Below are 288,358 nucleotides of genomic sequence, written 5' to 3' on the forward strand. Positions count from 1 at the left end.
CACAGTATGAAGACAGGGAAGTAAGTATGTTTTATTGTTGATTTAACGTGCGTAGCATAAATAGAGAGAGGTACAATATATGTCCCAAGCTCCTCAGCTGAAAAGTAGAAACATGGACCCACTAAGGTCATTAACCTAACCAGTTATCTATCGTCTTGTATTTAATGCTTAATACCTTCGGTATTATAAACTCTGATGGCAGAGTTAGATACAGAGATGTGACCTTTTTTTTTTTTTTTTTTTTTTTTTAATTTACCTGATTATACTGCTAAGCCGTTCCTCTGTGTTCTTAGCCTTTATTTTTTCTTGTTTTTATTTACTCCTAGTTATATTTCAGTTGCCTACCAAATTTGTTATTTTCAGCAATATTTATCTTCCCTTGCTGTTTAAATCTTCTAAATATTTATAGATGGCTGTATTCTCACTCAGTAGACACTTGACTAATCTATACAAATTTATCTCCTTTATAAATTATTCCTTCTAGACCCTTGCCAGATTACACGTAACTGCATGCAAATTAAACATGCTTCAGACCTTATCAATCAGCAAACCAAGAGCAACAACTTGTCTTATTAAAATGCAGCAGCTGAAGCCAAAAGAATGGAAATTTGAGTTTTTCAAGAAATCATGACGGGATTTGACAAAGCGAAACACGTGCCAAATCATGCACTGATCAGCCACCCGATGAAGTGCAGGAGGTCACTGCTGCTTGTTTGGCCGCGTTGCAGATCTGCTTGAGACCTGACCCCTGATTTGAACCTGGTTCACACAGATGGGCTGCCCTGTGGTGACCGGCAGCATTTTAAGCAGAAGATGCCCACCTGCCTACAGAACAGTAGGTTAAGGGCCCCCAAAACCTTATATAGTAACAAAGGTATAATACAGAGGTGCATCCAATGTCCGTTGGTTCTTTGCATTATATTAGAGAGTGAGTTGGTGGTACTCTTCTGCCTGAGGGCAACGTGGAAGCTTTCCAGTTATTGTGACCTTTTGGATTTAAACAAAACAAACCCCATTGCTATGTGAACACTATTACAGAATTTAAAAAGATTTTCAGAGTATTTTATTTATACTCTTAGTAATTTTGATCCTTTAGCAGCAGCAGCAAAATGTAACTGTGATAGGTGCTTGAGCTTGATGAAGGGTTTTGGGTTTGTTTTTTTTCCCTTTTAGTGGAAAACTTTTAACATACACAGAGTTTTAAAAGTTCTGAGGTTTTTCTCATTAAACAGATTTCCTGGAGGGGAAAAAGAAAGGAAACTTCTGATTTCTGCTTGCAAACATTCACTGCAGGAGAAGGTATGTAAGAGTATGATTCATGGTTAATTACGTAGTGACTTATCAAGCTTACTTCTTGATCTTATTCCTTCTTGGAGTATTTGGGTTTAATTTGACTCGGTATCAGTTTGACTGTGATGTAAGTAAAAGAAAAGTTAAGCTGATTCTTAATATTTAGGAGCAATGGAGTAATGTCAGTGGCTTGGAAATAAAATCTGTGGGCAAAATCTCTGAAATGAACAGGAATATTCCAAAAAGCTTGTGCAGCTTTGGATCAAACCTGTGAAGTCTGGGAGGAAATTTGCATACACATCCATTTGCCCGTGCAGATGTCTGTTTGGTATTCAGAATAAACAATTGCACATAACAGGAACTGTTTTCACTTGCAAATATGGGTTACTGTGCATATGGATTTTATAGGAGCTGTACGGAAACAGTCCCAGTAATAACATAGCCAGTAGCACCTCCTGTGTCAGTGGTGTTATTCTGGAACGATCACTGCTGCCACAGCTGCCTAACAGCTGTAAAATTATATTTCTGAAATTACATGTTTGTAGGTTACCCAAAGTCAGCTTTGAAACAGAGCAAGGCAAAAACAGTTCAGTGATGAACATGATGTATGAGTTGAAAAGCTTAATGTTTGGTTGGGTGTAATAACTCTTAAGTTTAGCCAAATATAAAGGGTGAGGTGAAACCTCTAACCTAACTTAGTCACCTCGACGCTCCAGTCGGCAAGATAGATGAGGTATGACCAGGAGGATGTAATGGATGCTTCTGTAAGATACGTCTGTAAGACATCTAGTGGGTCAAATTTCCTTTAGAAGCTGCTTATCTTCCTCCAGGTACCGAGAGGACTCAATGGACGTGAATTCTACCTTTTATCTGACTCTAATAATGTTAATTTCCTCTGATACATTTATTTGTCTAAAAGGATTTTCTAACCTCAGTGTATGTTTCTGTAGAAGCCTGGAATTCTTCTCTGCTAGAATGTGGGAAGTAGAAGGGACCAGACCAGGTAAGCAGGAGCACAAGAGAGACCTTACTTTGGCGTGGCCTTTTGTTTTCCTTGCTCAGGAAGCTGAGCCTTGCAAAAATGATAATGGTACAGTTTTTTGGCATTGTCACTTGGAAGACAAATTTTGCTTTTTGGACACAGTGATAGAGAAATCCTACACCACTGGAAGGTCGTTAGAAAGAAAGAGCAATCCTGCTGAACCAGCTTCCTCTCAGTTTCCACCCGTTACTCCGAGGAGTTTGCAGTTTGCTGCTGGCCTATGAAAGCAAACAATTTGGGTGCCTTTGTTCACCCTCAGTCTCTGGTTCAGCTGTGGTGAGGAGGATCACTGCTCCTGTGAGGCTGAAGAGCTTATGGCACCAGCACGCCCAGACCGAGCGGTCATATGGCTTGCGTTAGTGGAGGGAGGCCAAGCGATGACTGAGCCCTGGTCGTTTACAAATACATTTAGCTTGGATTCAAATCCATAAATATAAAACGGTGTGGTTTTCCAAATCAGCTCACAGCTGCAGTGGTTGAATATCCCCGATCAACATGCAGACATTGCATTTTTCTTTGTCTGTGTCATGCCTTCTATCCATGAATCAGAACAAAGGGAGGCTTTGTAAATCATTGACTCTCTCTGTTTGCTGGAAGCACGAAGACTGCGCTGCGTTTGTCATAGCGGCTGACAGAAAGCATATGGATATAGGTATTTCTTGTTGCTGGCAGACATGTGCTGCTGACAGAACCCGAGAAAAATCTCCAGGCTGCTGCAGTTTTTCATACGAGCTGTGTTTGGTATTTAATGACACAATTTGGCTGTATTATGCAGACTAAAGGAGGATGTTTTAATTTCATAATGTTTGGAATGGCTGCCTATTTATACCGAACATCTTGGGGACAGACTGGCAACTCTTTTACTCATCAGGTCTAGCCTAAAATTTGTACAAAACTACTAGGAGCTCTACAATGCAAAAGCAGTTTGAGCAGTTGCTTGGTTCTGTTTATGCACAGGGCTCTAAAATGACATGGCCCAGTCCAAAAAGACCCTGATGTTTGCTGCTGTGAGGTAGCTGAAGATCTACAGGCTTTTGCCCCGCACATAAAGTAGCTTAATCCTTCTGTGAAAAGGAGGCGGATGAGGCACGTAGGGAGATAACATCCAATAATCTCTGCTGTCCCTCCGTTGTCGGTTACCGGAATGAGTCTTGCCATTATTTTTAGTTTTGAAAAATTGCCAACTGTAGGTAGAAAGGTGTTGGGTTTTTTTATTTTATTTTTATTCCATTATCTGACTGCACCTGTAACTTCATGAAAAGTTGTAAGCTGATTAAAAAAAACCTAGAGAGACTGGATGTCAAAACGGCCCCAAAGAGCAATGCTGACCGAGGGTTTGGTGCAAGGCTGGCTGAGAACAAACAGGCATCCCTAGGCTGGTGTTCTACTCGGTTCAGTAAAGGCTATGTTAATCTTCCAGGTTTTGGGTAATTTTTATTGGGCGGTTTTTTTTGGTGTTTTTTTTGTGTGGTGTGTTGTTTTTTTTGTTTTGTTTTTTTTTTTCCCCCCTGATGATAGTAATCATAAGAAAACCGTAAGTGTTTAGGTCAGGTAACTTCCTTTAATTTCAAACACCCTTAGATAAAATTTCCACAGTAAAATTGCAAACTCAGTTCAAATAAATGGATTGTCTCCTTATCGGTGCCTTCACTCTCAAATGCATCAATAATTAAGTGTGAAATACGTGTCCCTATTGTCTTACTCTGAAAATGCTTTAGAAGACCAGTTGTCATTTCTCCTCTTGAGAGTGTTAATGATTTTTATTTTTAAATATGATTTGATCAGAGTAGTTCAAGTGGTGCACAGCTTTGTCATAAGTATTCAGTTTGTTTTCAGTATAAATTGCTATGTATTCTAAGGTGAAGTTTTTGGATTGATTTTGTCATCTCAAGTGGTCCATGATGGCAGTATTACAGGAGTGCTTATATATAACAACACTAACTTGGCAGGTGTTTCTCTCTGGCCTTTTCTGACTTTCGGAAATACTGCAGTATCTGTTTCTATTGCTGTTGTGATACATCCTTTAAACTGGGCAAAAGAAATCTTCTCAAGCCATTGAGTCTCTCAAATATGTGCTAGGTTTTTAAAACTGTAATTAAAAAAAAAGTCTGATTTGCTGAAAATGTAGTAGAAAAAACTTGGAAATATCTGTGCTTTTGGAGATGACGTTTTAATATAACTATAGCGTGAATTCTGCCACTCTTGTTTTGTGTCCAAGACCCAGAGAGAAGGAGGAATTAGATACTGTTAATATGAGAAATAGTTTTACCTATGTCTGTTGTCAGTGTTGACAGCTCAAATTGATAATTTAATTTTAGACCCTATATTTCAGTCTTTGAAAACATCAAAACCACAGAGCCAGCCAACACTTGAAATTTTATTTCTTTAGCTTTTAGGGATGGTTCCCCTTCATTTTCCAAGCTGTTTCCCACTTAGTAAAACGTACGGGAGTGGTAGTGTCTAACATCCTACAGTAATGTAGGAACATAAAGGTACGAAGTTTTTGGAGTCTTTGTCTTGCAGTCTGCATACTGTCGGTGTCAGATGGCTGCTCAGAACAGTGTTCTTTCCTTCTGAGGTACTAATGTTTCCTTAAAAATATTAAGAAACCTAGATTTTGAGGATATAGTAGATATATATTAGGGAAGAAGCTTAAATACCCATAAGTAAGGTCAAGTGTTATGTGAGAACTGTCAAATAATTGCCTAATTTTAGAGACCCAATTGAGTATAGGTTAACTGTGTTTAACACTGTCGCAGAGGTAGATATACAGAGTAGAGGATGATCACTAACGAAAATTCTGATACACGAAGTAATTGTTAGTTGCTTGTGGGTAAGAGACATATGTACTTTTTTAATTTGTTCAAACATGATGATGATCTTTAAACATGTAAATAGTCAGGGCATTTATTTAATGCCAAAGAAAGACTCCCTAAATCCTTAATGGATAATTGTATAATGTGTGGTGTTTGTATCCAGTCAAAGATTGTTTTCTTGGGGGTGTAAACTGTGAAAGCATGCAGCAGAAGGATAACGCTTGACCCAAAGAGCTTACCGTTTAAATGTCTGAACAGAAATGGAGTACGTTTGCTATGGTATGAACACGAGATGACGTGAAGGGAATGCAGTGGCTTATAGTACCATATATTTTAATTGCTCTTTTCAATGTGTACATAAAGAAATTATAAAGCTTTTCTTTCAAGGTAAATCTCTGCAAAGTAAACCTTAAAGTCCATCTGTTCTGTGACATTGTCCCCTTCCAAGTTTTGTATAAAACTCAAAGGCAGAAGTACAGTAAGGGATATTAAAAGGAGATTTGGAGTTTAATACTGATTCATTTATGTTTGAGGTAAATCCTCTGTGTGTTGGAAATTTTGTACTGGTGCTATAAAACAGATGTCAGGGCTATGTCTATAAAGAGGGAACTAAATGCCTTTCAATTGGTATAACAAAAAAAAAGGTTAATTTAATTACACAAGGAAATGTATTTTGGATCCTAACATCACAAGAGGTACTGTTTAAACTCCTGTTCTGCTAACAAGAACTTCTGTAGTTCATCACTTGGAAATTACAGAAGAGCAAAAAAAGCCTGGGTGTATTTGTAGTTCACTATGGCTGTGGCCTGTGTATGTGCCGCTGCCAAGAGAAAACCGGTGCTGTTGTCATGGGCCAGGCATGGTGTTTCCTGCGTCATTAAAGACATGCTGTACAAGCCATGGCTGTGCTTTCATTTACAGTACTGTAAGCAGTCACCCTAAGAATATATCACTTTATTGGGCTGGGTGAACAAAAGAACTGCTAGTCTCTTTGCAGAAAGGACACTGTATCTGTTGAAAAGATCTTGAACTAACTTTTCTAGGCTTGCTTGGATTAACAAAATGAGAGTTGAGAACTACAGCAGTATCTTTCTTACCATTACATCGGTGTAGAAAATACCAAGATTAGGCAATAATTATTTGGTTTAAAATACAGGTACAGAATTAAATGGTTATAGATTGACCATGAATAAATTTAAACGTGCTATTAGTAGAAAGTTTCTGACAACGCAAAGAGAAATATTTTTTATTAAAAAAAATATATACACAGACTGTGACATCAGTAAGGCTTTCAGATCTGTACTGTGTTGGTTTTTTGGTTTTGGTGGTTTTTTTTTTTTTTGGTGGTTTTTTTTTTTTTTTTTGATTGTATGCTCTGGCTTCATTTGCAGTGCTTTGCTGTATTGCATCTCAAGCCTGATCTAGACAGTGGTTTTGAGGGAGACACATGGAAAAACCACACATTGTTGTGTGTACCCTGTGTGTTGCTGTGTAGTATCTTTGGGCCTGGAGCATAACCTGTACATCTGTATGTGGCAGCCTAGGGACTCTGGGACAAGGGCATCTGGAGGAAGGTCATTGGCAGCAACTGTAGGAGATGGTCAAGATTCCTCTACTGAGAAGGGTAAAGGGAAGAAAGGCAGGCTCGTACAGATTTTGGGGAAAGAAGGAATTAGCCAGCTCCATGTAAACCTTACAGTCAGTAAAAGAACCATGAAAAACCTGATTCTGTTAGAAGAGCACTGAGCAGGTTGTATGAACCTTGGCAAGGGAGTGGACTGAGATGGAGATGAGACAGGAAAGGCACAGGTCGTGTTACAGGTCAGGACAGTGGAGATGGATAGATGGGCCTTGCTGAAAGGAGGCGTGCTGATCCACCACTGATGTTTTATGGCTAAGTGGCGATTGCCCTTTTTGAATGTTGTTCTACCGAGGCTGCTCGTCAGTACCGCATGTGGGTGTTTCTGGGGCCTTCCACTGATGGCGTGGCTCCCAGGCTGACTACTGCTGCTTGGTGTGGGGGAGTGATGATGCTGAACAGTACCGGGCTTACTGGTCCTGTACCTGTATTTCTGTAAGATGGTTTCACTCGACCTAAATAGAGAGCTATGATATTTGCGTACCTAGTACCAAAACTCCTGTAGCTGCTGAAAGTGATGATAAATCTTTTTGCTGGCCTGAATTTGCATTTTTCTTACACCCTTTTTCTTTGCCTTCAGAAGAACTGATAGCCTAGAAGCACACAGTCTCACAGTAGACTTCAGTTGCATTTGAAAATTGTGTGCCAAGTTCCATACAGGTGAAATGAGAGAATTAACGATTACTTTCAGTTGCCTGTAATTGTGTGTTGTTGGTCTCTGGAGACTCTGTACGAAGTAATGCACAAACATCCCGTTTGTATAGATCCAACTGCTTCTCCCAAATTTACTGATGTATTTATTTGGTAGCATCGAGATGCTTTTCCCTTAGCATCTTTTGGCATTGCCATTAGCTTTCATAGGCATTTCCAGCAATTTGACTGTAATTCCTTCTGTCATACATGTATTTATCAGGTGGCTTGTGTTTTAGCAAAATAAGAAGATTTAAAAGAGCACCAGGAATCACCTGCTTATTGAAATTGCTTTGGGTGTACTGTTTTCGTAAGAGTCCAACCCATCTGTTCATCGTGGATCTAAGTCCCTTTGAAAGCCACAGCACTGCTTGCCAGACAAAACGCAGCAGCCGTGCAGCTTGAGCTTCTGACTGGCCTTCAAAGAAAGAAGCTTGCTATGAAGGGAAACCAGAAGCACCTCAATGGCCTGTGAAAACACCTTGGGGATCTTGTGCTTCTGCGAAGGAAGGTGATATTTATGTACTTCGTAGAATGAAAAGTCTACTGAAGATGGTACGTGTGGTCCTATTTGAAATGTTGTTGACCTGATTTAGGGCCACAGTTACGTGGAAGAACAGGGTTCTGTACGCTGCCAGGCGATTTTCTTTTCACAGAACTGTTACAAATTATACTCTTGGATTCATCACAGGGAATGAAAATGCCACAATTACACAATTATCTGGTGATTTAAAAATTAAGCTGCTTAGATTTGAAGGCATTATACCAATAAGATGCATTTAATCAGGCATGGAAATAGGCACCCCCATAGGCTTTTGCCCACGGTAGGACTGCTCGCTGTAGCGCGTGCTTTGTTTTATGGTAGGGTCACATTTCTCCTGCCCTTCCAGTCAGAACAAGACTACGATTGCCTCAGAATTATTTTAATCACTATCATTCTGAAGTAAAATGATGCGCTTAAGTGGTGCATAAAGACTGATCATCCACCAAAGTTGAAATTTATGTTTATTTTCTGCAAACACGTTTGAATAACCAGTCAGTGACCATACAGAACACAGTTTGATGACCTGTGCACAGACTTACCTCTTTCTCGTTCTGCAATGATATCTGTCTAATTATTCATTCCCAGACATTAGTTTAATTTAAATGTTGAACCTGAAAAAAAATGCACTGGGTGGAAATACTAACTGGGATTTGTATTCCACTTCTTAGAAATGTCACAGGTCTTGGTTACTTGAAGTAGACTACCATTTTTTTCTGCCACCTCCCCCCCCGTGTGTGTTTGTATTACAGGTTGTACGAAGTGCCCCCAAACCAGTTTCCTCTGATAAATCAAATGGTATATTAGAAAAGTAACCTCTGTCTTTTTCAGACATTAAAGCCATTAGTCCTCTGTTGCTCTGCTATTACCGACATGATTGTTTTACAGTTCAGGTTGAAGAAAGGGAACTTGCTCCCATTACCCAGCTGCTGTAGCACCTTCTGGACCTGAAAGTAGGTATTCAAAAGCGTGTTTGCCTTCAGGCACGCTCCAGATGACACACCAGGTATGTACACAGCAATATGAGGATATATGATAAGCCAAAACCAGACTTTCTCCATGCTTGTCACTCACTTCCTCTTTAGTTTAAGCAATCAATAGGTGAATTAAGTGTGGAACCTAAATACAAGTTATGTGGAACTTTTAATCCAAGGTGCAACCTTAGTCCAGTAACCAGAAGTGTCAGTCACAATTCGAGCACAGAGATAGCACGTAACTGGGATAGATATCTGTGATCACAGCATTAGAGTGAGGACAAGAGCACAAGGGCTGGAATCTGAAAAGTGATGAAATTGGGCTGCTTGTAAGGTACCTCTCTGAACCTGTCTGACTTTGTTTTTAGCTTTTTAAAAATACCGAGGAAAGTCATACTTCTATCACTTCAAGTATTTAGATAAGTTCAGAATATAGAATCATAGAATTATTAAGGTTGGGAAAGACCTTAAATATCACCAGGTTGCACCATAAACCTGACACTGCCAAGTCCACCCCTAAACCACATCCCTAAGCACCACATCTACATGTCCTTTGAAAACATCCAGGGATGGTGACTGAATACCTTGCTGTAGCTCTGTCACATGTTACGTACTCGATGCATAGCTTAGTCTAATTCTACATTTTATGTCATGTTAGAAAGTCAGATGAATCACAAAGTCTCTGAGTTGAAAATGTGTATGTTTATGTTACCAACTGGGAAAATTAGTGTGCTGAGAGGTTGATGCTTCGATGGGCTTGGATTCAAAGTCATAATCGGGTTTTCAAAGTCTCATACATTTTATATGATATGGGTATGTTTATTAGCAGGTGAGACAGAGGAATGTCTTTCTGGGGCATAACATACTGTATTTTGTTAGCTTGCATAAAAATGAGTTGCTGGTAGGCACGATGTACTGCTTCATTCTAGGCACATACATTTTTGAACTGTAGGAGTAGCTCCAAGAGACAAAGATCAAGGAGCCTTTTCCTTTGGGAAAGCTACTACGCTTCTATTAGATGCTTTTAAGGTATCCAAGTTCTACTATTAAATTGGGATATTTTTCTAAACTGGTCAATAGGTGGTACTGAAGCAAAGTGTATGTTGCTGCAACACTTATAGCAAGTTGTGTTGCAAGAAAGATTCTGCACGCAGGAAGAAGTGTTTTGACTCTTCCAAAAGATCTGTTAAAGGACAGTGGTGCAGGAAGGCTACAGTTTTCCTAGGGTGGATTGAGAAGGTAATGAAACTGAACAAGGACCCTGGAAGCTGCTCAGAACAGACCGTTTCCTGCTGTTTTTCCTGTTTGGTCTCTGAGGACTACTTTATACTATATACTACTACTGTACAGTAGTGTTTTTCTCCTCATAGGCAGATGAGACATTGCCTAAGGATATTTAGGGTGGTACATTATCTTGGACCAAACTTTCTCTTCTAGTGCATATTCAGAAAAAGAGAGTTGAAATACATGCAGTATGTCCTTTTGTGTTATAGTCAATAGCTGCTTTCTTAGTGATTTGAGAAGCATGTGATTACGTAGGAAACCATTTTTGCTTGGCTTTGTCCTTAGTGTGCTGGCTGAAGTTATTTCATGCAGTAGCCCATAGAAGGGAGAGTGTTTGATTGCACTGGCTTCCTGTTTGCCTACTTAAATCCGAACTGCCCATCGTGAGTTTGGACACAAACCAAATTAAACAGTCTGTAATTTCCTTGGAATTAGATGAATCTGCATTTTGGCAGGCTGTACTTTTAAAATGTGAGACCTTGTACATCAACTGTTTAATTGATAGATTGCCAAGCAAGAATCCCATCTGTATGCTCATTTCAACTTGAATTTTCACTTTTGACTATTTTCTAAAAAAAAAATAAATACGGAAGGTGTTTTTTGTAGCCTGAAAATGCTTTTTCTGTTAAGTTAATTCTAAAACTCGGTGTAGGCTACCCAAAGGAAATCACCGGTGAAAAGTGTAACTCTGATTAGACAAGTGCTATGTTTGAAAGTCAAGTTGTTATCAATGGTCAGTGTTTACTTACTGTTGCATAAAGGAAAATAGATGTCTTCATAGTTAAGCTCTTGACTGTTCTGATGGTTTTTTTTTTTTTTTTTGCAACACTGATGTCCAGTTTTGTGTAAGAGGGTGTCATGTCTCTTCATGGCTTGTAAAATCAGTTGGATTTTATGATGCCTCTGTAGTAGAGAGATCCTGGTTTTCCACCTGTAATAACACATTTGGATTGCAGCTCACATATCTATCTGATATTTAGAAATTATTATAAATACTTGGCTTTGATTATTTTCTTGATTTGTTGGACAGTGGTAAATGTATTGCCCTAAAGAGAGCAAGTATGTATGTGATTTTAAATTTCTATAGTATTAGAGTCACCAAAAAAAAAAAAGGAAATTAGGCTGAATTTATTTTGTCAGAAATAAATTACTGGTTAACCCAATATGAAGATACTTGAAGAGGAAGTTATTGAACAGATATGACTTCAAGAATTTGCTGTTTGCACAGAATGATTATCTCCATACAGGAGATCATACAGTTTCCTACAGAAGCTACCACCTTAGGCCCCCCCTCACTAACAAAACCATGACAACATGTAATTGAGATTCTGAACTTCAACAGTGTTGGATTGTGCACAGACAGGACTGCATGTCAGTGGGAGTGGTCAGCAGTGAGACAAACTGGAGTCCAGCTATAGTAGTAGAGTTTGTGTTGTTTAAGGCTTAAGCAGCTGTAGTTGGTAGTGTCATGATCAATCACTGCAAAGGAGTGGCAGGGGCAAATATCTCTATCTACTTCCCAGAAATGGATGATGATGGAATGAGGTGGTAACCTTTGTCTCATAATAAAGGGTAGCAGGTTTTGTTAGAGGTGTAGCAATTGCAGGCAATGTCTGTTTTGGGTAAGTTACTATGCAGGTTGTTTTGAAATGAGAAGTGGTATGTAGCTGCATGGAAAAGAGGCAAGGGCGAGGGTGAGGGGAGGCGATGCGAGGCCGAGGCCAGGGCGAGGGTGAGGCGAGAGTCTGCTCCAGAGTAACCTGCACAGGCTTCACAGTGAGCAGCTCTGAGGAGAAAGACTTGGGAGTGGTGGTGGATGAGAAGCTCAACATGACCCTGTTGTTTGCTTCTGCTAAATAGCATGTAAGCAATAACAATATACAAGTTGTGCTATGCTATAGCCAGCCTTTGAAATGTTACTTGGACAATCCAGGTCTCCTAGGGCACAGTTTTGTGTTTTGTTTCGGTTTTTTTTTCATGCTTTGTTTCAAAAGAACTGTCATGTATGAGCCTTAGCTTTGAGTATCTGACATTTTAGTTAATGTTTCTTTAGAAATACAAGTTAATCACAAAAATAATAACAGAAGTAAGTTCAAACTGAACACAGCCATAGAGCAAGTCCTGGGTAGAGAAATGCTTTCCTTAACACAATGACGTAATTTGTGTTATGCTTCTGCAGGATTTAGTTACTACAGCTTTTTTAAAGCTAGCTGTACTTAAAGTACCACTTCTTTATCTGAAGGCCACTATGTAGCGGTGACATTTCTGGCATTTTACAATTGGTTACGGCCACTGAATAGCTCCAGCCTGGAATATGCTGAGGGATAGACCAGCCAGTCAGATACAGAATTCCCATTTCCTAAATGACCAGAGCTGATGAGCACGTACTGTTCTTCTGTCATAATGCAACTATGCTGCACATCCAGGAATTTCTTTCTTGGGTTAGTAAAAATTGACACTGCACCTATCTCTGAAATGCAAGCTATATTCTCTGCTCTTTGAGAGTCACCAACACAATTGTGACAATTTACACAGGCCCAGTGAGTTTTAACTACAGGTTTTTTTTTTCCTTACTATGTGGACAGACGTAAATACTCCAACCACAGCCAATGTGCTACATTTCATTTTAGCTCTGTTTCCAAAGCAATGAACAATGTTGCATAAATAAGTCATTAAAATGTTGAAAGATAGAATGCCATGAATAAAATAAATAACCCAAACCCAAATCAGAGACATTTCAAGACAGCACTCAGTTCCCTTGTAGTGAATCAGCACAGGTAAAGCACAGTCCAACAAACCAAAAGCAAAGTGCTCTTCCAACTCCCTTCCAAGACAATATTGCCTGGCTGAATCGCTCTCATCATGCTAGATTTCCACGACACATCAGTACTTTGTCATTTTGTCACCGTTTGAAACATTGTCATTTTAAATTATATAACAGTCACAAAGACGATACCTGATGTGTCCAAATGATGAACCACCAACTTCTGCCAAAACCAATAAAGTGGCAACACTTCTTTTCTGCTGGGCAAACCGCTTCATTTTTGTATTACAGATGATTTCTTTCATAGCTGAAAAATAATAGCATGTTAGCAGCCCAGGAACATTTGCAATCTCCAAATCCTCCCTCCCTTTGCCCCCTCCCATTTCTGTGCTCTCCCGCACCCAACCAGGTTTAAAAAATCAGATGCAAGCAGAAGCAGCTGGAAGTTTTAATCTCTGTATTTTTTGCACCATTCCTTCAGAATCATTCGTGACTCTTTAGCATTTATCTCAAAGAGCTGTGTAGTGCACCATCTGCAAAAATGGTAGCCATTATACAGACTGTGGAAACAAACAGGTGTTTGTCTCATCATTCCACTGAATGTTTCAGAGGTGTCTGGAAAAACAGCAGCTCATCATCTCATCGCAAACAGACTCAGCACCGGTGACACTTAATGGGGAACATGTGCTTTAAGCATAGGCAATGAGCACAATTTTGTCCCAGAGTGCAAGATCTTAAAAGCGTAATACTGATCCAGAAGGAAAAAAATTAAAATAAAAAACAAACAACCAAACAGAAATATTCAAATATTCATTAGCATAACTGCAAATTGGAGTGAAACACTTGAAAAAAATGGTAGCGCCAAGGGATTTTACAGGCACTGCTACAGGATTTTGTTTCATCCAGGGTGGGGGTTTATTGTCTGAACACACAACATCTCCCCTAATTATTTCAATTGCTTTTTCAAAAAGTCAGTACACTGCTCTTGTTTGCTTATCATGCACTTAAAAGTCACCATACATCAGACAACTAGAGATCTGTTACGTGTATTGCAGGAGTTGATTTATGCCAAGTTCCTCTGCAGCTATACACAGGAATCCAGTGGATCCAGTTACTGACAAGGCAGGATGCCCTGATCTTGATCTTGTGCTGGGATCCCTCCTAAAGCACAGAATGCCTGGGGGGGGGGGGGGGGGGGGGGGAAGAGAGAAAAAACAAACAAACAAACAAACAAAAAAGCAAAGCAGCTTCCTTGGTGACTAGTTATTCCTACGTCATGTTGTTGCTCCTGGCACTAAATGTATAGATCAGAGATCTGCCTGCCTTGGGGACCACTGCCACAAGCTCCCTTCTGTCCTGAAGGATGCAAGTTCAGATTTTTGGGTGCATAATTTTGTAAATGGTCCCTTCCAGCTAAAACTGTTGAGCATAAGGAATGGTTATCTTTCCTTTATAAACTTGAGTGTAAGTAATTAAGTAAATTATTTCAGCTCCAAAAAAAAAAAAAAAAAAAAAAACCAAAAACCAACTTCAGATACATACGTAAATTTTTAAATTAAAAAAAAAAAAACAACAAAAAAACCAAAAACCACAACTTTGCCCTCTGAGGTTTGTGATAAGATTTTGGGCATTGGTCTGACAAATATATGCAGTTTGGTTCTAAGAAAGATCCAAGGAGATCTAATTTGAAAGCATCTGCCCAACTTAAAAATTCCCTCAAGATGCTGCTACTTGGCTTCTAAAAAATATCTTCTGGTTTTTTTTTTTTATTTTTCCCTCATTCTTTTCTCCTTTGTGAATAGGAACATCCTGCTCGTTTTTGAAAGGTGAACGTGGCATTTCACCACTTACCACTTTAACAAGGTCACAGACTACACTTGCAGTCCCAAGCCTTTTCACGTAGCTTCCCCTTAAGACCATGGTGTGCCGCTTGAGTTCACCAACCGGGAGGCTATCCACTTGCAAGAAGGTTTTCAGCATCTAATCTGCAGCATAATGCAAAACCACACAACACCAGTGTAAAACCTTACGGCAGCATAAAGCAGCTCAATAACTTGGGCCATGCTGAGTTCTGAGCCACTGTAGCTAGACTGGTTACAAACAACACTGAGACTACAGTGGTCTCATCTGTCAGGTCACGGTATGTCCTTAGAGAGAATAAAACTATGCAGGAGGTTCCTGACTGAATCCAGGTTTCAGGCCGTCAGTTGTGGATTCCAGTAAAGTCAAGTCCTCAGCAAAAAGGAAAAGTAGCGCTAATGTCCGATCCAGAGCTGTAATACTCTGCAAGTGCGTTGTTTTGCGGCCAGATAATTCTCTGTGTTAATTTTTTTGAGAAGTATTGCCACAATGGACATTTGAATACTAGCAAGCCTTCTTTTGTTTTGCTTTTACGTCCCCACCAATCATAGAGATATGACTGATTTCCATGGAAAACTATTAAGGGGTTTTGCACCTATCAATCAAGACTGTTTTATTTGATTTAGCAAACCCAGAACAAAATCTGTTTGATAAAGACCTCGGTTTTATCATGCATTTGGGAATATGTTGCATCCAGTCGGCATAGATACTGTTAGGTTGTGAGAGAACATGAAAGCGAGTCATCCAGCAAAGGTATGCTTTGATTTTAAGGTGACATGAAGCCACCAAAGAGACTGTCAAGAAAAAACATTTTGTATTTCTGAAACTCATGATTCCAAGTATTTTGCTTTTTTTTGACAAACACTGCCAGGTAGCAACAGCAGAATTTCTAATTTCCCATGTTGCAAAGCAAACAGGCTTCTTTTTTTTTTTTTTGATAACTGCTATTTACTCATTTCAACTTTCAGAAGTTATTCCTTTAAGAGATATTCAGAGAGGATGCTTACTTTTTTTTTCCCCCCCTCAGCTTTACTATCATTATGGCTTTCACTAAAATTAATGAGGTCTTCTGTAGTTTTGTGAAGTCTTTCAGCATTGGCAATTAAGTGACAAACATACATAAAAAAAAAGATGGCTTAATAATATGTACAGCAGTGTTGAAACAGACAATATTTTTCCTGCTTCCAATTCACTTAGCTGAAGACTCAGAAAGGAAAAAAAAAAAAAAAAAAAAAAAAAAACAACACCAAAACCACAAACCAAAAAAAGCCAAAACACCCCCAAAGTATCTTAGTGGACTTCAGTAAAGAAACTGAAAATGATTGTCCCTTCAGTCCCCGCTCAGAAACAGTTTACCTGCTTTCCATATTAATTGGAAATTTTAAGTCACTTGGAGGCAGGGGGAGAGAAGAGTTTTGGATATACCAGTAAGTATAATATTCTTCAGCATACTTACTCTCTCTCTTCTTTAAAATATGTCAGATTTTTCATCTCATTTCAGGAAAGCAGAAAGATGATGACTTTCAGGACTTCATTAGAGCATCTTCAAGAAGTGAATTTCCACTTGACAATTTTATTTGGATTAAGAATTGGTTTATGAAATCAAATACAAAAAGTGTATTTTCCTGATATGCACACTACTCCCTTACTAATGCAACGTGCAGTAAAATAATCCAAATGAAGCCCTTGCAGAACACCAGAGATAAATATTTCTAGATGAAACACAAAGCAGAATACAAAACAAAACACAAACCATAAAGCCTAAAGACTTTAAAAACTGACACTGGACTATTCCAGTCTCTGGGCATTTCTGAATGAGGTCACAAGATTCCAAATAATTATAGAATCAACAAGCCTAGGTGCGGCCTCCAAAACACTTTCTGCAGTTCAATAACAACACAATAGAGCGATTTAGGAATCTTTAAAGCTTATTTTTAGAGACCAGAGACTAGCATTACTTTTTCACCCACTCATTTTAGAAAAACCTCCATGTGCTAAGCGCTCCTCCTCAGAACAGTTGGGTGGTTACTGATCCAGTTCCATCACCTGGGTTTGCTTGTATAACCAGGGGACAAGATACCTGAGAAGAAGTGGCTTGCAGAAGTCTGCTCCTGTGGAGTATTGCAGTAAAACCTTAGCCTCTCCACAAGGAAGATTGTTGAAATCGATGCAATTATTTATTTGTCCATAGTCCAAGCGTAGTGAAAGGGCACGCACACAAAACTGTGCCATAATGCTGTGCTAGTGGGGAGAGGTGATGTGCCGAGTCATTTTGACAATTTTAAGTGAACTACAATGGGCTGCTATCTCTTTAGAAGGAGGTTGAGCACAAAATGTAAACTGAAGAAACAGGGAACTTCTTTTGATAGGGTATTTATGACACTATAGTACTGTTAGTTTCTTCTTATGTGAAGCTCCTGCAAGATTTAAAGAAATCTGGCTACTATAGTGGCAAAAAATTACCATGTCTCCCATCCTACCTAATAGAACAGTAATGGAGATCAACCACCCATGCATCCCTCTTATTTATGATTTTGAATGATGTTCTGATCAGATTCCAGGATCTTATCAGCATATAAATCTTATAAATAAAAATCTTTCAAACTCATGTAAAAACTTTGAAAAATATAAATACGAATACAATACCAATAACCATCCTAGTCTAGTATGCTACATCTACATGACTTTCTGAAGTCTGAATGTATTACTAACCTTTATCTTTACATTTTTTCATTTTCCAAAATAAAAATATTTTGTAGTTTTTAATACTATCTGTATGCATATGAAGACGTCTGTACAGAAGAAATCTCTATGCCCAATCTAAATTTGAGAAGCCTCTGATGAATTTTAAATCATTCTCTGACAACCGAGATGCTTTTGCATTCAAATAAAAATACTGCATCACTTCAAGTGCCACCAGAATTTATTGCAACTGAGCAGAGAGAAACATGAAATTCAGTTGCAATACCTTAGGTTTGGTTGGGTTTTTTTTGTTGTTTTGTTTTTTTTTTTGTTAAACATCACACCAAGCTTAGTATACATTTACAGGTAATAAAAACACTTCTAGCCCAGCACCTTAAGTTTACATGTTCATTTCCACTCTTTGAAGGTAAAGACCTTCCAGTCAAATACATCAAAGAGTAACACAAATAAAGAAGTTAACCCTGTACTACACCTAGTTGCACTTTCAATACCCTAAAGTATAATTTCCAGCAGTTAGGTATGATAAGATGGCACCAACAAACACTAAACTAGCCCTTTGCCTCTGGGGCTGCTGCTCTGGTGGTTTCATGATTTTTGAAGAATTAAACATTTGGGTCTAGTATCTCATTAGAAATTGCCCATAAATCTAAACGTGTCATGCTCTTCCCTGAAAAATTAGAGGCCCCTTCACCAGCTCTCCTTTTTGTCAGTGATAAACTATTCACATAAGAGCAATCAAATTCCATCTCACGTGTCATCTTGATAAATTAAACAAATTGACTTACTTCAGTTTATCAGTATAAAGAACTTTATTTAGCTTTGAAAACATCAATGCGAGACAACTTCTGTTCTTGGGTTTTTTAAATTTATTTCCAAAATGTGGACATCAAGGCAAGACCGAGCATTTCGGTATCGCAGTATTGAAACATGCATTGATTTTGGATTTTGCTATCCCTCTTACATAGCGGAGAATGAATACTGCAACGGGTCTGGAAGAAAAATTCCCAGGCTGACAAATATTAAGCAAAACAGAAGCATGTCTAGTATTACAAACATAAGGCCCATTTGAATTCACCATATTTTCAGTGTTCTTTACCTACCTTTCCAACTTACTGCCTTAGCTCACGTATCATAGATCTGCATTCGGAAACACTTGGTCTGGCTTAACAGACAATTTATGCAAGTTACTTGCAAGAGGATGGTGAGGAAGGAAAAAAAAAAAAAGAGGATATGAGCACAGTGAAATTGAAGTTTCAAATTCTAATCCAAGTCATGCTTGCCAGCTAGTCCATTAACATTTCCAAACCTGACAAGGTACTCCTGCTTTTAGGGAACACTAGGATTGATTTAAAACTCTGCTGACTGAGCTAGTATTCACCGCTCACTCAAATCCACTGTAGAGATACGACTGGCATGTTAGATTTAGTATCTTCAGATAAAATCGGAAAGCAAAGATTTTATTGTTGTATAACCATCACACCACTGACATTTTTTATTACAGCCTTACATACTTAGCTGAGGAGAAGAATTGACAGAGGAGAAGAATTGAATTGTTGCTCACGACTGAGTAGAGTTGCCTTTAAAGCGTTCGTTATTATATCTCTACCAAAACTAAAATCTACAATGAAAATGTCCTCAGTTTTTGTATTTGGAATGCCTTTGGAAGCACAGATATTAAAAACCTATAAATACGAAGAGATTTTAAAAGCCTCCGAAGTGATTGGGGCCATCAGTTTGGAGTCATTTGGGTTGGACAGGCACTGCCGGAGGGTCAGCACAGAGGTATAAAGTGTCCTTCCCACTCTCTTTTTAAACTGCAGGGCAAGTCCTTTCTTGCTATAAATTATCACTAGGTGTTTACCAGCCATTAACTTAAAAGTGGCTATAATTTCTCAGCGTGTAATTAGTGATGGTGACTAAACCTGATCAGGCATCATCCTGTCAGCTGTCTCAGATTACGGATGCAAGGCAGCTCTCCCTCTCTCCCAGACATGACAATTCATTAGTTCTGCTGTTTGAGAGCAGCTGTACCATTTGAGATGTAATTTATTCAGATTCCCTCAAAATTATTGCTGAAACGTGGGAAGATAAGTGGTTTGATGAGGCTATGTATTTACTGTCAGATAACATTATATGTTGGACATGTGGTCAGAAGCGATAGGAGATTATATTTCATGAGAAATATTGCCCTTTTTAAGGCAAAAGATTAAGTTAGATCAGGGAAAGGACAACCTCCAAATGCTTTAATGTGTCAGTCCCGTCTCGTACTGCTATCCATGTAACACCCCTAAAAAAAGATCCTGTGAAGATCATTAAAATTTTACCTCTCTGAGTTTATTGATGCATGATTTTTGAAACTATCTGGTTTAGTCAAACGAAGCTGTTCAAAGGATAAGAAAATACAGAGTGTTCTGCTTGGTTAGGCGGCAGGGTGGGACAAGTAAAATTCCAACTGACTTAAATGCCAAGCCAAAACTGATGAATCGAGAATTTAGGGATTTAACTCATGCTCCGAGAAACAATCTCAATGTGTATCTTTTGAACAGACCTGAAACAAATCTGCAATACTCAGAAAAATCAACACTGACCTGTATTTGTCTCTTAACCCCAGTGACAACAATCACCTCTGTACCTGGCGATGTAAAGCCAACTCAGAATGAAAGAGCAGATTGCAGATTTCTAAGCAGCTCAGTCCCCTGAATTTTCATTTTCTTATTTCACATTAATAATATAGCAGGAGACTAGCCATACTGAGCTGGGCCCAGAGGCCAGTTTTTAACTTGAATAAACTACGTGCCTCTGCTCTACTTCATCAGAATAATGTTTCTTCTATTTCATTCACAGTATATACATTCAGACTTGCTTCTGGTCCCCACGACTGACTGCAACTGAGGATGCTCAATTGCTTATGACAAGTTCCCCTATGGATTTGATGTCAGCTTTTGCCCAGCTTTAGCATTCAAACCTGCACACACATTGAGTACACGGATGTTTTTCCAGTAATGAAATGTCATAAACACTGACAACCTCTTCATGGTCTTAAATCCAATATCCTGTGGCCTCACTGACTTCTGGGTTTTAATTTGCTATCCCAGTGCGCAGTAATTTCTGGTTATCTATGTCACAGTCTTAAGCACATCTCAAGATGACATTTTGGCAGGTTGTCATGTTTGTTAAGAACAGGTACTCCAACTTCTTTTGTGGATTTTTTTTTTTTTTCTATCTGCTCTTTGAAATTGGGCACTCCGTGTGTGAATGCATAATCTCTGACCATCTGAATATGTAGATCTTTTTATCCCCATTTTTATACATACATGCACAGACATTAATTTCAATCAGGGAAAGTTAAGATGAAATACCAATAAAAGAGGAGTTGTTAAGCGTGACATTTCATTTACGGATATAGCCGAGAAGATTAATGTCTGAGCCAGCAGCCTGTCTGTTACTACCTTCAGCTACGGGGGAACGAAACGTCACCTGTGACAACTCATTCCTCGCTGCTCACGAGAAATTCTTGCTGCCATTTCATTCTATCACCCTCCACTTATCTATACAATAGTATTAATTAAACCACGAAATCCAGATAATTTTAAAGAACAAACGCCGCATGATCCCTTTTCAGAGCATGTGTATGTGTGCATGTGCATATTTTCTTTTGATTAATATTTTAAATGTCTTTAATGTGCGACTGACATGAAGGTTAGCTCCTCAGGACTCTGCTTATTGAAAAACTTCAAAGCAAATGGATGTACCTATAACCTGGATTCAACTAAAGACTGAGCTAATTAATTCCCTTTGAGTACTTTACGTGGCAAGGGGTGTTTTTATGGTTTGTTCACAAGCAACGGGTCACATTTACTGATAGAACTTTCCCTCCATAAGCTACCTTGGGCTGGATACACCACATTTACTGACAGAAGGGCAAGCTGATACTTATCATTAGCTCACCTGGCCCGGTAACAAGAACAGAAGTGAGAAGCAAATGCTAACAGAGTCAGAACAAAGCGAAGATTAATTAATTGAAAATACTGAGCGGATAGCTTTGGTAATATATGCTTTTACCAACAGGGCACGGAATTTATACATCATCTAGAAAGAGTATAGAATAACACAGTAATGGCTTTGACTGGAATCGATCACAGCTGAAATACCATCCTTTCACGGCAGCTCTCCTCATCTGAAACCCATTCTGTAAATTGCATAAGGATGTGTGTAACTGGAGAGCCCGCTGGCTCGGATTAAAAACAAGCACAGCAATGATGTAATTCCTTCTCCCTCGAGGTAGCCACCACAAACCCTCAGCACAACACCGTCTCCATAATTCCGTGGTACTGTCCCATTCTACCCCGCCACCAAGCAACTGAACTGCTCTATAATCAAAGTGGGTCTTAAAAGGGTTTTTTGAAAGTTTGGTGTTCAAAAACATATAAATGCAATGTCATGCTATCTGCTTTGAAACGCAGAGCGCGTTTATTCAATAACCCGAGTATCGCTGCCCTGTACGCTGCCATGAGGAAATGAGTGAACAGGAGACTCATTTGTTCCAATTATCAGGATATTGGCATTATACAGGGATTGACCAGGGTACGCTTGAGAAATCCCACACCAGGCCCATGTTCTGAACATACAGCATTCAGTGAACACTGAGCTGTGGTGGTTTGCCTGCAGTTTCGGACAGGAAGATTATCCATGAGCCAGAGAAAGCTTTCATGATTCCACTAGAGAAAAAAGGACAGAAAAAAAAAAAAAAAAAAAGGCAACCAAAACCTAGTAGATTGCATAGAGAACAACTCTATTGCTCCCCCCACCTCCAGACACCTAAAAATAAGTCTATTTGGGCAGTGGCAGGAGAGGAGAAGAATTAGGGGAAATGGAAGAGAACATGGGTGAAAGTAGAAGCAGATCTGTTTGCAGATATCAATGCCAGAAGGATTATTCTACAATTGAGTTAGGAACTAGTCCTAGGTGTCTCAGGTCCCTTTTATTCTCAAACCTCTCTATTCACACTGTTATATTAATTTCTTGCTATTAAGGTGACATGAGAAAATATACCTTTAGAGAATAAAACAATTCTATATGAAGGACAGCACCTAGAAATGAAGAAAAAACCCATTTTATTTTAATGCCTGTTTAAACAGGATGATATCTTTCCATTTTACCTCAGGTGAGTATTTAACTGATTAAAAAAAAAAAAAAATGCACTGTCTAACCTAACTAGCACATGGGGATATCCTTAAGAAGAATATTCATTTGCACAACAGATTAGAAGGAAAACAAAGTCTAAGCAGGTTTTTGTGGGACAAAAGTAAAATACAGACAAAGAAAAATCACGACATGACACCTGTGTGTGTGGAAAAAAAAGGGAAAAATAAAGACTATCTTTTTCACCATGAATGCAAATCGATTAATCCTAACAGATTTTGTTATAACACAGCATCATAACTTTCTGTAGGTGCAGAGATCAAGGGTATTTCTGCCCACTGTAGCAAAGGAATATCTTGCATGTCCTAGATGATTCACAGGAACAGTAACTCTGTACTAACACAGAGTGTTATCCCAGTAATCCCAGCTTCTCCCTGATTTCACATGTGCATCACATACACAAAAAGACTGGCAGAGGAGTGAAAAAAAAAAAAACAAACAAAAAAAACCCCACACAACAAAAAACCACCACAACCAAAAACCAAGATATCACCTTTCTTAACTCAAATACATGATTTGCATCATTTACAAAATCTCTGTATTTCAGAGGTGCTGGGTATTTCAAATCGTTGTCCAGGACTGCATCCCTTATTTGTGGATATTGTCCAAAAGACAGTGACAAAATCCAGCTTGTTCAAAATACACACACTCATTTACACTACACAGCAAGTAGTGAAATGACCATCCCCACCTTTATCAAACGTTATTTCCAGTAATGTTTTGTACGCTTTTCCTAAGTACTTCACCAAACACCTCTCTGCTCTCAAGCATGCATTAATATCCTAAGACTATTGACATAATTTCTGTTTTTCAGAAGGAGTAGCTTCACATAAAACAAGCAAGACTTTGGAACATGTTGTTATAGAAAATCACTGGAGAATGAACTATTTACAATGCCAATGGGTTTCCTGAGCTTTCATCTTTTAGGAGATGTATTGGCTACTAGGACCAGGTATTTTAACGTCCTGCTTTTCTCCACTCAAGCACACTCTTTCTGCAATGCCAAGATGTCAGGCACTTGGCAGACACTTTACATTTGCCTCATTTCTTGCTACTGGAGTTGTCTTTGGTAACAAAAGAGAAACTCAAAGCCAATTTTTCCACTAGGACTATTTGTCATCTCTTTAGACTTCACGTTCAATACATTTGGAAAATTGAGGGTAAAGTGTCTGACTGATATACAGGTTGCTTCACCATAAAAATCTCATCATCTCTTCGCAAGGCCTATCATGCTGAACAGACAGTGAGGAGGTTGTGCTAAAATTGGGGTGTGTGTGTGTGTGTGTGTGTGTGTGTGTGCGCGCGTGTGTGTGTGTAGGAGTCAACATGTTAAACATCTTCCTGGAGAATTAAAGAGAGAAGAAAAATTCTAATTCTAGGGAATCGCTATTAACAGAGCAAAAATCACAAAACAATACTTGGAGGAAACTTACTTTTTAGTACGTTTATAAATTGATGCACCACTTAATTTAAAGAGATCAAGGAATCTCTGCTTCCCACCACACATCTGCACATAGGAATGAGCATTTTCTGATGCAGGGTGACCAGGCTAGGACTGTTCTCGCAGCCTTTGATCACAAACATCCACAAGTCTGTCCAGCATTGAGTTTTCTACTATCTACTATTCAATTACCACAGCAAAAGCACATGATGCAGTCAGTCTCTGTAATATCCAGTTTTAGAATATAGGGAATATTCGTTAATTTGAACTGGACATTGTATAGACAGATCAATACATTTACAAATAAGTCAGACTACCAACATCTGATATTAGCTAGCAGAATTTTTTTTTCCCCCCTTTTCAAGCAATACCTGGAAATTAAAATGCAAAAACCTAGCAAAGTAGGGTAAATCAAAATGTTGATTTTTTTGAAATGATTCTTTGTGTTAGAGCTACCATTAAAGGTTCCTTCCCGTCCTTGTGTCACTGCACCAGTATGTCCAGCTTTTTGCTGCTCCTACCTAAATGCCAAGCCTAAAAGAGAACGCATGCAAGTCTCTAGAAACACAAGCTAGTGAAGAAGCTCTGCTCCTCCTGAACAGCAGTGAAAGAAGGATCTCTACACAAAACAGCTCTTTGCAGGACTGCACAGTGAATGCAATTCCTCTCCCTCTCCTTTCCCCCTAATACCTTTTTCTAACAGCACAGTTATCTCTCATTTCTTAATGTATTTGTTCGTAGTAGGATCACTGTAAAAATCATCACCACACTGCCAAATACTACACAAATATATGGCTGGCTTTAGGGATGTGGAGGAAAGAAAAACGGGCAAGAGAAAGAACAACAGACACACGGAGCAAGATTCACTCTGGTTGCTCCATTATCAGTATTTTTGGGCCAGGAGGGCTGCTGATGTAGCAGTTCCCCTGTGAAGTGCCAATGCAAGGGCTGTCTCGATGCCCAGGCCTCCTACCAAGAAGACATCCAGGGTGTCAGAAAAGGGACTTGTATTTGAAGATACTGCATCAAGACAGTCTGATAAAAAAACACTCACAGCTTTTTAGAATTGACTTGGGTACCCACTTCCCAGCTGCAGAGGACAACAGGCTGGCAGCTGAGAGAGTGTTTGCATCGCCCTGCAGACAACTCCTGCCTCTCCCCAAAATCTCTAATTAGTCACCAATTAGTTCTTAGATTCCTTCAGGGGAAAGCTCACCTTCAAGTTTTATCACTGAGCCAAGCTAAGATGCTTTTTAAGTTACCTAATTACAAACATTATTATTTCTACAGCTTCTTTCATGTAAGAATTACAAAGAGCCTCAATAAAGAATTCTATTAAAAACCCTGAAAGGGGCATTTCCCCCCTCACCTCGCTAAATCAAGCCATCAGGTCTCAGAGATGCAGGTGTCATTCTCATTCCCGACACAGCCTTCCTATGAGTACTCGTAGGGAAATTATTTGTGTTCTCTGTGCTTCAGTTCTCTATTCATTAAACTGAGAGAATCGCACTTCCTTTCTCTGACCTTTTGTACATCTCCTTTGAAGTCTGTTGGAAATTTTACTGGGCACGTAGCATCTCTTATTATGTGTAAATGCCGTACCTGTTCAAATCAACTCTTTATTTCACTTGGGACCTCAAAGAACAACTACAGAAGAAATAATAACATACAGACAGTTCAGGTGGAAAAAATGTTTAAGTTATTACTGTCTTTTAAAATGCAACATGCTTCAGCTGTGAAGTTTTAAAGATGACTGACAGTATAAAACAGGTATTTTAATTCTGTGCTTTGTAATGCCACATCATCTTGCAGGCATGCAACATTAAATGTGGAAATCTTTCCCAGAATACAAGATATTATTTCTAGCAACCAAAGGAGCAGTGATTAACTCCTGCATCCTTTTTAAGCCCTTAAGATTTTTATAGGCTATGCAAGGTATCTTTAGACATAATCTTGAAGAAAGAGACTTCTGATATATGAATAGCACCAAGCCTCTAAAACAAAGCCTGTAGACAACTAATATTTAGTATATGACCTACCTACTATTATATCAGGATTGATCCGTTAAAAAAAAAAAAAAATTTAAATGAAGAACCTACAGGCAGAAGCATCCTCTACTTAATAGAGAGATTAAAAAAAAAAAAAAGACAAAATCAAAGGACAAAATATTAGAAATTAAAGCAAAGACTCCTGACTGTGCTTAGAGATGCACAGCACCATTTCAGAGAAAAGACGACTTTCAAAGACAGGCTGTTAGAGCTCATTTCCTGATGCCTTCCCTCCCTGATGATTTGAATGCCAATGTTAAATACTAGCGTTTCCTGCGATCGATTAGGGTGTTCTCTTAACTGACAGATTTTGACCATGGAATAACGTTTGATGTACATCAAGGAATGAGCAAGGGTGATGGCAAACCCTAGATTAACCCGTTGTCTTTAAGCGCTTAATTTTACTGTATTGCAGATGTAGTGTTATCCAGAAGACCACTGGAAAGCTACACGCCCACGATTACGGACTCTGATTGATTAGGTGTTCTTTAGCATTGCTTTGTACTACTGAAAAATTAAAGAGTCTCAATAAAAGTGATGTGGTCCTAACTTCGCCAATACGCAGGACTGGAGAAGCCCTTTCCTGCACTGCTAAGCTAAATAAAGGCAAATAATTTTTTTTTCCTGTCCTCTCATCAAATAGACTTATGATCATTTCCTTTTTTTTGTATTGCTTTTGTTTTCACCTTTGCCTGGATTCAATCTCTTTAGATATGAAAGGCTTTTCAGATGTATCTGCAGTAGTCAGCAGTGTTCCACTAGTACACCACAAAACCAGCTGTGATAAATTGATTTTAATATCAATTTTTTTTGTTGTTTAATAAAAATAAATATTTTCTGTGTTTTTTTTTTTTTCTTTTTTTAAGGATAAAAAAAAAGAGCAAGGGGATGGATAGGTTGGAGCACTCGCTATGACAATGCTGGCTTGTACTACAGAATCTGTAAGTGCAAGGGTCAGATTCATGATTATTTAAAACTGAACTTTAAAGTTATTTATCCTAAAAGGTGAAGTCTTGCTGAATAAAGTTACCATCTCTGTTGCCAGCAAGCAGACAGAGTTTTGAGAAGAGATAAAAGGGATTTGAATTCCATAAGAATTTCTACTTCTTTGTAAGCTAATAGGAAAATGTAATGTAGGCTCCCTCTGGAAGGAAATCTGAGTCCTGGTTACCCAGGACATAGAGAAGGCTGAGGTACTCAATGACTTTTTTGCCTCAGTCTTCACAGATAAGGGCTCTTGTCCCACCACCCAAGCTGTAGAAGGCGCAGGCAGGGACTGTGAGGATGAAGAACTGCCCATTGTACTCGAAGAGCAGGTTCGGTAACATCTGAGGAACTTGAAGGTGCACAAGTCCATGGGGCCTGATGAGATCCATCTGCGGGTCCTGAGGGAACTGGTGGATGAAGTTGCCAAGCCACTGGCTATTGTATTTGTGAAATCGTGGCGGTCTGCTGAGGTCCCCGATGACTGGAAGAGAGGGAATACAACCCCCATTTTTGAAAAGGGGAACAAGGAGGACCCGGGCAACTACAGGCCGGTCAGCCTCACCTCTGTGCCTGGCAAGGTCATGGAGCAGATTCTCCTGGAAACCATGCTAAGGCACATGGAGAGCAAGGAGGTGGTTGGTGACAGCCAACATGGCTTCACCAAGGGCAGATTGTGCCTGACCAATTTGGTGGCCTTCTATGACGGGGTGATGGCATCGGTGGACAAGGGACGGGCAACAGATATCATCTACCTGGACTTGTGCAAAGCTTTTGACAGTGTCCTGCACGACATCCTTCTCTCTTAACTAGAGAGACATGGGTTTGATGGACGGACCACTCGGTGGATAAGGAGTTGGCTGGATGGCCGCACCCAGAGAGTGGTGGTTAACGGCTCAATGTCCATGTGGAGACCGGTCACGAGTGGCGTCCCTCAGGGGTCCATGTTGGGCCCAGCCCTGTTCAACATCTTTGTCAGCAACATGGACAGTGGGATAGAGTGCACCCCACCCTCAGCAAGTTCACCAATGACACCAAGCTGTGTCGTGCCGTCGACACGCTGGAGGGGAGGGATACCATCCAGAGGGACCTGGACAGGCCACCACAAGGTGGCCCGTGCCAACCTCATGAAATTCAACCAGGCCAAGTGCAAGGTCCTGCACATGGGTCAGGGCAATCCCAAGCACAAATCCAGGCTGGGTGGAGAATGGATCGAGAGCAGCCTTGAGGAGAAGGAAAAATTTTTTACAATGAGGGTTGCAGAACACTGGAACAGGTTGCCCAGAGAGGTGGTGGAAGCCCCATCCCTGGAAAGGTTCAAGGCCAGGCTGGATGAGGCTCTGAGCAACCTGATCTAGTCAGGGATGTCCCTGCTCCTTGCAGGGAGATTGGACTAGATGACCTTTAAAGGTCCCTTCCAACTCTAACCATTCTATGATTCTATGATAATACTTTTGCCTGTCTATTATTTTGCTTGGAAAATTAACCCGTTTTTGTTAGAGGTTTACTTCAAATCAAAATTTGTCTGCAATCACCAGGTAGTTTAGAAATAAATTGAAGAGACTTACTAAAAAGTCTTTTTAATATTTTAGTATTAAAAAGTTCATTAATGTAACAGCAGTGAGTCTAACCTAGCTTTATATGACTGGTTAATGTCTTCAATACAGATTTCCAAGAGTCTGCAAACTGCACATGACTGGATTCATAAATTGCAAAGAGTTGCAAATCAAAACAAAAATAATTCATACAGGTTCTATGGACTTGAAAATACAGGAAATAATAAAAGGTTGTTTTCTGGAAAAAAAAAAGCAAATGACATGCAGTTGAGGGAGTATTATTCAAAGACAAGGCACTTGGGAAATAACATATCTATCTACTTCTACACATTCCTTTTGTTACTTAGCTATAAAAATAATTGCAATCTATGTTATTTCTAGGTCTCTTACACAGTCAGACAAAATATAAAGATCATACAAAATTAAAGACGACTACTACTAATAAAATCCCTCTCTGTCACCAAAGGAAACGAGAACACCTCTAGCTCCACATATCCTTCCCCTCCTCTACTTGAGGAAGCACTTTGTGTCTAATGGGTTTCTAGGAGGTAAAAGCAAAAAAAGTCCACTAGGTAAGCTGCAAAGTACTCATTTATATTCTAACCAAGGAAAATGTCCATCTACCAAAACCAAGAAGTAGCTAGAAAATATCTGGAGTAAATGGCTCATTTTGTTTTTATGTGGCAACCATCCTAAAGATTGGAGTGGCACGAGTAGTCGTGGAAGAGGTGTCACTCAAAAAATGTGGAAGAACTTAGCTTTTAGGTACAAATCCATAGAAGTATTACTAAAAAGAAAAAAAAAAATAGAAGAGGTAAATTAGTAAATAAAAAAACAAATTAGGGGTAAAAAACTCAAGCTAGTACACTGGGAATGCTATGGTTGGAGAGAGAAGATGGTCTACTGAAAACACAATTTTGGCAGAGAGATGATGTTTTGAAAGTGTGCAAGAAAGTACCTAAGGCTGAGAACTGACAGCTAATTAGATATAAACTTGTAAATTGACATGACAGCAAAGAATGTTATTATGATTTTACACCCTACTAATAAAGACTTCATTCTGTGGACAACACAGCTAATTAAATGTCTTCCATTGACAACTGTTGACAACTGCACAAATTTGATGCAACCCAGACAGTGACAGACAAAATGGAAGGAGTTCTGGGCAGAGAAAAAAAAAAAAAAAACCCACACAAAAAAAACCCCAACCCCCCCCCCCCCCCCAAAAAAAAATCCCAAGCAAAACAAACAAACAAAAACAACAAAAAATATTGCCAACTGTATGTGAAGAAACATTCCAGTAACATTAATTAGGGGGTTGGAAAAGATGACCTCCAGATGCCACCATTCTGTTATTCTGCGATTCTGCAATTGTTTGGATGGTTCAAGAGACACAAAACCCAGAGAATTTACAGCACAAGTGAGACAGTACATTCCACACACTACAGAAACTGTATTTCAAGATAGTGAAACAGACTGGAAAGAGAGGGATAGTATTTGTATGATCAAATGCAACTCAGAGAAAGGATGCTGTATCAGTTAGGGTAGTCCTGTACCAATCTGAGGCTTAAGTGAGGTTTGATTGACTGAAAAGTGTCAAACTTCAATTCAAAGATCTGTTCTTCTTGTTAGAAGATTTTGGGGAAAATTCATGAAGTTTTCTTTTATTCAGCCTTAATTAGCAAATGGTTGATATTGTTTTGCCAGGACCAAGGGACAGAAACCACACATTTTCTTCACATACAACCTCAGTTTATAACTGACTGCTATAACCACAGTGGTCTGATTTCAACACAAATCACTAAGTTAGAAACATCTATTTCAAGAATTGACATGAGCACACAGTTGGGAATTGCACAGAATTTTCATAGCTACTTAATAATTACTTTGCCTTCTTTCCATATCCTGCCCTTGTCTCTCTATGTCAGGTGAGGAAAGGAATTAATCTTTTCAGGCACCATGGCGTGCACTCAAGGAAAAGCAAAGCATTCCCACACAGAACCCCACTCTGTTCCTGGTTCGCTTAGGGAGAGAGCATCGTCATTTCTTGCATTATGAGGAAGAGACAGACAAAGCCAAAGATAACTTCATTTTCTATTTGGGTATTTACTGACATATTTGATAAATATTTATCCTTTGGAGGATATTGCTGAATGGGTTGTCTTGGCAAGAGTCTGGAACATGAGGAGACTAGCTGCTCTTCAGTTTTCAGAGATTTCTTTTCAAATTTTGCATTTAATTTCAGCCATAATTTCTTTCCTGTAAAACCACTATAACTAATAATGTATATTAAAAAAAAATCACTTTAAGTAATAACACAGTACATATACTTAAATAGTCGTATATGTACATGTGTGTATATATACACACACAAAAAAATTTGACTTGACAGTGAAATAATCATTCTCAATATCTTTCTGTTGGCTTATAGAGTTGAGCCACAGCCCTGAAAAATTATAAAAGCCAATGATAATTCCAACTTCAAATGTATTGTTTGTTGTCAGAATATCCTTAGGAAAGTATAAGAAGGTTTCATGAATTCCCATGGAAGGCACACAGTTAATTTAGCGGGTTGACAAGTGAGTCATCTGTAGAAAGAAGGCCTTTAGGCAGCATAGGTAGCAGCGGTGCACACATCTATCATGAAGAAGCCCTTATTTAATGAATATTAAACTCTTTCAAAACGATTGTTTAGATTTTGCTGGACTGCGAGGAAATTTTGTTGACCCACTGTGAGACAGAAGAAATCCATATGTAAAGCTAAAATGGTATCAGACAACAATCTTACTTATAATGATGGTTGCAGTATCATGTCAATATTAAGAACCTAATTTCTCACTCTGTTTCCCTCCTGCAATTTTTTGAGATTTAACTGATCATTCCTCAGCTGTAATTTTGAGCTCCGCTGAACTGTTGTGGATGCTCCATTTAAAAAAAGAGAAAATAATGAAAGAAGAACATGTGTGAACTGAGGTCATTCTTCTGCAGCCGAATGGTGCAACTGATTGCCTGCTAACCTTACAAGCAAAGATAGCAAAAGTAACTCTTACTTTTTCCCTGATTAAAAAGCCACCATCCTAACCAGAAAGACAGAATATGCGCATATGAGTATACATTTATTTTTTTATGTATACATCTGTGTGTATGCAAGATTTGTATTTTAGCTATTCACTCTTCAAACCACATTATTGGGTGAATGTGATGAAGAACTTAGAATCTGGGAGGGGAAATAATGTCTAGCCTTATCTGCTGTAACTGCTTTGCAATCTTACAGAGATGATTATTTTTCTGTCCACTTCTCTTAAAAGGTGGACTAGCACAAGCTTAAGTTTTCTGAGATCCTTCAGAGTAAGAGGCTACAAAAACACATGCCACATGATAAATCACTGACGATTACTGGTTTTCATATCCCATCCTGTAAAATTAGTTTAGTTATTTGTGAGCAGGATACTGCTAGAATCGACTCACACCAAATTACTATTAAAAAAAAACCCAATAAACAACATTGCAAATGGATAAGGCTATAATTAGCAGAAACAAACTACTTCCGCAGTGGCAATTAACCTGTTTTTGTACTAAATTGCAAATTTTAATATACCTATATTAATGTTATTTGTCTTTAGTAGAAGACTATTTGAATCTTGCCTTAGAAAGATACTTATGAAGTATTTCTATGATTACCAGAATAATTTTAAAAGCTATAATTTTTAATATACTTGTAACAGAGCCTTACTAATTCCATTAACTGTATCCCATATTTCTGCAACATCAGCTATTTGTGTTTCAGTGTTAATGCAATGAATGAAGTACTCAGTTCCGAGGCCCTTTTCATTACCTAAGAGCAAGAGTAGTTTAATAAAAGAATGAAACAGCTACAGGAAGAAAGGGAATTCTGCATTTCCCTGCTTATGACGTACTGTACAGATTTAGATATTGTGAAGCTATCCAAAGCTACAGCCAATCTTTTTTTTCTAGGCAGGAAGACCTCAAAGTACTAATATACTGAATCCATCTACCATTGATTAAAAAAATTGCTGTTGTTTTTTAGCCCAACAAAGACTAAAGATGAAATAAATGCAGTGTAACAGTGTAGGATATAATGGAGTAATAGTAACAGAATTAGAAGTTTGCAGAAGCGTGAGGGATATTTAACTAAGAAAAAGAAAAGATTATGTTGAAGCAGAACATACAATATTTCCTCTGTGGAATTGTAAAGATTTCCCATGTGTAGTTTTGCTTTTTTTTCCCCAGAAAGTTATCTATTGTTTTTCAAGGCAGGTATATTTATTCCTTAAAATACACTTTAAAAAAGCCTTTGTTGTTTATAGATAATTGGATGGGAAGGTTAGCAACAATTCAAACATACCTGACACTTTCCACTTGCTCTCAGCAGAAGGCCTATTACCTTTTACATTCCTTCAACATTATAATTTAATTACTGTGGAAATTCTACATATACAAGCTGCATTTATTACCAAAGATACATCAAAATGTCTACTATAAGTTATTAATATCCTATATTATTTTCTGTAGAGGTCCTAATAAAAATAATTTTAGTTTTGACAGTCTGACTTCCAGGTTTTTATATTATAGCTCTCAGTACAACACAGTCACGCATATATATATTAACCTTTAAACAAATTTTCTTTAAGCAAATATAACCTCTTTAACACCAATTCATGCATGTCTGTATTTTGAAGGTTGTATTTTAAATTGCAATGGCTTTGTTCATTTTCTTACACTGAAAAGGCTAGCGATTTTATAGAAAGAAGATAACGATGCTCACTATTAAAATATCTTAATTTACAAAATAAGTTATTCTTTAAGTAAAGCTGTTAATGTACCCCTCAGAATTAACCTACTTTGTTGCACACCCTCCACCACCAGCCGCACATTTACTTGAAAACCACATACGTTTACATCTCACTAACCTCTAGGTATGTTACACAGCAGCTGACACGCGTACCACAGCACAGCAATGTACCTACATCCATACATACACACCACGATCCTGACACATGCATACGAGCTTAGAGGTGCTACACACATTCCTGCCACTTGACTGTACAAACAGTTTCCTTCTCCTAAAGACACCAGATCCGTCGTCCTAAAACTTTAAGTCTTAGATGCCCAACAGAAACATTTCAGTGATGATTTTTTTTTTTTCCAACAGCATTTTCAAGTAATTACAACATCTATCTAAACAGTCCACATCCAGGACGAAGCTAGCTAACCATATCTGTCAAAGATATTTATGTAGTACCCAGTCATTATAGCACCTAGTCATTTTGAAGAAATGATTACTGGAAAGAATCTAAATCACTGTTAGAGCAATCTAAGAGTACAATGTTGTAATTACTATTTGAATTTCAAATACAGAATGCAGGGAGCAGTGTTCTCTTCAGGACAACTGTTGCTAGTCTTATTGCCTTCAACTTCTGTGTTTTTCATTAGAAAATAGTACTTTCCATTATTTTTATAACACTGACACACTGCAAATGCATTTCTACAGGCATAATATACAATGCTATGAATATATTTACATTTACTCTAAATATTTAAAGAGGAAAGCCCTGAATATAATCACATCAGAGTTATTTCTAAGCCGGTATATTTTTGCATTTTATCTGTGCATTCCACTGGAGCTGAAAAATCAGTGGAGAAATAAATAACCAATGCTTTTTGACTACTTCTCCAGGTTCTGTCAATTTGCTAGAAATATATCAGATGATCCTTACCGCTAAGAAATAACACACCTGGGCTAACGAAAGACCTCTTAGCTTTCCTGCCAGGGGCTGAAGCTCCACAGCGGTCCCAGGAGGAAGGGACCGCTCTCCACGGATAGCGGCAACTACCTCTGGGGGTAGGAAGGGGCAGCCCCTGCCAGCAGCATCCCCCTTCTCCCCACCAAGACCCACGCCCTCCCCCCAGTCAAGTCCCCCTCTCTTGGCCTTCCCCACATGTTACCCTTCCCTCCATGCAGTAAGCTACGCTTAATTTTGTCTGTGCTTCTCCAAGAAGCCCCACATACAAACTTAATTCTTTAGACGCTGAAGACTGCTCAGAGCTGTGGATCATTACTTGGATACATCAAAAGAAATGTTAAGTACACCAACTGTTGTCGTCTCCTGTAAATGCTTTGTGTTGTAGAATTTAAATGCCATTGACTCAAAATGAGAGGTTAACAACTGGCGTTAATTGGAGCACAAATAACAAGGGTTTCATGAAACACAGAGAAACATCTTTATGCCCTTACTGTCCAGACTGCAGTTTTCAATTTGCTGCAGGTAAAACTGATCTTTTCTGTCTGTATACGAAATCAGTCCTGTGCAGGCTGAGGGGGTGAACGGGCAATTTATCCTCCAGCAACTGAACAACTAGAGCAGGTATTTCTAGCTTCTGAAGAAGAAAAGAAGAAAAGGGTTTGGGGCTTCCCTGTTCTACCATCAATCCTCCGTTTGGTGGGTTAGTTAAATTAAACAAAGTTTTCTATCTAGGCTCTTAGCTAAGATGATTTTTAACTCTAGCTCTTAAGACAGACTGGTGGTGTTTCCTCTCAAATTAAAATTTGTTTGAAATAAAAAGTACTTTGTGGCCAGGAATAGCTAATGCCCAGATGTAACAAAGAACGTTTCTGTAAAATAGAAAGTGTTTTTCAACACACTATTGATTATCTGATATTTCCTGACTGTTACACAGAAGAACCAAATGCAATGGCTACTGTGATGATCTAATAATTCCTCCGGAATCTCACCTTAGAACAGGAATATTTATTTGGAAAAAATTACTTGTAATTCTCCTGACAGGTTTATTATTCACATTTCAATTTCGTAGCAACATACCAGCCTTCCTAATTAACAAACAAGCAAGCAATTTAGTTTCTCCAGTTTAAAACACAGATGTTACCAAGATCTGTAGGGAGACTTCCAGGCATGCTTTGTTCTGCCAGTTTTCCCAAGTTCTTTCCCTAGTCTTTTTGTTTCCCTAGCTTTTTGTTCTTCCCATGGTTTGTTGTTGTTTTTGTTTGTTGGTTTGCGGTTTTGGTGTGGTTTTTTTTTTGTTTTTACACACTAACTATTGACTGTCCTCTAACTGGTTATATTTGCATTTCTTCCTCTCACCTTTTCTGAGAAAATAAAGACAATTTGTATTTTTTTTTCTACCTGTGAATGAACAGGTATTCTTTATTTCTGATACGTCTGATTTCTCATTAATCAAACTCAGGGAGCGGTTCATGGTGCTATCCTGCCATCCTTTCACCTCACCATACCAGTACAGTAAATACTGAAGGACATGGTAGCAGTCTCCAGAATTCATTAGAATCATCTTTAGTATCTTTTAATTATAATTACATAGTAAATGACAATACTGCTAATGCTTCTTATTCCAACTATCCTTTTGGGACCAAGTTCCACATACAGACTGGTGAAGGGAACACGATAATTTAGTTTTCATTAGAATCCAGCGCAGCACACGCATTTCTGCACGCTCTTAGTAACCCAGTCAGAGCTTCGGGGAGTCGCTAACCGCCTAATATACAGATGTTAAATCCTACTTCTGTTTGATCTTTTACAAGCGTTCTCTAGTCAAATCATACCTGTAGCATGTGAAAGAGATTTGCTACAGACCGCTCATGCTTTGCATACTCAAGACGTGCGCACGTTAAGTCCAGAACATCCAACACATAGCACAGCATGTTTGTGCTCGACTTCAGATTTATTTCACATTCATTATAAATTACACATTAAGGTTGCTTTTTGGCATTTCCCTAGTGTTTGTGCAATATACACTACTGCAGATACACACAGTATCTGATTATAGTTTATTTCGAAGTATTTTGGATCAGAAGACATACATGGACACAAGAAGCAAGAGTGGTCCAACTTGGAGACTTTGGAGTTACATAAGGAAGCAAATGCTGCACAGTTGAGCTGCTAATGGGGTAACTCACTCAAGGCTCAGGCAATCTTAAATCCACACTTGTAGCTGATAATGTATTATCAATGCAAATCAAAACTTTAATCAGGAAGTATTCTTGATCATTAGCTGATCAATACTTGCAGCAGTTAGTCACTTTTAGTCAGCATCCTCCAAAACGGTATTATTGCTATTACAAAGTACTTTACGGAGCAAAAGTGGAAAATACTACACCATCCAGTGTTTATGGGTTTATTTCCAAAAATCTTGCAAGACAATAAGATTAACTCTTTTTGAAAAATCTTGCTACTGGAGATAGCTTTTTAGTCTGACTTACAAGGAAGTTGCACTTTTATGAAAATGTTATTCTAATACTTCAGTTGTTAAAGATGCAAGCAGGGAAGTCACAAGAGGAATTTTGCAGCAGAAGCTAAACATATGAGTAATGAACATTCTGACAGCCCCACAACATTGGTGGGGGGGGGGGAGGGAGGGAAGTCCACACATCTTCTGAAGTTCCCTTATCCCCTTTCCTTTCATTAACAAGGGTGAAAAATATGCTACCTAATTGGTAAATTGTGCGATACATGACATTCTTACTGCATGTATTGGAATTAATGTAAGCAAGATAATCAGGGTTCATCAGATTGAGAATTGACAAGGCTGCACATATAACTAATTAATACACACTGACAAGAAGTAAAGTATGGTATAAAAACTACATTATTTTCATTTTAGCTATACTAACACTGGTCACTTCATGTGGATTTGGAAAGACAATTGGGAAGCGCTTGTCAGACAGAAATACCACTTTTGAAATTAAAGCAGTGACAAACTTTCATATCTGTCTTTGTCTTATCCACAAGAACAAAAGATGGATCAATGTTCTAAATCTACCAAGCTACAAGTCAGACACAATTAGCTTTCTAATTTTATTATAAACCTATTAAATTTGTAACATACCCTATTACCACTGTACAATTCAAGAACAACCTAGCCCAGAAAAATCTTAGACAGTGCATTAAAACACAGGAGACTTTGAAATATGTTTTCTCACATGGAATAGTATTTCTCAATTCCAAATTTTATTCTGTTCTCAACGATCCAGTAGGACATTACCTCACCAAAGGCACCCAAGTGTCTAGCCAATTTTTGCACAATAACTCTGGAAATACCAAATTTTCCAGCAATATAGTGAAGATATAACATATGCAAAGCCTTGTGAGAACTTAATGTAGCTTAAGAAACTATCTCAAGAAAAAAAAAGAAATGTATCCTGGAATTATCGTCTTTTACATTTGCTTATAAAAAACACTTAACAGTTATTTAGCACATCTATTATATTTATGGCGCTTGAAGTTTATGTTCCGAAAAATAAATTTGTACTTTCCCCTGAAAGTGATTAGTATTGTTCCTGACATTTGCTGTTAGAAGAATTACCTTACAAACATCAGAAAGCTATTAAAATTCTTATTTAAACATCCAGTCTAAGATATTTGGGATTTGATAAAACGCGTACGGATCTGCCTCCAGTTCCCAGAAGCTGTACTACAGGTGGAATAAGGAAGTTTCAGTCACTTAAACACAGATTCATTAAATCTCTGAAGGAAGTGTTTCTTAATCCTCAAGAAGATACACGACTGCCCACATGAGCGCAATTGATCCTGGGATCTAGCCGTTACGACCTTGACTCATGCATTTCTGGTTTATTGTTCACATATGTAAACAGTTGTTCTTCTGGAGTGAACAGCCCCTCTGGTTCTCACATTTCCTGTTATTTTCTCTTTCCTTCAATATCCTATTAACATAGAATAATTCTCCTTAAAGACCATTTAATTTAAAAAATTTGTTCCCTTCACTTGAAGGGTAATATCTTATTTTTTTATTATTTATTAGTCATTTCCCTTCAAGTAATTTTTGCTAATATTCCAGTTTAATGTCTTACAACCTTCGGTATATTTTCCATTTGTTTACCTCAAAACGTGCATCATTTCCCTAGTACTATAATCATTCAGCCAAGCAGGTGGGAACCAAGTCAAATATAACCTTAAACAAAACCCTCTGAAAGCCCTTCTGAAGCAGTCTGAATTCTTCTGTTGCATGCAATAAGCTTTACCAGTGATTAAGGAATGCCAATAAAGTAGGACAAAGTAAAAACAAAATGGGAAATAGTACCTTAAGAATAGTCAATTTTAATGCTTCAAGCATCAAATAAGTTGTTTGCACTCCCTGACCTCTACAATCCTGGGTCGTTCGCATACCACAATGCCTTATTTAAGCTGTTTGGCTTAACATTCCTGCATCCAAATCTCTGGCTTCATTCCCAGCAGTCAGACACAAACCAGCAATCCCTTCTAAAATCATTAGAGTTTAATTATTGCCTGAATAGTTTATTGAGTGTCAAAGACTTTGTTATTGGAGAGCACAACCACTGAGCAGACAACAAGCGATCAGTCACACTACCAAACCCAGTCCCCCAACTATTTGTTGTAAAAAGTTGAACAATAAGCATTGACAACCTCAGCTTGATACTAAATCTGTGCAACAGCCAAGTCATTCATTAACATCTTTCCAAGAGCAGCTAAGTGATTGTGATCATCTTGGCCATGCAGGAAGGCTAAAAAAACAGGGCTGTTTGCCCTTGTTTCTACTACTATGAGTTTGGGAGGTGCATGTGGAACACACTTTACCACTACGGAGGCAACCCCTCCCAGAAGCCAATGCTTCAGTCCTTTCCATGCTGTGCCAGAAGCTTGATTTAGCAAGTCTAGCCATATCCTGCACCATTTCATAAACCAGAATACCTGCCAGCCCTTTACCCTTGCAACAGCAAAAAGTCAATCTGCTCATAGGTGAAGAGCCCTGAGCTGAATCAGTAGAGTCTATTCAGATCAGTATAATTTATTCATTACTCAGGAATATGTGATTTTTATAAGCTAGCAACCAAAGGGAATCCAGGGATGCAACGCATAAGCAATTGCTGGCCTTCCTTGTCTTGTGTTACACAGAAGCAATCCTACGCAGACTACTCTGTGTTTGTGAGTAGATCAATAGGAGAGCACGAGCGCATAGACTCACCTTGCTTCGAAAGTGAAATCAAGAACATGTCCATAATAATTCTGTTGTATTAATCATAGCCTTTCCCAAACCCTAACATCTTGCAACTTTTCCCTTAAGTTTTTTCCCCACTTTGTGACTAGTGACAGAGCAGATGCTGGTGAGCATGCATCTATCTACGCACGCTTTATAATGACAACAAATACGGACCATAGCTCTTAAACTATATTCAAGGTCTCCAAGACCTAGTTTGATGTAAGCTATATCCCTTAACCTTATTAGTCAAGGTTTTAGAAACAAAGTGCCAAGTCCAGACAGACAGATTATTATCCAGATACACCAAATACTTTGCAGCCCTCATTATCCTCGGGAGATGATTGCACACACTTGCATAGGTGACGCATTTTTTCCTTCTAGCATATCTATATTTAATTGCTTTTAGCTAAGAATCTATACAAGGAGATCACTTCAGGAACTACAGCCTTTAGCTACCCAAGCCTACATTGCAAGGAAAGTAAAAATCAACACTAGTCTTCTATAGAAATTCTGGTGATGTTCTTAAACACCTCTGCAGATTTTACTAGTCTCATTGCATTTCTTGACAGAACTGTTTTGTCATAGTAGCAACAGTTTGGGGAAATAAGCCTGTGTTCAAGTTTAAGTTTCACGTGATTCTGTAAACACTAGCAGTAAATATAGCTGTCATTATGTTTTACATCATGGCATAACAAGCAGCTGAAACATCAAAAAAGCTACATCTCAAAAACACAACAGAGAACCAAAGGACCAGTACAGCTCCTTGCAAGTGTTTTTTTTCCACACGGGATCTTTATACGAACTTTGGTTTTACAGTAAATCATTCGAGGACACTGACGCAAGCCTAGCGACTGGGTAGGACAGTGGTTCTTTTCCCTGAGGGAAAGCCAGTCTGGTTAGAAAGCAACTTTCTTCAAATCACAAGGAACTACTGTCCCCTGTGAAGTGTAAACAGCCTTCAGCAAAAAGAAGTAAGCATCTACATGCTCTTCTCTCAATCAGCTAGTATCAAATCTTAGGCCTGATGAAAGAACCTAGAAGCTGATGCGGAAGAAATACCTCTAGAAGACCAACGTGCTTTCTAAATCTGTATTTTAGTGTTTATTTGCACATGTGTGTCTTCCCAGAATCCTATTGCTAGCCTTCTGAGTGCCCCTTTGCTCCTGAACAACAGCCAAGCAATCAGGTGTAGCTGTGAGAACTGAAATATTAATTCTCTTGTACAGATGTCAAAACCTCACTGTAAGAAGCATTACTGCTACCCTGCCACCTCCTAGAGCATCCAGAGCTAACAAGCATCCAACACCACCCTGACACGCAGAGTTTCACCACAAATGCATGCTAGCAGCTGGAAATATTAACAGCAGTTTATTTTCCAAGCAAAAGCCACGCAGTACGCGATAGCACAGCCTGTGCATTTAAAGTCTCTCTCTGAAGACTCTTGCCCCTCTCAGAAAAACAGCACATGCCCCACTCATTCAGAAGTGGGGGAACTGCAGCCTCCTGACGTTTTATACTCAAATAGCTCTCTGAAGAGAAAGCTCATATACTTTCCTACTGAATCAGACTTATTTAAAGGGTGGTGAATTGAACCCACATACAGTAGGCTTACAAATGCTTCAGGAGGGAAAACATTGTGTAAGATATCAGATCTTCTGAAATTTCCCATACACACACAAATTATTTTGAACTACTAAACCATTAAATCCCTTCCAGGGTAATACATTACTTAACCACACTTCATTTGAATTCACTACAAAATTCCAGATAATTCATATTTCACCCAAGAAAGAGAACTCTGTTACAGCAGTTGCTGAATTGCCATTAACTAACTGTTACCAAGTCGGTGTGTGGAATTCCAAGCAGAGATTTAAAGTCTAAGCGCTTTGCTAGAGGCAAGACATGTTTGTCTTGGTTAGTGTTTAGGAAAACCACAGTATATTAGATCACCCCACTGCCCTGTTCTTAAAAATAGAGACACTGACCTCACAGATAGGACTTCTGATCCGGGTGAGCAGAGCGGGGATGATGATCAGCAACAAGACCCATCAACAGTCCAGTCATCCTCAGCAAAGGCAGGGTTACAAGTCAGGCCCAAAGTCAGTGCCGGAAATCCAAACAATGAGTCAGAAACAGGACCATGAAAAGACAAAACTAACCCAGCTCAATCCAAGTCTGCACCTTCAGGCTGGAACTTAAATGAGCTCCTGGGCTGGTGGGCTGTAGGTGTGGGTGGAGGGCCAGGTGAAGCTGCTCAGGGCAATCACAGCCCAGTGCTGCCCCAAGGGCCGACGACCGATTGCCTCTGAATTTGTCTAACTGCCCTTTTGAACCTGCTGACTCTTTCCCTCTTAAGCACCTGGTTTTGGCCAGCATCAGAGGTCTGTACAAGCCCAGACAGACTACTGGTCTTGCCATGTAACTTAACCAAAAATACTAGAGCAAATGTCTTTCTGTTCAGAATCCAGAGTGAGATCTGAGTTTCACAGCCACTCTCTAGAAAGTAATGTGCGTATCAAACTCATGTCCCAAACCAGCTTGAAAGTTCACTTTTTGAAGCTCAATCAGAACTCTGCTGTAGCATTTATGAAAAGGAAGTGCAGTAAGATATTCAGCCGAAGAAACCAGAGGGATAAAATGCAATTACATTGCATGTAATGAGACAAATAACTTTGATATTTTGACTGACACAAAAGATCATATTTCTGCCACACATGTGGGAATTATTATTAAAGAAAGGTTTTCATATACAAATGTACATTCCCCTACAGTAAAACAAAAACTGCTCCATATCAAGTTATTCTAAATAGGAAAACAATGAATTTGTTCCTTTTCCTTAAAAAAAAAAAGTAAAAACATAAAGCAACCTTACATCTCTCAGCAAAAGAAAATAAGCTTTTCACAAGGGTTCCTTTCCAATGTTCATTTTAAAAGTCTCATTTTAGGCAGCCAAGAGAGAAGAAGATGTAGCATTTCCTTTTGTTATTATACATGAATATATTCTCCAGCCTGTCAAACACCTAAAGTGTAAGCTGAGATTCCTAAAACTCTACAAGGCTTATTTATTTTTAAAATTCTTTTTTTTTTCTGAAGATATGAAGATTTTGAGAGCAGACATCAGAGAAAAGGGATCAGCCAATTTTCCGAATTAAATAGTCACAAACCATGTGAGCAAAGCGATGACATAGTATCAAACTTCACGATGGCAATGTCGAAATTCCTGTGTTCTTTAAACATGGCAACATCGCAGACATCTTACAGACCACACACTTGGCCTACCACTTTTGAAGAATGGTAAATTCTTCTAGGAAAAACAGCCAAATAACAATAGTGGCGTTATTGATATTTCAAATTTGTGATGTTGAGTTTTCAGCATACATTTAGTTCCAGGATTACTTAATTTTTTCAGCTTTAATAACATGTCTGCGCCTGCTGTGGTGATATGCAGATCCCATTCTCTACTTACCAGGGAAGTCCAACACAAATGGAATGGAAATATACTCTGTTCTTCTAAGGAAGGGTTTCCTTTGGGACACTGCAAGGAAGACACTAAAATAAATCATCGATTAAAACAGATATCATTCTTCCCAAGCACTGACAGAGGTTAACTACAAAACTTACTTTAATTCCCTTAAAATTATATAAAGGATGCAATCCAACCATTTTAGCAAATTATTTTTATCTCCCATGAAAAAAAAGTTACATTATCAAGCATGTTATGCATTTTTGATGACTTGATGCTTTTTAGAATGGATTCTCTTCACCAGTAACATCTACCTTCCAAGGGGTTTTATGCTATTGCACAGACTGTAAGTGCTGCAAACATTTCCAAAAGCTGCATGTGTGCTGTAGATCAAGCTACAGCCATGACTACTTCTGATTCTTTTTTTATTAAGCACACCACATGTATGAATTAAAATTAAAAATAAAAAAAAATTCTGAAAAAAAGAGCTGCCAAATCAAATGTCAATATATGTATGTGTTTGACTGCATGTTCACCCTTTGCACAACTGTAACACAATACTCAAATCTTGCCGTGCTGTACATTGTCCTTAAGACTTCGGACCAAAGCTCTTAACTTGTGTTGGTTCTGAAGCAGCTATAAAGTTTGGGCTGATATTTCTCTCATCTGTTCATCAGCCAAGACAAACTAGCTGATTTTATGAGTGCTCCTACTCTATTTCTGCAGAAACTGAAAACAATACATTTGATTCATTGCTGAAATTTTCGAGGGAGTACGTGGGTAAATCATGACTTTGGAAGTGCGAATAACAGTTTTAGGCAGCCACTCCAACAGTGTTTTGGGCTATGCTTGGTGTGATATGTTATCACTACAGCTGTGTAAGGAAGGCTTTTTGTGTGCTTCAACTATTGAACTGAATTAAAAATGTAACTGCTTTAGAGGAGAGAGGGTTGAACTGCTGCAGCATTCTTTGATGAAATAATAAAAATTTTGATCAGTTAAATTAGTGGGATCTATAGCAAAGCTCTTGCCTTTCAGGCTCATGGAAGAAAAGCAGCGAAGGGCAGCAAGTGGATTTTCACCATGCCTTGAGCTCTCCTTCCCTGCTACGCTGTACAGAATATCCCTGCGAGCAGATATCCCGCTTTGCACGCGTTGGATAAGAAGCCACAGAGGACAACGGAGCGAGACCAACTCTCCAGTACGATATCGAGTACTGGGCCTCTTTGATGCCTTGCTCCATCACTTGCAGAGGGACTGAGGTGAGGCTGACTGGCTGGTAGTTTTCCAGATCCTCCTTCCTTCCCTTTCTAAAGACAGGTATAACGTTTGGATTTTCTAGTCACTAGGAAACACCTGCAATTGCTGTGACCTTTCCAATGCTAGAGAGCAGCTTCACAACGATGCCCAAGTCCCACATCACCTTCAGACGCATTTCATCTTGTCTCCTGGGCTTATACAGGCACAGCTCACTAGAGGAGTAACGATAGTAAATAATGTTGCCAATTCTGGATATTTTATAATGGGAAAGAACCACATACAGTGATTCTCATTGTCTGAAAACAGGTTGGCATCTCAACCAGAACCAGCTTCTGGAACTTTTCCAACAGGCACAGAAATGGAATATAATCTTTATTAGTATCATTTTTTAAATTTCAGCACTTTAAAAGTCTCATGATTTTGAAGAAGTTTTAAAGGTGAAACAAAAAAAAAAAACTGAATAAACATGTATTTTGATATCTCTATCCAATGTTACATTACAGATGACAAAACTGGGAAATGGGAATGCTTCCACAGAGCCTGATGTAACATGTTGGGTATTACAGATTTCCAAGCTTTACCATATCCCACACAGATATTAACACCCACTGTGGTCATTTCTGATTATGGAATCTCATTTCTGAGGTTCTGAATCATCAGACAAATATGAGTCAGAAAAACATTGCTGCTTTAATAGACACAACCAACAAGAGGGTGGGGGGCAGAGGAGGAAACCTCTTATTGTTATAAGTAACAATATCTTTCTTCATAACTACCGAGATTTACTTGGGAAAAAAAAAAAGTTGTTTTCTTTACCGAGAGAAATTATCAGCAATTTATGCGTAGCTATGACAACTTTCACAAAGTATGAAAAGGCAAAATGGATAAAGCAGAAAAATAAATTTGCAGGGAGATTTGTAACAAATAAAATTGAACTCTTCCAAAATCAAGTGCGCTTCCATTTAAAAAATGATGCTCTCAAAAGGAAATTAAAACTCTCCCAACAATCTGATTTTTTTAGCCTACAATCAGTTTTTATAACTGGAAACCTGTCAAAGAAAAATGAGTCCATTTTCTACAGCAAGAGAGAAAGAAGAGCTTCAACAAGAGATTTTTAACTGCTTACAAAACCAGGCTTTTGCTTCAGATTTAATCCTATAATCACACACAGTGTGCAGACAGAAAATGTTACAGTATTTACTTGTAGTTGAATTGACTGAGAAAAGTGTTACTGTTAGGCACTTGCCTTATCTTAAGAAGCATTAAATCTGCTGGATGTGATGAAATCTGTTCCAAAGCGTTTATCAAACACTGTGAAAATCGGCAAGATTAGTAACACGGCAATGTCATCATTTGTCTAGTCAAGGGTAAAAGGTTCTTAGAAATGCGAGAAGTAGAGAATATTTACTTCAACAAGTAACCTCAGAAAACTTTGACATGTTATGCTGGAAAAGCCTGGAACGTAGATGCCATTTCTACACAGTAATTCTTTTGAACACACTATCAATATCTTTGCATGGCCTTCAGGGCACTTTGGCCAAAGTCCCAGACAGTGCAGCCATTCCCAGGGCCTTACGCTTTGAAACTACTGCCCTAAACACGAACTTGGTCTCACACCATGGTGAATGCCAGCTACGGGAGGAGAAAACGCCTGCTCACCTGAATCCCTTGCTGACACAGAGAGCGGTGATGGAGCGTGCTCCTCCAGCACAGGTAGCTGACGGGCGTGGGAAGAGGTGAAACTCAACTTGTCTCAGCAGAGACACACTAATGGCACTTAGTCACTGTGGAAGACTTGGATGGGTTCTCCATGTGCATCGCTATACATTGTAGCTGAGTCAGAGATACCTGACGGTCCAACCTCCCCACTACCACCACTTGCTGTTCTCAGGCAAAAGTTCTTGTCTTCTGACCTCGCTTGGTATGTTGCACGGAGACTACTATTTTCGGCTGCTTATTATCCCCCATTTCCATGCTATCGCTGTATGCTGCTTCTAGGTATAGGTAGATTGTTTGGGAGTTTGTGCTAGAAACCTACTCTGTATTTTATAACTCTGAAGCAATTTAGTCAAAACATAAATGAAAAAAAGAAAAAATATCAGCTTTTTTTTTTCTACTTGTTTGGGAGTCGGTGGTGGCATTATTCAGTCACTGACATGTTCATGTTAAAAATCAGGGATCTAGCAAAAAAAAAAATTATGAAAGTGTATAAGAAATGTCGGTGTGTTTAAAAAAACAGGAATAAAAATAGTTACATGTAAGAAGTAACCAGGCTTGTCAGGGGAAAAGGCCAGTTAACAACAGACCTTTGACAGAAAGACTGAACGTAATACTTATTTTAAAATAAGGAAGGACTGAGCAGGAACAGCATATAAAATACAGATATCTCATTTGTCTATAGTTAAAAAAAAAAGCCTACGTTTTTTAGCAGATACTTCATATTTTCATTTTTTCCTAACATCACGTGCTTGTGGAAAATGAGTCGGAAGAATTAAATAAAATTTTCCTTCTTAATAGCTCGAGAGGTAATTATTTCATTATACAGAGACCTCGGGGGCTGCTCAAAGCACAGTGCCAGTTTCACTTTGAAAAGACACCACTGCTTCTCATCCTGCCAGCTCCGCTGAGAGGGGGAACCGTAGCCCTCTGCCCGTTAACGCTCCTTACGGATCGCTCCCGAGAGTAACGCGTCGCGTGGTGCTGCATGGGATTGATGGCAAGCAGGCAGCACAGCTCTCCGCGAAGCGAGAGCTGAGCACCGTCACCATGGCTCATTGCCATGCGGTCTGATAACGGATAGCCCGGCTCTGCGATTCCCAGTATGGCACAGCGCATTAGCATTTGTCAGATCTGCAGTTGACTGGGCTTTGGAGAAATACCGTTGTGAAGCAGATCGGTAAACTGGTTTTAATCTAATCACACAGCCTGGCTGTAATCTAATTTAACAGCACTCATGAATAACCTCACTGGATAATGCTCTATGATATGGAATGCAAATGGAGTTGGTAACAAACAGGAAGGCCAGATCTGGAGATTCAGCAATATCTTTTAAGACCCAGAGATATTGGCTATATTCACAACGGGTAAATGGGAGCATACAATCTTCATACAAGATGTAGGAAACACATGTTGTTTTAAATCTGTGGGGATTTAACGCTATACAAAATCATTCCCCAACTGACACGAATGGTAACAGCAGTGATGCGATAACCACACTTCTGGCTAAAAGTGACACCTGCACTGCTGCTTCACTTAGGTATAATGTTACTTGATTTTCTTTTTGTTTTCTGAAAAGCTTTTAAGAAAAACTAAAGAAGTTAATCAAGATAGAAATTACTATATTGAAAAGCTAATTAAATAATAATCACTGGTTACTTTTTTCTAAAGTGAAATAATTTTGTTGTTAAATGTAGAATAAAAACATAAGTAAAATCCACAGTGTAGGAATATAATTCCATAGCATGCAGATCCCTCTGCTTCTGTGGCACAGTTAATATTTTTTTTTTTAGAGTGCTGTGTCCATATTCATTATTCATGTAATTAGGTCTTTTGACTGACTTCTCTCATCCTGGAATTTAATGAGTAATTTTTTATCATAAATTCCAGCTGATTCAGTGGGTGGTGAAAAGGCAGTGATTTTTTCTATTCATCTAGAAAGCTCAGGAGATGGCTCTCCTAAAGACATTTGGATTGTCCCACATTGTGTTTTAAGCTTGAGGTGCCCAATGCACTGCATCTTGGCAGGTACAAGGTCTGCCCAAAGCTGTTTTATTTGTCTCTGTTCCTTTACTTTGACATGGGAGTATCAATAAATGTCAGCAAATAAAGGATGTTTGTGATGCTATTGCAGTCATGCAAAATGAAGGCTCCTAATAAAAAAACACAGCGCTTGTTGAGACGTACAGTCTGCTCTTTTCAAGCTATTGCTGCTTGGCACCCATGAAGTCCTAGTGAACTACTCCAACCAACCCATGAGCAGGAATGCGCCATCCAAACAGATGGCTGCAACTGCAGGCAGCCAAGAGACCACGTCTCTTTTAATGACGTGTGGGTGTTGACAGCATTTCCAGACATAAATCCAAATGGCTGTCAGTTCTGAGCTTCTTGTCTAAAGGGGATATGTCAGCGTTAATCTACCTCTGAGACAGATTACCCTTCACAATAGAAAAATCTTCCCCTTATTTATAATTGGTTTACTCTTAACACTTGCAGATTTTTCCTTTCCTGAGCTGTTACCTGGTGGGTTTTGGATGCCTCTAGCTACAGTTCATCTCTGAGGGAGATGGATCTCAAGAATTAAAGACTAATTTGCACATGATTTGGGGGTTTGATGTTTAGTCCAACACACAGGGCTAATTACAAGCTATCAGAGAGGCAGGGGTATTGTATAAGTTTTTTGGCTTTATGCATATTTATACACAAAACAAAATACAAGCACATACTTGTGTTTACAAACAAATTATTTCACATTTGGTCTACCGCTGTTACATACTGCCCATGTTGTGTAAGGTGCTTAGGATCAGGATTCCTCATTCCCAATCAGGTCACGACAGAACTGCTACACTGGTTTTTAAAGGACGATGCTGATATATGGAATAAGAGCACATGACCTGTCAGGATTTAGTGACAAACTGTTAAAATCAGCTAGGTAAGGATAGCTAGGCTACATAGAATAGATGGAAGCTTTCCAACAACCCTTAATTAAATAGAGTGGTGAAACAGGTTTAAAAAAGCTGATTTCAGTTGAATTTGTGTACTGATAGCTGCTCTGGCATTGCCCAATACAAATAAAAGTATTAAGAAAATTAAAGAACGCATGGAGGGAGCAGTAGAGGACTATCCCTAGTCTGGCTCAATACACAAATACAGTTAGATGGTGTTTGCAGTAAATCAGTGACAGAATGTTTCCATCAGCTTTAATTTGCACTTAGCTTCTCCATTAGCTCACATCAGCCTCAAAACAGCCTTTGTTTATGCATTATGTCCTGCGGTACAGCAAATTGCCACTGCCTTTTCTGCAGCCCAGACCTCAGATGAACCCCTGACAAGGCACGGTCGTTCCAGAGAAAGAATATCAGTTCAGTATTAATTAGAGAAATGTGCATGAAAACTCTCAGTACAGTTAGTTCTATCAAGTGAAGTGAACTTTCTTTGGATAGCAAACCAAGAGCAGCCCACAACAAAGCATATTATAAAGATGTCTTAAGATCAATTAAATAAAGATTAAGATAAAAATCTACACATTGCATTCTAATTTTCTTTTCAGCAAAAGACAGATTGATTTCAGAAGGCCTAAAATCCTTTTATCCCTGTTGCCCACGTGATTTCCTTCAACCACATGCCATAGTAATACTTGACACTCAGTCAGGAGACAGGAAGAGGCAGAGCTTTCTAAAAATTGATGTTGCTTTTCTTCCTCGGCTCCATTCCCTGTCAGCGAAGCCTTTTATACCTCTTGGGGTTGACTAAAGGCTAAGATACTTTAGCTTGAGGCGTTGTTGAAGCATGAAGATGGCGCTTCGGTGTCTTCCTTCATTCCCAGGTGAGCTCATGGACACACAAATAATTCCTATACCTTCCTCTACTCAAGACTGGGGTTATTCTTATTCTTCTGTTTATTTGCCATGTTACCACAGAACTTAAAAAGCTTTATGAGTGTATTTACAGAGAAGGCATTCATTAACAAGAGGCCTCCTGGGCACTCCCTTGGAAAACAAGTCACTCAAGAACGCAGCAGACATTTCTACCTGTCAGAGGGACAAATTTCCTCATGTCCAGAAGCCCACCCAAGAGCCAGGCTTCTGGCAGACAAAGCCCTAACCTGCCCAGAGGCCCCACAATTTGAGGTGCCATATTGGTCTCATAAGCTTGCTGTTGGGCAATTGTATTTTCTCCTGTGGATGCTGGAAGCGATGTGTACAGGCTGCAAATTTAACTTGGAAAAAGGAGTATCTCACATAGATTATCTGCAGCTGCGCAGGAGGCACTCATTTGAAATTCTCCCATAATTGTAAAGGGCCCCTTGAGAAGAACAAATAAGCCCTGCCATGTTTCCTAATCTTGCTACACTAGTTATACAGAGAAATGTTCGCTCCTAATGATGACACAAAAGCTGCTGTAAGCTTTTCTTCTGCAACGCCGCTGCTTATATCAGCTATTATTCAGTTATTCCATCCTAACAGCGGAGAATCATTTTTGTGCTTTTCATTCTTTCTCCCAGAGGGCAACAGATGTAATAACTTATTCCCTGTCTGGCACATTAAGGCTTGAAAAATTAATGCAGTGCTGCTGAGACTTCCACTTTCCTCTTTACTTAGAGTGCCAAAGCTTTGAATTTCAGTGAAAAAATATTAAGTAATAAAAAGCTTATTTTAAGTTTGTTAATGTACTTGTCTGTTTTAATGCCTTTCTGAGGTTTCCACAAAATAAGAATTCCAGTGACTCATCTTCCTGAATTTCCTTTGCTTCTAAGCTATTACTCTGCTGTCTAATTGAGACCTCTCCCATTTCACAATTACGATATACCAACTAAAATTTAAACAGTATTATCAACTGTATTATGTTAAAACAACCAATCAATTAAGAATATCAAATGATATCAGGCTGCTCACGAGAAGTCCCCAGTCACATCACCCCGCAGCTTAAATCAGTTACATACTGCTCCGTACATGTAGCTTATGCTTTATACCATCCCTTCAAAAATACAGTCCAGGTACATGAATTTTGTAAAAGAAAGCAGTAGTTCAAATTTCACCTGTGTTTTATTGCTTTTGCTCAAACTGTCCCTTTGGAAGCAGCATGAAAAGTAAACATTGCAGTTACTGTGTGAAGCTTGCCTGGGGTTTTGCTGAGACACACGGCTTGCAGCAGAGAACCAGAGCCCAGATAGTTGAAGATTTCACCACAGAGGGTCCAGAGGATGTTGCAGAGATAAATGCATCGTGTAATCCTTTGGAGAAGTACAGTGGACAGGTTAAAGTATATAAATGTGTTTCCTTCTAAATTAGCACTATCCAATCGTTCATGTCATACACCATCAACAGGCACACCTACAAAGTGGCTACCTTTGCAAATAATGAACAGACTTACATCAGGTGATCACAGTGAAAGAAAAAAGGAAAGAGTAGTATAGCATGAGTTGAAGAAGGCTGAGAATGAAACCAGAGCTGGGAACTACTCCAAAAATAACACAGAATTTTTTTTCTGCCCTCTCGCAGATCTTCACAGTAAAAGAGCTGAAACAAACCCCTGATTTAGACTTTATCTCTGCAGCAGCCAGTTCTTCGTGTTAGAATTCTTACTCAAAAGGACAAGGTGGAAAGCCTCAAATGAAACACACAGGTTCAAAATGTATTAGCGGTTACAGGAAAGTCCAAGGGAATTTTCCCTAGCACTGTAGAGCATTTGCTAATGCTACTGCTTCGTGTATTCCAACTCTGCAAGCATGGAAACTGGCATTAACTACACACATATCAGGCTGTCCTTTCACTCCTACATACAGCCACTTAGCTCTCTTTTCCTCCTTGGACAGAAACTGTCAAGTAATTTCTCCTTTGTCCTCCAGGCTGCTGGCTGGGCCTCAGAGAGCGCTGAGTGCTGAAGAGCACAGACTTCATATTTCCAGCCTCTGCCAACACTTGTTCCTTTACTCCACAGAGAGGGATCTCTGTTTCCTTAAAAGCTGGCTTTGCTGATTCAGGCTGCCTCGTCTCAGCAGATTTCAGTTCAGAGTCTGATCTATCAGCATCAAAGACATCCTTCTGTTCAGAGCATGCCTCAGCCATCAGAGAGTAAGCAGCAGAAAAGTTTCAAACAAGGCTAGTGGTTCCCCAGGAGACCAAAAGCAATTAATAACACGTTTTTCTGCAAGGAGCAAAGCTAATGATGCCTGATTTCCTACACATCTGAGGCATTCATCTTCTACCTCGTCTGTAAACTGTTAACCCAGTGTGGTGGGCTGACACTGGCTGGAAGCAAGGCGCCCCCCAAAGCCACTCTGTCACTCCTCTCCTCACTTGGGCTGGAGAAAGAAAATATAATGACAGGCTCAAAGGTCAATATGAGGACAGGGAGAGATCATTCACCAACTATTGTCATGGGCAAAACATACTCAACTTGGGGAAAATTAATTTAACTTATTGCCAATCAAATCAGAGTAGGATAATGAGAAATAACCCCAAATCTTAAAAAAACCCCACCTTCTGCCCACCTCTCCCTTTTTCCTCACGCTTAACTTGATTCCCGATTTTCTCTACCTCAGCAGCTCAGGGGGACGGGCAACGGGGGTTGTAGTCCATTCACCAAACGCTGTCTCTGCTGCTCCTTCCTCTTCAGAGGGAGGACTACTCGCACTCTTCTCTTGCTCCAGCGTGGAGTCCCTCCCACACAAGACAGTCCTCCACGAACTTCTCCAATGTGAGTCCTTCCCACGGGCTGCAGTTCTTCACAAACTGCTCCAGTGTGGATCCTTTCCATGGGGGTGCAGTCCTTCCGGAACAGAGTGCTCCAGCAGGCTGCAGGGGAATCTCTGCTCCAGCACACGGAGCACCTCCTCCTTCTTCACTGACCTTGGTGTCTGCAGAGTTGTTTCTCTCACACATACTCACTCCTCTCTCCTGCCTGCAATTGCTGTTGCCCAGGGTTTTCTTTTTTGCCCTTCTTAAACATGTTATCACAGTGACGCTGCTGCCATTGCTGATGGGCTCAGCCTTGGCCAGTGGCGGGTCCATCTTGGAGCCGGCTGTCATTTGCTCTATCGGTCATGGAGGAAACTTCTAGCAGCTTCTCACATAAGTCACCCATGTAGCCCCCTCCACTACATAAACCTTCCTACACAAACCCAATAAACCCAGTTATCACTGTAAACCGAGCTTCACTGCCTCATGCCTCTGATCTCTCCTTATCTCCTCCTGTATCTTACTGTGACAACCAGTGTTCTTGTTTAAACAGCCATCTTTGGCAAACATCCCCTTTCCTCTTGTTCCTACCAGGACCTCCATAGGGTCCTCAGCTTCTGCTTTGCACATTTATTTGGTCTATCGTTTACAAAATGACACACATTGTGGCTAGCCCAGAGCTGCATGGGCACTCAGAGGCCAGCAAACTGCTGCCAGGCAGAATGAGTAATGTTTGCACCTTCAGCAAAAGGCATATTAAAGTACACGCCAAACTAGCAATTTTAATGAAAACCATAGGCACTTCACAGCTACGAGACCTCAGTCCAGCCAGAGTTGCCAAGTTTGGCTGAAACAGGCCAATAAATACAGAAGTGATCAAGAAGCACTGGACAAGTGAGACAGAAGGAGCAAGAAGAAACAGCGCGAGAGCAAAAATCCTTCTTTGAAAACCAGGGAGCCAAAAGAATAAAGAAGTCTTTCAACAGCTGGACTGTGATCCTGACTCAAGTCGCATATATTGATCACGATCTGATACGAACTACTGCAGTTGTGATACTGACCATCTTTATTTTTGCAAATAAAGAGGTGGAAACTGTAATTTTATTAGTACCTGGATCATGATTATTGACTGCCATTTAAAAAACATTAACAATGTTAAGCTAGAAGATGAGCAGAAGTTGATCAGACTGACACTAAAGATAATCTAATTTAAGTCATTTGGCTCCTCTCAAGTGTGTGATTAAACTGGATTATTCTCTATCAAATAATGTGGGAGCACACTTACTTCGAGGATATCTCTAAGCATAGCTATCCAGCTGCTCTAGGGACTCATCCTGTGGAGTCTTTGGATGTAACTTTTGAACACAGCATTTAGTCCTATTAGCAGGAATTTGAATGGGTAATTACTTTCATTTAGAATTACTTACCAAAATTTTTAAGCCAACGTCTGACCCAACGTACAAACCAACACATCTGCTGTCAACTGGGATTTAGAACAAGCCATACAGATTGAAGTGTCCAATATCTATGGAACTACTTAATGATACCTATTACCTAATCTCTAGATTAACTGGACTGTACCTTATCTTCAACTGTGTGCTGTTGTCAACAGTTTCAAGTGGGAACTGAGCAGACTTTGCAAAATACTCTTTGAAGAAAAGAGTTTTCATTTAGCAGGCGGCAACTCAGAGAAATGGAATAGTCTTTATGAGATGCTGCCTACCTTCCAGTCAACAGCTTTCTTATAGGTCATGGCATATTGTGAGTGCTACTGCTTGTAATAACATCTGCATGACTTATTTGCAGATTTCTCTTCTTATGAAATCCAAAAAAAAGCTAAAAAAAAAAAAAAAATCAAAAGGAGCATAACATCACTAAGAGCATCGTGGTGGGCAATTTAGATCACAGATTCCAAGAAGTTCGACACTGTTAAGTTTTGGGTTTTTTTCCACATACAAAATGTCATACAGATATGAATCAGCTACACTGTTTGCAGATGTTGAAACTGAGGCATATAATTTCTGCAAAGGGCCTGGAACAAATGTCCATATTTCCTGTAAACCTCCCAGACATAACACATTTATTAAAAAGCACTATGGTTGTCCTGTTAATTTCTGCTTAATGTGATCAATTAAAATTGAGTAAATAGATATTGCCATTCTGATCAGATCATTTACACCTTTGTATTTAGTGCTCTAAGTACAGGAATTACAGAATTGCATCTTTTTCTGGGGGGAGGAAACTTCTGAAATGACTCATTCACCATGTAAGACCTTTTGTTCACACTATTGAAGAGATCTACTTGGAACCTAATTATTTAACTTATGTTCTTTTAACCTAGTACTAAGAAGTAAGATGATCACGCCTTAGATTTAAACTACCTGATCACAGGAGCTGAAAATCAATATGTTTCTTGAAGATGAATGGAAATACCATCAAAGCAAGAACAGTTTGTTTGTTTGTTTGTTTGAATTCAAACTGCAAACTAGTTCGAAACTGAGGGGTAATGAAAGATGCATCAAATGGCTTCACTGAGAAGGAACTTAATAGCAACCTGGACAGAGAATTAAAAGAAAAACAAAGTGACAGGAGAAAAGAGAGACCAAAATTTAAATTATTTAGTTTATCTCAGTCATGTCCTAGGTTGACCTTTATCTAGTGCAAAATTGTGATACATTACAGTCATTGACTAGTAGCTCTTGTATTTATAGAAAATAAATGTTTATGAGAAGAAAGAAATTATTTAATTTTCAAGACCAAGAATTCCTGCAAATGAATTTGTTAAACATCTGCAAAGCCAAGGAGAAATATTTCACAGCAGCAGTGACTGAGAAGCTCTAACTGAGTATTTACAAACCATGTGTGAAACTATTTCAGACAGTTCTTAATCAGTGGCTTAAAAATCAGCAGGCTCTCTGAATGTCACTGGTATCAAGGTGAATGTCACACATACTGCAAAGAATTTTTTTTTTTAATTGGCAACGTTTGAAACGGATATGAGAGATTTTTGTAGGCTATCAGAAAGGTGCAGAAAATATAGAAGTGACAGAGCACCAATGCTGCGCTCATTGTAGACGTACTCTTTCACAAAAAGCCTACTGAAACATTGGAAAATTAGCAGAACGTTTTGCTTTAAATGGAGGGAGAGTCAGAGTTCAGAGTCAACCCTCTCCAAATTTGAAGAAAATAGAGAGGGAAAAGGAGAGGGACAAAAGGTGACAAGGAAAAAGGAGACTAAAGCATTTTACAGCCTTCTAAAAACATACTGTGGAGCTGTTTGTAACAGAGTCCAAACAACCTTTTAGACTCCCTGATGCTCCTTAACCTTTCCACTTCCTCTCCAAGCTCTGCCACCAAGCTGAGCAGCTCATCCACCCGCTCACACCTCACAGAGCTGTCCCCGCTGCCGCCATTCCTTACCGGTGAAAGGCTCCGCCATACCCTGCAGCCTGAGGCCTGGGGGGCTGCGCGTTTTCGTGGGAGCTCTGTCTGAGTTGTCACACTTGTTCTGGTGAGCGCCGAGGACGCGGCTCTCTGCCAGGTGGATGCCACAGCTACGCTCCTTCCGGGAGAGCGAGGATCATCAACTGAACCGACTTTTTGAGCGAGCAGAGTGAGGACGCCCTTCCCGCCCAAGCTGCCACCCCATGCTGCTTTCCCGCCCTGTCGCCAGCCCTCCCCAGGCTGCTTTTGCCTAGGCCCGGGGGTGGTGGCGATTGCTCCGGGAGCTCCGAAGCCTCACCAGTGCCTCCTGCAGGAGCTGCTGCGTCCCGACGGATCTCTCTGCTGTCCTGGTGCCCGTGGCAGCTCCCCTCAGCGACGGGCTGCTCGTTTCTGTTACATGGCGTTTAAACCTCTCACCCTCGCTGGGGCAGCACCCAGGCCCTGTCAGGCGGCGGCCTCTGTGTGGGCCTGGCGCTTTCCCGGCTCAGCAACAGAGAGACGACGTTCCCTTTCCCGACGCTGGTGCGGCCTTCAGCAGTGCTATCCTGCACCAGCTAACAACCACACCACCTAAGCGTTTCAATAAACCTAAATCAAGCATGCCTACCTCAGTTCCAAACCAGAATATTTCTTAAAATACTCGGCTGGCACACCCTTCTCGAGTCTGGCTGCTCACTCCGGCGATACCCCACAAGCGGAGCGTGGCGGGCTGCACGGACACCCAGCTCGTACTCTACATCCAACAGCCACAACAAGCCTAGGGTGGCCTCCGGGAGACCTGTTCGAAACAGACCGGGCTTTAAAATGCAATAATCGCTGATTGGTTTTGAAATTACACCAGCTCTCCTTCAAGGGCTTCTTACAACAAAAATAAATCAATAACATACTCATTGCCATTTCAGTTGTCAGAGTAGGGCAACTGCAGTTTTCTCTGTCCTTCCTTTCCCTTTTTCTTCCTTAAAAAAATAACTAGAATACATAAACCACAAAACCTTTAATAACATCCTGGGTTTTACACTGCAAAACATGAAAACGTTACCTGAAATACCAAAAGGGGCATGATTCCTACTTAACACGTTTCAGAGGAGACAAAAACAGTTTTTGGAAAGAGTAACTAGTTGTACATTTCCAACGTGCGGAGCATTAGGATATAATTTATGTTTATTAGACTTTGTGGGGGTGCAATAAATCATTGTTTTCATTTGTAGAGCATTATTACGGGAGCGATTTAACGGAAGAAATTCTTCCTCATGGCCTATAGGAGTGAAAGGTTAATGGCATAATGAATTCCTATAAAACAAATAGTAGACTCGCGCCATCCTTCAGCCGGCAGGTGGTAAATTAGCAGGTAATAAAGTGTGTATGCAATCTGCATTCGTGGGCCAATAAATAATATTCAGGGGCTAGTTTTACCTGCTCTAGTTGACAGTGCATTACTGGGACTATATAGCTCCATAGTGTCTAGGAAAGGTAAAGAGAGCAAAAGGGAGCTGATTTTGCAGTAACCTGACTTTTAGCACTGATATATGTCAGATATTACCAGAGAGGCATATCTAGAATATTACAGCAATGCTCATAAATTCCACATTGCGCCGTAATAAAGTAGTGGTTCTACATGTGGCAAATACACGTTCCTGCGGTCCCTTCAGCTTATGACATTTACTCTGCCATCCTATTAATACCGCTGGCATTTCATTCTGGTAATGGAATAGCTGAGGGGAAAAAAAAAAAAAACACCTTAATATGCAGCACTGCTTGGCCAAAAAATCTCCTCCTAAAATAATATGCTAGCTCTCCCTGTGCAAGTTAAATATATTACCAATGTATTTCTATGAATGGGCATTAATTATCAATTCAGTCTACAAGACTTGTGTAATGTGTTGATCCTCTCCATCTACAAGAAATACTGCTACATTGCAATGCAACTAAATCAAAGTATTACTAAAAAGGAAGTACATTTTTTTTATTAGTTTTTTTTTTTTTTTAGCTGTGATTGTATTCTTTACCCTAACCAGTCTCAGTTTTCCCTTTTCTTTCCAGTACTGGAGGACAACAGGCCCCAGTTAATTCCTTGTTCTTGTTATTGATGGTTCCATACTGCACAGGTCAAGATGCAAGACTTGTGTAAGGGGTATTGCAGTGAATCCCAAAGCCAAAAGTAAATTCAGCAGCTTTCTTAAAGTTTGGGTTTTTCTCTACATTTCCTGGGGAAAGAAGTATTTTCTGACAGGTAGCTGGAGGTTTGGGATAATATTTGAAATGTATGTATATATGAAACTGAAGAGAAGAAGAATATAATGAAACTGAAAAGAAGAAGATGGGTCAGGTGCCTGAGGGTGTTAGGAAGTTCCTCTTATCATCCTGAACAGATTAGATGGTGACTTCTGAAAACCTCATTCTAAGTCTCGTGTACCTTGTAATATTATCAGCCTCAGAGGCTTGTCTGCATTGTGAAATGAAACTGCTAAATTAAGCTAAGTGGCACTAGCCACTGGGTCTCCTCAGGGCCCCAGTGGTCCTAAATATTATCACTGTTTTCATACCTTTTCCTGAAAACTACCTGCAGCATAAGGCCTGCACAGCAGGCTGAGTGGTGCTTTTCTATCATGTGGAGTTGGCAGAGGGAGCCAAGGCTGCTGGGACAGCACTGGGGACTGGTGGGAAGACCTCACGCCACTGCCAGGCTTCCTGGGGACACTCCTGCCATGGGGCACCCCAAATTGCTCCTCAGAGTTATCGCAGAGACTGATACCGGGCACAAGCCAAAACTACATTATAACTAATTGCAAAGCCTCCTCTTAAGCCTATATATTTATACTTAATTTTACTAAGATCCAGAATATGCAATACCTGTAAATTGATCATTTTGTAAAGCAATATTTTCCCAAGGAAGCTAGAAGGAATTGTTATCTTTCACTCTCTTGTCTTATTGTTGAATGGGTGCCTCATTGCTTCCATACCCAAATCTGTGCAGATGCTGGAATTAACAGTGGCTTTTTAAAGGGTATTTATCACTTGTAAACGGACAACATATGACTCAGCATGGGAGTTCAGGGTTTTCATCAGGTGATAAAAAGGGACATTCAGGAGCTCTGCTGGGGCAGAGACATGGCAACCAGCTTAAAAAAAAAATGCTTCTGTTCTGCTTTAAAAACACAAAATTGTTGTTATTGGTGTAAAAAAATAGACAAGTAATTGTTGGATTGTAATGTTGCTTTAATATTTAACGAGGGCCACGCAACAAGTTTGGGTGGATGTATTTGCACATATTTTGAAATGGTTAGAACAACCTACCCTCTTTCATTTAGCTTATGATTTTTAACATCTCTTTGAGACAGTGAGAGAAGGAGTTAAAGAAATTTCAGTAGATATGGCATTGATTAATTATTTCTGTGCAAACTAAGGAATCAAGTTGATAAATAGTGCTTAATGTTTTGCTAACTACTTGCTTAACGATTTGCTAACCATTGTGCAAACTATCTGAAGCAGAAAGTCTTGCGATTCTTCACGAAAGACAGTTCCTGGTAAGGACTAGGGGGTCGCTTCAAGAACCAGCTAAAACCAACCCTGCAGCTTGAATAAAAGCCAAGGGATAACTGAGTTTGCGCAAGAACAAAAGGTTACTAGTGGTGATGAAGAGGAGTCACTTACCTTCATCCCCACGACCCTCGAGGACCACCACCAGAAGGCACTGCACAAGCCCATACAGGAGGAGTTTATGAAAATGACCCCTTGGGACTAATTTTAATACGAAGCGGGGATAGGTCATGCATATGCATAGGTGTATTGTGAAACTTCATGTATATGTAACACCTGGTTGTATAAATTCAAAGTGAGTTGCCACATCAGGCGGGCACGGTTTTGGTGAGACTACCCCCCTGTGCTGCCCAGCGCTGAATAAACATACCTACTTTACAGTCTTACAGATTGTGGAGTCCGTTTTCCGCACGTCAACAGTTTCTAACTATTTTTTTGCTACTGAGTAGTTTCCACCTGTGTACAATGGTGGAAAAACAACTGGCAGGAAAAAAACCCCCACAAAACAACCAACCAACCAATGACATACACTTCTTCACGAATTTTAGCTAATACCTACTTATTGTAGAGAATATGCTCCAAAACATTAAACAAAGCACATTGGTTATGGTATCTTGCAGATATTAAGACCATACTTCCATTAATCTGTTGGCTGCAATTCTAACACCCTTCTGCATAACTGTATTATCCAGGCTGAAATAGTTTTGTCAAGAGCAATATAACTATATTGCTTTTTGAAACTAGGACTGACGTCTTAAAATCTATCACAGAGCCTTTTAAACTAGAGCCAGGAGCTGAGGACAGGGAGCCATTTCGATGCTGCTGGCTGGAAACCCTGCCCTCAGACATGTGCACTCGGTGGTTGGACAAGGTTTCCCGAATGCCTGCCTTCACTCAGCCCCATCTGCTGTGGTGGCACGCTGCCCGCTTGCCCGGGACAGTGCCAGTTTTGCTCGGTGCCAAGCAAAATGAGTTTAGATGGGCAGTTTGCGAGCAGCATCTCTTCTATAGAAAATCCCTCCTCTGTGAGGGCACCGACGCACAGGTGCCAAATGCCGCTTTATTCTTGATGCATCTGCTGGTACTTACATGCCAAGTGCAGAGCACCTAAATGGAGACAGTAACAAAGATAGGAATCTACATTCGTGCTTGCCAAAAGGCTGCCTATGCTCAAACATAAAGCCATTAGAGCAACACAGGGTATCAAACTCTATGTTAAACCGGACCACAACCTCAGAAGAGTCTGTTAAGGCTAATTCAGAACTGATGATGACATAGGAAGCAAAAAACCCACAAAGGAGAAAAGGTCCATACCACAGTTTTGCACCTACCTGAAGCACCTGCAACTGTATTGCCCTTATATATTCTTCGATATGTTTATGGTGGAAGAATTAAAGGTGTTCTGTTAAGTTAACACCAACTCAATGGAAAGATGCACAGAAAAAAAAAAAAATCAACCGAAGCCTCACGAGAAATTTCTTAGCCTGTATTCCATTTGTCTGCATAGATGTTCACGCTCTACTCATCCTCTTAATAGGCCAACATGTTAAATAGTGGGCTATTCCAGATCTCATAAACAGAAAAATATAACTTTCCTTTCCTTTTAAGGCAGAAGATTACAAACATTTAGCAACTCTTGTCAGAAGACAATAGGCGCTCACTGCTAATTTTTTTTCCTGCAGCTTCCTCCTTGTTTGACAAGCTTCTGCCATTTTTTTTTCCCCAGAGGCTCTAATTCATAATGGATTATAATTAAGTGTTATTTCATTGCACTGTTTGCACATCAAGAAGTTTCTGTCGCATTAGGAACTGTACACACACACACACAAACACGCTCTCCCATAAAAACCAAAATTCCTTTCTAGACAAGGCTCAGAAAGGTGTCTCAGGTGCTGCTCCTCAGCTCATCATTTCCCTCCTCATGAGATGAGGAAAAAGATGAAAACAGAAAAAGATGTTGCCTTTAGCTTGCCATTTACTTAAGAAGTTGAGAATCCAGGAAATTCCTCTCATGTTTGTGTAAAGAACAGTACACAATAATTTAATTAATAGACTCTAGACCAGCTAATCCTTTTCAGATGCTTTCACTGCAATAATCAATAAACTCTTCCCAGTTCTTTTGCCCTCTCTCTCCCCTTCTTGTCCATCTGTCTCTGTTCCACGACCCGAACCACGAAGAAGGCCACACTGAGTTATGGCAAAGCCTTACCCAGCCCACGTCTATCTGTTCTGGCAGGTGCCCAAGGGGGCTGTTTGAGCAAACAACAGATCAAGATGCTTCCTACAGTGCCCTATTGGTAAACAAGTAATTATATATCTAAATCTTTCAGAGAGCTTTGACTCTTATGCTGCTTTTTTTTTTTTAAGCTTTTCAGTCAAATTTGTCTTTAGTCACTTTTTTTCACAAGTGATTTTTCACAACTTTTTTTTAACAGAGGAAGTGTATTATTTTGTTAACACTATTATTATTAAAAAAACTTAATAAAATATTTTATTCTAGATATCTGTAATATATTTAAACTGTTTGCATCTTGTCTGAAAGAAGCATTATCCTATTCATAGATTAGGTGGCAAGAACACACAGAGGCAGCCAGAGCACATTACTCACCGTTTTCTCACCTAAGCTGTGTGTGAAACTTGCATCTCAAGGAAGAGGAATCCATCGCGTGATGTTACTGCAAGGACACCGCAGCAGTTCCCCAGGCTGAACTTAAACAGACTCCCTGACAGGGGTGGATGAGGGTCCCAGGTGAGGCTTGCTAGGGGCATTCAGGTGCTTTAGTGCCTCTCCCAGTCTTCTTTTGGCTAGGGTTTCTGCTCTGCTGATAATGACGTTAGTCATTCATTCAGGGGAACACACACTGAGAATTCTGTAGCTTCCTTGTCCTTTTCAAGAGTTGTCCCAGCCATTTTCCTCTGCTGATCCTGCAAATCCTTAAATACCTAAACAACCTTCACATATCCAAGTCATTCCTCTAACTCGTCATAACTTTACCTTTCTTCTTCACTCCATAATTAGGTAATTTTTACCCTCTCAACATCAGATACAGCCATCCTGTCTCCAAAACAGCTTTGGTCAGGCCCAGTTTTAAAACCCGTTTCCACAACCACATTTCATCTTAGTCAACTGCTATTCAACTCAATGGGAATATTTAAAAAGATCTTACTGGTTTTACCAGGAATTGAAATCAAGCATATGATTCTGTAACTGCTGAAGCTCCTATTGCAAACGCGTCAGTTCCTGGCAGCCCAGCCATATTTAAGGAACATTTAAATATCAATATTGTTTACTTTTAAGCAAGTGTAGCAGTCCAATTGCTCTCAAAAAGACTTTAGCACATACTTAAGGACAAGGTGAAATATTTTCCTGAGTCAGTAATATATATTAGAACTGCTTTTAATTACAATAATTTGTAAACGTGCCTTTTACACTGTACTATATATCACATATGTTGGATAGCCAATAGCTACTAGCATTTTTCCACTTTCCGTATGCTGCTTATTTCATCAGCACAGACTGTACTGCTGTTTTTATTATTTTCCAAAGCAGCCTGACTTCATGATTCTGTTCATTTCACACCTGGCAACACAGAAAATGCAGAGGTAATAGAGGAGAAATCCTTTAGCAATCAGTAAAACAACTAGAACTGCAGTGGTGATGTGCGTTATTTTCTCAAGCAGCAATAAAGCGCACACGAATTTTCAAGGGAGCTACAAGTCATTGTTTGCTACAGTGACATGCCAGCATATGCTCACGTTATAATTTAATAATATGGGAGATAGCACTCATCATAGCCATCACAGAGCAAAATAGCAGGGAGGCAGGTGTTGCAATACAAAGCAACTCCGTGTGAAATACGTGTAACACACGCTGTTGATGTTAGGAACAGATTTTATATAGACATATCTAAACACAAAAGCTTGTGAAAATACACATGCATACAAATGCATGCTCTTCTATTACTTCGAACAGTGAAAAAGCACAGAGTATACGTTTACCTGGAACACAGTGGAAAGTCTAGGCTCTGAAAAATAATTCCAGTAATGATTTTGTAGAATTTCATCTTTGTGATTTCATGATGTTTACTTGGATACAATGTCTTCTGCCTTAGTATTCTCCAGTGACGACACATTTCTTCCTGAGACTGGAAAGATAAACTGTATGCTTTCCAATAGGTATTAATAGGAAAGAGACTACCAAAAATCCTACATCTGAACTAGCACAAAATTTTCAATGTCTTCATCTAAACAGTGATTTACATAGTCATTTTTTATTCACCAACAGTAAACAATCTACAATAAGAACCACCTGTTGTTATCATGAATCCAGATAGAACCCATCTTCCTCATCTGTAGATGGCAAAGGAGATGAAGAACCAGAGCATGGGCTATGCTCGAGTTCCGAGGACTGAATTTCCGCAAGACATCCAGAAGGAAATACCAGAAAAAGACATCTGAAACATGCAGTGGGAGAGAAGTCAGGTGTAGATAAATTCATGAGTCCTTGTTTTAAACAGCTAGCTGAAGACACGTAAGAATGAAAAAATTCCCCAAGACAGAGAATATGGAGGAAGAAGAGCATCACCACAATAGGGATTAGATCGAACTCCCACGAAGGACAAAGTAAAAGCAACTAAGAAAATTGGGAAACTGTCCTTCACAACTCTTTTACACACTCCTGACCTTATTTAAAATCAATTTTTTGAACTTTTTCAAATAAATTCCTCTGCAAGTTTCACCACAAAAATATACTTCAAAAAAATATCTCTGGTGATTCTTATATAGTTTGGAAATGTGGTCATCTTACTTAGGCAAGCTAATTTTCTTTCCCAGTGTTTTATTTACCACTTCAATAAATACTGAGACTGCGTAAAATAAATGCTGAGGTATTGGTTCACAGTCAGTACAGAAAGTGTCCCTGTAAAACAATAAATAAAGAGGCATTCAAATGCAGATTATTTAATAAAGCATAAATTATAAATAAACATTGCATATAATTAAACGTTCAATTAATTATGTTTACATAAATATTTAATACATTTTTATCAAGTTTTAATAAACATTTATTATATACATTTGACAACATTACCTGAAATCATTCCTAAAAGCTCCAAAATGATCACACAATAGGCATATGCAAGAATATAAAACTTTTGGGAGAAAAACTTGTTATTCTAGTGGTATTTTGTAAATAATTATTATCCCATTGTTTCTAGTAAAGGTTCTTGCTTTAAAAATACCCTTCCAAAAATGTCATGTGTAGAGAAAAAAAAAAAAAAAAAAGCATATACTCTAATGACTTTATGCCTTATTTTTTTCCAGGGAAGGGCAAGCCTGTAGGGGCCTTAGGGAAGGCAGGAAACAAATGTCATCTTTCTTTTCATATAATTGTATACCCATGTGTTTTACGTAATCAAAATGAATACTTCAATTTGCTACATATTTAGCTGGAGGAATAGAAGGCATATGGAAAAAAAAGCCCCAGGGGCAAATGATCTCACTCACCTGGAAAACAATGTGTGTGTTAATAGTGTAATTTGTTAATTAAAGTTTCTAAGATGTCCACCAAAGCCATTTATTTCTGAATTACCACTTCCTAGAGTTAAACAAGATCCTGGGTAAAATGTAATTAGAAACTCTATTTTTCCTCTGTCTCAGTTGTTTCTGAACACAATCAATTTGACAAGTGTCCCAAGAGTTACCTCAGCAGCAGATGGTCTACACACGAGCCCAATCAGCACAGCGCACCAAGAACAAAAAAGATAAAACAATTTCACGCCTGCCGCTAGAGTTCTAAGATACAGTGTTGTATTGAATTATCTTCAAATTAAGCTCCTTACTCGTGGTGGAACACAAAACAGGGATGACTGCAGAAGACAAATAAATACTTATTTCTAAGACTCCAAGCATAGTGAATTTATTTTTTTTTTCCGGGAATGCTTAAAACACAGGTGGTGGTGTTTCAGCTCATGGTAGCAGGTACAAAAACTTGGCCATAAAAAAATTATCCAGCAGCAGATTCTCCTGATACCTGGGAATACTTTCCATTTCAACTATGTGGCAGCCTATTACAAAATTGATAACTGATTAAAAAAAAAAAAGAGAGAGAAAAACCCCAAAGAATTACTGTGTTCCACACTGAGAACCCTAATAACTGTTTTGTTTGGTTTTGTTTCTTAAAAACTAACAAACACAAATGACTACCTTACACTTAGAGCAGTAACATAAAACAATTACACAAGTAACCCACAGGTGGGTATTTTTCAGGGAAGTCCTAGTTTCCAGGGCTTTCCAGGGGGCTTTTTAGGTTGCTATGGCAGGAAAAAAAGAAGAATTGTTCTGATAGGAAGCACTCTGTCAGGTGCTGACTCCTGTTGCTGCTGTTGGCTGTGCTCCCAAGTTATCTCCCTGCATGGTACTTGGTTCTCCGTCCCCCGTGAGGCAGAAACCCAAGAGGATGAAAGAAACTTGTACTGCAAAGAGGTACTGGAACTGGTTTGTTTTTCTTTTTTTTTTTTAAAGTTCACTTCCAGGTGCAAAATTTAGTAGGAAGGTGGAACTAATAGGTTGCTAAGACAGTGGGGAACTGCATACTGCATGGTATGTTGACTCATATCCGTAACGGAGGAATTCGGCCAGAACTGTTGGCAGATGATGTTTGAATTATAACTAATCACAGCAGAGCTTCCTTTTGGCAAGTTGCTGAGAGACACACTTAAGATTTCAAAAGCTCCATTGTCTGGTCCCCAGGAAAAACTGTATGGAAGAAAACCTCACTGTGTATACTGTAATTAGCCGGGGATTTCTCAAACAAGAACATAAATGAAGAGCTATTCTCATTTATGGGCTTATTTTAGGTGTAAGCATTGCTTACCACACGTGTACTCTCTTACAGCAGGTGGTTCTTCACCAGTTTGTTTATAAGGGATTGTTCCTTTAATTAATTAAAGGTTGTTCCTTTAACTAAACTTATAACTTTAATGTTATCAAATTTTAATGTTGATATTAAGAACAAGGTGTTCTCTTTGCATTAATATGCACTTTGTCTCTATATCAAAATTGCCAAAATCATTTTCCCTCTTTTCCTGCATCCTGCCTAAAGAGGCCTCTCTGATGCCCATTTTGCTTCAGACTGTGGCTAAACAGAAACTCTTCACCTGTCCATCTCACAACCTCTTTCAGCTTGGACCATTTTTCTTAAGTCTGTGCTGGCCAGAGAGAATCTATTTAGTGCCTAACTGAAACATCACAATAACACGTTGAAGGTTTCTGAGTTTTCTTCCATAAGACAGACTAATATGTGAGGAGGAAATATTTTATTTTAATACCTTTCTCTTAATCTTTGCAAAGCATTGTCGGCTCATTAAATGCTAGAAAATAAATAGGAAATGTGTATCTGCCAGGGTCTGTGAGTCTGTTTGCATATACCTCCCTGTCCAAGCAAAGACTTGTCTAACATGATGTTTATAAACTGATTAAATACATTTTGTCCATATCGGGGGTTCTCAGAGAAGACTAGAGATATTGAGGGAGTACTGATGAGGTAAGAATGCAAATTTACTACTTTTGTTGCTCAGCAAGGACCTTGTGGAAGTCCTTGCATTTCAGTCTGGGTTTTGGGAATAAACCCACCATCTGCTGCATTATTTCCTCCCTGCAATCAACAGCTCATGCAAAGGTAAACTGATCTGTTATTAGTCTGTATCACCATCAGCGTCTCCCCCGACGCAGATCGGGATTGTCTTTTTTCACAAAGTAGCGACGAGTTTGCAGGAACGTGGAGCTGATGAAAAGCTGTGCTGTTATGGGAAGGATTACTGGGAAGAATGAAAGACTGGAGAGGTGCTCTCATGTTTATAGAGATATTCTGTCACTTCACTAGGAGAGAACAAAGGGGAAACTGCTCTAGGAAACAGAGGGGAGTCAGAGTTAATGGATTTTCTACTAACCTGCACACGTCCTCGATAAGGGGGCCCATTGCTGCAGAGGTCCACAGAGAATCCCATTGCGTCCTGCCAGCTCAGCAGTCTCTTAGGTATTTGTGTTGCAGAGTAATATTTGCCAGTTCAGGCAAAAGTCCAAACGTATTAGTTGTGCACTAAAATGAAAAGGCTGAATACAATTACCTGTTCTAGAAAACTGATGTATGTGCAAACTAAAATATAAAAGGAGAACACATTACTGGGCTGAGATGAATTGGTTAATTCCAATTTCTTTGCCTAAGCTGTTCATCACTGGGAAATGTGACCAACATTAAATAAATTTTCTTTTATTTCTACAAAGAAATATTTTTCAAGGGAAATCTGACTGAAAACCACAGCACCTACTCCGCAGACCAAGTCTGTGAGCAGTACTTTGGAATATATTTTAAGGCCACAAACAAACTCTGTGTTCTTATGGCTGCTGGCAGAGCAGCCAGTAAATCAATGGCTGGCAAATCAATAAGATAATCTAATGGGACCATGGGAACAACTTGAAACTTGAGATGTTGAACCGAAGTCCAGAATGGATCTGCCACTGTAACTGAACTGTATCTTAAATTACTTGGAGGAATGGAAGAGTTTTGAAAACCTTTGACCCACTCTTTTTGATAGAGTACAACTTCACTGTAAAACAATCAATAAAACCAGAAATTCCCTTACCATCTAAAAGTGAAAAGGTTTCGCCCGATGTAGTGAATAAATATGTAGCATAATTGTGGTTTGTTAAAAACAAATCAGCTCTTGATGAAATCTATAGAGATTAGAAAATGTCAGTTGTCAAAAAGGAATATAAACTACTGTAAGAGAAGAGTAAATAAAAATGTGGTCTACCCCAACATTGCACCCAAGGAAGCTTGTATTAAGTTACCGGTAACTACACAGAGAGTGCAAATTCTCACATTTTATGTCAGACAATGTATCTTTAGTTATAGCCACCTGCCATTCTTTTGCTTCACAATTTCACAAATGATTTTTGTACCGGTGATTAAAGGTGAAGGAAAATACAAGTAGAGATGGACAAAGCCTTTCTTAATTTTGAAAATACTCTGAGATTTGAATACCACTCACCAAACCTGAATCTGAACAGTTTGAGGTGGTTGTTACAAGGCCTAATGGAGACGCTGACTTTTCTCTGCTCCAAGCATGAGAATTTGCTGTCCTCTGTAATCCCACTTCTGTTTGGGCTCACTTTTAGCAGTGAGCCCCTAATGAAATCACTAGGATCTAACAGTCTTTCATGCACGTTGGCAGGTCTGCCATGGCTCCATCTACCCGACTCTTCTTGAAAACCTCTAACCATGAATGCTCCACCACCTCTTTGAATAACCTCTCCACTACCATCTGAGTTACAAAAAAAAGCAAGCAGAACTTCAAATCTTTTTTTTTCCCCCTAGAAATTTTCAGAGAAACTCTATCAAAATGTTCAGACTTTACTCCAAAAATTAAAAAAAAAAAAATTAAAGGCAACATCCAGGAAGTCTGGCTTTTCTCACAGGTTTGGGGATGTTTCAGTTGAAAAACACTCATTGATTAATTTTCATAATCTCATACTTAATTATAATAAATATATATGAAATATTTACCAATGTTTCTAAAATATTCCAAAATCCCCCAGAATTATTTTATCAATGACAAACAGTTTAAACTAAAGCAGTATTAGCTACCGTACATTACAGTTCACGTAATAATATATTTTATGGCCTGGCTTTTCAACAAACAAAGAGGTTTTTCTCTAAAGTCTTAATAGCAAGTTACTCCGTTCAGATAATGTAGAAGGCGGGACATAAGCGTAGCTGCATGAAATCAGTCATCCTGGGTAGTTCTGTTAGTCTTCATAATCGAAAAATGAAATATTACTCTAGTATGAATGCTATTATATATATTGCATATATATGCAATTTGCTTTATAGGTATTTAATATATATACTCTTTTGAGGCAGTTGTGCTGCTTTTAACTGAAAGTGGTTTGTTTTTTTTTAAATTATGACCTGTTGATTGAAACTGATGTAAAAATGTGTACCTAAATACAAACTCATACACATATTTCATTTCATATAGCATTTTGTTATCATCACAGAAGTCAAATAGTAGATAAAGCCCTGTCATAAAGGTCCGTAAGTACACTTGTTGTATTTATAGTGAATGGCGCCAAAATCCCAAAGTCGCCTTGTTAAGTTTATTTCTGGAGCTCACAATTTCAACTCTTAACATCTGATAAAAGCCAACGTGGTTAACTAATAGAGGTAGGATCTACCCTGTGGGTTTCCAGCTAGTGGGTTTTCTATTTGTAATTGAAATACATTGATTAAACTGCTCAAAATGAAAATGTTTGCTTATAGTGCAGTCTCTTTGCAAGTCGGAATTAACTTCACAACAGCTGTGACTATGATGACTCTTCTAACCCTCAAAAAACAATTAAGGCTGCTGCAAGGGAAAGCATTAATCACAACAGAGCAGAACTGATGGAGAGTAGAAGGCAATGTGCGTGAGAAGCCTGTTCAGATCTCATCAACTATATAGCACGCACAAGCTGACAAGAGGCTGTATATATCCTGTAAGAGCAGGTTGTAGCAGAAAGATAATGACGCATATCACCTCTGAGCTACATATTTACATATGGCTAGAAAATCCTTGTATTTTCTCAAGGTACATATTAAGGAGTTTCAGAACTTTTCTGGATAAAGCTTATTTCCAAATACCTGCCTTCTAAATATTGAACATTAAAGTAATTAGGAAGTGACATAAAAAGATACTTGGTTAAATTCAAACGTACTGCTTCCTATTTAGAAGCGTCCTTGTACGTACAATTCCTAGGATAACCAAGCGTACTCCATCCCATCACAGAGAACCCACCTGAGACAGCAAGATAAAGTGAAATTGTGTATCACAGAATTGAATATACTTACACATTCTTACAATATGACCCGATACAAATGCATTTACAGTTTTGGTCATCATTTTTCCATCTGAAATAAATTTCTACACAGCAATGACCTATTTCTTATACATATAAAATCACTGGTCATCATGCTTACTCTAAAAAGATTTATTAAAAAGTGTGCAATTACTTCCTTATTTTGTACTAGATCAAAGAACACTTGGGGGGGGGGGGGGGGGTTGTGTGACATACCAGAAATGAGTGATTTTTTTATAAGATCAGATGTGCCTGACATATATATTGCCTGTTAAGCAGCAGAATCCAACACAGTATCTCTGAGGGTCTGTTGTCAGCCTGTCCTTTCCTACACCACACCTACAAAAAAAAGAGACTGAAAATGAGCTATGGGTCACTGACTTTGGTCCTGTACTGATTCAAGCACCCATAACCTTACTCATAAATAAATCGAGATTAATTTTTAAAAAATTATCTGATGATTCTGTTTTTAGAATTACTGGCTTATCACATGACGCTGGTTTTACTGCAGCTTTTAGTGTTTGGGTTTGTTTGTTTTTTTTTTCCCATGGGTTTTTTGGTTGTGGTGTGGGTTTTTTTTGGTGAGATTTTTTTGTGGCTTGAGAGTTTTTTTCTGTTTTGGGTTTGTTTTTTTTTTTTTGTAAAAAGTAAATCATATAATTGAATACCTGTTTCTGCACTTCATAAGCTTTTGGCATTTTGGCTGCCTCTCACTGATATATGTAGGTGTGCCTTGGACCGTTACAGAGCAGTGGATCATGGCTAATTATGGGTGTCACTACACCACCTTGCACAGACGCTGTTTACACCAATCAGCACTTTCCCAAGCAATTATCAGGCACCGTTTTGCGTTCTGAACAACCGGAGGACCATTCCTTCCCTGTTTGCACACACTCACCTTTCCTGGGGCAGTACAAGAGCCTTGCCAGCAGGCCAGCTGGTTTCAGCATCCAGAGACATTTGCAAGCCCATTTCATTATATCCCAGCAAAAGAAAACGTTCTGCTTATGAATTCTGCCAGTCTATTAATTGTAAGGCAGTCTCTCTTAGTAGTTTTTTTTTTTCTTATTGTCTTGCTAAACCGAATTTGGGATAAATTGACAACTTGTCATATTTTGTAATTTCTACTAAGCAAGACTAGATATAATCTAAGAACTGGATTTTGCATGTTTGTTTTCTCATTAAAATATACCTATCTATCGTATGTGCATAGGGATCTGTTGTTGTTTGATTTTACTATTTTTTCCAGGTTGTTTTCCCACATCAATTTTTCTTGCTCCATTTAGAACAAAACTGACCTGACTGTAAAAGATGGTGAGATATCCATACACAGAAAAGATAGTTATTTACGGTTAGTGAGAGTGGAACAGGCTTTTACTGTAAAAAAACCCCTGTAAATAATGTTCTTAAGTGTCATCACAATACATACTAGATCAAAACAAAGCACTTTCTATAATAAGTGCATAGCCAAAATTATGGCTGCATCATTTAAACGCTAACAGAAACACTAGAAAAATATATGGTCCTGGATCATTCTTCAAGTCCCATGAAATAAGGAGCACTTTCTCATCTGCATCATTTCCCTTCTATGCACTTTATTGATCAGACTGAGCAAAGACCAGGACCCAGGTTCTGAAAAACTGATTTAAAGTTGGATTAGTGGCACTTGTGAATATCATTGCTCCAAACCTCTGCAATGTCTGTGGACCCTGGCCCTTGTTTATGGACTCACTAGAATCTGAGACCAAACACAGCTGCTGCAGAATGCCTCCCCATTGCTTCATTACAAGGCTTATTCTCTGCATTTCCTTCAGAAATTATTTCAATTTGTATAAAAAATGTACTGAAGATTACATCATAATTTTTTTTCTGAAATAATACAAAGTGAATTTGTTAGTATTAAAAACATTGAATCTTTCCCTTGTCCTAGGTGAAAACATCATGAAACTTATAAGTTAATAAAACATATTTCATCTACTGATCAACTGTACTAGAAGGTAAGTGTATCCACTATATAAAAAGGCAACTGGAATTGTTCCAGATTCCTAAAGGAAACAGAGAGAAATTATTTCTGTCTTAAGTCACACACCATGTTTGTGACTGAGATAAAAATCAAATCTAGGACCCCTCATTTCTGTCTTCAGGTTCATTCTGCCCCTCACAATACAGTAACCATTTCAGGATCCTGCATGTGTTCCAGTGTGAATATCCAGGGCTGTCCGACAGTAACAGAAATTCCTTCCTAACCCCAAAATGTAACCAGAACGCCACATAGAGCAAGCCTGAGATGTACACCAGCAGTAAGCAGGAAAGGCCATCTTTCTCTTCCTCTGCATTTCGCAATGCAAAATGAATCTCCAGAATGAAAGGGGTGTTTTTAATCTTCCTCTTTGACAGCTCAGGCACCAACTAGCAGCTCTAAAACACACTACTAGGAGCATCACAAGACACAAAGTTCAGAGGAAACAAGCATTGTGTTTAAACCCTCACAGCAGCAAAGGTTCTTTTTTTTTTTCCTGGAAAAATCTCTCTTGGGATAAATAGTCTTTCTCCTATTGCATAACAGAGCAAATATATTAAAATTTCTAGATGACTTGAAAGTTCTTTGTGACCAACAGCAGGAGAAAGCCAACTCTCAAAATATTCCCTACTTGCAAAAAGAAAATATATGTTCAAATTATTGCATAGACATTAAAATAAAACCAATATAGGCAACATTTTTGAAATGACCAAATTCAGTTACTCTAAGCAAAATTTGGTATGGTGAGATTTTCCAGGAAAATAATTGCATGGGATCCCATTTACAGTTTTTAGTACACAAATATTGTATGCTTGGTATGCTAAAACTCCAAGGAAGTGGCTGAGTCTGTGAGGCTGATGAGGCTGATGATAGGTTTGTGGAAAGAGGAAATTCAGAACTGTTCTTATACAGACTCAAAAAGAGCATCCCAAACCATTTAATGGCTTCAGAAACTCCCACTGGGCCCACAAAACTGTCAAACGCAGGCCCAGTTCGGAAGTTTGCTGTGAATATCCCAAATTCAAAATCCAGACCTTGGCTTGAGGTTTCTGAGCTAAATCTTCATAGAAGCAAGAATTCATTGACACAGACTAGTTCAGGTTACAAACATATATTCAGTGCAGCTCAACCAGATACAGATGTTGTAGGTGAGGAGATGCAGATTTCAGATTAAACCAGGACCTACTTATTACTCTGCTAGAACACTGAAAAGCAAAAGGTCCCTTATCCCATTATCATGTAGGTGTTATCACACAGTAAGAGAATCGCACATCACTTACAGGAATCATTAATTCAGTTTTAGGGTAAGATGCATGTAATAATTCTGTGAAACGAAAAGGAGTAACCATTTAATAGGACAAGCAAAAATTATTTCAAGCTGAATTATCACAGAGCAAACACATATTTGTAATTAAATCACAATGAAAAATAATTAGTCTGACACAACACTAAACTGAAATGGTCTGCATATATTGCAGATACATGAAACTATAGGGAAAATGGAACATAAGTAAAACACGAGCATCTTGGGTCACCTGGTACCTTGGTATGTTCATTTCTGTTGATCAGAAGCTGTGGAGGAGCGCTCACTGGGAGAACACCAGTAGCAGTAGGACACGGCACCACCCAGCTGGGTGAGCTCTCACAATCGTGAGGAAGATTTCAGTTGCTGGGGTTTGAAAAACAAAATTTCAGTCACTACTGAGTCTTCTATTATTACCCATTTCTAAGCAGAAAAGAAATTCCATCTTTTATTTAAAAACATATGAAAACAAGCTGCTAGAATAAGCTAATGCTCAGAAGGTGCAAACAATTTGCAACATTTCTCTGCAAGACTATTGAAGGTTGAGTCTATAAGGTCCCTTGTCCATTCCTCACCATTTTGCCCACCTCTGCAACGCACCACTGACATCTCCATACCCTGGTTTTCCTCAGTGGCGGTGACACTCTGCAGATCCTTTCCTCTGCTCTCAAATATCAGAAGCTGCTCTCCATCTTGTCCTGTCACCTAAACCTACTGAGTGACCCAGCACCTAACAGAGCCATCTCAAACTCTTCTCCATCTACCACCACAAAACTGAATTTTGCCTCCCTATAAATTTAGGCCAGGATGATAAAAGTAAAGTTCAACCTTACTGCTTACCTGCGCTAGGGCCAGCCCTGAAGGCTACGAAGAACCGATAATGTGAGTACTTGGTATTATGGCTTTAGGATTTATTTTGCACATTATTTAAATTATCTTACTTTTTTATTTCCACTGTTATTAAATTGTAATGAATTTATTTGTTTATGGAAGCGTGCACTGCATCTCTAGTACTGTTCTATAATAGCTGGATTTAGAGCCAGACTGATTTCTATCCTAGACATCATTAAACAATTTATTTTCTGTGATAGGGAAATGTGCTCTTGGGCAAGAGCTCTCCATTAATATGAATTATTAACAATATGTATACAGATGCATTAGGGATTTAAAAGATGAAAAGAAAGCTTGCCAGTTATTCTATGGAGCTTTCTCCATCTACGAGGCCACTGAATTTCAGACAGCTGTCTGCTGAGCAGTCACACACAAGGAATCCCTGATGACCACTAGGATTTTGCTTTCCAGCTGCTAAAATTACATAAAATGCTTCAGAAAAAAAATTTCTCTGGTTAGCAATAACTGCTTAGCCCTCCACTATTTCTTGTCGCAAGGTAATGCTGATAGCTCCCCAAATATCCATGCTCCCTGGGAACAGGTCTCAGCACTGTCATCAAAATGCATATAGTTTTATTCAAAAATATCTTACAAGGAGGATATTTTGGTAACTGCAGCATTTGAGAAAATGGTGTCATTTTTAGATGTTCCTGCTGACGCATTCTGCTTGTGATGTGTCAAATCGCATCTATCAGCTATGTTAAGCTTCATAACCCTGCGTGATAATGAAAAACGATGGGAAGAAGCAGCTTTGATACCGTACATCACACTGTGACACAGCAGCCGAAAGAGTCTAAAACATTTAAATCTCAAATAAAACCTCTTCGACATGCATCTGCAGTGGTCTCCATTCATGTTTCTGTACAACTTTGCTCTCTGTGAAAAACACTCTAATAGGTGTTTGCTCCTTCAGCCTTTCCAGGTAATTAGTTCCTGTGCTACCGCAGGATTCACACGCCCTGCTGCTCGTGCTAATGCCACACGATGCTGTGTCAGGAAATGCCATCACTTGGTATCCAGGGGTTAAAAAGTAAAGGTTCTCCGGAGAAGAACTGAATACGAGGAGGTAGGGGGGTTTCTAGAGATTAATTATCACCACTGTCTGCAGGCTCAGATGGAGTTTATTAAAGATCTCTTTAAAAACCCTTGCAGCAGTGCCTTCTTTCACCTGGCCTCCCTTGTATCTCTTTGCATTGCCATCCAGCTTGATGAATATTGCCAGGTTCAATCCCCCTCCTTTTTTTTTTTTTTTTCTTCCCCCTGCATGCTTTCCCCTAAAACCACTTTCTATTGTCCTCCAAGACATTCTTCAGAGTAGCAATTACTGCTACCCCTCTGCATACCGCTCTGTGTCCTACAGAGCTCTGCCTCCCTCAATAACCTGCTGCCCAGAACACAACCACACTCCCAGTACAGGACTGGTGACAGAGAGGACTGGTTTACATAGATATTGTATAGCTAATGATATTTTAAATTGCATGTAAAGTATTATTATTATTATTGCTCTTACTCTTCATTATCAATTTCTCACCTTTGAGAATTCCTTTGTGACAGCTTTGTATTTGACATTCTTTGTTTCATCTCAGCGCTTAGCTTCTATTTACTCTGCTTTTCACAACCTGAATAGTGTTTTGCCTTTTTTATTAACCAATAACACATTTATTGCCAACATCATTTTGTGGAAAATAAACCACAAAATACCCGACATCCTAGATTAGGCTTCCTCTTATGGCTCCAAGCCAGACGTAGTCCCATCATGTGAACAGAGTCCTGACCAACCTCTGCCATGGACAGGCAACTGTGCCTTCGTCCAACGGACCTGAGGAAACCCAGTCGGAGATCTGAGTCCTTCTGCCTTCCAGTCAGACAGCTGGTGAGCATGTGCAGAAGCAATGAATCTGCACCCTACGGCTCGTACGTGCTCCCCAACCCTCTACCACTGCTGGCCCAATGACCTTGTACCTCCCCATTCAGAAACTGGACTACCAGCAACCGAACAACAGGAAGATCCTCCACCCTGTGCTACCAAATTACCTAGTCAAACAGACATAAAACTATAATCTTCCCTAGGAGTGAAGTGTAATTCACCTCCTTGCCTACCCAATCACTGGCCAACGTCTTACGAGAGTTCTCACTGCCAGAAGCCTGCAATGCAGAGAACTCTGCATGCCTGGAGCTGATAGGCATCTAATGACACAGTAATGTAACCTTGTTTTTTTAAAGGCCTTCTTCATTAAACCCTCTTTGCCCGAGTGTTTCCACTCATTTGCTTCTTTTAAACTGGCTATAATTCATTCTGAAGTAGGTAAGGACTGAAAAATGCCCAGTGATGTCACACTCCTTCCACTTACAATAACAGTAATTCTCCAACACGTTCCTCTGCACCTAGCTCTAAGTAAACCGGTGGTGCTAGAAGAAAAGACTTTCTTTTTTATTTGTCCTCCTTCTGGAGAATGCAAGTTAACATAAGGCAAGAACATAGTGCAGCTGCAGGCAGTGGCAGAGAGAGAAACATGCTTATTTTGCACACTGAAGGTTCATTCCAGTGAATAATTTCTCCAGGGAGAAAAGGTACTTCATTAAAAGCAAGTTGTATGCAAATCTTCTCTCACTATCCTGTTTTTGACAACGATGGATTGACAGACCAGCTAGCAAAAGCCATAGTAAGGAAAACAGCACTGTTAATTTATACAGCCAGGCAATATTAAGCAGGTGAAGTTGAAGCAACTTCCCTCCACTCTAGAGAGAAAAAAAAAGAGTTTATTATTATACCATAATCACTTGGTGTCAATATTCCTCCCTTCAATGGTTTCTTCTCTTTGACTACGTACATTCCAAACAAGCTGTTCTTACCGCTACTTAATTACAGGTGCAAAAGTACATCTAGAAAAAAAGAACCCTGAACTGGTAACCTGGTACGTGCATGCCAAGACACATCTACACACTTGCGTATGTATGTTTATGTATAAACACTAAAGTGCAAATAAACTTCTATTTCCAATTACAATTCCACACGCGAAAAAAAATATTATTTAGGCATTGGCAGATTCAGGTTTCCTCCTTTCAGCATGTCTTGTAATCTTTATTTCAACAGGCATTATTAACACAAGAGGAGAGACTGGAATTTACTGTAATTTTTGCCAGCACTGCAATGACATAAAAGCCGTATATAACAGAGTCTGTTACACACATGAAGGTTTTGGGTCAATCTGAGTATACTGCAAGAAAAAAAAAAATGGACCTGAACTGGGCTTCACTTTCTCGATATTCCCAGTAGTGCAAATGTGCTAATTTAAATGGATCTTTCTTTGACTTTTACAATATAAAAAGAAGATTCTGCCCTTTCTATGTTTTATTCTATTTCTCCCTCCAGATTTCACCAGCCTAATCAAGTATACGACAGCACTAGAAATGCAGGATGTTTCTTCGTAATATGTAGGATTTTGAATGCGCAATACTTACTTCGTGGCTCTCATCCATGAAAAAGGTACACAGGTACTATTCTACAGTTCATGAAAAAAATCCATTTTCAAAAGTTCATGTTCGCTGGGTTTTTTTGAGGGAAAAATAAAAGAAAATAATTTATCTTTAAAAATCTCATGCATAGCCAACAAACACCACCGCTGATTTAACAGTAACCTTTAATTCACATAAATAAAACTATATCCATCGTGGATTCACATTTGAAGTTTACTTAATTATGTTTTCCTCTCCATGTATTTGCACATTTTCTTCTTATCCCAGCAAAAATGAAGACCACCGATACATTATTTTACCTAAACATTGTATGGATGTAGTCCTACTTACTAAAACTTCTAAATGAGCCTGTACAGGTAGAAAATCCAATGTTTTCATTAACTGCTTTTTTTTTTTTTCTTTGGTATCAGAATAGAAGGTGCATCTAGGTGCTTCAAAACACTTGATGATACATAACAGAAATTTTCAAGAAACACCTTTACAGTCATTAATTACACAATTATCCTTACAACAAAGGACGTAAGAGACTGATTTAAAATGGATGAACTTTTGTCTACTAGACTGTGCTCCTCATCACACCTTATGAAATTATTATTCAACTGAAAGCAGCAAGTATTAAGGAGTTTTAATAAATAAAGAGCCCTACTGCCCCAGGTCAAAATAAATCCTCAGTAATACTAATGGCAAAGCTTCCTTAGCCTTCATTGGTTTCAAAATTTCACCAACAGGTCAAAATTCAGACTGAGAGCAGAAATTTTCCCAACCTTTTATAAAATCCATAAAATAAAACAGAAGCTTGAAGCAAAAATAAGATGTCTCATAATTCTTAATGTTGGTACACCAATTTTTGCAGGTAGAAGTAACAAAAAAGCCTGGTTTGTATTCATAAATACATAAATTCCAATAAACTGATAATCTCACTCGCAGACAGAAAAAGAAAAAACTTTATGGTGTTCCTGAAGTAAAGGGGAGAAGGACACAAAATAATATACAAACTCATGCCTGCCACAAACATTAACTCAAAGTGATCTATAAAATAACATACACATTTAGATAGTAAGCCGTGTTAATTTAAAAATATCAAATGATCTTTATACAGTAAAAATGTCTTTACTTTCAATAAAGAGAGTTAATATAGCTTTGTAAAATTTTACAACAGGTAGACACATTGCATAAGTATGTGCACTGCTACACATATACAAGTCTTTAGGCAATGTACAGTAATGGATATTAGAAAAATAACGTATGGAGTTTAGAACGTGTAGACTAGGAGCACCACAGTAGAATACCGAGTAGATTAAAATTTACCACCTTGGTTACAAATAACTGTCTTCAAAATACATTCACATGGTCATAGCGTATTGCCTTCATCTGGAAAAGTTAGCAAAATCCTTAACATTGCAACTCGAGCGATTTTCAGTTGGTCCAAACCAATGTAATTCCACTGAAGTCAGAAGTTGTATGCTGATTTACACCAATTAAGATTGGCCAAATATACTTAAAGTTGTGTTTTAAGTGCAGCATATCAAGTAAATATAATGATAATGCAAAACACGTATTTTGAGAAAAATGCACAATTACAGAAAAATTACTCAATAGAAAAATTCTAGCCACATTATGTATTATATAAGAAACATATTACCAGGTATAGTAAAATATTAAAGAGAAATAGATGTCCCAATGGTCTTCTAAAACTTAGTGTGAATACCATAACCAAATGAGGTTTTTTAACACTGTAAAAGCTTACTAATGAATAAAATGTTAACGTTGCAAGACTACTTTGCTTCATGATCATTTCATTGTTGTTTCATTACACCAAAAAAAAATAGTCTCACTCAATAATCCTCCATAAAAGATGTTTTGTTTACCAGTTTAAGATCAGCAGTTTCTATGTCCATGACTACCAATCGCTCACTCCTGTAGAACTGGAAATCTGGTGATTTCTTCCCAGCAATTAAAAGATTGCATAGCTTCTAGTTTGTGAAGGAAATCAAATAAACAATTTGAATTTTTGCATGTATTGCTAGCATTAAAAAAAAATTATGTGCTCACAGACAAGACAAGAGAGTTTGATTACTCCAAACTGCCCATAACAGTGCAAGATGATTACGTTCCTTAATGCCCGAAAGCTCCTATAGACCATTACTCTATGGCTCACGTTACCTGAGAAATGGTATGTCCCCAAGGAGGTCATAGTCTGGACAGATTGCAACTTCCAAGGACCAAAAAAGAGATACTCTTCTCATCTGAGTGGAACAGATTAACTTTTCAAGCATTCCTCTGCAGAGCTGTTCTGGGAAATGACTTAAAATCTATAACCTCGTTTAGGTTTAGGTCTGAAGATCTGATCCTTGCAATTGAGGCGTATAAATTTTACTGTTTACGCTAGGAAGACAGCCCAATAATTCTAAAAACTTGCAAACTGGCCAGGAGCATAGACACACTAGATGTGTGTAAATTTGAAAATTCAAAAGTAAATTAACTAGGTTTAACAAAATTTGTGGAATTTCTTTAGAAAGATAAAAATTAAATTATTAGCATTTGCAGTAATTTTTACTTATAAATTAAGCTACCAAGTTATGGAATAAAAATACACATTTAATCTAAAAATAGCAGATAAAACATGAAAAAGAACTATCCTTATATAACTTACTCAAAGTTACATATTTAATAATAAAACAGAAACTCAAGAGAGTATTTTATTAGGTCATTTAATTTAGCGTGTTCAATTTTAAACTAACTTGTAATTTATTTTTATATTGGTTTTGCTTTTACATCTGAAGTCGCATATACAAACAATTCTAGCACTAAAAGCAATACTGTACTAGAAGATTATTACATTTGATGGTTATTAGTCTTTTATTGTAAGTAGTTTATACACTATTGAAAAGCAATTACAGTATATAATAAATAATTGTGCAATGTCTTAAAACTATTTAACAACTTTAAGTAAATTAAACCGTAAGAAAAAAAGTAATGTTCAAAGCTGTCTGGACATTTTGTTGAAAAACGTGGACTTCTAGGTTAATAGATGGGATTTTTCAATGAACATTGCAACTGAAAATCTGAGATAGGTAATTTTTAATCTCCTGCCAGATAAAAACGTACGAATATGATCACGTGCCATCATAATTGTCCTAAGTGGTTTATTTTTTTCAAGTGTACTGATAGATAATTCGATGGATTTTGTCTTTGATAAGACATCAGAGCCCAGGAGACATCTGCACTGACTACCACAGAGGAGGGCAGAAACACAAAAGCCAGTGCAAGTCAGCTAAGACGGGAGACAAAGCAGCTGGCACGCACCTTCCACCTCCAAACAGAGATTCCTGTGCTTACAGCCTGCTCGGCACCTGCATTTTACAGGAGGTAGTGGGGACGTACAGATTATGTAGGCATACTCTCAAAATAAAGGAAGAGTATAAAGTCACTTATATGCTATATTTTTCAGGTACCAGATAAATAGAAACGGGCATTCACCTAAAATTACAACTACAGCAAATATACCTTCTTTATGGCATCGCAGGGACAGATGCTCAGCAACATGCCGCTCCATGCCACAGCCTCAGGCAAGGATCCGAGCCGCACATCTGCTCCTTCGTACCAACTTTTTGCTTATTAACGTAGTCTAGCCCTTTGTAACTGCATGACACAGAAAATCCACATCCCTTGAGTAGCTGACACTGTAATCACAGTGGCAAGAGGCCGTCTGCTATAGTTTTAATGTAATATTATAATAAAGCTTGCAATATTGATATAGGTTAAGTTCTAACTCTGTAGAAGCAGAAAATAATACCCAGATATATATGTTTTAGAATATAGTGTTACTTTTCAAATGGATAATGCCTTTAGCTATTAATATGCAATGTATATTAATGATATTCCAAAATTAGTATTCTTTCAGTTCAACTGTATATACTTTTATTATAGTATATAAAAAGTGAAAATAAGTAATTAATTGGAGAGCTAGCACCTACCTTTAATTACAGAGGGCCTATTTCTAGCATTATCGGTCATGCTGCAAATCTTTAGCTTCACTCACATGATACCACTTCATTTTAACTCAGAGAGATGGCTCTATCTCAGAACCACTTCTGGTTTTACTCTGGACCATCACAGGTATGGGCCTGATATATCTCACACTACAGCAAACGGGAAGATTTCCCGGGCTGAAGCCGTGTGAGGTTCCACAGCAATAAAAAGGTTGCAGAGGTAGGGAGAATTCTCTGAAATACAGTTAGAAATAATGGCAGTATATCAGTATTAGTATTAATTTAATATTCTGTCTTAATGCTGTGGCAAAGAGGGGGCTGAAGTGAGGCAAGAATTTGAATCAAACCCTGGTGGGTTCCCCATGCAAAGCTGTCCTGACTTCCCCCTTCACGCTCAAGTGCTTCTTGCTATCTTCACGTACCGCACAGGCAGCGAGGACCTTCACCGCGACAGATCTGTCCCCTGCTGAGGGATGTGTGCAGTCAGAGAAAGTATGCTTGGTGGAACCAAGACCTTCTCTGTGCTCTACCTTTTCGCAATATTCCCTTAAAGTCAAACTGCTGTTGATGTTTTCCTTCCCCCCACACCTCTACTGTTGATGTTATTTTTGTTACATCATCTTTTTGTGGCTTGGTATAAAAGGGATTAGCTCCAACAGTCAGCAGTTTGTGCACATACTACAAGTAGGCAAAATTTGTCAGGGTGACATCAAACTGCTAACACAAACAGATCCGTTACCCTCGCTCTCCTGCTTGGTAAGACAGCTGCCCTCAAGGTATAAGCCTCTCAGTCTCCCTGACAAATCACCGATGTACAGGAAACCTGATTATCCCAACGTAGCAGGGGTAGAGGATGCTACTCAGCTGCAGAAGAACATGGAAGAACAACATCCATGGAGCTTATAATGAAAGATTTTTGATATACTTAAGTAGTTAACAAAAATTTATTGCAAGAGATAGTTTGTCACTAGATTTACAGTCTCAGAGAACATAGTACAAAACATAGTGCATCAGCTTGTCTAAACATTAAATAGGTGCAAATACACAAAGATAAAAACCAAAAAGTTAATACTTTACAACATAAGTTATAGAACTATAAATATATTTTATGTACATTATACATATTCTAAGACATGATTTTCACTTATATTTATATAGAGTTCATATTGGTATCAGACTATTCAGTGCTTTTATTATAGTACAGGTCTGAACTTTACATGACTGTTTGCATCATTATACTTACAGTAAATGCTTCCCAAGGAACACGGAATTTTAACTAGTCCATTCATAGAACTGTTTTGCAAAGCCAAAGGGACTGTTTAGCTGAAGGCTCCTTCCCCCATCCCCGAGAAGCTGTCCTAAAAGAGGGGCTGCAGGGGAATGACAGCCGGGTGTGGACTCAGCAAGGATGGGAAGACGGCGTGCGGCAGCGGGGGAAACGCCAGCTGGGTTGGGTGCAAGACCGAGGGCGGCAGCAGTGGCAAATGCGGCGGGGCGACGAAAGCCGCGTGGCCGCCCGGGCAAAGCCTTGGTCCTACTGGTAGATGAGGTAAAGGTGCTCTGGAAAGAGCCGGGACCTGCGAGAGGAACTGCTGGTGGGGCTGGAGAACCTTCAACGTACTGGCGGCGGCGTGCTGCTGTAGGATGGTGTGATGGATGGTGGTAACGGAGGTAGAACACAGTGGTGGCTGCAAGGGTAAGGGCTGCAGTGGGGAACTGGGGGGCTGGATCGCTGGGGAAGGGAAGGTGAACTTCACTTTGCTGGCCAGCATGTTTTGTGGCATGATCTGCTGATACGCCTCTGATGGGAGGTCTTTGAATTTTTCGTGGTTATCTGGAGGGAATATCAATGTCTGATCTGGCAGGGTGAAGGGGGCTATTAACTGCTCGGTAGTTAAAAAGGTGTGACTGTTCATATGTGCTTCTTTGAACGGCAAGGGTGGTGGGCTACTAAATATGTCAGGACTACAGTGTACCCATTCACTGCTCACCTCATTTACCTTCTCATGCGGTAGAGACTCAGCCAATTCATAATGGCAAAGATAGGACTTAGGAGGAGCTTGTTCCAAATGTCTGTGGGGCCGGGGAATTTTGTAACGAGCTTGATTTTCATGACTGTTGACATTTTCTTTTTTCTTTTCATCTTGCAGAACATCTTGCGTGCTGACAGCTGCCGGAGCACTGTGCTCAGGAACAGAAGCAGCAGAACTTGCGACGACGTCAGAAAATGTACTCGGAGTGCTCTCCACTGCTGCCGATGCCATTGATTTGTCATTTTCCAGCACGTGTGAGCTATCTGCTTCTAGAGATGACTTGCTTTCCTCCAGCTGCATTGTTTCATTCGTATCTTTTGCATGATCAGCTTTGGGATCCACATTAGTTTCCTCTAGAGTATCTTCAGTCAAGAAGTCCTCCAAAATATTTAACGTAGAATTTGCAGAGTTTTCTTTGGAAGGTCTGGAGGTCTCACTTCTTGTGTCCCTGTCGAGGAATACATGATGAATTCTAGTTTTCCTCCTCCTGCGTTTCCCTTTTGCCTTGTGATGTGTACTTGAAGTACACGCTTGCCCTAGATACTCCTCTGCTGATAATGTCTGTCCGTATGAGCTTTCATCTGATGAAGAGGAATAGGTATGCTGTCTTCGTTTGCGGTGGGATTTTTCAGGTTCCTCTGTCAAAACGTTGTAACCTCTCTTTATGGACTGGTTTTGACTGGGACTCTTCTCCTCACTGCACTGTCCCAAACATCTATGCTCTGGGCTACAGCTTGTCCTCCTGACTTTCCAGCCACAACATGTTTTAGAGTACCTTAAGCTGTGCCTCCTGGAACTCAGAGCCAGCTGCTGTGCCTGTCTCCGAGAGCTTGCTTTGCTCCTTCTGTGCAGTCGTTTACAACCACGGTGTTGGTCGCTACTTTTTGCACTCCAGAGGTCACACCAGCCTCTGTCCCCATGTACATGATCTAACGCAGACACGACTCTCTTATGACCATTTTCAATGCCAAGGTTTTGATGTGACTGCTGTATCTTACCTGTAGCTAGCCAGATATTCCCTGCATCATGTCTGCACTTCTCTGGATTATTCTGGAGGTGCTGAAATTTACTTTCATCTCTGTAACTAATTCCTTTTTCAGTCATTGGGGACACCTCCACTTCTGCCACTGCTGTGTCCCCACAGTGATGACAATGACAATGACATAATTTTCTTCTCCTTTTCCGTTTTCTACTTTTGTGAAGCCATTTTTCATGGCTTTCTTTGATCCAGATTTTGTCATATTTCTCATCTATCACAGTGTTTTGTCGTAAGTCATTTTTAGAAATGTGATAATTTTCTATTTTTCTAATCCTGAATGACTCATCCAAGGACACTTTATTTTGATTTTTTGCAAGATCACACTTTCTAATGAGGGAAACATCACTTGTAAGGGGTATTGTATAGTTGCACACATTTTTATTAATTTCTGTTTCATAATCACCATGCTCTGAAGTAGGTTTATTTGTAAAATTTGAGACTAAGCTATGGTTGGATTCCATTTTGTGGTGCAAATGAGGTATGCTTGGCTGATGCTTGGGCTTTTCTTGGCTGTCACTTGCTCTTGATGACTTGAAATCAAAATATAAAGGATTACAGCTATAAGAAATCGATGGGTCTGTACTTGTGTAAATTAACATTTCTGATGGCCACTGAAGAATATTTGACCCATGTTTGCTAAGAACAGGAACAAAGGGTTCACAAGGTCTCTTGTGTATGTCTGGTTTGCTTTGTGGAGCTCCACTACTACCTTCTTCAGATGGTGATGGAACTAATCCATCTGCCCCCAGGTTTTTTATTTCAGTTTCAGTTGTGGATGAATCACCGTTCCTGTCTTTATCATTTTCCTCCGCAACATCCTGCAGAGATAAACAATCCTCCACAACCGCCTGTGCGAGAGCCCTGTTTGCCTGCAGCTTGTAATCGCTGCAGTCCAGGGGCAAGACCTGAGCACTGTCCGCAACTGTGGGCAGCGTTTGGTCCGGTAAGTCTGCCGCACTTACATCAATACCATGGCCATCCATGTCCGAGGACACCAGTTGCTTTGAAGGGGACACAGTAGGAGTTAATATAGGACTCTCTAGCACACTGCTTTCTTCACTGGCCAGCTGTTTCGACTCCTGAGCTTCAGGAGCTTCTGTGGGGTCAGTGCATTTTTCTACCAGTGGGTGCAAGCAGTTATGTTTCTCCTCAGGGCACAGGACTATTTCTGTTGCTGACGGAGACTGAAGGTTACAAGCTCCTGGAACAAACCTACTTCTTCTGCTAAATCCATGCTCCAGAGATGATTCATCATTATATTCATAGAAAACAGCAGCTGAAGACTCCAGTTTGACCGCTGCTTTCTTAGGAAAAGCAAAAGAGAACCCAACTCTATGTCCTTGAGCTCCTTGCACATGATCTCCACATTTGTTAGTATCAGATTTATTACTACATGCATTTCCAGGCGTGGAAGAAGTAACAGAAGTGACATCTTTACAATTCTGCGCATCGTGCATTAACGTACAGCTGAAATCCTGTTTGCTGGCAGGATCTATGGCAGCACTTTGTGGGATATCACTGCAATGGTCTCGCACAGTCACTGTAGTGGATTTGAACATAGGGCCGCTTCCAGGAGCACTAGGAAGGAAAACAAAACTCGGAGTCAGTACCTTTCAGAGAACTGCAGACAGAAATATGGTGCTACATTGGTACGTAAGAGATTTTTTTTCAGGAAAGAGGAATAATCTATGGATACATAGATTTAGAACATGAAAAAAATGTCATATTTTATAATAAGATCAATTAATCAGTATTAAAAAAACCCCTAATGACTAAATATTATGCCCCTGGTTCCTCCATGTGACATTATCAGCTGAAGGGCTAATATTCCTACAGGGCAGTTCACTTTTCCTAGACACATCAGCTAGCCTTATAAGAAACTGTGTATCTCCCTAGAAATCTTGCTTCTCCTCCCAGTACAGCATCATGGTTACAGCACTATTACTACAAATAGCAGAGGTTTTACATTCCTTCTTGCTACAAGATATATTAAAACAGCGGGAGCCTCATAGCCTCACAGACCACTTCCCTCTTAAGTCATCATCCTAGTGACTGCTGCTCTGCCCACGAGCAATCACCCAGCAGCTCCCATCCTTTTTGTGTTCACAGACCAAACCATCGCAATCTCAGCAATTTCTTTCATGGAAAAATAATACTGGGGAGAGTATTTCAGCTGACAGTAGTGCAGTAAGTGATTCATCTCTCCTGAGAAAAAATTTATCACTGTCTACTTCTGTTCTTCATTTCATGTCCTCTTCCCATCTGTTCTATTTGACTTAACAGGAAGCAAAGAGGAGAGCAAAAACTGTTCAAGCTGCCAATTTTCCAGGAGCCACAGGAACTGCTCAGCACTAGGACTAACTGACCTATGTTAAAACAATTTTTTTTTGTTGTTTTAACCAAATTATTCTATGTTACAGTGCAGAGCAATACTAGATGATGAGTCCCTGGGACTGCTAGTATTGTTTAGGACCCCAGGAAGTGCTGACATAAAGAACGACAAACTTAATCTATCAGGTCTAGAAATCAAGGCAGAGGTTTTATGAGAAATAAATTCTTCATGAGAATTCCTGCCTTGTCCAGTTCTCAGTAAGTTTAAAATATATATATATACTAAAACCCCCACACAAATCCTTTCTTTGGCAGAATAAAATGATGACTTCTACAAAGTCAACCTAGAAAACAGCAGTTTAAAAAATTCGTGTGCGTCTGTCTATATCAACACCTCTAAGGACGCAGAATGGTAGTAAAGAGCAATTCTTAAATAGAGAAATAAAGCTCAGAGATAAAGTCTCCTTAAGGAACTAGAAGGCAGCTATTAAAAACAAAACAAAACAAAACCAAAAACCCAAAACCCGGAAACAACAAAACCCCGCAAAATCTGTCCTTCACTAGCATGGAAAAAGGAAACAGGAAGTTCTGCTTTTCTCTTTCTCCTGAAATAGGCTAAATTCATATTTTGGAGTGTGTTTAGGGGAAATAACATCTAATATCGTCAAGTATTAAATCTGGGTGGTTAAAACACTGATGGAGAAGAAAGAGTCTCTACATGAGTTATCATAAAAAGATAAAATAATTAAAAGTAGGTGTCATGTTGCTCGTGTCAAACAGACCTCACAACATTCATGACAAGCTTTGTTTCAGTGTGCTGCCCACCAGCCACACTATGGCTGGACTATGACTGAACAGAGCTACAGCTTGGCTGGACTTCTCTGTTAGATAATCTGGTGACATGAAGGCCAGGTAAAAAAAAAAAAAACAAAAAAACAAAAAACAAACAAAATTGTGTTTGAGCACCTCCTTTTTTTCTTCCCCCCCACCCCCCCCGAGATTCCACTGCGAAAAGCTGGTATGTGTGTTTTCAGTGGCTTGTCGGTGTCACAAGTGGGTCATATTTAAGTGAGAATACAGTCACAACCAGCGAGCTCAATATTAACTGCAACACCGTGCCTAGATGCAACACTAAAATATGTGGCTAGCAGGGAGTCACTTTTGCAGAGGGAGGTAAACACACTGCTGAGCTGGGGAAAAGCAGTACTTACATTTTAAGATAAAAAAAATCCAGTTATTGAAATTTAAACCTAGATTTCTGGATGCTTTCCCAGTCAAGCAGTTTGAACGCTAAATTGCAGAGATCTGTTACACCCTAGAAAGACAGACTGTATTCCTCACCTCATCAATGAAGTAGTGTCAGCCTGCAAACGCGTGACCTAGTTCACTCAGCTTTCAACCAATGTGTCTGGTTTTATGAAATATATATGAAACATCCTTTTTTTTTTTAAACTAAAAATACATGTCATTTTAGCTCCACTGAAAAAGCAGTGTTAAACATTCATTTCTGCACACAGTGAATCAAATTACTGTACACATACTGCTTAAAAAATGCCATAAATAGGGGTGTGCTGGGCTCCAGCCTAGGGACTCAAACAGCCCCACATCCCACAGCACCAGCTAACAGTGGAAGAATGATTTTAAAGAATTTTTCATATTTCAGCAGCTAAGCACTTACCACGTTGTCTCTTTCCTTAGCTCAGCTAGCTTGTGCAAACGTTGAAGGGCTTTTTCCTGTTTCCTTTCATCTTTTCGTGACTTCGATGCTACGTTTCGAGCAAACTCCCTCTGTTTCAGTTCCTTCAGTCTCTGCAAGAAACAATCACAGAACACACACAAAAAACCAGGGATGATCAGCATTGATAACGACAGTTACCTTCTGGTAAGCACTCATGGCACAAATTATTTGCGAACCTAACCCATGCAATAAATTCATACCTTTCTAGTGAATAACCAAAACACACAGAGATGCCAGAGGCAGGTTAGCTAGGTTAGAGATAACCTAGAAAATTTTATTGTAGCTTTTGTGATTAATGTAGACCGGCCTCAGCAGGATGAGGCAATGTCCCTCCAGAAGTTTGCTCATGACTCCCTTCCCAAAAACCTTCCCCACAGCCTGATTGCTCTTTGAGAGAGTAACAAAAAATAATGAGATCAGCCCAGGTATTTTTCCGCAAAGCCGCTCTGTAGCCCGTTGATCCCCCAGCTGGCATTAAATCTCGGGTTTTTCTGCCTGAGATGCTGAACATAGCATTTGACACCGCAGAACCGCGGGAGGTCCCTGTCAGCCCTTTTCTCCAGCCTACCAAGGTCCCTCTGGACCTGCCCTCCCACGTCATGAGCATGGTATCATCGGCAAAGCTCCTGAGAGCGTGCTGTCCTGCCATCCAGGTCATTACTAAAGACGTCAAAGGGTCCTGACCCAGCAGCCATCCCCAAGGGATGTCATGGCCAGAGAAGTCTTGGATTTTGAAATGGGACGATCTTTCCTTTGAAGGAGCTTGTTTCCTGCCCTTGCTGATGCCTGACACAGCAGCTAAGCAGACAATGAGGTTTGATCCAATATCTCATTCAATTTCATCTCCAGCCTGTTTCTTTGGGGGGAAATTAAAACGCACAGCTCTGATTCTCCACACATAAAGGGGATTTTGTTTTCTCTGCATCACAGAAGGAAAATATGCAGAGACTTTCCTAATCCTTCATGTCATCAAAAAGTATTTCTGTTAGTCCCAAACCCCATCAGTGTCTTGTTCAGCTGCTCATTGTGTCCCCAGTATGGCTCACAGTCTAGATGACATCATCTTATGAGATCATAACCTCATGATTCTGGGAAGAACCCAGTAACTTGCCACCATTTTAGTGTCTGAAGGCTAATGGTCAGCCGTGAACAGGGGCCATGTACGTTAGAATTATTAGCAATAATTCTAACTTCAAATTGTTCAAGGGACATTGAGAGCTTTTCTTATCATTGGTAGTCACATGTTGGATACACATGTAATGGAGTTTGTAAAACTCTATAAGTACTGTCCTCTTGTTCCTCCTCCATTTTTCATTTTGCCCCTTTTCTGGTTTTTTTTTAATTTCCTATTTACAGAAAAATATCCCTGATATGACACCATTCATTTACACACTGAATTTGTCTTTGCCATTTTACGTGATGCTAATGCTACCTTGGCAGTCCATTTCATGCCAAGAAACATCTATGCAGAAACGTGCTGAGATAGCAAACAAATGCTTGCAGAAAGATGAGCACTACTCTCTATTTTCAATTTTTGCATTATTTTTCCAATAACTGGATATTCCTTTGAAGACATCCTTGATAGATACAGAGATATAATTTGAAAGGTATTAAATGCTTCTATAATTTATATTTTGTAGATAGAGTTATCAAAATTTGGTGTATTGTGCTAATACAGTATAAGGCTGTAAATTCACTCAAAATTGGATGTACAGTAACTTTTTTCCCAATAAAAAGGCTTGAAACATGAAGCATCTTTGTAGAACATCGCTTAGCCCCGTGCATTCATGTCTTCCTAACGATAATAAGATACTGACCCTGCTTCCCACCAGACACTTGTGAAACCCCAAGAATCTCATTTCATAGGTGACTTCTGAATACTGAGAATACCAAAGAAAGGATGACGTTTACTCTTCCCCTCCTCATCCTCTAGCCCTTGGCATTTTAAGGCAGGATTTCATTCCCTTTTGTAGAGCTCAATAATTCTTCAGGTTTTCTTCCCCTCCAATGTGTAAGGAAAGAAGCATGCGACAAAGCAAGAGAAGAAAAGAGAGATAAAAAGGTGCTTTGTCACAAGGTTAAAAAGGAGAAGCTGAGGTGTATACAAATCCATAACCACTCTCCAGCAGCAGCACTTTACTGTAATTACTGGGATAATTATAATTAGCCATTTGATTCAGACCAGATTTTGACCCCTTTTCTCTTACCGCTGAAAGTCAGCAGGACCTCACGCCATCGGGAGGGCCAGAGTTAACATGACTCCACGTTTCAGAGTGCGGGCAGAGTCTCACTCACACTGAACAGAAACAATGATGTTAAAGGAAGTTTTACACGATCTTGGAGGCATTTCATGCCTATCGTGCCAAGCAAAGATCATTCTTCTGATCTGAGCCTCTCATCAGCCCAATCAGTCATTACCTTCTCAGCACATACCAGTTCTCGTACAGAAGAACCATTCACAAATTTTAAGTAATTAAATTGTTCTCCCTGATTGCTACAAGTAGGTGTCAACATGTAAGACAGAGGAGGTGATGGTTGGACTGGATGATCTTTTAGGTCTTTTCCAATCTTGATAATAATTCTGTGATTCTGTCTGGCAGAAGTTTTGTGTGCGCAGCCTTCATGTCAGACTGGCTGCTCTTCTCTTCTGGTGAACTACTCGTTCCAGAGCTGCCCTCCTGTCAGACCTCCTGTCAAACACACCATCCCCTTCCTGTATGGAAAATTGTTCTTAACATAATAGGAACTAGTTATACAATAGGATTTTTTCTTTTTCCTTATGACTAGTATCTCATGCTTTTTCATGGAGAGCCTTAACAATCTATAAGGATTACACCAACGTAATTCCTGAGGACATTATTCTGCAAATACCCATGTATGAGTGGAACCTTTCTCAGCTGTAAACCACAAAGCATGCACCTGGTGCAAGTTGGTTTGAGACCTGATGAGACAGTTTCCAAAAATACTACTTCCTATACATAAAAAGTCACCTAAGTGGAAAAATATGTGTTCCCATTTTTGGATATCATAGTTATTTTCCATTTGTCTTTATTTAGCCATCTGAGAAACTATCATCACCTGCATTCCCTTACTGCACTTAGTCATGCTACTGATTGCTAGCACTGCATTTATGAAGTCCTATATTTGTATTTTGCTGGTTTTGCTTGTATTATGCAAGTGAAAGTGAGATATTACCAAATTATACATAAAATGCCATTAGTCCATGCACTCAGAGTATCACAAGGCCCCCACAAAACCTGTTCAAAATAAATGGCAGCAGTAAAAACACAAATGTGCCTTATTCCTAAAAAGCATCTTTTTCCTAACATTTTTAGGTTTTTCCATGTGGCACAGCTATTCACCAATGCTAACTTCAATAGTTCGTTAATGTCTGGTACGTTTGTTTGCTTCTGTGCATCAGTAAGCAAATAATTAGCACGCAGTCATGCAGCATTCAAACCTGATTCCCTCCTACACTTTGCTCTGCTTACGAACCAGCTCAAAACATGTGAGTCCTAGCAGACAGAGTTCAACAAACAGTTTAATTAATAATTAAATGACGCTTCTCTAAGACAACTAAATGCTTTCATCATTCTCCTGATACACCATACTGCCACTTCGAATGGGCGGAGCGTGAACCACAATCTTTTTTGCAAACAACTTCCCCCAGCCCACAGCAACAGAACCCAGATTCTCCAGCCTTGCAATGGGATCCGCAACTGGGCTGCTTTCACCTGGGGAGAAGCTGGACTAGTTTTAACAAAGCGAACCGTAACACTGGGCCTGAAGCAGAAGTATTCCACCTATTTCTTACAAACACTCCCTCTGACTGCATACCCGTCACGTCATGCTGAGCTGAGGTATGTAAGTCCAGATGAAAAGGAAGACTTTACCAGCTCCCGGGAACCTGTGCATGGATGAAACTATACATGAGAAGACTGCATGAGGTCCAAACTCAGGTGTGGCTACATTTCACTAAGAGGCATACAGCTCAGGTGTCCCCAGGCTTGCCATGGAAGACATTAATCAATCAATCAAAAAAAAAAAAAATCAAAGAAATCCTAAGTGGATTGCCAATGGGACCCCATTTCTGGTTACTTCACCCTTGTCTTCATGTCCCCATTTACACATCAGACAGTTAATTTCAGCCTGCTGCTTTTCAAAAAGCTCATGCTGACTTTCCTAATTGTCTCCTGCACTTTATAACACAGGAACCACAAGCCCAGATCCTGCTGCAGTAGTCAGGTGCCTGAAGACCTCCATGGATCAAAGCCTCTCGAAAGCAAAGACACATGATGGCACCACGTGCACTTCTTACACCACTACCAAAAGCCTTCTGCCACCTTGCAAAGTGGTTTTTTTTTTTTAAACTCAAGATTTAAGCACTTGTAACAACAGCACTTCAAACTAATAGGTCTAAAAAACATAGAGGAGACATCAATTAGTAAATATGCCCAGGACAACTAAAGCATGTAAAAGCTGAGCAGTGAAACACAACGTACCTGAATGCTATGATACCAGGTGATAAAATGAGGGGAAAACCCCCCAAAAACCCCTAGCTTCAAATAATTTTTTACCATGAAACATATAATTTAATGTTACCAGAACTGACTCTGATAAAAAGCAGTGAAACTTTCAACAAAGTTTATGAAACTGAAGGGAAAATCCTAACAAGCACCAGGATTGATACAGGCTCTCTCTGTAGCGTTAATAACCCCTGTAAAGCCAGCCATGGTCCCCAGCACAAAGGCATCAGCTAAGGACTGCTTGTTCAGAGAGGCTCTGATAAACTACCCAGGCAAAGCTTATCTCCCTACTCTAGAAACAACTTTTATAGGGTCAAGAACCATCGGGAACAGTTTTTATAACAGCAGGAGTTAGAAAGATGCCTATCAGGGGATTTCAGGGCAGTGCAGTTCAGATATTATTCTGCTAATTTGCTTTTGACCTTAGATTAACAATTAAATTACGCGGACTTTTACAATGCTGCAAATAGGCAGACCATAAATTCATTTTCTGATCAATGGAAGTATAAAATTACAGAACTTAACAGGCATGACATCAGATTTTGCTGCTTTATTGTCTTTGTATTTCATTTTATCAGGAAAAATGATCATGTTCCCAGCAGTCGCTGAATCATGAATTTATGCTATCGTTAGCTTTTAAAAATAACTTATCAAAATAAAACTTTCTTTTCTTGCTCCCTAACTACGAAATACTCTAAGCTGCAGCCCAAATAGCATACACAGGTTGCTAGAGCCCTTTCTACATCAAGCACTAAAACACCAAGTGTTCGTGTCACACCTTGAAATTTCTGTCCTAGCCCTTTTTCAGGTTAGTTGCTTCTGAAAGATGAGATTCAGCAGAGTCACAGCTACTGGGGGAACCTTTGAGAAAGCAGAGAAGTGACCAGGGAAAGATTCCAGCATGTAATTGATTCCTAGAGCTTTACACTTCGTTAAGAGAACTCACGTTAAGAGACTCTCACGTATATACTGCACGCACACAGAAAATGCAGCTGCTGCATAACTAGCAGTAGGACTTTGAACGGCAGGCGAAGGTAAGCGCAGTAACTGATGAAGAGTTCAACAGTTAAACTGCCCACGTCCGAAGAGAGTGGACAGGAGACCGCAGTGCCACAGCCACAGGCATCGGTGCCGGCGGCGGTGAACAACCAGGGCACGGGTCTGCTCCTGCTGCATCTTCCCGGCCAGGGACAGCCCGTCAGGCTGAGACTGTGGAGAAGCGGGATGCTTCATCCCGTACCTGTGTCCCGAATCCAGCATCAGCCTCCCCTGCGCCCATGCCGCCTGCACTCCATTTTCACCCTGACAGGAGATGGATGTCCGCTGCAGCTCCCTCCTGCCCTTCAAAGATCTGCTGATTACCTAAATATGGGGAACATGGGCTGGTAGTTCAGTGCTGGCATGGAGGTGGCACAAAAGTGGCAGTTGGATTTATTTAAAATAAATTCAATATTTCTTCCTTTTCAATCTGTATATGATATAAACCATATTTTAAATTTTTAATAAAAGGGGTTTTGGCTTATATTAAGTTTGGTTTTTTTTAAACAATCCGATTAGTGCTTAATACAGGGATTAAATACGTGTATTTCTTAACTCTCTGTGATTATTCTAGAAGCTATTCCCCTTTCTCTGAATGCTGCATGATTGCTGTCAATACACGCCCTGTTAACTGAGATGGTTTATTGCTTCTTTATGTCAATTATGTTATGACAAACAGGGTGACAACGTACTCTTTAGATAAACACTTGTCACACCAAACCAGATTAGTATCCTTTCACAAACAGGACTGAGCTTAATCAATTATAAATAATAACTGAATAGATTAGAGCTCCTGTAACACCTGTAAACACTCAAATGGGGAACAAAATATGCCATTTAAAGCAGAAAACATTGCTTAGTAAGATGTAAAATATGTATTTTCTTTCTGTCTTTGGTAGTTTCTGTGGGCATGCATATTTTGCTATTCTGCAACTGGAGACCCCTTCACTTTACACAGGGCAGCACCTCTTCACTTGCACTGTGATACTTTTCATGACCATATCTTTCATATTATTAAAAAAAAAATTCTCCCTTTGTAAAGATTATAGAAAAAATTAAAGTTCCAAGAAAAAAAATACTATAATACAAGAACCACCTACTCTGTTAGTGCTACAGGCCTTCCCTAATGAAAGTTAAACAAAGCAAGTTATTTCCACAGAAAGTAGAAATGTCAGGATTTCTCAATGAAATTAGTAATTCAACCACTCAAGTAAGTAGGCTAGGGAAGAAATTAATAGATTTTTTTTTTTTTTTTTTTTTTTTGCATGCTGCCAGTATGGAATTAATTGCTGCAGTATGTTCCTGCAACAGAAGAGGAACTGGGGGGAAGACGTCACCAAGAGGGGCTGTGGAATCTCCAACTCTGCCAAAATTCAAGACGTGGCTGAAAAAAATGCCCCATTTACTCCATGATCTCGTGTTGGTGAGCAGGAAGTCAGCGACTCCTCCCAACCACCAGTTTTATGATTTCTGTCTTATACAGTGAGTTATCTCATCATTGACCTATTGCTGGCTTATCAATAACTTTCAGCTCGTTACAAGTTATAAGCTGCTTATAACTGCCTCTGCCTGTAGCTGTATGCACCTCTCTAAGTTGCAGAATCTAAACCTTTCTTAAAAACTGAGTGCTCCAGAAATTTGCAACCGAACCCTCCAGATCACAAGGAACATAGAGGTTGCGAATAATCCTTTTCCTCTCATTTTTCTACCACAAATTGCAGCCATACTCTCCTGCTGATCTTTTAATATTAGGAGAAATCTAACACAGACTTATATAGATATATGCAGGATTTAAAAATAGCAAGTCCTTGGAGCCCACAATATTGCTGAATAGGTAAATTCAGCTGAAGTGAAACTGTGCTCTTTCTCCAGCGCTGTCAGGAGCATTATCCCAGACTGGGAGAAAGCCGGAATTAATTAAGAGGAAGGGAAGGTTGGGATCATTCTACCTGCCTGTCATGGGCCCGGAGGGAGGCGGGTGATGAGAAGATGAGATTCTTCACATGATTCAGGAGATTTTTATTATCTTTAAATGAATCGATGTAATGCAAATGTTTACAAACAACTATAACTTGCTCGTGAGAATACTTGAACAACATGCAGTAGTTCAGTTTGTTGTGTGGTCTGCAAAAAAGAACTGTTGAACCAGCTTTTACATTCAGACTCTCCTAATACATATTAAATACATGTATTATGTTATACAACTGAAAATTCACATTGGTCTTTTCTACTTTTGTAATATAAAAACTGAAATTACTTTATCATGAAGCATAATTAGTTTTTAAAACTACTTCATACTCTTATATGAAGCATCTTTCTTTAAAGTGTCTCGAGCTCAGTTAGATTTTCCTATGTAAGTTCACAGGGACTTAAAATTGAAACCAAAACCAAGTGAGAACTTAATTGTTTTCAAAATCATGAAGAAAATCAGAACATTCTATCTTTGCACACTTGCATCTATAATATACATGAAAGATAGTTATTTTTTAATGAAGATCTTACTAATTACTCCTGATTAGGTGACTGCAAAAGATATACACTGGAGCAATAGAAGGAAAAATAAATCTTTCTTTGCTTTCTAGTCTTTTTAACACTTTTCCTTCAGAAATCATCTGCCATAAACAAACACATACTTCATTATGTGAGGATTAATGCCCTTCCCAGCATAGTAAACCTCATGTTTCATTTGACATTATTCCAGTGCCTGCGCATCTTCTGCTCCTTTCCAGTATCCCCTGCTGCAGGATCCAGATAGCATTACGGCTCACAGTTGAACAAGGCTCCAGAACTTTGAGAAATAACATGTTACAGAGCATAAATAAAGACTTTTGTGGCTTTTGTTTTAAGATAACTACGTTTTCTAAAGTTGACTAAATGGCCGCAGTGTTGCCATTGTGCAAAAACATTATTTTAAGCCTGCAGAATTGCTGAGCGTTGAATACTGAATATTTCACTGTGATAGCTGCTAACCACATGTGTAACAACTGCCTGATCTTATTGCAAGCTGTAGGATATTTTTTTGTTGGCTTCAGCAAGAATAAGCTGAATATTCCATAAATATTAAGGCCCAGACCAAAGAAAAGAGCACAGAAATACAGAATTAGCATCTCGCCTATCAAATTAATTTCAGCAGATAATGAAAAGAACATAAAGCTGACACACTTGTACATCTGGAAAGCGGTTACATATGTTAGTCTCTAATTTAAAGGTATTTATTTTAATGACTCTAGGCCTAATTCTACTTCTCTTGAGGTCAATGGAGAAACTCCTGCTGAGCTCAGGGAGAACAGGGGTTTTAAATTCACCATGGAAATGTTCAGCAACACTTAAGGAAGCTCCTTCAATCACAGAGATTTAAGACAAGATCGGTACACGTCACTTCTTTAAGGATCACTTTACCTTTACACCCACTCCTGCACCACTTAGGATTCCAACTCAAAAGCCATATGGAACATTTTAAATCCTATCAAGAAATGGTTATTCCTAGCGCCGCTAGAGAAAAGGGCAATGCTGTAGAGAAAAGGGCTCAACTCCGCACTTGTGGGAGACGCAGGCGGCCATAAGTGCGGGGCTGTCCTCAGAGACCACAGCTCCTCTTTGCTGGTGCAGAGGGACAGCCCAGCATAGGTTGTTTCTGACAGCGGGTGCCGTTCCCTGGTCACACGGCATTATCCGACACCTCCCTTTCACTCCAGCAGTGAAGTTTAAGCATCCAGAATGCTCTTTCTGAGGATAGCATGTACAATATTTTCAAATTTGACAGTTCTGCTGCAACCAAAATATTCTCTGAGGCACTACCTCCTCATATTTTCAGTCACTGAATGCTTAATGTTGACGATTGCTTAATTCTCTGGCCACTTAAAATTTCTCACACTTAAATAACGAGAACTCCACAACATCTCACCTAAACTCCATCCGGAAAGCTTTAAGCTATTGGAAAAATCCCCATTGAGCAGCATTCATCTTCTATAAGTGTCGTAGTTCAGCTCTGATCGGGCCCAGACTATGCAGTCTCTCTCTCACTCCCTCCACCCTCCAAGAGAACAGCAGGAGATGATATAAGGAAAAATGGCTCGAGGTTTGAGATGGACAGGGAGAAATCCTTAAAGTTACCGGGCAAAACAGACTCGACTTGAGGAAAACTATTCATTTATTTCTAAAACTAGCAGGAGAATGAGACAGGGAACAAAATAATCTCCCCCCACACCCCTCCCTCTTCCCAGGCTTAACATTATCTCTACTACCTTCCCCCCCCCGAGCAGCATGCGGGGGGGGGAAAGGGAATGTGGGTTACGGTCAGTTCATCATGCGTTGTTTCATGCCGCTGCTTCATCGTCGGGGACAGAACTCCTCGCATTCCTCCCTTGCTCCATCGTGGGGTCCCTCCCATACGCCACAGTCCTTCGTGAAACTGCTCCGGCGTGGGTCATCTCTTCCACGGGTGCAGTCCCTCTAGAACAGCTGTCCCAGCGGGCCCTCCACAGGCCACAGCCTCCTTCAGGCCTCCACCTGCTCTGGCGTGGGGTCCTCCATGGGCTGCAGGTGGATCTCTGCCCCTCCATGGACCTCCATGGGCTGCAGGGGGACAACCTGCTCCACCATGGGCTGCACCACGGGCTGCAGGGGAATCTTGGCCGGGAGCCGCATTACTCCTCCCCCTCCCTTCTTCACTGACCTTGGTGTCTGCAGCCATTCCTCACAAGAAAAGTTCTTCACAACAGGCAGGCAGACGCCTCTCAGGATCTTTTTACATCTCATTCACATCTCATCTCCCTCCACTTCTTGCAGCCAGGCCGGGCCGAGTCGGGCCCAGTCAGCCGCCTGGTGAGAGGCCAGAGGGTGAGGCCTGCAAGGCCCACAGGGCTCGTGCCTCTTCCTCTCTGCCCCAGCTCAGCTGCTTCACATCTTCTCTCTTTTTTTTTTTTCCGTTTTCCCCTTCTTAAATACGTTATCGCAGAGGTGTTATCATGGAACATTCTGCTACCAACTGGCTTGGCCTTGGCCAGCAGCAGGTCCGCCCTAGGCCTGGCCAAGTCCACTGAACAAAGGGGAGCGACTTCTAGCAGCTTCCTACAGAAGCTGCCACCTTAGGCCCCCCCCTCACTAAACAAAACCATAACAATAAGTCATTTCAGAGGAGCAATGACTTCCTCACTAAGAACTCCTTTCAGAGAAAGGCCACCTCTACACCTCCTTGGAGAGGAAATAATGGATTTTCTCTTTAGAATGACTTTCTAGTGGCAGATAAGGCCACAAAATGCATGGCTCCATCAACACAAGCGTTGGATGGCTCAGCTGTTAAAGCTGTCTTTTGCTCATTTTGGAGACTGTCTTGCTGTTTTCTGCATGAATAGTGCACTTGGCAGCTCTGAGATCTTTGGGGCTTCATCCAACAACTCTTCACTCCGGTGCCCTCCAACACCTACTGCTATCTATTGAGACCCACCAGCTCTTTCACCTTGGTCAAAATGGTTCACTGGGTCTCCAGCACTGAAGTTCTCTGAAGGATCACGGTGCTATTCTGACCATTCCTCCTCCTTTACTGAAGAAGGAAACATATCCTTTCTACAAGCAATTAAAAATTGCAGGTAGACATTTTTAGTCTGTTTTCAGCCTCTTTGGTAACTGACACTTTAGGAAAGACTGCCACAGAGACCGAAATGAACCTACCATATCTTAAATCTTTCTAGTCTCTACAATGTGCACAATGACTGAAAATGAGGAATTGATATTTAAAGTCAGGTTCTCTAAAGGGTATTTTCATAATCCTTGAAGAATACGCTAATAACTCAGATGGGCTGAAGGAGATACAAGAATTCCCTCAAAGTGAGTTCTTTATTTTAATTTTTTATGTCAGAGCTAAATCACAATCACTTTCTCTTATCATTTCTATATTGGATCACTGAGCCATTCAAAGCCCCTGTTCACAAACTGCTTCTCATCAGCAGGATCTGGTCCTTGCCAGAGATTATCCCAGGACCATGATGACAAGCTTCTTCAAAGAATATATAAAATTTGACCAATGAAAATTGAAACAAGATGGGCCTTTGCAAATTTTGACACGTATCTCACAGACACAACTAATTGGCACAGACAAAATCTGTTATCCTTAACCCAACCTTTAATACTATTCACAGAGACTCCTCTGAGAAAGACACAAGATTAAAGGAAAACTTATTAAATATGAACACTGCATCTTGCAAGGCAAAATGAATTAATGCTGTAAGGTGACTTACACTTTCATTTTCAGCTCTGCAAATGAAATGCATTGTAAAGTAACTTTGATAACATACCACTGACATTATCATGAGTAGTAGATGTTGGCAGCAAGCAGTTATGAGAGCACACGTCTCTACTTATGGGTGTCTTCTGCATCATTGCTTTGCAGACTGAAATATTAGGAACTGTAGAGCAAGGATGTGCAAGTGTCACCACACTGTGTTAATAAAGTATTAAGTTATCAGGAAACTGCAGTGTGGAGACTGCTGAGGGAAACCAGGACTGTAACAGATGCCCAAAAGGACAAGCACAAGGTCATAGCGGAGGTCTTGGAAGTGGAAGGAACAGGATTGACATCAGGATCGCAGGGCTATAAACAACTCATTAGCATTCAGTTACTGCTTGCTAAAGGAATGCAACTTTTAAATATGCCTAAAAGTGTGTTTAAGGATAACAAGAAAATTAAGAAGCATCCAACATACGTAAAACACACTATATATAGCACATTTCACTACAATATGCAATTGGGAATCACTGGAGTACACATTTGTGTTAGTAAACACATTAAAATGACCCCAAATGGACCTCACAGTAAGGAGAAAGAAACCATCAAATTTCACCCACTTCCTGGCAAAAAGGAGGAAGAAACCGCCAGTATCAACATCGCACTCTCCCACACAAAGAACTCATTGTGCTGACAACTTGTAATGACACCTCCCTTTCCTTCCTGGGAGGACCGTAACACCAAAAAAGGATCAAACTCTACAAAGTTTACATATATCTGTATCTTTATTGGGAACAATTGGATAATTTGGACTCTAAGTGCCAGTACCATTGTAACTGGCCTAATAATAATTCTTTCAATAGGCTGTTAGGACTTTAGCTAAATGAACAACAAAGTCTTGACTGTGCATGTCAGGTGTTTCTTTCACCCACGCAACTGCAAAGGTTGTTAGTGGGGTACACCAGCCTCAAGAATGGGCTGAACACGCGACAGAGCTGATGATTGGTACAGCAGATCCAGCTTTCCATTTTAATGTAAGCCAGAAGCAATTCAGAGCAATATCCCCCTGCCTCAATCAGATATGAACCTTCCAGGAGATAATTTGTCCTTGATTAAGAATCACTAGGAAAGTAATAAAAACAATAATTAACTAATAACGTAAAGCTCATTACCAAAGAGAAATGTACTCAAATCTCAGTCCACACTCTTAAAAGCAGAAAGCAGTTCCTGTAATTGACACTATCTTTTTTTACCTTTTCTTTCTGATAACAAAAGCCAGGTAGAAATTAAATCCCCTCCCATGATACAGGTTCTGATTAACAGGTAAGCATCACATGAGGAAGACAGCACAGAGCACTACCGACAGCACTGGACTCTGAAATCTGAACCGCCACGTGCTCAAGCTTTGATGAAAAGAAGCAGCCCATAAAAAGCTATTTACCTGACACATAAATATCAGGGGCAATTAACTAGGCAGACCTTCTGTGTATCTCAGCAGAAGATAAATTTAAAATGTCTGTACTCAACGTGAAGGTATTGCCGGATAAAACACTGCCACAGAAAATGGAAAATAAGAGCAGAAGCTTTATCATCTCAAGGTCAACACAACTGTATGTTTTGCAAAGTTAAAAAAAAAAATGTGCCTTACTCTCTTTCCCTACAGCAAACTCCAAGAAACAAACAAAAGTGCTCTGCAACTAAGAATTACCAGTGAGAGCTATGAAACCTTTGCCCACTCTTCTTACAAAGACCAGAAGAAATAATCTTCTGAGAACTCCCAGCCCTGCAAACAAACCTCTTACCATCCTCAAGCACTACACAAGCACTGCTGCAGCACTCCACAATTAATAAGCATTTACAGACCAGATTCTCAATTTTTACACAAGATTTACACTATTCAGTTGAAATAGGTTTTTTTTGTTGGTCTTCAGTTTGGCAGGAGAGCCCTCGGGGTGATCACCGTATTTTTCTGGTTCTGATTCGCCAAAGTTGTTGGTTTTTTAATTTTGTCAACTACACAGATCTCTTTCTTTGTAGAAAATCTTACGGGCATTTTTAATGAAGAACAGGGGAAAACCTTTCCACAAATCTGGTTTCAAATTTCTTTATATACTACTTTTCCTATGGATAGCTATAAAAAAAAACCAAAGAAGCAAATAATGACATTTCCTGCTATCCTACCTAAAATTTTGGCTGTTGTCTCCACAAGTTATCTCCCATGGAAAGCCAGGTATTTCAGACACCTGCTCTCAGTCTTCACAACATTCCTTAAAGTAGGTTGGTCTTAAAATTTCACTTCTGCCTTAAGGTTTCCACATTATTGCTCCAGGATTTCTTAGCAGCATGCTGTAGTGCCCTCTTAGCTGGGATAGGAAAAAAACCCGTAAGATGCTTGTCTTGCCCTGCCACATTCTCTCCTTTTTTTTTCTGCAAAACTGCCACAGGAGATGCTTAAGGATGCTTAGAAGAACATGACTTTATACAAGCAACACTTTTTTCCCCTCTGCAGATCTTGGATATATTGTTGGAATTCTCTCTCTTAATGGCATCAAAGTGACTCATCCTTTATGAAAGCCTTGAATCCGTTCATCAAACTGCCATCCCCCAAAACTGTTTCTTGCCTGCTTGTGTAGGATGTACCTACATAGGCATAGAAACACTCAGAAAGGCTTAGAAAATTTCTGAAATTTCAAAGCTTAGAAAGTTTCTGAAAAAAAAAAAAAAGGTATCCTTTTACCTCTAACACAAATATACACACATTAAAATGTCTCCTAGTTCCAGAAAAAAACATGCCATTCAGCAGAGAACAGCACTACTACTATTACGCAGTACGTATGCTGGAAGAACCAGTGTCCTCACCAGCATGCCGCAAAACGAGGCTCTATCAGCACACGAACGCACAGCACTTGGGTGGTAAGCACGTTCATAATTAAAGGGAAGCATGGACAAACAGGCTTCAAATAAAGACAATCAGGAGACCCATACGCCATTTCTGGCTCGGACACAGATTTATTGCATGGCCCCAGTTATGAAACAAAATAGCCTGTCCTTCCAACTCTGCCTGTAAAATCCAGTTAGTGTGAGGCAGCTGCCATGAAAACATTGCACAGTACTGACGCTTGATCTGATTTCTGCTTTGAGACTATTTAGGAGGAGCTGCGATCCACATAACCCATTTCACGTCATTTTTTAGAGGCACAGAGACATGCTTACGAGTGAGGATTAGCTCCAGATCAGCAAAGTCAGACCACTGCTGACACAAAGCAGGAGAATGGTTCACCGTTTCATCATTCAAAACACTTCTTCAGATGGAGCAGCAGACAAACATCTGACTTATTTCAGAGCCATTTGCCATTTCACTGTCCTGCAAAGGCAGCACCAGAGCTCAGTTTGTGCACCAAACCCTGCACATGGGCTCAGCAGGACCTCCCCAAATTTTGAGGAATCAGGTCCTTGGGTAAGCTGCTGGCAGACAACTAAAGCTCTTTCTTGATCCCACTGCCCAAATTAGAGCAATTTACATTAAAATAAATAATTTGCTAAAAGATGACCGAAGATGGAATTAAAGTAATAGTTACTTAGTTTTAAGAAGTTGGTTGTAAGTTATATAGAGTTTTCTGTTCTTATCAAATCTTATTAACGTATAGCACTTCACTGCATAGAGACAGACTGAACTTACATTGAACTAACATCTTATGCCAGGGCTTTAGCACTTTTTTTTTTCTTTAGAATTTAGGAAGGGTAGTCAGAGCCTGGGTGAAAAATTGCAAAAGGCTGCCTTTGTGAAAGAAAACCATCTTTTATATCAAAACGTATACTAATTATTCCATTGAAAAACAGACACTAAAAATAAAATATAAGGAAGACTTAAGTAATTTTGCATAATTTTAAGTACCTCTTGTATTAAAATATCAATATTTTGCAATGTTAAAACTTCAAGCTTTTGTTCAATGGGTAAAAGATGGTGAAGGGTAAAAACAAAATCACTGAAAACCAAGTATCACTGGATACTTGGCTTCCCACCAGAACTTCCAAGCCTTCCCTGAGATGCTGCGTACACACAGCTGCACCTAACACAAGCACAAGGTGGGTCTGCTCATCAAATTCACGTACATTTAGGCAATAGAAGCACTTCTCACTACTGAAAGCAGATCTAGTGATTTCCAGAAGGCGACAGAGAGCTCTGACACCATTACAGGCAGCAGCCTCACACCCTGACAAGCAGACACATTAGCACGGCTTCGACTTGCTTTCCTCTTTTAACAGATGTTGTGGAACAAATCTCATGTGCCGACAAAGAGTACATGTCACTTTGATGCTGCGAACTCTCACTTCTGCCTGGGGCAGTATCACCAACAATAAATCATTCTGTTTGAAATCTCCACTGACCCTCAAGACACCAGCTGGCGTCCTGTACGTAGCACATCTGCAGTCTGTGTCCAGATTTCTGCTTAGTGCCAGGGAAAGCACTGCCTCTCCCACCTCCACTCTGGAGGAATTTTCCAGCCGTTGACATGTTACAGAAGAGCTTAACTCTATCCAGCAGCAGCAAACAAATGGCCAGTGGGATGTCAAAATCAGGAAAGACTAAGTCACGCTACTTTTAATGTCCATTCACATTTTAAGTAGTTGATCCTTCCTCTTGTACAGCTCCTCAAATATTTCTGGTCTTCCATAATAGCCCTCTGAATTCAGTTTATGATGGAAATGTCTTCCATTTTCTCATTCTTAACCCTAAAAGTAATGGGAGAACCTGGGATGACAATCATATTTTCTAAGAACTGGTCTTTCTAGTTCCTGCTCTTTGATGAGACAGAGTTGGCAGCTTGGTTTTCCAAGTTCAGCCCAACTGGAACATGAAAATTAAACTCTAATTACTATCCATTTTTGTAATTTTGCCTTTCACTCTCGAAGATCCTGAACACAGTGAAACTTAATTACACCATCTTAACAGAGGTTATTACATTTCAGAGTCAACGACCTGAAGAGGAACAGTTTTTTGGCCTCTCCAGTTAGTGGGTCTTCCCCACATTATCATAACTTCACCATCTTGCAGGTCAGAGGGAGAAAATCTTACATTCTAGGGCACATCACACTAGTCATCAGAAAAAAAAAAACCTGCACCAAAACATATCAAACTCTCTAAATAATAGTCTGCTGCCGCACTTTCAGCAAGTGGAAGCAAAAGCATTGCCTTTAACTTGTGTTCTCTTAAATGTGATCTGACTAGTGCTGCAGTAATTGCACTGTTCATCTGCTGACATGTAACCCAAACAAGAAACCACCGATTCCTGGTGACTCAACTACTTAAATACAGAGAGTAGTACTTCTCCTCACCCAAAAACTATCTTTCCGACAGCAATCAGTTCTGCAGTGTAACAATTGCTTTTTATTCTTTTCCAGGTCCTCGACCTGAGGAGTACACCTGTACCACATCGTTCATCGCTCTTGACGATGAAACGCAACGGCTCTTGACTTAGATGGCGGCAGCTGTCTGACAGCGCGCACCAATTACACCAAACGGTGACGAGAAACTGCCACTATCATCAGCTGAAGCTGCAGGGGGGATTAATGTAACAGAATCTAATTACCTGCCTGGATTTTGCACCACTGGAGTTACCACCCCCGCTCCTAAGAAAGCAGTCCGAGAACTCCAATTACTGTGGTGGTCAAGGTCTCGGTTTTACATCTCCAAGGCAGCAACTCCGGCAACACAATTATATTGCTCCAATACCAGCTCAAAGGAAAAAAGTGCCACTCGTTGAAGTACCATCACGTCCTGTAGCACATAAATGTTAATTAGCGGTCTTTTTTTAGAAATTATGAGATGGTTTAGTCCTGCACAGTGTGAGATTTGATGAGATGAGAGCACTGGGTGGTATAGCTAATAAATCAGTTTACTGTACAACCTCATTTCTTTAATGAGGAGCAAATACCTGAGCCTTGGAAAAACAAGAGCCCCAGGCGTACACTTGCAAACTGAAATGCTGGATTTAAATTTTTTGTGTTCTCTCCAAAACAGGGAGCGCTGACCTGCCGCTAGTCATTAGAGAACGCTCTCCTGTCAGGGGGCAACGCTAAGTGTAAACTTTGATGTCAGAATTAAAAAACACAGAAGAGATGAGTGGCAAGGCCATTATGGGAGAATAACCAGTAGAGGTAGAGTTTTCATAAGGGAGTAAACTTTTAAAAGCTGACAAGAGCTGTCAAGGTGTCAGGCCTGGAGAAGAGCCAGCACAATTAACATATACAAGGCTTCAATCAGCATACAGGAAGGGGAAAAAAGCAGGATTTATTTTGGACAATTACAAGTTAATAAATGGAAGTGTCATCTCCTCTGTAGAGCACCCATTAAAGCGTACTAAAGGCCAAAACCTTTTACAGTTTCTGTCACAGCAGGCAACACACTGCCATTATTTTATATTTCAAGCAATTTTATTGTCAATGACAGCAGTTACGAATGTACAAGAAAATATTTTCTTTAGCAGCATATTAGTCAGTTTACTTTGCAGAAATCATCTGTGCTCCCAGAAATGACTAGTATTTCAGATTTTTATGAACACTGTATATTTTATTTCATTTATTTTCTGTTTTCCAAAGTGCACACATATGACTAGTGCACTATGAAGTGCTCAGGAGGGCATACCACACCCCTTTACATCCTCCCTTCACCATCCCGCCTATTCCATGTGCCTGTTGTGCCCGCTCACAGCCGCATCCCGCGGGAAGATGAGCTCTCCCCTCCATAAGTGCAGGGGCAGGCAGGGTATCGGCTCCCTCCCTCACCTCACCGGCTGCCCTCATTTCCCTCGCTCCAACTGCCCGTTTAATTCAGACCTTGCAGAGTGCGCAGAGCCAATTACTTGTTTGTGCAAGGCTCACCCCAAGGCTTAACTGAGCTCTGTTTTTTTTCTTTCCTTTCACTGAAAAAAAAATCAGAACAATGAAGAACTGGGTTGGCTTCACCTGCAGAATCGCTCGCCCTCTGCAGTGGACCAAGAAAAGATACGCACGCTGCTTGAGCCCTGTTATTCTCAGTTGCCTACTTCACAATAAATTACAGATCAAATACCTCCAATTCAGATGGTAACTCGAGGGACATGCAAAGCAGTCAAAACCTCCCCATACACACCCACAGAGGAAGGCATGAAACCCCTTTGCAGTGGTGATTCTCCATTGTATCATGAGCAGGTAGAGAAACTGTACTCAAACATGGACATAAACCTTGAATTTTATCTTAAATCCCCTTTAAGGGAATAAAAAGCTTCCAAACGCAGGACTTCGTAAGACACAATCTTTCCTCCTCACTATTGCTTAGGGAAAATGGTATGACATTATTTTTGCCTTGTTGATCTTCCTGTTAATCCAGGCAGAGAGATGAGTCGTTAGCTATTCCAGCTTCCCTTTGTTCACAGCCAGGCAGGTCTGCAGAGCCAAAGCAAGATACCCCAACAGTGCTCGAAAGAAAATCTGCTACCTGCAGAGTCATTTGGAAAAGAGTAGCTAGCATTTAAGATATTATTTACCATTATTAAAGTAAAGGAAGGCCCCACCTTATTATCATAACTGAGGTTATTCAACACCTACCATTTTAATGCTGCCCTTAAAATGCATTTGCTTGGATAGCCACTCCTCCTCACTCTGATTTTTTTTTTTTTTTTTTTTTTAGTTAAGAAAAAAACAAAAAGGATCCTAAAATAGGCTCGGGTATAGCATATGCCTTGCACAAATTTTGGCATGGGGTGGATGGACATCTGCTTCAGGCCTGACCTACTTCTAAGCATCTGAACACAAAAATCTCCTTGCAAATATTCCCTGTAGAGTTATTGGGGTTTTTTTAAGCTGTTAATCCCCCAGTGATTTTACCTGTCCCTCAGAAACCTTCTTTGCTCTTTGAGATCCGAGTTGAACTCAGTTATATTGGGTCTGGCCATTTGAAGATGCTGCCATTGTCAGTCGCTAAGGAGTAAATCAAGAGGAGAACTTCCGCTGTGCAAAGCAAACACCAAGTGCTCAATGAAGAGCTGACAGCCTTTGTAGGCAAAGCAGATGTGAGACAGGTCAGGAGTCAAACGTGTTCTTATTCAGTGAGCACATAACACTCACAAGTAGACTATAATAATTTCTGTTAGATGTTATTTTTAATGTATTTCTCATTATACAATACACAACTTTTAACCAACCTTACATAGTAGGCTGACAGCAAGAAAATATACTAATTGGGGTATTCCTTAGAAATGCAAATCATGCAACTATGGGCAGAAATGAGGGAAGAAAATTAAGTAACCCACATCAGTAGCATGTGTTGTACTCAAAGGAAAAAAAACAAAGATTAATCAAGCAAGAAACGAGTCTTGAGATGGCATAGAAGAAAAGTCTCCTGCTGGGGCAGAGAAGTGGGATTGCAGAAAGAGATGAGACAGAGGAAGAGGTGGCAGCACCCTCTGTCTCACAACAGAAGAAAGAGAACCATTTATGTTAGCTTAATGCTTGCTTAGCAAAAGAGAGTGAAAACAACTATGGATGAGTTTGATAAGCATCATTTTAATGCTTCATTCACTTACTTTACTTTTTCCTAATTTGTCCCATTTGTGAGTTCATTTCCAAATCAATGCAGCCTTTCGGTTTTTATCATACCTAGTGACAGCAAGGTCTCATACCACGTCTTTTGTCTGCGAGACAAAGACTATTGATAACCTTAAGCATCCTCAAACAAGAGCCCTGCTCTTGCAATGCTCAGGGTAAGCCACAGGCACTGCTGCTGTACTTGCAGCCAGGAGAAGGGGGGCACTAATAGCAGGGGGAGAAAGATGCACAAAGTGAGGAGGAGAAGACCTGATCCTTGCAGGACTCTGCAATAATGGTCCCTATCCTCTGGTACTGCTGTAATCCCTCTCTTCTGTGCTATCGCTGTGAGTCTCTTGCTTTGTTTCTAGCTCTTATTATAAGCAATCTGCACGCAGATATATATCTCCGAAGTTATAAATCATGTAACACAACGAGATCCTGTACCAGATGTGAACATACAGATGCCAGTGTAAGCAAGCAGTTAATAGCTATACAAAAATATACAAAAAAAAGGTGTTTAAAAATAAAGAAATAAAAATCAGCATTCAAGAAGGTGAAGGTTTTCATTCAATAATTTAAAAAAAAATGTCTTCAATTTCAGCGCTAAGAAAGGGAAGGTGGGTTGCAAGTGCAAAGCTAACTCTTTGTGTTCTCTCTTGGTATTACTTGGTATATCAAGACTGCATATTGAGACAAGGGCCATAAGTTGTATCAACGAAGCCAGGCATTTAAAAGTAGTAGCATTAATTATGAATGAACTTAAATTAATATTATTTATTATTTATACTACGGTATACCATGGGTTTCTTGTCGGTTATAATTTAAGAAAAGATGCATCGTGATGTTAGAACAGACAATTCAAGGAAACAGAAGGAAGTCTGCAAGAGGGAGGCACAGTCATGTAGATTGCATTTATAGGCTTCTGCAGATTGAATGTCTTAAAAAAATAAAATAAATCACTCAAAAGACATCACCACTTTCAATCATTTGATGCTGAAACACAACTCTTCTGCCACACATGGAGACTTCAGAAGAAATTCTTTACAGAATAATTCAGGTTTGTCACAAGGATGTTCATCCCGAACAAGCACACCTGAAAGCAAAGCATGATACCCTTGAGGTGAAGGAAAAGGCTCAGCTGAATCCAAATTACAAACAGGACTGAAGGCAGGGGCACACTTCTAGCTCTCCTTTCCACTGACTCTTGAAATCTTCTTAAACGAGGGCTACTGCCTGTCTGCCAACACAGGTCAAAACAGACCGCACTCCTGCTCGCCAAACCTGTCCCTGCAAATGCTAAATTAGGGAGTCACTCAGATCTTTACTGGACAGCTGTAGTTGTAGCACTAATTAAAAACCAAACTGAAACAAAAGCCAACCAGCAACTACTGCAGCTCAAACCCAAACAGCCAACCACAAACACAGAAGAGGTTCTGCAGCTAAACTGTTCCAAGATTGCATCGACCGCACATGGAAAAAAGAAGAAAAAACATGACTTTGCAGAATGCTCTTTGAGCAGTTTAGGAATTTGATGACATTTCAATATAAACTGCTACTGAACTGCAATTAAAATATGCAGAACAACAATAATTATAATGTCTAGAGTAGCACTAGTCTGCATAAAGAAAGTACAGTGCTAGTCGTCCGCTCAAGGCATACACCTTTTCCTCAGATGTACCGTAAGTTAATGCCTGGCTCTGAGGAGATCCTGATGCCCCAATGCACGGAGCATGCCGACTGAGCAGGAATCGTCACTTGAGGGAAACCAGCCACTGCTTCCATAGAGTTTGTTCGGCTCATCACATCTCTTCACAAACGGCAACGCTGATTGCAACGCTATGTTTCATCAGCAGGACAGAGCCACCACCGAAAAAAGAACAAGCTCTTTCTGAGATGAATGAAGGATTGATTTTGCATGGATCAGCAACGACTGTGATAATTACCCTCAGATTTACTGTGGCTCGTACTGAAAAGGTTGTACAGTTCTTCCCAATGAAGAATGAACTCTCACATGTAAACCAGCATGCACAAGTTGTAGTACATAAAATGTAGTTCTAGCAGAGCTCCTAAGGAAAAAAACAAATTTCCAAAAGATTTTTGGGTTTTTTGGGTAGCAAATAGGAAATTATAAGGTGGCTTTTGCAGCGTCAGGCATGGAGTACTAACCATTTGCATGCACTACTTAATTGTTTTAGCAAATTAGATCATGTTAATGTCACAGAAAATTATTAACCTTGAGAAGTCAGAATTTAATATATTACTAGCAACATATTAGTTTCTCCTTAAGAAAATTTAAAACTTTCATTGTAAATACTGCTTTTCTCTTTGATCACTGACAGCTCAAAACCATGGAGTAACAAAATGCTTTTCATATTATTCATTACTTACACTTTATATTCTACCCGATTCCTTTCAGGACAGCAATAGAACTGCATTTGGAATTTCTGATAATTATAGAAAAGGTATTCTGTTCATTGGCTTGAACTTTGCAGCCATAATAACGCTTAAATTAACTGTGGGAGATTGATTCTGTTAAGGAATGAAGGAAAATAAAAAAAAAAGAATATTTCTCTCCCAGATAATTGCTTAGCTGATCTAGAGCCTAATACAACAAAGCAAGAGACAGGTAAACTATCATCTGATCTCCAAGTTTGTATAACACAAGTTTGTAATCATTTCTCCCCATCAAAACACTGCGTGCCAAAAGATGCATGACAATATGTATAATACTTCCTGAATCATGTATTGAAATGCTCTATTATTTCCTGTCTTCAAATCCTAATTATCGTGTCCATTCTTATCTTAGTGCTGAATAGAAAGAAAGTCTTTTCTTTTGCAATAGCATTGGCCAAACAGCAGAAATCTGATAAACGCTGATATGGTAAAGCAAAATTTAAAACGAGCCTCAAGTTCACCTAAGTTACATCTTGAAAGTATCACAAACTGATTTAAAAAGACAAAGCTGAATTGAAATTTATGAGTATGGTTTAAAACAAAAGAGTGAACCGCACAACAGAGGAAATGCATGCCAGCGAGATAAACGTGCAGGATATATGGAGTAAGCCATGTTTCCTCTTGTCCATCATTCCTCTCTCCCTCTTTGTGCTGGAGCTGTATTTTTTTATGTCTCCCTCAAAGTAACTTACGTGATCTAGAGTTGAAAAATAATAACAAATGAGCAATGGACGGCTGAATTAAATTTGTAAATTTTTTTTCATGGAAATATAACATTAGTGATTTATCAGGTTATCAGACTGATCTGGATATTGAAAAGGACAAAAAGGAGCAGGCTGCAATAATTCAAAATAGAAAAAATTTAAAGAACTGAGGATAAATACCGAGTTCCTAAGCTCAGGAAGGGTTGCAGCTGGGTAAGGCCACTCTTGTGTTAAAGAACAGGCTCCTTGTGGCATCAGAAGTGTCAAGTGCACGGGGTTAATATTCTGTTTGCAGGCTGTAGTGGGACAGATAGGGTATATACATCTCTACTGTAATTATGTTTGTTCTAAAAACACTTTTACAAAAAAAAAAAAAGTCAATTAGTTAACCAAACACTATTAGAGAACAGAAATTCCCAAACATGAAAAGTAGAAAACCTTATGGAGTATCTTTCTGTTATAATTACTAAGGCAGGAATGCAGTGATATGTCTTTTCTGGTAATGAGGGAACAGAATGTTAGTTGGCAACAAAATTGGATTTTGCAGCATTAATATTTTACTCAAGAACATCTTCATCTAACCTGTCAGTATAAGTTTTGAGCTAAAAAGCATCTAAATACTCTGTTATAGTGATACCAATCAAGAAGTCAATTTCTGGAACTAAATTTTATAGGTAAAGTAAAAACTGGAAGGAAAACAGATTTTTTTTTTTTTTCCTCTTTCATTCAGGAAACAGTGTGGGAAGTTTCCTTCTAAATATACTGAAATACTAATAAGTAACAGAACTTAATGGCTTAATTTTAAAATACATTCTGTACAGCAGAATGAAGACTACCGCTGGGGCCTTCCAACGCAGGCCGCATGAGTAACCGCCCAGCAAAACACCCTTCTGCCCTAGTGCAATGGGACTGCATTTCCCCTTTTCCTGAAGCCTTCCAGCTCCTGCTAATGACCTCCCTGTACTTCATTCTGTGGGCAACCAGGAGGCATTTGCTGGCCCAGGGGTCTCCATCAGATGGGACCACCCACCCAGGGGCGAGCCCAGAAGCAGCGCTCTCGGCAGCCAACCGTCCAGAGACAGGCTCCCCCAGCGTTTGCTCTGGGCACATCCTTACATTGCAAAGAGCAGAGATTCTCGTTTTTGGTTTCCCTCCTCCTCCGTGGCCCAGTGTGGTCCTATCAAGCTGGCAAACCTGCCTTTCTCTTCAGAGTAACAGCAACAGATTTGTTGGGTTTTTTTTTGAAGGAGCTGAGAAAGGAAGCACAATGTCTCCTGCAATACTCTGCTCCAACGTGATCAGCAGCGCTGAGCTATAATTAACAGGCCTGGTGATGAGCATTATTAGCATTACTATCAGCATAAGTGCTTAAAACTTAACAGGAAGCTTTTTACTAAAAACCAAACAAATCCTAATCCAACCTCAAAAGACCATTTAAAAATGCAATATTAATGTTAAAAAAAAATTGAAATAAAGCAGTGTGTGTCTGTTTGGAAGAGGAGGGGGTCATGTCATGGTTGTACGTCCACTACAAATACACATATGAACACACAGTTGAACATTTGTTTGTGTTCCATTAATACTTTAACAGGCTACAAAGATGACTATCTTTTCTTGAGAAAAAAAGAAGAAATATAGGAAGAGATGCAAAGTTGCATTCTGTGAAAGCCATATTAACAGCAAAAAAGAGCTACAGAAGATCAATTCAAATAAAAATGTTTAAATCCTCAGCTATGGTTGCTTAACATTCAGGAAAGTTCAGACTGCCTGCCCATAAGGACAAACAGAGACGTTGCTTTCTTCTAATGGGAGACACAAGCTGGAGTAAGAGAAGGAATATAAAATCTCTCCATTCCAGAAAATTCAACTGCAAGAATCCTACCTGATATTAAAAGTGGTAAGTCACTTAGCTACAAAGAAGAGAAAAACACAAAGAAACAGATAAATACTGACATTTATTGCAAAGAATTACTTTTACTTGCAAGGAATGGACAAAATGATGCTGAAAGTGCTTCCCATCCTGGTTTCCCACAGGCTCTAGCCAACGGCACGTACTGGGGTCACGCTTTCCCCAGGGAGGTGTGAAGCTGGCACCACACCTGCCTTCCTGCCACTGCTCTCTGCGGAACCACAGCCGCCCCTCCATCACTAACGACATCGTGGGTTTGGCACCAAGACGTCCCTACAGGCACTCTTCTGATCCAAGACCAGCCTAAGTGGTGTTTAAAGAAATAATTTTATCTTCTCAGGGATTTTCACAGCCATAAACTCTCACCATGGCCTTCTTGTCTATTTTGTCATCTTAAACATCCCTCTTGGTTGGGCTCAGAGCGCAGCAAGGTCCAGCAAAATGCAATGCCATTTCAGCAGCATGGAGCTCAAAGAGGACTTACAAGAAAGTTAGGGACAAACTTTTTAGTAGGACCTGTAGCAACAGGACAAGGGGTAGTGGTTTTTAACTGAAAGAGGGTAGATTCAGACTAGATACAAGCAAGAAATTTTTATGATAAACGTGGTGGAACAGTGGCCCAGGTTGCCCAGAGAGCTGGTGGAAGCATTCAAGGCCAGGTTGGCCAGGGCTCTGAGCAACCTGATCTGGTTGGAGATGTCCCTGCTCCTTGCAGGGGGGCTGGTCTGAATGGCCTTTGAAGGTCCCTTCCAACCCAAACCATGCCATGATTCTATGAGCTATAGCAGGGCTGCCAACTGATGAAAGAGGACAGGACACAGCTTGAGCAGTTGACCTCCGGCTCTGCCTCTATGTCTCATCAAACAGAGTCTGTAAAGCTGGACACACATCGCTAAATGACTGCTGTTTTGCTCTGCATCACTCCTTGTGATCAAGTAACCTACTTCAAGCTTATCCACAGGAAGGGCTACAGTTAAAATCTGAGAAACAGAAGTTTTAATACTCTTATTTTATGAAATATCATAAACTTTCTCACTGGCAAACATCCTCAAAACTATGACCCACTATATATTTGTTTCGCTTATGAAGCAAACCTTCAGAACATATTTGAAGCTCTTAAGGTTTGATTCTGCACTAGAATTAAGCCCTTTGTTGACACATTGCTCTAGAAGATGACACTTTTTTTAAGAATCATTATTTCTACGTTTCCAAGATGGTATGTTGCCTCAGTCTTAGTCTGATTCCAGTAGCTTCAGGGGAACTCAACCTACAAAAAGCAGGCTGAAAAATACAACATAAAATACTATTGGCTCCCAGTAAATAGTTAATTTATTCCTCTTTGCAATTCTCCCAGTACGCAGTGCATCTCCCTTCAAACAGATGTAAACCCTTCGGCTACGCCAGAAGGTGCAGATGCCCTGTGAGCGGCTCCACTGCAGCGCACCCTCTGCAGACCCACAGTACTCCCAAAAGAACGTCACAAAGCTGGTTTTCTTTTTTTCCCTCGCTCTTCTCAATTCATTGTGCATTGAAGGGAACTGGAAAGACACTGACAGGTTGGGGAAAATTCCCTTTTCTGTAATGTATTTCCATTGTTTTGAAGTTATAGAGAATGGACAGCAGTGAGGTTCACCAAGATCAAGTTTGGCTTCCGCTGGCAACCACGCATCTTCCCAGATTTCCTCAGGTACCATAAACATAGTCCAAGAACTAAGTCAGTCCTTCAAATAAGCTTTCTCAGGCCTTTCCTACCTGATCAGCCAGCACTGAAGAGAGCTCCTTGAATTGCACAGCCATTCTTGACAGATAGAAAATGCACCCTGAGGATCACAAACTTTGTCCTAAAAAGCTGTTTAAAGGAGTGCTGCGCCTTCAAACGTTTTCAGGTCTTTACCAATGAAACAAGGATGTTTTGTCAACAGTGACTGGCAGAAGAGAGAATGTACAGCAGCAAGTAGAAGGGATGGGATTTTTTTTTTTAAGAGGCGATAACTCTACAATGAGATTTTTTTAAAAGCTGTAATGATGACTACAAGGATTTGCTGCTTTGTTTTTAAATTGTAGAGTCAAACAACCAACAGCATCCAACTATCTTTGCTGAGAATACTGGCATCCCCAAATCTGCTATACTGCTGTGCTCTTACTTTATACCTTCTATGCTTCATACCTCATAGGAGGTACACCTTTAGTACAATTGTGGTTTTATAATTATTGTTACGCCTAACCACAGCCTTCCGCTTCCAAATGTCTTCTTCTTTGCCCATATTCCATGAAATATTTATTCAAACACATAAAGATTATAGAAGCTTGGACTCCTGATTGGCTGCAGATTGATATTCTCTAACCTATTTGGCACTGATCTCTTAATAAATGTGCAAAGAAAAGCACATAGGGAGAGGAGAAAAATGTAGACACACGAAATCTGTGTCTGGAAGAGGGAAAGAAGACAACTACTAATTTAGTATTCATGCATAATTTGTGTCTTTGTACACCCATACAATTTAAAATATGTTTTCAGAGCAGGGAGATCACTTTCATCCAGAGAGATGCAGTTTGAGAAATGACCTCTGATTCTGTGGGGACAAATTCCTACGTATAATTTACTTGATTGTATTTGCATATGTAGATGCAAATCCATTAGGGCTATTAATTTTATTTGGCATCACAGCTTTCCCTTGTTGTTTTTGCTGTTTGATATTTGGAAGATCATGCCTGAGAGAGGGAACAGCACCAAGCTCGGGTGCACTGCTGTGATATTAGGCGATTAATCAGAAGTTCTGGGAGGGAGAGGACGCCTTTCAAATAGAGGAATAAAACCACTTTGTTCTTGTAGCAACAGAAGTCTCTTGAGGAATGACTGATGCTAGGGACCTAGCTGTGTGATCCAGTCATCTTCACCAACAAGACAGAACAACTCACTGACTCCGAACAGCTACAAGACGAAGGTCACGCAGAGCCCTGGACTTAATGCTCAGCCATATTTATCAAAACCTCAGTGTTGTGGAACACAGGCAGGATTTTTTTTTCACAGCATTTCAGAGAGCTCTCCTTGTGCACTTCCAAATACTTGAGAAATGCTGCATAAAATCGTACAGATGTTTTGAAATTCCTGGCACGGGTCTCAAAAGCTGCATTCCATGATTTTAGACCATCAGCACCAAACAGCAATTCTCTCATTACTATATTAAATAATAGCTGTTCTGCCTTAGTTACATTTCTCTCTGTACTGAGAGAACAGTTTTGTTTTTAAAGACACCTGCATTGTATTTTGTTTTTTTTTTTTTTTTTCTTCTTTTTGTCTAGGCTTTCAAAGAAAACAAGAGAGTTCATTTTTCTCCATTACCACTGACTGCCTGCAAGTTGCTTTTCCAGGAGTATTTCATAAAGGCTGCAGATATTGCTCTCCAAACCATATTGTGAAAGCTACATACAAGCAAACGCTAATAGAGGCAATAGATCTTGAGACATCGGTCTGAACTCCTTCAGGTCCTAGGAAATAAGATTAGTTTTGCCCTATCCCTATCCTTTCTTTCTGGACTGGTCAAAAGGGCCTAATGCTATCTCAAAGTGGGTATTCAGAAGCTGTAAGACACATTAAACCAAAACACAACCAATTGCTAACAGTATAGGGGCCCCCATCCAATGGAGGATAAAAACCAACATAATTATAAAATCTTATTTTTTAATCCTGTAAATTTTCTGTGTTAGCAATCTCTAAATCAATGGAAAGTAAAAGAAAAAATCTTCAGCAATGAAATTGAGGTACAGAGGCTGTTACGAACATTTTCTGATAAACCAGCCCCTGGCTGAGATGGTGTGATAACAGAAGTGCTCGATTAGGATTAAATATGGCTTTTCAGAACAGCTGGGATGAACTCGGGTTTAGGCAGAGCTTTCATCCATTCCATCATACAGAAACCACTGTTAGGTGCTGGGATCACAGAAACCCAACTGACTGCACATGCTTACAACTATTCCTGGATCATGGGAGACTTTTTCTGTTAAGTGCTTCGCCTTGCCTGTCCGTTACAAGCAGGAAGGTGTGATCGAAGGGAGAAAGTTAAGAGGAAAACAGGAAGCTAAATCCAAAGACAGGTACATCTGTTTCTCTCACTGAACTGCTGGAGAACTTCTGCCGTTGAGAAAGGAAGTTTCAAGACAAAATCACAGCATTCAACAGCAGCGCCTGCCAACGGCTCTAGCACGCTCAGTAAAATTAGGTTGCTCAAAATATGCACGTGGTATGAAATTCCTTGAAAATTCAGCAAATCTGAGTGAGCCTGCACTGCAGCATATGCTGTCTGTGCCCTTTTTCACTTGAAATACAGGAAGAGGAATGGTTCATCTTTATAACACCAACAGAAACCATCACAAAAAAAGCTCCAGAAGAGTTAAATTTGACTTAATGTTTTTATCTCAGGAATCAATAATCTTATTTGACAGTAATACTACTGAAAATTATCACTTCATCCAAACAAAAATCCTTACAGTTTTTTCTACTGGAAAACTACAAACTTTTGTTTTCTTTCCTACCAGGGAGATAAGAGTTGTGAACGTCTCACAGAGGAAAAGGATGGCTTTTTGCTTTTCAGTGAACATCCACAAAGCCACATATAAACACTGACACACAAGCCTCCTACACAAAAGATGGAGAGGCAGGATCTGCTGCGCTCCATCAGACACAGGTGCACTGCCCAGCATCTGTCCAAAGCCATCAGAAAACAAGAATAGCTGTGAACCACTGGAAACAAGTCCCTGGTTCAGTCTCACACCAGATCTCAGTTTCAAAATCAATTTTTCATCAATACTGAACAGAAGAATGAACACTGCAGCCTTCAGGTTCTCATTATTTAAAGGTGCTTCAGAGCACTTAAAAAAAAAAATTATAAGAGAGTTCAAGTGGGGAAGACTCTGCCCATCGCTTCTTTATTCTGCCTTCCATCAACAAGGAGCTGCTGTGAGACATAATGCCTGAAGAACCAGCTGCAGCTGTATTTTAACTAAAAGTATTCACAACTTATAATAAATGTCTACAGGATGCAATAAAGCTACTTGCTAATTTCTTATATAATATATCTTTCCCTCCAGTTTCTCATAGGTTGCTATTGCTGCGGAGGTCAACATCTCCACAGTTCTCAAAATTAAATCTAACACTCACAAAATGTAAAGCTGACAGCGTAAATTATATGCTAAATAAAAATACCAGTAAGAGAGAGGGAAGCGGTTCAGGCAGAAGTGCTGAAGGAAAGAAAAGTAAACCGTTGGCTTACATAATACAGGTCTAAAACACGTATAGCAATTCATCTACGATCACCCTGAGCAGAACTACAGGACAAGAGGAGATTCAATTAGAATGAAAAGCAATCAATCCAGTTCCACAACCATATGATTTCACCAGATAAAAAAAAAAAAAAGAAAAGATACAGAATAATTACCAGCTAAGTGGACTAAGTAGAAACTTCCTGTGTGGTTATTACATCTCTTTACATTATCATTACATATCTCTTCAGTGGAGTCAAGCTGCACTGCATTTCCCTCTGAATTACACAGTCCGGGCCCCTCCAGGGACCAGGACGTTGCACTGGGATGTGTTGCCTTGCCTGTCATGTGGAAGCACTGCTTTTATGTTACCAAAGCAGGACATGCAGTTTGGAGGCGTGGTGATAAAATGTGATGGTAAAAATGTAGATACCAATGTTTTAAAGCTTACACATAGCTTATTGTTAGCTGAGCCAGTACATTTTCATTACCACAGTTCTTTTTCTTTTCAGTGCACTTAGGTAAAATTATAGTCCGCTTCAGTATCTGTCCAAAAAGAAAGTTTACCAAAGAGTATGTCAAGTTTCCTATCTACATCTGTTGCAACAAATGCTTCCCAGTAATCTTGCAGGTATGCCACAGTATTTATTTATGTGGAGAATTAAACTGAAAACAAAGAAATTGTACATTTACATTTTTCATCATATTTTTCATCATTCCCTGTTCTTTGCAACTCAACTGTTCACATTTCCATTTCTTTCCATCTCTGAATTCCTGACCTCATGTAAAGATTCATTTCTAAGAAAACAGCGTATTGTTCTTCCCAAAATCCAAAATTTGGGCACAGTTGACAACTGTGATTGCCAAACCCACCTGAAGGACACCTTATTTCATTATTCTACCTGAAACTAGGTTGAAGTAGTGAGCAGATTCCTCTTACCTGTTTGTGAGCATGATCATAAGAGTTAATGTGATTGTCAAACTCCTGGTGTTTATAGTACTGCTTGTCACAGAGTTCACAGTAGAAGTTGGCTTTAAGATCTTCCAGAGCTTTTGCTATCGTGTTTTTCTTTTCAGCATAGTCCTGGAGGGGGGCGGGAAAAAGTAATTTTAGTTTTGCCTTTGATGCTGCGAATGGATTTTGTGCTCTGCAGTTAATCATATTTGTAAACATTTACACACCTCCATAACGAAAAGCCTTCACATATTTGCTATGTTACACCGCACACATTTACTGTGTCTGCTGGGAGGCTGAAGATTTGCACACTTCCATTTGCTATACGGCTGCCAGCTCCCCTTCAGACCTCTGTCAGAGGCTAGAAGGATTCTCCCAGGTTCTGTCCAAATACAAATATTTATCACGCTGAAGGCTATTTTCAAGTTAATTTTGATCCAAGACTCGCTATTCTAAAGATCTGCTAGGTAACACGCCCAAGCAGAATAACCATGATGATACAAACTGCAGTTATTGGGCTTCTACAAGAACGTACGCTTACTAAAAAAACCCAAAATTAAAGAAACCCTACTGGGTCCTTCTTGAACAAGGGTACATATGAAAAAACAAGGAACACTAGGAAACATAGGACCATAGCTGAGATGTAATGAGTATCTTCCATAGCTTTGTAATTTGCCATCCCATATTAGCAGGACAGCCACACATCTCCCTTAACCATACATTAGCAAAAGCATTACGAACAATTTTGCTTATCATTTACGAGCAAATTATATACAAGTAACATTATTAATTTCCTGAATTGATGATAACATGGCCTGTTCTAAAAGACCATGGAAATGGTCTGTCATCTTAAATTAGTCTAATACCAATTAAACATTGACATATTTAATTTCAGTATGACGACTCCTCCTTTTGACAAGTCTGTCTGGGATAGAATCACACCCTGAAATCCCCAATATGGCACGTATTGTTTAAGAAAATATATCCCTTTGATTTGTTTCACAAAATTTCATCACTGTGAGCTCTATGGAACTGACCCTAAAATCCTCTTGTTTGATTAGATTAAGATAAAAGATGATCTCATAATCAGAACACCCAAAAATGAGCTAATCTGAATTATTATTATTATTATTATCCTTCAAAATACTTTGAGAGTTCAAAATGGAAAATTTATTTTTATCAGAGTGGAATATTTTCATAACAATGATGTTTATTAAAAAAAAAAAGAGAGGAATAACAGTCATACAACTGAACTTACATCCACAAAGTAGTTATTTAAAATACTACTTTAAACAGAATGATGGGACTCCTTGCACACACTGTTGATTCATACCCAAACCAAGGTACTCCCTCATCGAAATTTTGTCCATTAAAAGAATTGCAAAAGTCACTTCAGAGTGGTGTTCTGAATACTGACACGTGAGGAATTCACACATTTCTAAAATTATGTTTCATAAAATCTGTTTTGTTTAAAACCAAAGTGAGTTAGCATTTCATTTCAAGGAACAGCGGTATTTTACACTTTGAAATACATCTATGCTTTATGAAAACCCAGCCGGGAAACTCTGCGCTTAGTTCTTGGTATCAACTAGTAAGAAGCTACAAGTTCTGAACCAACTCCAATTATTAGCAAGATGCTTACGTTTAGCAAAGCAGTGGAGACAGCATGTTGGGATGCTAAGGAGATACACTCCCCTGAAACATTAAAAAGTAATTCGCATAGTCTACAAAGGGATGCCACCTAATTTTGCTTTTTTAAAAAACAAAAAAGAAAATTCTGGTCTTGGAGGAATTATCAGAATTATTAAACATTATATATGACATCTGTGAAGGACAAGAGTGAATGCGATGGTTTCTAAGACAAGAACAGTGAATTGAATAATAATTTTGCTTTATATAAAAATCTCGCACCATGTTGTTGATTAAACCCCAAGCAAAATTTTGCAAGACGTAGTAATGTGAGATAGTATCTTGAATAAAGTTACATAACTTTACTGGTGTTCCTCTTGACATAAAGTACCATTTTTGAAACAATATACTCACTATGCAGTACGTGTACAACCCAACCTTTGCCATGCCCAAAGCGTCCTAACGCAGAGACACTGGAACTCCATGAACAACTTAACTGCAAAGTAACAAAATCTCATCGTGATTCATGCTACTGAATTCCTTCAGTTAGGGTTCATTCAGGGGTAGGGTCAATTTTATATCATTATATTACATCATAGTTTCAGAGACAAGCGAAGAATGTCATCACACCAACTAAATGAGATGCAAATAAGTAGATGGAATATAATAATGGAGTTTGATCATGCATAAGAGAGGGGAAAAAACAATACTTTTAAATGACAAGAACCAAAAGTGTTTGGCCTTAAGAACATATGAAAGGCTGTATTGCATCAGGTCAACCTTCTGAGCCTGTGTAAGATTTTATTCTGGACAACTAAGGAAAGTGACTCTCAACTAAGGACCGCTCCCTTTGTGCGGCAGCTGCGTTCTGCTAGTCTCAGTTGTTGCACATTGGAAAAGGTCAAACACACCCATTTTTCGTTCCCTTTGACTGGATCATTCACAACTATATATACCCCTACCACACTGTCTTTCAGGTGTTGCTCTCTGAATGGTATACTTGAAATTTATTCGGTCATTCCTTATATCAAAGCCACTCATCACCTCTGCTTGTTCTTTTCACAGCCTCCAAAAGGCATGGTAACGTGATACACCATGGTGCCACACAGGTATTAGTACTCTCTATTTTCTACCCCATTCCTCTTTGTAGTAAGTCTTAACATACAAATTTTTAAAAATCACAATAGAGCACTAAATCAACATTTTTATAGAACTCCTTTATCACCTACATCCTTAGCTGCTGTATAATATTTTGCTGGAAGATGTTTCTGTCCAACTACTAAACCTCACTTGACTTCAGAAACCTCATGTTTCTTCAGTGGCAGCAATGGCCATTAACAAATCTCATGGATGATCTACCAGCTTTGAGATCGAAACACGGGCAACAGCCTTAACTATTAATTGTGGGCAGTGAAGTGTCTATATCGCCAGGAAAAATTTCTAAAGCAATAGTAGCAGAAGTGTTTATTTTTACCAAATTTTGCATTGTATTGCACTTCAAACAATCATGAAAAATTAAAAAGCATAGTTTCTTCATGTAAGCTCCAAGACTATCACATGAGACTTATGAATTTTATTTTAACCTGGTGGGAAAGGATATTAAATCACCTCTCCAAACATCTTTCTCTGTTAGTCCTTTCCAAGAATTCAGCTTGCTATATTGCACACATGCACAAAAAACCCTTAATAAAACCCTTAATGGAGAGTGTTCACAAGATTACCTGTGGCCATGGGATCCCCTGGGCTGTGTCAGGACTGGGGATAAGTTGCCATTACTGGTTGGCATCAGGAGTCAAGGAAAGTCCAATCTCAAGGACAAAAGGGAAGTGGAAACAGGAGAATCCAGACTGCTGGTTCTCTGCCTGCTAGGGTATTTCTATCAATTTTGCAAGGAGTACTTGCTCAGAAGAGGAGGCTTTTGTGAGCTCTATTGATTTTGATGGGGATAACTGCCCAAAAATTGACAGTGAAATATTTAAACTCCCTGGACCTTGACAGTACTGGGCAATGGATTGCAGGCAGAAATGACCTGGAATCTTAGTGGAGAATAATATTCCTGGAGTCAAGCAGCAGCCAAAAAACTCACTTAAAATGGTTAAATATGATCAAGCTTAGTCTCAATTTCATCAGGATTTGCAAACCACCCTGGAAGTATCAAAAGGACTTTGAATTATGATTCAGCGCCGTAATGAAACTCAGAACTGAGTGTCACTTAGTTTCATTATTTTTTTCCTGAAAGGCTTATTATCTGAAAGCCTACAGCTATAATTCACTGTAGCTATTTTTCATAATTTATATGAAAGATCTCTAATAAGTGATCATATCTACCAGCTGGCTTTATTTCTCTAAATCCATCTTCTCCATCCTCCAAAGCCTTAAGTCTGGGCAAATGCTATTGGAAATGTCCAATAAATTGGATTAAGAGTGGTGGGCTCCATCCACAAAAGGGCTACCTCTAACTACCTAGACTGGACTTTCTGCTCCTATTCTATGAGAACAAAAGAAGGAAAGCTACAGAAACACTAAACGCTTTACACAGGCAACTTTGGAGAGGAGAATGGATGCCTCAATCTAGTAGATATTTTTATGGAGTGCACTTCAGGCTCATATTTCTACTGTTGGTAGAAAGGTTAGCTAGGAAAAAAAGTAAAAGTGCGAAATTATAATACATCATCTACTCCATGGTGATTGCCAGTGCGAATATTCTTACTTTACAATAAATGTGAGCTCCTTTTATTGCAGTAGGCTATTCTGCATTTACTGTAGACTTAAAAGGGTCAGGTCTGCAGTCAGTGCAAAGTAAAATGTATTACAGAAATAAACCCCCTTCTTCAGGATAATTTACTGGTATAGTCATCCCAGAGAGTATTAGACTCCTCTGGTCTGATCCTCTGGATTAGACCACATTAGACCTGACAGATGTGCCGGTGTAACCTTGTTTCACAAAAAAAAAAAAAAAAAAGCTAAACTGTATTTTGAACATTGTCAAAAAACCCGAGCTAATACTCTTGATTTGGCAAAGCTACTCTCTATATTAGTTATATTTATATGAACGAACTTGCCTAAAAATATGCTCTTACCAAAAAAAAAAAAAAAAAAAAAAAAAAAAAAAAAAGAAAAAGAAAAAGAAATAAAGAAACCAAGGAAAAATCAGCCATAGCTTAAGATTCTATATTTGATTAACTGCAATACCCATGGTCACAATTAACAATGGAGTCCCTAATTTCTGGTATATTTACTAGGTATTATGAAGACAATACAAAGAACTAGATGTCACTGAATAAAATGTACAATTTATTAACATCCCCCTGCTATCAATCTTGGTATTACTTGGCACATATCATTGTTTTTAATATCTTTGCGTATCACTTCTCTTCTTATGTAAGCAGCCTATACATCATCCACTGATGCACTTGAAGGAATAAAAAAAAAAAAAAAAATAGAACACATGAATAACATTAATGCTGTCTAGTACCAAATCTAATTCTTTATAAGGTTCTTGTCCTTATCTAGGCAGTGAGACCACAGCAAAAGGCAATTAGATGCACTGATCAAATTACTCATTGATCTTAACAAACTCATTTCCAAGCAGCGTATAGCGAGTTTCAGTTTCATACCAAGTTTACAATGAGATTGGCTGGGAAATAAATACCAATTATATCATCAGATCTTTTTTATTACCTTGCCTGAAACTTCTGCATTAGCTGTGAGATGTGCTAGCAACCTAAAATTCACAAGGCCACGCACAACAGATGCTACTTGATTTCTTGCTCCCTCCTGCCATTCTCCTTTCAGGCGAAGGAGTTCCCACCAGCAACGACCCCACTGCTCCACTGTACTGTGCGAGGATGGGTCCAAGGAAAAAGTGACATCCTGAAGACCCCCATGTTAATGGAACATCAGAGGCCGGAAAAACCCCACCCTACCTTTGTTTGCTTTTCAAGATTACCTACAGACAACAAATTCCAACCAAAACACTTACTATGTACAAGAGACCTAATCAGTATTCTATGTGTGCACTTGAAAACCTATTGAAGACAGGCAAATAATTATAAAACTGGTTCCTCAGCTTCCTAATAAACACACAGACAGTATTTCACATTCAGATAAACACCCTGGCACTAAGATAAATAACAGTGAAATCAGAAGGAAACAGCAAAATTTATTCCAGTGTGTGCTGTTTGCTTCCTAATACCACCCTCATTTTTTTTTCCAACACCAGCTTTGTTAACTGTACGCCTACTGACGCCAACAGCTGAGTGCTGCACCCCCTGCGCTAAACGGAACGAGACGAATGCGAACAGGGTCAGAGCCGGACTCAGTGCAGAGCAAAGCAATGCAGAACAGTGTCCTGCAATGCTGAGATTGAATTAACTTGAAAGAAAGCTTATGATGAGACAGCAATTCGTTATCAGATTTGTCTGTCTCATTAACTTACTTAAAGCACTTACACTGTATAATTACTTTTAACTGGGACTCATGAAAATCACTTGATTGGGTTTTTTTGCCATTAAAACTGCTGTGCATAGACCTGTAGAATTATTTATTTATTCTAGTGCTTTAAAACCTCCTTCCAGGCAGAGCATGCACTTACAAGGTGAGAGCGCTGGCCACAAATCTTAGCTTGGATACTTGGATTAAGAGGGAACCCTTCAGCAGTGCTTATGAGAAAGCACGGGTCCAGTTATAATGGAGAAAAATTTATCTACCCCATCTCTACCAGTAATCTTTTGAAGTCCATCCAAGGCAGAATGAAAGAAGGCTTTGCTGCAGAAAAGACAGACGTTTTAACTCTAGATAGTATCTTCTTCACTGAATGTTCATCACTGTTTAATGATAAGCAAGGGAAGAAAGAGCCTGGTACTCATCTCCTTTACTCCTCTACATTAAATAGTCCAGTCACACACTTTAATTAGAGCAGAATTTTGATTTAAAAACATCCTGGGGTTGATTTTTGGCATTTAATTTCTTTATAGCAGGCATGTAGACATCTAAAGATTTTCGTAGCTACTTAATGTAATTTCATTGACAGGTAAGTGTCTAATGTAATTAGACTCTCTGGGAAAATCAAGTTTTTCTATTTGATCCTTCCAGCAACACACTAAACTAAATGAAGTGCCTTTTAACCCGGCAGAACTTGCAGCCCTGGAGATGGACTGAAAAACCCCTCCTGAGCACGAAAACCCAGCACTGGAACAAATGTCAGTGTTCGTGCCCAGCGGTCCTCAGTCTGAAGAGGTTACGACCACATCTTGTATAAGGTGTTTCAGGACATGAGGAAGGGCAAAGGACAGGGCAATGCGAGTTGTTTATTTATTTAACCTCAAGTTAAATAAATAACTGACTGTCAATTCACTGGTTGCTATTAATTTGTATTTTTAAAGTTGCTCTACAGCTCCTCAAGCTTTAATTTGTTGGTGAAGTTAGTTTTTGGTCTAGTAAAAACTGCTAGTAAAGTTGCCAGGGGCATCAGGGAAACAGAAAATTGGAGCCCATCTTATTAAATACATTTAATTTTGAGCATGTGCCTGATCTATGAGATAACTTACACATTAAAATCTGCATACCTGTATTTTCAGGATGAGAGTTCTTGGTGAGGATAGAGTTCAGTTTTCCTAGCCTTGGCTTGTATGCTTCACTCCAATAATTTTTTTTTCTGCAAGATTTTTATCGTGATCTTCTATAACGATTTTTTTTTGCCTGTTTTCAAACATTATTTTTATTTTATTTTGTCTTTTCAGCCTCTGCTTATATTTTAAAAATACTTTTTTTTTTTAAAAAAAAAAGCAAAATATAATAATCCTGAACGGAAATAAAGATGATTCTGTCCCATTTTGTTCCCCTCAAGAACACAACTTCTCCAACTGCAATCTGTTCTACTTTCAAACGAATCTGAAACTTTGTTATTTAAATATAATTCAGTGTCTCAAGAACATGAGCAAATTTCAAACCCCACCCTGCTCCTTGCAGGGGGGTTGGACTGGATGGCCTTTAAAGGTCCCTTCCAACCCAAACTATTCTATGATTCTATAATATTTTAAATTCAACAGGTTCCACTGCATTTTCACAGGCAATATGTTTGCTAGGAGCAGAGCGCTGCCGAATGGCGCGTGGTGCCTCCTGAAGTAAGTGCTCCTGGAAATCCCGCCAGCGGGCTCAGCTATTTTTCCTCACAGACCCTTTTACTGATTCCATTTTACTGTGGCCTTCCAGACCATTAAACCTCTTCATGTAAATTTGCCATCTTCTCATAGCTTCAGGGACCCATCATGACCAGCCTTACATTATGTGCTTTGAAGTTACGTGCCATGAGCACTTAAATACGCAGTCATTGAGAAAGAGACCTTAGAAGAGGGCCAGGTCTGAAATGCTCCTAGGCAGGGTTGTGCGCCTGCCCAACAAGTCCTGCCCGCAGACACGAAACCGTTCCAGCTGTAAACCAGAAGGACGGTCTATTCTGATACAGGGCTGATGGTCTGTATCAGCTTATCCCACTGGAAAGAAGTATCTCCTACACAGACATTTAGTTATTAAATGGCACATAGCCTGTAGGGCTGGACTAATGTACTTTTAATTTTAGTTAAGAAAACCACCACCAAGCCCCAAACCCACTAGGAATTACTCCCCTCTTTCAGTTGTCTAATTATGAATATGTATGAGCTTAAGATTTGCATTACGATGCAGTATATATTTATTTTCCTAAAATTAATCCTCAGTGTTAGCACAGTCAGAAAAAGACTTCATTCAAACACCAAAAAAAAAAGTGCAGAGAAAAAAAAAGCATCAGTTATTTTGGCATTATTAAATAGCTCAAATAAATCTTTTTACTCGGAAGCCCAGAGAAAAAGCTTGTCCTTATGGGAAATGGAATTAAGTTTAAATTTGCCATAGAGAGAACTCCTTGAAAAAGTCCTTCTAAAAATGTCTTCTAATTTGGGGTCCATTCAAAATACTCTTCAGAAGCAAGTAACGGAGCGTGATGAAGATGCTCAGTCTAAGTGAAAGACAGTAATGCTACCTAGACCAAGAGAAATAAAACTAAGAACAGCGCTTTGCAAACACACAAACAGGTTTTGAAGATCCTGTTTTTTCATTTGAGATTGTTTTGTAAGCTGCCAAGGTATGAGAAGAGCTCTGATTGACCTTGGCAGATCTATGCTAACTGAATTGTGAGTGACCTTATTGCAGAGGCTTATACTCAGATATAGCATCTTTAAGATGAGATGGGCCTGGTCTTTGTTCTCTCTGAAAAGAAAATTTTAAAAGTTGCAAACTTCTGAATGACCTTAGGTTAAAAAAAGGAGGGGAAGGGGAAGAAAATAAAGAAAGGAGACTGGAATAAGCGTAGCTGCCGCTGAAGCAGCAGTCTATATACTAAATACAGTAACCAATGACTCATGGTAAATTATCTTTTTTTTTTTCCAATGACTTTTAGTGAGTTTTTCTTACTTTGTGTGAGAAACAAATGGTAGATGGAGCATTTATCATTGCTATGATACTCACATACACAAAAAGTTATTTGAATAGATGCAACTCATGAGAAAAGCTACTTGATGTGAATGATAATACTTAAGTTTTGAAAACTTTAGGCCATAAAGCTGGATAGTTCATAGCCAATAACTCAATAAAAGGGAAAGACAGCAGAAGCTTAATAAAAATACCACTTAAGGCTCATAAGTGCATAAAAGCCTGATTTTAACTCCATCTCCTGGCCAAAGGGGAGAAAGAAAGATTTTCGTTGTTTTGATACTTTTCACCCTTATATTGGAAACAGGGGAAAAAATGAAGGACTGTAGTACAGCCATGTGTCAAGACAGACTGTTGGGCAAACGCTTCTGAAGTTGAAAGTGTCAGATACAAAAAAGGCATGAGGAAGCATTTTTATTCATCTCCTCGCTGTCTACCTGCCCAGGCAAGCGTTCAATAACAGCCAGTCCTGCAACGAGGATAGCCAAACTCAAATGTCTTACATCCAGTATCTGGACATGAGTTGATGGAAAATACCTAGAAGCGACTGGCCGTTACCACCAATGACATTTCCAAGGAGAGTCTTAAAACAGCATCAGGACTGCAGCCGTGCTCTGAATCGCTTTGCTGCCTGCAGTGTTGAATGAGTGGCACCTTTCGCTGCGAGATGAACACACAAAGATGAAGCATTTACCTGGCATTATCCATAATCATGAACTATGTTTAAATTGATGCAGAGAAAGTGAGCTGCAGACAGAAAATAGTCAAAGCTTCCCCAAAAATATCATACTGAAACCCACACATTCACATAAACGGTACATTTAGATTGATCCCTAGTCACACTATTCCATTGTTCTCCATTTTCTGTCCTGTTTTCTGCATAATGAATCGTCAAAAATCCCTGAGGTTGAGCTGCCAATGACATGTCATGAGGTGAAGAAATGGGTTTTTAAATACATTTTCAATATACACTCACAAAAGCTCAGGATCAGACTAGAACTAGAGACCGAGATCTGACTGAAGTTTGAGGGACTATTTCTGCCAGTCTGTCACACACTGCAGCACTCAGACCAGCTGTCGGAGAGGGAGATGCTAAACCACAACCTGTACGTGAGCAGTGCCAATACACTTGTCTCGACTTTTTCCAACAACAGGGACATTGCAAAAACCACCAGGTCCAGTTTGAAACTCTGGCATGAACAGTATTCCACGTATTTTACCGACCATTCCTATTAAAGCAGTGGCTATAGGGTCCCATTGCTTTGGGGACTCTGAACAAAATATAAAAGACAGTTTTAGAGTCCCCAGAAGTTGAAGTACTTATGGGTACGTCCTCCACAACAGCAAGGCTTCTCTTCTATGTGTAGCTACTCCTCCTCACTGCCAGCATACTCTTTTGCAGGAGCACGCATTTCTTTAGACCAGCAAGCTGATTTAGGTTAAAAATACTTCTTCAGGGGGCAATACTCCCCCCCATTTAATTAAAACTTGAATCAGTTCACATATCCAGTTAAACAGTGTCCAGTTCCATCACCACCATGCTAGAACCACCACGAGGGTGTGGTTGCATGAGATGGGGAACAAGTGAGAGAGCCGGCCAAGACCGACCCGTTCTATTCCAGGGAGATTCAAAGCTAGTAGCAGAAGCATAAGGTCCAAGAGAAACCCGTGCAACAACCAAAACTAAAAACAAAGCCTCCTGATGTAGCCTGATCTATCTCATAAACGTGCACTTTTAGGGTTCCATGAAACTATAGATCTAAAGATCTTTAGTCTTCACAAAGAAGTGCTACATGGTTGTGAACTGCTCACGAGTTACAGAAGCAGCATGACCTTGAGGCTCAAGGATCCTCTGATACAACTAGGAAAAAAAGATTGGAAGGGAGAAGTGACGGCACAGCGCACTAGATAGAAGAGTATATTGAAGAGATGCCAGCATTAGTGGCGAGCTCAAGGCAGAAAAGAAACATATTTCTTGCATACAAGTGCTGATTTTTTGTTTTCAAAAGCTTCATATTCCTGGATTCAATTCTTTCACAGCCCTGAGCCATCCCTCCCCAGCCAAAAGTTTTCCCTTTTTAGTTGGAAGGAGCTCTAGCTGCCATGAAGAAACAAAGAGCAGACAAATGCCGCGTGCCATGGAAGCTGCTGGATGCACAACAGGCTTTTCCAGTAGGAATCATCAGTGGAACGTATGCAAAATTAGCATTTCTGAACCTGCTAATCATTTTCGATAAAAAGCAACAGTATCTGCAATACTGCTGATACAGGAGGCAGATGAACAGAGATCCAGCTTATCTACAATTAACAGTAAACCAACAAGACTTAATATTTAATATTAGCCAGTAATATGGCTACTTATAAAAGAAATTAAAACTGACATTCTGGATACATAGCTTAGCAAAACCTACTTAAAAACTGGTCCTTAAGTAGCAGTGCGCAGACAGAAGGATATATATATTCCCAAACCTTAAAGGTCTTTGGATCTCAGACTTTGTTCTTAAACAAACCAGAGCTCAGCCAGCAACCGCAGCAGCGGTCTGATTTCCTCTGGACCTGACTTTCAAGCATGGATCCTCCAACATTTATGAAGAAATATCCTCATGGTGTTGTCTTTTCTTCCTCCACTAAATCCTCCATCATTGTAAAATGCATAAAACTTTGAGATCTTTACTCCTCCATTAAGTTAGACTGAAATGGGTTTTCCACGTCATGTATACGCACGTGTACATTAACATGTACACATACAGCATGTGGCATCATAAGCCTAATTTTGGACACCGGACTTAAGATAAGCTACCTAATAGCTTAAGTGGATCTACTGCCTTGCTGAATTTCCTGTAGTAACCAAAACGGACTTGGGAACTATCACGTCAGGTTCAGTTCTACAAAGAAAAATCCCCAAGGGATATGACCCATAAAACCCAGTGAAATTAGGTAAAAGCAGTGTTACAAAAAAAAAAAAAAAAAAAAAATAAAAATATCAGCACAATGGAGAGCCTCAGGCTGAAGTTTAAACTTGAGGCAGCTTTAATCCTACACTTTACCAGAAAGAAGTGTCAGGACTGTCTTTTCAGCTTTTGGCTTTGCTGCCAAACGTTGGGGAAAAATACAGCACAAGAGAGCTTGGACTGGTAAGCAGCATACCTAGTGCTCTGCTCTCCCACCAATACTCAGCCCTCCAGCCTCTCTCAAAGTGAAGGCACAGGCCTTTTGGATCAATATTCCTGTGGGATTTTGAAGTATGTTAAGATAGAACAGGTTTATCACATAGAAAAATTACATAACAACATCTTGTTTATTAAAATTGTGCTAAGGATTACAAGGAATTTTCCTATTTATTATTATTATTACATATTTATTTTAGGTATTCTGGGCATCTAGTGAAAAGAAAAAAACTTTCTCCCAACTGAATTCCATCATAATGTAAAATACTTGAAGATGACCAAGTTAGATTTTAATGGCTTCATTTTAAGTGTTGTTTTATCAAAGTTTTTGGTGTATATGTTGATCTCGTTGCATGTCACAAATTTCACATGCCAAAGTTATAAACTATATGTTTAAACATACATGGTAACTTTATTTATCATAATTAACTTTGTTTTTATAAACAGCTTTTCAATCAGTTTTACCTACAGGAACACATCAAACCAAGTAAGGCCGACGTGCCTAAGTACAATAAGACCGTGCTGGTAGCAAAGGACCTCAGCCAGCTCTCATAATATGAGTCAGCAATTGTTCTGTGATATCTTTAATTTGTTACAAGCCAAATCCTCTTAAGAGCACACGCTGGAATCCAAAAGGTCAGACAGGAAAGCAGCAGAAAATCAATACTGACAGCTTCTGTCACCCTCCACAATCTGTAGAGCTCTTTCTAAGCTAAATTGCTTCTTTCTAATCTTTCTAATATTCGACCGCTTAAGTCTTGCTTATGTAACATTAAAAAGAAAAAAATCAGGAAAAGAAAAAAAAGAAATAATTACTTTCCTGAAGAGAAAGTTGTTGCTTTTAGCACTAAAAATCAGGAAAAAAAAGTCCGTTCTTGCTTGGAGTTTGTGTAGATACCATTGTGATCAAAGTTGCATTTTCCTATGGAGACTGCCCAACGGCACAACAAAATGGCTGCCGGCACGGCCCCGCCAGCTAGAACACCTCTGAGGTGAGCTAGCCCAAAATGGGACAGACCGGGGAACACCAGTTTGGCCTATTTGAACTTCTTCCAGCTCTTTAAAAAGTACAGCTCTTCTATCTACACACTTACAAGGGTTAATACCAAAATGCAGTGAAATAAAAATGCCAGAAGGCTTTAGATCAAGCTTTAAAAATGGTTTTCTTGCCTACTGTATTTTTAATTATGAATAAATACCAGCACTAATAATCAATACATGCAACAGGGAGGAAAACATTAATTTTTCAAGAAAGGGATTTTATATGAAGCAAAGAAAAGGTCATTCAAATCTAAACCAGATTAAAAGTAAAATAAATTAAACATTCCTTTAACCTTGATATGAGAATTTAACAGGTGCTGCAGCTCTTAGCAATCGTCTCTTACATAAAAAAAAAACCCACCTAAACAACAATAATAGGAGATCAATACAGATTTTAGCAGACAGGGAATCATAATTTGTGTCCTTGAAAAGAAAGTTAAAAATACATAGAAAAGAAACAGTGCTGAGCAGCACCCTGGTTTTATTTGGAGTCTTTCCTTGAAAATGTGAGACATGTCTGTTCATTATATTATATTTTCTGCATCCTGCATTTGTGAGGTGTTTTAAACATTTTTTTCAGGATTGTGCTCCTGTCACATTAAAATTGGGCTTTATAGCTCAGCAATCACAAGCGAGAAAGTGATGAAAGCAGAACAGTTGTGATGGCGGCCATTGCCTTGAATTTTATTTGATTTTTTTTTTTAAATGTTTTCAAACAAGCTACTGAAATATTGGTTTTTGTCTTCCTTAAAAGAAAACATGTCTTTGGTCAACTCAATTGATACAGAATCAATCTGCATGGAAATGTAGCCTTCAGCAACTGCGATTAGCAGAAATGAACACCAAACCCCACAACACCTCCTCACATACAGAAGTCCCACTCCCCCCACGGCCAGGACCAGCGATGCTCCCCAGTACTGGCTCCAGCCAGCCACCTACAGCTCCTGGCCTTCAGGTCTCCTCCAAACCATCTGCTGACCAAGCGCCTTGCTAACAGGAAGGGAAGGTGAGCAGATTCACCGCTGAGGGGAAAAGGAGGTGCTGATTCCTAACGGCTATAAAGCACACAAAGCCCTGTAACACAGCACAACACAGGTTATGTGTTTTCCCAGACTGACTTCTTTAGGAGTTACCAAGGATTCAAAACCCCCACAAGACTCATTAGGAGCATAACCTATACAAGACTGACCGAATCTGACACTTTAAGAGGTTAGCATTGATGGTATATATACACATATATTCTCTACATACAGACTATTTCCACTTTGGAAATACATTACCAAAGGATCTAAAATTATTGCTTCAAATAAAAGCTCCTGGAAAAGCAGCAGGAAGAAGTAAAAGTTTTCACTCCTTTCTCTTTCTTGAGCCCAAGTGTTCAGCTTCAGCTTTAAATGTCAATTCAGCCGCTGAACATAAGGCTTTTAATGTTGACCTTGCATGCTTAATTTTAAAGGTAATGAGAATAGAACAATTTAATAGAAATTCATTGACCTTTTAAAAAGCTTTTCTACACCATTTTCTCTCATAAATTGGTAAAATATTTACTAGAGTGAGGCTTTTACTTTTTCCATTAACAAAGACTTTTCCCTCTGCTTACTTGATCCTAGTCATAATCTTCTTTACGATGTAACTATATGCCACACAAATAATTATGAAATAAAGTATTTTTAAATTGCATTTAAAAGTAATAGAGTATCAAAGAGAAGTTGTAGGCAGAATAGTTCAGCAGTATGTAAGTGGAAATGCAAATTCTTTTTATGTATATTTAAACAGCTGTTTGCATAGTCTCAGTCTCCGAGCTCCCTGGCTCTGGCATTGCTTGCTTCAGTCTTTACTCTGGGCAGCGGAGCTCTTCAGAAGGAAAGGCCAAGACGAGGGTAGAGAGGAGCAGGCTCCCACCAGATACCATCCCACACCCAAGTGACCAACCCCAAACAGCCCATCCGCTATACCTGGGGGCCTAACCGCTGATGAAGCAATATCTAACCACTTGCAAACAACTAGGTTTACAAGAAGAAGTCATAACTAGTCACGTTAATGGCATTAACAGAAGTTTCTACAGATAAGCCATTGTGGGAGAGGTTCCCAACAGAAAGACACAGCCTGGCTCATGCCCACAGGTCCACAGCTGGTACCTATGGCAAGCAAATATTGACCTTAATAAAATAAATTTTTTTCTGCCCTTTATTTTTCCTCCACTTCTTCTGAAATCATGAAACACAAGTTCAAGCATACACCCTCAACACATTCTCCAGTTTTAGGCAGCACGACCTTGTTCTTGAAGAAAGACTTCTGCAATATTTGCTGTCCAACAAAACATAGAATTGCGTTCCTCAGTTCAAAAACTTTCTTAAATTTCAAAGTTTATGTTCTGAGTTTTTTATGCTGTTGTTTTGTTTCTGCTTCCTATCTCTGCAATATTAAAATGTTTCCAAAAACTCTGATTATATAACCCAATATGGTTACAATGATGAAATATTAGACTTTTGAGTCCTGTTTCTTCTCCAAACATGATACACATACGCATGATTTTTTTATATACAGCTATATTTGTACCTCTGTTTTTTCATTCATTGGTTCTCAGTTTTCCCACACTCAAACAGGTTGAGTTTTGGCAAAGAATTTTTGAACAGAGGATCACAGCTATATGTGGCATTTATTAATGCCAGAAGAGACCTTTCCAGCAGTCCTGGCGTATATTAACGTATAGCAGATGAGCTCTACCATTGCAAAGGAGGACCAGAAGGCAAAGCCGTCCCCATTGTACCTATTTTTTTTTCCAGTGAGAAGGGAACAGCTCTTAGTGTACTGCTGAAAATATTGACTTTACGTGAACAGAAAGGTGACATCAGTATCATCAGTGGGCAAGATCAATGGAAAGGCGAAGAAGTCAAAACAATCTCACCTAAATACAAGAGGACCACATTAAAGCCACTGTAAAATCAGGTAACATCGATTTGATTGAACAGCACAGAGGAGAAAACGTGATGTGTTGGGCTAACGCTTAACCTCATTAGCCAATTTAAAGCTGTGCTTTTCAGATCTCATTATCAACATAACCGTTTGGAAACACACACCATCACAAAAAAGAGGTGAGTAGGATCTCTTCAGCACTATGTAACTAAAACCAAACATTGATTACTTGACTGTTGAAGCCAGAACCTCTGTCAAATACAACTTCACCGAACAATAAATTCAATTTCAAATTTGCTTATTATTTTAAGATTAAAGCATGCTGTACTACACACCCAGAGCTACATACTCTGAACGCAAGCAGAAAGTATTCATTACTAAAGCAGTCATGCTTCAGTGACAGCAATTATCATCTCGCACTTGCTAAATGCCATACAAAATGAGACTTGCTTCACACGGTTTTATTTCAGTCAACCCGACCTGAATCAAACTAATGGTTTACTGCAAAAGCTACACTTACACAGCCAACACCAGCAATTGATTACTGTGTGGTCTTTTGATGGGCTTTAGTACAAAAACATCAGAGTGAATACAAATAACATCTTTGATTTTATCCTTATTTAAAAAAGAAATCATCCATACTTGCATTCATTACAGAAAAGCAATTTTACAGCTTTCCTGTCAACTGATGTAGCTTAGCATCATTTTAAAGACTCAGTTTCAGACTGGGCTTACTCTAGGTCTATAATATAATATAATACATATTATAAGTGGCATCTTCGAGATGAGATGATTTCCTTATTTAAAGTGTGTAAATACCAACACTAATAGTACCTAGAAAAATGATTTTAACCTCAGCATATATAAAGGCATTTCCAGTAACATTTAGATAGGATGAGGGGCAATGGTTTTAAAGGAAGAAGCAGATTCAGACTGGATGTTTGGAAAAAATCATTTACGCTGAGGGTGGTGGAACAGTGGCACAGGTTGCCCAGAGAGGTGGTGGATGCCCCATCCCCGGAAACATTCCAGGCCAGGTTGGACGAGGCTCTGAGCAACCTGACCTGGTTGGAGATGTCCCTGCTTCTTGCAGGGGAGTTGGACTGGATGGGCTTTAAAGGTCCCTTCCAACCCAAACCATTCTCTTCTGTTCTATTCTATGATAGTAGATCCTTTCCATCTGTTTTAGCTATTTATGTTGCAGGCTGCAAAAAGCCTTTTCCAAAGACAGGGGAGAAGAGTCTGAGGACTGTCCTCCTCAAGACATTTGTTACTTCTGTCAAGGTTTTAAAAGCGCTCCAAGCATACTCCAGCTCCCTTAAAAAATGACAACAGAAAAAGATTTATGAATGAAACGCTGACTACCTGCCGAAACCCACTTGCAAAACAGTGTTTACCATCCAGCTCATTAAAGCACAGGAGTAGCTGTCTGCCCAGGGCTTGTACGGGTGGGCTCGCAGATAGCTTTTCTGAAATGCAAACGGACTGAGTGAAGGAGGTCTCCTGACAATCTTTCTTCCCTCATTTCTCAGACATTTCTAAAGCCCACTGAAGTTGCTTCTTCCTTGCCTTTTCTAGCCAGGTAGTAGAGGGGAACACAGGGCGATTCTCTCAGCTGCTACCTATTTTAATTGTTTGGCGGAGCACAGGGTTTGGTCCTTTCTGAATATCAAAGAAAAGCTTCTCAGTAGAAGAGAAGAAATTGAGTTAGGGGAATAAAAGTGCTGATGAACTACAGGTACTGTCAATACTTTCTTTCGCATATTATAACAGGCTTGCTCAAGATTGAGAAAATCCTTAATACTTTAAGAAAACCCACAACCAAAACCCCAAATCCCATCTAACCTTTACAGAAGCAGGATTTGCTGGATTACCAAACTTTTACAATGTTTACATTTTTTTTCTCAGCTCTATATGTATCAAATTCTATTTCAAACTTTGTATAACATTTATATTGAGAAGAAAATTACTTCTAAATGGCATCATCTAACCTGAAGAATCAGAGCTCTCAGGTAAAGTTCGTTCTTTGAAGGTACATATAGACATTATTCCCATTTCCAGATATAATTTGCGGCCCATTTCTTAGTCTACATATGAAGGAAATATCTGGAGCAAAACATTCAGTTTCTAAAAGACTGTCCAGCCCTAATATATAGACAGCTTTTTGGGCAATACTACTCCCCTGCAGCTCGATGCTCACAGAGATGGTAAGCAGCTGAAGACTCTTACGTGAGTTTACCTTTCTGAAGGCAACGTTAAGACCCAATATGCAGCCCCTTTTGTTGCTAATCTTGTTGTGCTATTATGTATTTGGGAAAATAGCTGCAGTTTTGGGAGGTTTAAGATTACATACAAACATAGCATCAGGCCATATTCAGTCAAAAGTAAGAACTGATTTTGTTTCAGCAGATTTCTGTTTAAGCTCTGCAGGATGGCAGGGCCCTCTCGACAGTCTGTTTGAACAGATGTGATGGTGTAGAAATACTGATCTTTTTCTGAAAGGGTATTTTGTGTTTCTGTAAAAGTACTGAATGCTTGTATTATTATATGACCAGTATTTCTTCCATAAGTTTGTTAAATTAACTCTATTCTAAACCAGTAAATTCAGTCAATAAACGGCAGAGCTTTGCAAGCCATGCCTCCACAGCCCTCCCTGGCTAAAACTTAACTCTTCTCTGTTTTTTTTCCCTCTTTCTCCCTACAACATGTGTCTTTTCTACTACAGCTGCAAAGAAACCAGCAGATTTGATATTAGACCACAATACAGCTAGAAATTGGTGCGGCAAGCAATTTAGATCTCATCATGCTGATGTCCCACTCCATTTCATGCGTTCGACCTCGGTAAGAAACAAGCTGACAAGCCACTGTCTTTAACAATGGCAATGATAAAATAAGGAGGACCTGCCTGCTCCGAAACGTGTCGGGGTCAAGTGGTTTGGAGGAGGTTGATACACATAATCAGCTTTGAGCTATTTGACTCAGACAGCGACACTCATGCTGGTCACCTCTGGTCATTTTTTCAATGTTCATATTTCTAACCAGAGCTTTAGAGAGATGGAGCAAGCATCTTGAAAGCTAAGCCTAAATGAATAATTTACTATAAGAACGCTTTTTGCTCCAAAGCAAACGTGCTTTGAGATTGCTGCATGACTATCACTTTACAGCTAATACTTGGTCAAACTGGCACAAGGAAATGGAAAATTTGTTAACCCTTCTCCTTTCCCCACCATTTATAGGAAGCATCATCACAAAGAGTAAAGGCAAAGAGAAATGCCACAGATCCCTCATCCAAATACATCATCCTTGCTGAGAATCAGAATGGCGCTGGCAATCAACAGGCCTTTCAAAACGTAATTAGATTCCTACAAACGAGACTCAGAAAGGCACTGAGGAACTCAGACACAGATATCCCTCGTGCGCCCATCTGCCGACACACCTATCTCATTCTTTTCTGATCTATGGACTAGAAAGTGAATTTGAACATTTTCTGAATAACCTCTAAATTCATATAACCAAACATGCCATGCTCACAGAGCTACATCTTTTATTAGCATCACTGCACTATCGTTTCCTGAACAACTTCCAACTCCGAGGTTTAGCCATGCCCTTCTAGTCTGCCTTTATTTCACAGAAGCAAAAGGGTAACTCCGCTGGCTTTAACAGTTCATGTGATTTCTTAGGTACCAGCTCATAAACGGCTACTGAGTGCATCTGTTGACATGAATTTAACATCAGAAATCGCACACTGGATGTATGACATACAGAACAAAGGTGGAATCTGCACTGTGGTCATAAATCAACACCATGCTCCTAGTTACAGTATGAAAATATATTCAATTTATTCCACATCAACATCAGTCAGTCAGCACATTTTCATGACATTTCTGAACAACTCACATAAATACAGTTTGAGTCTAATGAAAAAAACATAGCACATCGTCAAAACCTTGAATTTCTCTTTACTCCCAGAGAAAGAGGATGGGTACAATTTCACAGTTATTTCCTTCTGTACAATTATCATTTTCACATGATTTTTGTATTAGAATGAAGTTCTGTATCAGCTGAGAGATAAATGGAAAATTTTATCTCTGATGGCTTCTCACAGAAGCTGCGAATCTGCTTTCTTAAATGGATGTCATATGGCAAATGCTAAAATTTATTGCGGGCTGACTGCGTGCGATTTTTAGGAAAAGTCTGCTACTCCAGTTACTTTAATAATGACAACAATTTACATCTATATTGACGTAACAACACAAGGCCAGTAAGGTCCATCCACTGGGATCACAGCTGTGATCACAAACACACAGAAAAGGACAGTGTGCCTTGAAGAGAGAGATCTAAACAAACCACGGGATTTCCAGTGGAAAAAAAATGACATGAATCTTCAGGTGCATGGTGATGTCATAGTGAAGCAACCCATCAGAATAGTTTCTCAAGAAACAAGAGATACAATCAACTAATACACAATTTCTAAGCAGATTTTAAAAACCTAGATAAAGACCTAAAACTAGAAGAGGTTTGCTGTGCCATATTATTAGGGGTTTTTCAGTGACATCTCTCTCTTTTTTTCAAGAGATCTGAGAACTTCTGAAGCATCTGGAGGTGGCCACCAAACAAGGGATTGTTACAGCTGTTCTTACATCATTGCTCAGAAGATCATACAGCTATTCTTACATCACCACTCTTACATCAGAGAATAAATGGGGAATATTTTATATCAGAAATGTTGGTACAACAGGGAGCTTCTAGCAGCCATCATTGCCTCCTGCATTTAATCAAATGCTTTTTAAATAGGTTGTGGGTTTATTGTTTGGGTTTTTGGTTTTTTGTTTTGTTTTGTTTTCTAAATACAAATATTTAAAAACCAACAGCAGTCTGCAACTAACAAAAGTCAACATCAGTTCTGGGCTGATTAGCATCTTATACTCTGTTTTCTATTGTGGTCCATAAACACTTCCTAGAGCCAAAATACACACGCAAACTAGACTTTGTCCTGTGTGGTGTTCTCCAAGGTCACAAAATGGGAATTTGAGCCAAAAGGGTTTCATCCTCAGAAAATAAAATAATTTTAAAAATCACAGGTTCTATCTTTGCCTCTGTAGAAAATCCTCCTTTATAAAAAATGAAAGAGCTTGGAAGCCCTCTCTCTGTCTGATTTAAATTATCTATGCACAGGCATAAAAAGTAATTATTATATTAGAATTTTGTCACTGCAATACAGGATTTTGGTCAACACAGACTGAGTTTGACAGCACCTTAATATAAAGTGAAAATTGTGCACACATTCATCACACACATCAGGCAAAGCAAAGAAAACCAACCCATCCCAGAGTCCTTCAGTCCTTCAGGCTTGAACGTTGTGGCTGTTTTAGGAAGAATTAGGGAAGCACAAAAACCAATTTCATTTAGTGAGCTAATGTACCAACCCGGTGTTGGGGCTTGGGGATTTGGGCGGACGGGGATGGGTTGCCTCCTCCCCCCAAAATATCTTATTTACTTTGAATAAGAACATGATTTCTCTGAATATAAACATTTGCTTGAATTAATTATGGTAGCATATCACAGTAGGGAGAGTATCCAGAATAATTTGTTTGGATGAGTGGGTATATTAATAATTCCTATCCATATGTGTCAACTGGTTTTAAATAGAGACACTCAAAATTAAATCACAGATTCATAGAAAGTTGAAATTCTTCAGCGCAAAAAGGGATGCGTGTTGGTACAACAACTTTCCTTGTGGAAGAAGTACAATTAATAATTACAACAGCTCTACTATAAAGGCTTAAGGGGAAAATTATATGCTTTTTGTCAAAAGAACAGTAGCTCAATTAAAAAAAAAAAAAAAAAAGAAGACACGAGGTACAGAGAAAAGGAAGTAGATATTTCTCCAATATCAGGCCATTACAGCAGTATTAATGCACTCAATTACAGCTTCCATTCTTCCAAACACTTTACAAATCTAAGGATATGCCTCCAGCATGCATTGCCAGCGACTTCCATGGCCAGCTGATACCTACTACACAGGTACTTTCAACAGATGAAAACTATACTCTCTTAATTGAAGATACACTCAGAAGAGGATATGATGCATGTATTCTTTGACTCAGATCTTTTACCAAAGAGTACCCATGTATCTGGCTGAGTCATTGTCATATGGCAAGACTAGTCAGTCCAAAGGAAAAAAATGAGTGAATGCTAACCTCCAGTCACATTTCTCCAATGCTCTAATCTCCATAAAATTAGACTTGATAAATAAGAGATCAGGTTTCTATATTTTCCTAATTTTTTTTTTTTTTTACACGTAGCAGAATTTGCAATGACCTCTACAGAGAGCAGAAATATACTCAACAAATCATTTCTGTATTTAGAGCTTATTTTTCTGCATTTTTCTCGTCTGGAAACATAACAGGTAAGCAAGAAAGGCTGTTTATCCTCCAGTTCTCAACCAAAACTGAATGTGAATGGTGAGTATTTAAAAAAAAAAAAACAAACATAAAACAGATTATTTTGTATAACACACTTGGAGAATTTAGTGATTGTGTGAGTTCACTTATCAGCCTTCAGTGCTCTGGAGAAACACAAATGCAGTGTCATTAGTCACTATTTGGTGACGTCACTACATCCCAAACAATGAAGAGTGCTGTTGGTAAGTTCTGCGCCAATAGCCTTATGCTACGCCCTGTGCAGGACAAGAAAAAAAATATATCCTGGTTTTGAAGAAATAGAGATAAATAATGCAAAGAAATAAAGTAATTACAACTTTATGGTACTGGGAGAAAATGTATCTCTCGTTCTTCACTTTTTAATGGGGATAACAAACTATTTGGGGTAAATTTACTTTTCAAAACTAAATGGCTGAAGGTCTGGGGTTTTTTCCTTTTGTTTTTCCAAATTTCTAGTTTGGAAATTGTCCCTTCATTGGCTACTTTATGTCTGCAATTACTGCATAGCAATGCTGTAAGTTACTGTTTTATTTTAGAATCACATTTCCGTCTTTTCACTGGCAAATCTGCAATACAATACTCAAGAGTCAAGTTGTTCCTTACATAAACACAAATCTGAAGTAACTTGAGCTGAGTTTCTCCAGCTTTACTCCAATGGGAAATTACGTTTTGACACCTACCTCAAAGTACTTTAAACTCTGGTTTTGGCTACGTCAGTTCATTTTAATCTGATTCCACAGGAGAAAAGCAGTGTCAATAACACGATTAGAACTACAAAGTCATGGCAATATGCATTGTGCTGCATTACGGGAAGATCTTAACAAAACCATTTCTAAACTACGTAGACCAGTAGGCAGCTGCAATTCTAATAAAATATTCTACATTCAAAGACGACGGTCTCATTGAACAACATATGCTTAATTTACTCCTCAGGAAAAAACGCCTTTATAGGTACCTTGAAAACATCCCATTCTCTCCACACCCACCTCCCCTTCTGCCTTTCTTTCACTCACTGTAAAATAGGGAGCAATTAACCAGGTTGCTATATTTGGTGTATCTCAACTTCACAAGGTGATAGCATAATGATTTTAATAACTACTTTAAATGTAACCGAGTGACAGGTTGACACCCGAGGTCTGCATCTTGCAATTTTATTTTTCCAGAATTCTTTTGTTATGCCTCAGAAATAGTAATATGACTAGGAATAATTTCTTGATAATGCCTCTTGCTTTTAACTTTTTTTTTTCCCCTTCTTTTTTTTTCCCCATTATAAACATTGCAAATCTACTAAGTACAGGTTCTCTGGCAGGTATCAACAGACTCTCCTCAAAGACTCTTGGTACTTGTTTTATCAAAAGGAATGAACTAACATTACTAGAAGCGTACAAATCACCAGTTAGTCACATCCTCTGTGAAAATATGACGAGTAATACAGGTTCAGAATAATGGTATTATAATATTTCAGCACTATGATATCAAGGATCTCAAAAAGCACTTGCCGAATCACGAGCATCAGAGCCTGTCTCCATTCACAACAGCCCAGACCTTGGAAGGAAAGGGATTACCATGTCCCTTTGCCCTCAGCAGAACATGAAGCAAAATATTCTTGAGTACTTTAGCCAACATGAAAGCTGGAGCGCTCAGTAAACCCACGTACAGAACCTGGACTCTCGCTCACACATAAGGTGGCCTCACTTCTTGGTCAGAAAAAAAGGTAACAGAACAGGAAAGATGTAAAATGATGCTTAGTTGTATGGAATACTTCAGAGAAATATCAGTGTCATATCAGATGCTGTGCATTGCTACAGCCCTCAAAGATGTATTTTAAATATTATTTTTCATTTTGATAATTTATATGGTAAATTTTCCAGTTTTTCTGCATTTTGATACAGCTTTGTATTTTGAAACCAGCTCATAAAATTCTGTACATGTACTGAAAAGAACTAATTGGAAGTGTTGTCTTCAGAGAATTGGCATTTAGCACATTTCTCATTTCAGAGAAATCAGAAATTCTCTCTTCTCTGCAGAGAAGTTTACAAAGTGTTGCACTGCTGCGTTTTAGAGAAGACTGAATGGACATGATGAACTCCACATTTTAAAAGTGCACAAAAAAACCCCAAGGAATCACTAAATATTCCCAATGAAACCTTACACATCCATCTTTAACATGTTCCTGTCTCTGAATAGTATTTTACAAGTTCTTCAAGCCCACACTCTCCACATTAGCTAAGTCAGACGTGTAATGTTGTTTGCTCTACTCAAGTCAAAGGAAGTTGAGTACTCTGGACTCACTGAGCAGCATTAATGAAATGTCTGGGTTGCTATGACTGTTTATAATACATTTATGACTAAGCATACTCACCTATTCATCTATTTTTCAAGACAGATAAATCTTCATTGATTTTACAATGTCAAACTTCCTCACATACAAGATGAGTATAATTTCAAGATGGTATCATTAAAAATGTAGCAAATTCTGAAGGAATACAAATAGTATTCACTGAAAGATCTTTCCATCACCCTTAATGAACTTAAAAATGTAGCTGAGCAATCCTCGGTGGTGTATATAAAGTAGCTTACAGAAAATATTTTAAGATCTTTAACTACAGAACATACATCAGTGTTTTTCTGTATCCAATCTTGAAAAAATTAAGTCTCTGCTAATGCCAGAAGTTTTCTGGAAGACATAGAAAAGTGGTAAAAAGTACTTAGAAAGCATTTTTATGCCACTTTCATGTTCTAATTCTGATTAACCAGGACTCTCTTATATGCAGTATATAATCTGTGAAATTAGTAACACTCATATTCATTCAAATGACATGGGGCAAAGCGCAGTTTCCAAAAAGTAGCATCTACTAGTTGCAAATTATCTGCCAGTTCAAATTATCTGCTTTCTCATAGATTTTTTTTTACATTTTCAAATATTCTTAATGGTATTTCATTGCTGTATTGAAAATAATCAAGCAGGCATTAATTATTGCCTTTAAATTGTGTTGCAATGAACAGCTATGGAAAACACCTAAATGGTTCTCTGCTTTGAGAAAAAAATTTACTATTTTTTAACACATGGTGAAATTCACTTGCCTAAGCCTAGAACCCAGCTGGTGCTTTTGATTCTCTGGAGTGTCTATGATATGGCAGGACCTACAGTGCCCCCGCACATTTCTGGAGCCGTAGCTGCTGGCCAGGCAAAATACTTCAGAGCACTGAATACATCAGATTTTCTATTTATAGGCAGCTAAATGCACCCATGTTTTGAATTTTCACTTGCGACTACAGTTATTCTCTTTTAACAGACTGCTGAGCCCAGACAAATTTTTCCTGAGACTTTAGTAAAGCCTTGACTAGATGCCCGGCCTTGACAGGGGAAAGGGCTTCATACCTTATTTTAAAATTTTGCTTCAACACACTCTCCAATTAGCTTTTGCAATAAATATATTAATGCCCATTATACAGCAAATATTTGCAAGTGAACCTTCTAGAGATTTTCTGTCTTTTATTTTCTATAATATCTATCTTGCCTTATAAATGCATTAATAACCTCCTCCAATAAGATATTTTTAACAGGTGAAGTGTCAAGTATAAACTCACACCCCATGTTTTTATCTCAGAACTGCAGATCTTGGCAGTGGGATGAATTATAGTTGGTTTGCAGTAGTGTTTGCTTAAAAATGCATACTATTTCAGGTTTAAAACAAGAGTTAAGCAACACTTAGACTGCTCAGTGATTTTACTCTGCAAAGACTTGACTGACTGGCACAAATATCCCTGTTCCTCAGATAAAAGTGCTCGTCCCAACTGGGTGGAAGAATACTCTTTCCATCTGTCCTGCACTCAAAAACAGGAGGGTCAGGTAACACTCACATTTCAAATCCTCATTTTTTTTTGTCTCAATGACAATTTTCAAGTACTTTCTATTCAGCCAGTTCCAGGCAAAAATTATCAGACCAGATAAAATTTTCTGTTAGCATAAATAATTCAGCTAAACACTTAACGTTGAGGTCTCACCTACTGTAGCAGTGCCATAGGGAAGAACTGCAGTGCATTTAAACGCTGAGTTCAATCTAAAGCCACGTGCTTCAATGATAACCGCTCTATTATCACATATCTAGTAAAATCTAACTGATCTCCCTATTTTTTAAAATGCCGTCACCTCTCTTCCCCAAATGAATACAGCAGGTCTACTATAAATGTACAGGTTTATATTAAAAATGCCTATGTGCATCAGAAAGAACTGGAACGTGGAGGACAAGTGTGAATGGTCATTCCATCAAGAACGTAGCATTTCTGCCCTTCGTTAAATAGTGCAGACTAAATAGGGAAGAATTATGCCTCTCTTGTCATCTCAGAAATCACTGAGATAATAGTTTGTCTTGAAAAAAAAAGTATAATATACAAAACCTTTCCATTTGAAACATATAAAAAGTATACATTAAGGGATTTAACGGTATGTTTCTCCAACTGAAAACCAAGGACCTTTATTTCAGTCCTCAACCAGCAACATTCTTGTGCATCTGCCGATGCTCAAAGAGCACCTCCAAGTGCATTACAGCCTAATCCCAAGTCTGCTATAGATGAAAGATGAAGTAGCCACGCACTCCTCTAATGCTCAAAAACATTAAGATGGAATAAAAGCAGAAGAGATATATCGTGGAACACCCAAAACACCCAGTTAAAAGCAGTACCTGGCAGTGCAGAGATGATGCAAAGCCTTGCAATCGATGTAAAACGTTACAGGCATCCAGAGTATAAATTAGAGCTCAGAAATTATACAAGGGCTGAATTTCATCGAGGTAATCTAGCTGCAGCACTCAGAATTAATTGCAACCTATTCAGACTCACATCTTTCTGTTTAATAGCAAGGGGCTGTGGCAGAGGTATAGATCAGCATCAAACCACCAACGACTGCAAGATTCCTGGGACCCATTCCTGCAAACCGCTGGGCACCAGGCTTAACAGGGGTAGCGCGGTTTACCTGTTTGCAAGATCAGATCCATAGAGCCTGTAAGAATAGTGTCTATTTAAAAAGAAACGTAACACCACCACAACTTAAAATACCTTAGGCTGCAGATCTGATTATTAGCTCAAATGGTTACAAACAGAAATCCATTCTGCATTGCACAGGAGGTGCGGTCCATCTCCTCACAGCTGTGGACAAACACACTCAGCCTATCTGTTTGCCACTTTCACATCAGCAGAAAAAACGTCTCAGCATAGGTAAAAGAAATTACCATACAGAGGAAAGAAATCATTACAAGTAAAAGGTCCACCAAGTAATTTGCTTCCATCAATAAAACCTTGCTTATCTGTGTGCAGCACACAAAAATGGCTGAGAGTCACGGAAGCTTGAGCTTCAGCTGCTTGGAGGCTACAAAGCAAAAAAATTATATATACATAAATAATCAACGAGAAGCAAAGGTTGCACAATTTCATATGCATTTATTTTCACGCATGCGTTGGTAAATCTCCAAACTACTGCAGTGCAAACCCGCAGAGCAGCAGGACAGAAAGCCTTTTGTCTGTCCTACCTTCACACAGACCTGTAACGAGGTAAGAAAACACCGGGCGTTGCAACGTCTCCTGTTCTGCTGTTACATCTTTGATTTCAAGAATCAAGAATCATGCAGGAATAAAAAAAAAAAAAAAAAAAAAAAAGGCAAACTCATCACTGAAGGCTGTGAGCCCTTCCCCCCAAGCCTGGATTACTTAAATTATGCAAGGGAGGAAATTGTGTTTGCTTTGCTGTGGAAAGCTGATTAATTTGTTAAGAATTCAAGGCCTCAAAACTCAACCTCACAAAGAAATGGTATGGATAAAAAGGTACTTACACACTTTATTAAATACTTTAATTATAATGCTATGCCAAGCAACTAATCACGTTAGCCATTTTTAAATAAAGATACTGTATCTAGATGACAATTTCAAATTATGACTCCAGGTGAGAGTTACATCAAGGGCTTAACTAAACTTCGAAGGGAAATTCCAAGGATTTTACTTAGCCTAGATTACACCATATGTAAGCTTCCCAGAAAAAAACCTTTTTTTTTGTTACAACATCTTCTGCCTTCTGGCCTGTAACACATTTTCATTAGATGCTTTCTTTTAAACAAATACCAATATCCCCATAACAAAGATAAAGGAGTTGTTCAATGTCCAACTACTGCCCAGCACTGTATTTCAGAGTCACACCTGGATTCACTGCTGGATCCCAGAGTTATTACAGCCAGACACAAGAAAGTATGCAAACTGAAACTAACAAAACCAGAATATGATTCAGGATCAACATTAAAAATTAAGTTCTACAGGTCGTTTGACAATGACATTTCCTGCCTTCAGAAAAAGGCAGGAAGTAGCGCAAGTAGATATTTTAGAAAAAATAGCCAAAGTCATTTTTTTTTTCCCACAGATAAGGAGTTAAAGGTGGCATTCTTTCCTCTTACTGCCTACAATGACCAGTTCACCTACTCTTAACGTGCTGTATGTGCAGGCACACGTCAAACCGGTCCAGCTCCTAAGCACCAGGATAACACACATAATGGCAAGGGTAGCATCAGCCAAATAAAATCTAAATGCCAGGAAACGGGAGAGAGAAAATACATCATTTGTCATACGTTACTTTCCTGAGAAGTTTTTAATAGGCTCATATATAAAGTATATCTTTATATATATTCATATTTAAACTATTTTACATGAGGCATTTGCAGACAGGATTAACCTAAGCCGACAGCCATGCTTTAAATGTTTGGGCACTCTGTAGGAGGGAAAGACAATTCACGGAACCTATGCAGCTCACGTTTCATAACATCTTTGAAACTGCAGACATCCCCCGAGACAAAAGCTTCTTCAGTAAAACAGTACTGCGGTGGTGGTTTCACTCGATGTATACGAATTGGAGTGAGGGATTGGAGATGCTCTACGGCCAATAGCTGGGGAACAGAAGGAAAATAACACCACTCAGCTTGACTCTATTTCTTCCCTTGATAGAGTAGAAAAGTCCCAAGAAACATCCCTGGAAACTCTCTGGGAAGCCCTTTCTTTCCTCACGCCGTGCCAGAGCAGAGTGGAAAACCAGGCTGGATGGGGTAGATCATTCCAAAGTAATCCGTACAGCAATAAAATAAGTTACCAAGACTGCAAATACCAGTTTGGCCTCAAAATTCTTAAATACAAGGAAATAAAAGATAGAAAGGGCAGATAGGGATGGGCAGACAAAAAGGAATTACAAAAACAGAGAAGAGGTGGAATAACAGATAGCACGAGCACGGCTCCAAAAACGGAGGATGCCATAGTCCAAAAGGAAGGGGAGGCGGCACCGTAATTTTTATTCTCAGCATCCAAACAGCAAAACAACTCTCGTGGCAAGGACCACTTCCCATTCAATGTATACCAACAGTCCCCACAACACAACATCCCATATTCCGCATTGGGGTTCCTACATTCTATTTCTGAAAGTTTTCTTCCCTCTTCTCTCATGCAGAAGTTGAAAGAACAAAGGTCCTCAGTCCTCTACAAACAGAAAATGAAGGCATCCTTTCTTTAACTTCATTCTATTCCAATTAGTCTCACAAATAGACCTGGCTTCCCTGCTTTTCTTCCTAACGACGTTAATATAGAGAAATCTAGCAAACTTTCCTGAGCTGAGTTGATGCCTGGGGAATTAGTATATTTAATACGAACAGCTCAGTGAGTTTAGCAAGTCTCTGGATAATTGCCTTCAGCAACGCTCCTAACTCTTCTCTCCTGAGCCTCTAACATTAAGAGCACAATTCTGTATTTTGATTTCTCAAACAGTACGTTCCTTTATTCCCACAGTTTCCAGACACACATACACAATCACTATACTCTATTGAAATAGATCCCAAAATTACAATGCCAGGTTTGTCTTTTAAAAAAAAAAAAAAAAAAACAGTCAGTTGTTTAAGTTATATTAAAATAAAACAGGGAGAACAAAAAGGTTCTATCTCCGAACTCTGGGAACTGCATTTTTAATAGCTTGGAGTACATTATTCACTTCACAAACACCTGCAACATCCTTTGTTGTATGTTGCATTTACACATACTAAACTTCATCATTTAGCATGATTATAATTAACTGCTGATTATAACCATTGCTAAATCAACTTAGAACATTATATTGTTTTGACAAAAGCAGATGCCTTTCTTTGCATGAACATCTGAACACCTCTGGTGTACTGAGTTTTGAAAACACTTTTGAAAACACTTTTCTGAAAACTGAAGACTATTTTAATCCATATTGGTTTTTAGAATATTTCTGCAGTTGGCTGCCAATTTTTTTTTGTAAGTGAAACCCAGAAAAACATCACTGGATTACACTTAGGCTTGCACCTTAGAAATATTTGAGTTTAATCAGACTAACATGGCAGTACAATTATATAAAACTTGACATTTTTTAAACTGTCTCGCTATTTATTTGGAGAAGCATTCCCAGATTCTGTTTCATGACCAAGGTTTTCATAGGCACCTTAAAAGCTGCACAGGTATTACATCTAGTTTATATGTCAACAACCTATGTTGGCATTGAGAAATACTTACTGCAAACTGCAAAGTTAAATGCAAGCATCCAGTTTTTCTTGGTTGTAATTGCAAATTCTGTGGGTTTTATACACTTTCTGAAAATCCTCTACTTATCTCCCACATAAATTCATTAAAAGAAAGAGTAACAACCACAACAAGATGGATCAAAGATACCTCTAATTTAATATCTTGTCACCAATACTAACAGGTCTTTTCAAGGTCGTTAAAAGCAAGTTATAACCATTTCCTAAAAAAAAAAATTTCTTTCTCCTCCTACCTCCTTCTTTTGGTAAATTTATTTAAAGAATGAGAGATTTTTACTCCCTTCTATTTTTACATTTCATCTCCTGTAATTGTAGATCTAAAGAAAGAGATGCTCTGATTTTTCTTTAATCACGCTCTTAGCCTCACTGGTAGTCTGTCATACTGAATTATCCATGACTTCAAGTGCCTTCTCTCGGTTTCAGATGTCATGTCCTTCAGTTTCAATGGCTGTTAGTTCAATGCTGGTTCTGAACAATTTTAAAACAGCCCTAACTGCTGTAAATTGGGGGGGAATTGTGGGAACCCTCATAATTTATAGTGAAGAGCCTCTTTTGTTCCTTCTACCTTTAATAAAAACCAAAACCACACAACAGCCTTTTCACATCTTCCCATCCAAAATTACTTTCAGACTTTTCTCACCTTGCACACATTTTTTATGGACTCAAAAAAGTATTATTGAAAGCCTTTTAGAGAATACAATAAAAACACAATTAATATATTTACATAAATGAGTAACACAGTCAAACTGAACAGACAGTTGGTACTGGGGTTTTTACAGTAGCTCCTGCAGTACTGTACACTTTAAAATTTGCAGAATTTTAAATTCCAGTGTACTTCTGCTCATCTTAACCAGAGAATTACCATGTTTTCCTTTGCTTATTTCTTCTCAGAAAGAAATCAATGAAGTTATAAAAACGTTTTCAATGTCACGAACCTCCACAAGGATATCTAGATCTTTTCCACGCATGGCTTGTACACACATGTGTACACATCATGTATACATGATGTATACACATCATATTGTCTGAGGATAAGATACTGACTTCAGGATAACTGACTTGCCCTCGATGGATTTTACCAAGTAGGTTTTATTTACTTGGATCTAAAAATCTGCATGTCAATAGATCCATATAAATTTTAAAATAAACAAACAAACAAATCTAGAAGACACACAAAGCAAAATCAATTATTCAAAATTAATTATTCAAACAGGTACAATGTGTTTAGATAAGCCCTGTTTACAGCTCATTAAGACCTGATCCAACTTCAAAAATTCTTTTTGTGTTTTCCATTTTTGCATAAAGCATTGATAAAACCTGATCGAGACCATGATGAGAAATGATCTGTCGGAAGCTGGTTTTAGGTCATTTTTCTAATGGAGAACATCACCTCACTCATACTGAAGTTCTCCAGTGGAATACTGTTGGACTTCCAATACAAGTTTGTGGGCAAGACAACTGTACGAACATTTCATGCAACATCACTCAGCAAGCTCTTCCTTAATCATGGCTAATGAAAACTTGGAAGTTTTGCTTCTATTCTCTGCTTTCTTGTCAAGATCTGAATTCTCATAAGAACAGAAATTAATGTTTCCATGAAGCTCTAACAAACCACCAGTATAAAATAAAAACCTCAGATTTACTTTTAATTAATCAATCCTTAGGAAGCAAACCCAACAGTTTACATAAGAAGAAGAGATTGAGACAATTGTAGTAGAAGTCAGTAAAAAGGACTGTAAAACTTTATCCCCATATACGCTGACTACAAATTGTTATCTTTTAGCCTTTGTACTTCTTTGACAGTAGAGACTCCAAAAAGAAAATTACTTCATCACATCGTAAAAAAAAAAAAAATACTTACAAAGTTTCCATTTCTGGGAAGCATGATGTATCACCTAACTGTGCGGGGCGCTGTACGTGCACATTAACCAACGTACCCAAAGACAGCAATAAAAGGACACGGCTAGTCAATAAAGCAAAGAGAGACACAGGATGAGGAAAAGATTAAAAGTTGGTTTTGTTGTCACCTCCCATCCTCACACCCCTTCAATCTTCACCTATCACTTTTCCCATGCTTAGCTATCTGTACCCTTCTTTCTATCCATAGTCTTACTATCATTCAAACAGATTGCTACCATTTCACCATCTCAACCAGATCGATTTCTACCAGTAAGTGATCGTCTTCATTATTTTTAGAAGAATACAGGGATACCTCATGCTCTAGGCAGACAGTGCTATGTAGTAAGTACGTATAGTATTTGGCTCAGCAGAAAACTCGTCTATTTTCAAGTTATGTTATTCTCCACGGAAAGCAGTAAAAACATATTATAATAGTGTTAACCATAAAGCTCTCCACTGACCCATTTTCCTTCTACACTGTAAATAACCACCTAGGTTTCTTCCAGATTTTCATCAATACTTTGTACCAAGTCAGTGCCCTACAGAACTTCATTACAACAGCCAAATTTGTATTATCATAAAAATTATACCAAGCTAATTTGACAAGGTCTGTTTTCCGTAAATCCATGCTGATTAACAATAATTTTATTACCTTTGTTTAATTCTTTATTAATTGAGTCCTTTAGAAACCATTCCATTATTTTGCCTGAGATCAATGTCAGGCTGACAGACTTATAATTATCTGGGTCGTCCCATTTAGCCTTTTATTGGCACAATATTAGATTTCTGCCCGTCGTCTGGAACTTCCCCAATGTTCTGTGACTTACTAAAAATCAACAGTAATGACTCAGAGAATGACTCAAGAAGATTTTTTTAAAATCTCAGAGACTTGTAATTCAAATCTGTTGATTGCAAAAAGCCCAGCATTACTATCATTTCAAACTTGTGTATTTTTCATTTTAATGGTGTTATTTAAAACCTTTCAATTTCCATTACTAATGAAGTAATCATACTTTAAGGTTATGTTCACTTATTTATATATATTATTTTTATATAGAATATTCTAGTACAGTTGAAAAAAGAATCTTTTACAATGCTGATTCTACCTCACCATTGATTTATTTAAGGATTTATTTATACACACACACGTGTGATATATAATACATATATATGTGTATTATATATACACACATACACACATTCCACAGCAGCTTTCTAGTCTCTACATTCTGATTCATACCTATTAACATCAACTTCACTTTCACTTTTTTTTTTTTTTGGCTGATTTATTTTAGCCATTCTCCCTTGCCCTGCATGAGTTCTTTTTTTAATCAGAATTACCACAATTATTCTCAAAAGCTGGCCTCTTCGGTGCTCCGAGCACACATACATATATTCGCATAAACACACACACAGATTTTCTAAAGTCATTCTTGCAGCTCAGAATTTAGCTAATTCATGTTCTTTTGTACTTTGGTTAATTACTCCCTTTGGTACTTAAGCTGTCACTAATTTTGTCTTCATCTGGGAAGATGAGGTCTAATACAGAATTCTCTCAAAAACAGATTTTGTAGAAGAAAATTAATCGTCAACATTAGGTATATATATTTTTAAAGAAATTCAAAGAGTACTGTTAGAAGGCAGTGTGACTCCATAACATCATACAAATTCAAGTCACCCACAATAGTGATTTTTCTTCCTACACATTCCAGGAGGCTTTTAAGGAGTTGGCCGTGTTGCTCTCCACTGGTGGTCTGCTGCACACAGTAAACTAGATCCCCATCTGGCAAATTATATATTAGAAAGCAGAGCTGTGAGTTAGTCAAGAGAATTACTTCCTAAATTATTATGAACACAGAAAAATTCCACATATTTGAGCCACCATTTTTCTTCTTCTTCTTCCCTCTCACTGCTATTTAAATATGTTCTCAGCCTTTCAATCATTTGAATTTTCCCATTAGGCTATATTATTAGCAACCTGTTCAAATTTATTATAAATGAGGGATTTCATTACTTTTTATTTATTGCAGGCTCTTAACATTTGCACAAAGGCAAAGCATTCCTTCTTTTCATCTCCTTTGATGTACTGATTAATGTTGTTTTCCAGTACCTCGATTTTGTGCTAAATTAATGATCTTTCTCCCTTCGCATCCGCTCTTTTCACTGTGCCTTTCGCCATTCTCTCTCTTTTAAAAGACCATCTCCTCTTTTAATAGCATGCAGTAAACCTCCTTCCACCAGACACCAGCCCTACAATACACCACAAATCCCGTATTTTAAAACATTGTCCTGTTCACGTCAAGAATCCCTCTTTACTCATAGCACAAAAGGTCAGTTGGGTGCTACTTTCCTTTGTCCTTTTTCCAGTTCTATTGAGGATTTGCTTAAGTGAATAACTCACTAATATGGTACGAGAAAGAAAGAACAACCTTGGTGTCCTAAAAGCTCTGGGAAGACAGAGGTCACCTGAAAATGGCTCTGTAACGTGAACAAATGCATGGCAAGCGGAGATGACCCAGGGACCAACTTCGACGCCGCACCGCTGATCCACGCTAACACTTGACCATGCTGATCAAGCCAAAAGCTTGATACACCCCATGCCACATTGCCAAAATATTCCAAACCAGTTGCAGTTGGAAGGGTTTAACACCACGACAACAACATTAGCTTCAAGTCAATTTGTAGCTGATAGATTTTAATTGTACAAAATCTTTGAGAAGAATAATTCGCATTCAAAGGGATGCTAACATTCTCAGTCCACTCCTAAGTCTTGTATTTTACAGAGCAGCCAAGCGAATGACGGGTATTTGTAAGCAGGATACAAAGGCCATTAAAAAGTTACAGTGCCAGAAAATGCATCAGTTGTACAAAACAAATCAAGGTGGATAAATCCAGAACAGCTCCTAGTACACAGTGCTCATGATGAATGCTTCAAATGCTTCCCTATACTACCTTCCCCATCAACACAGAAATATTTAAGAGTACCCACGCCATCTACCTCAAAGACTGCTTAAGACTAGAAAAACATGTAATAACGGAAAAAGTTTAATTTTTCTTTAATACCTTCGCAAAACAAAGTTTGTGATGTATGCAGAGATCAACATATCAAAACCTTTAGTATTTCTGATATTACCAGATAGATTCCATCTCATGCCATTTAAAAAAAAAAAAAAAAAGTTAATGCCCTTTACACCTTCTTTACTCATTTTTGTTGTTATAAGATTTACTTTGATCTTTTGAGCCATTTCTACAGCTCCATCAAGACCTGTGATAGAGACCCACATATGATTTTAGTTGAGGTTTGCAACCACAGTGTTGCAGAAGAAGAGTTATCAAAATACCATGAAAGCAACAACTACCACTCTTGATTTTTCATAGAAAGCACTTAGGGGGTCTGTAGAAAACAGCTGATGCACGCTGTACATCAAGGCAGCACGGGAAACCTCAGCCACAGGCACAATTGCATTAAAGAACCGATGCCACTGATAACAAAACCAGGAGAAAGATTACAAAGCCAGCCCCAAACGCAGCCTGCGTTAAGTGAATTTACATATACTCTCAGTGACTTGAGAAATTCTTCATGCTACAGTGTCACATGTGGCTTTATGCCATGAGTTTCCTATTTTCCTGGAAACAAAAAGAATAATACCTATATATGAATTATTCTATTTTGATACTAACAGATGAGTTCTAGTGTCTGGTAGAAAAAAAATGATTTGGATGTTAGCACGCAGGCATTCCTCTTCTCTATTGCTATCTGTGTAACCACTTCAAGCTTTTGCCAAGTATTCAAAAGTGCTGGGTAAGCACTTTGATACCACAAAATTCCATGTTGTATGACGACAACAAGGGCATGCCTTTGGGAAAAAAAAAACAACGCTATCTCACTAGACGATAGATAACCAAAATAAACCTACTCGCATGCTTAAGCAAGAAGCTATGACACACCGTAGGTTATCACATACCAAATCATGACGTTACCAAACTATTTTACATTTACACTGCTGCCATCCTATTTTATTCAGATAAAACCTAAAGCAGGAAAACTGTATTATAAAAACAGTACTCCTGGGAAATCGGGGAGCTTATTAGGAACATACAGAGAGTTAGCCTCAGGGTCTTGAAAAAATTATTTCTCTTACATTGCTTTGTTGAAGGCTAGCTAAGGGTGCCCTTTGCTGCCCAATAGTTGTTTTCATTGCAGAATTACAAGGCTTGCTTTACAATTTATTTGAGAAACTGATACTTTAAAAAAACCACCCAAAATTCACCCTAATTCTGCATGGCAGATTCTACATACATCAAGATTGCATAATACATATAACATTGCATAAATGCACTTGTTTGAGCCCTGTAAATAAACAGGCTGTGAAATCCAGTAATTATTTAACTGCAGAAAGAGTCTATTTGGCCTTTGAGCTATTCAGATGTATTTTAAATGTTTATTTCTGTTCTGGACTCAATACATTTTGTACATACCTTCAACTCTGCTATTTTCACATAAAAGGTACTTTACCTAAAAATCAGAATTTATTGTGAAGGTTCTTATTTTTTTGCCTTCTCAACTGTAAAATATTTATAGGTCTTTATTCCCTGCTATTCAGAAGGTCTGTACAAACATAAAAGCGACATGCGTGCCTCGTTCACTTCCACTTCAAACCTGCCACTTGTACCCACGTAAACACTCCCTTCCTCAGCGGAGGTGCAATCACAAGTACTCAAAACAAAGAAAACCCAACCTCAGCCATTTTTCTGGATAAAAATGTACATGACTGTATCTATTACAGGATATGGAAGAAGGCCATGAGATACACAAATCCTGTATATCTGAGGTGTAGTCTTTCCAACTATAACCGGGAGTAGTCATTGGAAAGACATGAATGATACGGAGAGGATGAACGGAGAACAGTTACTCATTATTCTAACACAGGAACCAGTCATCAGTTAATTATATTAGCATTAGATCAGTTTAAGAACAAAAAAATAAGGGAGGTAGCTCATCACACAAGTTGTAGTTAAACCATCAACTTACTGTGACAGGACGCTGTGGATGCCAAAAATTACGTAGGGCAGATTAGACAAATGAGTATAAACTAAACCTGCACAGGCTTAAAAATTGGTATGAACGTGCCTGGCTTGGGAAGCTACTGAGCTGCAAGACTGGAGGTTGGGCTTCAGAAATTGTCCTTGGTTCTGCTGCAGACAGAATGTCATGCTGCGGTACGACCCAGAGCAGGCTTCACAGTTTTTTTGGTGTTTATCCATTTTATAAAGCACTTGAGAAAGTTTAAATCAAAACAGTTACACATATAGAAAGTTCTGTTATTATTACCCATAACCAATGAATAATAGCACATCACAAATATCTTTGCCGTATCATCAGAAGAAACTGTCTCCCTCAAAGATGAGCTGTAACAAATCTGAAGGGCTCTCCCTCTTTTCTGACATCAATAAAGCGCGTGTCACCTGGGACTTAGGAGGAAATACGTGACAGTAACCGACCTCCTGAGACACACAAAACTCTTCTCACTTCAACCCAGAGACACATGAACCTTCATGAACTTCCACAAACATAACTGATAAATTGCAACAATGGCCAGAAAACCTCAACAATTTCTCACTTATTCAGACTTTTGAACCAACTATTATTATTAAAAACTAAATAAAATCTGAATTTCAGCTAAATGCTAAGCTGAGATTGATCGTTCAAAACCAGAAACCAGCATGAAAATGGGTTGATGTCCACTTGAACATTCACAGAATTGCACTGTATCATACAATATATCATACGGTTTGCTCTGAATTAAAAAAGGCAAAAAAAAAAATCACTTTCATATACAAATAGTAGGCAATACTTTACCTGCTCACACTAAAAAAAGAAAATTATTCTTGTGATTTTTAAATATACTTCATTTTTCTAATGATTTATTTTACAAAATGTTTTTTTAATCAAGAGGTTTCCTCTGTATCAGTAGTGAACTTCACCTCACATACTACCTGTATAGAGAGCTGTTATTTAAACCTCTCCTCCTTCACTGCTCACACGCAAAAACTCTAACAGGATTTAGTTAATACACTTCCATGTACTTGCTACAGCTTCAGACTCGGTACAGTTCAGTGTGGAAATGAAGAGCGACAGAGAAGATGACAAACCTCATAAGAAACCCATTTCCAAGAAATCCAGCTTCCCCCTTTACTCTTACGAGCTTCACAGCCTGCAAATATTGAGTTGTTTCTTTGCCTCATGCGTGCTACTTTTTCTGCCATCTTTATATTTGGCAAAGTTTCTATTACAATCATACGTGACTTCCACAGTTACTGAAAACTTCTGCGTTTCTCCAGGTTAATGCTGTCTGATTAGAAAGATCAGAAAGTTTCTACATGAAGTTTTCCATCCAAAACCAAACAAGCTTACTACCCTTCCCATTTCTGAGCCTTCCTCGGCAGTGAATGAAAAAACCAGACCGTGCCAGCAGCCCGAGTGTATCCCTGTTTAATGCAGACGGCTAAAACAGTGTCCACTGAAAGCTCATGAAATGGAGACAAAATTGCCTTCAGTTTTTAGACGGCTGAAGTTAATTGAGCTCAATCTAATCCACTGTCTGCACAGCCATACATCTGTAACGCTACCTTTTTCCCTTCAGACATGTTTGTGAGTTAATTTTGGCTAATTTTATTTATTACTGAGAAGCAAACAGAACTAAGTTAGGCTTCTAAATGTAAAAGAAAAAGATAATAATCATCTCAGCTCCACTTCTGAACTCAAATTATTTTGGGTTTATTCAGAATGGCACAAAATATTGACGTTAATAACCATAAACACCTTATTATGGTCTTACAAAGTGCAGCTTCATGGCTTCTGCAGGAGACAGAGATGGATTTGACTCAACACATGCCGCGTTCTTCCTCTTTCCCTCTATAATGTGGTGACTAGGTGCTGCAGTCCCTTTTTCAATTGGACTAGTGGTAGTCCAATATTTTGATAGCTGATCCTGGCAATTTGGAAACTCTTGGCTAGACACCAAAAAGGCAACTCCAGCTGACACTAAGCAGTGGATGAGGACAATTCATGAAATGACTGTGAAATACAGAAGGGGACAAAACCAGAACTGGCATAACATTGCAAGGAGCAGGAAACACCATATCAAACTAGATTTCATAAAATGCAAAGTTTAAAAGCTTTTAGAACAGGCTTTCTACTATTAGCTATTGCACCTCTGCCAACTATTGGAGCTATTGCTCCTCAGGCCAGGCTGAATGGGGCTTTGAGTGACCTGGTCTAGTGGAAGGTGTCCCTTCCAGGGCAGGGGGGTTGGAACTGGATGATCTTTAAAGATCCCCCCTGATCTAAACTATCCTATGATTCTTTGACTTTGGAGAAGACAAAGCAAAATCTGAAGCAATGTCTTTTGATTTTCCATTGACCCACACAGATATCCATCATAAATTAGGAACTACATTTCTTAGAGTGAAATGTTTCCCATCGTAACTCTCCAATGCAAATCCTTCAGCTCAGTTACACTCCTAGTCAGGTTTTCTGTCTTCGCTTTTTCCATCCTCTTTGACAGTCGTACCCTTTAAAGTAGCCTGAATGTTTCCAGCTTCTTTGAGACACTGAGTTTTCAAAGTATTGGCCTCACAGGTGTTAACGTTTCCTTACATTCTCTAACCCTCAAGAGTTATTAATCTCACAGTATACGTATGATTTTTGTTCCTGTGCTGGCTGCCACAAGGTCTGAAAAAAACCCCACAGCTCAGTCTCGCCAAAGTCCGGGATGTAAATTGTCAATCAGGGTGAAGAAAGGAAGATGCTCAGTGGGGAGTGCTCTTCACAAAGTCCTTCAGTTCCTATCATCTTCCCAGGAGGAGCTGGTGAACATCCAACTGCCACCTCCCAACCTTCCCTCAGACACAGCAGCAAGTAGCATAGGGACAAGGCCGCGCTCAAGGTCTTCATTATCCACAGTAAGGCAGGATTTGGCCTTGAGTGAGGACATGCTACACAGCCCCTTCAGCCTTTTTTTTTTTCTTCCCCCCGCTCCCCCCAAGGTAAGGACAAAATAAGGCATCTTCTTGAAATTGTTTGAAGTGGATTGACATTTTTCAGTTGAAGATTGTTGTTAGTTTCACAGCATGCCTAATTTTTAAATTTAATGTTCCAGCACATACAAAAAGGAAAGCATCCTAGGGGGATAATAACTTTTAGCAATCAATTGATTGCATATAGCTGCTGGTTTTGCAGGTACAAACTCTTTAAGGAGGCTGTAAAATAAGAAAATTGTAGCCTTCAGATGCACAGATTGTCTGAGTTTCCACCAAAACACTAATGTCAGGACTGTTTGCCGATATGTTTTTTTTCTTTGATAACAAATGTGAGCAGCAGATGGTCTTCAGGTCAGAATGCATCACCTATTCGATACTATCACTCTTGGGGCTTTGCTGGGGTATTTTTATTCTTTTCTTTTTGTCTCTATAGCCACTTCTGAAGAAAACTTGTCTGTAATTTTACTCAGGGGAAAAAAGGAAGATTCACCTAGACTATTTTAACTACATAGCACTACGCTACTACAGCAGTGAACGCATCCCTGCACCAACATTTCTTGACTTTTCATTAAGTCTCTTACTTTTGCCATCTTTTTCTTAAACATTTATATTTATATTTTACACACAGAGTAGTACACAGAGGACAAGATATTATTAAAATATAATAGCAGTGTATAATAAAACCCTGTATCACATTTTTCATATAAAATACAGCCTCTCAGGTGGAAAAGTGTTTCTTGAAACCCATCTTCTTGTTTGTTTTTACATTAAATGAATACGATTTAGACAGCAAAGAGAAATTAAATGGATCAAAGACACTTATCAACTTATTTTACTATGTAGTTGTTAAATACACCTTGTTATATGCAATGTATGACATTTAGCCATTATAAAAAAAAATAAGCTGTTTTCTAATTGCAGGTGTGTTACAACCACAAAATTTTAGCATTGGTGAAAAATCAAGTTTCCATATACTCAACGATGATGCAGTCATACAACCCCCATGACTTTTGCATAAACTGTGGGTTTAGTACTTATTTCAAGCACTTCTCTGTTCAAGTTAGAATCAGTAAGCACTAGTCAAACCCAAGGAGCACAGAAATAGCCAAGTCACCAGCGATGGATCGAAAATGAAGCCTGCCCCTGTGTCTTGCATCAGAAAGACAGGGAAACACGGGTACCTGCTGCATGGCACAGAGATGACGCTTTAGCAACAGAGCTACTCTCATTTCCCAAAAGTGGCTTTCAAGCTAAATTCGTATTTGTAAACTGGTTACTGTGGACCATACTGGCCTGAAAGCAAGACTTAATTTTAAATTTCTATTTACACACACAGTAGCTTATGCAATATAGGCAATATACGATCTCGGGAGTGGCTAAGGTCACACAATTTAGAAGCACATTGCAAAGACGAGATTTGCAAGTTTATAAGAAAATTCATAAGAGTTTAATATCAGACCAGTCTCTTCCTCTTTACCTCCTAGTATGTGTTTCTGTCACAACTGGAATCACTGGATACATGCTCACTTACCTCTGTACCTGGTGCTCTTAGTCAGTTTTATAAACAAAAAAAATAAAGAGATACCATACTTCCACATGAACTGAACTCTACTAAAAAGTCGTAAAGTTGCTCTAGCAGTACCCCTGACATGAGACTGCCAGCCAGACTAGTAGATAAAAACAATCCATGCATAGGAAGAACTCAACCCAGACTCTAATCACAGTCAATCACTGAGATAAGTCTATGTTATTAAAAATATATTGTATCTTTTTATTCAATTACTTCACCACAAATACACAACATAAGAGATGAACTTGCATTTAAAATCTCAAGGTTCTGGACTGTTTGAGCTTAATAAGGACAAAATAATCAGTCGCAGATGCTTTCACTTAACATTCAGAAAGATCTCATGGGACGGCAAGATTTAATTTTATGGTCATCTGCCATTTTAATGATGTGCTTGTTATAATGCAGAACATCTCTGTCTTACTTGCCTGGTTATAGAAAACATACTAAACTAAATTGGAAACGCATTTAGCTGCACTATTGCTACCTTGTATCATTAACAAATAATATATGTCTCTGGAATGGGCATTACTAATATATCTACTCTTTATTGGAAGGAAAAAACATAAACCTTTGCTATTGAGATTTAAGTCTGTCAGTTGTTTTTATTTACTTTTTTTTTTTGCTTCCAATCTTGAAATTCATCTGACCTAAACCATCTTATACATCTTCAATTTTTACCTTTCTGGTGCATTTCTTTCTGTTTGGGATGTGATATAATAGAGCAATGTTCAGAGAGCACATGTGTTTTGGCTGGAGGAGCATAAACTATTTCATTTTCAGTGAGCACATTTACAAAGAAGGTGAGCTTTTCACCTGCCATGACCTATAAGGAAATTTGTGGATCTTAAGTAGCTCTAAAAGAAGCCATAAAAGAAGAATTATAATTCATTTACACAGCGTGTTACAGGTCAGACTCTCTACAGTCCTCATGTATAAAAACCTCAATGTTTGCTGGAGATGGTAATGTAACCAAAGCAAATGAGTCAAAAAGAACTCTCCTAAGAGTCAAAGGGGTTTCTATTCCCTTGCAAAAACAAACATAAGACAAGATTAAGTTTTTATTTTAACATGTGTAACAGATAAAGACTATAGACAAAAACATTTTTGTGAAAAGAAGGGAAAAACTGTCATACAAATAAATGTATTTCTTGTTAAGAACTAAGTAATACTGACCATATATTAACATTTAAGTTGAAACTAAACAGTGGTAGCTTCCCACATTTTTGTCCAGGAGGAAATAAACACAGGAAAGAGAAGACAATCTATGTCATAAAATGGCCATTTCCTTCAGGTTTCAGAAGTCCTAGAGAATTACTGCTCTGACTGGAATCCAGCCACAAAAATGCAAACACCAAACCAGTTTATCACCAGAAGCACCAACATTAATATACAGGATTACTATATTTAAAATTTATGCCATTTAAAACTCATTAGATCACTTAAGTACCTTGCATTCTTCTTGCTTTGCTTAACTTTCCACAAAGAAGCTATTCCTATGCAGATTAAAACTCTTCATAGATCTTTCATGGATAGGAAAGAAATAACCATCACTTTCAGAAAATCAGAAGTGAATTCTTACTTTTCTGTATCCTTCTGTGTTAAAAATCAGCCTTCAGTATTCAGAGCATAAAGCTGTTACGGACAGTTAGAAGATCTAGAGTAAGCAGAAAGGTGTTCATGTTCTCCAAATACTTAGCAGCTTTTAGGAACTTGATGCCACCTACAATACTCAAGTGCATTTCAGTAGACAGAAAATGATTACAGTTGATATTGTTATTCCTGCTATCATTGTATCACTTTTCCACGCACTAAGAAAAAGCTGTTCCAAGAGACATGCCTGGATTCATGGACCAAGGCAGCAGGAACAGCACAGCACTCAAGTCCTGAATCCCAGCTCCCTGTTGCAAAGGAGCAGCTTAAGCGAGCATTGCCTTGCATCACCTCCTCTTCCCACCAAGATAAAGGTGGCACAGCCATTAACACTTCACAGATGTGTCAGTATTTCTTTCATAGAGCCTCCTATGACAAACCATGGTGTGCTGCCTGCAAAGTTCAATCTAACGATACAAACAGAACTTAATTGGTTCAACACGTAAATTACATCAGAGAATCCCATATGCTGCAACTCAGCATGAGGAACTACCTCAAATCAGTATCAGTCTGGCACAAGCAGCCGCAATAACAAGATGTGAATCTGGGACAAAATGCAAGGACAGAGAGGCAGGCACGCAATCCTGAAGCAGTTATCCCCACCGGCAGCCTGGGGCTTGCACATTTCCCTCCTTGCTTCCACTCAACTTGAATATTAAAGTTCATATTTTTTCTGCTGAAATGAAATTTTAATTTATCTGCTCCTAGGTAGTAAGACTTTAATGTAAACCCGTCTTTCTAACTAACAGTTCTATTCCATCCACATTAAAGAACCCACCTCAGCTTTACATCAGCAGCTTCAAACAAACAAACTAATTTCCTGTGAAAAGCAGTAGCACATATTATTTACTCTACCCCAACATGTTGTTGCTCCTGAGTTCTCTTTTCACTAGACCTGATGGTAGGCACAACAGAGAATATTTCAACATTGCCATCTGTCTCCTTGGCACTCCGTACCAAGTGAGTCGCTGCCACTTTGATGTAAATTCGAATTTCCCACCAGATACATTAAGCCAGGGTTGCCCTGTCTCCCTCAATGCCTTCTTCCCTTCAATCTATTCTTGATATTGAACAATCTGAGCATGTTAAGAACAGGCTTCTACATGACATGTATTAAATTGTAGGAATCATCAATAAAGGAGTAATAAGTGGTCTGAAAAAATCCCTTTATAAAAGACTTTTAAAGCGTCATTAAATTTATTGCAATGCTTCTAGTACATCTTAGGCATTCTCACGAGACATGGTCACAAAAAGGTTAATGGCAATGCTTGGGAGGGAGAAGATGGATATGGTGATCAGATGTATCGACTCGCAGAGAAGTTGGAAACAGTAAAGCGAGGATCAGCCCACGACGGCTGCTAAAACAGCAATACTGTGTTTCAGTGTGTTCTCTTAAATCCAGCTCCCTTCCAAGATAAATCACTACATCTGTGTTAAGAAAGTTATAGTCCCAGGTTCTCACCACTGATTACGCTCTCGCCCAAGACAATCTAATTCTTAATTTCAACTTCAATTTGTGTAGTTTAAGATGTATGACGCTGTGACAGTTGAGCTCAGAGAACTGCAGACCTTCCACTTCAGGGCTGCAGGGAGGCTGTGAGTAGGCACCCCGAGGGACCAGGAAACATTGAGGATGCATTTTGTTGCCTTGCTGTGAGGTGAGCAACAGAAGATCATCCTGAACGTCTACCCAGTTTAATACAAAGAAAAATATATTTCCAAATACCTTTGGAAACAAAACAGATTTCCCAACGTTTTTCCAAACATCAAAGCCAGGCTTTTGGGGTTAAATATGTCACTTAAAAAAATAAACCCTTTTCAACTCCAAACATAATATAGTGTGAGATTCCAAGTTAATTAAGGAGGATGAGGATTATGACTAGGGCAAGTGATAAAGAAGCAATTTAAAAAATAAACCAACAAACATTCAGAACAAGTAGACAAAACAGCTGATTGGAAGGATGGGGATCTGTTCTCCAGTGAAGTCCCTCAGAAAAGCAGTGCCAGACCCTGCAGAGCAAAATGACAGCATCCACAGGCTGAACTTTGTTCATACGTAAGTGAACTACAAAATAACATTTATTATGTAATACCAAGCTACTTGAAGAAGAAAATGGGACACAACACCAATTTCCAGCCTGATGCTGAGACAAATGCAAGGAAAAGATCAAACGAACGCTACTATCGAAGGTTTCTGTTCCTGACAAAACACTAAATGAAAATTTCATAGTCTTTGAATGAAATATTATTTTCAGTCTTTCAACATATTTTCATGACTATCTTATATTTTTTACAGGAACAGACTCATGTATATAGAAGTGTAATAGATAATTCTGTTTCTGAACATGAAAAATGACAGGGACATATCTTAGCATCATTTTATTTAACTGATCCTGAATGGAGAGTTCAGGACACTTAGAGGTTTTCTTAAGTGAACCGAAAATTTTTAAAAATTACAAATTTCTCATCTGATTTCCACTTGATACAGAGGACACTTAGACCAGGTAAAAACATTTGGTATATGCCACTGCCTGATTCCAGGCAGGTAAATGACTCTATAAAGTCATTTACATAAGTGAAAAAAAAAATAAACAAAACCAAACACAAACCCACTGTTAAGTTCACCATATGTGGGCTGTCAGGAAGGCAGTTGTCCGCAAAAGACATCTCTCCCCTGACAGATACTGCAATGATCAGTGCAAGTATGAAGCAAATTCTACATTAAAACAAATATTATAATACTAACAGTTTAATAGGGCAAACAGTCTAGGCAGTTGTTGATTTGCCCTGGGCTATCACTTACACGGGCTTCTTCCTATCTGGAATGGTTATTAACTCTTCTGGAAGGTGCTGAAGTAGCAGTTTTGGATTTACCCGAACACCAGAGACCACCTTTGCCCATCAACTCTTTTTGCCCTAGTCTGACAGCCATTTAAGCCGGTTTGGCACGTTCTACAACACAACTTGCTATTCCACATAGGTATACAGCAGAGGGTTTATTTTCCTGTGTTCGCTGCTCATCATTCACTCAGATAAGAAACTGAAAGGGGTTGCCTAATGATTTCACTCAGATACAAAATGCTGCCATACAGCCTTGCTAGTGCTGGAAGGAGAGGAAGGCAACTCTTCCCTGGAACCTAGCAGTGTATCAATGCTTGTCCTGACATCCTTAAGGCATAAGGTCCTCTTTGGCCACCTACCTGGATTCCCTTCTCCCAATGACAGGACATTCTTTATGCTTTCCCCCTGGAAAACTATCTTCCCATATTAAAAAATAAAAATAAATAATTTAATTTACAAGGCTTAAATTTGGGGGTTTATATTCCAAGATTCTACCATAAATTTGATAAACACATTGCCTTTGAAGGTTAATTGTTTGACACTGGGGAGGGGTTAAGAAATGAATTATAAACTGCTATCTCTATACCACAAGTACCAGGAGGTCTAAGTCATTAACTTAGCTAATTAAACATAGAGAAGTAGTGCTTGTCAAAGACAAACGCAAAATAAGTTCTGACAGACATATTCCATCCTTCATCAAGTCTAAACTCTGGACACTTCAATTCCTGCTCAGCTGCGATGGTCCTGCTTAGTGCATCCCTTGGCTTATCCACCAACACGTCTGCCAGGAGACACAACACCAGAAACATACTACGCTCCTCTATGTCACGGGCTAAAATCACACAGGGAAATACTGGCCAAATACTTGTATCTTCTTTTGCAAGACTTGCTTCCTTCTGGTTTACAGCATTCATAAACTGAAAACAAAGTGTTTCTCATAAGAACTCTATAAGACTCGAAGTTTTTACAGTAAGTTGGGCCAAAATTTGCATCCAAATCTGAAGTGAAGCAATTTGATAGTTAGGAATTTTGGGTTTGCCTTCCAATACATTGAATTTCAATTAGTCACTCAAAAGAAAGAAAGAAAACATTGAGCTGCTAAGGGAGCCAGAAGAAAAAAAAAAAGAAAACCAAACAACTCTAAAAGGAAGAGAGAAAAATAAAGAGAAGAAACTTCTCTGCAGTTCCTTTAAGCAAGTACAAGATAAAATGAAAACAATGTTTATTGTAATTCTTCAATAACAAACTTCTTTTCCCTCTTTCAATGAGAATAACATACTTTTACTTATAATTGAAGTTAAGTAACAGTGGTGTTTGAACCGGCATTACTTGAATAGTTTGTAATGACTTCAGATCGAATGAGTATGATTATTTCCACTTTTAGTGTTTTGAAATGTACTCACATTTTTCAGTTTTCACTGTATCTTTATTGTCCACTACTGGCCAAAAATATTAAACACTACGTGTTCATACATACAAATGAAACAAATCCAATTGTTATGAATGGAAAGGTAGATGAAAACAGCTATTTTCATCTCAAAATCAGGGATTCACAACAACATAGAACACCAGGTATCCCAGATGGTTAAGGGTGCTAATCTGACTGACGGCTCATTGTGTAAAATGTCGTTTTAATTAGTATCCGAAACCTCAACACGACTTGGTGTTCTAGGAGCAAAAGCATGTATTTTTAATTTCTCAATATTTACTGATGAATCACAAAAGCACCCAACACAACCCGTTTATTGTATCCAGTAGAAGTCATTCAAATCTCTCATTCAGTGATTAGAGCTACTCCATGGTTATACTTTGGTAAGTCTATTTCCTCAGCTGGACACCTCCGTCTCGCAAATTTGCAAAGTTCAATGCTATGAATGCCCAAGTCCATGAACATGAATTAATACACCCCATCTTTTCTCTTTGCTTACAAATGCCCTGTGTCCTACACTGATTCTCTCTCAGTCGGGAACTCTGAGAGGGTGACAATTCACTAATACAGTGAGTGCATGCATATACAGAAGAAACTGGTATTGTAGTATGAAATTGCTTTCTCCAGGCAGTATTTCTTATGATGCCTTCATACACTTGCTGTTCTCAACCAGTATTGCTGCATACAGCCACTAATACTGCATGTTTCTTGAATATGAGGGTTTTTAAGAAAACATCTGCACAACTTCATGAAGGTCTCTCATTCTCATTCCTCGTTTCTTAAAAACAAAGCAAAATCCACTTTCCTGCTGCCAGTCACACGCATCACGCCCATCAGCAGAAAGAGGACGCACGCAGCTCAGGGGTTTGCACCCAGCTAAGCAAAGCCTCTTCAACAAGCTCGCCAAGGTGCTGCGTGAGGAAGCATTTACCATAGTAAACGTGAACCACCCCACAGTCACTACCGTTCAGAGAGCATTTATTGTTATCTTGCAATTGCTCTCAGCATGTTTTAGTGATCATGGAATTCCCTCCTTCATCTGCTGCTGCTTATCCTTCTTCAGCAGAAGCAGGAGTACTCCATTTGCTCTGAACTGACACCCCCCTTGTTCACACTTGCTGTCCTCTGACAGCATTAACATCCCGCGGTTGGGATTAAATTTACTTGCCCTACATTAGGACAAAAGGAAAACTGTGACAACAAAAATAAGAAATATTTACTACTTGTAGGTGAAAACCATCTATCAAATATTATTTTTTTTTCTGCTCTAAATGGAAGGTCAAGAATATTTTATTTATTTATTTTCTAAAAATAGACTAATCTCAGAAGAAAATAGATGCTCTCCAAATTTGAAATTTTGATTCAGACACAGCATCGTGGAATATGTGCAGAAATTAGCTGGATTACTTAACAGACACTGTGAAGCCATCTCCAAGCCAGGTTCTCTTGAACCGCATTACATCAAAACCATGACACCTACTACTCCACCTCGCTCTTGTAACCAGGATGAAGACTAAGACTGAAAGAGGGCAAAATTTCCCTACGGAAGCCAGCCTGTTGAGACTGGGAAGCAAAATCACATCGGGGAAAAAGTACAGGGGGGAAAAAAAAAAAAGCTTAAAAAAAAAAAAAAAGGCTTAACAAACAAAAAAAAACCCACTTGACTTTTTCTGACTAACAATGATGTTAACTTATTTAATAAGGCTCTGACATTTGCTTTCAGAACCACCTGGGACCTGGAAATGAAGTTCAGTATCGAGCCTCCAGTCAGAGTTATTATTACAAAAACCAGAGCCCATGTCTATAAGCCATAGCAGAGCGTTTACGTTCAGAGTCTCTCAGTAATCTCTTTTCTACGGCATGCTGTTCGGTACGTGGCATCCTGGCAAGACCTAAACTCCAGTAGATCATTGTACATGTCTTCAGATGAGATAAAATTACACCCCACAGAAAACAGGAGCAGGCAAATGCCCCAGAGCTACATAATAGCACCAAGAAACAGACAAAGGTAGAAAAGGGGATCTGCTACTTTCACTGATTAGGAATAGAAATAGTTAGGATGCAATGACTTAAGATTAATTTACTTTACTGGACAGAAATCAACTTGTTTAATAGGATCCTTTTGACCCCGAGGTGAAAAAGAATAGGATTTAATTTCAATAAATGTTCATGTTGTACATTTTGCCAGGCTTCTTCCAGACCAGAACCACTGGAATTTGGACAGAAAGCTATAGTTCTGCTTACTAAAGCAGAAATTAAAATGTAGATTAGTAGTTTCAAAGTAAGAATTAAATAATACATTCACCCTCTCTCAATATGATGTAAAAAAAAGAAGCACAGGATTCAGAAGCATTAACTTGGCAAAACTTGTGAAGATCCACTTTAAAAATCACATTTATCCCTTATTTTATCTGCTTTCCGTATTTTTTACTAACTATTTTTGGGCTATGCATTAATTTTAGAGTAAATCCTGCTAATTTACTTTACCTTTCTTAGCACAACAAACACTGTGCCTCTACTATTCTCTTTCCTCCCTGTCTCCCTATTTATTTTTCTCTTGCAACTATAGGAATAAAGGTTGATTACTGGATTTTATTCTCCAGATGTATTAGAAGAGTAGCTGCCCGGTGAACCAAATGCCCGTGCAGTGGTTGGATTTTATGAATCACTCTACGGTTATGATTAGAAGCACAAGTGAAAAAGTCACTGATCATCATTAGATAGTGTCATTAGCATTCTAAACTGGCTGCAACAAATTAAAAATGCAGAAACTTTAAAAGATCTCATAAAGAGTGAAAGACAACAACAGGGTAAACCTCCTCTGAATTTCCATCAGCAATTTCCATCTGACCTGCAAGCCACCCACGTCTGCTCCAAAACCCAGAGCACGGGAGCCTGCTCCAACCGTCTCAGCGCCTGCTCTGCTGAGAGGCTTTGCAACTGAAAGGCAGCACCGTACTGATGCAACCGTGCTGCTTTTGGGATCTGACCCACAATTTCAACATTTAGATGCTTCAATGTTTAAAACTCCAGATGCCTTTCCTGCAAAGGTTGAATACACTCTGACAATTTCTGGTACAGCTGTAAAAAGTACATGAAGCAATAAGAGAAATGAGTTTTCTGTGGTTAACAGATTCAAAGCACAACTACTGATACTTTAGAACAAATTTTGCCCTCAATTAAATCCATTACTTAGCTGATGCTGAAGCAGAACATCCCTCACTGACACCGCAACGATTAAGTGTTTGGGGAGAAGTTTTGCACGTGAACCCTTCTCTTCTCTTCCCATCACCATCCTTTAGATGTTGGCGGGCTCTTCCAACCCAATACTGAGACTTCTACATAATGGTGAGAAGTCAAGAAAAGCAGACATTGTCTGCTCAGTATACTGTTTGGAGATGTGAATTGTTTTTTTCCTGAAGGAAATTCCAAGTTTATTTAAATAATTATGTGCTGTATTCTGAAACTATTAATACATACATCTATGATTGTCTGTCTTGAGTTTTGGTGCTCAGACAATTTTTTTCATACAATATATACTACTTATTTAATGAATAGCGTATTATTCTATAAAAAGTCTCTTCTGTATAACACCTACATGCATTAGAAAGGTTAATATTGCATTTTATAACACACAGGCTGATGACAAAGTAAAAATGCTATTCTGAAAAGCAGAAATGTCAACACATCTCTAAAGACATAAAATGACACAAAATGAAATGTTACCAACTGCCGAGTCTGAAGAAAGGCTCCTTGAAGTTAAGGGATGAAATTAGAAAAAAGCACAAATCATATTTTAAAAGCATAATAATCTACTTGATGAAACTTTATAGAATGCTTTTTATAGACATAAGCTTCTAAAAATACTGCTAATTTCCTTTCTACCGCAACAATTTCAAAGGGTCCAAAAATAGAGGGGTCCGCAAACGCTGATCATTAATCACCTATCAACTTTTTGTAGCCATTAGTGTCCCAGCTTTCACATCTTTTGGCCAATTATAAATCACTCAACAGAATCTCATTTTTTTTTGGAAGGACGTCTTGTAAAATGAATCATGACTGTGTACTTTCTTTCAGAAATGGGGGGGGTGGGGGGGTTGTGTGTATATGCAGACACACGTCTTCATGTCCACACTGTGTCACGCTATGTATAAACACACACATATTCATAAAGACTACACATCAGCACCACTGTGTGTAAATATGCATATGCAGACAGACAGGTTTGCGAACACATACTACCAGATACTCAAAACAAGTCACAGCCATTACATTTGCAATCCCCAAAAGCTTCAGGAGGAGGACAGGGTTCCTCTGGGAGGTGGAAAGGAAGGTGGGAAGAGTGTTACTGTTCTCCTTATGTACTACGATGAAGGAATGAAAAATATTTGTTTGAAGTAACCACTTAAAAATAACTTAAACATCACCAAGCTCTAATTAGCCCAAACGAAAGTATGGGTTAAATATAAAACGAGGAGACTTGTTAACATCCTGCATTCCCTCAGTCCAGATTTCAAATCTAGTCCCTTAGGAAGGTTTTGCAAGGCTATGAAGTCACAAGGGAAACACAGTGTCTGTATTTTATCAACATCAGTGACTCACAGCTGCAATAACACGGTTATCCTTACCACCCTACTGATTTCTGAATTATCAGCATCAAATCTTCAGCTCCTCAGGTTTTTCACTTGATGCTTTTAAACTAACACATCCAAAGGCTAACATCTGTAGACAACAGCGTAGCCCAAGGTGTAAGCCTGCAAGGAGATGTAAAACGGTAGCTTATATTCCCAAATATTCACACAAAGTCCCACCGGGAGCAGAAGCACAGCAATTAGCTTTCAGTGAAAGCTGTAGCATACCTTTATTCTTGGCTCAGCACTGCATCTTTAAGTTGCCAAAGTAGCCCTGGGAAAAAGTCAGGAGCGAAGCTCAGCACTGGTACCCAAGAGGCAGGAGGGCAGTAACTAGCAGACTGGATTTACAAAGGGAATTTTAATGCTGCGGAGTCTCAAAGCCCTGGGCCACTTTCTGATGCCAACTCTGAAATATGTTTGCCCAAGAGAAGTTATGCCCTGGTTAATTTTATTCATAATACAGACATTTTATTTTTTTTTTCTGCAAATAGCACGCATCTAGGCAGTCAGAGGCGCTTACCAAGCCAGCTTTGTGATTTTTTTTTTGAGAAAGTATGAATGAAACACAGGCATGAACAGGAAAGGAAAAGCACAGTCTCGATTCTTTCAATGCAGTTCTTACAGAAAGTACAAATTATGTTCCTTTGCATTATGATCATGATGCTATAATGACTATCCAGGAAATGTGGAAGTCAATTTGGCCCTCTACTTTTATGACTTTAATTTAATCAAACCAAAATCTCAGCCAAAAGGAACGGTCCGCTGAAGAAAGCCCACATACCTCTCTCTGTAAGAGGTCGACTCAATATTCATACTCACTTGTTCACTTCAAAGCTCCAATAATGAGCACAGATACGTTTATCATACCATGACAGAAAAGGAGGCAGAAAGGAGGGGAAAAACAGAGACCAATGATGAAGGTAATGTCTCCGCCTGATGTTGTTAGTCATCAATGGAAAATGACGGCAAAACATTTGAAAGACAAATTCATCCTAAGATATTTAATCCATTTTTTTCATTACATTGGACATTAGAGAAAATTTCATTTCTGCAAGACAAATACAGTACATGATAGTATTTCTAGAGACAGACAGGATCAATTTGAAGGGATATGGATGTGTACAAACACGGATGTCTGTGCTGGTTCCAGCATAGGACGCGTATTCTCATCTCCCCTATTTCCTGCCAACAGCCATGGCACTGAACAGCGAGTAACAGAGAGTAACATTTTTCTTCTTCTAGAAAAGCACTACAAGATGGCCCACTAAAACCCTGAGAGACTTAAAAAAAAAAAAAATTTAAAAAAAAATAATCTTTTGTTTCTTCCATCAACACTGGATGGATCAGACACTGGGAGAGGGATGCTGGCAGGATTCCAGGCTAATTGTTATTTCCATGGAGAATGCTCACATCTAGTTAATGTTTTTAACATAGATTTTTCAAGACAACAATGTTTTCTTCTTGTAAAAGCAACTGCCAAGTGTTCAACTCACATATCCCAAGAGCAAATTGTAAAAGATTACAAAATAAGACTGGCCATGATTCGGTACTGCTGGTCTAGTCCCTTCCTACAATGTGAAGCCAGGAGGTCCCACACATACACAGCTACACTTCTGTAAAGGATACAATGAAAACCTACTTCATAATTTTCTCATTAATCAGAGATATTGCACGCATCATCAGATGTAAATATATGTAACTAAGAGAAATGCTTTTCTTTTTATAGGTCTGCTCAGACAATTATTAGCTTTAATAAAGATTACCCTTCTAAGTCAATAAACTTAGGGAAAAAGAAACTAGAAATGTATTAGTAACAGTACCAAAAGATTCAAGAGAAATATTTCCAAATAGAGCACAGTCCTCAGGTCACAGATGCACTTCCCGGAAGGCTCAGCGGATCAATAGATTTAGTTTACTAAAAACTTGCCAATAGACGTATCATTCCATCATTGCTCAGGATTAACAACCTACTGCTGTTATGCTGGCATCATACGTAAGTCTCTGTGAGTTATGTGGATGGATTTCTCTTAAAATCTCTGAATTATTTAAAAGTATGTGCATCGATTTACAAAACAAAGATAAAAGTTGTAGATTATACTGCAGTCACCACTATTTTCCAGAGAGAAGATTCATCCTACTTCTTCACAGTCTGTTAGCTCACGGATTTTTAGTTAGGTGATGGGAAGTACTTTCAGAAGACACCACAGCTTCAGTGTCTGAAGCTGTGCATTAGCAGAACCTGCATGACCTCCAACAGATTAAAGTGCTACAATCTTCAAATGTCAAAGTGACTCGTGTTGCTCACACAACATGGTGATGCCCGCAAATTCTTTCTTAGTGCAGACTCAAATAACCTCAGAGCAGCCAGCATCATCCAGATAACTATTTCCTCTTTGCCACTATTTAGATCCTGCTTTATAGTCCTCAGCGCCTGCACAATCTCCTTGTTTACTTGGCACGCTCCTATTAAGCTCTGACTAATTCTGCAAGAGTGACACTTTCTCTCCTTACGTACCGACTATGTGCAAAACTCCAGTCCCAGGCAAATCCCTGTTTATCACATTAACACCAGTTTGGAAAATTCCAGCACAGCCATAGCAGTTCCTAAGAACGGGGCCATGGTCATTTTCCATCTCCCAACACAGCTGCAGCAGCTGGAAAGGCACAGATTGAAGGTGTTAAAGCCCAAATCAGCATCTATTTTCCAAGACCCTTGTAAGCTTTCCAGTTCTGTTGAGTCCACAAGTGACAAATATACATTTTCTCAGCATAGCTATTAAATTTTATTCAGTGTTTTAATTAGCCCTAAAATAAAATTGCACATTTGTGTAGCATGAGGAATCATTTTAGACAAATTGCAGGTTAATAGAAATAAAGCACGCACCTGAACTCAGAGCTAAACTGAATGCACAGAGGTATGCAGTCCCTAGCTAGTGGTGAATAAGGAAAATTTGTGCTACAGAAGAGAAAGTTTCCTAAACTTTCTACTCAGACTTTTACTGATCCAAAGAAAAGAATCCATGAAGTTGTAACCCTGCAGCACTAGGTAAGCTCAGGAGCCCCACGTGCTTCAGGACACCTCTCCAAGAGTCCTACTAGGAAGACAACAAGACCTAAAGAGGTATCTCGGATAAAGGCACCTGGGGCAGCAGGTGCCTGCAGTATAAAGCTACAGTGATCTTCAGCAGTACTGCAGAACCAACTGAACTCATGAACTGGAAAAGGAAGATGCTTGGGGAGCTCTGCAGGACCGGCACAGCCTCATCACACTCCCAAAGCGAAGAGTCTTGGCCACTTCGTCTGGGAGCCCTCGCACAGACTTACTGGCACAGAAACGCAGCAAAACTCGGTCCAAAGACTTTCCTGACAGCACTGGCGATGCTGCAACTGACACGGATGCTCTTGAAACACAACAGCATACCAGAATTATTTTTAAAATAGTCAAAAAAAGCATTTTGACATTTTCCTTGCAGCTCTTCATAAAGTTATCATAATTTTTGAGGCAGGGTACTGGTTAAATTATTTTTATGACTAAAAATTTAGTTTGGACTTATATAGAGAAGCACTTCCAGGGAAGTTACTTTTAAAGTTGCAAGTGCTTTGTACTACACAAATTATTATAAAAAAAAAATAAGTAACTACTAAAAAAAAATAAAAGAATCAATGAAAATCCAACCAAGAAAAACGTTTTGTTTTTACAAGCCAAGAAAATACGCATGACTTAGAAATCAATGAAGTATTTATTCACTAAAGTGAGATTTCTTTTATAGTGTAGTACTTAAAAAAATAAATATGAAGCTTAAATAACCAAACGCATAGCAAAATACAGCAAACGAAATCTTTAGATTAATCAATTGCATCTACGCAGTATTTTACAGTTCAATAAACTTTAAGAAAAAAACAACTTGTTTCCAACAACTGGGCAGGTTTTTGACGTTTGCTAACCGTTACAAGCAATGTCATTTGAATAATACAAAAAGGCGATTTTATCAATCCATGCTAGGTGTCATACAGCACGCATTTATATTACTTACTAGCTCATCACATCTTCTAACCACAAGAATTATCTCCACAAAGTCAATCCTCTTCGCGTCTTTGTTCTCTTAGCTTCACCAAATTCTGCAATTCCTAAAGCATTTTTGCACAAGAGCTGCGCAAGAAATCTATTTATGTCAGCCTGCTCCAGAGGAGAACTCCAAGATCTTTGCAAGCTGTGTTACTCCCCAGTCATTCACTATGATACGCTTATTCTTATTTCCCAAAACTTGACTCTACCTTTATTCTCCGCTGTTCCAATATTTTGGGCTGTTCTTGCTTTCCGTTGCCTACAGTGAACAGAGCAGTGGGTATGCTCTAACATAGGGTCTTAGTAAAGTCAATGGGAAAACTCTTATGCCTTGCCACGAGGGAAGACCTCGGGATCCTGGTGGTCACCAAGTCGCCCAGCTGCCAGCAATGTGCCCTCATGGCAAAGGCCGCCAGCAGCATCCTGGGCTGCGTTAAGCAGAGCACTGCCCCCAGGTTGAGGGAGGATCGCACGAAGTCATTGCCAACCTCAACCACCCTGTGAATCACTTCCAGGACTGATCAGCTTCCGAAAGAACCCCTTTTTTTTTTTTTTTTAAACTCGGTGCCATACCTGTAAACTCCAAAATGAATACATCTGTTTTTAACAGTTAAATAATTGAAATAAAAATCCGGTCCATCAGCTTCTGTAAGGGGAAAATTCAGTTTTGATTTACAGTTCATGATGTGTGGATGTTAAGTGAGTTCAAAAGACAGCTTTACCTCAGGAACTTCAGCTGACAGACTACAAAAACAGAGAAGAAAAAAATATTTATACAGAAAAGGTGAGAGAAAAAAAATGAGAGAGTGTTGAATCCTTTGGTTAGAAGGCAATCTTCCTAGATTTAATGGAAGGATTAAAACTGAAGGAGGTTATTGGGCTTGCAACCATAAATTCTTCAAGAAAATTTATTTCACAATATATAAAAACACCCTAAGGTATACAACCCACTCAGAACAAATTCCAAGTGCACCAAAACAATTTCACAGGATTACAGAAGTCGAAGTACTACAACCTACTGCATTCCTGAAATACTCTTCCTTCTATCATGTCTAAGAATTTCAGTATTAAGCTTGTCGATCAATTTTAGACTGTAATACAACTCTTCCAAAAGCTTAAAATAACTCTTAACTTGAAAATAGTCAATGTATGTTAAAAGTAACAAATGTAATAATCAAAGTAGAAATCACAAATTTTCTTTAAAGTAGGTTTTATACCAAGTAACAAAGTTAACAAGCTCAGTCAAGACATTTATTTATTTATTTCCCTCAGGCTGCTAAATCTTAAAACCAGCTCCTAAAGGAGCTTGGAATTGAAGAAAGGGGAGATGAAGGAATAAACCCATGGCTGAGAGAATAATAATGGAAAGAGAGAAAGAACTTATATTTCCTGCACTTAATGGAAACTCAAATAGAGAATAAATACAGCTTCACAGCAACACAGACCTATTGATCAAACCAAAATACTGTTAAGCTGGGCTAAAGCACTGTCTCAAAAATAGCTAGAACAGCACAGAAGCTCATAAAACTTCCAAGCAAAAGACAAATAAATCGCTTTTTAAGAGAAGATGGTCTTGGGGAAATAATGGCTTACTACATCACAGTCCTTGGATTTGGCTCGTGCTGATGGCTTGTATCTCCAGCGGTATCTACAGACTAAACACCATCAGGAAGTATTTGTCCTGCGTGATATTTTCCCCCCTCTCAGATAAGATTTAGTAGACATGACTTTGAAGATGCTCAGAACTTTAAATATTGTTATCAGTAAATTTAACATTTATCAAACTTGATCAACTCCAATAACTAAAGACTGTTAAAAGTTAAATCACCACCCTCAGCCGTTACAGCTCACCTAAACCCCGTTCATGTTTTATTCTGAGCCGTAAAAACGTTCAGGTGTATCCAGAAGCACCTGGCTTTCAGACTTGTTATAAAACTGAACCAAACCCATCGGGATTCTCCACTGCACTGAAAACAGACATTCTGCGTGCACGGGGGAGAATTTTAAAAGCACTGCTTACAACAGTTTACCTCTATAAACGAACTCACAAAGTAACGTTGTCAAGTATGTCAGAATAAGAACTCTCACAGACGTTTTGAAGCCTGGCTCCTAAATCATCCTTGCAAATTGCCATGGATACCAGCTCCAGAAATGCAACGTAAGATGAAGAGAAGGAATGCTCAAGGAATGAAACAATCTTTACTCTGTTGTCAAATTCTGCCTAATCTTTAGAAATGCAGATGTGCAGACAAGGCGATACCATATTCATTTTTGTTCTGGCTTATCACTTCCTTTTAAAGCTCGCTGTCTAGCAGCTCCAGATTATAAATAATTCAAGAGAAGCTAAGTTTCAAAACCCCTGGGTTTTGAGTTAAAAATAGCCGAGTTCAAAAATAAGCTTGCTTTTTAATAGTGCCAAGTCCTTACCCACAAACGTGCAAACTCCCCCCATATCTCACAGCTCCGCTGGCAAAAAACCAACATGGAGCACTCCTAGGTGTGCTATGTGTATGCAGATAACGTTACAGAAGCACTTTGAAATGTGTCCATTTCAATAAAATCTGAAGAGTTTTATTTGTATTTTAAGCTTTTAACTATTTTACAATTAATTATATTTCCCCTTAAAATTTTTCGACAAGTATTTTAGTGGTATGGAATGATATAAATCCATCAATATCATAATCTATTTCAAACTTCTGTTGAAATCTGTTGGATAATAGATATTGCAATGGAAAACACCCAAACTTACAGAACACTATAACCCCTAAAAAGTACCACAGGTGTTGCAATAATACTTGTAATTTTGAAGGATGTCGATGAGCAAGAAACATTTTGGTAATAACTGCTTCTGGGCAACAGGAGTGCAGTCATCCAAACTAAAAATCCTGTCTGGCGTTTTCATGTGGAAAGACTAATGCTGAATGCTGTTGTATGAGAAACTCACATGGAAAAGAAGAAAATACTTCTTTCTTCCAACAGACCCTTGTAGTACGTTTGACTGAATAATAACAAACAAAACAAATAAGAATTTTATCTCTTAACTAATACTTTCTTTGCAGATTTCACATAATATTTTCATTATTAACCAGTATATATAAATATTTAAATATATTCAAATTTTATTAATTTTACTCATTGCAAGACACACATCCTGTTTCACTGTCAGTTTTCGTGTTTGTGGCAACTGCCCTCACCAGAGACAGAGATGTGGTCCATGGGACACAGTCACAAAGCACAGCCAGAGACAGCTGAGCCCAAATGAAGTCCTATCCAGATCAACTCATCCTTGTAGACAGGGAACTCTCAACAAGGAAAGACTCACTGTAGCCTTATTAGTGGAAGTTGCCTATCAAATCACGAAGTGCTTAGCTTCAAAGTGAGACAGGAGTTAAATACTTCATCTGCAGAATTCAAGTAACCCTTAATTTTAAAATACTACCAATAAATTTGATAATTTTTGTTGCACTTGAGTGAACTAGATATGAGATGATAACTAAAGTCTGAATCATCTCCTCAGTCACCCCAGTGTTGGGGTTTTCTCTGCCCCCAAACTTCATTTCAAGCTATAAAGAGATCTGGAAAATTTAAACAGAAGAAATAGCTCAATTACATGTAATTAAAATAGCAGTAACAAAAGTCCGCTTATTCTGCAGGACTTGAATGATATATTTATCACTACGCATAGTTTGTATTTCTAGTAACATTCAGTGTGCTACTCAAAACATGTAATTATATAGCAGAACTATAATTTGCAGATGTCCTTACTCCATTGAGCACAAAGAAATTAATTGCCCTTTTTCTAAACAGGATGAAAAGTTTGCATATAGGTCTTTGAGCAACTCTCGGAATGTTAATAATGTTACTGATATAAGACAATACTGCACAAAATGATACTAGCGGTAAACTTTCTACTTCATGCTAATAATTAATCAGAAGACTGCCAGTGCAACTAAGTAGTCTCATATATTCAGCCACAGCCAGCGTCTCTCCAAAATAAACTTAAACTAGCAAAAATATGCAGACCACAAATATTTTTTTGCAGTGGGTATTAGCAATACTCTAATATGAACTTCAGAAACTGAATATTTAAGGAGCAGCTGACTACGCAAAATCCTCTCACAAGCAGATTCCGACATCTGAGACTTTACTTGAAGCGTCCGGAACCCAGGATTCGCACAGTTTTTTGAAAATAAAAAAGGCCCTCCTCCCGCTCCCCGTGTTTCAAACCAGCCCACTACACCTCATCCGTTCAGGTTCATCGTTACGTGTCATTAAGTTACCTTCAAGTTTGGCATCAGGATGGAACATCAACACCTTCATTTCAGGACGCGACGCACTGACTCTTGGAGGAGCTATCCTCCGTTGAGTCTCCTTTCCTTCTGGGTACTCTGGGCACTTAGCAATTGGCTCACTTTCGGGTTTGCAAGGTAAAGTGCACAGTTAGCAGTTTCTCATTGGCTGCAGTGCATGACTTGGAATAGTTCCCTGAGAAATAACAGACTTGTGTCCTTACAGCTTTTCTGCATTGCCCCTGAGTTTTTCTTACATTTCTCGAGTCTCTTACAGAATTCGTCTGCTTCCTAGGTTCAAAGAACCACCCTGCTCTGGTCATCTCCTCAGTCTTTGCGCAGTCTCCCCTTCTCAGCTGTGTTACCCAGTTCACCTTACTGTCTAACCACATCACTGCCCTAAACCAGGGCTGCAGCAACTTCATCTGATTTCATTTCTATTCCTGAATCACACAGGACAAAGCAATTTTACCTTCTTTTACACAAGGGATGCACCCAATTCTTCTACATCATCTTAACTAGTCCATCATAGATCAGGTATTTAAGAACGTAAGTATTTAGTGGGTTTTTTTGGTTAAACCTAAACTATAATTAGCTACCAAAAACTATATGCAGGTAGGCGTGTAATACATATATCCACATACACAAGGAAGGCCTCTGCATGACAGTGGGATGTAGTGACAGATACCAATGGTTATATTTGGGCTTTTTCTACATCCCAGGTTAAGAAGATATTGATTATTTGGGTCACAAGGACTAATTTGGCAGTAACTAGGGTTTTTTTCTAAGATGTGTCATTTAGCTGTAGTTTATATCGCTGTTCTGACAAACTAATGCTGACTCTGCACAAACAACGAGATCAAATGGGAAACACGAACAACCACCAGCAAGTCTTTAAGATCACTTCCCAGCTTCCATCAGCAATGCTTCATCGGTGCCTCGGCTCGTTCTCTGGGCATAATTATTAAATCATTCTTCAGTCCTGACAGCACTGCACAACTTATTTTCTCTATTATGCCAAAACTACTCAAGAATTAACAAACTCCACTCGCCTGCGCCCATCCCAGCACCAAGACCCAACGCTAGCAGGCATTTTGGTGTACTGTTGCATCCAAGGCGTCACAAACTGCTGCTGTCTCTGCTCACATGATGCTCCAAGACATAAGAGTCACTGGATCATATTTACTCCTCCTGCCAGAGGGGAGCTGAACCTAAACCCCCTGGTCTCGATGCTTCATAAGGAATCACTCAAGCACTCATTAGGATCCCACTCTGAGAAATCTCACTCTGCCTGTTTATGAAACTGAAGGCTCCAGGACCACCTCAGGTGACAGGCAAACAGATAAGAAGGCACCAGAAAATCTGTGTCGGCAATGCTGTTCGTGAGGCTGACCACCTTCCCTCTGGGATTTAATCTTCGTGCCTCCGTTCTCCTCTGTAAGAAGCAAATGACTTCCACACCTCCCAACCACATTGTAAAATCAATGCTCTGCAGAGCACAGCACTGCAGCACAGGGCTATGTAAGAACATACCAGATTCCAGTTTGTTTACACAAAGTGATTCCTTATTCCAAAGTAACTTACTACTTTCCATGAGAAGTACCAGGATCACCTGGGGAAGTTCAGAGCCTGCCAGCACCATTCCTCTCAGGAGCAATCATTATTCATCCCAGCTGAGGACGTATTGACTTAAACAGCTCTTGACTATAATTTCACCACTTCATACTGCATAAGGAAATGCTTTCAAACACAGATTTGTGGTGGCAGGAAGCTTGTTAAATGGACATTTTCCCTTTTGCCATTTTGCTGTAGTGAGCTGAGACTGCAGATGTAGCATTACCAAGAGAAAAAAAAAAAAAACCTTATGCAACATCTATTCGTTTTGTATTTCATACTTTCATCCTCACTCCTCTAAAGCTTTAGCTCTGTTTTTTTTTCTGGAAGCAGGTTATAAACACTGTCACTTACACCGACCTATATAAAAACACTGGAGATTAACCTTGCTTTATTCCAGTGACTTGTAGTTCCCAAATAATTTGTTTCCAGTAGCTGCGGACAGCAGCATACACACAAATAAGAACAAAATCATTTGAAAGGAGAAAAGTCTGTAGCAAGAAATGAGAACTGAACACACTGGGGAGAAAAAAAAAAACAATCCAAATCACAGTACAGAACTCCAGTTAGAAATCGCCAGTTCCATATAGAAGAACACTTTCTTTTGGACACATTATTTCCCAAAGAATGAATCTTGAGCAAGAAATATCCTGTCATTCCTGATATTTAGGTGTTGTATATGCCAGTCTAGCCGAATGTCACGTAAGCCAACCAGTTAGCCAACTGAAAACCAGCAAAAGAGCCAACAGGAAAAACCTGTCACACACTATCATTTAATTTCCCCAACACTTTCCATTATTTTTACACACACACACACTTTTTCCTACTATTGCTTAGGACAGAAGTAGTCTTACGGAAAGCCACAGCAGAAGTGGTTTTGAGATCTGTGTAGGAGTATTTTTGCAAACTAAGCTAAGGGAGATAAGTTATTTTGTCCATATCACAATAATTAGATTTGCTTCACCAGGAAACTCCGGTCACTTTACAGTTTAGGACTGCAACCGAAACTTTAGAAGGAATTTACCCTGGTGATAACACGCACTTTTTGCATCCTAACACAAAAATTTTAAACAAATTGGAAGCCACAGAAAAAAAAAAAAAAAAAAACAACAAAGCACACACACAAACCCCCACATTTTGTGTATGTTTCTTACATGCTCACAAGTATCAGCAGCTAATTCTCTGAAGATGCTTTTTACAGGGCATACACATAGATGGTAAGATCAAGAGAAAGATTTTTATTTGAAAAAGAACACTAAAGAGAAAACAAAAACACCGAGGAAGAATTCAATTAACATCTCAGATCTTAACTCCCATAACAAAGCACCACACTGCTAAAGAGCTTACTGAAGAATGACTGCTTGCCATCCTGCCTCACTGCTGGGTGTGAGCAGGGGAGGGGAAGCAGCAGCGTTTCCTCACCAGCATCCTCCAGCAGAAGGCTCACCGGCTTAAACAAGACATCGGAGCCCAACATGCACAGGTATGTCTTGCCTGGAAGGGACTGCCAATACTTCAGGTTTATTTGTCTTCAACATGAAAGCGATGATCTCGCCAATAGGCAGGGCTAATCACGTAAGAGGATGCTGATTAAAAGGACCCAGTTTTGTAAGAAAATCTCTTGTGTGACTCGGCAAGGTAGCATGGATTTTCCTGTGCACCCAAAGCCGTGGAAAGAAAGAGGCTTCTGAAGTTCTGGACGACAGGAAAGGCTGTGCTGCAACTCTGACTCTGCTAACCTCCCCTTCTGGGCTAATTGAGTACTGTTAATTCTCTCAGCACAAAAATGGCAGAGTAAGAAATCAGCCTTAACAGCCCATGGCTTAATTTGAGCGTGTTCACTTAATGTACCAAAGTTAAAAACTTTATGAGTAGACTATGGTTTTATGCCAAGTTATTGCTGTAAAATTTGTCAGTGGAGTGCTTGGCCCACACACTCAAGTTTCTGTCACTTTCCTTTTCCAAAAACCAAGCACTGAGATGTGGAAGACATCCTGGCAGATCTTCAGTTACTACTGCGGCAGCAGAGCGCAGCATCCAACAGTTTCTAGCCCTTACTCAGCACCGAGCTGCTGGGCAATCTAGAGACAATATTGACAGTGCTTTGGGAGTATCTAACGGCAACACAGCACCTCTTCTTACAGAATTCATATTCATTAGTTTTAGCATGCTCTTAATTGGTCAAAGCAGAAGTGATTGTTCAGTGGATTCGTCACCGATCTGTGAGGAATTAAACACATCTCTGGGAAATTCAGTAAAATTGACATTTGGTGCCAGCAACGCAAACAGAAGTCAGCAGCTGTGAATTCTCTAAATTTACTGCAAGACATAAAGGGGAGATCAGGTAACGCTAATAAATCTTGAGGGCTGCCACAAAACCCGTCAGATGTCACAATCTATAACCTTACGGAGAGTACGACTCAGAGTAACTCTTTCTGGGCTTAGTTGCACTGTCATGAGTTATTTCTGCCGTAGAGTTTCACCTCCCTGCAGACACAGCGGGGCTGAGCAGATCCTTGCCGGCTGGCACCAGTCGGCTCGCACGTGAGGTGAAGCTCTCCAGGTGCCCTCTGCAAGGCTGCAGCACATTCAAACACAAGATGCTAGTCCTCAGGATGCTACATGCCTCACCGTAGTAAAAGGCAAGGTGTTTCTCAAACAAAAATGAAGTGCTGATTTGGTATCTGAAACTCCTGCTATGACTAATTGCCACGCATAAAATAAAATCATTAATTCAATGCTTTGCAGCAGTTCTTGCAGGATAACAGTAATTTCCTTTCACATTCTCTCTGCCTTTTAAAACCACATTTTCCCATCCAACTTTATTTTTTTAAAAAGGGGGAAATTAATTACATGTGAAGAAATTAGAAATTTAAAATCCTTTAATTCACTTCTCTCAGACATACCGCTTCAGAATATATTAGGATGATGTTAGGTCTAATACTCTCCTCAGAAGCCTCAGAGACTAATTTATTTTGATGGAAGGCACACACGCCTCTGAAAGCAAATATAGCCATTTACGCTTTTAATCCCTCCCCATCACAAATGATCTACTTTGTTATTTAACCACTGAATCACCCAAATGTTGAGTAAGAAAAGTTCCAGTAAACCCAGACTCACGGATGTAAGAGATGCAGACTAAAAGCCTGCCTTGCCCTGACAGGCAGCAGCAAAGCACCCACACATTCCAGCGTTTACAACCCTGCTTGGAAACTTCTCTGTAGTCTGGCCAAGTACTGTCCCAACAGACTAATCTCTTCCCTGGCATAAACGTTACCAGAGATCTTCAATGCACCAAGAGAAATCGGGTACAACATATTAAAAACAATAGGCTTGAAACATTTAATTGAGCATGAGTTTCCTGAATTATGTCTGTAAAATACTATCTTTAAATATAATTTACGTACTTACTGTGAAAAAGGCACATTGCAATATGATGCGTTTACTTTTCAATCGTAAGGATTAGGTCACTTGACAAAACGAGTAGCAAGTACCCGGATAACTCTATACCATGTGGCTAAAGTAAATTCCAGCTTCAGTATTAGTATTCAGTATTAAATTCCAGCTTCAGCATCAGATGGCAGGTTAACACATTGGACAAGTGGAAGTTCAGATTGTGTCCCAGGATGACATATTGGCAACGCAGAGCGCAGCACTAGGAGAAAGGCACCAGTAACACACGATTTTCACACTACAGAATTTCACAGCAGATCCATCCTCTGTGCCTTCTGGCCGCGTTAGATGGTTTGGCCTGATGGCTTTATACAGTCAGTGGTCACAATCTGTTCTCCTAATCTAGCAGATTAAAAACACATTCCAACAATTAAAGGTTCATAGTAATTTTTTCTAATATGTTAAGTGCTATCTGACATAACACCCTGCAGCAAGTAACTTGAATTTTAGAAGATGACCTATATAAATATTAAATAATATAGAAATCCATGTTTCCGTGCCAATACACAGCCTACAAAACAAACAGGAGCTGGACAGGTCAGACAAAGTACGTTAGAGAGGAAACATTACTATATCAGTAAAATTACCTGTGGAAAGAACTGAAATATTCCCATACCCAAACACTAAATTTCAAAGTAGCACTTGCAGTGTGTTAAAATAGAATGACCCTCAGTAAACATTTAGTTCACAACTCACCTACAAAAGGCCTATAACAACATTTTTGTAGAGCTTTAACATGAAAGATTGGCAAGTGTTTAATTTTTTTTTTAAGCAATGCAAGCAGGCAAAGCAGCCTAGAGATGATGAAAATCTGAAGGTACAAAAGGACACTTTCAGAAGCCTGAAGATTAAGGGCTTGTTATGCTGCAGAGCAGTTACCACGCTTGAACTTAAGCAGGGGATAATTTCTTCTAGGTGAGGAAGCAAGGTGGACAGAGGACTCATGATTAATAATTATCCTAATCTACTTTCGCTATTCCTGCGCTGAGGTTTTTAAAAGAATGGTATTTATCAGCAAAGCAGGATAATTTGAGCCTGTGTGCAGGGGATGACAGCAAAGAGGTTTTCACTGCATGCATTCAGTCAGGGCTGTCTCGGTAAAGCTCCACGTCCCTTTCCACATGCAGCCTTCATCACCCCGTTAAGAGATTTGCTGGCACCCATCCGCATGGCAGAGGCGCGCTAGGCTCTGAGGCCACCTGGCAAAACACTAGAGGGTGGTTTTTAGATGTTACATCTAATCCACGATACCCAGTGCTAGCTAGACACTACTAGGTTACCCTGAAAAGCCTGTAAAACTTCAAGTGTTTCAAAAGCATTTCAGAAAAAGGGATGATATTCACTACAGCAAAAGCTCCCTCCCAACTAATGAGCGTGACGAGCGGAAGGACAGGACTTGCGTACTAAAAGTGGACGTATAGGGCATATCTCCTTCTGGGACTCTGCATCATTCTCCACCCTGAAGGCAGCATCCTATCGAGCGGGATTAGGGGTATGTTTTTTGTAGCCTGAGTTTCTGTGTTATCTATTATATGACATTAAAATAACATATTGGTAATCATTCAACACCAACAGCATTGCTGCAGCACAGTAACCGCCAGAGCCACCGTACTGGCAGCAGCTTGGACCAGTTACTTGGGAAATGCTTGCAGTCTCTGTTTTGTTCGGTTGAGCGGTAAAACAGTCGCCTTGGCACAGCTTGTGATGCTGTTACAGACCCCAAATGCATCTTCAGAAAATTATAACAAAGACCTGTATTGGTATTCAAAAGGGAAAAATAAAAATGTCCTGAGAGATAAGCACTGGTGTATGCCATGAGCAGCGCAATCCCATGACAGGTGTAGCAGCAGTCCCCTCAGGAATCAGAAAAGGGCTGCCAAAAGCCACGAAGGGCTGCTGAAAAATAATATTTCACAGCTGGTTGTAGCTGGAGGAGGAGAGTCAAATTAGAAAAGTCATGCCTATTCAGAAAAAAAAAAAAGGAAGAAATGAAAAATGACAAGAGTGAACAAATGGCATCTTCCCAAAAGATTTTAAGTAATATTTGAAAGTAATCCAAATACAAATATGATAGAAAAAATAGATCACTTATCAGAAAATAAATCCATATGATTATTTTGAAGGTTTAGTACTTAAATGCCAGCAATTTCCTTCCCTTTCCACAGCGTAGCTCTGAACAGAGGCTGATGCACAGCCCAGTGACTTTGCTTTTGCAGCTGTAACGCGAGCCAGATCCATGCAGCGTAGTGAAGCAGCAAAGAGGGAACTCAGCAAATGAGTTAGGTTACAACTAAAACCTCTTCATTTTCCCATTTTTGTGTCCTTGGATAGATAAAAAATATTCTAGAAAAATTTAGAAATTACCTTTTTGATGGATTCTCTACAGTCTACTTTGTACTTTTATATCTACATATAAAAAAAACCCCACACATTGGGGTAAAAATTCCATATGTGAAGCACAAGAAACTAAAATATCAAAATATCCCAAGCATATACTTAAAAAAAAAGAACAACACCAGAAACAAATCTCTAAAAGATACACTGCATGCATATCTTCTTTCTGTAAGCTGCCTTACTATCGTTCCTATCAGCATTTACATCTTGGTACTGAACATTCAGAGAAGTTGACAAGTTTTGCAAATTCTTCAGGCTCTGCACAGTCATCTGCCATGAAAGTCAGCTTGCAAAAACCTGACATAATTAGTATCTGGAAGGATCTCCATACTTAAAAGTGTGAAATCCAGCAGAAATACAGAAACACAAGGATAGCCAAATGCAGAACAGGGTCAAGTCAAAAGGTGCTATTTGTAGGAAGGCTTTCTGATGCTTCATAATGCTGGTCCTTCCCTTAGAGAGATGTTTATAACATAACAGAGGACGTTAGAGGTGGCACTATATCTTCATATAGTGCAGATAGGAAATTAGGGTTAAAATCGGTCTTGAAATGCAGAAGTCGTACCTCTATCATAAAAAGGAAAAGAAGCAACAGATGGAAAACAAGAAGGTTGCTCTGCTTGTAGGAGTAGAGAAACCCAAACAGGAAAATTACACCAGAGAGTTTCAGGGATAAGGACAGAGGACTCCTCAAACGGGTTTTCTGTTTCTGTGGAGTCACACAGGACAGGGACTGCCTTTCTCCCTCTCACTATAAATCAAATTTTTGAACATAATGATAGTGACAATGCTCACAGGAAAGAGCAGGGTATGTTTAAAACAGTCAAAAAACCAGCACCTAGCTCAGGACTCATGCAGTGTGAATATACCAGGCTGAAAGATAAAAAGCCTCCACTGTGAAAAAGTTTGGGTTAAAATTCATACAGAGACCACTACACAGGTCAGGTCTCTACAGTAAGTTAAAACATGCAAGAATGTGCATGAAAATATACCCTGTAAATAACAACAGCTGCGTAACCACCGCAGCCTCCGTTCTCCAGCATTACAACGTTCACGGAACTTCTCTGCTGCATGGCCGGCAGGTCGAGAGCAGGGATTCTGCCCCTCCACTCCGCCCTCATGAGACCCTGTCTGCAGGACTGCGTCCAGCTCTGGAACAGGTTGCCCAGAGAGGTGGTGGATGCCCCATCCCTGGAAACATTCAAGGCCAGGTTGGACGGGGCTCTGAGCAACCTGATCTGGTTGGAGATGTCCCTGCTCCTTGCAGGGGGCTTGGACTGGATGACCTTTGAAGGTCCCTTCCAGCCCAAACCATTCTGTGATTCCCTTCTGCACACAACGCTTTATATCAATCTACCCACTAAACACTGTTACTAACAAGACATAAACACCTTGTATTACTGTAAATAATTGGGTAAAAGTGTGGGCACAACCACCATTTAAAATAATAATACCTAATTAATGAGATCTTACATGGAGCAAGTACCCAAGCAGCTCATGACCCAGACTGAAGAACTGTCACTTGCGACACACGAGAAGAGGTCCAGAACTAGCACTGGAACAGAATTTGCCATGGTTTTTGCTACTAAAAAAACCTTGCAGATCATAAGCTTGAGAATAACAAAGTTGATCCATAAGAAATAAAACACATATGCAAGGATTTAAAAAAATTCTTCTGGGAGTTTTTTTGGTTTGTTGGTTGGTTGGTTTTGTTTAAGATTTTGTTTGTTTGTTTGTTTTCTTAAGTACTAAGGTTTTGTTTCTCTGTTTGTTTAGGAAGCTCCTTAATGTAATCTATAAACAAGTATGTACTGAAATAAAAAACTATGACAACTTCATGTGCTAAATTCATTTTTAATCTCAACAGTAGAAGAATCACTGTGATGAAATACATAAGCAAGACATAAGCTGGACTCTGCACTCAACTTCCATGTGATCAATACAATGCCACAAACCATGCTGAGGTCTCTAAAACATTTATCAAAAAAGGAGGAAATTTTACTTCTGAAAACTGACTTGTTAAGTCAACAAAACTGCATATGCAGTCAAAATCTTCACGTGTAAATGGTGAGAGACTTGTATACCAGACTTTAAGTGAGCCGTGACAAAAAAAAAAAAAAAAAAAAAAAAAGGGAAGTAAAATAAAACTGGAATTGCACACAATGTAAATTGAGAACTGAGCAGTGTGTTACAACTTTTCTCAACGGCTCTTCTGTAGCGCTTAATGCTAATACATTAACCATCACATCACTTCTCAGAGGTGTTCTGTTAATCCCGTTTTGCTGACAAGAAACTGAGGTGCAGAAAGATAAAGACCAACAGTGTAAAACAAAAACAAAAAACACAGACAGAACCCCACAAATAAATAAACAAATAAAAAAGGCCACTGGTTATTTGAGGACCCAAACACAGATGATTAGACATTGATTTTAATTTTTTAACCCTTTTAAGTGTAATCTTCTTATGGCGGACATGACAACCGCATTTGGAATGTATTTATCTAGTAAATACAAATATATTCCTACAGAAATGTTTGTTGCCCTTCTTTTTTAATGAAAAAACTCTGTTTGCTTTTATGCACAGGCACCATTGCTGCAGTCATCTGGACATCCTACCACCAAAGCCAGCATTCTCCCCAACATGACGTAATTACTGAAACGAAGAGCCAAAGATCCACGCTGTACACAAGGAACATGCTGTACGTATATGGTCCCCAGTACTACAATTCCAATTCATTTGCAAAATTCCTTGTGGAAACTAAGAATTCACCATTGGAAAAAATAAAACAACCAAAAAGTCATTGGCAAATAGAACTTACATCAAAAGGTTTGGGATTTTGCACTACTTTAGAAAGACTCTTGAGTATAAGAAGTTCACATATGAACCACTGAGATGTTCAAGACATCGCCTCTGAATTTTTAATTAAATATCCATCTCAGTAATCCTAAGTATCTGCAGGGACTTTCTTCATGATTTTGCACATTATGCAATGACATAGAGAAGGTGAAAGGAAACGCCTGTTTAGTTTCTTCCACTATGATAAATTAGTAAGCATGTAATTAGTAAGCCTGTGGAGGCTGTTTGAGACATACGTAAGTATACTGCTGGACTGTTCGTCACAGAACTTTTTAGGTACAAGTGACAGAAGTTTAAAAACAGCTAGAAAATAAAGGGTCTAGGAGGACAGAAAATAAACAGTTGGGGCTATTGAATGAAGACCAGTCATGCTCCGAAAGGAAGAGTTAGGTAGAGACTACCTATCCAAAGAGAACATTTTGGAGACTCAATATCTTCACGACAAATAACAAATACTGAATTCAGCATGTATGCATAGAAACCAACATGGCAACTAAAGACAACAGTAGCGAGGACTGATCCATCTGAACCATCATTTTTCCCCAAGTAAATGTACTCATCCTAACGCTAATCCAAGCAGAATCCAGCTCACTGAAAAAAACTTCCATCATCTTTCAGGTGCGTAAACAGCACTTAAACATCTGCCTGAGGAGGACAGCACCAGGCACTACGAGTTACACTGACCAAACAGAACTGTGTGGAGATTTCAATTCTTCAGGCCAAAAGCCTTTTCCCCGCAGTCTCCATACATGCAGCTATCGACGTTCCTCAGCAAACGAATCCTCCAGGCTGTACCAATTACAATATCTAGACCAGCTGGGAGAAACGAACAAGCTCAAAAATTTGAGCCTCGAGCCTGTTTTTATACCATTCATTCCCCACAATTTGAGGGATTTTTTCTATCTGTAGAGTTCATTTAGTTAATCTTGTTCCATTTAGGGCAGCTTAGAATCAAGCCCTGATTTTTCCAAACCTCTCCGTCACACACGTAGCAATCTGAAGTATAAAAGCATCCTTATGAATTTAATCCTTCATAAAGGCATATATTCTCTGCAATACATATAATTACAGCACTTGACACAGAACTCCCGCTAAGACAAGGTCACCTCCCCATCGAGGGCTATTAGACATGAAGATCTGTCACTTAAACAAATGTCACCCAGTGTACCGACCTGAAAGACTTCACTTATCCACACAGAATGGAAAAAAGAGAGTTATATTTTTGGGTTTATGGGGTGGCATCTGTTTGAGTGACAGATGCCTGTGCCACAAGAGTGCTGAACGCAGAGTTTTACTGAGAGAGTAATCACCTCCATAAGACTTTACTCAGTACAATAAGCTAAGCGTTCTTCCTTTTATAATAAGCTCTTTTCATACTTTAAAAATCCCATTTATCATGGATTGAAGTCGCAAAATTTAAGACTTGCATATGTTAAAGGCAGCCTGAAGCGTTTAAAGACACTGCATTATTTGTGCCTAAACTTAAATCCTGGTATTGAGATCTTACCGTCTTGGTTTGACCGCGAGACTGCAAATAAGTCATGCAAATTTGTAAAACTTTCAGTGTAATTTGTATTGGAATTAAAGATCGCTTTGGGGATGTACAGTTTGGGGATACTTATTTTTACTGCTGAATGCCATGCTAATCTGCAGCTGAATTGATCGCTGTATTGAGTTAGCTATTATTTGATGATTATCTCAAGCAGAACAGAACAGCCTCAAACTAGCAGGGAGACTTTATCTAAAAACAAAATCACACAGATTAAAACTGTGAATATACAGCTTTGTAGTTTAGTAATTAATACTTTTCAGTTTGTTTCATTAGAACTTAAATACACGTTGGGGACGTTGTTCTCTGTTGGCAGGGTGTTGTAATCCCTGTACAATACTCTGTCAAGGATTTTGTTCCTCATCAAATTATCTGGACTGCTTGAACAAGGGTCTACAACAATCTATTGTTTCAATGTCTTTGCTCTGCTATAGTGTTTTTATATGACAGATACGTAAGTCAATTTTGTATTCTGTTATTGAAACAACCATTAAAAAAAAAGCCATACCCTGAGAAGAAAGATCAGAAGATTTGACAGAATACAAATGAAAGCTCTTTAGGCAAAGAATCTATGTGACAGTTGAGTGAAATCCAGGTTCTCCCTTAGGAGACACAGCAGAGCTATCAGTGACTTCTCCATCAGAGTGAGTCTCCTGGCAGAAAATGAATTCTCTTTAATATCCATCAGATAATCCAAATCATAATATTTTATCTCTTTTGTATTGATCTGGAATGCCTACAAAAAGAATCAAAGCATTTGGTTTTGAAATAATTTAGCAAAACAGTGAAAAGTGCCTTCCTGTTTCCCAGCCCCTTCCGTCCCTCTCCTGTTCCGTGGGTGGGTCTCTCTGGAGAAATGGTGCTGCCATTAGACAACTCCATCATCTCCCTCAGTTATATGATACATCAGATGGATTGCAAGTAGATGAGCTGCAGGTCTGGGTGCACTACTGGAAAACTGGTTCACCCAGATGGAGAGTCACCTGGGAATGATGGGAGAAATACATGTCAGAGGGAAAGCACAGCTCACTACGAAGCATTTTAGCAGTTGTTTCACATCTCCAAGTAAAAGATTTATATTTTCAAAACAGTAGAACACTTAATCCTCACCCAAACAGGCCATCAAAGCCAGTACACATACGTTTATCCAACATAATTTATGAATTCTCATCAACCCTATCACTTCACAGAAATCCAATAGATTTGCTGTGACTTGCGAACCTTAACTGGAGAAGTGCTGGCTGTTCTTACGATGGCTACCCGGACTCCCAGGGCAAACCCACCCCTAGGGTCCCACCTCTGTGAGAAGATGAGGGGACATCTCCAAACACTAGGATGGGCAAGGAAATCCCTGCTGCCCATGAGCTCTGCAATGAGAAGGGCACAAAAAGCTGAGAAATATTTGCAAAGAGCGGAGTGAATGGCAGCTCTTGCTTGGGGTGAGCCATCTAGTCACTGTAGGGAGCTGAGGCCAGGGCACTGAAGGAGTAAGGAATAAATAGGTTGCAGAAATGGAGCCCTCCACTGAGGCTCCACAGGAGAGATTCCTCCATGACAGTATTTTCTCCAGAAAAAATTTAGTGCTCATTTCCACTCAAAAAAGATCTTTTTTCAGATGCTTACAATTTAAGTCTTGGTTTTTAAGATAAATTTAGCACATTAATTCTTACTTTGTAAATACATTTTTTTTAAAGCTTTGAAATAAAAAGGATTAGAGGGGAAAAAAATGCTTTATGCTTATCAGCATATATTTATGTGCAATCATGCAGATTTTTTTTTTTGTGATAGAGGCTCAAAATGTGAAAACAGAAGTCATCCTTCAGATTGCAGCTGAGTCTTCTGGTTGACCAAAACCAGCTACAGAACTTTCTCATTTCTTCTTCAATTATTTTACAGCATATTTAATATTTTGGAAAAGATGCCTAACTTAACTATGAAAAATATTATCATTGCAGTATGATGTTTGTGACACAGCAGAGAGGACAGGGCCAGCTCCTTAAGTCAACAGACGAAGATTGTGGTCCTGTTCCACAAACAGTTTACTTTCCCAAACATAGAAGAAAAACCAAAAATATGTAAAATAAATAAAGAAAAATGTTTCTTTTAATCTTTTTTTTTCCACACATAACTGAGGTGACGCACAGTCCAGGATTTTTGACAGCCATTAATTGTGTTCACATTTACATTTTTTTTTAACTTCCCTGCTCAAGGTCAGGGATAAATTAATGAGCTCCATCCAGATCTTCTGCATCCAGGTTAAGTGACTAAGCCACAGAAATCAAAGACAAAATCCCCACTGAATCATGAAGAAGACTCGTGTGGCCAAAAGCCCAAGAGGGCTGCTGGAATATTAGTATGTTCTTTCATTTGGGCTATTACAACACTGTCCCCATATGAATCTGTCATGTTAAAAACTGGTATCAGAAGAGTGATATCAGAAATAAACTTAATCATATGCCTTAATGAACAAGTACAGCATTTTAATTCCAAGACAGAATAATAAAGTATAAAACACTCAATACGAAGTTCAGTAGCACCTTCTCATGAAATCAGCATGACAGCTATTATAGGTGGCTTTGATGTCAATAAGGCTTTCATAACTGATGAACAAGTAACACTGGAAAAAAATGTTTTTTTTCTAATACACAAATTTCAACCATCACCTTATAGACTTAGCTGACATATGGGTAAAAGAAATTTAATTATCTATGTAGCCTTAAAAATCTCAGATCTTCAGAATGAAAGAAAAGTATTTCACTATAAACACTTTAGGATAAAAATTTAAGATTAACTTCAACTAACCTCTCTGCTTTACAGTTAAATCAGTCCAAAACACTGTGGTTAGAAGAGTTAACTATTTTAGGTATGTTTCTGTTGGAAGTTACTTAAATGATAATTCCCCCCATCCCAATTCTTCTGCCCTTTTCATTGTTTTCACATTATTTCAAGTTTTTCTTAGCAAATTAAAGGCAAACTAAGTTAAACTTAGTTTCAATTAAGTTACACTACGTTAAACTAAATTCAATTCAGACCAAACTAATGGGTTTTTAACAGGTATATTATTATGTTAATGATTTCATTTGTTCATACTGGCTAAATACATCTCAAACACAGTAGAACTTGTTAACACCATACCTCACAAAAATAAATGTAACAGATCAAAACTTCACAAGCAAGATTTAAAGAATTTTTACTAAAATGTGTCAATATACCCTAGAACAGTCAGGCTACAGCTGTATTGCGCCAGAAAGCATCCTGTCTCAACCACCCGCCAGCAGACGGCATCACCCAGCACGCTCCAAGCACCAAGACCAAGAAGATTGTCCCGGCTGGACCCACCACACACAAGCTTCAAGGATCTGCCTTCTTCCTCTAACCCTGGGCATCCTTCTGTTGTGGACAACAACAAACTTCACACAATGACACACATTAACTGGCTGATCTTGCAAATATCTTTCTTTTAATGAAAAGGAGAGGGAAATGAATACTTTTCCCCATGCAAAGGTTATTTTATCTGATTGCTCTGCTTCCTTTCTATGCACTGTTCTCTCTCTCTTCTTCCTTGTAAGATATTTCCACCTCCCTTTTTTGTTTTGCGATGGGAATTCTCTGGGGTTCAGGACCATATTGCTTCTTTTCTGCTTTGCATGTAAAGCTCGGCCTGAGGAAAGTCACTGTTGGTATGGGATTTAGTCTTGTACATAACAAACCATGATGTGGAGATGTCTCTCCCAACTCTTTTCACAGTTGTCACAAAATACCACATGTAGTAGTTTTGTACGTTCAACTCACTGGCATGCCCAATCATCAAAGTCTTTCCCAGCTTAAAAAGAAGCTGTAAGGACTGGCTAACATTCAGAAAGACTTCCAATACAGCAAAAGAAGACCTACTTCACCCAAGTGTGATACTGAAACTATTTTTCTTTTACTTTTCAGCACTGATTTTTCTTTAGCCAAAGGGATATTAAAAACAAAAGTGGCCATTCCAAAACTCGCAGGAGCTTTAATGTCTCTAAGAAAAAAACATGTATCACCAGACACTTCATTATTAATTTGTTCTCTTTGCATAATCCTTGAAAACTTACAGCTGGCAACAGTAGAAACAGAACGACTTTGTGGAAAAAAACACTTCAAGAGGGTTGGTTTTTTTTTAATTATCTTAAAAGAGAAAGTATTAAACTAATGCATTGTGGATGCACAAGAACTGACATAAGAGTTCCAGGAGTTACCAGCTTGAATTGTCTAAATCATAAGCCATCACAGAATTTATGAAAATAAGGCAATATTCACTGAGGCAGTGGGCTAAAAATCAACAGTGTTGGTATTAGGAGAAACCCAAAAGTATTGTTGAACTACACTGATAGCACACTACTGTTCTGAACACTATTTCTTCTATAAGAAGAGAAAAAACCATTAGTACTCTGCACACAAGTAGAAATGGAAAATGAGTGGGAATATTTTTTGTGTGTGACAAGTAATACACTATGAAAAAAACCTCACACACACAAAAGATACAAAAATATTTTGTTTTAAATAAAAACCAGTTTTCCTATTCTTCCTGCCACTGCTCCACCAACTTTTGGGTACGTCTTGTAAGAGCTCGTACAAAAGCCTCGCAAGGTTCAGCTTGCCATTTTATTGAGAAAGTTTTATTCACTTGAAGAAAGACAAGACTACTGCTTTTCTTATTACCAAGTATCCTGGTAAAACTAAGTTGGACAGCTAAGCTTTCCTGAACATTTTGCTAAGTACGTTCCTCCACAGATTTTTTGTGCGTGTGTTATGCTTACTGTAGTATTTGCGTACTCATATGTTGAGCTCACAGTTCTTTTTTTTTAATTATTATTATTTAAAACAGTTGTGTACTACGTGCATAAAATTCAACCTATCTGGTCACATATCTTAATCCAAAACCCAGTCTTGCATCTACCTATGGCAGATTAACGCCTTTAGCAGAAGAGCTGGGATTTAACTCTTCATTTGGCTCAAAGAGTAAAACTTCCAATATGAGTGTTGAGGTTAGGCAGTTCCCTAAAACCACACCAAATGACTCATTGCTGAAATATTGCAAAAAGATATTTGTATACTTATACAGTACAAACTACTATACTCAACACACACCAACAGAAGAACAAAGGTGAAAACTGACTTCAAAAGCTCTGTGCTGATGATGATGCTACAAAACTGACCATCGTCTGGTCCCCTCCATCCAACACGTCAAGGTAAAATATCAGAGCGTTTATGACTGAGGGAAGATGAAGACAGGGAAAGAGAGAGAACAAGTGGCTGCTTCACAACCATCCTTTGCAGAAGCCTCAAGCAAATTACAGACTACGCTAATCCCAGCTCCCCACTTGACTGCTGGAGTAACCACCATAAAGGATAAGAATAAATTTATAAGGTGTCTGCTGCCATAAGCCCTGGGCATGGAGCAGGTGCCTGCAAGCTCCTCTGACACTCAATGGTATGCAGAAATAACACAAACCTCTTATTTTTCTGTCTCTTGATGTTCCATGCACATGGTCAAGGATTTAACCCTAAACAAATAAAAAAAAGTGAATGCTGTAGTACACACCAACAGAAGCCAAACTCCCCGCAAAAACAAAACCCAGAAAAAATAAAAAAAAACACTCCCCATTTAAAAAAAAAAAAAAAAAAAAAAAAAAAAAAAAAAGGTTTTAGTAAGGGAAGAAAAAACCTTGTAATGCAGACAATGAAGTCGGGTCAACGTAAATATAGAAATATGCTGCTGAGTTTACAGAGTATCCAAGCCCTGAGATTGTCTTCTATATATTTAAAAAATATGTTACATTTTCAAATGATCCCCATGGATATAGTTGTAGCCTCTTCCATAGTCCAGCAGTCACAATGTTTAATCCCGTCACCAGGAGGATAGCATGGTTTACAACAAAAAAAGAGCTTAGTAAAGAAGCTGGGAAATCAATTGCAATAAAACTAATTCAGCAAACTAAAATCTTCCTGATTTGGCACGTGTGGTTCAGGAAGGGGTTACCAATTTTATTCACTTCTATGCCTACTAATAATCCCAAGTTCATCTATATGACATACTGGAAAGACAAATTTAAGTCTGTTCCAGAAGATCTCAGCTTGGAACTGAGCAGCCTTATCCAGTTCATCCTTTCTCCACTCTTGAGATGAGGCTGAAGGCATGCAGTGCACCAGATGGCACCATGTGTTTTAAAGGAAAAAGGCATTCATTTTACTTGTGTACCATTGCCATGGTCTTCTGATGACACCAAGAAACAGTCAAGGTTCCAAAAGGTGTTTAATGACCTCAATTTATTTTTTTTTTTTTTTTAATAAATAGCAACTAGGACATTACTCCTGAGGTGACTGATCAGACGCAATGGAAAACAAGCATGGGAAGGTAATACTGTGTGTCAGTCAATGTTAAAATCATCAGTGTAAGGAAGAGATGAGGTGGAAAAAAGCAAGTATCAGGAGTCTAGTCAACCTCTTGTACAAAACAACTTTGTTTAGTGTATTTAGAGTCACTCCTGAGCAGAAATAGCTAAGCATCACTGCACCGAGAGCGCCAGGAGATCCAATTACTGAGGTCATTGTCTACTGCAGAACCTCTGGCAGGAACCGAGGCTGAGATTCCTGGCAGGAAAACTCAGAACCTGCCAGAAGATGCAGAAGTCGGACTCATCAGACCTTCACACAAATGTCCAGGTGAGGGGGGGGGAGGGGGAAGGAAAAAAAGAAAAATCCCACAATGTGAAAGCCACTCTGCTTGTGTGACTATCTTAAACTCGATTTGAATAGCCAGTGCCACAGGACTTTTTAGTTGTGTTTTTTTTTAAGCAGCCTTGAAGAGCCACATCTATTTCTTCAAAATGCAGTCCAAAAACAGACAGTCAATATTCATCCATGAGATTATGAGACTGGTAACAGAAGGGAAATTGTGGGAGGGTAAGACTTGCCTAATACCAAACAAGACGACATGAAAAGGATACAAAACAAAGACACATGAGAAGTCATTACAAGTTAAAAAATGTTAAAAAATGACAACAACAATACACTTTCTTCCATAATGGAGCACAGTGGTCCTCGTAATTTGCTAGTCTTATAATTGATAGCCTTATCTGGAAATTTTTAATTCCAACCCTTCTTACAATGGAAATGTCCAAATCTAACCAATGCAATTACATGATTAAGGAAAATACCAAGTTTTCTTGCAAAAAAAAAAATAAATTACGTTTTTATTACTAACGCACTTGTGTCACAGACCTTGTCTACTTTCTTGAAAAAGCAAACAAATTCATACAGGGAAATAGTGTTTCCTTGTCTACTCAGAGTAAGAAGAAACAACCCTGAACATGAACAAAACCAAGCACTGCATCTGTGAAGGTATTATTGGCACGTGTTCAGAATATGAAGCACTGACTGGCCATGCAGAACAGACAAGAGTAGATTATGTCCACATAAAACTGAATTTTAGGTCTTCAGACTTCAAAAAAAAAAAAACACTTCACAATAAAAGGTCTATTGTGTAACATAAAATTACAATCATTAGGTGAGCTATCCTACTATAAAATAATTTTAATGTAATATGTTTAGCTACTTGAAATTGTCTTTGTAGATGGTCTCCTAGTAAAATATTTTTTGCAATAAAGCAATTTACCAAGAGCCAAATTGCTTTGCTGCTATTACAGTTTCTCCTTTACCTATTTTATTTTTGCCTTGACAATGTATTTTAAAGGCAGTAAAGCAGAAAGCGGTAAAAGAAGCAATAATGAAGGAAGAGACACACAAAGTGATCCTTAATGGATTGTCAGCTCAAGAAGGCAATTCACAAGCTGTAGCAAAATGAGTTCTATGCACAAAAGAAATCAATACTCATTGTAGCATCCTTCCTGCTACACTGCAATTTATCAGCTAAGCAGAATACTGTCACATCTCATAGGCCTCCAAAAACTCCCTGCTCTGGGAAGCAATATTATTCTCCACGGGTTTCACCACAGCTGAGTCGGATCCATGTAGAACACACCCGTTTGTTGGCTCATAGAAGAGCAGAACAAGGCAGCTTCTTCGGCAACAAAAGACCAAGGAGGGGCCTCTACCACACAAGCTTGAGAACCACGCACGACTCAAGACATCCCTGGAGTGCCGTCTATCACTCTTACTGCTGCTAATGGCCGTTTAGTTACCAGATGGGTGTTTACACAAGGAAATACACCACAATATTTAACTTAAAACTAGGTAGGTACACATTCAAACTCCCTAAAATTTGCGTTATGCAATGTGTTTTGAAGACAGTCAGTAAAAATAGCAGTGTCCAGGAAATACTTTCCTAAAAATAAACAAAAACTCACAAGGGACCACTCATACAATATACTTATATGTATGGATCCCAGCGTTTTGGAGGTTGTATAGAACAGCAATAATTTTGTCCAGCACAAAACTCATAGTAATAACACTACTAAACCTAACTTTGAAATAAGTAAATACTTCCCAAGTCCTAACATTTGTCCTCACTTATTCCCGAGTCCAATTTATTGAAGTGAAAAATTTCAAATGCAGTTTGAATTCAGAGGCGTACAGCCCTGAAAGCCTATTAATGTGGCTGGAATAAATAAGACTACAGAACCAAGCGACACAAAGGTCACAAGCTCACCATTTACCTAATGGCGCATACTGCTGCATTTCAGATTATCCCAAGTCTTTTAATGAAACACAATCGCAGTAAATAAGATAACCTCCTCATTAAAGATGCACTCATACCAACCCATCCTCAACTGTCTAAACGCACCCATTGGCTTTGACAGGGTGTGAGGGTTGACAGTAATTAGCAGAGAAACAGATCAGGACTGAGTGGGCAGAAATCTTTTCCTGGAGAGCAATGATGTTGAACCATCTACTCTTCCACAGGGCAGACTGGAACGTGCTTGGAAATAGTGGACACATGTTTTGAGATTGGTTCTGAATTGCTCAGAGGTCAATCTATGAGTTTTCAATTTGTAACTTGAGATCTTACCTCTGGCATGGGTACAGAACTGCACTTTCCATTTCACTGCTAGCTGAACAGGAAAAACTAGCATGAAGGAAAAAAATAGAATTGCAGTAGAAATGGTAACACAACATTCTGTTTCATCAGACTCCTCAATGCCCACAAAGCACCCCGGATATTCATCAGACATTAAAATATGAGCAGTATGACAGGATCAGCCCTTGAAGACCTGCTCAGTTTCCTCAAAAGGTAACATTTACTGTTCCCTCTGAAAAAAAATAATAAAATTCCTAAAGGCAACCACTCAAAACCACAGTCATTTCCTACTTCCAAATACCAGCTATAAAATTCCAGAGTTGAAAGCTCCAATCCGTATTTTAAATATCCGTTATAAACAGTATAACAAAAGCACACTTTTGATTGTGTACTGTCAGTGGCACACAGGAAATTCCAGGAAAAATTTAAAAATTCTCAAACTTGTGTTCAGAAAAAATTTTGATGACATTTTTCTTCTCCTCCTTTTTATTAGCAATAACGGTACTAAACCCATGAAGCAGAACTGAGGAGTAGCAGAGAAGCTACATGTTTTCAAGACTTTCCCCTGAGCAAACAGGCATCTTCAAGAGCAGCAGTTTTTGTCCAAATACCTTGGCTCCCTCTCTCAAAGAAAGGGGAGATTTTGGTTAGAAGACTTAAGAAACTGCTACAATAGAGCAAATACGGAAAAAAAAATAAAATCTTGGGAAGATGCTGCCTGCTATTCCAGTAATCTTGGCTATTTCTTCTTCTAGAAGATGTCCATGTCCCACTATTTGCAATGGAAGTACTCAGAGTAAAACCTGAGTTCATCCAGGTGTCGTGGTTCAGCTACAGTCAGCAATTGAGTACCACACATCTGCTCAGACCCTCCCTCTCCCCAGGGATGGGGGAGAGAATCAGGAAGAAAAGAAAACTCATGGGTTGAGATAAAGACAGTTTACTAGGATAGCAAAGGAAAAGAAATATATATATGTAAAAAATAATTATAATAATTATAATAATAGGAAAAAGAATAGGAAGACTAATAAAAACCAAAACCAAACGATGTACAATTTGTCACCACTCAACAACCCAATGACTGATACTGATTGCTGTCCTGAGCAGCAATCATGGAATGAAAAAAACCCTGTAAACTATCCTGGAACGATTCCCAACAGCAAGAGAAGAGCGCACTCACCTCCACTTATATACTGAGCATGAAATGGCATGGAATACTCTCTTTGCCCAGTCTGAGTCAAATGTTCTGCTTATATCCCTCCCAGCTTCCTGCATCTGCACATTAGCAAAACCTCAGATGCCGGACAGTGACCTTTGTCTCTTTAGCATCAACTCATACCATCAGTGTGTTTATCAACATTCTTCACACAGGAAATCCAAGACACATTGGCTACTGAGAGGAAAATCAACTCCATCCCAGCCAAGACTTGGACTGCAGGTAAAGGACTAAAACCCAGGTCTAATCAATCAACATTTCTTGAATATAAACAAGTCTACCACAACATTTTCTGTTGAGCTTCTATCAGCTAAAGAGTCCTGGAACACCATATGTTAACATCAAGAAGGTCACAGAAATTTGAATGGCTTGTGACAAGGAACATGAGAAAGAGAAAAGGCATAGTAAAGATACTGCTTCCTAAAATTAGGAGGAAAAACGCTGGAATAAATATTGTGAACACAGTTACAAGATTTTTTTTTTTTCCTTAAGAAGCTTCATATAAAAATAGAACAGACTGACATATTTTCCTAAATTAGCGATATGTAGTATCACTTCACTATGCACAGAATCCTGGAAGGTTTGTTTGGCAAAACAGTTAAACCTAACACACACAAATCTAATAATCTAGTGGAGAGGGGAAAATAAACGACCGACTGTATCAAAACCCGCTAGTATATGCCGAGCTATGCTGCAGGAAGAGAGCTATGAAAACACAGAGAGCCTCAGACACAGAACTGCTAACCTTGTTAGAAAGAAAAAAAAAATAAAATAATAATAACATCAGTGGGAGTTCACATTGCATTTCAAAAATAGATAGTGAAGATCCTCTGACAAAACTCTCAAAAAATAAAGGGACTTTGCAGAGGAACTTGCTGGAGCTTTCTATTTATTTCTAAGACACTTATCTTAAGAGTAATGCAATGTCTGAAGTTCCTATAGGATCTTCCAGTTCCAGAGCACTTGATGAGGGTGTGCATCGGTGGCTGGGTAGAAGGCTTCAACCAGAGCCATGCTCAACAATAACCATCTGTAAACTCATTCCAGTGAGCATGTGTTCATTACTTGGCACTCCCCACCTGCTGCTGGTACATCTCCACGCATACAATGAAAACAATTAATTGGCACATTAGGGAAACAAAAGACTTGCCCTTCATGAGTCATTAGTTTTAAAAATAACATTAACCCATTCATGCGCCTCTTCATCCTTTCCTCACTCATCTCTACCACTCCTTCAAAGTATCGCATCCTGAAAATACACATTAACCCCAGACCCTGCACACACAACCCCACTTCCAATATACAAAACTCAAAGAAAATAAAAATAAAAAAAAAAAAGCAGTACACATCCTATTTCTGTCCTACTCAGAGTTCATCAGACAGTCTGTAGATCACTGCTGAAGACTTAAGGCAGGAGACAATTAAAGTGTTGTATAATCATTGTATGGGCAGAGACATCTTTCTGTCTGATTTCTTTTCATTTAGCAGGAAGAATAAATACCTTGGCCATCTGAATGTAACTGCACTTTACTGACAGTCCTGGTTTTAAAGCAGTAAGAAAGATTTCCTCTCAGCATGACTGCAACTTACTTTTTAACAGCCTGACACAGACAAAATAAAGCAGGTTGATATGTAGGTAGGCCTACAAAAACGCATATATTTGTGCAAATAGTTCAGGTACGTGTACCTAAAACTATGGAGTTGAATGTTAAAAGCTGAGCAGGAAACTTGCAGGCATTTGAATAACAGATCTACAGATGCATACGCACCTACATACATTTTATGTACACACAAGCACGCGCAGAGAGGGTACATTTAGATGAACCATAATCAACAGCCAATGTATGCAACCATCAGACCAAAAAAAACATGCTTAAATTGTCTTTGTAATTACTTCAGAAAGAAAAAACAAACCAGGAAAGGATAACTTATCCCTACTTATTACCAGATTTTCATCATTCACTTAAAGGATAATACAATATTTAAACAATTTCTAATAGACAGAACTAGCTGCATCACCTACTAGTAACCAATTACGTTACGTACTTTTAGATAAAATACTGAACTCACTAATGTGTATATATATTTTTTACTGACTTCAATATAACCATTATTCCATCTTCAGCACTAAGTCTGGTAAGGCCACTACGCATTCTCAATATCTTGAGGCCAAAACCTGCTCAAGATGCCAGTCTAACCTACAGGTTTGTCAAGCACGCATATAAGCTGACAGTTCAAAAGAACTTCCATCTTGGAAAAAACCCAAGATTTATTACAAATAACTTGGGCCTCTTACCAAGACATGCAGAGATTAATTAGTTTATCTATATTACTACATTTTTCCATGTTTGCACTACATTTTTCTCAATAGCATTATAGCCAGATGCTTCAGTTCTGCTAGGTCAGACTTTTTACTGGCTCCCTGCCACATACACAACGTGTGTGTACGAAAATCAGAACTTTATATATGGAAATATGAAATTGTCTGTCTTCTCAAGATCATAGGCCTGGACCAGAAGTCACCATTTCAGGTCAGTGATGTAAACTGCCACGCACTTCAGAAGAACGTGCACGGCTACCAAAACCAGGACCACAGACGGCAAGTGTAGTGCTGCCTTTCCGAAACAGGAAAAAGAAGAATAAGTTACTTTCACTCTGGTTATCAGTAGACTTAAGAGAGTCTTAGCACTCAAAAAAATACCGATATTTCTTCTTCAGACACTCCAAGCACACTTTATACTTGAATATACCTTTATCAGACTTAGTTTCACTGCATGACCAAATCTATCAGCTGAGAAAACATCAGGGATAATATTATGAAGTTTCTGAAAGGAATTATCACAGATCATAACAAAATCATCACCTTAATGAGATTTGTCACACAATATTTTAAATTAACTCATTAGATGTACAGAGGATAACAATTACTTTAAAAATATAAGGGCATAAACCTGAATCAGTCATTAGGAACATAATGAACTCTATCAATTCACATGTAAATCCCACGCAGCTTGCTCAAGAGCCTGGGTTTGCATGTTTAAGTCAGAAAGCACATGTTGCAAAATACTTCTCCTAAGCCTTTTACTTTTCTCATGCAATTATTTACTTTAAGCAATTTAAATAATATTATAGAAGTCTTTCTTATAATAAGGCATTTACTATACTGTGAAGAACTGTACTCTGCTGTTGGTTCTTTTTTTGGGAAACATCTCCTTTCCTGCACTAAAATCAGTTCTAAAGAGACCAAATAATTTATAACAAACACGTTATCAGCTAGGCTAGTAGAATGTTAACGTGGTTTAAAAATAATAAAAAAATAATATAAGCAAAACTCTTGCTAATAGCCCGGCTCTTTCTCAGTGAGGTTTGCGACTTGATAACGACCAAGAGGAATGGCTGGAGCCTCTGGCTAGCTTTGGAATTGGCAGTGCATTTACCAGGTTCCTGTCATATTTGCTCTAAACATTCTGTGCCACAGAAGCCCACAGCTGTCACCAACAGAAAGATTTTGCATTCATGAAAGCAACAGGAATCTCGGGGAGATCAACATAAATGTAACCCGTAGTGACTGTAGCTCCCTTCCAACCGCTGGCTACAGTGCGAAAATTACCTTTTTTACATCAGAAATCCAAAGAGGGGGGTACAAGAGAGAACTTAAAATACTGAAGTGCAAAACGTGCGTGAGAACACTAGAGACAGAGATGCTGACAGGAGCATCAGTCGGTAACACATTTCTACTTCAACCTTTTTTCCTCCTCAGATACGTCAACCCACCCAGTTAGCAACTGCTACTTAATCCAAATCAGGTGGTGCATACCACTGAGCTGGTCTTGAAACAAAACCCCAAAAACAATCAAAAATCAATTGCTGATCTCCTCAAGAATGCCAAACACATAATCCCCGTGACATGAGACTGGAGCTCGGGCACCCTATGCTTGCTAACTGCTGCCCCAGTGTGGTGCATGTTTTAACCAAAACATATCTCAGTTACAAAGAAAGATGATCCTGCTTCATAGGGTTCTCATATTCCCTCATTCTTTGGGGTTTTCCTTTAAGTCTCCACATAAGTAACAGGGAATAGTGTGCTTACTGAAGATTGTTACGTGTCAGATTGCCTCTGCACTTGAAAAGAAAAAGAACAACCTGAACATACATTTATTTTATTTCCCAATTCACCTGCGCATTCATTTTACCTTGGGTTTTTCAAGCTAGACACATAGCCAGCTTTCCATCCCTCCTGCCTCAAATCAAGGATGTGGGAAAAGCCGACATACCGCTGAAGAAAAAAGGTTAAAAGTAGAAAGTTCAGGGGAACCAAAAAACACTTGCAAGGAAAAGTGAACATGGGTCTAAGGCCAAGTCCAAAACGCCTTCGTCAGTCACGGAGATGAAGCAGTTACACCCACAAAAACGGACACCTGAGCCAGTGACCAACTGGGCAGTAAGAGCCTCCCATTGAAATGCATCTATTTCACATGTCGGCTTCTACTTGAAATAATAGACAAAATCAAATAACGTAAAATTTAAATAATAAACTAAATCAAATATACTGAACTATACCATAAAATAGCAGCAGTCTAGGCTGCTCCAAGTAATAGTGTCAATAACAACGGTCACAAGTGGCGTCCCTCAGGGGTCCGTGCTGGGCCCGGACCTGTTCAACATCTTTGTCGGCGACATGGACAGTGGGATAGAGTGCACCCTCAGCAAGTTCACCAATGATACCAAGTTGTGTGGTGCCGTCAACACGCTGGAAGGGAGGGATGCCATCCAGAGGGACCTTGACAGGCTGAGAGGTGGGCCCGTGCCAACCTCATGAAGTTCCACCAGGCCAAGTGCAAGGTCCTGCACCTGGGTCATGGCAATCCCAGGAACAAATACAGGCTGGGCAGGGAATGGATTGAGAGCAGCCCTGAGGAGAAGGACTTGGGAGTGCTGGTGGATGAGAAGCTTAACATGAGCAGGCAATGCACTCTTGCGGCTCAGAAGGCCAACCGCATCCTGGGCTGCATCAAGAGGAGCGTGGCCAGCAGGTCGAGGGAGGTGGTTCTCCCCCTCTACTCTGCCCTGGTGAGACCCCACCTGGAGTACTATGTCCAGTTCTGGAGCCCCCAGCACAAGAAGGACATGGACCAGTTGGAGAAGGTCCAGAGGAGGGCCACGAAGATGATAAAAGGGCTGGAGCACCTCTCTTATGAGGACAGGCTGAGAGAGTTGGGGCTGTTCAGCCTGCAGAAGAGGAGGCTCTGGGGAGACCTGATAGCGGTCTTCCAGTACCTCAAGGGGGCCTACAAGAAAGATGGGGAAAGGCTGTTTAGTAGGGCCTGTTGCAATAGGACGAGAGGTAATGGTTTTAAAATAGAGGGGGGTAGATTTAGATTAGAAATTAGGAAAAAATTTTTTACGATGCGAGTTATAGAACACTGGAACAGGTTGCCCAGAAAGGTGGTGGAGGCCCCATCTCTGGAAACGTTCAAGGCCAGGCTGGATGAGGCTCTGAGCAACCTGACCTAGTCAGGGATGTCCCTGCTCCTTGCAGGGGGGTTGGACTAGATGACCTTTGAAGGTCCCTTCCAACCCTAGCCATTCTATGATTCTATAACAACAAATAATTAAGTACAGTGGAATTCAGACTCCCCAGGAATTCGTGTGAGCCCATTCCATGAATATCAGGCAACTAAGCTGTCAGGGCTCTTCTCAAGTGTGGATCCCTCTCCTAGGAAAGCACCGCTTTGGCTAAACCTATGACCAGACCTTCACCTCCCTTCTCCCTTAAGGTGTTCTAACCATACCTAATCCTTAGCCAAGTCATGGCCAGCTCTTTGCTGGCATCTCCACACTCTTCTCTGTAAAACTAACTGGTGTGGCAGACCCTCAGCCTTTTCAATTTCCCTTTTCAACAGCACTAAAAGAATAAAAAGTGTCCCTTTCCTAGGCCAACAGAACAATTAAAAAAAAAAAAAAACAAAAGAAAGTACAAATGGATACAGGTTTTCTTTTAAACCCCCAAGTTGCTGATGATACATAGTCAACGCCCCCAATCCATTTTCACCCACCCCATCTTATCTGACTAGCTAATACTGTGATTGTTTTCGTATACACTTGTGCCTAATCCAATAGTTTCACTGTACTCAAAGCCTTTGTAAGAACCCATTGATAAAGCCTGCAAAAAATATTAAAATTGAAAGGATATGAGATATTGACATAAAATTGGAGTAATTATGGATCTCATCTTGAATCCAAAAATTCTTCCCATCTCCCAGAAAAACCCACACCTCTTGTGATTTCATCACATTGGACAGCTGGCCATAGAGCAGATGAAGATGAACTACAGTTCATGAGGACAAGAGCCATCAAAGACAAAACTTGTCGTATTTTCAACTTTTCTCTGCTTCTCAGAAACCACTACATACTCTGTAAACCAAGGATGCCACCACAGATCTCACCCAAAGCAGACACTCAAGGTTACGTTCACGTGTGTTTATGGATGCTGAACCCACATGCTATCAGATTACTGGTAGGTTAGGTCAGACACAAACATTTATGAGAAACAGATTTTATGCTGGTTCCATGCTGTTGGCAAGACAGACAACAGCAGCTCTAGTTTAACACTAACACAGACGGGCTATGTGTGGTTTGGTGTAACATCTACCGGCCAGAGCTACACTTTGACATTCAAATAAAGAGCAAGTTCTGTGCTACATCCCAACATTTTTCTAAGTTTGGCAGCAAACACAAAGGAAGGATACATAAACTAGAAAGAGAGCTGTGTCATACTCCACCCAACAGCAAAAGTCTATTTTCTCTTTATTTGCCCCAAATTGACCAATATCTTTCTTCAGGACAGCATCTGTCTATCCGCCAGTCCAGTATTAACCTTCACTATGGTCCAAAGGATTTGCACTTGGATCAACACATCAACACTCAAATAAGAAACCTACATACGTAGTCCAGCCAGAATGGGTAAGGATTCTCTACAGCCTACAGAAATCTTCGTACGAGGCGCACCATGTCTATGAGTTAATTGTTTAGTAATAAAAGACAGGAATGTAAAACACAAGCATCTACTTTAAAGCTGTGTCACGGATGAGTGGAACTATACTCACCAACCAACCGAACAAGGCCATGGGAGCAACCTGTGAACAGCAGAACCAGCCAGACCAAGAAAAAGGAGAGCAGGGCTCACACTGAGAGAAGCCTCCACGTCCTCAAAGGGAAAAGGAAAATTCTGCGCTTTCCCAGGCCAACCAGATGAGAATAAAGGAGCTGCTGAGCTCTCCTGCATCTCACTACATTCCTATGTAAACATCTTACACCGTGTAAGGGACCATGAGCTTTGGTTGTCCCCATTTGGAGAGCTGTGGGTTTTGGTTTTATTTTTGATTTTTTTTTTTTTTTTATTACACTAATCTTTTATTCTCCTACCCCTAAAAAACACTGAGGCTACAGATGTGAGTACCTGGGCTGGAGATGTGTCAAGAGTTTGGGACCAAGTTGGCAGAAAACAAGACTATTTTCCCTTTCAATTCTAATTAAGAGTGAAACCACAGATGCCAAGTACAATAATAATGACTTTATCACATCTTTTCAGCTTTTAAATCACCATGGAAAATGGCAAACTTCTCCTTCACATTTGGTTTTCATACTTAACTCTCTGCTTGTGTACTCTTATTCTTCCACGAGGCCAAAAAGACACAAGTATTTAGCAGCACCTCAAAGGGCAAGAGGAATCTCTGTCTCCTTTGCCACCCACTCACTGCTCAAAACCCCAGGCACAGGATGCACCCAGAGCTCTTGATCAGGTACTGGGAATTCCCATTCTCTCAAATAAATTCCCAGTGTTTGAAAAGCAACTGGGAATTTCTAAGAGGGAAGGATGCAAAGAAGATTAAGCTAGAGTCTGTCTCTTAGGAATATCCTGTGCCTTTCATATATCTGTATGCCCTAATCAAAACCTGTATTCAAGAAGACTGGAGTCTAGTCAATTGGTAGAAAAGATGAATATTCAGAATTATCTCAAAGAATTAAAAAGAAAAAAAAAATTAAAATCCTCTCTCAGAAAATACTTGCATCTGAAATAGAGGAGAGCAGGAGAGAAGAGGGCAGCAGGGAAGAGAATTTATTATAAATTTTTTCCAATGTAAGATCATAAAAAATACAAAGCTACAAACTTAATTAGCTTTCCTCTAATTATCTCCTTTACCACTCCCTCCTCCTTTTTTTTCCAAACTGAATATCAAACAGATGCATTCAGGACACAGACTGAAGTTTCTTCATTTCAATTACAGGACTTTTCTAGCTGAATCACAAGAAACTGCAATACAAAAGGAGAAAAACTTCCCAACTTTCAATAAACCACTTTCTGGCAAAGCAAAGTAGATCAGCTCAAGGTTTCTCCAATGTCATGCAACAAAGATGCCGCAGCACCCTCTCGCCCTACCTGGGAGTCACCTGATCCGCGCTGGCGCCTGCCAGGCCACGGCTAATGGCTATTTCCAGGCTTTGGCTTCCCACTCCCGTACCCAGCTGTGCTGAACCGCTCTCGTCCTTATGCTCTCTTTGAGTAAGAGCCAACTCATCTTGCTGGGATGTACCTGGCAAACATGAGTTCAGTCACGAGTCTTTTTCCATCAAATTACAAAAATCAGGAACAGATAAGGGGGAAAAAAAAAAAGAAAATAATAGTGAGGTTTTCAGAACACTCACACCAAGTGGGAGAAAACAGGATGAGTGGCTACAGTTCCACCAAAATGTTTTGAAATATACAGCAACATATGTGGCTCTGCACTGGAAATGTGCATTTACACCCCACACGATATTTACTGAAGCCAAAAAGAATTAAGAATTGGTTTTGGTTTTTAGGAGTGAGTAAGACCCACAATTACAGCTCAGGTGACATTCTCACATCTCAGTATTTTTCCCTCCCTCTATTTCACTTTACTGGTTTGGAAATGACTGTTTCTAGCTACACCACTATTAATCTTCGAGTTCAGATCAAAATTTGCACATTATTCTTTTACCTTACACATTTTACAAGTGAGAAAAGTCCATTGATTTTTTCCCTAAATTTAACTGTACAGATAATATCATTGAGCCAACAAACAACAGCAATCGTTGGAGGTAAAATAAGGAAGGTAGTTGGAAGGGATTTTAAAAAGATTACTATGTGCCCATATATTTGACTCAATTTTTATTGAGCAATTTCTAGGTGGGCAAAACGCCAGCTGAACAGAAGGACCCAGCACAGGCAGGTAGCAGTCACCCCACTTAGGGCTGTTAAGGCCAGTTGTTAAGGGGAACTGTCAGCTCCAGTTACACATCAGCAACAACAGGAAAATGCATCGCTACCAACCCAGCTACCTTGCAATTTAAAATATGTACAAGTGAAAATACAAGTGACCTGCCTGTATCTCATCCCAAATGAAAACGGTATCATTTAAACTCTGTACAAAATACTTCTATACCCAAAACATGCTTGGCCACGTACTGGTTGTCTTTGAAAAGCCTACAGAGATATTAGTCTTCCTTAATTTCACAAATATAAATTTCGTAATGCATGAAAACATGAATATTCTAACAATTATTGTAGTCTTTTATATACATCTCAGCATTTTGCTGCAGCAACAGTGAGAAATAATGTCCCAGAAGTTCGTGTACTACACATTTAGTCATCTATTGCAAACATTTGCTCATATTTTACATAATCAGGGGAAAAGTCTCATACAAACAGTCAACGCTATGAGGAAGCAGCTCCAGCATTAAACCCAACAGGCATTTTGCCACCAACTTTGCTGAGAAACCTTTGCCGTTCAGGTTACCAAAGTGAGAAGGAGCCTCTCAGAAACAAGAGCGTACTTCAGAGCAGTAACACTCCTTCGGCCAAGTAGGAGTCAGACAAGAGAAGTCTTGGCCATGTCCTACTGCGGAGGAGTGCCATATAACCAACACACAACAGAGCAAGAGCAAGCAAACCTTTCAGACATCCCGCGCTGCCCACCAGAGTCCCCGTCCCAGGGAGATGGAGCAGAATTGTCTCCACTGTTACTTTCTTTAAATCTTTAAGCTAAAGCAGGTTTTTCCACATTCAGATGTCTAGCTCTAAGCAAGGTGATTAGAGAAGTCTGAACAGAAGCACTTATTTTGACGCAGTGATATTGGAACAATTGCTAAAGAAAGGCAAGTGGGCAGCTCTTCTGTGTTGGTGCCAAGTTGTTCTTTTGTATGTGAAGCACAACACCTGATTTGACCTCATTACTGGACTTCTACAACAAATTCTGTTGAGTGACAAATTAAAAAGTATGTAAGGTTTTAACTGTCTTTAAACAACTTTTCTAAATATTGTGCCTTATTTCTCTGGCCCTGTTCATACAATCCTAAATTGAAAGAGATCAGGAATTAAACTTTCGCAGTGCAAGAATCACAAGTTTTGTTTTGTGAACTTAGTTCAATCAAGTGAAATAAAAAGGATAATCTACTTAAAAATTGAGAGAAAAGCAGGAGAATGGAGTGTGGGGAGAAAAAGACAGCAAAGGTATAGTTCCTCCTACTGACGCTATTACTCCTAAAGAGGTCAGAAGGATGCAATCTAAGGGGGGGACAGACGGATGGACACGGCACTGATTCTGCCCTCAAACACTCAACAAGACCTTGCACTTTTCCTGCAAGCTTAGTTCTTAGGTGTTTACTTAAATGATATCTCCCACTGGTTTTAATGACAAGCAGGCCAATTAATTTCAAAGGACACATGAATGTTCTGCTAGAGAAAAGGAAAATCCAACAGCAAGTAATTTTAACTTAATAAAAACCATGTCAGGCTTTCATAAACATAGCATGAACCTCTCCCATACTTTCATTTCTCATCTGAAACAACAAACCTGCTCCTATTAACTGCTGTTTGGCAGAAATACATCTATATGAGCAGATGTGCCAGCATTAGTACTTCAGTTCCCAGAGCATGCACCTCCAGACATCCCAACTACTCTCATTTACTGCACACCATGGAGAAGTCTTGGAGCACATAAGTGAAACTGGAAGATGTACTCCAGGACTCACGTAACACACTCCGTCTGCTAATGGCCTTTCAGTCCACTGGAGCAGCTCAGAGCCAGCAGGAAGGAAAAGCCCTCAAGTCTATCCATTGCACACACTGGAGTTTTGATGCTCTTGCTCTACAGACCTGCTTCCCTTGTGCCTTCTTACTTGCTAAAACTAGCCAGCCACATGGGGAATTAATTTTGTGTGCATCTGTGCATGAGGGAACATTCACACGCAAGCACGTAATAGAAAAATTTGAAATATTTTAGTCTTGCTTTATCGCTTCTTACACTGAAAAGGAAACAGTACAATTACTATAAACATAATATCTAATTGCACTTTCATATTTGAGAGTAAAAAGCTGCTTCTGGGAATAGCTCAGTGTCTCAGGCCTGAAGATACTTAGAGCCATGCCTACATTATAAAGACATCGCACAACAGGATGGAGCTGTAGGCTGATGCAGTTAGGGTAAATAAAAGTGTACCACTAGCAGGTCAGGGACTTCAAACTAGATTTATTCCAATTCCCTAGACTCAACACGTGTTTTCCAAAGCTATCCAAAGGCCAGTCACCCATTTGGACTCTTGCAGATTGCTTAACTTACATTTTGGTAGGCTCACAGAAGGGAGTTTCCTTCTCTCCAAAAGCAATCTAGTGCAGCTGTCCCAGAACCGACATCCAAATCACACCAATGCATGGTAAAGGAGGACAGGCAATTCACTTCCAAACTAAAATATCTCTCTGAAACGAATTATAAAGCAAGAAGAGACAAAAATAATTTGACAGAACTTGAGGCACCTCAGTGCAGCTCCTACAGCTCAAAAGGGCAACCCCAACCTCTCCAAAGGTTGCATACGTCAGCTGTCCTCATTCCTGCCCTTAACCGTAAGCAGTGTACGGCAATTTAAATTAGCTTAGCCTAGGAGGAAAGAAAGCTAAGTAGAATATATTTACTCATTGTTTTCTCAGGCTAAAAGCCTCTTCAGGTAACATAGAGTAACATTTCTAAGCCAAGGGAACGCGGTAATTCCTACATCCCCATGTTCTCCAGTGTCCTGGTTTCAGCAGGGATGGAGTTAATTTTCTTCTCAGTAGCCGGTGTGTTTTGGATTTCATGTGTGAAGAATGTTGATAAAAACACTCTGATGATTTGTTGTTAATGAGACCAAGGACACTGTCTGGCTTTCCAAGTCTCGTTAAACTCTCGTTAACGTGCAGATGCAGGAAGCTTTTCAAAAGACAGACAGAATAATTGATCCGAACTGGCCAAAGAGAGTATTCCATGCCATAAACGTCATGCTCAGTATATAAGTGGGGGTTGCTTATGGGAGGGGGCATTCTTTTCGGGCACCCTTGGCATCCTTTTCTTCTCTCTTGCTTGCTGGCATCATTCCCCTACCTTGTTAGCTTGCTCTTCCCCCTTTGCTTGCTGCTCGGTGTCGTTCCTGTGATCGCTGCTTAGGACAGGCTGCGTCGGTCATTCGGACATCGGGTGGTGAGAAATTGTACATTGTTCATTTTGTATATTTTGTATATATTAATATCCTTACATTCTGTTATCTTTGTAGTTTTTAGTATTTTAGTAAACTGTTTTTATCTCAACCCACGAGTTTTCCTTTCTTCCCAATTTCACTCCCCCGTCCCACTGGGTAGGGGGAGGGTGAGTGAGAAACTGTGTGGTGATCCGGGCTAAACCACCACATCCAGTTATTGCCATAGGAGGCATAAGTAGCTCTCTTCTCATTCCCACTCATCAGCATGGACCAGGGAAGGCCGTGCAGAGAGAGAGAGAAATTTGAGCTATATTCAGGCTATTCAACCAGTCAGATATACATAAAGTATCCAAAGGCACGTATGTACAAAACACAAACATCAGAATAAATATGTGCTGCTTTTACCACCATGCAAGTAAAAACAGAACCTACAAGAATCTCATTTACAGTGTGTTTTATTAGAGGAACAGCAAGACATGACCCTATTTTAAAAGCTGCCACTTACTGACAACTTGTAATATGTTGTTGCAAACACTGAAATGAGTGAGACGGACACTTTCCTTCACGAAGAATCCGACGGGAACCAGTGGTACATGTCGTGGTCGTGGTCCTGGTCTCAACACACAAAACTAAGCAAGTCTGATGATAAACAAACGTTTCAGATACTAAAACCAAAGTTTGACAGTTAGAGGAGTGAGCGTGTGTATGAATTTACCATGGGATTAATTTCATTTACCTCTGAAATATAGGCAAAATTAGAGGAAACAGAAAATCTATAGCGTATAGTAGGTAATTAAATATAACAATGAAAACTTTAATTTAAAATAGGATTTAAGCAAGCAAAACACACACTACATAAGCAGGAATCTTAAAAAAAAAACCCTCCTTTTTGCTCACGTGAAGAAAGTCAGGAGTGCTATGTTTGAGTGCGACAAAGGCTCAGGATCCCTGCTTGCCCAGCAATCTGAACATATTAAAATACAATTCTAATATGCTTAATACAGTGTAATGAAGCTAGTTGTCTTCTGGTATCTGACACCTTTAAACAATTAACCTAGTTCAGTACAGGCTGTATTTCCAGGTAGTAAGTGGATCTAAGTATAAAATAAGCAAAAGAAGTTTTTTCTATTAGTTGAGCAATTGTGGCATTAAAAGATAGTAACTTCATTGCACAACCACCGCTCAGCTTTCCCCTGAAAGATGCTGGTCTTTAAATATTTCAGCAAGTTGCTTTTTCAGGCTTCGAGGGGCACTAAATATCTTTAAAGATGTTCCCTCCTCACTGAATGTCTCATTAAGTGGCACTCTTTGAACAAGATCGCTGCTTCCCAGCCATTTAGCTTTACTGCACACTCTGAGCATCAGCCTGATGAACGGTGAGTATGGACACCGAACTCCTTAGAGCTGACCATTTTCCATGCACGTACACAGACCACCAAGCACACGCTTGTGTACGAATAGGTAGCATTGAACTACCGTGCTGATGTTTATGAGAATATTTGACTATTACTATCACCTGGAGTGACCGTTCTTGTGAGAGATGAGCTGCAGGAAGAAGGGAAACTGGAGGAGGAGTCAAAAGTTTCACAATCTTGCTTTAAACATTCCTCTACGTCTTTCAGAAAACACAAAGTTTAAGCAATATTAAATTTTCAGTATATGCTTTTTTAATGCCTTCTTGACTTTTTGACTTTATGTAGCTCACAAATACAACAGAAGGAGCAATTCCCAATGCAGCACACTACATACCTGAGCAAAGGTGCATGCTGCCACGGGTCCTTGGCATCTGCTCAAGAAATGGGCAGAGAGTCAACCAACTTCTCTGGAAGGTCCATCTTTGTGACAGTATGAATGCTGCCCTCTTCCAGCTACCAGCAGCTGAACTCATCTCAGCATCTGTAGCAATGCTACTAAAGCAATCCATATGCTCTGTTACCAACCAAGTCCTCCTCTGCTTCCTCACTCCCTTCCTGTTTCTTCAAAATCACTTTTTCATTACTTTTTTACATCTTTTTGTTACGAACAACAGCTCAGGTTTTTATCTTACAGACCCGAAAGGGAATTCACATGATGAAGGACAGTTTAAAATGACAGACTTCAGTTTTGCCATTGTCTCCTTGTCCAAGAAAACATGATTGCAATAAAAATTTACAAGAGAGATCTTCATTTTTCTGTGATTACACCCTGCTTACTCAAGTCTACCTGAACATAGCCTTCATCATGCTGTTGATATAATAAAAGTGACCCTGAAAATACATTTTACGTATGTATACTTCTGCATGCACACACACGCACTCACCCTGCTGTCCTAGTCAGTTTTTATCAAAAGAAATAAAGAAACACAAACTTCTGAGTTCTGTCTAGTCAGGTTTTATGGGGATTTTTCTCACTTGTCACTGCTCAAAAGAACAAATGTGGAGTATTATAAACAGCACAATGGAGCAGCGTAAACCAGTTTTACCATTCTCTCATTTGCAATATCTAAATAGAAAAATTGTCATCTTTTCCAAGCAGCTAAATGCCAGCTGCAACGATATCATTAAATCTGTACCAGATCTAACAAATTAACGAGCAAAGCAATTAAGACTGTATTAGAGACCTTATTCTTACAACATCATCAAAAATGTTTCTTTACTTCTAACAAAAAAAAAGTCAAAACAAAAGCTCAGAGCTTGAATTCTCATTTTCTAATTGACCAAAGGCAGTTCATCTAGTTCTAAAACGGCATCTGGTTTTGAGAAATAACTTGCAGAGATTTCAGAACAAAGCTCAAAAATTACAAAAAAAAAAAAAAAAAGTAAGCAAGCAGCATTAGGGAGGTATAGAGAGAAATGAAAAACAGATCAAAAAGAGCACATGAGAAAGAAAAGCAAAGCAGAAGCACGGGACAGACAGACATTAAAAAGGACAGAGACCATAACAGAGACCTGGCATTTAGCAAACCATCTTTTTAATTACAAGTAATGTAGTCACAGGCAGCCCCCATCCCTCCAAGTGATGGATATAAAAGAAAAAAAAAAAACAGAGAAATAGGAAAAGGCAGCAAGAAATAGAAAATAGTAAGGTTTAAAAAAAAAAAAAAAAGTGTTGGGCAATGTCAAGGCAAGTAATCACTGGATCTGTTTATTTTCTTCAAGTACGTCTCAAATCCAGAGCTTTGTCATGAAAATGATTGCTCACCAGACAATCCTGGCATCCACGGATTTTATTTCACTTTTTCAAGTGTTCAAGCATGCATATTAACTTGTCAGCGTCGTATCTGAAAGTCTTACGATGTTTTCTTTCCTTCCTTTCATTGCTGAGCTCGGCACCGAGCGAAAGCAAGGCAGCTGTGCCACCCCAGCTGGCAGGTGAGCGCCCTGCCCCAGGCGCCTCGCTCCCCGGCACAGAGGAGGGGGCAGAAGAAAACAGCACGGTTACCCCAAAGCAAAATAACATGAAAACTCAGCAAGTTAACTCCTGGAATTCTCTGCAGTGACGAAGGGTGGAAGAGAACAGACAGATGTAAGAGCTAACTGTTATTGAGAAGTTGACAATAAAGTGTATTTCTGCAGCCTATAGCATCGCTGGGAAATGGATGTTGCAAAAGTAGGATGCTTCTTCAGATTAAATCAACGCACATCTTGACAGTTCTCATGTTTTGTTACAAGCAAAAATTAACTTAAGGGTATTAGTGACCACCACTTGTTTTCTGTGAAACTCAACTTCATTCAATTTATGTCTGCTGCTTTAAAAATTCAGCCTATTAAAAAAATAATGGAAGAACCTGAAGTTGTGGTAGATGGTAAGTGATGAGAATGTCAATCTAGTCGGCATGATATAATTGAGAAAAAAATAAATTGTACAACTGTGTAAGAATCAACAGTGAGATCTAAGTTTAACACAACACAGATATTCCCAAATATTTGCAGTGAAAGGAGTAAATTTGACAACATTTCTTTAAAAAAATACTCTCAGTGGATTCAGGTCACCTCACTAACCAGAAAAAAAGCACACATGGAGAGTCAGCCAAAGTGGACTGAGAGGTCAAAGAGCCATGACAGAATATGGACGTACCAAGGAGAGGCTTGCACACGGTAAGATGACGGCTAAGGTAGATTTTTCCACAGATAAGGAAATAATTCACATGGGGTAAGATTAAAACACAAAGAGGTCAGAAATAAAACTTATGTCTCTAACTGTATAGAAATACTTCATATTTATTCCTGTTCTTTCACAAGGAAAGAACAAATATACACGCACACATACACAAGTTTGAGTATTAATAGTGCAGAAGGAAATAAATCTGCCAGCTCTGGCAAGGATCACATTATTCTTCCAAAATACAAGTCTCTTACAAGTGTTATAATCAGGGATTTATTGAAGCACCTTCCCGGCAAGTTGAAAATAATATCTGATACACCGAAGGCAATGAAGAAGTCATAGCACAACTAAAGTCTCCAGAAAACAAAAAACTCTACCCATAGCCAAACACTGCATTTGCAGCAAGGAATTTGAGGAGAGCAGGAGGGAACCGAGGAAGTGATAAGACCAGGATGGAGTGAGCCGTCCCAATGATGTTAGTGAGACTACGTACAGAGCAAGCGCACGCCGCTGTAAATACAGACTGCACAATCCACCCTCAAGGATCTGCCACATCAAGGAACCGCTAGCAACATCCGTGGAACTCTTCTAATGCCACCTTTCATATGGACAACTGGGAACCATTTTGATAGATTTATATTGAAAAGCTGGAGCAAGCTCAAAAAAAAAGGCACAGCATAATCAAGACTAGACAAATCGATGTATGAAGAAAGAGGAAAACAGCTAAGCATGCCAAGCTTGGAAAAGACGCAAGTAATGAGGATTCTTATAGCCTACAAATATCTGAAAGATGTAACCATTGAGGAGGGACAGTAGTTAGTCAGGACAAAATGGGCTTCACTTCAAATAACACAGAGCAAACACAGTTGCAAAATAATAATAGTAAAGCATGGAGGACCCTATGTAGATCTGCACATCAGACCATCTTACAAGGAGTGCGGTCATAATGTATACCTCCATGAGACTCAGATGTGACTGAGGAGGTGCACTGGGGGCACGAGAGCAGGTTTGGGTGGCAGAGGGGCTGCAGGGGGACTTGCGGTGGACCTCACGCCCATCGTGGTCCGTCCCGACACTGCTGTGAGCCATCCATCCCCATCCAAGCCTCACCACTGCCAAATTTAAGGAAGCATTTCCTCAGTTTAAGTCTTCTTTCCCAATTCCATAACCAAATCAGTAATCAAAAGATGTCCTGATGACAGAAGAACCTCTGAAGAAGAGGAGCACCAAGTATTTCTTTTTTATAGGTCACTAAGATATTAATATTTTTTCCTTCTTTTCACTCTGTTCTCACAGAGTTATTTAATGAGACAGAAGTGCAGTTACATTAACCCTATTGTAATCCTGCCGTTTGGTTGAAAATGTGGCCTATTAGTAATTAATCTTAGAACTGGAGGTAATAATAACACTCTCCACTTCACTGACAGCACTGCTGATCCTACATTTATAGCTCCTACAAGGACCCTTGACAGGGGAGAGAGAACCAGGGGAATGCGTTAGCTGCACAAAAATGAGACAGAAGCTACGGACTTTGTAACCTGTAATTCACCAAAAGCTTTCTCTTCATTTTTTTCTGCAGTTAAACACACACTTTAAGAGACAAAAGGTCCATTTTCTTCTCTCTCAATGCACACAAGTGAGACTCCTTAATGTTAATTGGATTTATGAATGTCTGTTGAAAAGAGAAAAACACTAAAGATTTCACATTTGCAGGGAAACAATCAAAGGAACAATTTCTTGTGTGTCTCGCTGATGAAGAGATGAGGAAATAATGGATGAGTCACTTTACATTGTGATTCAAAATTCTTAAAATAGAAAAGATGAAAACTCTGATTTCTGTACAGGTCATATTCATGTAACGGACTCTTTCTAAGAATCCAATTTGAACCTTGAAGTGTAGTCCTGCTTCTAATTACCTAACTCTGAGAACAAATCATGGTCTCTGAATTGTAATTATAGAGATTTGTTGCTCTAATTCAATTTGGCAGGTGTAAAATACAAGTGTAATTTCCTCCATCCCCCATAGTCTTCAAAGAGACACTGAACTTGGGCCATTTGATAATTTATTCCATATTGTAGCTTTCACATTTACTATGCATCAAACTTCTGACAGATTTTTTTTTAGACGGCAATTATAGATGGCTCCAGTTACTCTGCTAACCAATTTGAAGATAAATTCAACATCCATCTCTTGAGCGTGACACGGTCAGTCTTAGCCGCTGCCTGGCCTGCAGCACCCAGAGCACTCCAAAGCAAGCTCAAAATTTCTGCTGTGATGGGGATGGAGGACAACATACACAGTCTTGACGTACTCAGATTTCCTCTGTGGGGACTTCTCCAAGGATGGTCTGCTGCTCAGTCCCATGGAATTCACTGGAAACTGTCTGTCTGTATCAACTATCCCTCTCTTACAGAAAAGAGAGATTCTGTCACTCAAATAGCTTTGGCACTGCCTTCCCTCAGAATCTTATTTGCTCCACGTAAATCATGAACTGTAAGAAACAAGTATGATGCCACACCGCTATGCTAAACAATAGGTCTAAATAGATAGAATATATATTTAAAATATAATATAAACTATTATCTGTAAGATAATGTATAAATGCTAGGTAAAATATAATATGTATATATATGTAATATAAACTAAGTATATAAATACATAAAAACCAAACAAAATGAACCCATAAGCACATCATACCCACTGTATGAAAAGACACAAAATACCTGACCAGTTTCCCAGAAACACTGGAACTATGGAGGTCTACACTGTCCATCCCACAGTGACTGAGAGAGCTCTGTGGGCTGAAGAGGAGAAGCTCTATGGCTTATTCCTTATTTTTCCCCTCTTTGCAACAATTTACACCTCCAGCAATGCAGGAGTGCAGCATATGATGCCCTTAAAAAATGCTCAGGTTGAGTTTTTATTGCCCCTGCATAAAGCTGTTCCTAATGACAACAAATCAATTCCTCTATCAGTAGTGCTCCTGAGTGCCTTTTGAAAGCCTTTCCGAAATTAAGATTATATGCTTTAGCAATTTTTAATATGAAAAAGTGTAATCAATAAAATTCTGCTGATAACGCATATGATTTGTGGGGAGTCAGAGCTAAATATGAATTAGTTTTGGATAAGTTCCGAGTCCATCATCTCTCTTAACTACAAATTGGGTCACTGTCTCTGAATTGCATGACTCAGCTCCGGAATCCCTAAAAAGAAATTGTAAGTAGATTCAATAGTTGCATTTGATTTATTTGTTGCTCAGAGCTGAAACAAGCACTGTATTTTGGACCTCTGACAGATTAGGAGATCCCCAGAGGAAATCAGCGGAGACACCACTCCTGCCAGCCATCCATCATCTGGGACGAGGCGAGCCAGGAGCACCCAGTGGTCCCAAAAGGCCGTGAGCCAGAGACGGCAGTGACGTGTCTCACTCCCCGAGGAACCCCATTACAGAAAATTAAATTAAATGCCTCTCTCCTACAGATTGAACACAGAATTGTAACAATGACTGAGAATGAAAGGAACATTTAACCCTACACCTTGCTTAATGCACAGACAAGTAGATTAAGGCTGTCCAGTCAAGTTTTGAGCATCTCCAAGGATGGAGATCCCACAGCCTTTCTGGCAACCTCTTCCAGTGTTTTGACCACCCTCAAAATTCTTCTTTTTCCTTCTACCTGATCAGAATTTTCCATCTCTAAACTTGAGCTTGTTGTCTCCTATCATGCACCACCGAGAGGAGTCTGACTGACCAAGAGTTCTCCAAGTCTGTCTGGTTTCTCAATGCAAGAACCCAAACGAACAAGGCAGATATTGGCACTGCCACCACAAATATGCTGACAAGGACAGCAAATCTTTGTCATGGTCGTTCTCCAGTTCCATCTAATCATTAGTCACTCTAATTGTTTCCTATCGTTTGGTAACTCTTCCTCTTCTCTGTATGAAATAGCTTGGGTACAGTTGTTTCCTTCACACGCCTAAATGCAACTTCCCTTCAAATACCAGCACACTGGAAAACTCTATTCTTCTTCTTCACTTCCCAGTTATCTCAAAGCAGGCCCACTCTGGGCACACTCTATCACCACCTGCACTTGCCACTGTAATGCCGCAGCTACCAGGCTGCACTGGATTTTTTTCTAATGACACTACGTTAACACTTCCATACCCACGAGCACTCAAAGGTGTTTCATAAAGAAACTCTCAGGTACTTTTGACATCCTGTTGGTAGCAAGCTCTTCTATCTGCATCTCTCTACAACTCCATAAACCTGTGGAAGTGGTCCTTTAAAACTGTTCTCATCTCTTACTAATCCTTCATTCTACCTGCTAGTTCACGCACACTTGCTGATTTGCCAAACAAACAGGTGTCAGACAATTTAGTGGCTCATTTGCACAGCAAAACAAGCAAATATTATCTTGATTTTTCTCCCTCATGAAAAGAATAGTTTCCTTAAAACTACAGAGGAACCCCATTGATACAGAAACATCAATGCAAAGAACCAACAAAACCTAAATCTATTCAGCAGTATATTCCACTGATAAACTCAGAGTATTCTAAAGCATTAACTAACTATATTTTAGGAATGTATCATAACTAATCAGCATGAAATGTCTTTTGCTTTAAAAATCTGTCTATTAATATCCTCGTTTTATTTATATAAACAGTTGTTTACCGCTCATGTAAAAGAGCATAATGTTCTTTAAGTAATTACCTTAAGTTTCCAGAGTCTCACTTTTAAGCAAACCTAAACTTTGTATCACTTTTTTGGCAATAAAGAATATTTTGGAAAAATATAATACTTTAAAGAAATGGTATAAATAACGTTATACCAGAGATCCTGGGCTTCTAACGTACTTGCAGGATAGCACACTAGACTATAGCCTCCAGTATTTTTTTTTTTGTTGGTGGTTTTTTTTTTTTTTAGTTCAGAAACCAAACCAAGTGAATGCTTACATCCAGATGAACATCTTCCTATGCTATTAAAAGTGGGGAGGAGGTTTTGCATTAACAGAATGGTTAAGTCACTCTTGGTGTCTCATATGAGCTTCTTTGTTTTCCTCAGTATTAACATTTAGGGGTATAAAAACAAGTTATCCAAACACACATGAAAAATACTAACATACAACAAATAAATAAACAAAGCCTCAATGTAGAAGTTACCTTTGCTGATCAATTCAAGTCTCTTGGTCCAGAGCAGCTTATTACCACAGCCAGAAATACAGTGTTAAACCCCCTGCCCTTCCCAAGGCTGTGACAGCCGGTGACAGGCTTCCTCCTTGCCCATTGGGAGCAGAAAGGCAGAGTGCTGTCCCGCAGCTGGTACCCAGGGGCTGCTCCTGTGGCTCCCCAACCGCCCTGTCCATACCTCCCAGGCACTGCTTGGTGCCAGCCCTCCACTCCTCCCAGCACGGCCAGCGGTTAACTGAGAAGTTAAGGAGAAGTGAAGTGGATATGGTATTGGCAAACTACAGACCCTTCCTTCCTACCACAGAAAAAAAGCATTGCTGAGAAGGGTGGAAGGCAAGCCTGCAAATTGGGAACAGCCCAAGATCTAAGCGCTACACCTGGGATAGGCAGCTTTAGAGACCAGCAAGGTCTGTAAGTGAGTACCTTTGTCCACTCTCTGTTGATAACGTCGACTGTTTCCAACCGAGCAAGACCAAACATCTTGCATAATTAAACATTTTTACGGAAACTTCCCTGAATATTTTTATGTTGCAATAACAACTAGTTTTAAAATATACATATATATATATATATATATATTCATCTTTCTCTCTCTCTACCTTGTGTTTAAGTGACCTAATTTTTGTCAGTAGCAGGAGAGTCGATACACAGCTCTCCTGCAGGAACCTCAGCAAATAAAAGGCACGGCTGGCGCCTGCTGACCTACCTTTCTCCCTTTCTCAGTGACATCTAGTTTTGGCAGATTGTAGCACAGATGCAGAGAGACACCTGCATAGAATTGCTGCCATTTGGTAGTGCTTTGCTGATTTTCTCCAAGCCTCCACATCTGATGCCCTTACACAGGAGAGTCTTTAGGCTCATCAGGATTAGTCATTCATTATTATTATGTCAAACCTCAACCAAAACCAACATTGTGCATTTTGCTTTACAGGCTGAGGCTCAGGCTGTGTCACGGACCGCAGACCCAAGAGTGTCCCCAAGTTTTAACCACAGACATTTAATCAAAATCCATTGTATGAAGTAGTAGCCGATGCGCTATTCTCTAGCGGCTATCGTGGTCACCTGTTAAAAACACTTTCAGCAGAAATTACAAATTTAGAAACTGCAGCTATTTAAACAAATACACTAAAAGAACAATTACATTTTGCCATGTAAATCAAGCTGTATTTATTGAAAAAAAATCTTTAAACTTTATAGACATCTACACACAGAAAAGACTTTTTTTTTTTTTTTTTTTTCATAAATTATACTCTCTTAGGTCTCACATACATTGATTTGTATTTGCAGTGGAAGTATGTTATCATTAAGCTGGAAAGGAAGGAGTTTTCCTAGTCCAGAAACTTACTTCTGTAAGGTGAAGAGCTAAATTCTACCAGCCATTTTGCACTACAAAGTTTTTAAAAAAAAAAAAACAACCAAGCTGACCAGAACTTGGCCAATGTAAGCAATGCAGCTATACACTAGCTGTGAGAAATCTAGCAACATGAATATTTGAGTTGAGGAGGTAGCCTGATCACCTGCTTTTTGGGGAAAGGGTTCTCTCTCTAAAAACATCATGTTCGCAAAAAAAAATTCATTTTAAAGAAATGCAAATCACCATGGTCAGACAAAAACCCTGACAAGTCCTAAATAATTTGTACAAAACGAGAATATTGATGAGATACTAAAAGAAAATCTTTCAGTTCCTCAAACTAAATCTAAACATTTTCCAAGACATTTCAAGAATTTTAAGTCAAACCCCTGTTCTTTATCATATGCAATGAGTAGAGGAACGCCAGACTGAGGATACGGAGATCATTCATCGAGCCTTATTTGAGGATTTGCTCTTAGAGCAGCGGGGAAAGAAATTGCAGCTCCTTTCTCACAACACTATCTCTGTACAACTTCCACCATTTAAAATTCCATACTGAAAATATTTGAAAATTTACTATCTGAACTAATTAAAAAAAAAAAAAAAGCGTTCCACAGAAATCCATGTTCGCACACAACTCAGTTGTTCAGAACAAACATCCTCTGCAAAGGGAAAACCAAAACCCTCTCCCAAACTGTACCCCTTCCATAGCAAGTCCTCAGAGGAAGGGAATTGCAGGCATGTTTTAACAAAACAAATCAATTCAGTAGGAGTTTAAAAATCCAGTTTCCCCAATGCCTTCAAGAAGTTTCTTATCCCTATTGAAAAACAAGGTTAAACATGACAAATATTGTGCCTCCTTGTAAGTAAATGTTTTGTTTACTTTGGGGGTTTGTAAACAATATTAAGTCACCACTTGTCATATAGCGGTTTCTCAAGAACGCTGGAGAAAAAGCGTCGGTTCTTGCTCCAAAATTCTGTGGAAAAATACGAGAGTCTGACTCGTATTTGTTTATAAGGAATTGGCCAGATACAGGTAAATTAGGAAGGCTCACTCTCTCTCCCTTGTTTACATTTGAATCACAAGTGAGCAAACAAAAAACATCAACCCACTTTCCCCCAGGCAGTGTTAAAGAATCTAAGCTATGAATAAGGCCACCATCATTATTAACTGCATTAAGATATCAAATAATACAAAATGCTCTGGACTGATTTTGCGGGATTATCTTAGCCCATCTCTACACCCCAAGATGCATCTGATTCAGATTAATTGTTCCTGTTGGCATGTCTAAATGCCTTTCAAAAAATGAAATATTTTAACTGCCATCAGCTAGGGGCGTCCAAGATCTTGCAGTTACAAAAACCCACTGTACTAAACTGAAAGACAGCTACTCAGTTATCTTCTAGATGTGCTCCTCAGTTACAACTGGTTTCTTCAACTGTGAATCCCTACTGATAGGAAGGTCAGAAAACCCGTATGTTTCCACAGCCTACAGGAAAGGCGAGACACTTAGAAATGCAGCCTGCATCTTGAGAAAGTTCAATAAGACTAATGAATCCAAAAATACAAGTGCTTTTGACTATACAGAAGCCAGCTTGCTGGTTTCCAGTCAGCATATTCGAGCAACATGTTAAAATTAATGTTATGTATCTCTGAGCTGAGAGATTGCTACGGATATTTACATCAGAAAATATTCAAGGCAAAGGCTCTCCTCAGACTTACGCTTTAAGGCCTTGATCTGAAAAAAAACTAAACAAGTGTACTAATTTAACCATGGTAATAGTCTAATTACAGTCAACAGAATACCGCCGTGTTTGAAGTTGACCATGCATTTAATAAGCTTTTACAGTACAGAAGTCTGCCTCAGTAGTAGCTCTAAATCAGAAGCTGTCCCAGCTCAACTCTGCTGCACCTTGGACTCCAGCTCCTACTATTTTTTGGGCCAGACAACGCACTCGTACAGAGTCTGATGGACATGAGAGTGGCGCATCTCAGTGCACGAGACTTGAGACGAGTTGCTCTGGAAACGTGCTTATTATGATAGACTCCTGTTCTCTCAACTCACTGAAACAACCCTGTTGAGGACACTCTGGATCAGTATTACTACCGATAGCTTTATAAAACGCTCATGCAAATCACAGAATCACAGAATTGTTTGGACTGGAAGGGACCTTTAAAGCCCATCCAGTCCAACCCCCCTGCAAGAAGCAGGGACATCTCCAACCACATCAGGTTGCTCAGAGCCCCATCCAACCTGGCCTTGAATGTTTCCAGGGATGGGGCATCCACCGCCTCTCTGGGCAACCTGGGCCACTGTTCCACCAGCCCCATTGTAAGAAGTTTTTTCCTTATGTCTAAATCTACCTCCCTCTATTTTAAAGCCATTACCCCTCATCCTATCACAACAGGCCCTTTCATTTATAACCAAATGAACCCTAGAAGTAGAATGCAGATTCAATTTTACTGTTACTTCCATTTTACCAAATTATTTTGTTGTCTTCCAAGAGGTTCAGTTTCAATCATTATTTAAGTGACACTGATTAACTATTCAAATTAAATTAAGGCGAATTTGTTTTTTATTCTTTTAATATTTTACTGAGTTATGGCTGTTCAACTTCTCCCACAGAAAAGATGTGAACATTTTTGAGCTCTGAACTCAAGTCACAAGCAGACCAAAACACCAAAGACATCAGCAGATCCATGGGGGACAAAAAAAACTGATTAAAGTAACGGGTGATTTTTCTTTTCTTAGTACATTTTTACTATTTGGCTCAATTTTTTGCAAGTCAGATTGCCACCTCATTTCTAGTTAAACACTCCCTTTCGGCGATGCAAAGCCCCACTTACAGAGTTTGCTGACTGGGGTCCCAGCCAGCTACCGCCCCACCTAAGGCCCCTGCACTTCCAAGCCACTGAAGTTTCTCAGATACTTGCTGCTTGTAGTGTAGGTGCTGAATGTAACTTTAGCTTAACAACTCTACCCTACAAACTCTGTAATGCTGAAGATAAAAATAATATACTGCAATTGTCCTATTAAATTCTACAGGTATAAGATACAATTTAAAAGTTCCCCTCAGCTACTGGCAAAATATGCAAACAGAACTGCAGGACCTGTTTTTACCAGTATTTAAAATAAGCCTATGGTAAGTATTGTTTATTCCACCTATGTATTAGCTTGAAATCAGCAGACATTTCCCACTTGATCATGCAGAAGTACAACAGCTTCAGCACTCTTCATCAGGAAAGCTGTTTTACAGGTACTTTACTGCTTTCTTACTGTAGCAGGGTACGGACATTTGTAAGAGAAATTCTCATAAAATTGATTTTTACATCCACCACAACGTATTTACTTCAGTTGATCTGGAAATACAAAAATATTCTAGAAAATGTAAAAGAATTAAAAACAACAGACAGCCTGAACAACAGATGGCATTTTCAGAAGACACTAGCATATCAGTATCCGAACTCCATGGAGCTTTTACACAAGCACAACTAAGCCATAGTACTTTTAAGAGAAGATGTAAGTATTTTTATATATATATATATATATATACACACACACAGATATATAAATAAAAATTCAAGGTACTTGTTCAATAAACTAAGAGGCAAGATAGCTGATGGTACAAACAATTGGATTCATAAAAGATGGGCTAAACTGACAGACAACAGCTTTTTAGACAGACCTGTACCTACAGTGTATTTTAAAGGTCAGCACGCATTCCCCGCACCCACGTCCGAGCTGACCAGAAGGCACAAAGCTGTACTGCATGGTAGCCACCTGAAGTTCATGTGATCTTCCTCTCCACAAAGCTTACCACATTGAGTTCAGAGTTCGATTCCAGTTTGAGATAGTTCGTGCCTGCCTCTCTTGGAGCTGGGGACTGCTATTTCAATTCTAACCCTGAACTCCCCTGAGTACATGTTTATAAAACCATATGCATATATTGAGGTTACTGTTATACACAATAATAGACTTCTGTGTTCAGTACATTTACAACTACAGTTCTTTAATGAACTTCTTACCAGGAAACTTCTGATCTTACCTTCCTTCTATCAGTGTCAACAAGACACTTAAAATTAGAACTACAGCAGCAATTTACACCATCTAAAGGTCTAAACGTTTCACTGACCTCCTTGGGCAAGCAACAGGACCTTACTCATTCTGATCACCAACAAAGAAAGTATTTGTCCAACTAAAAGAAGTGAACAAGCCCCACTGTGGCCAGCTCTCCATCACCGTAAATCTCGATGAAACAGATACAGAGCTATTTACACGAGTAGGAATATCTAAGGGTGAAATAGTCAATATTCAGTCACTATCCCCATACCAGCTACTGAGAAGACCAAGCAAAGAGTCAGTTCGCTTGCTCACCAACCAGAAATCATACATGTAACCAGGATAATGCCTTAAAATGGTTCAGTTTATGTTCTGAAAGACATTTTAAGGATTTCACTAATCACCCGTGGTTGTGACTGCAAACAACTGATTTGTCCCTCCAGAGAGCTATTCTTTCGTACAAGTTTCAATACTTTTTGAGATTATAAGCTGCAAGACAGCAGCCACAGCATGGAAGATGAATTACAAAGAAAAACTAGTGTAATTTCACATCAATAACTTAAGAGAACACAATAAGTGCATGAAGACTTCAGAAGACCCATGGACAAAAGGAGGAGTTTGTGGCAAACAAATGTTTATAAACTGCTACTGCTAAACAGACCAACCCTGGGAAAAACTTCCAAGTCACCAAGTACGAACCCTGACAATAAATGGCCAAGCAATCAGGCCTATATTCATTGATTAAAACACCAAGGCGTAAGTACTATTACATAAAAGTACAGAAAGACCATCAGAAATTTGCAACATCACTGCATATTACTGACACACAAGGTAAGTTCTGTGTTTCCTGTTCACAAAACACCTGCCACAGGAAGACCAGACAGCAGTCGGTTCACTCGGACAGTACTCCACGAAAAAAAACAGCCGTGCACCCCTTCCAAAGAGCTGCCACGGAGCTTTTCAGCAGATGATTAGCTACCATTATGAGATCGTACATATTTGAGGAATACTTCAGACAGTAGAAACTGTTGTGGGAGAGGAAAAAGCCTTATCCAACAGCCCAAATACAACCAATTTCTTTCAACCAAACTGCTGCATTTTCTGAAGGAATGCTAAGAGTTCGGATGCTGTTCTTCCAGATGTGCTGAGCCCCTTCCCCATCAATTCATAATTCAAATGTATTTTCTCGATAAGGAGCAGATGACAACGGGGTAAGAGTGCCCCACCCATGCTGAGCGGTTACCAGTGAGCCTGGGGGAGCACACGCACACGAAGCTGTACCATCAGATACCCAGAACTGCAGGGAGACATGCATGCCTTCATTTCCCCCAGCATCTCACTAAAGGTTCATTCACAAGCATTTGTGGTTTTTATTTTTTTTTTTCCAGTATTTATTTACAGTAGCCTCTTTTCTCAGTCTAAATCCACCCCTTGCTCTGTTCCGTCTTGTGGCTTTCACTTCTCTCCAAGCTCAGGTTCTCCCTGTACACCTTCCCTTGAGGAACAGAACTGTGGCCTTCCCTTCCTTCTCCTACTTCATCTCTTCATCCCTCACCCACTTCTCTCCACCTCCCAAATATCCCCTTTTCAAAGCTCCGCACTTGGCAGGCATTACAGGTAGACAGAGAAAGGCCATGCTGGGAACTAGGCAATAGAAACACTGCTATTCCATCTTTTTTTCCCCAAAAGTAACTCTCTGATCATCTCCACTGAGAAAGACTTTTTTGGAAGAACAAAGCTTTGTGCTTCATGTTTCCTACCAGGTGAGCAGGGGTTTGTAGCTCTTTCTTCCTGCTACCTTCTGGGAGCTTTGAACCAGAACTTTGTAAAGCTTTAAATGACTTCAATTCTGTATGAAACAGGACATGGGCAGAGGATGAACACATAAGGATCACCTGCAGACACAAACAGTAAGGGAAAAGTGTTTCTCTGTGACCTCTCTTGGAGAGTAGAGCAAAAAAGATGACTTTTGCAGATGAATATGAGGTCACTCCAGAGTGGGACAGCAGCCAAAAGCTCTAAGGACCTTCCTCCCCTGAAATCTCACGAGCTGCTCTAGGTCTGAAGACACACTACGTGAAATCACCTTGAAACCACAACTTCATCATTTGACTGGGACCAGCACTTTCCTACTTGCTGTGAAGTTCTGCTCCAGTACGTATAGTCGTCCGTCTTTCCAGATAGAGTGAGGTAGCAGAACTCTAAGAAAAGCAAAGCTTAACAAATGTCACAAGTTTTGCACAGAAACAATTCTACGCTGTACAAGCAGAGGCTGTTTTCAGGTTCTCCTTGGTTTACAAGGCAGCAGTAATTTTAGAAAGCTTAGAGCATAGATGAAGGCAGAGTGACTATTTTACAGCAAAATGGGAAGATATCTCCCAGTCAGAGCGGCTCCAAAATATTTCTGGTTTTTAGGTTTACAAATTGCTATTTCTCCTAGCCTTATTCTAGGATGGAAGACATCAAGAGCGTATTAAAAGGCTGCATTCTTATCAGAACTTCTAAAGACATATTCTACTTTCTATTAATAAAGATTTTCATCTTCTTGAGTTTGAAAGCCTATTTACAGTGAAAGCGACTGAACCTCTGAAATGACATAACAGTTCAGTTTCCCATGGAAGCTGGCTGAAACTTACTTACTTCAGCACCTCAGAACTCCTAGCCTGAGCTATCTGTCACAATGCAGCAGTATCTTTACCTCCTCTAAAGTAAAATCACTCCAAGATAAAGTCTTGATGTCTGCACGTATCCCATAGTGAAGTTCATAGTGAAGGACTTCATTTTGCTGTCCACAGAGGCAACATCAAGAACTCTCCCTTCCCAGCCCAGCAAAAACTTTCTCAGTTTCGGTGCTCAGAACAAAAGCTTTCAGAGGTAAGGTTTCTCACAGCAAATCCACAGCCAGTACTACCTTCCCCCCCCCTCACATCTATTCTAGCTCACTGAAGAGCAAGGTAATTTGAAATTTCTTTCCAGAGTAAGAGTGATCCAAAGCCAACACAATATGTTTATTTGAATTTTAAGTTAATACCAGTCTTCTCCAACATGTTTTGGTCACTAATGTTTTCAACAGTAAATAAATCAATTAGGAATGTTGAAAATACAGGGCTGCTTTTTTTGCCAAGGGAAAAAAAAAAAAAAGCCAAGAATACAACGCTATTGAAGCAGAATCATTTATGAATCGCAAGATAATACACAGTCCAAAAGTTACATCAGAGTATTCTCAGTCCTGCCAAATGCATCTTTACTGCAATTGTTCAGCAGAAAAAAAGGCGATCTATCATGCAATTATTTAAGCATACCAAATATTTCTACAGTAACTCTTGGATTTGCAACTGTTACAGTGATATATTACACGCATATTGCCATCTCATGGATACTACAAATACTTATTTAAAATTCCAAGAATGTAATCCCTAACAGAAAAATATGCAGAATCCACAGCAAATGAAATCATGGTAAGATTTACAACATGAAAGCAGGAACTTTACGTTTGAAAGAGTCCAAAAATCTGCCTCAGATTCTCTCGTAGTAGTTACTATTTTTATGACTTGGCTCAGACTTGCTTTAATCTCTTTATTTAGGGAGAAATTGCAAGCTTGCCAACTCTAGCAAATGTTAAGTACTTTAGTAAATTCTCCATCAATATAGGTCGTGCATTCGAGGGAACAAGAACGCGGCAAGTAAGTTCTGCTCCATCTCCTCTGAAGGGGATTTCGGACTAAGACGGTGACGGCAGAGAGCGATAAACAACGTGGCTAAACCCCTCTTTCAGCTCCATCCTTCTCTCCAGACATCTGTCCCTGCTCTGCTGTGCGGTGATTGCGATGCTGCATGATGCGGCTCACCCAGCCCGCCGTTATCCTGCATCCCTTTCATCCGAACAGGCGGGAGGGCACAGGTACTGCCAATGCTACCGCCTCATAACTCTTCCATTGAAGTTGGGTAATAGCAGCGAAGTGAGTCCCAGCAAGTCAGCAAAAACCACAGGAAACCCAATACATGCACAGATATCAAAGTACAGCGTGTGTACACAGGAACAGCTTTAATAACCTGCGCAGACTTTCTGGGGTATCTAGCCAAACTGCCTAAATCCATCTACTCCTTTCGCACCCCGAGTTCGGCTTACCCAAAAACTTGGCAACCAACAAATAGAACGGCGTATGTTCGGAGCCGTTCTCACAGACAGGCATCTCGCCGCCCGAGCAGCTCAGACCTCCAGCAACCAAGTTTCGCCTCCTCGCTTTACCAAGCCGCCCCCGGCTGCGAGGGGTGTCAGTCCCCCGGGACCCCCCCCCCCCCCCCCCCAACCAGGGGTGCCCACCGCCGCCTCTCCCCCGGGCTGGGGGCGGCCGAGCCCCGGCCCTGCGGCTCCCTGGGCTCTCCCCCCTCACAGCCCCTCCCCGACCGGTCACAGCTCGGAACGGGCACCCAAGCGCCTGCCCCGCGGTGCGGGAAGAGCCGAAGGCACCGCGTCCCCGTCCAGAAAACAAACAAACAAAAAAAAAACCCGCACCACCCAAGCCGCCTGCATCGCCGGCGAGGCACAGGCAGCGGTTCCCGGTTAGCCGGGGGATGCTGCTGCGGAGCGGAGGAAAGGTGTGGGGGGGGAGGCAGGAGAAGCGGCCATTACCAGAGTTTTGTTCCCGTTCTTGCTGAGGGGGCCTCGGAAAACTCCCTTGATGTTGCGAAAGTGCCCGTTGCTGAGGTGCGCGGAGCTGATGACAATGTAGTAGCACTCCATGGGGCCGGGGCCGCCTCGGCCCGCTCAGGCCGGCGGCCTCGCCTCGGCTGGGCTGGGCGGGGAGGGCCGGGGCCCCGCCGCATGTGCGGGGCCGGCTGAGGGGCGGGCGGGGCCGGCTGAGGCGGGAAGGAAGCGGGGTGGGGTGGGCGTGCAGCCCCCTCAGGCGCGGCGCGAGCGGCCGGGGGCGGGAAGCGGCGGCAGCGGCGCCGTCTGAGCTGCCGGCGCTGGCGGGCAGGGTGCTGTTATAGCGAGAGCTGCCTTGCCGGTCGGCTGCACCGAGCCAATGGCAGGGAGCCACCGGGCTGATGGCGAGCGCTGTCAGAGGACATCTGTCACACGCCGCCCTCCCCGCCACCCACCGCCCCCCGCTGCCCCCGCCGGGGCGGCAGGTAACGGGGAAGGGGCGGGACGAGGAAGGGTGGGAGAGGGGGCAGAGCCGCACCCCGACCGCAGCCAGCGCCGGAGCCCCCCGCCCCCCTTCCCTTTTTATTAAATATATATATATATATTTTTTTTATGCATAACGGTGCTCGGGGTCGTCAGCAGGCACTTAGGGGGGAGCGCAGCCGCCGCCCCCCGCTCCTCTGAGGGCGGAATGGGGTGAAATCTGCCATTTCCCGGCCACAGCTCCCCCCCGCCCCTGGCTGGGCTGCAGCCGGTACGGCAGCCCCGCTCGCACGGCCGCAACCCATCCCCGCCCGGCCGGCTTGAAAAATCGGCCTGGGGAGGGGGGTGCCGGTCAAACTTCTGGGTGTCGGGGCGTGTTTTGGGCCAGGACGGGAGGCGCGGCTGCACCCCCCCTCCCGCGGGTACTCACGGCGGCCGCAGGGAGAGGGGGAAGCTCCGGGGGTCGCTGCAGGCTCCGGCGCTGCCTCTGCCGCCCTCAGCCCCAGCGCGCCCGCCCTGCGCTCGCTCCGTTCGGGAAAAGCCCCCCGCAAACCCCGCACTGCAAACCGTGTGGCGCGATCAGCGGGAGGGGGCTGCAACATACAGCGTGCTCCTGCCCCAGCCGCAGCGTTCCTGCCTTTTCCTAGCGCACAAATCAGAACTCGCTGCCAGAACCGGAATTTGCCACACTGTAAGACATTCCTTTCATAAAGATGCTCAAGTCCTTTTATTTCCCCTTAAGAAATCTATGATTTGCAGCTTTAGCAAAGAAGACTTAAAACACTCTTTATAGCTAGCTCATCTTCCAGCCTGCTGTGCCTTTTTTTTTTTCTGGCTTGCAAAAATCAAGATTTATGGGGTGACATTCCAGCGCCAAAAGAGGGAACACCTTAGAAAAGAAGCCCAGAACCATGATGTAACATCTGAAAATGTCACTTAGTCAGCACTTAGTGCTGGCAACATCACACCACCATCCTATCGTCTTGTCCTCCAAAATAAAGGCACTGCTTCCAGGAAATTGGGGGGGGGGGGGGGGGGGGGGCAAACACTTTCCTGGCAGAAATTTCTATCTCTGCACTTTGTATCCTTGATGAAGGAAGCCTTAAATTTATGAGAGCTACCTTCCTCCGATAAGCATTTTCTACCGTTACTGCCCTTCATACACGGTGAACAGTAAATTTTGACAGCTGTCACTCATCCTTCAGCATTTTCAGTACTTAGGAAGGAATCACGGAAATGGCAAAAGTGGAGAGTTTTGACAGCTGGGACACAGGTGAGAGATCAGAATTTGCTGCTTCTTGCTACAGCCAAAAAAAAAGGTTGAAAATGCACACATATGTAGTAACACTATTTTTCTGCTTATGAGAATGTACATGTACGCAGAAATAACCATCAAGTTTATTATAGTGTAAAAATGAAGTCAATACCATAAATATTTGATAGACTTAACAAGAAAGCATACTTAAGGCCAAGTTCCCGATTCAGACAGGATCACAGGTGTGATTCTCTTTCAGAAAGAAAGAGTTTCAAAAAGAAGTTGAGGTAGGATAGAGGAATGAAAAGAGAGAAAGAATAACAAAATTGAAAATAAAATTATGTGACTCCTTTCCAGGAATAAATATACTCCAACTTGGACTACAGCAACAACTTCTTCCACCTTCTGAATGCCAGGACCCTTCTGCCTCGAGTGTGACTCCTCGCAGACAGCCTACTCCACACATCCACCATTTCAAAGAATGAGAATGTTTTTCTCTGAAACCCTTGCACTGACCATTTCGTTACACGTTACTGACACGTTTAATTACACCTCCTACAACCATAGATGGGCCCTTTCGGGGTTGTACCGCTGCTCTCGGGTCGTTAGAGTCCAAGGGCTTGGGAAACATCTTACTGTAGTAACAGAGACCCTATGGACTCCCATCGCTCAAGCGTGAAAGGATGAATGTGCTGTGTAACAAATGAGACCGCCTGAAACAACTTTAAAAGCTGCTGCAGTTTCTGCTAATGAAGATGGTTATCCTCTATTAAACACTTAAAGAAGGGGAAAAAAAAAAAAACAAACCCACAACTGAAGACCACTTGATTCCTCCCAAGCACTCGATCAAGAAATGACAAGTTGTATTAAATAGCACCTAATAAGCAAAATGCACATTTTCTACTCCTATTTATTTCAGTTGGCTGCTTTTTTTTTTTTTAGCTGGTTCTCTGATCCTTTGCTATCTCTAGTTTTCCTTATGTGTCTTCCTTTAATCCTTCACTGTACTTTCCCTGCCTCATTGTGTTTCTCTGTTGTGATCACACAGGCTCAAGATGCTTCTTCCTTCCCAAATATTTTTTTACATCTGGATAAATTGCTAATTTCATCAGTCCCTAAACCCCGTGGCTTCTACATACCATCAGTCTTACCTATTTCTGTCTCTGTCCTATTCCCCTGGGTAAGTACCTGGATTTTGAGCTGTGTATACTGCTATTCATTCAACTGCCATATAACAATCACCAGCACTGCCGATTTATTCGTTCTCTTTATTCCCCCTGATACTTCCTATTTAGAAAAAATCTTCAAGGAGTTTTTCCTGTATAAAACTTCAAATATCAACTCAAGAAATAGGCTGTGGATTTGAGAGACTTTCCTGGAAAACTTGTGAACTAGAAGCCATTGAACAAATTACATTAATTCACATATGTTGTACTGATTTTCTGTCTGTGACAATGATAATATTCAGTATTCTGCAGTTTAATATTTAATAATATTAATCACTCAAGAAATAGTCCTGGCGTAATTCAGAAAAAAAATACCCAACACTATAAACAATGCCCTGTTGGTTAACAGCTTTTAAAGCCTGGCACAGAGTATCTGTTACCAAGTGAATATAACCTGAGAAATCATTCACTCACTGCTGAAACATATCCATCAAGGGTAGAAAGAAATCTCTGTGCTGTAAGTCACAAGAAACTCAATTCAGCTCCCATAGCAATTCTTATTGAATTCAATAAAATTCAGTTTATCCTAAGAATATCTCCCTGTAAGTAATCTGCTGTCTGAGGCACACCTTTTCACTGTCTCCTGCACTTTCAGTCTCCTTTTATTGCTCCTTTTATTTTTTCCCCCTTTTCTTTTCACTTAGCCTTGGATGTTTTTCCCCGTTTCAGATGTCTGTCATCCTTGCATTAAGCAGAAGGAAAAATGGGAGTATCCTGTGTACCTTTTAAAGGCCATTACGGTGTAATACACATTATACACTACATTACAACTGCATTCATTCATCAGCTACGGGGGTGGCAAAGCTAGGAGAACGGAAACTGGGACACTCTGGTAGCCTAGTTCCACGGCACATCCTTCACCGTATGTGAAGAGTAACAGAGTGGGTTCCCTCTTTCCGCACGTGAGCTAAGTGGTATCACAAAAGCTAAGGAAGGCATTAGTGTAGCATGCAGTCAAATTGTTGGCCCGGCAGCCCTCAAAAGTCTCAGGCAGAGGACTGCCAAGGCTTAAACTAGTATTTCTGCTTGATCCCAAAAGCAGCAACAAGGACTTATTAAAACATGCTGTATTTTTTTTTTTAATCTTCTCTTTCCTCCTGCAGCCCTCCAAAGCACACAATTTTATACCACAGCTCTTGCAGAACAGCTCCAGGAAGCAGCAGTGTGTGACAATTGCCTCCTCCCCCTTTCCACATATCCATATAGCATCTCTGTCTAGCTATTCACATGGGTAAGAGATGCAAATGCTTTTCCACTCCTTCTCTTCCAAAGTACCAAGACTACCACTGTCTGCTTTAGAATACTACTGGGGAAAAAAAAAAAAAAAACAACAAACCACCTTCCTGTTATTATTAAATCAAATACACTGTTCTCTGTATCTCCCCTTCTTAATGTTTATGCTGCGGAATTTCCCCAACAGCTCACCTACGTGCCTTGTTTTTTTCTTCCCTAATCCCTCCCTAACAAAAAAAAAAAACCAACAACAACATCAAAAAAGAAAAAAAATTGTAAATGACACTGCATATCAACAAGTAACTGATGTATCACAAAAGCATTGAATAGCAGGAGACTTTTACAAGAGCCAGAAAACACTGGATGGTCCAACCACGACAAAAGAACCCTCTGCAAAAGGAACTGTTGCTTGTTGCACACACTGAAAATGCAATTCACTCTGCTATGTTAAACACCGTCATAAGCAGCAAATCCTCCACCCCTCACACTTGAAGAGTGGCTCTACGGGAAAAGCAAATGCAGCCAGCAACTGGCATATTAATCCTGAGTACAATCTGTGATGGAATTTAGAGTTTCCCAGCATCCACTCAAACCAAATGGCCAAGTCAAAACCAAGCAGAACAAAGAAATCAAATTATGAACAAGCATATGATAAAAATAGAGTCATACAATCTCACTAAAGGGAATATCTTTTTCACAACTGACAGCTATATAAAATCCTGTTCAGCTTTACTTCTATAACAATCTAGCACAACAGCACAAGGAGCCAATCTTCCAGGGACAGCATGGAAAAAAATCAGTACAAGAAAAAAAAAAAATACCCCTCCATAAATCAAAAAGCAAATGCAGAAAGGCCACAGAATGGGTGCACTTCCACAGAGCCACCAGCCAAAACTCCCTAAAATCCAGCAGCCAGGTTACACAGCTAGCACAATATTAAAGCCAACAAGACATGAACACCATGAGCAATATCCAAAGAGGTTTCAAGCAGCCTCCCTCCAAAGGGAGTTGACTGCATAACGAGCACCAAGTTTTAATTTTTAACAATTGTTTTTTTTACCTAATTTTAACCAGTTAAAACTTGCTTTGTTAATAAATACAACACTTCAAAGATACTTAAGGAAGGAAAGGCTTTTAACCAAAATAAACGGGGCATCAAGAAAAAACCTAGTAAACAAAAGCAAATTAGTGAATAAATAGGAAAACAGTGCATTTTGAGATCTAGGATAGCAGATGGGTTGTGGCCATTTATCAGAAGCAGATGATTTTCCTTGCCAGTGTCCAGACAACTTTTTCCAGTGTTAAAAGATCTGGAGTCTAAAGAATTGATGAAAAGTCTTCCACAGTCAATAGGAAATTTCACATCAGCAAGCCTGGGCTCATTTACTGAAGGAGTAGGTACTTCCTATGGAAGTCCTGAAGTTCACCTCAGAACTTGGCATTAGGTCCAAGCTTTTCCATTGGGTGGTGGTAATGAGATCAAGAAGTTCAGGAGAACGGATAACAGAGGAACTTGGAACACAACCAATATTAATTCATTTGTGAACTCATCCATTCTGTCTCTCTCTACATATACGTACATATTTTTCTGTGTGTGAACATGTATACCTACCTGCGTGTGCCTGGGCTAGCAAACTAACTCTAAAATTAATACTAAACACTATTTGCTTCTTTAACATTCACAGTTCAACAATATAATTTTCTCAGTGTAGAAGCTAAAGAGAGCTGGGGTAACACCGATGACACATCAGAAAGTAGCACTACATTATTCCTCAGTGAGCCAATATAAGTTAGGGACCCATTGGGGAAAAAACCTCCAGTGGTTAATATTTTCATACATTTCACTGAGTTCGATGTATTATTATAGCTTCCTTTTTCATGTGATCTGTAATAGTTACAGAAAAGAATGAAAATTAAATTTAAAATGATGTGTTTACTTCCCTAATATTACATTTTTCAGTGAGATCCAATTTTTAGAATGGGAATGTTTGGCATCATCTGAAAATCAGCCCCCTTTACAATATTTATGGTTACAACCTCCCAGTTTAAGACACCATAAATCACATCAGGCATTAACTGGTTCACTTTCACAGGGTGCTTGTTCTAACAATACCAAAACACAGCAGAATATTAAGTACATGCCAGGGAAGGATATGTCTGATACTGTATAATACAACTTACTGCCATGTACAATTTAGATCCTACCCCTTTACACCACGGCTTATGTAAGGAGTAGGTAGTAGTTATATAGGTATATAAGCCAAGAGTTTGTTTTAAGCCTGTGGCGGCAGTGAGGTCGGTGATGATCATTAAGGCGGTCCTACCTCTACCCTGTGGATCCGGGGCGTTGCAGCACGTGACGTGCTGTCAATAGCATGGCAAGGCTCGCTTGGGAAAACAAAGCAAGATCCAGAGGCTCAGAGCCTTATGTCTATGCTGGTTTACTGTTCTGCACCAAAGTTTCATCTCCTGATTTTATCTGAATAGACTTTTATGGTTAATTTACCTTTTTTATTGTACAGCTTAAAACGGCTGTAGAACTCCTGGCAGGATTATGTATGAGCTGCATGATACACCATCATAATAATTTTAAAACTCCACAATTTTTATGACTTATGATTTAAATACAGGTAGATACGTGGAGTACTGTAATAGTCCTGAAGTACTCATTATGGTCTTTCTGAGTGGTGCTTAACATGATCAGCTTACTGTGAGAAAGGCCCTGTTTACTCATTAGAACAATTATATTTTTTTTCCTTAATAACTAATGACTTACCAATCTGTCTGCTGTAGCAAAATAATATAATTACAAATAGGCATGTTAAAAATAATATCAAAATAATTTAATCCAACTTTCAAAATATTAATAACTTACATGCTTAATGAAGATAGCAAAATCAAAATAGCCTTGAGCATATTATAGATTACTAGCCTGAAAAATTTCATTATAAGAAAGAAAGTCAGTATTGTTCTAAAAATAGAGAGAATTTCCAAAGCCCAGCATATCGTTTTTGGCATTTTGACAATTAAAAAATGTCTACATAATTCATTTAATTAAGTAAAAACTTACTCATTAGCTCAAGCTATATAAATCATCTTCAGTTTTATCTAAATGTACATTTTCTTGAGGATCTGTAAAACTAGTATAACCAGAAGACAAGGCAGAATACTATTAATAGTAATATCAAGACAACTGCCATGGGTAAGCTGAAAATCTGTGCCCAAACAGCAATACAAGCAGCTGTTTTTTCATCCCATTTTTGAGTTGCCTTGGAGCTATATTGCTCTTGTATTGCTGAACCCTAAATTAAGAGTCCCTCTTGCCTCCAAGATGGAAATGAGGATGAAGTATTGTTAAATTTAATGACTACACATTAATTTAATTAAAACAACATGCATTCTGACCTCCTTTATTTATTATTTGAGTGGAAATAATTTGGGTAGTTGCAAGATCTTTCTGCTATACAGCTATATTCACACGGCCCTTTGGAGCAACACTTCTTGGTGGTAAGTACCTGGACAGGGCCACCAAAAATAAGCTTTGTCTGGTTTTAATAGACCATCTTCTGCTTCCTTCTTTGCATAACTGTGACATAGGGTGTGCATATATATCTACAACATTAGAAGCTTAATTTCCCACTTTCATTATACTTCTGTAACTGTGCATTATGCTTTCTCCACACAAACCTGAACGTGGAACATCTATTCCCTGTATCTACAACACTCAAAATAATGCATATTTGTTTTACAGAATTTCAACACTGACATCTCCTAAATATATTGAATTACCCTTGAACTGACCTTAACATTGGCATTTGCATTAGAACCAATGACCCTAATGCATCTGAAACGCAAGAATTAAGAGGAAAAGCAAGCATAAAATAAAAAAAATCAAAACGAAATTAAAACTCAGCTTTTCCCTTGGAACCAGTGTGCTGTACACTTTTTTACAGGAAAATGCATTTCCTGTAAAACAAAAACACTACTACAAAATGAAACATGTAGAGAACATGCAGCAGAAGAAAAAAAGAAAAAGTCATCTGCGCTCAAATAATTACAACTCCAGAAGAAATAAGATATATTTAAACCTTCTGATCTGGAGTTAGTTTGAAAACAAGGAAAAAAAACCTCAACAAAAAAAAAAAAAAAAAAAAAAAAGAAACACCAATGCTACTCCTTATGAAGGAGATCTTGAGATTTGTACCATGTATTTATTGAGCCTGGTATAGTGGGACGCTGCCAGGATGATCCCTCACCCCCTTACATTGTCTGAACTCGCCTTTTTTAAATGTCTTCACTGCTACAATTTTGTCAGTTTGAAATCCCCATCAAGTATGTGACCTAACACTGAAATCAGATGATCTTCATGTTTTTCTCTCTTCCTCCTTACAAATACTCCTGCATTACTGCAAGACACTGAAGTCCCTGTATCCCTCTGGCTTCTGCTGGTAAAGTCATTAGATTATTATCGTTTCTTTAATTCTTGAACACACATTGATTCCTTGAGGTTCCTGTTCTCTCTAAAGATCTCCCTCTGCTCATTTTCCAGAGCAGAAAATTATCTTCTAAAAGTATATTTATAACCAAATGACCAAAAGTGCAATCTACTTGCAGGCAAATTATATTTAAAGATCACCTCTTATAGACAGCAATTTCAGGTCTTTGGCTGGATATTCATCTCCATTACATCCTCTATGTTATTTTCAGAAAGCAAAACATGGAGTAGTTTCATAATAACACCATAAAGGTTGTAAAGCAGGAGCTGTAACAAAATTGTCTCATTGAGAAATTTGAAGAAGAAAATAACATTTAGGGAGTGCCACTGCAAAATGAGATTGAATACAAACATGCAGGGCACACATCTACCTCTGCGTCACTGCTTCTTGATAGTCTCCTCCATCTTCCTTGCTTTAGACTTGCAGAGGTTCTCTGGTGAGTGCTGACACTGATACTCCAGCCTGCCCTTGCGCTCTCCCTTCAGGGCTGGAAAACCTCTACTGTCTTTCATATTGGCATCGAAGACTCCTCACATCCACAATTTGTTTTCCTCATTGCTTAATTTCTAGTACAGTCAATTCTTTGACTGTAACTGATGCTTCATTTTGCAAAATATGTTTTCTTATCATTTCTCATCTGCAGTTTACTCATCCTTCATATGAGGAACTAATGAGAATGCCGAGAGAAAACCAAATACTATTTGTATTAATTTATTAGCAGGAAGCCAATTCTTGCTCAATACTGCAACCTTGTATTTTGGATTTAACAGAATATTCCTCAAACTGAAGGCTAGCAGGGAAATAAGTGAATTTTGGACAAAGCATTTTCTGACCTCATGAAAACAGCAGCAGGAAACCAGCTCCAGTGGTCAAAATTGGATCATAAAGATGAAAAACCATACGTGTTACTGGTCTTTAAATTGCTACTCTACGGAGTGATAAGAGACATCATATAGAACCTTATCAGGATTTGATTTCCTAACAGAAACGAGAGAGGAATGCGCAAACCCCCTCTTACGTTAGATTGCAGTACATGATAAAAATATCTTAACAATGGGCGTATACCTAAGGAAGATAACATTCCATCTGTTCTTCCTGAAGATGCTTTCTATATACAAATCCCTTCAAAAATAGCACATTTCTGGTTTGCTGTGCATGACTGTCTTCTTCAGGAAACGTTTTTTGGCAAAAATCTGCTCACAGTTACTGTATCTTTTTAGTGCTTCTGTAATGGTATCTCGTAAAACACTCTTAGTATATCAGATTTATGAATGAAACCTGTCAAAGGGTACGTAGTACAAAAACCTAACTGACAAATTTCTTTGTAATCCAATCCTTAACTGTAGTCTCACTGTATCATAAAAGGTCTATATTACAAGCTACCACCGCTATATGAAATATCTCTGGTTTGTATGTATTTGTATTTTGTACAGGCATCTTTTCCGTGTCGCTCTGCATCTCCTCACTGACTCTTGTACCCAAAGTTACATTTTGAAAATCCCCCACATTTTATTATGTTTCTAAGCTCTACCAACTGCAAGGTTATTCCCAGATCAGCTCAGATTTTGAAAGGGTACACGCTGAGCAATATAAATTACCAATTTGTGGTAAAATACATTTTACCACATATTTTCTACTTTTCATACTGCAATATATTTACTGCAGGGACAACATAAAACGTGTTTACAAACAAGGCAGGCATGTTCAGCATCCGTGTACGGCCTCCGGGAACAGCGGAGACAAGCAGCGCTCTGAAGTGCCCAGTAGTTCTTCTGCTGCGTAATGGGCAGCGTTTAACGATGAGTGGCTGTAGGAAATGAGCCCTCTCTCCCTAGCTGCCTCTTTTTTTTCTGCTCTGCGTTTTGGAGTTTCACCTCCTAGTGTTTCTAACCTAACCTAATCATGAGATTAAAATCTAAAATAATTGTTACAAAAGTGAGAATGGGGTTATTTATTACTGTAACCAAACTGCACCGTAACGTGTGCTGTTCTCATTTTGCAGCACTACTACTACCATTAAAAAGGAACAGTTTTCTATGGTCATCTTATATTTTTGTTAGGTACATCAAAAAAAGGCTAATTATTCATAAAATATATATAATAATATATGTATGTATTCCTGAACAGACTAAGGCTGTGTCTATCCTGTCTCGTTTTAATAATTTCCGAGTCCCACCTGCCACGCTTCCAAAAAAAAAAAAAAAAAAAAAAAATAACTTCCACAGAAAGCATTTATAGTATATATTCATCACATCACTTCCTAAGAATGTCTTGGAGAAGGGCTCGGGTTTGAGTTTTTTTTTTCCTCTCCACATCTATTGGATGATGAAGCAGACAGGATTTCCCACATCTATCTGCAGCATGTCTTCTGCGTCAGCGTGTTATGTGACTCTGCAAAGCACAGTATATATCCTGGCCGTGTGCCAAGGCTGCTTGGGAAGCCAGACTTTCAACCAGCTCTTCATGCCACAACCAAAACCGCCCGACCTTATGAAAGCACACAGCAGACTGTACCGTTACATACATTTGGGCGTCAAAATGCTTCAGCTAAGGAAGTTTCAGCGAAGCCTGACCTTTCCTTGGACATACTCAAAGACTTACCGGAACATTACATTCCGATGATAGAAACTTTCTGAGTGAATAAGCAAATATTTAAATTTTTACAGATATCACCCTAAGGAAAATTTTCAGTTAAACATAAATGGCATGATTACCTAATGGGCATAAGCAAAATGTTAGGAAAGTGGAATGTTTGGATAAAACAACTACGGTTAATTTTTCATTTAATTTTTTTTCTCAAATGTAACATGCTTCTGGAGATCATACTTTGTGAACATACTCGTGGTTCCAGGCCCACACAGGATTTTAATTCCATAAGGTGTGTGGGAGGCTTTTTTAAATCCACATAATTTTGTGTTATTTTTTTTTACATGTTAAATTATTATCATCAGATGGAGGGGAAATTAAACATTCTGAATATGTTAAAAGCCTCGGTCTTCTTGACTCCTATTACCAACTGCTAACTACTGCTAAAACATCCATTTTTGGAACATGAACAACCTTGATAACATCAGATGAAGACAAAATAAAAATAGAGCTTTGGCAAAGCCTGTGAATTGGATTCCGGTATCTCAGAACACCGTGTAAAGCTCTCGATTGCCTTTGCAAATATAACTCACGACGTTAATATTGAAGCTAACTCATTTCCTAACTTTCCTCAGAGCAACCAGAACTATAGTCATGCTGGAAGAAAGGGGAACTCTATGTAAATAGCTGTGATTTGTTTTTTCCTGCTGGATAACGAGGAAGATTGCAAGATAACAGGAAAGGTTTTGTGAAAATAATTCCTAAACAACCTTATATCTAGTTTTTCTTTCTTTTTGGCACATTATATATGTTAAGTTTCCTCTTCTTTCCTTTTTCTGAGGATGATAAAAGCAATATTCTTCCTTGCCTTAACTATTTGGCTCTTAAGATGCCTGGAATTAAAACACATCCTGTATGTTTTCTTCCTTCATATAGTCCTTATTTTGACATATAGCCCTTTATACAGCATTTGGATTTTATCACTATTCAGACACGGGGTAATAAAGATGTTTAATGAGCAGCAAGCTCAGTTCTTGCTGTCTGGGTCTTGTTTCCATGACATGACTGTGCATCTGATGCATCAAGAAGAGGTCTCTGGAGCACAGCCCTACGCAGCAGGAGAGACGGGTTGTTGAACTGGATGGCGCTTTCCTCAACCCTGCATGTCTCTGCAGGACGTGTGACGCATACAAGGTGGCAACCGTGTTTTCTGCAATCCCTCCAGCGGTACTCAGAGCAAATGTGTTTTGCACAGACCTTCAGTAGGATAACGTGACTCCCATCACCTTCACGTCACAAAGCGCAAGGTTGAAAACCTCCACTTCACAAATGCATCTGGCTGAGCTCAAAAACCCTACACTCCAGGTATTGCAGCTCCTGTCCTCCACACCTGCATCGGTCTGTCTGCTTGCTCACCTGCAACGCACTGACAAAGCCTCTGCCAGACCATGAGCTCATAAGGATGCTCTGAGGAGGCAAGTATGTAGGTGCACCAAGGTGCAATACCATGTGGGTGATATTATGAGAAGGCAGATCATTACCGATGCAGGATACGTATGACTACTTTTTCCCCCTTTCACAGATGAAGAGTTGCCTGAGGTCAGGAAAACAAACTAGGAAGGGCTGCAGGAGATGCTTGTGTTTCCAGATCATGCTGGGCAGGAAGAGAAGCGATGTCCCTGGGAGAAGTCCTGCTGGGACACTGCTGTGGGCTCCAGCCAGCAAGCGGCACTGCCTGAAACAGTGCAAGCATCTCCATCGTGCAAACAAGGCAGTCTGTCCTGCTCCCCAAGGTTCAACTGAAAAACAACCACAGAGATGCCTGGGCTGCCCTCTGGGCCCAGCTGGCTCGTCTGTAACTGCCATAGCCTGACAGCAGGCACACAAGGTCTCAGCCCAGCAAAGCTCCTCAGCTGTGTTCTTATATATAACATGTTAAAAACTGTGACCATCAGGAACATCAGTGACAAACAGATGTAGGTTTATATGCAAAGGAGAGTAGTTCAGGCTGATGTAGGTACAGTAAGAACCATTCTGATATGTCTTATATAAAATCTTTCACTAGCCAAAATCCTACCAAGTCTGGAAAAGCACATATATGGTGTCAACAAAAGGTCCATCGCTCAGAAGTGGTGCTTCACAGAGTGAAGCTGCAGCCATGATCCACAATTAGAAAGACACAAAGCAAAATTCTGCTTTCTGCTGCCGTGGAAAACGGTGCAGGGATCCAAAGAGGTATTTGTTATTCCTTCCTCCCTCCTCTTTGATTACTTTTGCTGATTTATCCTCTCCATGGGGTATGGATATACTGAAGCCATTCTGCTGATGAAGGGAGCTACGCAACTGCTGTCTGTGGCAAGTGCAAGCACAGCCAAGTGCAGGACAAAGAACCGTAGCAGCTGGGCTCCATATGGAGAACATATAGGAATGGGTACTGGTGCGTGCATAAGGCAGATGAATTGTGAGAACGCGTTCAGACCATGGTTGCAGTCAATACATGCTGCAGGGGACCAAGTGCGGACACAACTGGGAAATGCCACTTGGCCTGGGCCCCCAGGAACCCAGATGGAATGATATTCAAGAGCCTCGCAAGCTGAAAAAAACCTGAGAGCAAGGGGCTGTTTCAACAATCAAAACTGCATCTGAATTCCAATCAGATATAAACACAGGCTCTTGACCAACACCACAGTTTTGTATTTCCTGCCTTTAAATTTCTACATCATGTTAATTTTACAATGCTGAATCTCATGCCTTGAGAGGAGGCCCTTAGAGAAGAAATGCTCAGTCTAGCTGTAAGTTCGTAAAAATACCAGCAGAAATCAAATGTGTACCTTAATTTATATATTTCTAAAAACATAACTGTTGCATGATCAATGCCATTTAGGGTACTTTACTAATAGCTTTTATTTGGTAGAGTTCTATGAAAGTCTTTTTCTACAAGGTGAGAAGAGATAATAGATATTTTTTAAAAGCATGGAATCCTTTAAACATTAAGAACTACTACAGACCCTGGATTAATTCAATTTCAGATTAAAAAAAGTAGTCCCAAATGTCAGGTGATCTCACTGAGGTCATAAATATCTGGAAGTTGTGTGATTATTTTATGCTTTCCTCTGTTCGTAAGCCTCTTACAACAGAAGCACATTCTCCAGAGATCACTGGCTTACTGCATACCTAAGGAAATTAAGCTACAGTTGAATTATGGTAAATATATTTCAGTCCCCCTAGGAGTGGGTAGGTGAAAGTGCTTAAGTTCAAATGGAAGCTAAATTAAAAGTAATAAGAAAGTTATTTAACCCCTAACATGTGTAGTAAGATCTTCACACAGATTTGCAGGAACATGTCCTAACAACCCGTATAGAAAAACCAAAGTACATAGAGCACATACGTTTATTTTTGTTCTAGATTTTAAACCCATTTTCAAATCCTATCATTGAACAATCATCTGCCATTCAATCGCCATATATTCTCTGAAGTTCTTTAAATAATACATTTAAAAATTAAAATAAGCAATATGCAGCATTTACTGGTAACCATCTGTATCCTATATTACCACGCAGAGCATGAGGTAAAACTCAGCAACGGAGAACATCTTTCCATTGGATCTGAGAAACATACAGTGCTTTGGCTACAGCCTTTACCATCCCCTTGCCAATTTAATTTCAGCATAATTTGGATGCAGTTTCTAGATCTGAGTGGTTTTGGTTTGGGGTTTTTTATCCTATAAGGTCTAATAGGACCCAATTTTATTCCATAACTCCTTTTAAAGCTCTACAGCATTTTGAGTATCACGCTAGGAATAGTTTCGCTGTTGCTGGTTTTGCCTTCACTACATTGCGATTGCATGATCCATAAAGATGTTGAGGCCATACTTCTGGAAAGAGCTCTCACGTCCATAAATGTCACACCACTGAGTGGCCCTAATGAAGTCAACGAGACCACCAATCTACACCAATTGTGATAAGTCTTAAAATCTCAAAAAGGAGTTTCCTAAACAGACATAAATGCAAATCTATTGGTAATAAACAGAATCAGGAACTGGAGAGCTAAATGGTTTTGCTGACTGCTTTAAAATCAAGATTAAATCAGAGGTTGTCTAAGAACAAGGATGTCTGCTTCACTGACAGAGTAGAGGACATCAAAAAACAATTAAATCAAAGGCCTTAGAGCTTATTTTTGTTTAAACTGCAGTCAGTGCCAGCCATTGGCCAATAACAATATTTAAATAGAAAGCAAGCAGTGTCACTGTTGTGCAAGAAAAATGACCCAGCAGAGATTAGGAAATACACTGTAGTGGGAAGACAGCTAAGCACAGCCATCAGTTATTTAGGGATTCTGTCCTCATCGCTGCCCACAACAACAAAAACAAACCCATCCACTTTTATAATGTATCACTGGATTATAATGTATAATTTTTAAAAGTATCACATTGTGATTATCATACTAAAAAGTTATAGAGAAGATAATCTGAGGCATATAAAATGCATAGTTGTTCACTCTTATGGAAGAGCTCTCCCTTTATCCCACACAACAGAGCCAAAAGAATACATGGACCCCTGCAAACAGAGGCAGGGAAAGAGCAAAGCACTTTTGATCAGCATGGAGATCAGCTGCTGCTCAAGGAACTCCCTGTTCATGCTGGTAATTTTCCTTGCCACATTCCCAATGATTGATTTTCACAAGTAGGAGTGAAATAGAATCATGCAAGCTGTGACACTGCCTACAAAATAAATCTTTGAATTAAATTGACAAAATGAGCCAAACAGCAATATCAGCAGGACCTCAATACAGCTTAGGTCTTCCTTCCAAAGAGCAGCAGAATCTACTCAGGAACCACACTCTTAAAGAAAAGGAGTTACTGTTGGCAACGTGTGTTTTTAATGGCAAACAGTTCCAGGCTGGGTGCGCTGCTACAGCCTCTATGATGTAAGTTAATGCTCTATCAGCGTAAACCCTACGAGGTTCTGGAACAATAGCTCTGGGTGACAAAGGAGTCGTCTTTATATACTAGTGAAATCAAATGAAAGGAGAAAGGAAAAGGAAAGGCAAACAGGTTACAAACACATCTGAAAAGGAAATTTAGTGGGTGAGATTCACTATTCCTTTTTCTTTTACCACTTCTTACCAGTTCGTTGCTCACATCTTGCTCAGGGCTACCCTTTGCCTACCGTAAACAGCCTTGGTCTTTTACCCCCCTCTGAATAAGCTATTTCTAACAGCTACTTCACCGTTCTTTTTTTTCAGTTATTTTACTGACAAATCTCCTTAGTTATCACAAGGGTATTTTCCATATAAAATTAAACTGACTGGTTAGTCAATACTTAGAAGTAGCAGAACAACGCTATCTGTGAAGAGCAAGGTATCGTTCCACTTCTTCTGTGGTCCATTCTGTTCTTACTAAACAGGCATAGCTTGCACTGCTCTCCCGCAGGGTGCTTACAAACAGGCAAAACCCCTCCAGGATAATCTCTGATATTCAAGTGTAGGAAATTTGCTCATAGTAAATAGTTAGACTTCATGGAGAATGAATGAACAATATCCCAGTGGACATCCAAACATGACACTTCATTCCCAGTTCTTAGTGTTATTCAATAATTGTAATTGAAATTAAGAGAGTTATAAATGTATTTACATGTAATCATGTTCCAACAGGCCACGTTTGCGATACACAGTGCTATTAGGTAACATAACATATAAAGGAAACTAAAAATTAAAACCAAACTGCTACATACCTAAAAAGTCATACAATGCTAATGCAGAAATAGACACACAACTTTTCCCCCTCCTTTTTCCAGTATGTCATAGAATCACAGAACCATTACAGTTGGAAAAGACCTCTAAGATCATCAAGTCCAACTGTCAACCCAACACCACCATGCCTACTAAACCATGTCCCGGAGTGCCTCGTCTACACGTTTTTTTAACACCTCCAGGAACAGTGACTCCACCACTCCGCTAGGCAGCCTGTCCCAGTGCCTGACCACTCTTTCAGTAAAGAAATGTTTCCTAAAATCCAACCTAAACCTCCCCTGATGCAACCTGAGGCCATTGCCTCTCATCCTATCACTAGCATATCTCATTGCTCTCTCCCTTCTTGAGAGAAGAGACCAACATCCACCTCTCTACAACCTCCTTTCAGGTAGTTGTAGAGAGCAATGAGGTCTCTCCAGACTAAACAATCCCAGTTCTCTCAGCCTCTCCTCATAAGACCCTTCACCACCTTTGTTGCCCTTCTCTGGACGTGCTCCAGTGACTCAACATCCTTCTTGTACTGAGGGGCCCAAAACTGCACACAGTATTTGAGGTGCAGCCTCACAGCGCCGAGTAGAAGGGCACGATCACTTCCCTACTCCTGTGCTGGCCACGCTGTTCCTGATACAAGCCAGAATGCTGTTGGCCACCTGGGCACACTGCTGGCTCACATTCAGCTGCCTGTCTAGCAGCACCCCCAGGTCCCTTTCCACCAGGCAGCTTTCCAGCCGGTCTTCCCCAAGCCTGGAGCATTGCAAGGGGTTGTTGTGATCGCAGTGCAGAACCTGGCACTTGGCCTCGTTAAAACTCATGCAATTCACCTCGGCCCATTGATCCAGCCTGTCCAGATCCCTCTGCAGACCCTTCCTACCCTTGAGGAGATCAACACTCTTGCCCAATTTGGTGTCATCTGCAAACTTACTGAGGGAGCACTGAATCACCTCATCCAGATCACTGATAAAGATATTAAACAAGACTGGCCCCAAAACCAAGCCCTGAAGAACACTGCTTGTGACCAGCTGCCACAGCTCCGTTCACCACAACTCTCTGTGCTCAGCCATCCAGCCAGTTTTTACTCGGCAAAAAGCACACTTGTCTAAGCCATGAGCCACCAGCTTGTCTAGGAGAATGCTGTGGGAGACAGTGTCAAAGGCTTTACCAAAGGCCAGGCAGATAACATCCTGTTAATGTAATTCCTTTCTCTGCTCCTCCTAACAAACAAACCAACCTATTTTCCAATCTCACACGATCTGTATTTTCATCCCTTGCTGGTCCACACATTGTGAAAGAGATTACGCTTGTGCACACTAAGCTCGCATCACGATGCTCCTATCTAAGAGGCATTTAGGGGGAGAAGAGAGATGGGCAGTCTTTGCCCCAATTTAATACGCTCTCTGGGAGAAATTACTCGAAAGTAGAGAAACTGCTAAAAATGCTATCTGATGAAAAGGATGAGAAACAAGGTGGGGTTAAATGAGTTTTGTTTGTTGCATATCCAGGTGAACACTTTAAAAAAGGCAGCCGTAAAAGCCAAACCCATACATACAATTTCTCCAGGCAATTCGTTCTCTAATCTGCCTTCATTCTTTTCCAGTAATTTCACAGAAAAATTCATGTGCATCCAGAATGAATAATCAAAAGTTACAAACAGGAAAGCACTCCAAGCAATCAAGTCTTCAATTTCTGACTAGGAAATCTGAGACTCAGATCTTTTTCCTCCTTTAAAAGAAAATAGTGAAAACATGGAGATCTCTTACCGACAGATTTCCCCTTCTCTCGAGCAGGGACATCTGAACAACTCTGAAACTCCATGTAAGAGGTCTGGCATACAGAAAGTTGCTATGGAAGTCCATACAAAGGAAGCCCTGTTGTACAGTTTTTGGGATCAATTGGTGAATTTGTATTAGCATATGCATTTTTTGTGTCTCCTAACAAAACAGAGTCAGGATCAACAGGCTCATCCTAAACTCATCCACTCATAGTGCCCCAGGCCCACAGAGCAAGTAAGATATTAGTTGACTGACAGACAGTCAAATTTCTGTGAAACCTGCTTTTCTCCTTAAGGGATTATATATTTTGGTATAGTTACCCTTTGTCTGTATCTTTATTTTCTCCACCTGATCAGGCCTGTCTTTGCTAAAACAGGCATCCTGTCTTTAACTTTCAATAGAATAATATTCAGTAATAAATACAAAGTGAGGCTTATAAAGCAATTGCTTTGACTGTACAATCTCCAAGATCAGAAGTTACAACAATTTCCTCTTCCCATTCCCTTTTTTCTCACTATAGAAGTCCAAATTTAAATCCTTTACAAAGAGAGATTCTCCCAAAGGTTCATCCAGGAAGACAGAGTAATTCTTCAGGGAGTTTCCTTCTTGCTGGCACAGCTGCTCCTCCATCTGAAACTTGCTATTGCCCAGCCTCTGCAAGACCTCATTTCTATTGCTATCACAAATATCCTACACTATACAAGAGATATCCCTTGATTTTTTCACTCTTTGTTTGTCCAGAGTAGACTTCAAATAACATAGATACACACAGTAACTACTAAAACTTGAAATTTGTGTTTATGTATCTGATATCATGTGGGAGCGCTGCCCCACAAAGCACTTCAAGATACAACCCAGATGGAAAATATAGCTGTTGTTAGTCATGATCAATAGCTTCTCCTTTTTATTTGCATCAAAAGCACATTTACTATATTTCACACTGAATGTAACAGTTTTTCCTTCTGCTCAGTGAATGGATCATAACAAATCAGCTGCAAACCTTCACAGTCAGCAGATGCAAGTGTGCCTTCTCCTCAACTGAACTGTATCCGTGTGCCACGAAAGTACAACCTGTTCTCCTCCGGCCTCTCACAGATCTTGATAATAAAGTGGTATCAGCTGCTTTGGACCAAATAACAACAGCATTCCTTTTTCCTCAGACAAATGTAACTTGTACATCACTAATGAAGTTTTCCTACATTTTATCCTACTGTCATCTCTCAGCATGAAAGAATCTCAAATGTGGCACGGATAATGTAGGGGGAAGGAGTACCCAATCACCACTTACCAGCGGCAAAGAGCTAAGGAGAAGAGGCTAAGATTGAAAACATCACAAATCAAGCTACGCTTAGGGTAAAGAAAAAAAAAACAAAAAAACACCACCAAAATAAAATCAACCTCCTGAAATCCCTTCTCAGACCAAATTCTCTCCATCCCAAGGGTTTTGTCTGTCACATATGCCCAAACACACCTTCAGAAGCCAACATTTTCTACTCTTCCCTTTCTGTCACTGCTGACTGGAGTGAAGTCAGCACCATCCTAACAGCTCCCCGCAGCCAGTCTGACTCCAGGACAGGCAGCAGCCAGCATTTGGCATCACATTCTGCAGCTGCTAGCGCATCCCGAGAAGAGAAGTAGAAGAATGGATCAACATTTTAGAGTTATACTGTATCTTGGCCATTAGGAAAATAAAACTACAGGAGATAGTGCTGATTAATGCATTTCTCCTTTTTCTGCTTCTCCATTAAGCTTACGAAGGTTTGCCTGTTAACTCCCACTCTTTTAAATCCTGGCATACTTTGGGTTTCCTACGATATAATTACCTAAATGCAATTTTAAAAAAGTTTTGTTATTCTTCAACATCAACAGTATTTGTTGAAGACTTCATAGCTCAGGGAAGAGGTAAAATAGCAATAGATGTGTGGCAGCAAGGACAGCATTCAAGTAGCAGTGTTCTCATAAGCAATAACAGTTTTATTTTCCTTATTAAGGATGATGTGAAGTTGTAGCGTAGGTATTCAAAGGAGCTTAAAGAAAGGGAAAGCAAAATATTTCTTCTTCCTCTCTTGAAAATACAAAAGGTGCCTCTGATTTTAGGGGCTTGGTGTGTGTTGCAGCATGACTACGGTTCCCCCAGTCCCAACTCCGAAACAGTGAGCACTAAAATACATGTTTATTTTCCCCAGCAGCCACATCACCTAGGAGCTGGAAATGCGTTACAGCTGAGACCTCTTCCTGGTCTTCTTCCAGGCACCACTGAGGCTGTCGGCAACCCTCAGAGCAACCAGAGGCCAGGCAGACCTTTAGCGAGGTTTAAAGAGGAGAGGCAGGTTTTGTGGCACAGGGGATTAGGCACTAAGCTCCGCTGGCTCCAACTCCATCATTAGGATGAATCATGCTGAGGAAGAGCTGTGGTTTCTGGTGACTCACATGATGGCTAGCTTGGAGCTTAAGATCTGTGTTCAATCCTTAACCTGCAATCCCTTAAATAATCTTTTAATATGAAGTTTAGTTCATATACAGGGCCAGCAGAGCTTCCTTTGCTAAAATTAATTGGAAATGGATTGTGAAAAGCCACTCACATTAATCACTGTGAACAGTAAAAAGAAAATACACTTCTTGAGTTTTTTGGGTTGGGGTTTTTTTTCATTTTACCTTTCTAAAGCATATCAGAAGGCCTGCTAACCAAAGATCATGTGATTCAGTCAGAACAAGAAAAAGCTTTTTGGAAATCTTTGTAAGCACACAGCATCCCTGCATCATTAGAGGTAACAAATATCCTGACTTAGACAGAAAACAGCCTTTCACGCAACACGTCCCTCCTCATCCCCCACCCCGGCCCCACTTTCCTCCCGCCCTGCAACACAGCCAGATGGCTTCAAAAATGTGTGGAATAATTTTTTAATTATAGATCACCTGCCAGTAGACCACAAGAGGCCTCTCTGAAGAATAGGGAAGAACAATTGGGAAAAAAAGAAAAAAAAAAAAAAAAAGATAGGCTGGTTTCTAATTTTCTGTCTCCTCAGATGGCATGGTGAGAAACAGGAACAGAGAGCAGACTGAACAACAGGCCAATTAAAGTCATTCTTCTGGCTGGGGCGGTGCTGGCGCCAAGCCCAGATCTCATGCTCCTGCCATCTCCCTTGCATCCTATGGCACCCTCCATCCAAGGAAAAGCATCTCCTGCATCCCTGCAGGGCCAGCCTAGGGCTCTAGCTGGCATGCACGGTCTTCAGGTTTGGCATTTGCTTCAGCGCCTCGCTAGGCTCCAAGTGATCTTCCACCATGACCAATGAAAAGATTTTGGTGCAAAGGAACAGGCTTCAAAGGTGCATGCCACAGCTGATCCCAAAATGATCCCCAGTACACGAGCAGAGCTGATACGATCAGAGAGCCTTCTGCGGCCTTAGGCCAGCTGTCCATCCAGTTAGACAACAATTTTGAGCATTATCTTTTTATTTCAATCCATATGGGTTTTGATACTATCTGTAAATGATTTCATTCTTTGTACGACACTTATTTCAGTTCTGAATTGCTCTCGATCAGTCAGCTTAATTCCATCAATATCAACCTAATAAACGAACTTTAAATCTTGCAGCAATGAATACTGCTGGCAGCTTATTCTGGAGTAGCCTATAATTAAAGCAATTTAGCTTCAGTACTGGTCACAACCGAATGATAGCCCATACCACTGAGGTTTTATGCTTGAGATCCTACAGCTCAAGCCTTCAGAGGAAGCCATGTAAGCAGAAATAAATTGTATTTGTAGATTGAAGTGGGAAAACAGTCCCCAAGGTTTGCACATGCCACCTTGCTCCAGATGATAGCAAAAGCCAGAGAACATTAATGAGTACAGCCAGCTTTTAGGGCTGCCCTGCGGCAGATAACAGCATTGGCAGTTTTGCTTTCAAAGCAGCAGTGTTGGACCCTTGGCTGTCCATGTCTCTCCTCTCTGTCCTGCCCAATATTCCCTGCAGCTGAGGAGCTTTTTCTGCTCATTATCAGATGACACTAAAGAGTTTGTAAACATATGACTTGCTAAAAGTTCCTGAAAGATTTCTTTAGCCTTCAGCAGCAAAAATGGTCCCTGCATTTTTTTTTTAATGCATGCAGTTTGACTTAAAAAAAAAAAAAAAAGTAATAATTTGTGTAAGTGAGATTTGAGCTCAGAAAAAAAACAAACCTATTTCTCTATCGTGGATGCCAGGATAGGCTTAAGAAATAGTACAAGAAAACAAAATGTCTCTGTTCCCTGAATATTTCCCTTGGATTTCACCTGCTTGTCAAGAGAGATGGTGCTTTTGAATAGGCTTAAGAATTAAATATTCCCTCCCCGCCCCCGTCCTTTCTCAAGAGTTCATGTAACAGATGATGTTGCAGTTTATCATTATTCTCTTTTACTGCCCAAGATTTTTTGCTCTCTAATCTTCAAAGTGATTGATTTATCTTTTTATATTACTCCTGTTAAATAGCTTTAATAACACACTGAAAAAGAAGACTGCAGATTGCCATGGTGGTCTGGGCAGCCTTAGGCAGCCTAAACAACTGACTGCTCTAAGACAACTTGAACCCTGCCAGCACAAACGCTCTACAAGCCTGGGAGAAGACAGATGCTGCCATTTTATTAATATCTTCTATAAATGAGGGTTGTCATTAAATCCAGGAAGAAAAACAAGGACTGGTACAATGTGAAAAATGAAAAGACATGAAGTATTTTTGGGAAAGCAATCTACAATCAAAGTAAAGCTACTGTAAACATACAGTCTCAAGCTAAGTTGAAAAATAGAGTTAGACTTACGATGATGTGGAAAAAAACCTTAATGTTTTCATCAAACATGCACATCCCAAATTTTCTGGACTGATAGCATATTTAACCAATGTTAAATCATCAGATTGTAAAATATTTAATCAATTAACTTATTTGAAACATTTCCTAGCCAGAGAAAAGCAATGCTGAGCTGTAGTAACAGCTATCATGTTTTTAAACTGATAAATTGGATCAAATGCTGTAGATATTTACATTTCATAGCATAAGATAAGAATAGAAATATTAACACCAGGCATTTCTATCACCTAAAGCACTAAATTTTTCAAATCGATATTCCCATGGCAACTTTGTTACCGCCAACAATGAATAAGAGACAATGGCACACATCAAGTGTGTAGGATATGTGAGAGAAAGACTATCTAAGCATTCTCTAATTTTTTTTTTAAATTCACAGGATACCAGAAAATAGTAGCTGCACCTCTACAGCAAAGAAAATGCAGGCTATATACCAGGAACCCCTTTGCATCCGTTAGAGAAGACATACCCCAGAAAAGGTTACTTGGAGGTTATGGAATAATCATTTCTGTTAGATTTCTAAATTCGAGAAGACAGCCGTCTATCTGGAATTGTCTAGGAACAGGGTAATCTCACATGGCACTAGTGTGCAGGCTAGACAATGCATCTCCTCCAATTTTAGGATGCTAAATTACTTGGACCTCTTGCCCTCTTGTTATTCCCACTGTCAGAGTCCTGCCTGTGCCTATTGACTTAAAAAATGGAAAAAAAAAAGTAATGAGTAACTCGATGTATTACTCAGCTTTCTTCACATGTATGTTTTATGGATCTATAAAACTTGCAAGAAAATTTCAGGAAATACTAGAAAATAACAATTAAATTATATAATTAATAGGCATTTCCAGAATTTGTCTTTTGGTCTAGGATTTCCATTTCTTCCAGTTTTCTAGTGTAAGACATTACCAAGCAGGCAGCAACTTTCTTCTGGTTAGTAAAAGTTTCTTGATCTTCTGCCCAATAATCAAATTACCTTTCTCTTTCCCACATTACTATAAATCCATTTCCCTAGAGACTCAAACATAATTACCTCATGCTGTAAACTCAAGACATTTCAGCAACAAAATCGTTAAGTGAATTCATTGTCTTCGCATAGATGAGTCTATCTACTTCAAAAATTTCAGTACTTTAGCAAATGTATGTACGGGAACGATCAAAAAAATTACAGCATTTATTCCTTGCCTTTGGATATCTGCTTTTGTCTCTGTATACAACAATTAATTTTTTTGTCCAGTGAAAGCATTTTCTAATTTCTTATTATTAAAGTATGATAACAGTTAAATTAATCTAAGACCTTGAAGAAATTTGTTAGAAAATGAGAATCGTCTCTGAAATTTTGGAACAATTTATGTATCACACGGCAACAGCCTCCCACAAATCCTGGCTAAAGAGACAAACACACACACACTGCAGGGAAAAAGTGTCAGAAACCATACAGCATAAACTGCGCCCAGATGATGGCCATTTTCCCCTCGAGTGGACGGAAAGTGGCGAAGTGAATGAAGAAAATCTCCATTTTATGTGGTTGCATGTGGTGAGGCCCTCCGGTCAACACAGATACCCAAGGATCATGCTCTGATACCACAGAAATTAAACAAGACTTAGGCTTCTTCCTGTCCCTACAGTTTTGCCATCAACAGAGCTCCACCAATGTCTGGGACCACCAGGTATCTCATCTTTTCACATGAGGAAAAACAAAATCAAGGAACTTCCCCTCCCTTGAGATTTCCACATCATCTTATGAAACGCTTCATAAGGCTATGTTCTCAGCCTCAGTTTCCAGATTAAGGATGTTAGTCAATACCTGCAGGGCTAAGAACCACAGCTATTCTCAACAGCTTTGAACTCCTAGCATATTTGTGTTCTTTCATTGCTGGGTACCATTCTTCAGCAAGTCACTACAAAGATCTAGGTGGTTTCAATCATGGTCGGAGACTGCTTCAAGAGCACCCTGGCCCTCCCACCTAAACACACGCAGCAGCTTTGTATGCTGCTAACACAGCGTTAGGTTTTTAGTATCCCAATCAGCAATGGCCACACAGGGCATGGTCCAGAGGCTTAGCGACACGGGAGGTGGCACTCCTCACCATTTGCAAAGCTGTTACGTGAGTGGCAGCTGTTGATGTAAACCTCAGTGCCGGCTGTCAGGATGCTGTGGTTTTGTTAGTGAGAGGGGGCCTAAGAATGGCTTTCTTCTTACCCTTACCTGCAGCTATTATGCTATGGGGCTTTTTCCACCAATAATTATTTAGAGTTTTATGAGTAATAATATTTAGACGTTTTTTTCCCCCCCATTTTTAGTATCTTTGCTTCTACGTGGCACCACAGAGTTCAGAATAAAACATTATTCCATAGTACATTTCTAGGTTATTACTTGGTCCTCATATGATGGCACAGAGAAACTGGACCCCAGTACAGCCCCAGGCAGTGGTACCCCTGTTCCCACACTGCCCTGAACTCTCTTTCCATTCCTATTTGCTGTGGCACCACGATACCCATTTCCAAGCAATTTTGAGTGAGTTCTCCAAGTGGCAGCTGATGTAGCGGAGAGGAAAGACACTGTACTTTACTCTGTATTACAAACAAAACCAGAACATTACAATAAAAATTAAACAGAGGAACAAAGCGCACAGACACAAAAGCTCCCCAGAACAATGCAGCCTTGCACACAGAAGTTCAAAAATGCAGCTAAGTTTGAGCCCCATCGCTGCTCAACGGAAGTAGCCTGGAGTCAGAGCACCTTTTTCAGCATCTGTCCCTTCTGAGGGGGAGAGATTTTTTCCCCCAAAAGGCTTTAGGTCCCCTGAAGCTGTAGCAGCGATACTAAGAACACGACAATTTTACTGAAGTATTTGCTTATCTTCCCCTTCAGAAAGAAGGTTGAATGCTCAGGACAGACTACTCAGAGTTAAAGCCACCGTGGCCAAAGCAGTTTTATAACCAGTAAGACTGCTAGCTGTTGTTCATTTGCCAGGCATCTTTGGTACAGTACTTAGCACTTCCCAGTTTCTTCCTTGGTCATTAAAGGGGTGGAAAAAAAAAATCTCGCATCAGCCTATACTGATGCAAATTCAATTGCGCTTGTAATAAATAGGTATTATCTTTCTCACTTTATTTCCTGGGTATCCTTCTCCTTTTCTCCTGGACCAAAATACATTATATTTGGTTCTTTGCTCATAGCTTATCCAGTGTTTTGAATCCCGATATAAAGAGAGAGTGATACGGTGATAATGGGAGTAGTTCCAGTAGCGTGCAGTGTACCTGCGATGGTTTTATATTCATGCATGGGTCAGAGCACATTACTGAGTCAAAGAGGGAAGTAATTCCTTATCATGGAATACTCCATTCAGCAACTTTATGCAATTTCACACTGTTGATGAAAACCTGGCCAAATTGTTTTTATGATAAAAATACCCAAAACAGTGATTATCCCTTTACAAATATATTTATTCCCCATGCCCCAAAAACATTAAGGGCTCTTTACTTGTTCACCTTTCTCGTCCCCTGCAGAGCTAAATGTCATCGCATCTCCATATCGGAAAGCTCTAGTTTGTAGTATCCCACCATCCTATGAAATTAAAATTTTGTTGCAATGCCAGGAAAAGTTTCATATTTATATATAAAATAGCTTTCCATTGAGAATGTAATTATTTCAGATTTTAAAATATGTTATGGGCAGATCATTGCTTTCCGATCCAGCTCCTCCCCAAGCTGGTAACACTCCTTCACGGTTTCTAGATTACTCCTCACTTTCCCTTACGGAAAAGCCAGCTCTGCACACTTTGCAGCTTCTCCAGCTGTTTCTGTAGCTATTGGCAGGATGAAGTGTTACACACATCATCCGGTATTATAATTTCACCATGGGAAGCAACTGTTTTTTGAGCAGTATATCTGTTGGATGGTATTGTCTCTGTCTCTGCTAACAAGCAGGGTGAATTTTTAACAGAACAGACTACAGAAGGATTGCAGCAACATAAGATATATTAATTTTTTTTTCCAGTCACATGCCCACATTCTTTTCCCTACACATCCATATAAAATCACTGACAGGTTTTTTTGTCAATACTTTTGCTTTTTCGTTTCCCAGTTTTCACAAAGTGGCATACTTCATGTAGGTCTCCAGGACCTCTCACAATCAGGGAGATTTGGAAGGAAAGTGTGAGCAGCAACAGGGAGATACACTCTTGGAGGCAACAAATCTAATGCGATGTACCAGATGAAGCTAACAGAGTGACAGCAGTTTTCACATTACCCATGAGGACAGAATTTGTCATGTTTTTCAGCATTCTACTATAATTTCAATGCTTGCTTTGCTGCACCGGACACACTCAACAGTTTCTGATACTAACAGAAGAGGGTGTCTATCCTCTGTGCTTAGCAAAATCAGCGAAACAGTGAGTGATCATCTGAATTACTTCTTTATGATATAGTTTTGGCAAAAAAAAAAGTTTAAAGGCAGAAGGTAATAGGCAAACCATATAGGCAGAAGTATCTTGCCTATTTCTGCATTGTGTAGCATTTTTTTTAAATGCAAAACTTAAGTAGGCCAAATTAGTATTTAAATATCTTATTTGTAACGATGACTTTGCTAATAACTTCCAAGATTACTTTAATCACTTTGACATCCTCTATATTAGACTTCGGACTTTTTGCATTTATGTATTCATCTATTTCTGCACTTAGGCAGACCTCCTTATTAAGGAGAAAGCTTCAGTTTGACTTCTCCCATATTGCTACTTAAAAAAAAAACACCTTTAACATTTAGATTATCTACACTGTAAAATAAAAACTCAAATTACTGTCACAAAATCTAATGGGATCACGTCATTTAAATTCACTGAAAAACTAAGGTCATACTGCTCAGCCAATAAAGGTTTAAAGTAGGAACATTAAAAGAAATAAAGCAGAATGAAAACGGGCAGTAAAACATTCTGAGGAGAAACATGGATTGTTTTCTTTTCTTTTTTTTTTTTCTTTTTTTTTTTTACATAGAATATATAGGTGGCTGTAGGGCACATTTGAAAGGTACTCAGCAAAGGAAATTATCATCATGTTGAATGGAGGAAAAAAAAGCCTCAATACATAAGAGCTGCTTTTATGTCCCAACTTCCCTTTGGGCTAAACAGATAAAGAAAAAAAAAAATCATAGATAAGGAAAATGGGGATAAAAAGGAAGACAACTGCCCTCCCACTAAGACAACAGTCCCTTCTGCCCTTGGCTTAGTCAAGGATAATGCCTCCTTACAAATTTTTCTTCTAGAGGTGCTGATTTGGCACTCCAAGACAAGTGATACCCATCAATACTGGTGAATGCATAAAATATTCAAGCTGTGTCCACCTGCTCCAATCTATGCATTAGGATCATCCTAAGCACCGTAGCTCTGGACCGTCGCTCCTGCAGCCGCCTGGAAAATCACCAGCTACTGCTCCACCACTGCTCGTCTAAGCCCAGCATCGCCACACCCCACAAGGTCAGGAAATCGTGTATTGCATTCGATATTCTTGTTTTAATGATGATGAGAGGGCAAGGTCTCTTCAGGTAGTACTCCAATTCAAAGCCATCAGTTCTCTGCCAGCTCTTACTTACGGCAGACAGTAGCATTGCATTGCTTGTAAATGATGAAAGATTGCCTCATTCTTCCCTAGTACCTTCACATACATCTGCAGAACGCAATATATGGGTGACAAGTGACAAAGAATCAAAGTGTTTTAAAGTAATAGTTCATCCTGCAGGAAACAGAGCTTCACCTGCCTGTCTTGGGAGCTAAAGGAATATGTTCCAGAGTACAGAAGTAAATTAGAATTATCAACATCCTGGCAGGAAAAAAAAAATAAAGAAGAAATTATATTTAAGAGAAAGAATAGTTTCAGTCTTTCCTTAGAAGCAACAATAATATTACCACGTAGCTTTCCCAAATAGTTACAGTTTTTCCTTCACAAAAACATTTAATGGCTCATTAAATGTTTAACATTTTATTAATGAGTTATTCCACTAAACAATTTGATAATATATACTTCTTCCCATGCTTTCAAAGGAAAGACATCAAGCTAGTTTGCAAATCAACCTCAGTCAATATACTTCCAATTTTTTTTTTTTTAATGTGTCACATGTCAGGCAATAAATACCTTTTGTTATCTCTACTAAGCCAGAAAAGAAGCCAAATACCTCAAGGACACTGCTTGATATTTGCAAACTTTGAAAAATAAATGACAACACATAAATTGTACCTAAAAGGAAGAATACGGCTATACAGATAGAACGGATTGTTTTCAAGATATAACACTTTAAAAAAAGCTAAATTTTTATTTCCTGGAAAAAAATAAAGCTCAGTTGCTAATTATCTTGGGTCATTTTTAGATGGAAAGCATTTTGTCTAATGTGGTGGACTGTAAACAAATATAACAAGTGAAATTTTTCAGATGACAATATCCCTTTTCCTATTCACAAAATAACTTACAGAGACGTTAGCAAATCAAGAACACTGGCAAAAAAAAAATAAAAATCTTACAGTAGCTGGGGTATGTCTCTGTAACATAACAGCAAAATTGATGGAGTGTTACGTTTTTCCACACAGTCTGCATGGTCTTGTACAATAATGAATTCTTTAGATATTCTGATTAATGCATGAGCATAGCTGAGGAATTGACCAAAATAATTTAAAAGGGGAGGACAGGGGAGGGAAAGGGAGAGGAGTATTCATTCAAGCTTGAAAAGAAATTTCTCCTGAGCCATATTTACTTCCCACATTAATTTTGGGGGGTCACATTATAATCAACCCTCAAAAAGCACATCTTAATCTTGAATGCAAGAAGGCTGATGAACTTCAAATATTATGTTTAACGATAATATGTGAACAATCTAACTACCAAACCAGTGCATCCAGGGCAGGACAAAGCTGAATCTGCCAACTAACTTCAATGCATTCCTACTTTTATTCCTACGAGGATTTCACGTTACACTTTTGGCTTAACTCCATGGGTTAAGAGTTGTTATTGGTTTGTCTCTAACAGGTGAGCTGAACTGTAAATTTAAAGCTGCACCATTATTTCTTCAGCTCTCCAGTAATGACCCACATCTCTTTATCATCATCATCCTCCACAGAGAAAAGCCTTTTAAATACACCCTGCTTAAAAACTATGTGGGCTGTTTATTCTGGTTTTTAAACGTGGCCTAGCTTGATTATTCAGTTTCAGCGCATCACTGGCTGCCTGATTTCATTATTATGGCTTTCAGTAACCACAGCATCACCAAATACAGTAATAGCATTTCTTGAAAACGCACTTCATCATTGACTTTACAAAAATTCTTCAGGTTTTTTTTTATTTTTCAAAGCTCATTTTCAGACTTGTCTTTTCCTGCAGTACTCAACACCTTGTTTGCTTTTAAACCATCAGTTCATGTGTCCTGCAGCCTGCAGATATGTTACAGGCTTGGAATGATCAGAGCAGCCTGGTTTTATTCAGATTATATCAAGAGTAGCCTGAAAAGCTGTACGCATTTTCATTAAGAAGTGTGTGTGCTTGTTTAAGAAATTAGTAAGACTAATTAAAATCAATATTTTACTGATCCTTCCCCACAGAACTCCTATTCTTTTTCAAGCACTCGTATCTCATTGTCAATACTGGTTTTCAGCTACAGTTACAGGCTGCACTGGATGGATTTGCACTGACCTCTCAGACAAATTCAAGCCCTGTTTCCACAAACAGAAGTAATGCATATCTTTGTTAGATAGACGTAAAAAAAAAAAAAAAAAAAAAAAGAAATACCAACAGGGATCTAAATAGCTGCACTTCATCTTTAAATATTTCTGTTTATTAATAAGCATTGCAGAGAGTGCCCTCAACTTGAAGGCAGTAAGATCCATATGTACTCTTACCAGTCTAGGACCAGGAAAAATATAACCACATCATGCAGTATCTCATGTAAACTAATTAGATCTACTGAAACAGATTTAATTTGGTACATTGCAACTGAAACCAGACATACAGCTTCCAGACTTGAACTGGCAGAGGACATAGGTGGAGCGGCGTAGGAGGCAGCATCTTCTGTCAGTGCAGAGGGACATAGCTTACCTGTCAGGGAATCACCCTGCACTCAGTTTAAATATAACTAAAGCTCAAGGTGTTATATGAAAAGGAGAGTAGCTCATTAACTAGCTATATCAGTTTACAAAGCCATCCAGACTTTGAAATTCCAATTGTGGAAGAGGTAAACTTGAAGGTCCTATCTGGAGTTACCATCCCTCAGCTTCTGAAAATAGCTTAATTTATAGTATGGCAAGATGATTCATGAATAACTGTGTCAAGAAAGAAAGAAGGGATAAATAAGAAACAGCTAGTAATAGAGAACATTAGTCACCAGAACTGAAATGCAAGTCACATAAGTCATGCCTTGCAGGGATAACAGACAAATGCACGGAGTCACACCGAGTTGGATGGTGTAAAAAAATAAAAGAGAGAGGGCAAAAGGCTCTTCAGCTGAATATTTCTATAAGACAGACTTCAAAGAAAGAAGAAATCTTTTCTGCCTATTAGGCATAGAATAAATCATGTCGTGAAAGTAATTTGCTTCACATTTCAATAGGATCAAGATGATGATCTCAAGCAAAAAAAAAAAGCAGGTGAAATAATGGAAACACAGGACAAATAGAAAAGGATATTGTTACAACTGCAGAGTGAAAAAAATTGCAGAGCATGACAAATCCAAGAATCTAGGCATAAAATTACAGATCGAGTGGCAAGTTTTTTTAACAAATGATCAAAATCGGGGGTAGTTTCATGCGTAGAGACTAACAATGTAAGCACTTATATTTAGGTGGAAAGAGGGATAGGAGGGTGACCTGGACAATTTATATGACTGTTCAACTGATTCCTTTAGTATGTTGGAACAGCTGTTCATTTCTCAAAGAAAAGGATGTAGGATTGCATCCTATGAAGCAGAGCCTGACTCTAATAAATACTGCACCAATGACTGGGTGCTTATATTATTACTGTCACTGAGTGCTCGTAGCACAAAATAATTTTACATTGTCAGTTGAGATTTGATCTTATATAAAGACAATTTAACTGAAACATAGAAGGTGAACTGGCAAAAGTATGTTAGAAGTGCTGCACTGACAAACATTTATAGCTGAAAATACTGATCACTGGTTTTAGGAAAAATATCACATACAAAGTCAGGCTGTTCTGTAAACTGCAAGTAAACCTAGGGTATAATGTTTTTTCATTCTATTTTGAGATTATTTTTTATAAGGTGTTAAGTACCATGCAAGACCAGGTATTTACGGTATTAAAGTAGGGTACATTTTTATGTCAGTCAACTTTCATTCTAGAACGCTATTTCTATCAAAAAAAAAAAAAAGCAGAAGAAAAAGAGGAAGGTGTGAAATCATCAACCAAAATTCTATTTGAAAACAATATTGAGGTTTCCCCAAGTTGTTCAGTTTCTCAGAGCTTTCTTTACTTATTTTCCAATTTGAGCAAAGTAAAATAGATGGGGTTGCTGCTGCTCGCAGTGCTGCTGCCCCCAACCACCCGAAATGAAATGCACTTAAATAACAGGAGGAGTGTATATTCACATGAAATTTTACAGGCATAAACTATTTTTTACTCAGATATGTATGATCCACTGGCAGATAAAACAAACAGTGATTTTTCCTGTCACATCAAGAAGGTAGTTTTAGTAGTTATACATTTAATATTAAGTATTTTATCTCAGCTTCTGTTAAAGACTTGAAAGATACTGTAGATTTGAAATTTCAATGTGGATGTTTAACAGAAGTAGCCATGGGCTTTTGTTTTGTCTTGAACATAAGTTGTCACCTAAAGTTCATGAAAAATGTGACAGATCTGCACATTGATATTCAACTGCCGTACTTCATAGATACTTTTTATTTAGTGGAATGAAAATACATACATTCAATGTGGTTTTTTCTACTCAAATACAAGATGTTGCCTGCTGTGTATTTTTATTATGCAAAAGTAAATAGTTTAAAGCTAAAAAAAAAAGAATTACTCTGACCTAATCAAAAATAACAGATCAAGACTGTCTGGGCTGAGCATCTCAAGTAAGCTTTCCCTCCCCACAGCCTGAATAAGCAGCGGTGACAGCTTTGCTACAGTGACATTTGTAACTGGCTCCAGGCACTAAGTTTTTTTTTGATCACTGCAGTCGATGTGGTAGATTTAACCTGAGATATGATAAGTTAAAATAAACAGGGTGTGATGGAGTTGACAAAACATGCATCTGGAAAAAACACTAAGATCGTGATTAAAAAAGGATACTATCCAATACAAACCTTCAAAAAGAACTGTGCTTTAAAAAAAAAAAGTGTATTGACAGATTTTAGCTTTACTGGCTAAACTAATTTACTGGTATTGAAACAGAGTTTCAGTATTTATAAATTAGATTTAGCTATGACTGGTACTCTTTGCATCCAGCCATTCCTACCCGTACAGTATATAACTAAAAGTCAAAAATACATTAACCAAATACTTCAAATTGCTTGGAAAAGCCCATAACAGGTAAGGCCTTAACACTGCTTCCTCCCAAATTGGCACAAAAGACTTTCTAAATACAACTAGGAAAAGAAGTGGTACGTGGTTCATTTTTGCAGTTGTGGCAGTAAGGCTGACATGGTGAAGCCTTCCATTGCGTCAACAAGCGCAGGCAAAGCAATTGCCAAGGAATCCAATTACACGGCCCTACAACTTACGAATGAACCTCAATTTGGCAATGCAAGAAGCAGGATACTGGTATTTTGGCACATCAGCTGCATTGGGGCCTTACTGACAGTTTCTGGATTTTGCCCATCTTAAAACTTGTATTTCACCAAGCTTCCATTAAGCTTAGGATTTGTATAGAGGGCAGGAATCTCAGTCAAAAGGATCACAGGTTAGAAATAACTCACTCTAATGTCCAGGCTAAGAGTCCTAAAAATATAATTGCTTGGGAAGTTCTTTTTAGTGAGACTATCATTGCTACACCTTTGGAGTTTCAGCGGCTTTGGTGGAAAAACTGTTTCTAAAAGCATAATCTAAAAAAAAAAAAACAACAAAAAAAAAAAACAACCAAAAAAACAACCAAAAAAACCCCCATTACTGCAGCCTGGACAGATCAGGAGTAGATGATGCTCTTCTACTTGATTTACATTTTCCTAGCTCAAGGTGATGCTTTGTTACTGGTGTTGATGACTCAAAGATGGGAGGTATTGTGAAAACTGTCTCCATGAGGTCAAGGGGATGAGATCTAAGCAGAAGAAATAAGTAAATAAATCTGTGAAAATCATATTCAGAGATATACAGTTACAATCACAGATACTTTTCCATTAATGCTTCTTTTGTCCATTTGGTCATGTTGTCAATTTAGTAAAGCTGTGCATAAAGATCAGTTATGAAGGATGCTACAGATGAATAGTATTCAACCCAAGAACAGAGTCTTAATAAATTGCAAATGCAATTTATTTTATAATAAAATTTAATCAGACTAGTCTATTTCTAATACTGTATGCTAACAACTTGAGCCCATAGTCCCTCCCATGATATTACTGTCACTGCCATAATGCTACTTGATTTATATGATATTAAGCAGCAGTTGAAAGACAGACATAAAGATGCAACTATCTCTAGTCAGAATTTTAAGAGAACTGAACCTTTCTTCAATTGCATTTTAACATTTCTATCAGATCTTTTACAGCTGAAGTCTCAGAGCTAAAATTCAAATGGTAGGATTCTTTAGCTGCTTGCTTCATCTGTTATAGTAAAGGAAGCAATAAAATAGCAGGCACATGGATAAACCCACTGTCTTTCAATATTTGTCTGAATTCATTCCACAATCTCTCTTGAATATCAGATTGAGTTTGGCCTTGTGACCATTTAAGATAAGAGAGAAAAAGAACTCCACATCATGCAGCCACATGCTGGTCTCCAGAGCCATAGATCCAGGCTTACAAGGAAGGTCAGGGTGGAGATAGACTGGGCTTTAGCACAGCGAGCAAGTGGTCAAAGGAGAGAAACTGCTGGAGGGCAAGTTTCTGCAAAAGGAAACACCAAGAATCCTTTACTTCTCAGGTGCTGGCACAAGGCAGTCCGCCACCATCTAGACTTTGGATCTTAACATAGATAAATCTTCATTTCAAGAAAAGGATCCAACAGTGTTGGAATTCATTTCCAAGCCACGTGCCTTCTCTGCAAACCCTCTGGCCCTTATTCCATATCACAACAGCAGGGTTTAATGCCAACATAAGCACCCAGTAATTACGACAGGCTCCACACTGGAAGAAAGAGTGGGTCCTTCCAGCTGGATACAAATGGAAACAAGCACTGCTGGCCAAGGCCACACCTGAGCATCCTCAAGGAATACACAGATGTCCACATGCTACGCTACAGTCAGAGAGCAGATGCAGTCCTTGAGCTGGGAGTGCCAAGGACTTCTTCCAGATTTGCCAACTGTTCTTCCCAGTCTAACTTAGCACTGCTCAAGCCCCAGACTTGTACCAGCATTTGGCAGCTCACACCCCTGTGAGCCAGGTGGACATCACAAGGAGCACAAACGCACCAGAGCTCTGTTAATGCTTCTGCCAGCCTCCTATGATTTTGAGCAAGAGTAGTCCCTGCTAGGAGAGGATTCGTTGCCCCAAACTCAGAGAAAAACATTCAAGAGGAGCAGGGTCTGTACTCTAGTAGGAACGGATGTGTGTGTGCATGTCCCAAAGAATCCCAATCTTCATTACAGATTAAACCACTCTCTACAGATTATCCCTGGCCAATGTTACCACTATAGTTTGCAAGTGATTTCTAAGACTGCATCCATGTTAATCACACAATCGCCAATACTAAAGACATTTTGTAAAAATTTTAAGAAATAATACATTCTTTTATTTTTCAACAACTCATTTTCCTCCCTGGCCTTAACCACCTATAGAGGTCTGCAGTGCAGCTTCCACATCGCACATGGAAATATTACTACCATGTGTGGCTTCAGCAGAGAGAAGATTTAGGTTTTGGGTTGGCTAAAGATACCGATTGACTTCAGCAGCAACAAACAGCCTGCTCAGGCCTGAGCCACAGGATAACAACACAATTCTTCATTGTAAAAAGCTCTGCTTGCAAATGGGAGGGAAAAATACAGATTAATTATCCAATTAATAACCCAGAACAACTCTGCCAAATAAGATTTGTGCATGTGTTGTGGTGCGTAAGTGAAGAAACCCTCCCAGCATTGCTGGCACTTCTATCCCTGAACACTCTGGAGCATCTGCCAGGACAAGAGCAGAGTCACAAGACAGACATCTCTCCTTGTCTTAGCTGTTTGTGACCAGTCATCTATAAAACAAGATGACCCAGGAGAATGACACCAGAGAGGGCATTTAGGTATCCCTTACATTGATAGATGAAGATAAAATGTTATTAAAATGGCCTAACAAATATTTAACACAGCCAGCCGCTCCGATGGTGTCCTCAGCTGAAGCTGCTGCTACTCACCCTTCAGATCTAACTTCCACCCAAAGTACTTAATTCCAGGTGTTAACAATTTGCTCATATACAGTCCTAACTCAAAAGTCATTAAAATAAAGCCTTCAAGAAAAAAAAAAAAAAGCAGAAAGTAAAGCTTAAACACTAAAAATTCCACCTATAGTCACAGCAACTTTCTTCCCGCCGCTAAGGCAACAAGTGCTTCTGCTTTCCTTTTCCCTTTCCCTGACTCAAGGGTCACTTTACTCATTTCACAACACCTTTAATTTAATGTGCCTTTAAAAGAAAGCTTATTTCCCCCCACTGATGCTACAGGCTTTCACTATACAATCATATGGCTGCATTTCAGCTTTGGGAGAGGTAAAGCTATTCCTTCCCTAAAGCCACCATATGGCCATGGCAGCATAAATGCTCCCTGTCACATTTGTCTCCACACAGGTTGCTGGGCCAGATTAAAAAGAGCGGTTCAGCTTCCTAGTTAAGGGTGTTAATTTTCCATGTATGCCAGCGACCACGAACACTTCTATTTTCTCCTGAGGGACACTGTTACACAGTATCTGTACATACAGAAGGACATCTCAACACCTATCCCTTCCAGTTCTGATTATTATCCCTAGATCTCAAAGCATCTACAAGGGACATCATCCCTGACATTTTTTTCCCACCATTTTTTGCACCAAAAAAAGCTGTCACACAGGCAGGAAAGTGATCCATTCAACAAGGCTGAGCTGGAAATATGACTCAGATCTCCCTAAGATGGATGCTCTACTCACAGAGATAAGGGAGTAGGGAATTTTCCAAGTGCCCCTTTCATCACACCGTATGGATTCAGTGGGGATCTGGCAGATAAATTTGGTGGCTCTGGCCTTACAACCCCATCCATCAGCACAGACCTTTTCACCTCAGTGGAGCTTCATCTGCTGCAGAGAAATTTCATGAAGGCAGCATATTACAAAAACATGGGTGTTATTAAAAGTAAGTGGATTTCTCTGAGAGTAAGCACATATTTCATGACAACACAGCACTATTTAAGGAACTATTTTTTTTCTTAGCTCTCTTTCAGAAGAAGGGTATTATTTGTTTTATAATGTAGCTCAAAGTTTCTCTTTTAAATCCCTAAGACACTATGGAAGTTGACATGTTCACAATGAATAGCTTCTCCTTCAGATTAATTTCTGGTTTATTCTCTAAGTGGAGCACACAGCGGCAAGCTTTATAGAAAGACGAGTTAAAGTAGATGCTTTTAAAATGAAGATTGTTGTCTCGCACAGCTCTGAAGGAATTTTAAGTCTACTTTCTAAATATGGATAGGTGGGCTTTAAAAAAGAAAAACAACTGCAATGCATCAGGAACACTTACGAAGGATAAGCACAGTACGTAGAGTTAAATAGGTGACTGACATCTCTCCTTTCCAACCTGCCAATTATGTCAGGTTTATATTCATGCTCTTGAGTATTTTTTTAATGAGGGCTGCTTTCAAGTTATATTCAGTTAAACATTTTAAAACATAATAATAAAGTGGCCATATCACACTTTACAAACTGTGTTTAAAAAGACCATTTATGCCACTTGAAAGCCATATTTTAACTGGAACAGAGACTGTGCCTCTAGCTCACAGTGAATATTTGCCATTGAGCATCATAAGCCTCCTGAAACATACAGTCTCAGAAGATGTGCTGACACCGATACTGGAGAGTTTCCTACTGCATACAATACACTTCTGTTTACCGGAGTTGCCAAATCCTGGGAAGATAGACTTTGGGACAGCTTCAGAAACCTAGTTGCACTGATGTGCAAAGTAACTACTTTTAAAGATTTCTTTATTTTTATGATCAATTGCTCATTTTTATTAACCTTGTTGTTAATAACATTATCAATCTTTATCAAGGCTTATTATTACTGCATCAATAAGATATTATTAATCTTTATTTTTAATTTTAAAGAGATAATGAGGTCTCTAACAAGCTGCATGGATGAGGAGAAACTCCCTGAACAGTCCTCTGAAAAGGTCATTCTGATCAGCAACTCTTCTGTATACTTAAAACTGATTGTGGCATTCAGCAAGTTTCATTTTTCATCTAAATTATTCAACACCTGTAGGAAGCCCTTCTGAAAGCTTTTTTCACAGCATGAGATGAAACATAAGTGGTATACATGGATGAATATCTGAAATGGCAAAGTTACTAGGCATCTGAACTTCCACCCAAAACAGCTGGCTAAACTCAAGGAAGAGTCAAGAAAAGCAGGCTTAGAAGACAAACAGACTTCAAGATATGTATCAAATAGTATTTTCAAGGGCATATCTCCTCGCACTGATAAATCACTTAATGGATTTTTGTCCAGTTCATTCTTTATTTTACGCTTATGCAGAAAAGTGTGCAGCCTTCCAGATTCTGACCTCCTCTAAGCAACCCACTTGCCTTGGCCCTGCAGTGATTATTGCTGTTGTACTCCCTCATCTTTAGAAATAAGGTCACACATTCAAAAAAGCTCCATGGGTAACTCAGCAGTCCATGTGTCCATGCAAGGCAAGGTTTGATCTGCTTTTCAGTATTCACTAGAGGATGGCCTCTATGTGCCCAGTTGTTGATTTCTCTCTGCACACCTCTGGTTTTTAAGGGCAGCTATGGTCTGGTCAAACACTGCAACTAATACGGTAAGTGCCACGGAAGCAAACGACAACACCCCAACAGCAGCTGTATCCAGAGCGTGAGACCTGCTTCAGGGAAAGGACGCATCAGTAGAGGACCAGGCCATCAGAAATGGAGATGGCCAAATCCCTGCATGGATCCATCTAAATTCCCTAGACCCCGTTTTAAACAGCATGGATGCTCTGGAAGTCACTGCAGTTTCTCTCAAGAACTGATGCTACACAGTAAACACATGAAGCAAGGCCCATCAGTTAGGAAGGAGAAAGAACGAGACCAAGCAGATAAGTCACATCATTTAAAGCATTTCTTGGAGGCTCTTAGATGTGCCAGTGGAAGATGAACACCTGAAAGAAGGAATATTCCCTGTCTGCTTAACAGAGAATTTGTCTCAAAATGGAAGCTCCCTTAAAAGGTAAGAGGTATGGCTCATATAACTGAAGAAGTAAAATAGAAATACTTCCGTAAGAGAATATTTCTTATTGAAATTATGTACACATAGAATGCAAATACAGACTTAGGAATTTGCCATAATAAAATGAAATTGCTCTTTATGACAGAAGCGATAATCTGAATAAACTGGTTGAGACCATTTTTCCAAGAAAAAAAATAATCTAATATTCATTATTAGTAGTTCCATTTCCTTTCTATTTGATTTTTAACTAAAGGAGTATCACAAAAAAAAAAATCCAAACTCAAAATAAACACCACCACCACAAGTGACAAGTATACACAAACACAAAAAAATCAAACTCTCTGCCAGCTTATGTTATGTTATCTCAGCAAGGAGGAAAAAATTTATATACCTAGACATATTAAATCTCCAAATCTTACTAAGCAAGCACAAGAGATTTCTACAGTGCTTTAATCCTGCTGTCATATTTGCATTGACTTCCTTTTTAAGTTCCTATGAGAAAACGCAAAGATAAAAGATCAACTGGTGTTCTTGGGCAAATCACTCTAGGGCAGATAAGCGAGGATTATCAGACTTACACTTGGCTTTGCAGGAAATAAGAGCACATGAAACTTTTAAAAATACCTGTCAGCCTGTAAGAGGCAGGACTAGAACTATTCTAGTCAGACTTTTAAGGAGTTATCTGATAAAAGTACACCACAATAAAATACAATACACTAAAGCAAAATTAATATCTATTTATACCTGTCTAAAAAAAAAATCAAATCCCAAATTTGTTTTTATATCCTAAACCATGGGCATTGTGGATTTAAAAAAAAAAAAAAAAAAAAAATCAATGAAAAATCAAAAAGTCGTTTCACCCAAATGAATAGTTTTCTAAGATAATGTACCGCTTTTGTTCTTATTAGCCAACCTCTATAAAATCTTCCTATATTCCCTAATACAACTACAAACTTCCACATTAAGAGTAGGAAGATTATTGAATAATTTAACCTTCCAAAAATGACAAAATAAACTAACTTTGAAAACTAAGTGTAGAACTTCCTAACCTCAAATTATTTAATTTTCACATCTACTACCATCTTGTATCTGTCGCAATGACATTTTCCTTTATCAGTTTTGCTTATAATATGTTAATGCAATATATGTTATCAGTAAATAAACAAGATCAAAAAATACGCAAATTACTAGCAAATTTTCAAGTGTAAAATTAGAAATCATTTTTATTTCCTCAATGTAAGAAATGCAGTCCAGAAGTAATTTTGCATTTTTTTTTTTTTTTTTTTACTATTTATAACTTTTAAAAATAAATTATAAACAGAAGTTATGTTTTAAAGGACAAAAGCCACACATAATCAAACAGGCAAATATTTTAACTCATTTAGATAACGGAGTAAACTTGGCAGGTTGTACCTCACAGATTAAAAACATAAATTTGCACTATGACTTCGTCTGTGGAAAAATAAAACAACATCCAGAATCTTTCTTCATTTTAAAAACTGAATTTATAGTCTGGAATTTAAAAGATTGTTTTTAGAAGGATGTGTTGTTTGTTGATTGTGTTTTCACGTGTTAATACACATACGAGCACTTCTGTATTTCGGCTCTGAGGGGGACTGGAACTGTGGGAGGTAAAATATTCTGCAGGAGGATAGCTTGAGGTATTTATGGTACAACCTGAAGCACAAGATATCAAGAAGCCCATTGGAAGTCCCATTCTTGTAAGAGTTCTTACAATATTTTGGAGACTTAAGACTGTCAAGTACTTCAAAACTTTTGCCGCTATCTTGGCTTCTCCCAAAGGTCAGTCCTTACCAACGCACAGGAGTGCTCAGAGCACCTCTTATTCTCATAACTTGTTATGCCCCTGAATTTGCTCCTCTGTCACCTGTGATCAGCAGCGCCATTGGGCTATCCTTGCTACCTGCACAGCTTCCCAAACAGAAGGAATACATCACTTAGACACAACATCTCTTCTTCCATCTTATTCCCAGATTATCCCACCTTTACCCTGAAATAGGTCAACCATCCCTTGTGTGACTACATTGCACTTTTCTGTCTCCTGTGCTTTTCCCACCCAATTGTTCTCAGTAGCTTTGGCTTTGCCGTTCTCTTTGGTGTTCAAAAACAAGGACTGAAGTGTGACCTCTACTTAAATCACTGCTTCCCAGTTCCATTAAACTTGTTAGATCCAGGTTTCAGAGTTATACGTCTGTCAGCAGGCAGCACTGCTGCACTGCCTTGACTCAAGAGAGAGCTGCTAAGCCACCTCATCTGAAAATTTACTGCTGCAATAGCTGGTTGTTCCTTACTTATTCTTTTCAATGACTCTCTTGCCAAAAGACTTAAACCGTCTGTAAAACCTGCCTGCAAAGAATATGCCCTGGGCAGTAGCTTACTCCTCCACCTCTCCCTTGTCCCAGGGGTCTAACTGCAAATATAGGAACAGTAGCCTGCAAACATCAAGGTTCAGTCCAGCACTGTTAACATATACTTCCCAAGTGTCTCTGCAGGGAAAAAAAAAAAAAAAAAACAAAAACAAAAACACAGGAATAAAACTGAAACTGAAATCTATATACCACTACCATATGGCCAGAAAGCTAATGAGCACCACTACAAGGGGAGTTAGCCAAACAGCCAAAAAGGGGAAAGTATTTATTAATCATCTTTTCTCTATGACAAGAAATACTTTATTATTAAAATATTTATACTCAGAGACTTTTAGAAAAGCCACATGCACATTTTTTTCAAAGTGTTTTAATATCAAACATACCAAGATAATGAAGGAATTAAGAAATTCTACCTCTTTTTCTCACTTTGTCCTAATTTAAACACAGAAACTAAGCATTTCATTTATCTCTTAGAAAGCTACTACAAGGTATTAAAAGCTACTGGTACTATTTTACTGTTGGTACACTGAAGCAGAAGAGGTTAAAGCTTATGCCACATTGCCCAAGATACATTTATTTAGAAGCTTTTACTGCCATATCCAACAGAGCTGTTCACATCATCCCAGATATCTCATCCGAGAAGTACGTAGTATTTAAATCTGTGCTCTATTAGTGGCTACAGTGCCGAGTATGGTGGTTGCCCAAATAAATCCGAGACTACCACTGGAATTCACACCTGGAACAACATTTTGATAGGCAAGGCTGAAAATCTCAATGATACACAAGTTCAATATTTCTGTTTTATTTAAGAAAAAAAAAAAAAAAGAAATCTGCAGTGCAAGTGGCTGTAGTTACTCAAGATGCGCAAGCAATGACTGCAACAGGCTAGTTCGTTCCTAGCCAGTAGTAATAAGAAGCTGCCGTTCTACACAATCATTACGGTAGTATCCAAACATCTTGTTATAAATACAATGAATGGAGATATCAGATTAGTTATTTCTCATAGTCACTGAACTAGAAATGTTCCAGTATTCTTAAAAAGAGCCCCAAATCTACCTTATCCCCTTCATTATTCTTGTGACAAGTCAGGACAGGATTTCCACTGCTCAGATATTGTCCTAGCAGCCCTCATGAGCAGAACGAGCCTGCAGGGCCCAGGGCAGCATTATGCTGAGCAGTCACAGTTCCTGTGCGTGAGGGGAGCAGAGCTTTCCAGAGAGGGAGGTGGAAAGCCCAGCCTACCACTGCAGCCTCTTACCAAACCCATCTCTCCTAGAGGACATCCCAGCCACAGGACAGCACCATCAGGTGTCAACTGAGGACTCAAATTACTCTTCTGCCTCCAGTTCCAGCCAGCACATACAGTAAGATGGAGGATGTCGGTGGCTCAAATTATGCCATTTTTTTTCCCTTTGTTAAGCTATCAAATGCCAATTGTAATCTATCAGCTAGTGCTATTTTAGGATAATCTTTCTCTGACATTTTCAGTGAGAGATCCAACTTTATTTGCGGTTATTGCAGATCGTTACGATTGTAAAATATCATTTTAGGCTAATCTTCCCTTTGACATGTTTATGAAAAGGTAGACTGCTTATGTTCCCTCCTTCCTCTTAGTGTCACCCTCAAAGAATCAAGAAAGGCAAAGGCATAAATGGCAAGCACAGTGTTAGTTTCCTTCATTTAAAATCATAAAAGATAAGGAAATTCAGAATTTCCGAGTCCTTTTAAATGCACTCCTATTTCTCCATTAAGATAGCACTCTTCGTTAGGCACATCGACACACATCCAGGACAGGTATAACCTGAAGGTCCCACACCGTTATTTCATGAAGTTTTAAACATCTGTTCTGGTTTTGTTAGTGAGGGGGGGCCTAAGGTGGCAGCTTCTGTAGGAAACTGCTAGAAGTCGCTCCCCTTTGTTCAGTGGACTCGGCTGGGCCTAGGGCGGACCCACTGCTGGCCAAGGCCAAGCCAATTGGTAGCAGAATGTTCCATGATAACACCTCTGCGATAACATATTTAAGAAGGGGAAAATAGAAAAAGAGGAAAGGAGATGTGAAGCAGCTGAGCGGGGGCAGAGAGGGGGAGGCGCGAGCCTCATGGGCCTTGCAGGCCTCACCCTCTGGCCTCCCGCCAGGCAGCCGACTGGGCCCAACTCGGCCCGGCCTGGCTGCAAGAAGTGGAGAGGAGGTGAGCAGTTGAAGTGAACAAGATGTAAAAAGGATCCTGAGAGGCGTCTGCCAGCCTGTTGTGAGGAACGGCTGCAGACACCAAGGTCAGTGAAGAAGGAGGGGGAGAAGTAACGCGGCTCCTGGCCAAGATTCCTCTGCAACTTGTGGTGAAGACCATGGTGGAGTGGGTTGTCTCCCTGCAGCCCATGGAGGTCCACGGAGGGGCAGAGATCCACCTGCAGCCCATGGAGGACCCCACACCGGAGCAGGTGGAGGCCTGAAGGAGGCTGTGGCCCATGGAGGGCCTGCTGGGACAGCTGTTCTAGAGGGACTGCACCCCGTGGAAGAGATGACCCACACCGGAGCAGTTTCACGAAGGACTGGAGCCCGTGGGAGGGACCCCAAGCTGAAGCAGAGGTGGAATAAGAGGAGTTCTTCCCCCGGCGACGATACAGCGGCGTAAAACAACGCGTGATGAACTGACCGCAACCCCCATTCCCTTTCCCCCACCCTGTGCCGCTCGGGAGGGGAGGTAGTAGAGATAATGTTAAGCCCGGGAAGAGGGAGGGGTGGGGGGAGGTTATCTTGTTCCCTGTCTCATTCTCCTGCTAATTTTAGAAAATAAATGAATAGTTTTCCCCAAGTCGAGTCTGTTTTGCCTGTGACGGTAACTTTAAGGATTTCTCCCCGTCCTTATCTCAAACCTTGAGCCATTTTTCCTATATCAAATATCATCTCCTCCTATTCTCTCGGAGGGTGGGGGGAGCGAGAGAGAGACTGCGTAGTCTGGTCCCGATCGGGGCTGAACTACGACAACATCAAATTATAGCACTGCAAGAAAAATGCTTTTACAGATGGTATCCCGTATACAAAAGCAATTTGTGGATCACATTAATTGGATTACCTGATACCACAGCAGAGAACTTGATCTCGCTACTTTAAATACCTCTGCACAAGGTACCTACGCACAACTGCACAGAGGAACAAGAGTCATCTCAGGATGTTGGCCCCCCTAACCTTTTTGGAGGTTCTCCTACAGCTATTATTTTATTATATCCTACAGTTTTTGATGGAGTCTATTAAAACATCTGTCTATTAAAACATTTAAATAGTAAAATTCACTTTCTGTACATAATTAGAGAAGTTAGATGGCATATACAAACTGAAGTTACTGAGAATAAAAAATATGCCAGCCTCAGAAATGTCTGTCCTGTTCACGGAATGAAAACCAAGTCCTCTGGGATGGAGTACAAGTGGACAAACTCAGGGTATAGAGTTGAGATCACAACAATAACATTCAACACTTAGATCTGAAAAGCTGGCGGCCTTTTTCAAACTGCTGTCTAGAATGTAAATACATGAGGTTTTTTCTGCTTTCTTTTACTAAAAGTATTTCCTATTATTATTTTGACAATACGAGAATAACGGCAGTGAGAATAATATTCTCAGAGGGAAAACAATACTTCAGTTTCTAAGTTGTTTGAATCTATGCATTAATAAAAATATTTTTTTCAAAGTGTTTTAATAACAAATATACCAAGATAATGAAGGAATTAAGAAATTCTACCTCTTTTTCTCATTTTGTCCTAATTTAAACACAGAAACTAAGCATTTCATTTATCTCTTAGAAAGCTACTACAAGGTATTAAAAGCTACTGGTACTATTTTACTGTTGGTACACTGAAGCAGAAGAGGCTAAAGCTTATGCCACATTGCCCAAGATACATTTATTTAGAAGCTTTTACTGCCATATCCAACAGAGCTGTTCACATCATCCCAGATATCTCATCCAAGAAGTACATAGTCCTTAAACCTGTGCTCTATTAGTGGCTACAGTGCCAAGTATGGTGGTTGCCCAAATAAATCCGAGACTACCACTGGAATTCACACCTGGAACAATATTTTGGTAGGCAAGGCTGAAAATCTCAATGATACACAAGTTCAATATTTCTGTTTTATTTAAGAAAAAAAAAAACTTAATAAGCCTACAAGACATGTAATCTTATGTCCTCAAAACCATTCTAGCCAGTGGAATAAAACCATATTAACCAGAGAAATATCCCAAACCTCCTATCTTTCTTTGATAAGTGTTTTCTATCACTTAAGCCACAAACCAGATACTTTCTCACTTACTCCTTCTTTAGCCCCCCAGATCCTGCATTCCTCAAAGTACGTACAATTCAACAAGAAGGATAGACAGCATTTCCACTGAATACTGGTTAAAGAAACGTCACCAGAAGGAATAGCTGTAGCGTCAGACACACTGAAGCTACCAAGAAATCAGCATCCAAGCAAGCTGTGCTTTGCACAAGTAGTCTACCATCAGGCCAGGGTAGAAAATGTAGCTGTTAACCACTGCCTGCATTACTAGGCAGACAGATTCTGAATGCTGAGCGGATGCAGTTTTTATTTAGGTATTTATTATTTTTTCCATCAGTAGATAAGAACATTGTTTGCATCAGTAATACTACACTGAATTCAGGTTTGCATTCAGACACAAGTGGCTCAGGCTGGTTACAGCTCTGCTTTCAGGGAGAAAGAGTGAAAGCACCCTTACCTTGCCTCTGCTCAGTGAGCCAACTGACTCACTCCAAGTTAGTCGCAGTCAACACATAAATCAAGGAGTCTGGAGTTTGCAAGAGACTTTGAAAGAACAAACATGACTCACCTGCTCCGAAGCCTTGCTCCTTCCAGGTAGCTACAGCAGTAGATAAGGTGGGCACCAGCAGCAAGTAACTAGTCCAGTTCCTCAGGTCTTACGTGAAAAGTAACACAAGATGTCCACAGCGCTGGCATGAAACAATCCTGAACCTACAAAAAGAAGGTGGTTGTTTTGTCCTTCTCTTTAACTAGCTAAAACACAAACCAGCAGTTTACTTCCAGTCAATGGAACCAGCTCCATGCACACTTACAGCAGCTCTCTAGCAAAAAACCACCCATAAAACAGCAGCCAGTGCAGCCCCATCACAAATACAAGTTGAAGATGGCAAAGCAGATCCAAAGCAGCAGTGAAGAAATGTTAACTCCCAAGCAGCACTGAAATACTCCTTTTGTACTCACTCAATCACAGAGCAGTCTGTGCTGTTGCCACAGTAAAGGAGAATTGTTGCAAGGTGGCTTCAATCCCCATCAGATGCCAGCGACCTCCCGAGGCTGGTGTAATCATTGAGGACAGGTGGGTAAGGGGTGTGAGCAGCCACACACAGCTTGTTTTAAACACTCCTCATCACATTAAGATCTTGAGACTTTAAAGCATCTCTGCTTGGCTGTCTCACTAGCTTTTGCAAATATGGGATTAATAGGGGCATTTTACAGCTTTTATTAAGATTGAGATGTTCTGTATAACGCTGTGTGTTGTTTAGGATGCCATTTAAGAATTTTCTCTATCCTACATCTTTTTTCACAGGAAGCAGTCTTAACTCTAAAAAAGATGGTATTTTCATCCTGGTGAGCAATACACAGATCTCTTGTGTTTTAGCGGCAGCTGATTCCATGCCAACATCATACTCGTGACTCTCCTCCCATCCATTTTGCTTTTGGGCCAACAACAAACTGAATGGCCATTTTGAATTCAACTACAACCAAAAGCATGGTAACAGCGGCATACTGAAGGTGCCTCCCAAAAACATTACAGAATCCCTATCATTCATCTTTATTTCATGGAGGGGATTTTTTAAATAACATTTTTCTTCACAGGTTTTCTGTCTCTCCATGTATAACTTTTCTATGATGTTACCTGATAATGCAAACAGTCAAACACAATTGTCTTCTGGGGAAAAAGGAAAGTGGATAGATTTTTTTTGAGGCAACTACAGGGACCACTCCAACAGCTTCTGAAAAGCTCAAATGCTTTCATAGCATTCAATTTCCACCCTAGAAGATATGCTTAAAGAGCACGTAGTACCTGGCTTTTAAATCTTGCTTTCAGAAAGGATATTCATCTCGTCATCCAAAATCTGAGTTGATTATTTATTAAGTCCTCAAACATGTCAATATAAGTGTATCTAACTAGTTACTTGGGTTTCTTGACCAAATGTTTTGAAAAGCTCTCTTCTCTCCTCAGAAAATTCGGGGATGCCTCCTCTGCTTCTCACTCCTAACCCCAAACTGAAGCATTTAAGCACGGGAATACTGTCGTGGTGTTTAATAGGAGCTGCAAGTTTCAACTTGCTTGAAAAATCAATCTCAAAATTTCAGACTAAATTAGATCATAGATAACGAAACACCATCAAGAACAGTAAAAAAATGAAACTACCTTGTTGTGAAAATTGTCAAGACCAGGACTGAAGTACATATTGACCAAAATAATTCTTTCATTAAGCTCAGTGATGAACCCTGCATTGTCTTTACCTACAGTATTATACAAGACTTGGATATTTCATGGCATTCTATTAAAACATTAACTACTGCAGTGTTTGTGTTAGGCAAAAACACAAGCAATAAAGTAATAAAAACTCAATATTACATTTCTGCAAGAATGGCCAGAGTAATCCAAATTTCAATTTCTCCAGGGGTTAAAATACATATTTGATCTGACCAAAAGATCAAAGTTTATGTTCAGATAACCAAGTTTGGTAGTTTTAGATTTTTATTAGAGTGTGTGTGAAAAATATATTTTTTAAAACTTTTTTTTTCTGTATTTTTAGTTTTGGGGATATATGCACAAACATACACATGTAGTAATTTATAAAACAAAGGTGACATTTAGTTTTACACAATATATTAAGATTACATCTAATTGGAAGTACCAAAGAAATGTATCTGGAGTAGAATTTATTATATTATGTGAATGTGCTTAGGAGAGAAAATTTGCCTGAGGAAGACATATACATGGAATTTCTGGGCTGGATAGAAATGGACAATACAGTGCTGGAACAAGTCCTGATCCCTTCAAGATTTACACCTCTATTTCTATATCAAATTTGTATATATAAGCACTCACTCTTCTGAAGCAGTAGCTTTTTTGAAACTGCTTTGCCCTCTGAAAACATCTTCATATTTTTTTTCTATTAAATATAGTAAATCAGAAATATATTTTCTGCCAGCAGTTCTCCAGTTCTGAAAGTAAAAACAAAGGCTGCATACAACATGGTCAGTATTTTAGAAGTTAAGATCCTATACACTAGCTTTATAAGAATGCAGTGTTGATAGAAGGGCTGCATTATTCACAGCCTTCCCCCTAGCTCTGTTCCCTGGGACAAGAGATGTGGTCAAGATGAGGCACGAGGGAATAATTTCCTGACTTCAAGTAAGAAGATCCAAAGATAAACACCCAAAGATGCGGACGCTTCCTAAAATACTGTACTGATTTCAAAAACCAGACGGGAGAAGAGGAATGCAAAGGAAGTAGATAAGGATGGAGGGGAGGAAGGGAACAGAACGCGACAAGATGCTGAAAAACAACAAAAGCAGGCAAACGATGCAAATTCCACTTGCTGTAACTTCACAGCATGGTATAGCTTACTTTTCATCCTCTGAAAGACCTGAGTTAAACCTCAGTCTGGACCTGAATTTCTACTGCATATAATCATGCAAGAGCTTTTACTATTGGGAAGCTTCTCACCATAACAGTAAGCACCAGAGTACACAAAATAGGTGTATACTACCTATTAAATGCCATGAAATTTTAAAGAGACAACCATAAGCATAGGAAATCTTTGAGCCACGACTTGCTGTAGGCCAGAGTACAGAGGTACCTCTGACAGAACAGCAAGGCTCATCTTAAGCTGGTATCCTTCCTTTAGCATCCATTACTGGAGAGTCCCTGAAACAGGGTACCGAGCTCAACGGATCTTTGGTCTGACGTGATACCACTTCTCTCATGTTCCTAGTATGTACACAGTAAATGCCATAAAGGAAAACAGCGCACAAGAAAGTCAGAAGAACAGAATAACAGTTCTTATAATCAAAATATTTTTTATAAAAAAAAAAAAATGAAACTGTCTCCCGTTTTTTAGATACTTTCTTATAAGTGAACATGACAGAACAGTAGCTCAGTGTACTGTAAATACACTTATAATTGTTGTGTAGTTCCATGTAATTTAGGGAATCTACGCTATCAGCCTTTAGTATAAAGACTGAAAATTTCCTCCTGAAGTACAACAGAAACGGGAGCTTATACCCAGCAATGGTACGCTTACCCTTCTACACAGCACCTGGAGAGACAAGGCCTCAGACACTTATTGCACCAGTTTATCAGTTTATCTTTCACATTTTAGAGTGTGGGGAAGGAATTCTGTCTTGCTGGTGGAAGTATCATTTCATACCTAAAAGGAATACTAGAATTATATATGTAGGTTTGCTGGTATACCAGGGGGGCTACAGGTGCTGGTAGCGGGGGGGCTACGGTGTCAGCTTCTCCGAGAAGCTGCTAGAAGTTTCCCCTTTGACTGGTGGACCGGGCCAGGTCTAGGATAGACCCACTGCTGGCCAGGGCTGAGCTAATTTGCAACAGTGATAATGCCTCTGTGGTAATGTATTTAAGGGGAAAATTATTTAAATAAATAAATAAATAAATAAAAAGCAGCAGCAGAAGCAGGGAGCAGAGAGGGGGAGGCGTGAGCCTTCTGGGCCTTGCAGGCCTCACCCTCTGGCCTCCCACCGGGCAGCCAACTGGGCCCGACTCGGCCCGGCCTGGCTGCAAGAAATGGGGAGGAGAGAGGAGATGTGAAGAGAATCTGAGAGGCGTCTACCTGACTTAATTGTGAAGATT

At 39.4% G+C, this 288,358-nt stretch overlaps 1 protein-coding gene across 1 annotated transcript; it reads right to left on the minus strand.

Moving 5' to 3' along the window:
* Positions 1–83,521: 83,521 nt before the first annotated feature.
* Positions 83,522–237,007, minus strand: ZNF804A (zinc finger protein 804A). Its single transcript, XM_086751084.1, has 4 exons — positions 236,897–237,007; positions 121,286–121,429; positions 89,605–89,735; positions 83,522–87,173 (listed from the first exon to the last, which is right to left on the minus strand). Exons 1-4 carry the CDS (start codon positions 237,005–237,007, stop codon positions 83,882–83,884), a joined length of 3,678 nt encoding a protein of 1,225 aa, XP_086607210.1. The 3' UTR covers positions 83,522–83,881.
* Positions 237,008–288,358: the final 51,351 nt, after the last annotated feature.

This window comes from Chlamydotis macqueenii, chromosome 6 (genome assembly GCF_036417535.1).
Source record: "Chlamydotis macqueenii isolate bChlMac1 chromosome 6, bChlMac1.mat, whole genome shotgun sequence".
Taxonomy (NCBI): Eukaryota; Metazoa; Chordata; class Aves; order Otidiformes; family Otididae; genus Chlamydotis; species Chlamydotis macqueenii.

What these genes read in the sequence shown, in the direction of transcription:
- ZNF804A (XM_086751084.1), bottom strand. Translation starts at nt 237,007, where the DNA reads ATGGAGTGCTACTACATTGTCATCAGCTCCGCGCACCTCAGCAACGGG. An exon ending in AGAACGGGAACAAAACTCTG is followed by an intron (nt 121,430 to 236,896) that starts GTAATGGCCGCT and finishes GCCCCCCTCCAG; the next exon opens with GACTATGCTGAAAAGAAAAA. An exon ending in CTAAGGAAAGAGACAACGTG is followed by an intron (nt 87,174 to 89,604) that starts GTAAGTGCTTAG and finishes TTTCCTTCCTAG; the next exon opens with TGCTCCTGGAAGCGGCCCTA.